The sequence below is a fragment of the Pseudophryne corroboree genome, chromosome 2 (assembly GCF_028390025.1).
Source record: "Pseudophryne corroboree isolate aPseCor3 chromosome 2, aPseCor3.hap2, whole genome shotgun sequence".
Taxonomy (NCBI): domain Eukaryota; kingdom Metazoa; phylum Chordata; class Amphibia; order Anura; family Myobatrachidae; genus Pseudophryne; species Pseudophryne corroboree.
The window spans coordinates 1,043,815,163-1,044,049,476 of record NC_086445.1 but is presented as its reverse complement, the minus strand read 5'-3'; the positions used below and the strand labels follow the sequence as shown (position 1 = coordinate 1,044,049,476).

The window sequence follows — 234,314 nt, the reverse complement described above, 5'->3', positions numbered from 1 at the left end:
CGAGCAGGACCCTCCTACCTCTCTGTCTGTTATTACCCAGCCTGTCCTCTAGCTTTCTGTGTCTCTGTATATATTCTTTATAAGGTGTATGATACCTACAGAGTATAACATACTTGCCTACTCTCCCGGAATGGCCGGGAGGCTCCCGAAAATCTGGTGACCCTCCCGACCGCCCGGAAGAGCAGGCAAGTCTCCCGATCTCAGGGGTCCCCCCTGCCCGTCCGCCCACTTAGTGTGTAAAGTGGGCGGTCCAGGCAGTCGATGACGTGATTCTTGCTGAATCGCGTTATCATAGCCACGCTCCCTGCAGCGTAATGCCGGTGATCGCAGCATTACAGAGCAAGGGGCGTGGCTTAAAGGACGTGTCACTGTAACCCCGCCACATCCCGCCTCCGGTCTACCCCCTCCTCACGTCACAGCACTCCCCTGCCCCCGTGCTGAGCCGACCTGGCTGCTCTCTCCCGCAGAAAGCAGCCAGAATGTCGGTAAGTATGCAGTGTAAGCCTGTGAGCAGGGCCCTCCTACCTCTCTGTCTGTTATTACCCAACCTGTCTTCTAGCTCTCTGTGTCTCTATATATATTCTGTATAAGGTGTATGATATCTATAGAGTGTAAGCCTGTGAGCAGGGCCCTCCTACCTCTGTCTGTTATTACCCAACCTGTCTTCTAGCTCTCTGTGTCTCTATATATATTCTGTATAAGGTGTATGATATCTATAGAGTGTAAGCCTGCGAGCAGGGCCCTCCTACCTCTGTCTGTTATTCCCCAGCCTGTCTTCTAGCTCTCTGCATCTCTATATATATTCTGTATAAGGTGTATGATACCTATAGTGTGTAAGCCTGTGAGCAGGGCCCTCCTACCTCTCTGTCTGTTATTACCCAACCTGTCTTCTAGCTCTCTGTGTCTCTATATATATTCTGTATAAGGTGTATGATATCTATAGAGTGTAAGCCTGTGAGCAGGGCCCTCCTACCTCTCTGTCTGTTATTACCCAACCTGTCTTCTAGCTCTCTGTGTCTCTATATATATTCTGTATAAGGTGTATGATATCTATAGAGTGTAAGCCTGTGAGCAGGGCCCTCCTACCTCTCTGTCTGTTATTACCCAGCCTGTCTTCTAGCTCTCTGTGTCTCTATATATATTCTGTATAAGGTGTATGATACCTATAGAGTGTAAGCCTGCGAGCAGGACCCTCCTACCTCTGTCTGTTATTACCCAGCCTGTCTTCTAGCTCTCTGTGTCTCTATATATATTCTGTATAAGGTGTATGATATCTATAGAGTGTAAGCCTGCGAGCAGGGCCCTCCTACCTCTCTGTCTGTTATTACCCAGCCTGTCTTCTAGCTCTCTGTGTCTCTATATATATTCTGTATAAGGTGTATGATACCTATAGTGTGTAAGCCTGCGAGCAGGGCCCTCCTACCTCTCTGTCTGTTATTACCCAGCCTGTCTTCTAGCTCTCTGCAGCTCTATATATATATTCTGTATAAGGTGTATGATACCTATAGAGTGTAAGCCTGTGAGCAGGACCCTCCTACCTCTCTGTCTGTTATTACCCAGCCTGTCTTCTAGCTCTCTATATATATTCTGTATAAGGTGTACGATATCTATAGAGTGTAAGCCTGCGAGCAGTGCCCTCCTACCTCTCTGTCTGTTATTACCCAGCCTGTCTTCTAGCTCTCTGTGTCTCTATATATATTCTGTATAAGGTGTATGATACCTATAGTGTGTAAGCCTGCGAGCAGGGCCCTGCTACCTCTCTGTCTGTTATTCCCCAGCCTGTCTTCTAGCTCTCTGCATCTCTATATATATTCTGTATAAGGTGTATGATACCTATAGAGCAGGCCTGGCCAACCTGTGGCTCTCCAGCTGTTGTGAAACTACATATCCCAGCATGCCCAGCCACAGTTTTAGCATTCCCTAATAGCAAAAGTGTGGCAGGACATGATGGGACTTGTAGTTTCACAACAGCTGGAGAGCCACAGGTTGGCCAGGCCTGCTATAGAGTGTAAGCCTGCGAGCAGGACCCTCCTACCTCTCTGTCTGTTATTACCCAGCCTGTCTTCTAGCTCTCTGTGTCTCTATATTTCTCTGACGTCCTAGTGGATGCTGGGACTTCCGTAAGGACCAAGGGGGGATAGCGGCTCCGCAGGAGACTGGGCACAAAAGTAAAAGCTTTAGACTAGCTGGTGTGCACTGGCTCCTCCCCCTATGACCCTCCTCTAAGCCTCAGTTAGATTTTTGTGCCCGGCCGAGAAGGGTGCATGCTAGGTAGCTCTCCTGAGCTGCTTAGAGTAAAAGTTTAAATAGGTTTTTTATTTTCAGTGAGACCTGCTGGCAACAGGCTCACTGCATCGTGGGACTAAGGGGAGAAGAAGCGAACTCACCTGCGTGCAGAGTGGATTGGGCTTCTTGGCTACTGGACATTAGCTCCAGAGGGACGATCACAGGTTCAGCCTGGATGGGTCCCGGAGCCGCGCCGCCGGCCCCCTTACAGAGCCAGAAGAGCGAAGAGGTCCGGAGAAATCGGCGGCAGAAGAAGTTCCTGTCTTCAGATAAGGTAGCGCACAGCACTGCAGCTGTGCGCCATTGCTCTCAGCACACTTCACACTCCGGTCACTGAGGGTGCAGGGCGCTGGGGGGGAGCGCCCTGAGACGCAATAAAACACTATAAAAACCTTATATGGCTAAAGAAATGCATCACATATAGCTCCTGGGCTATATGGATGCATTTAACCCCTGCCAGTTTTCCTAAAAAAAAAGCGGGAGAAAAGGCCGCCGTGAAGGGGGCGGAGCCTTTCTCCTCAGCACACAAGCGCCATTTTCTTTCACAGCTCCGCTGGAAGGACGGCTCCCTGACTCTCCCCTGCAGTCCTGCTACAAGAATCAGGGTAAAACAAGAGAGGGGGGGCACTATTGGCAGCTAATATAAAACAGCAGCTATAAAGGGAGAAACACTTATATAAGGTTATCCCTGTATATATATATAGCGCTCTGGTGTGTGCTGGCAAACTCTCCCTCTGTCTCCCCAAAGGGCTCGTGGGGTCCTGTCCTCTATCAGAGCATTCCCTGTGTGTGTGCTGTGTGTCGGTACGATTGTGTCGACATGTATGAGGAGGAAAATGATGTGGAAGCAGAGCAATTGCCTGTGTTAGTGATGTCACCCCCTAGGGAGTCGACACCTGAATGGATGGTCGTATTTAAAGAATTACGTGACAATGTCAGCACTTTGCAAAAAACTGTTGACGACATGAGACAGCCGGCAAATCAATTAGTGCCTGTTCAGGCGTCTCAGACACCGTCAGGGGCGCTAAAACGCCTGTTACCTCAGATGGTCGACACAGACCCAGACACGGATACTGAATCCAGTGTCGACGGTGAGGAGACAAACGTAATGTCCAGTAGGGCCACACGTTACATGATCACGGCAATGAAGGAGGAACCAGCTGATAGGAGCCTGGAAAATATCCTAAAAGGTATATACACACATACTGGTGTTATACTGCGACCAGCAATCGCCTCAGCCTGGATGTGCAGCGCTGGAGTGGCTTGGTCGGATTCCCTGACTGAAAATATTGATACCCTGGATAGGGACAGTATATTATTAACTATAGAGCATTTAAAATAAGAATTTACTTACCGATAATTCTATTTCTCGGAGTCCGTAGTGGATGCTGGGGTTCCTGAAAGGACCATGGGGAACAGCGGCTCCGCAGGAGACAGGGCACAAAAAAGTAAAGCTTTTACCAGATCAGGTGGTGTGCACTGGCTCCTCCCCCTATGACCCTCCTCCAGACTCCAGTTAGGTACTGTGCCCGGACGAGCGTACACAATAAGGGAGGCAATTTGAATCCCGGGTAAGACTCATACCAGCCACACCAATCACACCGTACAACTTGTGATCTAAACCCAGTTAACAGTATGATAACAGAAAGAGCCTCTTAAAGATGGCTCCTTAACAATATAACCCGAATTTGTTAACAATAACTATGTACAGTATTGCAGATAATCCGCACTTGGGATGGGCGCCCAGCATCCACTACGGACTCCGAGAAATAGAATTATCGGTAAGTAAATTCTTATTTTCTCTATCGTCCTAAGTGGATGCTGGGGTTCCTGAAAGGACCATGGGGATTATACCAAAGCTCCCAAACGGGCGGGAGAGTGCGGATGACTCTGCAGCACCGAATGAGAGAATTCCAAGTCCTCTTTTGCCAGGGTATCAAATTTGTAGAATTTTACAAACGTGTTTTCCCCCGACCACGTAGCTGCTCGGCAGAATTGTAATGCCGAGACCCCTCGGGCAGCCGCCCAAGATGAGCCCACCTTCCTTGTGGAATGGGCCTTAACAGATTTAGGCTGTGGCAGGCCTGCCACAGAATGAGCAAGTTGAATTGTGTTACAAATCCAACGAGCAATCGTCTGCTTAGAAGCAGGGGCACCCAACTTGTTGGGTGCATATAGTATCAACAGCGAGTCAGATTTTCTGACTTCAGCCGTCCTTGAAATGTATATTTTTAAGGCTCTGACAACGTCCAACAACTTGGAGTCCTCCAAGTCGCCAGAGGCCGCAGGCACCACAATAGGTTGGTTCAGGTGAAACGCTGATACCACCTTAGGGAGAAAATGCGGACGAGTCCTCAGTTCTGCCCTATCCGAATGGAAGATTAGATAAGGGCTTTTATAAGATAAAGCCGCCAATTCAGATACTCTCCTGGCGGAAGCCAGGGCCAGTAACATAGTCACTTTCCATGTGAGATATTTAAAATCCACCTTTTTCAATGGTTCAAACCAATGGGATTTGAGGAAATCTAAAACTACATTTAGATCCCACGGTGCCACCGGAGGCACCACAGGAGGCTGTATATGCAGTACTCCTTTAACAAAAGTCTGTACCTCAGGAACTGAGGCCAATTCTTTTTGGAAGAATATTGACAGGGCCGAAATTTGAACCTTAATAGATCTCAATTTGAGACCCCTAGACAATCCTGATTGTAGGAAATGTAGGAAACGACCCAGTTGAAATTCCTCCGTCGGAACACTCCGATCCTCGCACCACGCGACATATTTTCGCCAAATGCGGTGATAATGTTTCGCGGTGACTTCCTTCCTTGCCTTAATCAAGGTAGGAATGACTTCTTCTGGAATGCCTTTCCCTTTTAGGATCTGGCGTTCAACCGCCATGCCGTCAAACGCAGCCGCGGTAAGTCTTGAAAGAGACAGGGACCCTGTTGTAGCAGGTCCCTTCTCAGAAGTAGAGGGCACGGGTCGTCCGTGACCAACTCTTGAAGTTCCGGGTACCAAGTCCTTCTTGGCCAATCCGGAGCCACTAGTATTTCTTACTCCTCCTCACCGTATAATCTTCAATACCTTTGGTATGAGAGGCAGAGGAGGAAACACATATACTGATTTGTACACCCAAGGTGTTACCAGTGCGTCCACAGCTATTGCCTGTGGATCTCTTGACCTGGCGCAATACTTGTCCAGTTTCTTGTTGAGGCGAGACGCCATCATGTCTACCATTGGTCTTTCCCAACAGTTTATTAGCATGTGGAAGACTTCTGGATGAAGACCCCCCTCTCCCGGGTGTATATCGTGTCTGCTGAGGAAGTCTGCTTCCCAGTTGTCCACGCCCGGGAAGAACACTGCTGACAGTGCTATTACGTGATTCTCCGCCCAGCGAAGAATCTTGGCAGCTTCTGCCATTGCACTCCTGCTTCTTGTGCCGCCCTGTCTGTTTACATGGGCGACCGCCGTGATGTTGTCCGACTGAATCAACACCGGTTTTCCTTGCAGGAGTGGTTCCGCCTGGCTTAGAGCATTTTAGATTGCTCTTAGTACCAGAATGTTTATGTGAATAGACTTTTCCAGGTTCGTCCATACCCCCTGGAAGTTTCTTCCTTGTGTGACTGCACCCCAACCTCTCAGGCTGGCGTCCGTGGTCACCAGGATCAAATCCTGTATGCCGAATCTGCGGCCCTCCAATAGATGAGCCTTTTGCAACCACCACAGAAGATATACCCTTGTCCTTGGCGACAGGGTTATTCGCAGGTGCATCTGAGGATGCGACCCTGACCATTTGTCCAACAGATCCCTTTGGAAAATTCTTGCATGGAATCTGCCGAATGGAATTGCTTCGTAAAAAGCCACCATTTTTCCCAGGACTCTTGTGCATTGATGTACAGACACCTTTCCTGGTTTTAGGAGGTTCCTGACAGGTCGGATAACTCCTTGGCTTTTTCCTCGGGAAGAAAAACCTTTTTCTGAACCGTGTCCAGAATCATCCCTAGGAACAGCAGACGTATCGTCGGAAAACAGCTGCGATTCTTGGAATATTTAGAATCCAGTCGTGCCGTCGAAGAACTACTTTAGATAGTGCTCTTCCGACCTCCAACTGTTCTCTGGAACTTGCCCTTTTTAGGTCGTGCAAGTAAGGGATAATTTAGATGCCTTTTTTCTTTGAAGAAACATCTTGTCGGCCATTACCTTGGTAAAAAGGCCCGGGGTGCCGTGGATAATTCAAACGGCATCGTCTGAAACTGATATTGACAGTTCTGTACCACGAACCAGAGGTACCCTTGATGAGAAGGACAAATTTTGGACATGGAGGTAATCCTTGATGTCCAGGGACACCATATAGTCCCCTTTTTTCCGGTTCGCTATCACTGCTCTGAGTGACTTTATCTCGATTTGAACCTTTTATGTAAGTGTTCAAAACATTTTAGATTTAGACTATGTGTCACCAAGCCGTCTGGCTTCAGTACCACAATATAGTGTGGAAAAATAATACCCTTTTCCTTGTCGTAGGAGGGGTACTTTGATTATCACCTGCTGGATATACAGCTTGTGAATTGTTTCCAATGCTGCCTCCCTGTCGGAGGGAGCCGTTGGTAAAGCAGACTTCAGGAAGCTGCGAGGAGAAGATGTCTCGACTCTCCAATCTTTACCCCTGGGATAATACTCGTACGATCTAGGGGTCAACTTGCGAGTGATCCCACTGCGCCCTGAGACTCTTGAGACTACCCCCCCACCTTGAGTCCGCTTGCACGGCCCCAGCGTCATGCTGAGGACTTGGCAGACGCGGTGGAGGGCTTCTTCCTGGGAAAGGGCTGCCTGCTGCAGTCTACTTCCCTTACCTCTATGTCTGGGCAGATATGACTGGCCTTTTGCCTGCATGCCCTCATGGGAAAGGAAAGATTGAGGCTGAAAAGACGGTGTCTTTTTTAGCTGAGATGTAACTTGGGGTAAAAAAGGTTGGATTTCCCAGCTGTTGCTGTGGTCCCCAGGTCCGATGGACCGACCCCCAAATAACTCCTTCCCTTTATACAGCAATACTTCCATCTGCCGTATGGGATCTGTATCACCTGACCACTGTCGTGTCCCTGACATCTTCTGGGAGATGTGGACAACGCACTTATCTTGATGCCAGAGAGCAAATATCCCTCTGTGCATCTCACATACATATATATAGAATGCATCCTATTAAATGCTCTACATCAGGGGTGTCAAACTCGTGGCCCTCCAGCTGTTTTGGAACTACACATTCCAGCATGCCCTGCCACAGTTGCAGCCGTCCCTAATACAAAATAGATGGCAAGGCATGCTGGGATGTGTAGTTTCACAACAGCTGGAGGGCCGCGAGTTTGACACCCCTGCTCTACATGAATAAAATATTTTCAGTCAGGGAATCCGACCAAGCCAACCCAGCACTGCATCTCCAGGCTGATGGCGATCGCTGGTCGCAGTATAACCACCGTATGTGTGTATATACTTTTTAGGATATTTTTCCAGCTTCCTATCAGCTGGCTCCTTGAGGGCGGCCGTATCTGGAGACGGTAACGCCACTTGATAAGCGTGTGAGCGCCTTATCACCCTAAGGGGTGTTTCCCAACGTACCCTAATTTCTGGCGGGAAAGGGTATAACGCCAATATTTGCTATCGGGGTAACCCTACGCATCATCACACACTTCATTTTATTTTATCTGATTCAGGAAAAACTACAGGTAGTTTTTTCACTCCCACATAATACCCTTTCTTGTGGTACTTGTAGTATCAGAAACACGTAACACCTCCTTCATTGCCCTTAACGTGTGGCCCTAATGAGAAATACGTTTGTTTATTCACCGTCGACACTGTATTCAGTGTCCGTGTCTGTGTCGACCGACTGAGGTAAATGGGCGTTTTTAAAACCCCTGACGGTGTTTCTGAGACGCCTGGACCGGTCCTAATAGATTGTCGGCCGTCTCATGTCGTCAACCGACCTTGCAGCGTGTTGACATTCTCACGTAATTCTCTAAATAAGCCATCCATTCCGGTGTCGACTCCCTAGAGAGTGACATCACCATTACAGGCAATTTCTCCGCCTCCTCACCAACATCGTCCTCATACATGTCGACACACACGTACCGACACACAGCACACACACCGGGAATGCTCTGACAGAGGACAGGACCCACTAGCCCTTTGGGGAGACAGAGGGAGAGTCTGCCAGCACACACCAAAAACGCTATAATTATATAGGGACAACCTTATATAAGTGTTTCTCCCTTATAGCATCTTTTATATATATACAATATCGCCAAAATCAGTGCCCCCCCTCTCTGTTTTAACCCTGTTTCTGTAGTGCAGTGCAGGGGAGAGCCTGGGAGCCTTCTCTCCAGCTTTTCTGTGAGAGAAAATGGCGCTGTGTGCTGAGGAGATAGGCCCCGCCCCTTTTTCGGCGGCCTCGTCTCCCGCTATTTTTGAAGTTAGGCAGGGGTTAAATATCTCCATATAGCCTCTGTGGGCTATATGTGAGGTATTTTTTGCCTCTAACAAGGTTTTTATTTGCCTCTCAGAGCGCCCCCCCCAGCGCTCTGCACCCTCAGTGACTGTTGTGTGAAGTGTGCTGAGAGGAAAATGGCGCACAGCTGCAGTGCTGTGCGCTACCTTTATGAAGACTCAGGAGTCTTCAGCCGCCGATTTTGGACCTCTTCTCTCTTCAGCGTCTGCAAGGGGGCCGGCGGCGCGGCTCCGGTAACCATCCAGGCTGTACCTGTGATCGTCCCTCTGGAGCTAGTGTCCAGTAGCCAAGCAGCAAATCCACTCTGCACGCAGGTGAGTTCACTACTTCTCCCCTAAGTCCCTCGTTGCAGTGATCCTGTTGCCAGCAGGACTCACTGTAAAGTAAAAAACCTAAGCTAAACTTTCTCTAAGCAGCTCTTTAGGAGAGCCACCTAGATTGCACCCTTCTCGTTCGGGCACAAAATCTAACTGGAGTCTGGAGGAGGGTCATAGGGGGAGGAGCCAGTGCACACCACCTGATCTGGTAAAAGCTTTACTTTTTTGTGCCCTGTCTCCTGCGGAGCCGCTGTTCCCCATGGTCCTTTCAGGAACCCCAGCATCCACTTAGGACGATAGAGAAAGGATGCATTACTATATATGCGAGATGCACAGAGGGATATTTGCACCCTGGCATCTAGAGTGAGTGCTATGTCCATTTCTGCCAGAAGAGCGTTATGGACGCGACAGTGGTCAGGTGATGCGGATTCCAAACGACATATGGAAGTATTGCCGTATAAAGGGGAGGAGTTATTTGGGGTCGGTCTATCGGACCTGGTGGCCACGGCAACGGCTGGAAAATCCACCTTTTTACCCCAGGTCACCTCTCAGCAGAAAAAGACACCGTCTTTTCAAACCCAGTCCTTTCGTCCCCATAAGGGCAAGCGGGCAAAAGGCCACTCATTTCTGCCCCGGGGCAGAGGAAGGGGAAAAAGACTGCACCAGGCAGCCTCTTCCCAGGAACAGAAGCCCTCCCCCGCTTCTGCCAAGTCTTCAGCATGACGCTGGGGCTCTACAAGCGGACTCAGGCACGGTGGGGGGCCGTCTCAAGAATTTCAGCGCGCAGTGGGCTCACTCGCAAGTGGACCCCTGGATCCTGCAGGTAGTATCACAGGGGTACAAATTGGAATTAGAGACGTCTCCCCCTCGCCGGTTCCTGAAGTCTGCTCTACCAACGTCTCCCTCCGACAGGGAGGCGGTAGTGGACGCTATTCACAAGCTGTATTCCCAGCAGGTGATAATCAAGGTACCCCTCCTACAACAGGGAAAGGGGTATTATTCCACGCTGTTTGTGGTACCGAAGCCGGACGGCTCGGTGAGACCAATTTTAAATCTAAAATCCTTGAACACTTACATAAAAAGGTTCAAATTCAAGATGGAGTCACTCAGAGCAGTGATAGCGAACCTGGAAGAAGGGGACTATATGGTATCTCTAGACATCAAAGATGCTTATCTCCATGTCCCAATCTACCCTTCTCACCAAGGGTACCTCAGGTTTGTGGTACAAAACTGTCATCATCAGTTTCAGACGCTGCCGTTTGGATTGTCCACGGCACCACGGGTCTTTACCAAGGTAATGGCCGAAATGATGATTCTTCTTCGAAGAAAAGGCGTCTTAATTATCCCTTACTTGGACGATCTCCTGATAAGGGCAAGGTCCAGGGAACAGTTAGAGGTCGGAGTAGCACTATCTCAGGTAGTGCTACGTCAGCACGGGTGGATCCTAAATATCCCAAAATCACAGCTGATTCCAACAACACGTCTACTGTTCCTGGGGATGATTCTGGACACAGTCCAGAAAAAGGTGTTTCTCCCGGAGGAGAAGGCCAGGGAGTTATCCGAGCTAGTCAGGAAACTCCTAAAACCAGGCCAAGTGTCTGTGCATCAATGCACGAGAGTCCTGAGAAAAATGGTGGCTTCTTACGAAGCGATTCCATTCGGAAGATTCCATGCAAGAACTTTTCAGTGGGATCTGCTGGACAAATGGTCCGGATCGCATCTTCAGATGCATCAGCGGATAACCCTATCTCCAAGGACAAGGGTGTCTCTCCTGTGGTGGTTACAGAGTGCTCATCTTCTAGAGGGCCGCAGATTCGGCATTCAGGATTGGATGCTGGTGACCACCGATGCCAGCCTGAGAGGCTGGGGAGCAGTCACACAGGGAAGAAATTTCCAGGGCTTGTGGTCAAGCATGGAAACGTCTCTTCACATAAATATCCTGGAACTAAGGGCCATTTACAATGCCCTAAGTCAAGCAAGGCCTCTGCTTCAGGGTCAGTCGGTATTGATCCAATCGGACAACATTACGGCAGTCGCCCACGTCAACAGACAGGGCGGCACAAGAAGCAGGAGGGCAATGGCAGAAGCTGCAAGGATTCTTCGCTGGGCGGAAAATCATGTGGTGGCACTGTCAGCAGTGTTCATTCCGGGAGTGGACAACTGGGAAGCAGACTTCCTCAGCAGACACGACCTCCACCCGGGGGAGTGGGGACTTCACCCAGAAGTCTTTCAAGTGATTGTAAACCGTTGGCAAAAACCAAAGGTGGACATGATGGAGTCCCGTCTCAACAAAAAACTGGACAGATATTGCGCCAGGTCAAGGGACCCTCAGGCAATAGCGGTGGACGCTCTGGTAACACCGTGGGTGTACCAGTCGGTGTATGTGTTCCCTCCTCTGCCTCTCATACCCAAAGTACTGAGAATCATAAGAAGGAGAGGAGTAAGAACTATACTCGTGGCTCCGGAATGGCCAAGAAGAACTTGGTACCCGGAACTGCAAGAGATGCTCACGGAGGACCCGTGGCCTCTACCTCTAAGAAAGGACCTGCTCCAGCAGGGACCTTGTCTGTTCCAAGACTTACCGCGGCTGCGTTTGACGGCATGGCGGTTGAACGCCGGATCCTGCTGGAAAAAGGCATTCCAGATGAAGTCATCCCTACCCTGATCAAAGCCAGGAAGGATGTAACCGCGAAACATTATCACCGCATTTGGCGAAAATATGTTGCGTGGTGTGAGGCCAAGAAGGCCCCCACAGAGGAATTTCAACTGGGTCGTTTCCTGCATTTCCTGCAAGCAGGACTGTCTATGGGCCTAAAATTAGGATCCATTAAGGTTCAAATTTCGGCCCTGTCGATCTTCTTCCAGAAAGAACTGGCTTCAGTGCCTGAAGTTCAGACGTTTGTCAAGGGGGTACTGCATATACAGCCTCCTTTTGTGCCACCAGTGGCACCTTGGGATCTCAATGTAGTTTTAGGGTTCCTAAAATCACATTGGTTTGAACCACTCACCACTGTGGAATTAAAATATCTCACATGGAAGGTGGTCATGCTGTTAGCTCTGGCGTCAGCCAGGCGTGTCTCAGAATTGGCGGCTTTGTCATATAAAAGCCCTTACCTAATTTTTCATTCAGACAGGGCAGAATTGAGGACTCGTCCTCAATTTCTCCCTAAGGTGGTTTCAGCGTTTCACATGAACCAACCTATTGTGGTGCCTGCGGCTACTAGGGACTTGGAGGACTCCAAGTTGTTGGACGTAGTCAGGGCCCTGAAAATATATGTTTCCAGGACGGCTGGAGTCAGAAAATCTGACTCGCTGTTTATCCTGTATGCACCCAACAAGCTGGGGGCTCCTGCTTCTAAGCAGACGATTGCTCGTTGGATTTGTAGTACAATTCAGCTTGCACATTCTGTGGCAGGACTGCCACAGCCAAAATCTGTTAAAGCCCATTCCACAAGGAAAGTGGGCTCATCTTGGGCAGCTGCCCGAGGGGTCTCGGCTTTACAACTTTGCCGAGCAGCTACTTGGTCAGGGGCAAACACGTTTGCAAAATTTTACAAATTCGATACCCTGGCTGAGGAGGACCTGGAGTTCTCTCATTCGGTGCTGCAGAGTCATCCGCACTCTCCCGCCCGTTTGGGAGCTTTGGTATAATCCCCTTGGTCCTTACGGAAGTCCCAGCATCCACTAGGACGTCAGAGAAAATAAGAATTTACTTACCGATAATTCTATTTCTCATAGTCCGTAGTGGATGCTGGGCGCCCATCCCAAGTGCGGATTGTCTGCAATACTTGTATATAGTTATTGTTACAAAAAAATCGGGTTGTTTATTGTTGTGAGCCATCTTTTCAGAGGCTCCTACGTTTATCATACTGTTAACTGGGTTCAGATCACAGGTTGTACAGTGTGATTGGTGTGGCTGGTATGAGTCTTACCCGGGATTCAAAATCCTTCCTTATTATGTACACTCGTCCGGGCACAGTATCCTAACTGAGGCTTGGAGGAGGGTCATAGGGGGAGGAGCCAGTGCACACCAGCTAGTCTAAAGCTTTTACTTTTGTGCCCAGTCTCCTGCGGAGCCGCTATCCCCCCTTGGTCCTTACGGAAGTCCCAGCATCCACTACGGACTATGAGAAATAGAATTATCGGTAAGTAAATTCTTATTATATTCTGTATAAGGTGTATGATACCTATAGAGTGTAAGCCTGCGAGCAGGGCCCTCCTACCTCTCTGTCCGTTATTACCCAGCCTGTCTTCTAGCTCTCTGTGTCTCTATATATATTCTGTATAAGGTGTATGATACCTATAGAGTGTAAGCCTGCGAGCAGGGCCCTCCTACCTCTGTCTGTTATTCCCCAGCCTGTCTTCTAGCTCTCTGCATCTCTATATATATTCTGTATAAGGTGTATGATACCTATAGTGTGTAAGCCTGCGAGCAGGGCCCTCCTACCTCTTTGTCTGTTATTACCCAGCCTGTCTTCTAGCTCTCTGCATCTCTATATATATTCTGTATAAGGTGTGTGATGCCCTATAGAGTGTAAGCCTGCAAGCAGGGCCCTGCTACCTCTCTGTCTGTTATTCCCCAGCCTGTCTTCTAGCTCTCTGCATCTCTATATATTTCTTTATCATCCACTAGGGGTCACTGGAGTACTCTTGGGATATGGACGGCTTTAGCAGAACAGGCACTGAATATTTAAATTTAGTAACTCTCCTCCCCTCCATATTCCCAGAGTACCTCAGTGTTTTTTTCTGTGCTCAAGCAGTGACAACGCTTGTGTGGACCTTCCACACTTACTTTGAATATTTTATTTTTATTTTTAATTTTTATTTTTAACAACTTAAGCACATCCCTTCCTAGGTTAGCAAGAAACTTGGGTCCGGGATAGTGCGCGCTGCACAGAGGCAGCGCATGGCGTGTCGGTCCTCACAAAGAGCACCCTCACAGCCACACGCTGCTCACTATCTGACCTGCAGGAAAGGCTGGACGGAGCTTACAGAAGAAGCCCCGTCATAGCCCTCACTACAGGAGACAAGGTATGCTAGGGGGGACAGGGCAGTCAGCTCACGCTGCTGCCCCGCTGTGTGGGGAAAGTGCTCCTTTACCGCAGGCCGCTTCCGCCGCTCATTACTCCCGCCACTGATTACAGGCGCCCGCTCCCGCCGTTGATTACCCGGCCGCCCGATCCAGCCGCCGCTGTCTACGAGGACACTGCTCGGAGTGGCCGCACGTCACTCAGAGACGCCGGCCACTCTTCCGGACCGCAGCTCCCCGGCGCTATGCACAGCGCTCCCCGGCTCCCTGCACCAGTTCCCCGGCTCCCTGCACCCGCTCCCGCTGGAGGTACACGAGGGGAGAAGTAGGGGGGAGAATCTACCTCACAAGCAGCACAGCTGCAGGGGGGGTGAGGGGGGAGTAAATGCCCATAGCAGCAGCACCATATAGCAAGGCTGCATGGGTTAATAAGTCATAGGCTGTTCAGCTTTTTATACAGGCTGGCATTGTAAATAACCTAGACTATGATTCTGTTTCTGATTCCAGAACAGTCCTGTCTTACAACACTACTCCACCGGATGGCGCAGGGGTGTTAGTGGGAATTTGGGATCAGGTTTCATACTGTCTGGTCACGTGCACTGCATTTAGCCATATATATATATATATATATATATATATATATATATATATATATATATATATAGACACACCTTAGTAACAATTTTACTGAGTCGTGCAAGTGGTCTGTCTTTGTATATTGTATTGTCTGTCTGCATAATGAGTAAGGCACCAGCAAAACCAAAAATGCAGTTTCACTGCAATGTCTGCAAGTGTGTTACCGGATGGATCTACCACATGTACAGTATGTTTTGTGAATTCAGCTACAAATACAATTTCCGCTCCGGTTTCAAAGCCGGTTTCCTCCCCGGACCCTCCATGGGCAATGCTAGCAGATGTAATGGCTGGGTTGCAATCAGAATTGGCCGCCGCTAGACACGAGCGGGAAGCGGCAAGATCTGAGTCTCGGGTGAGACCGCCAGAACTACCGGAGGGGTCTCAGCCTTTCCAAAGGTCCAAGTCCACTTTGGGTAGAAGGGATAAATTTAATTTGTCGTATGATTTACCAGTTTCTGCTATGTTGCATTCTGACGATTCTATGCCCGACCTCACTGCGCAAGATGGGGGTGAGGAGGGCGAATTAGACCAGCAGTCAGATAGTGAAGATTTTGACAGCCCAGGCATTGATAATCTCATCAGGGCAGTGCGTCAGTATCTGAAGTTTACAAAGACTGAGGAGCCTCTCACAAATGATGAGGTGGTCTTTACTAAACGACACAGATCTCCCATGTGTTTTCCTGTTTCGGAATCTCTTAATAAGAGGTTAGTAGAAACACGGAAGAATCCGGATAAACGGTTTTCTATACCTCGCCGATTTAAGTCTAGTTACCCGTTTCCAGAGTCTGTGACAGCTACATGGGAGAATCCGCCAATGGTGGATTCGTCTGTGTCAAAACTTACAAAGAAATTAACCATACCAGTGCCAGCGGCTACTACGCTTAAAGACCCTTCAGACCGGAAAATAGAAGCTATGCTAAAGTCCATGTATATAGCAGCAGGAGTGTTGCTTAGACCTGGGTTGGTTGGCATTTGGGTAACTAAGGCACTAATTGTATGGATAACAGAACTCAAGTCGTCCCTACGTGACGATCACCTTATACTTCTCGCTGATCAAATCTGTGAAGCTGCTGAGTATCTCTGTACAGCTTCTACTGACGTCTGTCAGCTCACTTCTCGCCTTTAATCGTCGCTAGTTACGGCAAGACGAGCACTCTGGCTGCGTTCTTGGCAAGCTTAGGCAGAGGTTAAGAGAGGTATAGAAGCGTTACCTTACGGTGGCGAGAAGTTGTTTGGTCCTGAATTGGACAAATGGATTTCTGAGGCCACAGGAGGGAAGTCTGTTTTCCTACCATTGCCTCCAACGGTACCTAGACGGAAAAACTCTGGCCGGCGTTCAAATCCTTCAGACCTCAGCCCTTTCGAGGCCGTGGTAGAGGAACAGCCACGCCTGGTAGACAAGGTCGAGGACGTGGTTTTCAACAAACCACCACCAGTCGTCAGGACGCTAAGGTCACCGACAAGCCAGTGGCATGACGGGCTCCCAGCCCATCTTGGATCTCCAGTTGTGGGAGCACACCTTCAGGCGTTCCAGTTGGCGTGGTTCCAGACATCAACAGGTGGGTGGATCCGCAATTTAGTGTTAAAAGGTTACAAAATAGAGTTCGACTGTCTCCCGCCACTGCGGTTTTTCAAGACAGGACTGCCTGTGTTGGACGACAAGAGGGCGGTTCTGCAAATTGCCATTCAGTCCCTACTGGATTCAGCAGTTTTGATTCCGGTCCCTGTACACCAACAAGGTCAGGGTTATTATTCCAGTCTGTTTGTAGTACCGAAGCCGGATGGCTCGGTCAGGCCAATATTGAACTTAAAGGGGATCAGTCAGTACGTCACTTACTACAGATTCAAGATGGAGTCTCTGCGGTCAGTAATTGCAGGTTTAGAGCCACAGGAATTCATGATTGCGCTGGATCTCAAGGATGCGTACTTACACATTCCGATTTGGCCACCTCATCAGAGGTTCTTGCGTTTTGCGATATGGCAAAACCATTACCAGTTTCAGGCTCTACCGTTTGGTGAATACCCGAGGCGCTGACGAGAGGCCAAAGTGATGTCTGTGATGATAGCTCATCTCAGATCCCTGGGAGTGATAATAGTTCCGTTCTTGGACGATCTGCTTATCAAAGCTCCGTCTCAACAGATGCTCCTACAACATGCGTTGCTGACGTACAATGGCCCTCATTCCGAGTTGTTCGCTTGTTAGCTGCTTTTAGCAGCTTTGCACACGCTAAGCCGCCGCCTACTGGGAGTGAATCTTAGCATAGTAGATTTGCGAACGAAAGATTAGCAGAATTGCGAATAGAAATTTCTTTGCAGTTTCTGAGTAGCTCGAGACTTACTCTGCCACTGCGATCAGTTCAGTCAGTTTCGTTCCTGGTTTGACGTCACAAACACACCCAGCGTTCACCCAGACACTCCCCCGTTTCTCCAGACACTCCCCCGTTTCTCCAGACACTCCCCCGTTTTTCCCAGAAACGGCTGCGTTTTTTCGCACTCCCCCATAAAACGGCTAGTTTCCGCCCAGAAACACCCACTTCCTGTCAATCACACTCCGATCACCAGAACGAAGAAATTTCTTCGTTAAGCCGTGAGTAAAATACCAAACATTTTAGCAAATTTACTTGGCGCAGGCGCACTGCGAACGTTGCGCATGCGCAGTTTGCGACTAATCGCACCGATGCGAAGAAAAATAACGAGCAAACAACCCGGAATGAGGGCCAATGTACTAGTTCAGCACGGTTGGATTGTCAACTTCAAGAAATCACATCTGATTCCGTCTCAACGACTTCAATTCCTAGGAATGATTCTCGATACGGTAGATCAAATAATTTACCTACCAGAACAGAAAGTACAGAGTATTCGTCATCTGGTACAATTAGTGCTCAAGCCACGCACAGTCTCGGTACATTTGTGCATTCGCCTCTTAGGCACAATGGTGGCGGCTTTCGAAGCGCTTCAGTTCAGAAGATTTCACTCATATCCTTTTCAACTGGATGTGCTCGCACAGTGGTCGGGCTCGCATCTGCAGATTCACCAGAGGGTAAGGTTGTCTACACGGGCCAAAGTATCTCTACTCTGGTGGCTCAAAGTACACAATTTCCGCAGGGAAACGGTTCGGCTTCTGGAATTGGATAATTCTAATGATGGACGCGAGTCTCAGAGGTTGGGGAGCTGTGGTTCAAAATTGACAGCTCCAGGGTCTCTGGGCGGATCACGAAAGATTGCTGTCTATAAATGTCCTGGAACTCCGCGCAATTTACAATGCGCTACGACAAGCAGTGCACATGCTCCGGTCTCAGACGGTCCAGGTGCAGTCAGACAATGCGACGGCGGTCGCGTACATCAACAAACAAGGAGGAACGAGAAGCCGCATGGCCATGCGGGAAGTAGCTCGAATCCTCAATTGGGCCGAGCATCACCAAGTGATATTGTCGACAGTATTCATTCCGGGAGTGGACAACTGGGAGGCGGATTATCTCAGCCGTCGGGATTTTCATGCAGGAGAATGGGCATTAAATCCAGAAGTGTTTCACATGCTGGTCCAGAGGTGGGGTTACCCATAAGTGGATCTGATGGCATCTCGCCACAATCACCAAACGCCCCAGCATGTGTCCAGAACGTGAGATCCAAAGGCAGTGGCGGTGGATGCTCTCACAATCGCGTGGCCGTACAGCCTCGTGTATCTGTTTCCACCGTTTCCGCTGCTCCCTCTGTTGCTAAAACGGAACAAACGAGAGTCCGCCACAGTCATACTAGTGGCTAGGGAGGCCAATCCCGGGATCGGGGGGATCCCGGGATTTAGGCCCAAAAACGGCCGGGATTGAGGGATCAGCGTTGAGCATCCTCAGGACGCTCAGATGCTGCCCGGCTCCCTCCTCTCGGCTCCCTCTGCGCAGCGTGACCTGGGCCTGTGAGGTCACGCTGCGCTGTCAGCAGCCGCAGAGCAGGAGGTACGACGATATTCACCCGCTGCCTCCTCCCGCCTCCCCCTACACTTACCCGCCGCCTCCTCCCGGCTTCCCTGCACTCAACCACCGGCTCCCCTGCACTCCCCCGCCGCCTCCTCCTACCCAGCTGTGCAGGTTTGTACTTTTTTTAATATCTGCCGGGCAGGCGGGGAGGGGCGTGGGGGATGGCCGGAAACCGTTGAAAGCCAATCCCGGGTATCCCGGTAATCCCGGGATTGACCATTTTTCAATCCCGATACCCGGGATTGAAAAAAATGGCCCGGGATTGGCCTCCCTACTAGTGGCGCCTCATTGGCCTCGGAGAGCTTGGTTCTCGGATCTCCGCGGACTACTCGCAGACGATCCTTGGCCGCTCCCGCTACGTCCGGACCTGTTACAACAGGGTCCGTTCCTTTACCCCGATTTAGCGCGGCTGCGTTTGATGGGGTGGCTGTTGAGACCGCCCTCTTAAGAAGAGAGGGCATTCCAGGATCGGTTATACCAACCATGTTACGTGCTAGGAAGCCAGTTACGGCAGCTCATTATTACAGAATTTGGCGTGCCTATATAGGTTGGTGTGAAGCTCGGAAGTTTCCAACATCATCTTTCAAGTTATCCCGTCTTTTGTTATTTCTACAGACGGGGTTAGATGGAGGACTGCGTTTATCTACACTGAAGGTGCAGGTATCTGCGTTGTCAATTTACTTTCAAAGACGATTGGCTCTATTGCCGTCTATACGCACTTTTCTACAAGGTGTCCTCAGAGTACAGCCTCCATTCATTCCACCTACAGCGCCATGGGACTTGAATCTGGTTTTAGATTTCTTACAGTCGTTATATTTTGAACCCTTACAACAAGTGGATATTACTTGGAAAACAATTTTTTTGTCATAGCCTTAGCTTCGGCAAGGCGTGTTTCAGGTTTGGGTGCCTTGTCATGCAAGCCACCGTATTTGGTGTTTCATGATGACGGAGCGGAACTTCGGACGAATCCCGCTTTCCTACCAAAGGTAGTGTCATCTTTTCACATCAATCAACCAATAGTCGTTCCTGTGTTAACAGGAGATTCTGGAAATCTGGATGTGGTACGCGCATTACGCGTTTATGTATCCAGAGCGTCTACAATTCGTAAGACGGATACGTCGTTTGTTCTCTATGATGCTGCCAAGATGGGTTCGCCAGCTTCCAAGCAGACCTTATCCAGATGGATTAAACTGACCATACGTCAGGCTTACCTTCATGCTAGGTTACAGCCGCCTACATCAGTAACAGATCATTCCACACGTTCTGTGGGAACTTCATGGGCAGCTGGTCGTGGAGCTTCTACGACGCAGCTTTGCCGTGCGGCTACATGGTCTTCAGTGCACACGTTTGTGCGCTTTTACAAGTTTGATACGTCTGCGGCATCAGCATCTTGCTTTGGCCGTCTAGTGTTACAAGTGCCAAACAGCTCTCCCGCCCACGGGGGAAGCTTTGGTACGTCCCAAGAGTACTCCAGTGACCCCTAGTGGATGAAAAAGAAAATAGGATTTTGGTACTTACCAGGTAAATCCTTTTCTTTGAATCCATAGGGGGCACTGGACGCCCACCCAGAGCAGTTTTTACCTGGTTTGTGGTAAGTTCAGTGGATCTTATGGTAACACACTCTCACCGACTGGTTCAAAGTTTCAAGTTCTATCGGTTATGGTGTCAACTGTTTAGTTGTCAGTTACGTTATGTGTCAACTTTATTGTTGTCCGTTATGTTATAATGTTATATGTAATTCTCCATTGTTCATCCTCTCTATCGCTCCTGTTCGGCTCAGTAAAAAACACTGAGGTACTCTGGGAATATGGAGGGGAGGAGAGTTACTAAATTTAAATATTCAGTGCCTGTTCTGCTAAAGCCGTCCATATCCCAAGAGTACTCCAGTGCCCCCTATGGATTCAAAGAAAAGGATTTACCTGGTAAGTACCAAAATCCTATTATTCTGTATAAGGTGTATGATACCTATAGAGTGTGAGCCTGTGAGCAGGGCCCTCCTACCTCTCTGTCTGTTATTACCTAGCCTGTCTTCTAGATCTCTGTGTCTCTATATATATTCTGTATAAGGTGTATGATACCTATAGTGTAAACCTGCGAGCAGGGCCCTCCTACCTCTCTGTCTGTTATTCTCCAGCCTGTCTTCTAGCTCCCTGTGTCTCTATATATATTCTGTATAAGGTGTATGATACCTATAGAGTGTAAACCTGCGAGCAGGGCCCTCCTACCTCTCTGTCTGTTATTACCCAGCCTGTCTTCTAGCTCTCTGTGTCTCTATATATATTCTGTATAAGGTGTATGATACCTATAGAGTGTAAGCCTGTGAGCAGGACCCTCCTACCTCTGTCTGTTATTCCCCAGCCTGTCTTCTAGCTCTCTACGTCTCTATATATATTCTGTATAATGTGTATGATACCTATCGAGTGTAAGCCTGTGAGCAGGGCCCTCCTACCTCTCTGTCTGTTATTACCCAGCCTGTCTTCTAGCTCTCTGCATCTCAATATATATTCTGTATAAGGTGTATAATACCTGTAGTGTGTAAGCCTGCGAGCAGGGCCCTCCTACCTCTCTGTCTGTTATTACACAGCCTGTCTTCTAGCTCTCTGTGTCTCTATATATATATTCTGTATAAGGTGTATGATACCTATAGAGTGTAAGCCTGCGAGCAGGACCCTCCTACCTCTCTGTCTGTTATTACCCAGCCTGTCTTCTAGCTCTCTGTATCTCTATATATATTCTGTATAAGGTGTATGATACCTATAGAGTGTAAGCCTGAGAGCAGGGCCCTCCTACCTCTGTCTGTTATTACCCAGCCTGTCTTCTACCTCTCTGTGTCTCTATATATATTCTGTATAAGGTGTATGATACCTATAGAGTGTAAGCTGCGAGCAGGACCCTCCTACCTCTCTGTCTGTTATTATCCAGCCTGTCTTCTAGCTCTCTGCATCTCTATATATATTCTGTATAAGGTGTATATCTATAGTGTAAGCCTGCGAGCAGGGCCCTCCTACCTCTCTGTCTGTTATTACCCAGCCTGTCTTCTAGCTCTCTGCATCTCTATATATATATTCTGTATAAGGTGTATATCTATAGTGTAAGCCTGCGAGCAGGGCCCTCCTACCTCTCTGTCTGTTATTACCCAGCCTGTCTTCTAGCTCTCTGCATCTCTATATATATTCTGTATAAGGTGTATATCTATAGTGTAAGCCTGCGAGCAGGGCCCTCCTACCTCTCTGTCTGTTATTCCCCAGCCTGTCTTCTAGCTCTCTGTGTCTCTATATATATTCTGTATAAGGTGTATGATACCTATAGAGTGTAAGACTGTGAGCAGGGCCCTCCTACCTCTGTCTGTTATTCCCCAGTCTGTTTTCTAGCTTTCTGTGTCTCTATATATATATTCTGTATAAGGTGTATGATACCTATAGAGTGTAAGACTGTGAGCAGGGCCCTCCTACCTCTCTGTCTGTTATTACAGTTTTGTTAAGCACAATGGAATATGGTGGCGCTAACTACATAATAATGATAAAACCATATGCATTTTTGGCTTGTACCTCTATGGTATAAAAGGGGGCTTTTGCATGTGGTTCAGATTGTTCCCTCCACCCCAGCTATCACTGGCTGCCTGACCCCAACGCATCACTAAATGTAACACTCTGCACGACGCAGGCATCAGCGAGTTCCCACAGAGTCTCCCCAATATTTTAAAGGGGCAATGATTGTAAGGGCAAAAACGGGTTGGATTTACCTTTTAAATGGTTGTCCCTTTAAAACATTGGTAGGTCTCGCCGATGCCTGCAATTACCCCCCAGTCTCTCTCTGCGCAGATGTAAGGATTACTGTACCCCCGTCAGTGCTACGATCCCCGCCCCCCCCTCTGTATGAACGGTTGCAGGATACTAGTATGGAATAAAGGTGAAATTAGACTCTACGGTGTAATAGGAAATATTTATTTTTAACACTCTCTGAGACTTCTGGTGTTGGGGTGGCCACATCCCCAATATACACCCAGGTATAGAGATTTCTATATGGAGAGTGACGCCTCTCACAGGAACCATGCAGACGTACAGCCGGTGACAGCCTGCATCGCACAGCAGAGTCCTGCGTCTCAGGTTACTCCAGGTCTGAGAAGTCCACACAGCGGAGAGTCACAGGGGGGCCTCTACACCAATACTAGGACAGAGTATGAGGCGCGTAGCGTGGGACGTGTCTGTGTTATGCAGGGCAGTGACCGGCCACTGTGGGCACAGTGTGGCATTGGCAGGCCCTGGCACTATCTCACACATACTTGTGCATTCCCAGTAATGTGCAGTATAGCTCTGGCGGCCTCTGTATCCTGCGGGTGTGACATTTATAGCAAGGCGGGGGCCCTGAGGAGTCACCGGCAAGTCCTACACCCAGCGGCACATTGTCCTGTCACCCGGCAGGGCAGTCGCTGACTCACTGACACGGCCAGGGGAGAAAACACAGGTTGTCAGCAGGGTCCAGGCTTGGGTCCTAAAGATACAATGGCCCCAGTTGTTTCCTGCTCAGCGTTCCGCCGCGCACCGGAGGGCGGCTCAGTCGTAGTGGATGCTCTTAAACGAACCTCCCCCAAATCGCTTCCGATCTGTGAACCCGGAGATCTGAGGGAGAGAAGAGACATCGTCATGACCCCGCTCCCTGCCGGACCTATCAGGAGATTACAGTATACACACGGTATATACACACAGCAGTGCGCTCAGTATATACACACACAGTACCTCCCCCACGACAAGTCACATAGATGCAGCAGGGACCAGGTAGCCACAGACTGAGAGTTATATAGTGGGAGGAGCAGGGTCCCCAGCAGCACAGAGTATATCAGGAGATGAGTGATGTGTCAGTGAGGACAGGGCTGCATGTGACAGGGGCAGTGCCATGATGTGAGGAGGGGATTGGAGGCAGCAGGAAGCCACAGACTGATAGTTATATAGTGGGAGGAGCAGTGTCCCCAGCAGCACAGAGTATATCAGGAGATGAGTAATGTGAGGACAGGGCTGCATGTGACAGGGGCAGTGACATGATGTGAGGAGGGGAATGGAGGCAGCAGGAATCCACAGACTGAGAGTTATATAGTGGGAGGAGCAGGGTCCCCAGCAGCACAGAGTATATCAGGAGATGAGTGATGTGTCAGTGAGGACAGGGCTGCATGTGACTGGGGCAGTGACATGATGTGAGGAGGGGAATGGAGGCAGCAGGAAGCCACAGACTGAGAGTTATATAGGGGAGGAGCAGGGTCCCCAGCAGCACAGAGTATATCAGGAGATGAGATGTGTCAGTGAGGACAGGGCTGCATGTGACAGGGGCAGTGACATGATGTGAGGAGGGAATGGAGGCAGCAGGAAGCCACAGACTGAGAGTTATATAGTGGGAGGAGCAGTGTCCCCAGCAGCACAGAGTATATCAGGAGATGAGTAATGTGAGGACAGGGCTGCATGTGACAGGGGCAGTGACATGATGTGAGGAGGGGAATGGAGGCAGCAGGAATCCACAGACTGAGAGTTATATAGTGGGAGGAGCAGTGTCCCCAGCAGCACAGAGTATATCAGGAGATGAGTGATGCGTCAGTGAGGACAGGGCTGCATGTGACAGGGGCAGTGACATGATGTGAGGAGGGGAATGGAGGCAGCAGGAAGCCACAGACTGATAGTTATATAGTGGGAGGAGCAGTGTCCCCAGCAGCACAGAGTATATCAGGAGATGAGTAATGTGAGGACAGGGCTGCATGTGACAGGGGCAGTGACATGATGTGAGGAGGGGAATGGAGGCAGCAGGAATCCACAGACTGAGAGTTATATAGTGGGAGGAGCAGGGTCCCCAGCAGCACAGAGTATATCAGGAGATGAGTGATGTGTCAGTGAGGACAGGGCTGCATGTGACTGGGGCAGTGACATGATGTGAGGAGGGGAATGGAGGCAGCAGGAAGCCACAGACTGAGAGTTATATAGGGGAGGAGCAGGGTCCCCAGCAGCACAGAGTATATCAGGAGATGAGATGTGTCAGTGAGGACAGGGCTGCATGTGACAGGGGCAGTGACATGATGTGAGGAGGGAATGGAGGCAGCAGGAAGCCACAGACTGAGAGTTATATAGTGGGAGGAGCAGGGTCCCCAGCAGCACAGAGAATATCAGGAGATGAGTGATGTGTTAGTGAGAACAGGGCTGCATGTGACAGGGGCAGTGACATGATGTGAGGAGGGGAATGGAGGCAGCAGGAAGTCACAGACTGACAGTTATATAGTGGGAGGAGCAGGGTCCCCAGCAGCACAGAGTATATCAGGAGATGAGTGATGTGTCAGTGAGGACAGGGCTGCATGTGACATGATGTAAGGAGGGGAATGGAGGCAGCAGGAAGTCACAGACTGATAGTTATATAGTGGGTTGAGCAGGGTCCCCAGCAGCACAGAGTATATCAGGAGATGAGTGATGTGTCAGTGAGGACAGGGCTGCATGTGACAGGGGCAGTGACATGATGTGAGGAGGGGAATGGAGGCAGCAGGAAGCCACAGACTGAGAGTTATATAGTGGGAGAAGCAGGGTCCCCAGCAGCACAGTGTATTACAGGAGATGAGATGTGTCAGTGAGGACAGGGCTGCATGTGACATGATGTGAGGAGGGGAATGGATGCAGCAGGAAGCCACAGACTGAGAGTTATATAGTGGGTTGAGCAGGGTCCCCAGCAGCACAGAGTATATCAGGAGATGAGTGATGTGTCAGTGAGGACAGGGCTGCAGGTGACAGGGGCAGTTACATGATTTGAGGAGAGGAATGGAGGCAGCAGGAAGTCACAGACTGAGAGTTATATAGTGGGAGGAGCAGGGTCCCCAGCAGCACAGAGTATATCAGGAGATGAGTGATGTGTCAGTGAGGACAGGGCTACATGTGACAGGGGCAGTGACATGATGTGAGGATAGGACTTGAGGCAGCAGGAAGCCACATACTGAGAGTTATATAGTGGGAGGAGCAGGGTCCCCAGCAGCACAGAGTATAACAGGAGATGAGTGATGTGTTAGTGAGGGCAGGGCTGCATGTGACAGGGGCAGTGACATGATGTGAGGAGGGAATGGAGGCAGCAAGAAGCCACAGACTGAGAGTTATATAGTGGTAGGAGCAGGGTCCCCAGCAGCACAGAGTATATCAGGAGATGTGATGTGTCAGTGAGGACAGGGCTGCATGTGACAGGGGCAGTTACATGATTTGAGGAGAGGAATCGAGGCAGCAGGAAGTCACAGACTGAGAGTTATATAGTGGGAGGAGCAGGGTCCCCAGCAGCACAGAGTATATCAGGAGATGAGTGATGTGTCAGTGAGGACAGGGCTGCATGTGACAGGGGCAGTGCCATGATGTGAGGAGGGGAATGGAGGCAGCAGGAAGCCACAGACTGAGAGTTATATAGTGGGAGGAGCAGTGTCCCCAGCAGCACAGAGTATATCAGGAGACGAGTGATGTGTCAGTGAGGACAGGGCTGCATGTGACAGGGGCAGTGACATGATGTGAGGAGGGGAAGGGAGGCAGCAGGAGGCCACAGACTGAGAGTTATATAGTGGGAGGAGCAGGGTCCCCAGCAGCACAGAGTATATCAGGATATGAGTGATGTGTCAGTGAGGACAGGGCTGCATGTGACATGATGTGAGGAGGGGAATGGAGGCAGCAGGAAGCCACAGACTGATAGTTATATAGTGGGAGGAGCAGGGTCCCCAGCAGCACAGAGTATATCAGGAGATGAGTGATGTGTCAGTGAGGACAGGGCTGCATGTGACAGGGGCAGTGCCATGATGTGAGGAGGGGAATGGAGGCAGCAGGAAGCCACAGACTGAGAGTTATATAGTGGGAGGAGCAGTGTCCCCAGCAGCACAGAGTATATCAGGAGATGAGTGATGTGTCAGTGAGGACAGGGCTGCATGTGACAGGGGCAGTGACATGATGTGAGGAGGGGAATGGAGGCAGCAGGAAGCCACAGACTGAGAGTTATATAGTGGGAGGAGCAGGGTCCCCAGCAGCACAGAGTATATCAGGAGATGAGTAATGTGAGGACAGGGCTGCATGTGACAGGGGCAGTGACATGATGTGAGGAGGGGAAGGGAGGCAGCAGGAGGCCACAGACTGAGAGTTATATAGTGGGAGGAGCAGGGTCCCCAGCAGCACAGAGTATATCAGGATATGAGTGATGTGTCAGTGAGGACAGGGCTGCATGTGACATGATGTGAGGAGGGGAATGGAGGCAGCAGGAAGCCACAGACAGAGTTATATAGTGGGAGGAGCATGGTCCCCAGCAGCACAGAGTATTACAGGATATGTGTCAGTGAGGACAGGGCTGCATGTGACAGGGGCAGTGACATGATGTGAGGAGGGGAATGGAGGCAGCAGGAAGCCACAGACTGAGTTATATAGTGGGAGGAGCAGGGTCCCCAGCAGCACAGAGTATATCAGGAGATGAGTGATGTGTCAGTGAGGACAGGGCTGCATGTGACAGGGGCAGTGACATGATGTGAGGAGGGGAATGGAGGCAGCAGGAAGCCACAGACTGATAGTTATATAGTGGGAGGAGCAGTGTCCCCAGCAGCACAGAGTATATCAGGAGATGAGTAATGTGAGGACAGGGCTGCATGTGACAGGGGCAGTGACATGATGTGAGGAGGGGAATGGAGGCAGCAGGAATCCACAGACTGAGAGTTATATAGTGGGAGGAGCAGGGTCCCCAGCAGCACAGATTATATCAGGAGATGAGTGATGTGTCAGTGAGGACAGGGCTGCATGTGACAGGGGCAGTGACATGATGTGAGGAGGGGAATGGAGGCAGCAGGAAGCCACAGACTGATAGTTATATAGTGGGAGGAGCAGGGTCCCCAGCAGCACAGAGTATATCAGGAGATGAGGGATGTGTCAGTGAGGACAGGGCTGCATGTGACTGGGGCAGTGACATGATGTGAGGAGGGGAATGGAGGCAGCAGGAAGCCACAGACTGAGAGTTATATAGGGGAGGAGCAGGGTCCCCAGCAGCACAGAGTATATCAGGAGATGAGATGTGTCAGTGAGGACAGGGCTGCATGTGACAGGGGCAGTGACATGATGTGAGGAGAGGAATGGAGGCAGCAGGAAGTCACAGACTGAGAGTTATATAGTGGGAGGAGCAGGGTCCCCAGCAGCACAGAGTATATCAGGAGATGAGTGATGTGTCAGTGAGGACAGGGCTGCATGTGACAGGGGCAGTGACATGATGCGAGGAGGGGAATGGAGGCAGCAGGAAGCCACAGACTGATAGTTATATAGTGGGAGGAGCAGTGTCCCCAGCAGCACAGAGTATATCAGGAGATGAGTAATGTGAGGACAGGGCTGCATGTGACAGGGGCAGTGACATGATGTGAGGAGGGGAATGGAGGCAGCAGGAATCCACAGACTGAGAGTTATATAGTGGGAGGAGCAGGGTCCCCAGCAGCACAGAGTATATCAGGAGATGAGTGATGTGTCAGTGAGGACAGGGCTGCATGTGACTGGGGCAGTTACATGATTTGAGGAGAGGAATGGAGGCAGCAGGAAGTCACAGACTGAGAGTTATATAGGGGAGGAGCAGGGTCCCCAGCAGCACAGAGTATATCAGGAGATGAGTGATGTGTTAGTGAGAACAGGGCTGCATGTGACAGGGGCAGTGACATGATGTGAGGAGGGGAATGGAGGCAGCAGGAAGTCACAGACTGACAGTTATATAGTGGGAGGAGCAGGGTCCCCAGCAGCACAGAGTATATCAGGAGATGAGTGATGTGTCAGTGAGGACAGGGCTGCATGTGACAGGGGCAGTGACATGATGTGAGGAGAGGAATGGAGGCAGCAGGAAGTCACAGACTGAGAGTTATATAGTGGGAGGAGCAGGGTCCCCAGCAGCACAGAGTATATCAGGAGATGAGTGATGTGTCAGTGAGGACAGGGCTGCATGTGACAGGGGCAGTGACATGATGTGAGGAGGGGAATGGAGGCAGCAGGAAGCCACAGACTGATAGTTATATAGTGGGAGGAGCAGGGTCCCCAGCAGCACAGAGTATATCAGGAGATGAGTGATGTGTCAGTGAGGACAGGGCTGCATGTGACATGATGTAAGGAGGGGAATGGAGGCAGCAGGAAGTCACAGACTGATAGTTATATAGTGGGAGGAGCTGGGTCCCCAGCAGCACAGAGTATTACAGGAGATGTGTCAGTGAGGACAGGGCTGCATGTGATGGGGCAGTGACATGATGTGAGGAGGGGAATGGAGGCAGCAGGAAGTCACAGACTGAGAGTTATATAGTGGGAGGAGCAGGGTCCCCAGCAGCACAGAGTATATCAGGAGATGAGTGATGTGTCAGTGAGGACAGGGCTGCATGTGACAGGGGCAGTGACATGGTGTGAGGAGGGGAATGGAGGCAGAAGGAAGTCAGAGACCGAGAGTTTTATAGTGGGAGGAGCAGGGTCCCCAGCAGCACAGAGTATTACAGGAGATGAGATGTGTCAGTGAGGACAGGGCTGCATGTGATGGGGCAGTGAAATGATGTGAGGAGGGGAATGGAGGCAGCAGGAAGTCACAGACTGAGAGTTATATAGTGGGAGGAGCAGGGTCCCCAGCACCAGCAGCACAGAGTATATCAGGATATGAGTGATGTGTCAGTGAGGACAGGGCTGCATGTGACAGGGCAGTGACATGATGTGAGGAGGGGAAGGGAGGCAGCAGGAGGCCACAGACTGAGAGTTATATAGTGGGAGGAGCAGGGTCCCCAGCAGCACAGAGTATATCAGGAGACGAGTGATGTGTCAGTGAGGACAGGGCTGCATGTGACATGATGTGAGGAGGGAAATGGAGGCAGCAGGAAGCCACAGACAGAGTTATATAGTGGGAGGAGCATGGTCCCCAGCAGCACAGAGTATTACAGGATATGTGTCAGTGAGGACAGGGCTGCATGTGACAGGGGCAGTTACATGATGTGAGGAGAGGAATGGAGGCAGCAGGAAGCCACAGACTAAGAGTTATATAGTGGGAGGAGCAGGGTCCCCAGCAGCACAGAGTATATCAGGAGATGAGTGATGTGTCAGTGAGGACAGGGCTGCAGGTGACAGGGGCAGTTACATGATTTGAGGAGAGGAATGGAGGCAGCAGGAAGTCACAGACTGAGAGTTATATAGTGGGAGGAGCAGGGTCCCCAGCAGCACAGAGTATATCAGGAGATGAGTGATGTGTCAGTGAGGACAGGGCTGCATGTGACAGGGGCAGTGACATGATGTGAGGAGAGGAATGGAGGCAGCAGGAAGCCACAGACTGAGAGTTATATAGTGGGAGGAGCAGGGTCCCCAGCAGCACAGAGTATTACAGGAGATGAGATGTGTCAGTGAGGACAGGGCTGCATGTGACAGGGGCAGTGACATGATGTGAGGAGGGGAATGAAGGCAGCAGGAAGCCACAGACTGAGAGTTATATAGTGGGAGGAGCGGGGTCCCCAGCAGCACAGAGTATATCAGGAGATGAGTGATGTGTTATTGAGGACAGGGCTGCATGTGACATGATGTGAGGAGGGGAATGGAGGCAGCAGGAAGTCACAGACTGAGAGTTATATAGTGGGAGGAGCAGGGTCCCCAGCAGCACAGAGCATATCAGGAGATGAGTGATGTGTCAGTGAGGACAGGGCTGCATGTGACAGGGGCAGTGACATGATGTGAGGAGAGGAATGGAGGCAGCAGGAAGTCACAGACTGAGAGTTATATAGTGGGAGGAGCAGGGTCCCCAGCAGCACAGAGTATATCAGGAGATGAGTGATGTGTCAGTGAGGACAGGGCTGCATGTGACAGGGGCAGTGACATGATGTGAGGAGAGGAATGGAGGCAGCAGGAAGTCACAGACTGAGAGTTATATAGTGGGAGGAGCAGGGTCCCCAGCAGCACAGAGTATATCAGGAGATGAGTGATGTGTCAGTGAGGACAGGGCTGCATGTGACATGATGTGAGGAGGGGAATGGAGGCAGCAGGAAGCCACAGACAGAGTTATATAGTGGGAGGAGCAGGGTCCCCCAGCAGCACATAGTATATCAGTAGATGAGTGAGGTGTCAGTGAGGACAGGGCTGCATGTGACAGGGGCAGTGACATGATGTGAGATGGGGAATGGAGGCAGCAGGAAGTCACAGACTGAGAGTTATATAGTGGGAGGAGCAGGGTCCCCAGCAGCACAGAGTATATCAGGAGATGAGTGATGTGTCAGTGAGGACAGGGCTGCATGTGACATGATGTGAGGAGGGGAATGAAGGCAGCAGGAAGCCACAGACTGAGAGTTATATAGTGGGAGGAGCAGGGTCCCCAGCAGCACAGATTATATCAGGAGGTGATGTGTCAGTGAGGACAGGGCTGCATGTGACAGGGGCAGTGACATGATGTGAGGAGGGGAATGAAGGCAGCAGGAAGCCACAGACTGAGAGTTATATAGTGGGAGGAGCAGGGTCCCCAGCAGCACAGAGTATATCAGGAGATGAGTGATGTGTCAGTGAGGACAGGGCTGCATGTGACAGGGGCAGTGACATGATGTGAGGAGAGGAATGGAGGCAGCAGGAACTCACAGACAGCAATGGATGAATAACGCACTTTCTGGTTCTCGCACACTATATTACATTCCCTTCAAAGTCTAGGAGCAGAGAATCTCTAGCTGTAGTAGAGGATATTAGCTCAGGTAAGGTAATAATCATGTGCAAGTTCAGACTTGTGGAAGATAAAATACAAAAAAGGTATAAACATATAACCAGGGGTTCCTAACGCCAGTCCTCGAGTACCAACAGGCCATATGTTGTGGATGCATTTAATCATGCAGAGGTGAGTTTATCTATTTTGCTTGGTTGGTAAATATCCCACAGACAGAAATCCAGAAAACATGACCTGTTGCATTTACATGAGGGTTGAGAAGACCTACTTGTGACAATAAGCAGTAATTCACCTACCGTGGTCCCATCCCGGGAATAGTACCGTTTCTCTATCACCTGGAAGACAAGATGACTGGATGTTAGGTCAGGTACATGGAAGACTACTGGTTCCTCACCACCCGCTCATTCATATCAGTGTGATTTACAATGTGCTACAGAATCCCGCGCCTCCGACATGGGTATAGCAGATCACACACACCAGACATGAGGACAGGCCCGGCTCAGAAGAGCTTACAATCCAGAGGAGGTTGGCTAGTGGGACTGGGACGCAGGTTCTGTGAGGCGCTGACTGCCAGCTCCAATACTGACCTCACACATGGAGAAGGCCCAGGCAGCGTCATGTGAGGAGACACCATGGTGCGTTGCTGAAGCCGGGCTAATCTCGCGCTGCCCATCCCCCTCTGTCACCCAATCACACTGTAGTGGTCAGTAAGGACGCAGGACACATTACCTTGTCATAGAACCTGCTGAGTTTCACAGCGTTGGATGATCCGGCAGCGAGACACCGTGTGCTGGTGCAGTCCTGGACATAAACAGACAGGTAATTAGGGCGGGCCGTCACGTGGCAACAATGGCTTCTCACAGCGGCCACCATGACAGAGACACACAGACAGCGCCATCTATACCATGCAAACAGCTACACGTGCCACACCCTGCGTTCTCATACAGGGGGGCAATACACTAATCCTTGCATGTTACACATAGGCCCCCCCCCAGTCTCTGTGTGCATATTACTCCCCACGGTGATATGTACACACAGTACACCCCACACCTATATATAAAACGTGTATATCTATGACTGACATCGGGCATTATCCAGGTATCCGCACAGGAAAAAGGAAAGACGCAAGTGCACACTCCAAACATCAAGAACACTGGTAATCAGAGCGATCACTTGTGTGATGCTTTGGGGCGACTGGGCTGTGCTGGCCCTGGGGAGTCCCACGTTCTGAACATCAACATTAGGGACCCAACTGATGTAATCACATGGTCGCGGTAGGTGGGCCCAAGTTTTTTTGTCAAAAATCATGCCAAGAACCTCGATTTTACCCCATTTTATATATTGGAGTTTATTATAATTATGCTGACTACCAGTGTTCTTGATGTTTGCATTGTGCAGCTGCGTCTTTACTTTTTTCTGTGTGAAACTACAAGTCCCAGCATGGTAGCACCCCTTATTGTAGTTAGAATTAGGGTGTGCAGCCCTCTGCTTGTGCATTTCGTCACAGCCCCGTCGCTCTATGAGGACGTATACAGAGTCAGCCGGGCCTCATAAAATCCATAACAGAGTAACGGGAGGAAGGGAACACGCCGACGCACACTCACCAGGTTTATTTCCTCTGCATTGAAGTCCTCCGCCAGGAAGGAGGTGCGGGTCAGAACCTCGGTCCGTTTCCCCTCCAGGATCTGATCCAGCTTAGTGCCGATGACCAGCAGAGGGATCTGGTTATCTGCAAAGTGCTCCCGGTCATAGTCCCTGCGGGTGCAGTGAGACAGAGAATAAACATACAGGAATACAGGGACTGATCAGAGGGGTCTCCTCCACCCCGGTCATAGTCCCTGCGGGTGCAGTGAGACAGAGAATAAACATACAGGGAGGAATACAGGGACTGATCAGAGGGGTCTCCCCCCCACCCTGGTCATAGTCCCTGCTGGTGCAGTGAGACAGAGAATAAACATACAGGAATACAGGGGCTGATCAGAGGGGTCTCCTCCACCCTGGTCATAGTCCCTGCGGGTGCAGTGAGACAGAGAATAAACATACAGGAATACAGGGGCTGATCAGAGGGGTCTCCTCCACCCTGGTCATAGTCCCTGCGGGTGCAGTGAGACAGAGAATAAACATACAGGAATAGAAGGACTGATCAGCGGGGTCTCCTCCACCCTGGTCATAGTCCCTGCGGGTGCAGTGAGACAGAGAATAAACATACAGGGGGGAATACAGGGACTGATCAGAGGGGTCTCCCCCCAACCCTGGTCATAGTCCCTGCGGGTGCAGTGAGACAGAGAATAAACATACAGGAATACAAGGACTGATCAGCGGGGTCTCCTTCACCCTGGTCATAGTCCCTGCGGGTGCAGTGAGACAGAGAATAAACATACAGGGGGGAATACAGGGACTGATCAGAGGGGTCTCCCCCCAACCCTGGTCATAGTCCCTGCGGGTGCAGTGAGACAGAGAACAAACATACAGGAATACAGGGACTGATCAGAGGGGTCTCCTCCACCCTGGTCATAGTCCCTGCGGGTGCAGTGAGACAGAGAATAAACATACAGGAATACAGGGACTGATCAGAGGGGTCTCCTCCACCCTGATCATAGTCCCTGCGGGTGCAGTGAGACAGAGAATAAACATACAGGAATACAGGGACTGATCAGAGGGGTCTCCTCCACCCTGGTCATAGTCCCTGCGGGTGCAGTGAGACAGAGAATAAACATACAGGAATACAGGGACTGATCAGAGGGGTCTCCTCCACCCTGATCATAGTCCCTGCGGGTGCAGTGAGACAGAGAATAAACATACAGGAATACAGGGACTGATCAGAGGGGTCTCCTCCACCCCGGTCATAGTCCCTGCGGGTGCAGTGAGACAGAGAATAAACATACAGGGGGGAATACAGGGACTGATCAGAGGGGTCTCCCCCCCACCCTGGTCATAGTCCCTGCGGGTGCAGTGAGACAGAGAATAAACATACAGGAATACAGGGACTGATCAGAGGGGTCCCCCCCCCCCACCCTGGTCATAGTCCCTGCGGGTGCAGTGAGACAGAGAATAAACATACAGGAATACAGGGACTGATCAGCGAGGTCTCCTCCACCCTGGTCATAGTCCCTGCGGGTGCAGTGAGACAGAGAACAAACATACAGGGGGGAATACAGGGACTGATCAGCGAGGTCTCCTCCACCCTGGTCATAGTCCCTGCGGGTGCAGTGAGACAGAGAATAAACATACAGGGAGGAATACAGGGACTGATCAGAGTGGTCTCCCCCCCACCCTGGTCATAGTCCCTGCGGGTGCAGTGAGACAGAGAATAAACATACAGGAATACAGGGACTGATCAGAGGGGTCTCCTCCACCCTGGTCATAGTCCCTGCGGGTGCAGTGAGACAGAGAATAAACATACAGGAATACAGGGACTGATCAGAGGGGTCTCCTCCACCCCGGTCATAGTCCCTGCGGGTGCAGTGAGACAGAGAATAAACATACAGGGACTGATCAGAGGGGTCTCCCCCCCACCCTGGTCATAGTCCCTGCGGGTGCAGTGAGACAGAGAATAAACATACAGGAATACAGGGACTGATCAGCGAGGTCTCCTCCACCCTGGTCATAGTCCCTGCGGGTGCAGTGAGACAGAGAATAAACATACAGGGACTGATCAGGGGGGTCTCCTCCACCCTGGTCATAGTCCCTGCGGGTGCAGTGAGACAGAGAACAAACATACAGGGGGGAATACAGGGACTGATCAGCGAGGACTCCTCCACCCTGGTCATAGTCCCTGCGGGTGCAGTGAGACAGAGAATAAACATACAGGGAGGAATACAGGGACTGATCAGAGTGGTCTCCCCCCCACCCTGGTCATAGTCCCTGCGGGTGCAGTGAGACAGAGAATAAACATACAGGGACTGATCAGCGGGGTCTCCTCCACCCTGGTCATAGTCCCTGCGGGTGCAGTGAGACAGAGAATAAACATACAGGTGGGAATACAGGGACTGATCAGCGGGGTCTCCTCCACCCTGATCATAGTCCCTGCGGGTGCAGTGAGACAGAGAATAAACATACAGGAATACAGGGGCTGATCAGAGGGGTCTCCTCCACCCTGGTCATAGTCCCTGCGGGTGCAGTGAGACAGAGAATAAACATACAGGAATACAAGGACTGATCAGCGGGGTCTCCTTCACCCTGGTCATAGTCCCTGCGGGTGCAGTGAGACAGAGAATAAAATAAGAATTTACTTACCGATAATTCTATTTCTCGTAGTCCGTAGTGGATGCTGGGAACTCCGTAAGGACCATGGGGAATAGCGGCTCCGCAGGAGTCTGGGCACATCTAAAGAAAGCTTTAGGATCACCTGGTGTGCACTGGCTCCTCCCCCTATGACCCTCCTCCAAGCCTCAGTTAGGATACTGTGCCCGGAAGAGCGTACACAATAAGGAAGGATTTTGAATCCCGGGTAAGACTCATACCAGCCACACCAATCACACCGTATAACCTGTGATCTGAACCCAGTTAACAGCATAACAGAGGAGCCTCTGAAAGATGGCTCACAACAATAATAACCCGATTTTTGTAACAATAACTATGTACAAGTATTGCAGACAATCCGCACTTGGGATGGGCGCCCAGCATCCACTACGGACTATGAGAAATAGAATTATCGGTAAGTAAATTCTTATTTTCTCTAACGTCCTAAGTGGATGCTGGGGACTCCGTAAGGACCATGGGGATTATACCAAAGCTCCCAAACGGGCGGGAGAGTGCGGATGACTCTGCAGCACCAAATGAGAGAACTCCAGGTCCTCCTCAGCCAGGATATCAATTTTGTAGAATTTTACAAACGTATTTGCTCCTGACCAAGCAGCTGCTCGGCAAAGTTGTAAAGCCGAGACCCCTCGGGCAGCCGCCCAAGATGAGCCCACCTTCCTTGTGGAGTGGGCATTTACAGATTTTTGGCTGTGGCAGGCCTGCCACAGAATGTGCAAGCTGAATTGTACTACAAATCCAACGAGCAATAGTCTGCTTAGAAGCAGGAGCACCCAGCTTGTTGGGTGCACACAGGATAAACAGCGAGTCAGATTTCCTGACTCCAGCCGTCCTGGAAACATATATTTTCAGGGCCCTGACAGCGTCTAGCAACTTGGAGGCCTCCAAGTCCCTAGTAGCCGCAGGCACCACCAATAGGTTGGTTCAGGTGAGACGCTGAAACCACCTTGGGAAGAAACTGAGGACGAGTCCTCAATTCCGCCCTGTCCGAATGGAAAATCAGATAAGGGCTTTTTCAGGATAAAGCCGCCAATTCTGACACGCGCCTGGCCCAGGCCAGGGCCAACAGCATGACCACTTTCCATGTGAGATATTTTAACTCCACAGATTTAAGTGGTTCAAACCAATGTGACTTTTGGAACCCAAAACTACATTGAGATCCCAAAGTGCCACTGGAGGCACAAAAGGAGGCTGTATATGCAATACCCCTTTTACAAACGTCTGAACTTCAGGGACTGAAGCTAGTTCTTTTTGGAAGAAAATTGACAGGGCCGAAATTTGAACCTTAAATGGACCCCAATTTCAGGCCCATAGACACTCCTGTTTGCAGGAAATGTAGGAATCGACCCAGTTGAATTTCCTCCGTCGGGCCTTACTGGCCTCGCACCACGCAACATATTTTCGCCAATTGCGGTGATAATGTTTTTGCGGTTACATCCTTCCTGGCTTTGATCAGGATAGGGATGACTTCATCCGGAATGCCTTTTTTCCTTCAGGATCCGGCGTTCAACCGCCATGCCGTCAAACGCAGCCGCGGTAAGTCTTGGAACAGACAGGGTCCTTGCTGGAGCAGGTCCCTTCTTAGAGGTAGAGGCCACGGATCCTCCGTGAGCATCTCTTGAAGTTCCGGTTACCAAGTCCTTCTTGGCCAATGCGGAACCACGAATATAGTGCTTACTCCTCTCCATCTTATCAATCTCAGTACCTTGGGTATGAGAGGCAGAGGAGGGAACACATACCCTGACTGGTACACCCACGGTGTTACCAGAGCGTCTACAGCTTATTGCCTGAGGGTCCCTGGACCTGGCGCAATACCTGTCGAGTTTTTAATCATGTGGAAGACTTCTGGGTGAAGTCCCCACTCTCCCGGGTGGAGGTCGTGCTGAGGAAGTCTGCTTCCCAGTTGTCCACTCCCGGAATGAATACTGCTGACAGTGCTATCACATGATTTTCCGCCCAGCGAAGAATCCTTGCAGCTTCTGCCATTGCCCTCCTGCTTCTTGTGCCACCCTGTCTGTTTACGTGGGTGACTGCCGTGATGTTGTCCGACTGGATCAACACCGGCTGACCTTGAAGCAGAGGTCTTGCTAAGCTTAGAGCATTGTAAATGTCCCTTAGCTTCAGGATATTTATGTGAAGTGATGTCTCCAGGCTTGACCATAAGCCCTGGATATTCCTTCCCTGTGTGACTGCTCCCCAGCCTCGCAGGCTGGCATCCGTGGTCACCAGGACCCAGTCCTGAATGCCTAATCTGCGGCCCTCTAGAAGATGAGCACTCTGCAACCACCACAGGAGGGACACCCTTTGCTTGGTGACAGGGTTATCCGCTGATGCATCTGAAGATGCGATCCGGACCATTTGTCCAGCAGGTCCCACTGGAAAGTTCTTGCGTGGAATCTGCCGAATGGGATTGCTTCGTAGGAAGCCACCATTTTACCCAGAACCCTTGTGCATTGATGCACTGAGACTTGGCTCGGTTTTAGGAGGTTCCTGACTAGCTCGGATAACTCCCTGGCTTTCTCCTCCGGGAGAAACACCTTTTTCTGGACTGTGTCCAGGATCATCCCTAGGAACAGAAGACACGTCGTCGGAACCAGGTGCGATTTTGGAATATTGAGAATCCAATCGTGCTGCCGCAACACTACCTGAGATAGTGCTACACCGACCTCCAACTGTTCCCTGGATCTTACCCTTATCAGGGAATTGTCCAAGGAAGGGATAACTAAAATTCACTTCCTTCGAAGGAATATCATCATTTCGGCCATTACCTTGGTAAAGACCCGGGGTGCCGTGTACCATCCATACGGCAGCGTCTGAACTGATAGTGACAGTTCTGTACCATAAACCTGAGGTACCCCTGGTGAGAAGGGTAAATTTTGACATGAAGGTAAGCATCCTTGATGTCCCGAGACATCATGTAGTCCCCTTCTTCCAGGTTCGCAATCACTGCTCTGAGTGACTCAATCTTGAATTTGAACCTCTGTACGTAAGTGTTCAAAGATTTTAGATTTAGAATCGGTCTCACCGAGCCGTCCGGCTTCGGTACCACAACAGTGTGGAATAATACCCCGTTCCCTGTTGCAGGAGGGGTATCTTGATTATCACCTGCTGGGAATACAGCTTGTGAATGGCTTCCAAAACTGTCTCCCTGTCAGAAGGAGACATCGGTAAAGCCGACTTTAGGAAACGGCGAGGGGGAGACGTCTCGAATTCTAATTTGTACCCCTGAGATATCACCTGAAGGATCCAGGGGTCTACTTGCAAGTGAGCCCACTGCGCGCTGAAATTCATTGAGACGGGCCCCCCACCGTGCCTGATTCTGCTTGTAAAGCCCCAGCGTATACTGAGGGCTTGGCAGAGGCGGGAGAGGGTTTCTGTTCCTGGGAACTGGCTGATTTCTGCAGCCTTTTTCCTCTCCCTCTGTCACGGGGCAGAAATGAGGAACCTTTTGCCCGCTTGTCCACGAAAAGACTGCGCCTGATAATACGGCATCTTCTCATGTTGAGAGGTGACCTGGGGTACAAACGTGGAATTCCCAGCTGTTGCCGTGGCCACCAGGTCTGAAAGACCGACCCCAAATAACTCCTCCCTTAATAAAGCAATACTTCCAAATGCCGTTTGGAATACGCATCACCTGACCACTGACGTGTCCATAACCCTCTACTGGTAGAAATGGACAACGCGCTTAGACTTGATGCCAGTCGGCAAATATTCCGCTGTGCATCACGCATATATAAAAATGCATCTTTTAAATGCTCTATAGGCAAAAATATACTGTCCCTATCTAGGGTATCAATATTTTCAGTCAGGGAATCCAACCACGCCAACCCAGCACTGCACATCCAGGCTGAGGCGATTGCTGGTCGCAGTATAACACCAGTATGTGTGTAAATACCTTTTAGGATACCCTCCTGCTTTCTATCAGCAGGATCCTTAAGGGCGGCCATCTCAGGCGAAGGTAGAGCCCTTACAAGCGTGTGAGCGCTTTATCCCCCCTAGGGGGTGTTTCCCAACGCACCCTAACCTCTGGCGGGAAAGGATATAATGCCAATAACATTTTAGAAATTATCCGTTGTTATCGGGGGAAACCCACGCATCATCACACACCTCATTTAATTTCTCAGATTCAGGAAAACTACAGGTAGTTTTTCCTCACCGAACATAATACCCCGTTTTTTTTTGGTGGTACTCGTATTATCAGAAATGTGTAAAACATTTTTCATTGCCTCAATCATGTAACGTGTGGCCCTACTGGAAGTCACATTCGTCTCTTCACCGTCGACACTGGAGTCAGTATCTGTGTCGGCGTCTATATCTGCCATCTGCGGTAACGGGCGCTTTAGAGCCCCTGACGGCCTATGAGACGTCTGGACAGGCACAAGCTGAGTAGCCGGCTGTCTCATGTCAACCACTGTCTTTTATACAGAGCTGACACTGTCACGTAATTCCTTCCAACAGTTCATCCACTCAGGTGTCGACCCCCTAGGGGGTGACATCACTATTACAGGCAATCTGCTCCGTCTCCACATCATTTTTCTCCTCATACATGTCGACACAAAAGTACCGACATACAGCACACACACAGGGAATGCTCTGATAGAGGACAGGACCCCACTAGCCCTTTGGGGAGACAGAGGGAGAGTTTGCCAGCACACACCAGAGCGCTATATATATATACAGGGATAACCTTATATAAGTGTTTTTCCCCTTATAGCTGCTGTATAGTTAATACTGCGCCCAATTAGTGCCCCCCTCTCTTTTTTTTTAACCCTTTCTGTAGTGTAGTGACTGCAGGGGAGAGACAGGGAGCTTCCCTCCAACGGAGCTGTGAGGGAAAATGGCGCCAGTGTGCTGAGGAGATAGGCTCCGCCCCTTTTTCACAGACTTTTCTCCTGCTTTTTTATGGATTCTGGCAGGGGTTAAATGCATCCATATAGCCCAGGAGCTATATGTGATGCATTTTTTTGCCATCCAAGGTGTTTTTATTGCGTCTCAGGGCGCCCCCCCCCCAGCGCCCTGCACCCTCAGTGACCGAAGTGTGAAGTGTGCTGAGAGCAATGGCGCACAGCTGCAGTGCTGTGCGCTACCTTGTTGAAGACAGGACGTCTTCTGCCGCCGATTTTCCGGACCTCTTCTGCCTTCTGGCTCTGTAAGGGGGCCGGCGGCGCGGCTCTGGGACCCATCCAAGCTGGGCCTGTGATCGTCCCTCTGGAGCTAATGTCCAGTAGCCTAAGAAGCCCAATCCACTCTGCACGCAGGTGAGTTCGCTTCTTCTCCCCTTAGACCCTCGATGCAGTGAGCCTGTTGCCAGCAGGTCTCACTGAAAATAAAAAACCTAATCTAAAACTTTCACTAAGAAGCTCAGGAGAGCCCCTAGTGTGCACCCTTCTCGTTCGGGCACAGAGATCTAACTGAGGCTTGGAGGAGGGTCATAGGGGGAGGAGCCAGTGCACACCAGATAGTCCTAAAGCTTTCTTTAGATGTGCCCAGTCTCCTGCGGAGCCGCTATTCCCCATGGTCCTTACGGAGTCCCCAGCATCCACTTAGGACGTTAGAGAAACTATATTTATCCTTTATGTCACCTGAGATAGTGACTCCTAGATCCCTTTCCTCCTCAGTAGTCTCCAGTATAGTGCCATTATTACTATATTTATCCTTTATGTCACCTGAAATAGTGATTCCTAGATCCCTTTCCTCCTCAGTAGTTTCCAGTATAGTGCCATTAATACTATATTTATCCTTTATGTCACCTGTAATAGTGACTCCTAGATCCCTTTCCTTCTCTGTAGTTTCCAGTATAGTGCCATTAATACTATATTTATCCTTTATGTCACCTGAAATAGTGACTCCTAGATCCCTTTCCTCCTCAGTAGTTCCCAGTATAGTGCCATTATACTATATTTATCCTTTATGTCACCTGAAATAGTGACTCCTAGATCCCTTTCCTCCTCAGTAGTTTCCAGTATAGTGCCATTATTACTATATTTATCCTTTATGTCACCTGTAATAGTGACTCCTAGATCCCTTTCCTCCTCAGTAGTTCCCAGTATAGTGCCATTAATACTATATTTATCCTTTATGTCACCTGTAATAGTGACTCCTAGATCCCTTTCCTCCCTAGTAGTTTCCAGTATAGTGCCATTAATACTATATTTATCCTTTATGTCACCTGAGATAGTGACTCCTAGATCCCTCTCCTCCTCAGTAGTTTCCAGTATAGTGCCATTAATACTATATTTAGGCGTTATGTTACCTGAAATAGTGACTCCTAGATCCCTTTCCTCCTCAGTAGTTTCCAGTATAGTGCCATTAATACTATATTTATCCTTTATGTCACCTGAAATAGTGACTCCTAGATCCCTTTCCTCCTCAGTAGTTTCCAGTATAGTACCATTAATACTATATTTATCCTTTATGTCACCTGAAATAGTGACTCCTAGATCCCTTTCCACCTCAGTAGTTTCCAGTATAGTGCCATTATTACTATATTTATCCTTTATGTCACCTGTAATAGTGACTCCTAGATCCCTTTCCTCCTCAGTAGTTCCCAGTATAGTGCCATTAATACTATATTTATCCTTTATGTCACCTGTAATAGTGACTCCTAGATCCCTTTCCTCCCTAGTAGTTTCCAGTATAGTGCCATTAATACTATATTTATCCTTTATGTCACCTGAGATAGTGACTCCTAGATCCCTCTCCTCCTCAGTAGTTTCCAGTATAGTGCCATTAATACTATATTTAGGCGTTATGTTACCTGAAATAGTGACTCCTAGATCCCTCTCCTCCTCAGTAGTTTCCAGTATAGTGTCATTAATACTATATTTATCCTTTATGTCACCTGAAATAGTGACTCCTAGATCCCTTTCCTCCTCAGTAGTTTCCAGTATAGTGCCATTATTACTATATTTATCCTTTATGTCACCTGAAATAGTGACTCCTAGATCCCTCTCCTCCTCAGTAGTCTCCAGTATAGAGCCATTAATACTATATTTAGCCTTTATATCACCTGAAATAGTGACTCCTAGATCCCTTTCCTCCTCAGTAGTCTCCAGTATAATGCCATTAATACTATATTTATCCTTTATGTCACCTGAGATAGTGACTCCTAGATCCCTTTCCTCCTCAGTAGTTTCCAGTATAGTGCCATTAATACTATATTTATCCTTTATGTCACCTGAGATAGTGACTCCTAGATCCCTCTCCTCCTCAGTAGTTTCCAGTATAGTGCCATTAATACTATATTTAGGCGTTATGTTACCTGAAATAGTGACTCCTAGATCCCTTTCCTCCTCAGTAGTTTCCAGTATAGTGTCATTAATACTATATTTATCCTTTATGTCACCTGAAATAGTGACTCCTAGATCCCTTTCCTCCTCAGTAGTTTCCAGTATAGTGCCATTATTACTATATTTATCCTTTATGTCACCTGAAATAGTGACTCCTAGATCCCTCTCCTCCTCAGTAGTCTCCAGTATAGAGCCATTAATACTATATTTAGCCTTTATATCACCTGAAATAGTGACTCCTAGATCCCTTTCCTCCTCAGTAGTCTCCAGTATAATGCCATTAATACTATATTTATCCTTTATGTCACCTGAGATAGTGACTCCTAGATCCCTTTCCTCCTCAGTAGTTTCCAGTATAGTGCCATTAATACTATATTTATCCTTTATGTCACCTGAGATAGTGACTCCTAGATCCCTTTCCTCCTCAGTAGTTTCCAGTATAGTGTCATTAATACTATATTTAGGCGTTATGTTACCTGAAATAGTGACTCCTAGATCCCTTTCCTCCTCAGTAGTTTCCAGTATAGTGCCATTAATACTATATTTAGGCGTTATGTTACCTGAAATAGTGACTCCTAGATCCCTTTCCTCCTCAGTAGTTCCCAGTATAGTGCCATTAATACTATATTTATCCTTTATGTCACCTGAAATAGTGACTCCTAGATCCCTTTCCTCCTCAGTAGTTTCCAGTATAGTACCATTAATACTATATTTATCCTTTATGTCACCTGAAATAGTGACTCCTAGATCCCTTTCCTCCTCAGTAGTTTCCAGTATAGTACCATTAATACTATATTTATCCTTTATGTCACCTGAAATAGTGACTCCTAGATCCCTTTCCTCATCAGTAGTTTCCAGTATAGTATCATTAATACTATATTTATCCTTTATGTCACCTGAAATAGTGACTCCTAGATCCCTTTCCTCCTCAGTAGTTCCCAGTATAGTACCATTAATACTATATTTATCCTTTATGTCACCTGAAATAGTGACTCCTAGATCCCTTTCCTCCTCAGTAGTTTCCAGTATAGTACCATTAATACTATATTTATCCTTTATGTCACCTGAAATAGTGACTCCTAGATCCCTTTCCTCCTCAGTAGTTCCCAGTATAGTACCATTAATACTATATTTATCCTTTATGTCACCTGAAATAGTGACTCCTAGATCCCTTTCCTCCTCAGTAGTTCCCAGTATAGTGCCATTAATAATAAGAATTTACTTACCGATAATTCTATTTCTCATAGTCCGTAGTGGATGCTGGGGACTCCGTAAGGACCATGGGGAATAGCGGCTCCGCAGGAGACTGGGCACATCTAAAGAAAGCTTTAGGACTATCTGGTGTGCACTGGCTCCTCCCCCTATGACCCTCCTCCAAGCCTCAGTTAGGATACTGTGCCCGGAAGAGCGTACACAATAAGGAAGGATTTTGAATCCCGGGTAAGACTCATACCAGCCACACCAATCACACCGTATAACCTGTGATCTGAACCCAGTTAACAGCATAACAGAGGAGCCTCTGAAAGATGGCTCACAACAATAATAACCCGATTTTTGTAACAATAACTATGTACAAGTATTGCAGACAATCCGCACTTGGGATGGGCGCCCAGCATCCACTACGGACTATGAGAAATAGAATTATCGGTAAGTAAATTCTTATTTTCTCTAACGTCCTAAGTGGATGCTGGGGACTCCGTAAGGACCATGGGGATTATACCAAAGCTCCCAAACGGGCGGGAGAGTGCGGATGACTCTGCAGCACCAAATGAGAGAACTCCAGGTCCTCCTCAGCCAGGATATCAATTTTGTAGAATTTTACAAACGTATTTGCTCCTGACCAAGTAGCTGCTCGGCAAAGTTGTAAAGCCGAGACCCCTCGGGCAGCCGCCCAAGATGAGCCCACCTTCCTTGTGGAGTGGGCATTTACAGATTTTTGGCTGTGGCAGGCCTGCCACAGAATGTGCAAGCTGAATTGTACTACAAATCCAACGAGCAATAGTCTGCTTAGAAGCAGGAGCACCCAGCTTGTTGGGTGCACACAGGATAAACAGCGAGTCAGATTTCCTGACTCCAGCCGTCCTGGAAACATATATTTTCAGGGCACTGACAACGTCTAGCAACTTGGAGGCCTCCAAGTCCCTAGTAGCCGCAGGCACCACCAATAGGTTGGTTCAGGTGAGACGCTGAAACCACCTTGGGGAGAAACTGAGGACGAGTCCTCAATTCCGCCCTGTCCGAATGGAAAATCAGATAAGGGCTTTTTCAGGATAAAGCCGCCAATTCTGACACGCGCCTGGCCCTGGCCAGGGCCAACAGCATGACCACTTTCCATGTGAGATATTTTTACTCCACAGATTTAAGTGGTTCAAACCAATGTGACTTTTGGAACCCAAAACTACATTGAGATCCCAAAGTGCCACTGGAGGCACAAAAGGAGGCTGTATATGCAGTACCCCTTTTACAAACGTCTGAACTTCAGGGACTGAAGCTAGTTCTTTTTGGAAGAAAATTGACAGGGCCGAAATTTGAACCTTAATGGACCCCAATTTCAGGCCCATAGACACTCCTGTTTGCAGGAAATGTAGGAATCGACCCAGTTGAATTTCCTCCGTCGGGCCTTACTGGCCTCGCACCACGCAACATATTTTCGCCAATTGCGGTGATAATGTTTTTGCGGTTACATCCTTCCTGGCTTTGATCAGGATAGGGATGACTTCATCCGGAATGCCTTTTTTCCTTCAGGATCCGGCGTTCAACCGCCATGCCGTCAAACGCAGCCGCGGTAAGTCTTGGAACAGACAGGGTCCTTGCTGGAGCAGGTCCCTTCTTAGAGGTAGAGGCCACGGATCCTCCGTGAGCATCTCTTGAAGTTCCGGTTACCAAGTCCTTCTTGGCCAATCCGGAACCACGAATATAGTGCTTACTCCTCTCCATCTTATCAATCTCAGTACCTTGGGTATGAGAGGCAGAGGAGGGAACACATACCCTGACTGGTACACCCACGGTGTTACCAGAGCGTCTACAGCTTATTGCCTGAGGGTCCCTGGACCTGGCGCAATACCTGTCGAGTTTTTAATCATGTGGAAGACTTCTGGGTGAAGTCCCCACTCTCCCGGGTGGAGGTCGTGCTGAGGAAGTCTGCTTCCCAGTTGTCCACTCCCGGAATGAATACTGCTGACAGTGCTATCACATGATTTTCCGCCCAGCGAAGAATCCTTGCAGCTTCTGCCATTGCCCTCCTGCTTCTTGTGCCACCCTGTCTGTTTACGTGGGTGACTGCCGTGATGTTGTCCGACTGGATCAACACCGGCTGACCTTGAAGCAGAGGTCTTGCTAAGCTTAGAGCATTGTAAATGTCCCTTAGCTTCAGGATATTTATGTGAAGTGATGTCTCCAGGCTTGACCATAAGCCCTGGATATTCCTTCCCTGTGTGACTGCTCCCCAGCCTCGCAGGCTGGCATCCGTGGTCACCAGGACCCAGTCCTGAATGCCTAATCTGCGGCCCTCTAGAAGATGAGCACTCTGCAACCACCACAGGAGGGACACCCTTGTCCTTGGTGACAGGGTTATCCGCTGATGCATCTGAAGATGCGATCCGGACCATTTGTCCAGCAGGTCCCACTGGAAAGTTCTTGCGTGGAATCTGCCGAATGGGATTGCTTCGTAGGAAGCCACCATTTTACCCAGAACCCTTGTGCATTGATGCACTGAGACTTGGCTCGGTTTTAGGAGGTTCCTGACTAGCTCGGATAACTCCCTGGCTTTCTCCTCCGGGAGAAACACCTTTTTCTGGACTGTGTCCAGGATCATCCCTAGGAACAGAAGACACGTCGTCGGAACCAGGTGCGATTTTGGAATATTGAGAATCCAATCGTGCTGCCGCAACACTACCTGAGATAGTGCTACACCGACCTCCAACTGTTCCCTGGATCTTACCCTTATCAGGGAATTGTCCAAGGAAGGGATAACTAAAATTCACTTCCTTCGAAGGAATATCATCATTTCGGCCATTACCTTGGTAAAGACCCGGGGTGCCGTGTACCATCCATACGGCAGCGTCTGAACGGATAGTGACAGTTCTGTACCATAAACCTGAGGTACCCTTGGTGAGAAGGGTAAATTTTGACATGAAGGTAAGCATCCTTGATGTCCCGAGACATCATGTAGTCCCCTTCTTCCAGGTTCGCAATCACTGCTCTGAGTGACTCAATCTTGAATTTGAACCTCTGTACGTAAGTGTTCAAAGATTTTAGATTTAGAATCGGTCTCACCGAGCCGTCCGGCTTCGGTACCACAACAGTGTGGAATAATACCCCGTTCCCTGTTGCAGGAGGGGTATCTTGATTATCACCTGCTGGGAATACAGCTTGTGAATGGCTTCCAAAACTGTCTCCCTGTCAGAAGGAGACATCGGTAAAGCCGACTTTAGGAAACGGCGAGGGGGAGACGTCTCAAATTCTAATTTGTACCCCTGAGATATCACCTGAAGGATCCAGGGGTCTACTTGCGAGTGAGCCCACTGCGCGCTGAAATTCATTGAGACGGGCCCCCCACCGTGCCTGATTCTGCTTGTAAAGCCCCAGCGTATACTGAGGGCTTGGCAGAGGCGGGAGAGGGTTTCTGTTCCTGGGAACTAGCTGATTTCTGCAGCCTTTTTCCTCTCCCTCTGTCACGGGGCAGAAATGAGGAACCTTTTGCCCGCTTGTCCACGAAAAGACTGCGCCTGATAATACGGCATCTTCTCATGTTGAGAGGCGACCTGGGGTACAAACGTGGAATTCCCAGCTGTTGCCGTGGCCACCAGGTCTGAAAGACCGACCCCAAATAACTCCTCCCTTAATAAAGCAATACTTCCAAATGCCGTTTGGAATACGTATCACCTGACCACTGACGTGTCCATAACCCTCTACTGGTAGAAATGGACAACGCGCTTAGACTTGATGCCAGTCGGCAAATATTCCGCTGTGCATCACGCATATATAAAAATGCATCTTTTAAATGCTCTATAGGCAAAAATATACTGTCCCTATCTAGGGTATCAATATTTTCAGTCAGGGAATCCGACCACGCCAACCCAGCACTGCACATCCAGGCTGAGGCGATTGCTGGTCGCAGTATAACACCAGTATGTGTGTAAATACCTTTTAGGATACCCTCCTGCTTTCTATCAGCAGGATCCTTAAGGGCGGCCATCTCAGGCGAAGGTAGAGCCCTTACAAGCGTGTGAGCGCTTTATCCCCCCTAGGGGGTGTTTCCCAGCGCACCCTAACCTCTGGCGGGAAAGGATATAATGCCAATAACATTTTAGAAATTATCCGTTGTTATCGGGGGAAACCCACGCATCATCACACACCTCATTTAATTTCTCAGATTCAGGAAAACTACAGGTAGTTTTTCCTCACCGAACATAATACCCCTTTTTTTTTTTGGTGGTACTCGTATTATCAGAAATGTGTAAAACATTTTTCATTGCCTCAATCATGTAACGTGTGGCCCTACTGGAAGTCACATTCGTCTCTTCACCGTCGACACTGGAGTCAGTATCCGTGTCGGCGTCTATATCTGCCATCTGCGGTAACGGGCGCTTTAGAGCCCCCGACGGCCTATGAGACGTCTGGACAGGCACAAGCTGAGTAGCCGACTGTCTCATGTCAACCACTGTCTTTTATACAGAGCTGACACTGTCACGTAATTCCTTCCAACAGTTCATCCACTCAGGTGTCGACCCCCTAGGGCAGGCCTGGCCAACCTGTGGCTCTCCAGATGTTGTGAAACTACACATCCCAGCATGCCCTGCCACAGTTTTAGCATTCCTTAATAGCAAAACAGTGGCAAAGCATGATGGGACTTGTAGTTTTACAACAGCTGGAGAGCCACAGGTTGGCCAGGCCTGCCCTAGGGGGTGACATCACTATTACAGGCAATCTGCTCCGTCTCCACATCATTTTTCTCCTCATACATGTCGACACAAAAGTACCGACATACAGCACACACACAGGGAATGCTCTGATAGAGGACAGGACCCCACTAGCCCTTTGGGGAGACAGAGGGAGAGTTTGCCAGCACACACCAGAGCGCTATATATATACAGGGATAACCTTATATAAGTGTTTTTCCCCTTATAGCTGCTGTATAGTTAATACTGCGCCCAATTAGTGCCCCCCTCTCTTTTTTTTTTAACCCTTTCTGTAGTGTAGTGACTGCAGGGGAGAGACAGGGAGCTTCCCTCCAACGGAGCTGTGAGGGAAAATGGCGCCAGTGTGCTGAGGAGATAGGCTCCGCCCCTTTTTCACGGACTTTTCTCCTGCTTTTTTATGGATTCTGGCAGGGGTTAAATGCATCCATATAGCCCAGGAGCTATATGTGATGCATTTTTTTGCCATCCAAGGTGTTTTTATCGCGTCTCAGGGCGCCCCCCCCAGCGCCCTGCACCCTCAGTGACCGAAGTGTGAAGTGTGCTGAGAGCAATGGCGCACAGCTGCAGTGCTGTGCGCTACCTTGTTGAAAACAGGACGTCTTCTGCCGCCGATTTTCCGGACCTCTTCTGCCTTCTGGCTCTGTAAGGGGGCCGGCGGCGCGGCTCTGGGACCCATCCAAGCTGGGCCTGTGATCGTCCCTCTGGAGCTAATGTCCAGTAGCCTAAGAAGCCCAATCCACTCTGCACGCAGGTGAGTTCGCTTCTTCTCCCCTTAGTCCCTCAATGCAGTGAGCCTGTTGCCAGCAGGTCTCACTGAAAATAAAAAACCTAATCTAAAACTTTCACTAAGAAGCTCAGGAGAGCCCCTAGTGTGCACCCTTCTCGTTCGGGCACAGAGATCTAACTGAGGCTTGGAGGAGGGTCATAGGGGGAGGAGCCAGTGCACACCAGATAGTCCTAAAGCTTTCTTTAGATGTGCCCAGTCTCCTGCGGAGCCGCTATTCCCCATGGTCCTTACGGAGTCCCCAGCATCCACTTAGGACGTTAGAGAAACTATATTTATCCTTTATGTCACCTGAAATAGTGACTCCTAGATCCCTTTCCTCCTCAGTAGTTTCCAGTATAGTGCCATTAATACTATATTTATCCTTTATGCCACCTGAAATAGTGACTCCTAGATCCCTTTCCTCCTCAGTAGTTTCCAGTATAGCGCCATTATTACTATATTTATCCTTTATGTCACCTGTAATAGTGACTCCTAGATCCCTTTCCTCCTCAGTAGTTCCCAGTATAGTGCCATTAATACTATATTTATCCTTTATGTCACCTGTAATCGTGACTCCTAGATCCCTTTCCTCCTCAGTAGTTTCCAGTATAGTGCCATTAATACTATATTTATCCTTTATGTCACCTGAGATAGTGACTCCTAGATCCATCTCCTCCTCAGTAGTTTCCAGTATAGTGCCATTAATACTATATTTATCCTTTATGTCACCTGAAATAGTGACTCCTAGATCCCTTTCCTCCTCAGTAGTTTCCAGTATAGTGTCATTAATACTATATTTATCCTTTATGTCACCTGAAATAGTGACTCCTAGATCCCTTTCCTCCTCAGTAGTTCCCAGTATAGTGCCATTAATACTATATTTATCCTTTATGTCACCTGAGATAGTGACTCCTAGATCCCTTTCCTCCTCAGTAGTCTCCAGTATAGTGCCATTAATACTATATTTATCCTTTATGTCACCTGAGATAGTGACTCCTAGATCCCTTTCCTCCTCAGTAGTTTCCAGTATAGTGTCATTAATACTATATTTATCCTTTATGTCACCTGAAATAGTGACTCCTAGATCCCTTTCCTCCTCAGTAGTTTCCAGTATAGCGTCATTAATACTATATTTAGCCTTTATATCACCTGAAATAGTGACTCCTAGATCCCTTTCCTCCTCAGTAGTTCCCAGTATAGAGCCATTAATACTATATTTATCCTTTATGTCATCTGAGATAGTGACTCCTAGATCCCTTTCCTCCTCAGTAGTTCCCAGTATAGTGCCATTAATACTATATTTATCCTTTATGTCACCTGAGATAGTGACTCCTAGATCCCTTTCCTCCTCAGTAGTTTCCAGTATAGTGTCATTAATACTATATTTAGGCGTTATGTTACCTGAAATAGTGACTCCTAGATCCCTTTCCTCCTCAGTAGTTCCCAGTATAGTGCCATTAATACTATATTTATCCTTTATGTCACCTGAGATAGTGACTCCTAGATCCCTTTCCTCCTCAGTAGTTTCCAGTATAGTGTCATTAATACTATATTTATCCTTTATGTCACCTGAAATAGTGACTCCTAGATCCCTTTCCTCCTCAGTAGTTCCCAGTATAGAGCCATTAATACTATATTTATCCTTTATGTCACCTGAGATAGTGACTCCTAGATCCCTTTCCTCCTCAGTAGTCTCCAGTATAATGCCATTATATTTATCCTTTATGTCACCTGAGATAGTGACTCCTAGATCCCTTTCCTCCTCAGTAGTTCCCAGTATAGTGCCATTAATACTATATTTATCCTTTATGTCACCTGAACTAGTGACTCCTAGATCCCTTTCCTCCTCAGTAGTTCCCAGTATAGTGCCATTAATACTATATTTATCCTTTGTCACCTGAGATAGTGACTCCTAGATCCCTTTCCTCCGCAGTAGTTCCCAGTATAGTGCCATTAATACTATATTTATCCTTTGTCACCTGAGATAGTGACTCCTAGATCCCTTTCCTCCGCAGTAGTTCCCAGTATAGTGCTATTAATACTATATTTATCCTTTATGTCACCTCAAATAGTGACTCCTAGATCCCTTTCCTCCTCAGTTTCCAGTATAGTGCCATTAATACTATATTTATCCTTTATGTCACCTGAAATAGTGACTCCTAGATCCCTTTCCTCCTCAGTAGTTTCCAGTATAGTGCTATTAATACTATATTTATCCTTTATGTCAACTGAAATAGTGACTCCTAGATCCCTTTCCTCCTCAGTAGTTTCCAGTATAGTGCTATTAATACTATATTTATCCTTTATGTCACCTGAAATAGTGACTCCTAGATCCGTTTCCTCCTCAGTAGTTTCCAGTATAGTGCCGTTAATACTATATTTATCCTTTCTGTCACCTGAAATAGCGACTCCTAGATCCCTTTCCTCCTCAGTAGTTTCCAGTATAGTGCCATTAATACTATATTTAGCTTTTGGATTTTTGAGACCCAAGTGCATGATTTTGCATTTTTTGGCATTAAACTGTAATTGCCAGACTCTTGACCATTCCTCTAATCTACCTAGATCCTCAGTTATTTGTTTTACCCCACCTGGTGTGTCTACCCTGTTGCATACCTTTGTGTCATCTGCAAAAAGGCATACTTTCCCTTTAATGCCATTTGCAATGTCACAAATAAAGATATCAAAAAGCACTGGTCCAAGTACAGATCCCTGGGGTACTCCACTGGTAACATTTCCCTCCTGTGAATGCACTCCATTTACCACAACTCTCTGTTTTATATCCTTCAACCAAAATCTTATCCATTCAATAATTCTAATATCCAATCCCAAACTTTCAAGTTTATTTAGCTGTCTACCATGTGGAACAGTGTCAAAAGCCTTACTAAAGTCTAGATAAGCTGTATCCATGGCTCCACCTTTATACATCACTTTAGTCACACAGTCAAAAAAGTCAATAAGATTTGTTTGACATGATCTCCCCCCAGTGAATCCATGCTGTTTGGGATCCTGTAAATTGCCAGATTTGAGATAATCTACAACTCTTTCATTTAAGAGTGTTTCCATCAATTTCCCTACTACTGATGTAAGACTCACTGGTCTGTAGTTGTTTGCCTCTTCCCTGCTTCCACTTTTGTGCAGTGGCACTACGTTAGCTCTTTTCCAGTCCTCTGGAATTACTCCTGTAGCTAATGACTGGTTGAATAATTCTGTCAATGGTGCTACCAGCACCTCTTTAAGTTCTTTTAGTATCCTTGGATGTATCCCATCTGGCCCCATAGATCTGTCCACTTTCAGCTTTGAGAGTTCTGTTAGGACCTTCTCCTCTGTAAATGTACTTGTTTAATTTTCCTGAATATCCCTGCAACTTAACTGTGGCCCCTTCCCCTCTCTTTCAGTAGTAAATACTGAGCAAAAATAATCATTAAGATGATCTGCTATTAAATTGTCTCCTTCAACAAGACTCCCAGTGTCCGTCTTTAGTTTTATAATTCCGCCTTTTGTTTTTCGCCTTTCGCTTATATACCTAAAAAAAGTTTTGCCTCCTTTACCCACTGACTGGGCCATTTTCTCCTCAGCTTGTGCCTTTGCACATCTGATTACCTTCTTAGTCTCCTTCTGTCTAACAAGATATATCTCTTTGTCTTCATTATTTTGTGTCTGCTTATATTTCCTAAAAGCCATCTTTTTTGCTTTCACAATATTTGCTACTTCTTTTGCAAACCACACTGGCTTCCTTTTCCTTGTGTTTTTTCTAACAGTTTTGATACAAAGGTCTGTTGCCTTCAATATTGCACATTTTAATGTTTCCCACCTCTCCTGCACTGCTTCCAAATTCCTCCTCTCTGCCAAAGAATCGCTTACACATTTTCCCATCCCTACAAAATCAGCCTTCCTAAAATCCAACACCTTTGTTTTTGTATGGGACGAGTCAGTCTCTGTCTTAATGCTGAACCATACTGCTTGATGATCACTGGATCCCAGGTTTTCACACACTTTTACGTCCGATATTCTGTCTCCATTTGTAAGTATTAAGTCTAATATTGCGTCTTTCCGAGTGGGCTCCCTCACCAATTGGTGGAGGGATGCTCCCTGAAGGGAATTTAAAATGTCCCTACTTCTAGTGGAACTAGCAACAGACACCTCCCAGTTTACATCAGGAAGATTAAAGTCTCCCATGATTATTACCTCTCCTTTTAATGCCATTTTAGTTATGTCCTGCAATAGGTACTTGTCGAGTTCCTCTTCCTGACCTGGTGGCCTGTATATCACGCCAAAATGAATAATCGACTTCTCCCCTGTTTCTATGGTCACCCAAAGGGCCTCAGTTTTTTCTTCAATACTTTGTATTAATGTAGTATTTATGCATTTTTTTAACATACATTGCTACCCCTCCTCTGATTTTTCCAATTCTGCCATTCCTAAATAAAGTATATCCCGGTATAGCTATGTCCCAGTCATGATTTTCATTGTACCATGACTCTGTAATTGCCACAATGTCTAGATCATCCCTTGTCATTATTGCAATTAGTTCTGGGATTTTATTTCCTAAGCTCCTAGCATTTGCACACATAGCTAGGAACAGAAAAAGCACAAACAAAACTCTAAAAGCTATGTTCTTCTCTCTGCCTATTTTATTTGGTTTTGATCTGAATTATCTTCTGTTGCTGTGGATATGCTTCCTATTCCCTTTGCCTGCAGAAACAATACCTCTGTGTTGGGGGAGCAGATTTCTTTATTCTTGTTTGGTTCACTGCGGGTGCAGTGAGACAGAGAATAAACATACAGGGGGGGAATACAGGGACTGATCAGTGGGGTCTCCTCCACCCTGGTCATAGTCCCTGCGGGTGCAGTGACACAGAGAAAAAACATACAGGAATACAGGGACTAATCAGCGGGGTCACCCCCACCCTGGTCATAGTCCCTGCGGGTGCAGTGACACAGAGAATAAACATACAGGGGGGAATACAGGGACTGATCAGTGGGGTCTCCTCCACCCTGGTCATAGTCCCTGCGGGTGCAGTGACACAGAGAATAAACATACAGGGGGGAATACAGGGACTGATCAGTGGGGTCTCCTCCACCCTGGTCATAGTCCCTGCGGGTGCAGTGACACAGAGAATAAACATACAGGGGGGAATACAGGGACTGATCAGAGGGGTCTCCCCCACCCTGGTCATAGTCCCTGCGGGTGCAGTGAGACAGAGAATAAACATACAGGGGGGAATACAGGGACTGATCAGTGGGGTCTCCTCCACCCTGGTCATAGTCCCTGCGGGTGCAGTGACACAGAGAATAAACATACAGGGGGGAATACAGGGACTGATCAGAGGGTTCTCCTCCACCCTGGTCATAGTCCCTGCGGGTGCAGTGAGACAGAGAATAAACATACAGGAACTGATCAGAGGGGTCTCCCCCCCCACCCTGGTCATAGTCCCTGCGGGTGCAGTGAGACAGAGAATAAACATACAGGGGGGAATACAGGGACTGATCAGTGGGGTCTCCTCCACCCTGGTCATAGTCCCTGCGGGTGCAGTGACACAGAGAATAAACATACAGGGGGGAATACAGGGACTGATCAGAGGGGTCTCCTCCACCCTGGTCATAGTCCCTGCGGGTGCAGTGAGACAGAGAATAAACATACAGGAATACAGGGACTGATCAGAGGGGTCTCCCCCCCCCACCCTGGTCATAGTCCCTGCGGGTGCAGTGAGACAGAGAATAAACATACAGGGGGGAATACAGGGACTGATCAGTGGGGTCTCCTCCACCCTGGTCATAGTCCCTGCGGGTGCAGTGACACAGAGAATAAACATACAGGGGGGAATACAGGGACTGATCAGCGGGGTCTCCTCCACCCTGGTCATAGTCCCTGCGGGTGCAGTGAGACAGAGTATAAACATATATTGATGAATCTAGATGCTGATCAGAGGGGTCTCCCCCATCCTGGCTGCTCATCATTACTGTACGATACAAGTGTATGAGAACTTTAATATACAATGCATCTGAAAAGTATTCACAGCGCTTCACTTTTTCCTCATTTTGTTATGTTACAGCCTTATTCCAAAATGAAATAAAATTCATTTCCCCCCTCAAAATTCTACACACAATACCCCATAATGACAACGTGAAAAAAATAGTTTTTGTTTGTTATTTTTGCAAATTTATTAAAAATACAAAACTAAGAAAGAAGTATTCACAGCCTTTGCCATGAAGCTCAAAATTGAACTCAGGTGCATCCTGTTTCCACTGATCATCCTTGAGATGTTCCTACAGCTTAATTGGAGTCCACCTGTAATAAAGTCAGTTGATCAGACATGATTTGGGAAGGCACACACCTGTCTATATAAGGTCCCACACATGACAGTTTATGTCTGAGTACAAACCAAGCATGAAGTCAAAGGAATTGTCTGTAGACCTTCGAGACAGGACTGTCTCGAGGCACAAATCTAGGGAACGGTACAGAAAAATATCTGCTGCTTTGAAGGTCCCAATGAGCACAGTGGCCTCCATCATCCGTAAATGGAAGAAGTTCGGAACCACCAGGACTCCTCCTATAGCTGGCCTGCTGTCTGAACTGAGCGATCAGGGGAGAAGGGCCCTAATCAGGGAGGTGACCAAGAACAGCATTCTTCTGTGGAGAGAGGAGAACCTTCCAGAAGGACAACCATCTCTGTAGCAATCCACCAATCAGGTCTGTATGGTAGAGTGGCCAGACTGGAAGCCACTCCTTAGTAAAAAGCACATGGCAGCCCGCCTGGAGTTTGCCAAAATGTACCTGAAGGACTCACAGACCATGAGAAACAAAATTCTCTGGTCTGAGGAGACAAAGATTGAACTTTTTGGCGTGAATGCCAGGCGTCATGTTTGGAGGAAACCAGGCACCGCTCATCACCAGGCAATACCATTCCCTACAGTGAAGCATGGTGGTGGCAGCATCATGCTGTGGGGATGTTTTTCAGCGGCAGGAACTGGGAAACTAGTTAGGATAGAGGGAAAAAAGAATGCAGCAATGTACAGTGACATCCTGGATGAAAATCTCCTCCAGAGCGCTCTTGACCTCAGACTGGGGCGACGGTTCATCATTCAGCAGGACAACGACCCTAAGCACACAGCCTAGATATCAAAGGAGTGGCTTCAGGACAACTCTGTGAATATCCTTGAGTGGCCCAGCCAGAGCCCAGACCTGAATCCGACTGAACATCTCTGGAGAGATCTGAAAATGGCTGTGCACCGACGCTTCCCATCCAACCTGATGGAGCTTGAGAGGTGTTGCAAAGAGGAATGGGCGAAACTGCCCAAAGATAGGTGTGCCAAGCTTGTGGCATCATATTCAAAAAGACTTGAGGCTGTAATTGCTGCCAAAGGTGCATCAACAAAGTATTGAGCAAAGGCTGTGAATACTTATGTACATGTGATTTTATTTTTTTATTTTTAATAAATTTGCAAAAATATAAAAAAAAATCTTTTTTCACGTTGTCATTATGGGGTATTGTGTGTAGAATTTTGAGGGAAAAAATAAGATTTTAAACCTACCGGTAAATCTTTTTCTCCTAGTCCGTAGAGGATGCTGGGGACTCCGTAAGGACCATGGGATATAGACGGGCTCAGCAGGAGACATGGGCACTACAAAGAACTTTTAGTATGGGTGTGCACTGGCTCCTCCCTCTATGCCCCTCCTCCAGACCTCAGTTAGAGAAACTGCCCAGAAGAGATGGACAATACGAGGAAAGGATTTTGTTAATCTAAGGGCAAAATTCATACCAGCCCACACCAATCATGCCATATAACCTGGAATATACATAACCACTTAACAGTATGAACAAAAACAGTATCAGTCAAAGACCGATCTCAACAGTAACATAACCCTTATGTAAGCAACAACTATATACAAGTCTTGCAAATTTAGTCCGCACTTGGGACGGGCGCCCAGCATCCTCTACGGACTAGGAGAAAAAGATTTACCGGTAGGTTTAAAAATCTTATTTTCTCTTACGTCCTAGAGGATGCTGGGGACTCCGTAAGGACCATGGGGTTTATACCACAGCACCAAACCGGGCGGGAGAGTGCAGATGACTCTGCAGCACCGATTGAGCAAATGCGAGGTCCTCATCAGCCAGGGTATCAAACTTATAGAACTTTGCAAACGTGTTCGAACCCGACCAAGTAGCAGCTCGGCAAAGCTGTAAAGTCGAGACGCCTCGGGCAGCCGCCCAAGAAGAGCCCACCTTCCTAGTGGAATGGGCCTTTACCGAATTTGGTAACGGCAATCCAGCCGTAGAATGAGCCTGCTGAATCGTGTTACAGATCCAGCGAGCAATAGTCTGCTTCGAAGCAGGGGCGCCAACTTTGTTGGCAGCATACAAGATAAACAGTGTTTCTGTTTTTCTAACCCGAGCCGTCCTAGCTACATAAATTTTTAAGGGCCTGACTACATCCAGGGACTTGGAGTCCTCCAAGTCACCCGTAGCCACAGTTCATATGAAATGAAGAAACCACCTTAGGCAAAAATTGAGGACGAGTCCTCAACTCTGCTCTATCCACATGGAAAATCAAATAGGGGCTCTTGTGAGACAAGGCCGCCAATTCGGACACCCGCCTTGCAGATGCCAAGGCCAATAACATGACCACCTTCCAAGTGAGAAATTTGAATTCAACGGTTTGAAGAGGTTCGAACCAGTGAGATTTTAGGAACCTTAACACCACGTTAAGGTCCCATGGTGCCACTGGGGGCACAAAAGGAGGCTGGATGTGCAGCACTCCCTTTACAAAAGTCTGGACTTCTGGGAGAGAAGCCAATTCCTTCTGTAAGAATATAGATCGGACTGAAATCTGTACCTTAATGGAGCCTAACTTCAGGCCCATATCCACTCCTGTCTGTAGAAAGTGGAGAAAACGGCCCAGATGGAAATCTTCCGTAGGAGCATTCTTGGCTTCACAACAAGATACATACTTCCTCCAGATACGGTGATAATGTTTCGCCGTCACCTCCTTCCTAGCCTTTATCAGAGTAGGGATGACTTCCTCCGGAATACCTTTCCCAGCTAGGATTCGGTGTTCAACCGCCATGCCGTCAAACATAACCGCGGTTTGTCTTGGAACACGCAGGGCCTCTGCTGCAACAAGTCCTCCCTGAGAGGAAGAGGCCACGGATCTTCTGTAAGCATTTCCTGAAGATCTGAGTACCAGGCCCTTCGAGGCCAATCTGGAACAATGAGTATTGTCTGCACTCTTTTTCGTCTTATGATTCTCAATATTTTTGAGATGAGAGGCAGAGGAGGGAACACATAGACCGACTGAAAGACCCATGGTGTCACTAGGGCGTCTACCGCTACTGCCTGAGGGTCCCTTGACCTGGCACAATACCTCTGAAGCTTCTTGTTGAGGCGTGACGCCATCATGTCTATTTGAGGAAGTCCCCAATGACTTGTTATCTCTGCAAAAACTTCTTGATGAAGTCCCCACTCTCCTGGATGGAGATCGTGTCTGCTGAGGAAGTCTGTTTCCCAGTTGTCCACTCCCGGGATGAAGACCGCTGACAGAACGATTACGTGATTTTCCGCCCAGCGAAGAATTCTGGTAGTTTCTGCCACTGCCACTCTGCTCCTTGTCCCGCCTTGGCGGTTTACATGAGCCACGGCTGTGACGTTGTCTGATTGAATCAGAACCGGTAGGTCGCGAAGAAGATTCTCCGCTTGTCGTAGGTCATTGTATATGGCCCTCAATTCCAGCACGTTGATTTGTAGACAAGCCTCCTGGCTTAACCAGAGTCCCTTAAAATTTCTTCCTTGTGTGACTGCTCCCCATCCTCAGGAGGCTCGCGTCCGTGGTCACTAGAACCCAGTCCTGAATGCCGAACCTGCGACCCTCTAGAAGGTGAGCACTTTGCAGCCACCACAGGAGAGACACCCTGGCCCTGGGGGACAGGCTTATCTTCTGATGTAATTGTAGATGGGACCCGGACCACTTGTCCAGAAGATCCCACTGAAACGTCCTTGCATGATACCTGCCGAAGGGGATGGCCTCGTAGGCTGCCACCATTTTCCCCAGAACTCGAGTGCATTGATGAACAGACACTCTTTTTGGTTTTAGCAGGTCTCTGACCATGTTCTGGAGGTCCAGGGCTTTTTTCATCGGGAGAAAAACCCTCTTCTGTTCCGTGTCCAGAATCATTCCTAGGAATGATAGTCGAGTCGTTGGAACCAATTGTGACTTTGTCAGATTGAGAATCCAACCGTGCTGTTGTAGCACTCTCAGGGAGAGCAACACGCTCTTCAGCAATTGATCTCTCGATCTCGCCTTTATCAGGAGATCGTCCAAGTATGGGATAATTGTGACTCCCTGCCTGCGCAGGAGCACCATCATCTCCGCCATCACCTTGGTGAAAATCCTCGGTGCCATGGAAAGCCCAAACGGCAACGTCTGAAACTGGTAATGACAGTCCTGTACAGCGAATCTCAGGTACTCCTGATGAGGAGGATATATGGGGACATGAAGGTAGGCATCCTTTACATCCAGTGACACCATAAAATCCCCCCCTTCCAGACTGAATATCACAGCCCGGAGTGATTCCATCTTGAATTTGAACTTTTTCAAGTACAGGTTTAGGGATTTTAGATTTAAAATGGGTCTGACCAAACCATCCGGCTTCGGGACCACGAACAGGGTTGAATAGTACCCTTTCCCCTGGTGGACCAGGGGAACCTTGACAATCACTTGCTGTTGACACAGCTTTTGAATTGCAGCTAACACTACTCCCCTCTCTGGGGGAGAAGCTGGCAAGGCCGACTTGAAAAATCGGCGAGGGGGCACCTTTCGAATTCCAGTTTGTAGTCTTTGGATACAATATCCATCGCCCAAGGATCCACATCTGACGGAACCCAGACCTGGCTGAAGAGTCAAAGACGTGCCCCCACCGGTGCGGACGCCCTCAGTGGAGCCCCAGCGTCATGCGGTGGATTTAGCAGAAGCCGGGGAGGACTTCTGCTCCTGGGAACTAGCCGAAGCCGGCGTTCTTTTCCCTCTACCCTTACCTCTGGCGAGGAAGGAGGAGCCCGGACCTCTTCTGGACTTATGCGACCGAAAGGACTGCATCTGATATTGTGGAGTTTTCTTTTGCTGTGGGTGAACAAAAGGCAAAAAAGTAGATTTACCCGCGGTAGCTGTGGAAACCAGGTCCGCGAGACCATCCCCAAACAAAACATCACCTTTGTAAGGTAAAACCTTCATATGCTTCTTTGAGTCGGCATCACCCGTCCATTGGCGGGTCCACAGATGCTCGCCTAGCAGAAATCGCCATGGCGTTGGCTCTCGAACCTAGCAGCCCAACGTCTCTCTGAGGTCCCTAAGGTCAATAAAATGGCATCCCTGTCTAGGGTATCAATGTCAGCTGACAAGGTATCTGTCCAAGCCGCAACTGCGCTACATACCCATGCCGATGCTATTGCCGGTCTGAGTAAAGCACCCGTATGCGTATAAATAGATTTTAAGGTAGTCTCCTGTCTGCGATCAGCAGGATCCTTGAGGGCTGCCGTGTCTGGAGACGGTAGCGCCACCTTCTTGGACAGACGCGTTAAAGCCTTGTCCACCCTGGGCGAGGATTCCCACCGTACCCTGTCCTGTGCAGGGAAAGGATACGCCATAAGAATCCTCTTAGGAATCTGCAGTTTTTTGTCTGGAGTCTCCCAAGCCTTTTCAAATAACTCGTTCAGCTCCTGAGATGGGGGAAACGTTACCTCAGGTCTCTTTTCCTTATACATGCGCACCCTCGTGTCAGGGACAGAGGGGTCATCTGTGATATGCAAAACATCATTTATTGCGATAATCATATAATGAATACTTTTGGCCACCCTTGGGTGTAACCTTGCATCATCGTAGTCGACACTGGAGTCAGAATCCGTGTCGGTATCAGTGTCTGCTATTTGGGATAGGGGACGTTTCTGAGACCCTGAAGGGCCCTGTGACACAGCCAAAGCCATGGATTGACTCCCTGCTTTTTCCCTGGACTCTGCTTTGTCCATTCTCTTATGTAATAAGGTCACATTTGCATTTTAAACATTCTACATGTCCAACCAATCATGAGTCGGCGTTGCCGACGGAGACATCACAATCATCTGCTCCACCTCCACCTTAGATGAGCCTTCCGCTTCAGACATGCCGACACCCTCATACAGACACCCCCACACACACAGGGATATATCTATAAGGAGACAGTTCCCCAATAAGGCCCTGTGTCACCGTGTTCAGCAAGGGAGAGTCTGGGGAGACAGCTTCTCTGCATTGCTCTGTGGAGAAAATGGCGCTGGTTAGTGCTGTGGGACCAAGCTCTGCCCCCTCCAGCGGCGGGCTACGGTCCCGCTCAATTGTAGAAACTGGCGGGGGATTTTTATAATTACTGCCTCCGCAGCCTATATACTCAGAAATGCCAGATTAGAGGTTTATATTGCTGCCCAGGACGCCCCCCCCCCTGCGCCCTGCACCCATCAGTGCCTGCTAGTGTGTGTAGTGTGTGGGAGCAATGGCGCGCAGCGTTACCGCTATGCGCTTACCTCAGGGAATATCTGAAGTCTTCTGCCGCCTTGAAGTCTTCTTTTCTTCTTATACTCACCCAGCTTCTATCTTCCGGCTCTGTGAGGAGGACGGCGGCGCGGCTCTTGGACGAACGGCGGCGGGAGACCTGCGTTCCGACTCCCTCTGGAGCTAATGGTGTCCAGTAGCCTAAGAAGCAGAGCCTATCACTTAAGTAGGGCTGCTTCTCTCTCCTCAGTCCCACGATGCAGGGAGTCTGTTGCCAGCAGTGCTCCCTGAAAATAAAAAACCTAATAAAATTCTTTTTCAGAGAAACTCAGTAGAGCTCCCCTGCAGTGCACCCAGTCTCCTCTGGGCACAAGATCTAACTGAGGTCTGGAGGAGGGGCATAGAGGGAGGAGCCAGTGCACACCCATACTAAAAGTTCTTTGTAGTGCCCATGTCTCCTGTGGAGCCCGTCTATACCTCATGGTCCTTACGGAGTCCCCATCATCCTCTAGGACGTAAGAGAAAATTAATTTATTCCAGTTTGGAATAAGGCTGTAACATAACAAAATGTGGAAAAAGTGAAGCGCTGTGAATACTTTCCGGATGCACTGTAACAACAATAGCGGTGTCTTACAGAGGGGTACAGCATTCGGAGATCTCTGTGACGTGGGATGGAGAGAAAAGGACACTCACCCGTTGCTCACCAGCACACCCGTCGGCTGCAGGTCTCTGTTCAGGACCTCTAATGACCAGCGATACAGGTTCTGAGAAGACTTCTTGTTAGTTAGATCATGGACAAGGATGATACCTGGAAGACACATTCAGTGATGTCTCACACTCTGGAAGACTGGTGGGACAGGGGTGATGATGTTACAGTACAGACATGAGGGCCCCGGGTTACACTCTACACCAGTAATTTTCAACCTTTTTTTACTCGCGGCACACTGAGCAATATTTAAAAATTCCCAAGGCACACCATCAGTTCCCCACAGAAAAAAAACAAAAAGCACACATTGGCCCTCACAGTAAAACTAAAATCCACACATACATTGGCCTACACAGGAAAAACACTCACATTGCTCCCCACATAAATCATGTTGCTCCCTATATAAAGCCTATTGCTCCCCACATGAATTATTCACATTGTTCCACCCATAAATCCTTATTCTCCCCAAATAAATCCTATTGTTCCCCACAGGAGGAAACCCCCCCCCCCCCCCCCCCCCCCCAAATATTAGTCCCTACTGTTCAACTGTCCTCCTCCCTGTCTCTTAGTGGCAGGGGTTGTTTATAGTGGATTTCTGCGAATACTCAGCAGCGGGCTGTGGGCAGATGTGGGTGGGCAAGGAAAGCGGTGTATGCAGGCAGGAACTGGAAGATGTTTATGCAGGCAGGTGGGCTGGCTGGATGGTGAGACGCAGCGGCCGTGACCTATGATATCACACCGCCACGTCTTCAAGACATAGGTCACGGCCGGAGCAGGACTGATCCTCTTAGAAGAGCCCGGGCCAACAGTTCACTCTGAAGATGCAGGAAGCTGCTCTGGCTCCGCGGCACACCTTGCAACTGGTCACGGCACACTGGTTGAAAAAGCCTGTTCTACACGTATAGGTCTGATACTCTATTGTGCATTGCTCTGCTGCTCTGACTGGTGACCCTGGAGCCTTGTGAAAGCTGATCACGTATGACCGAGACTCCTCGGCAACGCAAGGTCTCATGTGGCTTGTTAAGGTCTCACCATTGACACCATTGTAGAACACGGCTCTGGTGCTTTTCATGCTGCTCACGCTGCCCACGGATCCACCAACATCCCACAGCTCAATGTAATACGTCTTCTCCTCTGGGGTCCCTTCCCGGTATTCATGAAGCTGAGAAGAGAACCAAGAAGGGTCACCTGCTGCATTGTATGTGGGAAACCCTGTCCACACTAACGTGTCCTTCCCCCTTCCCCATGTATACTGTATATCACTCCCACTGTACATTAGAGGCGGCCAAACCCGATACACTAGAAAACTAACAGGCCACGTTGTCCAGACCACCTAGCTAGTGCACAGTCTACAGAGGGAAGCACGGATGGTTTAGTAGTTAGCATTGCTGCCTCACAGCACTAAGGTCATGTGTTAGATTGCCACCACGGCGCTGTGTGGAGTTTGTATTTTCTCTCTGTGCTTGCGTGGGTTTCCTCCAACAATCCAAATATATACTGGTAGCTTAACTGGCTCCTGACAAAAACTATCCCTAGTGTGTAAGTGTAGATGGGCCAAGCGGTTCTTATCTGCCGTCACATTCTATGTATCTATCCACAGATGGTCTACACAAGGCTTCCAACTCACCCTGACATCCACAGAACAGCCCACCGTCCACGAGGGGTTACCCAGGACCTGGTTCTGACACAGGAGATGGACGAGGGAAGATTTCCCAACACCTGGGAACAGAGATGAGACAGACCTATAGCTATGTGTTCTGTACAGTGGTTCCCAAATAAATACATGTAATTGTATACATCATGCTTCATTGCCATGTACATGATTATCATCATCATGCTTTATTTATATGGCGCCACAAGGGTTCCGCAGCGCCCAATTACACAGTACATAAACAAATAATCAAACAGGAATACAGCAACTTACAGCTGACGACAGTATAGGACAATACAGGGTATATATACATAGCTACATCAGCAGATGACACTGACATAAGTATCAGGTGGCAGAAGACTGCTGGAGTTTGGTGGTCAATCCGAGTTGATCGCTCGATAGTAGTTTTTAGCAGTCGTGCAAACGCTATGCCGCCTCCCACTGGGAGTGTATTTTAGCTTAGCAGAAGTGCGAACGAAAGGATCGCACAGCGGCTACAAAATAATTTTGTGCCGTTTCAGAGTAGCTCCAGACCTACTCAGCGCTTGCGATCACTTCAGACCATTCAGTTCCTGATTTGACGTCACAAACACGCCCTGCGTTTGCCCAGCCCCGCCTGCTTTTGAAGGCACGCCTGCGTTTTTCCGAGCACTTCCTGAAAACGGTCAGTCGACACCCAGAAACGCCCTCTTCCTGTCAATCACTCTGCGGCCAGCAGCGCGACTGAAAAGCTTCGCTAGACCCTGTGTGAAACTACATCGTTCGTTGTAATAGTGCATTGCGCTGCATGCGCAGAAGTGCCTTTTTTTGCCTCATCGCTGCACAGCGAATAAATGCAGCTAGCGATCAACTCGGAATGACCCCCTTTGAGCAGTTGAGGATTATTAAAGTAAGAAAAGGATAAGCACATGAGGGAAGAGGGCCCTGCTCGTGAGAGCTCACATTCTATATACATATGACACATATTGCAGCAACTCTGAGGAGCTGCCCCTGAGTCTTCCTGCTGAGGTTCTGCAGCATCTGAGAGGAGGAATTTCCGGTGGGGAGGTCTGGTGAGTTGGGGAATAACACACAGTACATGACAGAGTATTCTTCATTCATCCAAAGATTTGTGTCGTCTCCTCTGTGGGCACATGGTGCACTACTCCATACACAGACTCAGCCTAGAGCCACTTACGCTGATTCCGGTCAATTGTGACCTAAGACTGAGTGCACTGTGGTCCTGGTGGGGAGTGCGTGTGAGGAGGACACTGACAAGAGTGCACTCTGGTCCTGGTGAGGAGTGAGTGTGAGCAGGACACTGACATTAGTGCACTGTGGTCCTGGTGGGGAGTGAGTGTGAGCAGGACACTGACATGAGTGCACTGTGGTCCTGGTGGGGAGTGTGAGCAGGACACTGACATGAGTGCACTGTGGTCCTGCTGGGGAGTGTGAGCAGGACACTAACATGAGTGCACTGTGGTCCTGGTGGGGAGTGAGTGTGAGCAGGACACTGACATGAGTGCACTGTGGTCCCGGTGAGGAGTGAGTGTGAGCAGGACACTGACACAAGTGCACTGTGGTCCTGGTGAGGTGCGAGTGTGAGCAGGACAGTGACATGAGTGCACTATGGTCCTGGTGGGGAGTGAGTGTGAGCAGGACAGTGACATGAGTGCACCATGGTCCTGGTGAGGAGTGAGTGTGAGCAGGACACTGACACGAGTGCACTGTGCTCCTGGTGGGGAGTGAGTGTGAGCAGGACACTGACATGAGTGCACTGTGGTCCTGGTGGGGAGTGAGTGTGAGCAGGACACTGACATGAGTGCACTGTGGTCCTGGTGAGGTGCGAGTGTGAGCAGGACAGTGACATGAGTGCACCATGGTCCTGGTGAGGAGTGAGTGTGAGCAGGACACTGACATGAGTGCACTGTGGTCCCTGTGGGGAGTGAGTGTGAGAAGGACACTGACATGAGTGCACTGTGGTCCTGGCGGGGGAGTGAGTGTGAGTAGGACACTGACACAAGTGCATGGTGGTCCTGGTGAGGTGCGAGCAGGACAGTGACATGAGTGCACTATGGTCCTGGTGGGGAGTGAGTGTGAGCAAGATACTGACATGAGTGCACTATGCACCTGGTGGGGAGTGAGTGTGAGCAGGACACTGACATGAGTGCACTGTGGTCCTGGTGGGGAGTGAGTGTGAGCAGGACACTGACATGAGTGCACTATGGTCCTGGTGGGGAGTGAGTGTAAGTAGGTCACTGACATGAGTGCACTGTGGTCCTGGTGGGGAGTGAGTGTAAGTAGGTCACTGACATGAGTGCACTATGGTCCTGGTAGGGAGTGAGTGTGAGCAGGACACTGACATGAGTGCACTATGGTCCTGCTGGGGAGTGAGTGTGAGCAGGACACTGACATGAGTGCACTATGAGCCTGGTGGGCAGTGAGTGTGAGCAGGACACTGACATGAGTGCACTGTGGTCCTGGTGGGGAGCGAGTGTGAGCAGGATACTGACATGAGTGCACTGTGGTCCTGGTGGGGAGTGAGTGTGAGCAGGACACTGACATGAGTGCACTATGCACGTGGTGGGGAGTGAGTGTGAGAAGGACACTGACATGAGTGCACTGTGGTCCTGGTGGGGAGTGAGTGTGAGCAGGACACTGACATGGGTGCATTGTGGTCCTGGTGGTGAGTGAGTGTGAGCAGGACACTGACATGAGTGCACTATGCACCGGGTGGGGAGTGAGTGTGAGTAGTACACTGACATGAGTGCACTATGCACGTGGTGGGGAGTGAGTGTGAGAAGGACACTGACATGAGTGCATTGTGGTCCTGGTGGGGAGTGAGTGTGAGCAGGACACTGACATGAGTGCACTGTGGTCCTGGTGGGGAGTGAGTGTGAGCAGGACACTGACATGAGTGCACTGTGGTCCTGGTGGGGAGTGAGTGTGAGCAGGACACTGACATGAGTGCACTGTGGTCCTGGTGGGGAGTGAATGTGAGCAGGACACTGACATGAGTGCACTGTGGTCCTGGTGGTGAGTGAGTGTGAGTAGTACACTGACATGAGTGCACTGTGGTCCTGGTGGGGAGTGTGTGCAGGACACTGACATGAGTGCACTATAGTCCTGGTGGGGAGTGAGTGTGAGCAGGACACCGACACTGACATGAGTGCACTGTGGTCCTGGTGGGGAGTGAATGTGAGCAGGACACTGACATGAGTGCACTGTGGTCCTGGTGGGGAGTGAATGTGAGCAGGACACTGACATGAGTGCACTGTGGTCCTGGTGGGGAGTGAATGTGAGCAGGACACTGACATGAGTGCACTGTGGTCCTGGTGGGGAGTGAATGTGAGCAGGACACTGACATGAGTGCACTGTGGTCCTGGTGGGGAGTGAATGTGAGCAGGACACTGACATGAGTGCACTGTGGTCCTGGTGGTGAGTGAGTGTGAGTAGTACACTGACATGAGTGCACTGTGGTCCTGGTGAGGAGTGAGTGTGAGTAGTACACTGACATGAGTGCACTGTAGTCCTGGTGGGCAGTGAGTGTGAGCAGGACACTGACACGAGTGCACTATGGTCCTGGTGGGGACTGAGTGTGAGCAGGACACTGCCATGAGTGCACTGTGATCCTGGTGGGGAGTGAGTGTGAGCAGGACACTGACATGAGTGCACTGTGGTCCTGGAGGGGAGTGAGTGTGAGCAGGACACTGATATGAGTGCACTGTAGTCCTGGTGGACACTGAGTGTGAGCAGGACAATGACATGAGTGCACTGTGGTCCTAGTGGGGAGCGAGTGTGAGCAGGGCACTGCCATGAGTGCACTGTGGTCCTGGTGAGGAGTGAGTGTGAGCAGGACACTGACATGAGTGCACTATGCACCTGGTGGGGAGTGAGTGTGAGCAGGACACTGACATGAGTGCACTGTGGTCCTGGTGGGGAGCGAGTGTGAGCAGGACACTGGCATGAGTGCACTATGCACCTGGTGGGGAGTGAGTGTGAGTAGTACACTATAGTTCTGGTGCGGAGTGAGTGTGAGCAGGACACTGACATGAGTGCACTGTGGTCCTGGTGGTGAGTGAGTGTGAGCAGGACACTGACATGAGTGCACTGTGGTCCTGGTGGGGAGTGAATGTGAGCAGCACACCGACATGAGTGCACTATGCACCTGGTGGGGAGTGAGTGTGAGCAGGACACTGACATGAGTGCACTGTGATCCTGGTGGGCAGTGAGTGTGAGCAGGACACTGACATGAGTGCACTGTGGTCCTGGTGGGGAGTGAATGTGAGCAGGACACTAACATGAGTGCACTATAGTCCTGGTGGGGAGTGAGTGTGAGCAGGACACTGACATGAGCGCACTGTGGTCCTGGTTGGGAGTGAGTGTGAGCAGGACACTGGCATGAGTGCACTATGCATCTGGTGGGCAGTGAGTGTGAGCAGGACACTGACATGAGTGCACTGTGGTCCTGGTGGGGAGTGAATGTGAGCAGGACACTGACATGAGTGCACTGTGGTCCTGGTGGTGAGTGAGTGTGAGTAGTACACTGACATGAGTGCACTGTGGTCCTGGTGGGGAGTGTGTGCAGGACACTGACATGAGTGCACTATAGTCCTGGTGGGGAGTGAGTGTGAGCAGGACACTGACATGAGTGCACTGTGGTCCTGGTCGGGAGTGAATGTGAGCAGGACACTGACATGAGTGCACTGTGGTCCTGGTGGGGAGTGAGTGTGAGCAGGACACTGACATGAGTGCACTATGGTCCTGCTGGGGAGTGAGTGTGAGCAGGACACTGACATGAGTGCACTATGAGCCTGGTGGGCAGTGAGTGTGAGCAGGACACTGACATGAGTGCACTATGCACCTGGTGTGGAGCGAGTGTGAGCAGGATACTGACATGAGTGCACTGTGGTCCTGGTGGGGAGTGAGTGTGAGCAGGACACTGACATGAGTGCACTATGCACGTGGTGGGGAGTGAGTGTGAGAAGGACACTGACATGAGTGCACTGTGGTCCTGGTTGGGAGTGAGTGTGAGCAGGACACTGACATGAGTGCATTGTGGTCCTGGTGGGGAGAGAGTGTGAGTAGTACACTGACATGAGTGCACTGTGGTCCTGGTGGGGAGTGAATGTGAGCAGGACACTGACATGAGTGCACTGTGGTCCTGGTGGGGAGTGAATGTGAGCAGGACACTGACATGAGTGCACTGTGGTCCTGGTAGTGAGTGTGAGTAGTACACTGACATGAGTGCACTGTGGTCCTGGTGAGGAGTGAGTGTGAGTAGTACACTGACATGAGTGCACTGTAGTCCTGGTGGGCAGTGAGTGTGAGCAGGACACTGACACGAGTGCACTATGGTCCTGGTGGGGACTGAGTGTGAGCAGGACACTGCCATGAGTGCACTGTGATCCTGGTGGGGAGTGAGTGTGAGCAGGACACTGACATGAGTGCACTGTGGTCCTGGAGGGGAGTGAGTGTGAGCAGGACACTGATATGAGTGCACTGTAGTCCTGGTGGACAGTGAGTGTGAGCAGGACAATGACATGAGTGCACTGTGGTCCTAGTGGGGAGCGAGTGTGAGCAGGCCACTGCCATGAGTGCACTGTGGTCCTGGTGAGGAGTGAGTGTGAGCAGGACACTGACATGAGTGCACTATGCACCTGGTGGGGAGTGAGTGTGAGCAGGACACTGACATGAGTGCACTGTAGTCCTGGTGGGGAGTGAGTGTGAGCAGGACACTGACATGAGTGCACTGTGGTCCTGGTGGGGAGCGAGTGTGAGCAGGACACTGGCATGAGTGCACTATGCACCTGGTGGGGAGTGAGTGTGAGCAGGACACTGACATGAGTGCACTGTGGTCCTGGTGGTGAGTGAGTGTGAGTAGTACACTGACATGAGTGCACTGTGATCCTGGTGGGCAGTGAGTGTGAGCAGGACACTGACATGAGTGCACTATGAGCCTGGTGGGCAGTGAGTGTGAGCAGGACACTGACATGAGTGCACTGTGGTCCTGGTGGTGAGTGTGAGCAGGACACTGACATGAGCGCACTGTGGTCCTGGTTGCGAGTGAGTGTGAGCAGGACACTGGCATGAGTGCACTATGCATCTGGTGGGCAGTGAGTGTGAGCAGGACACTGACATGAGTGCACTGTGGTCATGGTGGGGAGTGAGTGTGAGCAGGACACTGACATGAGTGCACTATGAGCCTGGTGGGCAGTGAGTGTGAGCAGGACACTGACATGAGTGCACTGTGGTCCTGGTGGTGAGTGTGAGCAGGACACTGACATGAGTGCACTGTGGTCCTGGTTGGGAGTGAGTGTGAGTAGTACACTGACATGAGTGCACTATGCACCTGGTGGGGAGCAAGTGTGAGTAGTACACTGACATGAGTGCACTATAGTCCTGGTGGGGAGTGAGTGTGAGCAGGACACTGACATGTGTGCACTGTGATCCTGGTGGGGAGTGAGTGTGAGCAGGACACTGACATGAGTGCACTGTGGTCCTGGTTGGGAGTGAATGTGAGCAGGACACTGACATGAGTGCACTGTAGTCCTGGTGGGCAGTGAGTGTGAGCAGGACACTGACATGAGTGCACTGTGGTCCTGGTGAGGAGTGAGTGTGAGCAGGACACTGACATGAGTGCACTATGCACCTGGTGGGGAGTGAGTGTGAGTAGTACACTGACATGAGTGCACTGTAGTCCAGGTGGGGAGTGAGTGTGAGCAGTACACTGACATGAGTGCACTGTGGTCCTGGTGGGGAGTGAGTGTGAGCAGGACACTGACATGAGTGCACTGTAGTCCTGGTGGGCAGTGAGTGTGAGCAGGACACTGACATGAGTGCACTATGGTCCTGCTGGGGAGTGAGTGTGAGCAGGACACTGACATGAGTGCACTATGCACCTGGTGGGGAGTGAGTGTGAGCAGGACACTGACATGAGTGCACTATAGTCCTGGTAGGGAGTGAGTGTGAGCAGGACACTAACATGAGTGCACTGCAGTCCTGGTGGGGAGTGAGTGTGAGCAGGACACTGACATGAGTGCACTGTGGTCTTGGTGTGGAGTGAGTGTGAGCAGGACACCGACATGAGTGCACTATGCACCTGGTGGGAGTGAGTGTGAGCAGGACACTGACATGAGTGCACTATGGTCCTGGTGGGGAGTGAGTGTGAGTAGTACACTGACATGAGTGCACTATAGTCCTGGTGGGGAGTGAGTGTGAGCAGGACACTGACATGAGTGCACTGTGGTCCTGGTGGGGAGTGAGTGTGAGCAGGACATTGACATGAGTGCACTATAGTCCTGTTAGGGAGTGAGTGTGAGCAGGACATTGAAATGAGTGCACTGTGGTCCTGGTGGTGAGTGAGTGTGAGCAGTACACTGACGTGAGTGCACTATGCACCTGGTGGGGAGCGAGTGTGAGTAGTACACTGACATGAGTGCACTATAGTCCTGGTGGGGATTGAGTGTGAGCAGGACACTGACATGAGTGCACTATAGTCCTGGTGGGGATTGAGTTTGAGCAGGACACTGACATGAGTGCACTATAGTCCTGGTGGGGAGTGAGTGTGAGCAGGACACTGACATGAGTGCACTGTGGTCCTGGTGGGGAGTGAGTGTGAGCAGGACACTGACATGAGTGCACTGTAGTCCTGGTGGGCAGTGAGTGTGAGCAGGACACTGACATGAGTGCACTGTGGTCCTGGTCGGGAGTGAATGTCAGCAGGACACTGACGTGAGTGCACTATGGTCCTGGTGGTGAGTGAGTGTGAGCAGGACACTGACATGAGTGCACTGTGGTCCTGGTGGGGAGTGAGTGTGAGCAGGACACTGACATGAGTGCACTATATGCCTGGTGGGGAGTGAGTGTGAGCAGGACACTGACATGAGTGCACTGTAGTCCTGGTGGGCAGTGAGTGTGAGCAGGACACTGACATGAGTGCACTGTGGTACTGGTGGGGAGTGAGTGTGAGCAGGACACTGACATGAGTGCACTATGCACCTGGTGGGGAGTGAGTGTGAGTAGTACACTGACATGAGTGCACTATAGTCCTGGTGGGGAGTGAGTGTGAGCAGGACACTGACATGAGTGCACTGTGGTCCTGGTCTGGAGTGAATGTGAGCAGGACACTGACATGAGTGCACTGTGGTCCTGGTGGTGAGTGAGTGTGAGCAGGACACTGACATGAGTGCACTATTGTCCTGGTGGGGAGTGAGTGTGAGCAGGACACTGACATGAGTGCACTATGCACCTGGTGGGGAGTGAGTGTGAGTAGTACACTGACATGAGTGCACTATAGTCCTGGTGGGGAGTGAGTGTGAGCAGGACACTGACATGAGTGCACTGTGGTCCTGGTGGGGAGTGAGTGTAAGCAGGATACTGACATGAGTTCACTATGCACCTGGTGGTGAGTGAGTGTGAGTAGTACACTGATATGAGTGCACTATAGTCCTGGCGGGGAGTGAGTGTGAGCAGGACACTGACATGAGTGCACTGTGGTCCTGGTTGGGAGTGAGTGTGAGCAGCACACTGACATGAGTGCACTGTGGTCCTGGTGGGGAGTGAGTGTGAGTAGTACACTGCCATGAGTGCACTATAGTCCTGGTGGGGAGTGAGTGTGAGCAGGACACTGACATGAGTGCACTGTGGTCCTGGTGGTGAGTGTGAGCAGGACACTGACATGAGTGCACTGTGGTCCTGGTGGGGAGTGAGTGTGAGCAGGACACTGACATGAGTGCACTGTGGTCCTGGTTGGGAGTGAGTGTGAGCAGCACACTGACATGAGTGCACTGTGGTCCTGGTGGTGAGTGAGTGTGAGCAGGACACTGACATGAGTGCACTGTGGTCCTGGTGGGGAGTGAGTGTGAGTAGTACACTGCCATGAGTGCACTATAGTCCTGGTGGGGAGTGAGTGTGAGCAGGACACTGACATGAGTGCACTATAGTCCTGGTGGGGAGTGAGTGTGAGCAGGACACTGACATGAGTGCACTGTGGTCCTGGTGGTGAGTGTGAGCAGGACACTGACATGAGTGCACTGTGGTCCTGGTGGGGAGTGAGTGTGAGTAGGACACTGACATGAGTGCACTGTGGTCCTGGTGGGGAGTGAGTGTGAACAGGACACTGACATGAGTGCACTGTATGCCTGGTGGGGAGTGAGTGTGATCAGGACACTAAAATGAGTACACTATAGTCCTGGTGGGGAGTGAGTGTGAGCAGGACACTGACATGAGTGCACTATGGTCCTGGTGGTGAGTGAGTGTGAGCAGGACACTGACATGAGTGCACTGTGGTCCTGGTGGGGAGTGAGTGTGAGCAGGACACTGACATGAGTGCACTATATGCCTGGTGGGGAGTGAGTGTGAGCAGGACACTGACATGAGTGCACTGTAGTCCTGGTGGGCAGTGAGTGTGAGCAGGACACTGACATGAGTGCACTGTGGTACTGGTGGGGAGTGAGTGTGAGCAGGACACTGACATGAGTGCACTATGCACCTGGTGGGGAGTGAGTGTGAGTAGTACACTGACATGAGTGCACTATAGTCCTGGTGGGGAGTGAGTGTGAGCAGGACACTGACATGAGTGCACTGTGGTCCTGGTCTGGAGTGAATGTGAGCAGGACACTGACATGAGTGCACTGTGGTCCTGGTGGTGAGTGAGTGTGAGCAGGACACTGACATGAGTGCACTATTGTCCTGGTGGGGAGTGAGTGTGAGCAGGACACTGACATGAGTGCACTATGCACCTGGTGGGGAGTGAGTGTGAGTAGTACACTGACATGAGTGCACTATAGTCCTGGTGGGGAGTGAGTGTGAGCAGGACACTGACATGAGTGCACTGTGGTCCTGGTGGGGAGTGAGTGTAAGCAGGATACTGACATGAGTTCACTATGCACCTGGTGGTGAGTGAGTGTGAGTAGTACACTGATATGAGTGCACTATAGTCCTGGCGGGGAGTGAGTGTGAGCAGGACACTGACATGAGTGCACTGTGGTCCTGGTTGGGAGTGAGTGTGAGCAGCACACTGACATGAGTGCACTGTGGTCCTGGTGGGGAGTGAGTGTGAGTAGTACACTGCCATGAGTGCACTATAGTCCTGGTGGGGAGTGAGTGTGAGCAGGACACTGACATGAGTGCACTGTGGTCCTGGTGGTGAGTGTGAGCAGGACACTGACATGAGTGCACTGTGGTCCTGGTGGGGAGTGAGTGTGAGCAGGACACTGACATGAGTGCACTGTGGTCCTGGTTGGGAGTGAGTGTGAGCAGCACACTGACATGAGTGCACTGTGGTCCTGGTGGTGAGTGAGTGTGAGCAGGACACTGACATGAGTGCACTGTGGTCCTGGTGGGGAGTGAGTGTGAGTAGTACACTGCCATGAGTGCACTATAGTCCTGGTGGGGAGTGAGTGTGAGCAGGACACTGACATGAGTGCACTATAGTCCTGGTGGGGAGTGAGTGTGAGCAGGACACTGACATGAGTGCACTGTGGTCCTGGTGGTGAGTGTGAGCAGGACACTGACATGAGTGCACTGTGGTCCTGGTGGGGAGTGAGTGTGAGTAGGACACTGACATGAGTGCACTGTGGTCCTGGTGGGGAGTGAGTGTGAACAGGACACTGACATGAGTGCACTGTGGTCCTGGTGGGGAGTGAGTGTGAACAGGACACTGACATGAGTGCACTGTATGCCTGGTGGGGAGTGAGTGTGATCAGGACACTAAAATGAGTACACTATAGTCCTGGTGGGGAGTGAGTGTGAGCAGGACACTGACATGAGTGCACTGAGGTCCTGGTGGGCACTGAGTGTGGGTTATGCCCATGACTGACCCCAGGGCCCCGTCCCCAACTCACCTGAGTCCCCCAGCACCAGCACCTTCACCCTATCCAGGGCCGCCATGTCACATGTTGGCAGTTCCGCCTCCGCGTCTCCGGATGACTACACGTACACGGTCTCCAGGACAACAGGCTGCGGTGGGCGTGACATATACAGGAAGTGTGCTTTCCATAGGCAGACAGCTGCGGCGACGCCATTTTGACAATCTCCACCCGCGGTGTGCAGTACCTGATGTCGCCTGCGGAGGGCGCTGGATGAGGACGGGTAGTTATACGCCGTGTATGGAGCGTTTATTGGTTCTCATGTCCCCTCATGAGTGTCTGCGTGTCATCAGGGTTACCTGAGATTCTGCTGGCGGAGTATTGGCAGCATGCCCTTACCCAAGATGGCGGACCGACAGTGTTACCTCACAGACAAGTGCCAGGTGATGACGTCTTACTGAGTAGCCGGTGCTCTGAGGCGGTGTGATCGGTGAGTGTGCCCTCAGTCACCGGGAACTGGGATATATGCTCTCAGCTGAGTGTGAGGAGGGGGCTATTGTTACCATCATGTGTGTGATTGCCCCAATATACCCCCTTACTGCCTCCTGTGTATACCCCGTGTCCCACCTCTACTCTATATACCCCAATACCCTCCCTACTGCCCATTGTGTATATACCCCCTGTCCCACCTCTACTCTATATACCCCAATACCCTCCCTACTGCCCACTGTGTATATACCCCCTGTCCCACCTCTACTCTATATACCCCAATACCCTCCCTACTGCCAACTGTGTATATACCCCCTGTCCCACCTCTACTCTATATACCCCAATACCCATAGGTGTGCGCAGGGGGGGGTGCCTGGTGCGCACAGGCACCCCCTAATGTCTGGCACCCCGATCTCACATGCCTGATGCAGCATTCGCCGAGCAGGCTGATTACTGTCCCCTCTGCGCTGCACCCTGTCAGGACTGCATTACTGACCGGACGCATGGGTTAATCAAGGGTGCCACTGCCACCGGCTTTCAAACTGCCGACTCCACCTCCATGTACAAAAACAGCGTGATATCATTACGTCATGCTGCTCGCATGCCCACCCGCCACATGCCCACCTCTCTCCTTCTATGCTATGCCAACGCCAGCCACTGATGAGGATCAGCATGCAGCCAGCGTTCCTCTTAGGAAGACAAATTCAATACTGGCAGGCGGTCGGCACCAACATTGACACGTCACTCATTTTTCCAGCAGCAGCAGTACTAGTCTGCGACTGTCAGTGTCAGTGAGTGACTGACTTGTAAGTAAGCTGCTGCAGCTTGCAGGGGAAAGAGAGGGGGAGCCAGACCAGTCTGAGGAGGAGCAGTGTAATTGCAGTGAGTGCCATCAGGGGTGTTTGTTTGGTGCACACCAAAACATCTGACAATGTATCTGCTTTATTAGGATTGGTACAAGGGTGGATATTTTATATTGCGTTGACCTCAATAGATGATGCTAGACACGCCCAAAAGGCGGTGCTAGACACACCCCTCCGATGGTGCACCCCCTAATAAAATGTGCTGCGCACGCCTATGCCAATACCCTCCCTACTGCCCACTGTGTATATACCCCCTGTCCCACCTCTACATACCCCAATACCCTCCCTACCGTCCCCTGTGTATATATCCCCTGTCCCACCTCTACTCTATATACCCCAATACCCTCCCTACTGCCCCCTATGTATATACCCAAATACCCTCCCTACTGCCCCCTGTGTATATTCCCCCTGCCCCACCTCTACTCTATATACCCAAATACCCTCCCTACCGTCCCCTGTGTATATATCCCCTGTCCCACCTCTACTCTATATACCCCAATACCCCCTACTGCTTCCAGTGTATATACCCCTGTCCCACCCTTACTCTATATACCCTAATACCCTCCCTACTGCCCACTGTGTATATACCCCATGTGCCACCTCTACTCTATATACCCCAATACCCTCCTTCTGCCCCCTGTGTATACCCCCTGCCCCACCCTTACTCTATAAACCCCAATACACTCCCTACTGCCCACTGTGTATATACCCCCTGTCCCACCTCTACTCTATATACCCAAATACCCTTCTACTGCCCCCTGTGTATACCCCCTGGCCCACCCTTACTCTATATACCCCAGTACCCTCCCTACTGCCCACTGTGTATATACCCCCTGTCCCACCTCTACTGTATATACCCCAATACCCTCCCTACTGCCCACTGTGTATATTCCCCCTGTCCCACCTTTACTCTATATACCCCAATACCCCTACTGCTTCCTGTGTATATACCCCCTGTCCCACCTCTACTCTGTATACCCCAATACCCTCCCTACTGCCCACTGTGTATATACCCCTGTCCCACCTCAACTCTCTATACCCCAATACCCCCTTTACTGCCCCCTGTGTATATACCTTCTGTCCCACCTCTACTCTGTATACCCCCCCCTACTGCCCACTGTGTATATACCCCCTGTCCCACCTCTACTCTCTATACCCCAATACCCCCCTACTGCCCCTGTGTATATACTCCCTGCCCCACCTCTACTCTATATACCCCAATACCCTCCCTACTGCCCCCTGTGTATATACCTCCTGTCCCACCTCTACTTTATATACCCCAATACCCTCCCTACTGCCCCCTGTGTATATACCTCCTGTCCCACCTCTACTTTATATACCCCAATACCCTCCCTACTGCCCCCTGTGTATATACCTCCTGTCCCACCTCTACTTTATATACCCCAATGCCCCCCCTACTGCCCCCTGTGTATATACCCCCTTTCCCACCCTTACTCTATGTACCTCAATACCCCCCTGCTGCCCACTGTGTATATACCCACTGTCCCACCCTTACTCTATTTACCCTAATACCCTCCCTACTGCCCACTGTGTATATACCCCATGTGCGACCTCTACTCTATATACCCCAATACCCTCCTATTGCCCCCTGTGTATTCCCCCTGCCCCACCCTTACTCTATATACCCCAATACCCTCCCTACTGCCAACTGTATATACCCCCTGTCCCACCTCTACTCTATATACCCCAATACCCTCCTACTGCCCCCTGTGTATACCCCCTGGCCCACCCTTACTCTATATACCCCAGTACCCTCCCTACTGCCCACTGTGTATATACCCCCTTTCCCACCTCTACTGTATATACCCCAATACCCTCCCTACTGCCCACTGTGTATTTTCCCCATGTACCACCTTTACTCTATATACCCCAATACCCGCTACTGCTTCCTGTGTATATACCCCCTGTTCCACCTCTACTCTATATACCCCAATATCCTCCCTACTTCCCCCTGTGTATACCCCCTGTCCCACCTCTACTCTATATACCCGAATACCCTCCCTACTGCCCACTGTGTATATAACCACTGTCCCACCTCTACTCTATATACACCAATACCCTTCCTACTGCCCCCTGTGTATATACCCCCTGTCCCACCTCTACTATATATTTACCCCAATACCCTCCCTACTGCCCCCTGTGTATATACCCCCTGTCCCACCTCTACTATATATATACCCCAATACCCTCCCTACTGCCCCCTGTGTATATACCCCCTGTCCCACGTCTACTATATATATACCCCAATACCCTCCCTACTGCCCACTGTGTATATATCCCCTGTCCCACCTCTACTCTATATACCCCCCCTACTGCCCCCTGTGTATATACCCTTTGTCCCACCTCTACTCCATATACCCCCCTACAGCCCACTGTGTATATACCCCCTGTCCCACCTCTACTCTCTATACCCCAATATCCCCCTACTGCCCCCTGTGTATATACCCCCTGCCCCACCTCTACTCTAAATACCCCAATACCCTCCCTACTGCCCTCTGTGTATATACCTCCTGTCCCACCTCTACTTTATATACCCCAATACCCCCCTACTGCCCCCTGTGTATATACCCCCTTTCCCACCCTTACACTATATACCTCAATACCCCCCTACTGCCCACTGTGTATATACCCACTGTCCCACCCTTACTCTATATACCCTAATACCCTCCCTACTGCCCACTGTGTATATACCCCATGTGCGACCTCTACTCTATATACCCCAATACCCTCCTATTGCCCCCTGTGTATACCCCCTGCCCCACCCTTACTCTATATACCCCAATACCCTCCCTACTGCCAACTGTGTATATACCCCCTGTCCCACCTCTACTCTATATACCCCAATACCCTCCTACTGCCCCCTGTGTATACCCCCTGGCCCACCCTACTCTATATACCCCAATACCCTCCCTACTTCCCCCTGTGTATACCCCCTGTCCCACCTCTACTCTATATACCCCAATACCCTCCCTACTGCCCACTGTGTATATAACCACTGTCCCACCTCTACTCTATATACACCAATACCCTTCCTACTGCCCCCTGTGTATATACCCCCTGTCGCCCCTCTACTATATATTTACCCCAATACCCTCCCTACTACCCCCTGTGTATATACCCCCTGTCCCACCTCTACTATATATATATACCCCAATACCCTCCCTACTGCCCCCTGTGTATATACCCCCTGTCCCACGTCTACTATATATATACCCCAATACCCTCCCTACTGCCCACTGTGTATATATCCCCTGTCCCTCCTCTACTCTATATCCCCCCTACTGCCCCCTGTGTATATACCCTCTGTCCCACCTCTACTCTCTATACCCCCCTACGGCCCACTGTGTATATACCCCCTGTCCCACCCTTACTCTGTATACCCTAATACCCTTCCTACTACCCACTGTGTATATACCCCCTTTCCCACCCTTACTCTATGTACCTCAATACACCCCTACTGCCCACTGTGTATATACCCCCTGTACCACCTCTACTGTATATACCCCAATACCCCCCTACTGCCCACTGTATATTCCCCCGGTCCCACCTTTACTCTATATACCCCAATACCCCCTACTGCTTCCTGTGTATATACCCCCTGTCCCACCCTTACTCTATGTACCTCAATACCCCCCTACTGCCCACTGTGTATATACCCACTGTCCCACCCTTACTCTATATACCCCAATACCCTCCCTACTGACCACTGTGTATATACCCCAATACCCCCCCTACTGCCCCCTGTGTGTATACCCTCTGTCCCACCTCTACTCTATATACCCCCCCCACTGCCCACTGTGTATATACCCCCTGTCCTACCTCTACTCTCTATACCCCCCTACTGCCCCCTGTGTATATACCCCCTGCCCCACCTCTACTCTATATACCCCAATACCCTCCCTACTGCCCCCTGTGTATATACCTGCTGTCCCACCTCTACTTTATATACCCCAATACCCCCCCTACTGCCCCCTGTGTATATACCCCCTTTCCCACCCTTACTCTATGTACCTCAATACCCCCCTACTGCTCACTGTGTATATACCCACTGTCCCACCCTTACTCTATATACCCTAATACCCTCCCTACTGCCCACTGTGTATATACCCCATGTGCCACCTCTACTCTGTATACCCCAATACCCTCCTACTGCCCCCTGTGTATACTCCCTGCCCCACCCTTACTCTATATACCCCAATACTCTCCCTACTGCCCACTATGTATATACCCCTGTCCCACCTCTACTGTAAATACCCCAATACCCTCCCTACTGCCCACTGTGTATATTCCCCCTGTCCCACCTTTACTCTATATACCCCAATACCCCCTACTGCTTCCTGTGTATACTCTATATACCCCAATACCCTCCCTACTTCCCCCTGTGTATACCCCCTGTCCCACCTCTGCTCTATATACCCCAATAACCTCCCTACTGCCCACTGTGTATATAACCACTGTCCCACCCTCACTCTATATACCACAGTACCCTCCCTACTGCCCGATGTGTATATACCCCCTGTCCCACCTCTACTCTATATACACCAATACCCTTCCTTCTGCCCCCTGTGTATATACCCCCTGTCCCACCTCTACTATATATATATATATATATATACCCCAATACCTTCCCTACATCTCCCTTACACCCCACTGTATATATATACCCCCTACTCTATATACCCCAATACCCTCCCTACATCCCCCTTACACCCCACTGTATATATACCCCCTACTCTATGTTCCCCAATACCTTCCCTACATCTCCCTTACACCCCACTGTATATATACCCCTTACTCTATATACCCCAATACCTTCCCTACATCCCCCTTACACCTGTGTATATACCCCAATACCTTCCCTACGCCCCCCCTTACATCCCAATGTGTATATACCCCCTACTCTATATACCCCAGTACCTTCCCTACTTCCGCCTTACACCCCACTGTGTATATACCCCCTACTCTGTATACCCCAATACCTTCCCTACTCCCCCCTTACAGCCCACTGTGTATATACCCTCTACTCTATATACCCCAATACCTTCCCTACATCCCCCTTACACCCCACTGTGTATATACCCCTACTCTATATATCCCAATACCTTCCCTACATCTCCCTTACACCCCACTGTGTATATACCCCCTACTCTGTATACACCAATACCTTCCCTACATCCCCCTTACAGCCCACTGTGTATATACCCCCTACTCTATATACCCCAATAGCTTCCCTACATCCCCCTTACACACCATTGTGTATATACCCCCCTACTCTATATACCCCAATACCTTCCCTACATCGCCCTTACACCCCACTGTGTATATACCCCCCTACTCTATATACCCCAATACCTTCCCTACATCGCCCTTACACCCCACTCTGTATTTCTCTGACGTCCTAGTGGATGCTGGGAACTCCGTAAGGACCATGGGGAATAGCGGCTCCGCAGGAGTCTGGGAGTCTGGGCACATCTAAAGAAAGCTTTAGGATCACCTGGTGTGCACTGGCTCCTCCCCCTATGACCCTCCTCCAAGCCTCAGTTAGATTTCTGTGCCCGACGAGAAGGGTGCACACTAGGGGCTCTCCTGAGCTCTTTGTGAAAGTTTTAGTTTAGGTTTATTATTTTTAGTGAGACCTGCTGGCAACAGGCTCACTGCATCGTGGGACTAAGGGGAGAAGAAACGGACTCACCTGCGTGCAGAGTGGATCGGGTTTCTTAGGCTACTGGACATTAGCTCCAGAGGGACGATCACAGGTTCAGCCTGGATGGTTCCCGGAGCCGCGCCGCCGGCCCCCTTACAGAGCCAGAAGAGCGAAGAGGTCCGGTGAAATCGGCGGCAGAAGACGATCCTGTCTTCAGATAAGGTAGCGCACAGCACCGCAGCTGTGCGCCATTGCTCTCAGCACACTTCACACTCCGGTCACTGAGGGTGCAGGGCGCTGGGGGGGCAGCGCCCTGAGACGCAATAAATCGATAAAAACCTTATATGGCTAAAATAAATGCATCACATATAACTCCTGGGCTATATGGATGCATTTAACCCCTGCCAAAACATACAGAAAAACGGATGATAAGGACGCCGAGAAAGGGGCGGAGCCTATCTCCTCAGCACACTGGCGCCATTTTCCCTCACAGCTCAGTTGGAGGGAAGCTCCCTGGCTCTCCCCTGCAGTCACTACACTACAGAAAGGGGTTAAAAAAGAGAGGGGGGCACAAATTAGGCGCAGTATAAACAATACAGCAGCTATAAAGGGAAAAACACTTATATAAGGTTATCCCTATATATATATATATAGCGCTCTGGTGTGTGCTGGCAAACTCTCCCTCTGTCTCCCCAAAGGGCTAGTGGGTCCTGTCCTCTATCAGAGCATTCCCTGTGTGTGTGCTGTGTGTCGGTACGTTTGTGTCGACATGTATGAGGAGAAAAATGATGTGGAGACGGAGGGTCGACACCTGATTGGATGTACTGTTGAAATTGCGTGACAGTGTCAGCTTTGTATAAAAGACAGTGGTTGACATGAGACAGCCGGCTACTCAGCTTGTGCATGTCCAGACGTCTCATACAGGGGCTCTAAAGCGCCCGTTACCTCAGATACAGACGCCGACACGGATACTGACTCCTGTGTCGACGGTGAAGAGACAACCGTGATTTCCAATAGGGCCACTCATTGCATGATTGATGCAATGGAAAATGTTTACACTTTTCTGATAATATGAATACCACCAAAAAAAGGGGTATTATGTTTGGTGAGGAAAAACTTCCTGTAGTTTTCCTAAATCTGAAAAATAAAATGAGGTGTGTGATGATGCGTGGGTTTCCCCCCGATAACAATTGATAATTCTAAAAAGTTATTGGCAGTATACCTTTTCCCGCCAGAGGTTAGGGTGCGTTGGGAAACACCCCCTACAGGGGATAAGGCGCTCACACGCTTGTAAGAACAAGGGCTCTACCCTCTCTTGAGATGGCCGCCCTTAAGGATCCTGCTGATAGAAAGCAGGAGGGTATCCTAAAATGTATTTACACACATACTAGTGTTATACTGCGACCAGCAATCGCCTCAGCCTGGATGTGCAGTGCTGGGTTGGCGTTGTCGGATTCCCTGACTGGAAATATTGATATCCTAGATAAGGACAGTATATTATTGCCTATAGAGCAATTAAAAGATGCATTTCTATATATGCATGATGCACAGCGGAATATTTGCCGACTGGCATCAAGTATAAGTGCGTTGTATTCTACCAGTAAAGTGGTCAGGGATTCCAAACGGCATTTGGAAGTATTGCCTTAAAAAAAGGGGATGTACCCTAGGTCGCCTCTCAAAATAAGACGCAGTATTATCAGGCGCAGTCCTGGTTGGCAAGCGGACAAAAGGGTTCCTCTTTTCTGCTCGTGACAGAGGGAGAGGAAAATGGCTGCAGAGATCAGCCAGTTCCCAGGAACAGAAACCCTTTTCCGCCTCTGCCAAGCCCTCAGTATGACGCTAGGGCTTTACAAGTTCAGGCACGGTGGGGGCCCGTTCTCAGTGAATTTCAGTGCGCAGTGCGCTCACTCGCAAGTAGACCCCGGGATCCTTCAGGTGTTATCTCAGGGGTACAAAATTGGAATTTGAGACGTATTCCCCTCGCCGTTTCCAAAAAGTCTGTTTTACCGACGTCTCCCGCTGACAGGGAGGCAGTTTTGGAAGCCATTCACAAGCTGTATTCCCAGCAGGTGATAATTAGGGTACCCCTCCTGCAACAGGGAACGGGGTATTATTCCACACTATTGTGGTACCGAAGCCAGACGGCTCGGTGAGACCGATTTTAAAATCTAAAATCTTTGAACACTTACATACAGAGGTTCAAATTCAAAATTGAGTCACTCAGAGCAGTGATTGCAAACCTGGAAGAAGGGGACTACATGATGTCTCGGGACATCAAGGATGCTTACCTTCATGTCAAAATTTACCCTTCTCACCAAGGGTATCTCAGGTTATGGTACAGAACTGTCACTATCAGTTCAGACGCTGCCGTAGGGAGGGTCCACGGCACCCCGGGTCTTTACTGAAGTAATGACCGAAATGATGATATTCCTTCAAAGGAAGGGAATTTTTAGTTATCCTTTACTTGGACGATTCCCTGATAAGGGTAAGATCCAGGGAACAGTTGGAGATCGGTGTAGCACTATCTCAGGTAGTGTTGCGGCAGCACGATTGGATTCTCAATATTCCAGATTCGCAGCTGGTTCCGACGACTTGTCTTCTGTTCCTAGGGATGATCCTGGACACAGTCCAGAAAGAAGGTGTTTCTCCCGGAGGAAAAAGCCAGGGAGTTATCCGAGCTAGTCAGGAACCTCCTAAAACCAAACCAAGTCTCAGTGCATCAATGCACAAGGGTTCTGGGTAAAAATGGTGGCTTCCTACGAAGCAATCCCATTCGGCAGATTCCACGCAAGACTTTCCAGTGGAACCTACTGGACAAATGGTCCGGGTCGCATCTTCAGATGCATCAGCGGATAACCCTGTCACCAGGGACAAGGGTATCCCTCCTGTGGTGGTTGCAGAGTGCTCATCTTCTAGAGGGCCGCAGATTCGGCATTCAGGACTGGATCCTGGTGACCACGGATGCCAGCCTGCGAGGCTGGGGAGCAGTCACACAGGGAAGGAATATCCAGGGCTTATGGTCAAGCCTGGAGACATCACTTCACATAAATATCCTGAAGCTAAGGGCCATTTACAATGCTCTAAGCTTAGCAAGACCTCTGCTTCAAGGTCAGCCGGTGTTGTTCCAGTCGGACAACATTACGGCAGTCACCCACGTAAACAGACAGGGTGCCACAAGAAGCAGGAGGGCAATGGCAGAAGCTGCAAGGATTCTTTGCTGGGCGGAAAATCATGTGATAGCACTGTCAGCAGTATTCATTCCGGGAGTGGACAACTGGGAAGCAGACTTCCTCAGCACGACCTCCACCCGGGAGAGTAGGGACTTCACCCAGAAGTCTTCCACATGATTATAAACCGTTGGGAAAAACTCGACAGGTATTGCGCCAGGTCAAGGGACCCTCAGGCAATAGCTGTAGACGCTCTGGTAACACCGTGGGTGTACCAATCAGTGTATGGGTTCCCTCCTCTGCCTCTCATACCCAAGGTACTGAGATTGATAAGATGGAGAGGAGTAAGCACTATATTAGTGGCTCCGGATTGGCCAAGAAGGACTTGGTAACCGGAACTTCAAGAGATGCTCACGGAGGATCCGTGGCCTCTACCTCTAAGAAGGGACCTGCTTCAGCGGGGACCTTGTCTGTTCCAAGACTTGCCGCGGCTGCGTTGACGGCATGGCGGTTGAACGCCGGATCCTGAAGAAAAAAGGCATTCCGGATGAAGTCATCCCTATCCTGATCAAGGCCGGGAAGGATGTAACCGAAAAACATTATCGCCGCATTTGGCGAAAATATGTTGCGTGGTGCGAGGCCAGTAAGGCTCGACGGAGGAAATTCAACTGGGTCGATTCCTACATTTCCTGCAAACAGGAGTATCTATGGGCCTGAAATTGGGGTCCATTAAGGTTCAAATTTCGGCTCTGTCGATTTTCTTCCAAAAAAGAACTAGCTTCAGTCCCTGAAGTTCAGACGTTTGTTAAAGGGGTACTGCATATACAGATTCCTTTTGTGCCTTCAGTGGCACTTTGGGATCTCAAGGTGGTTTTTGGGTTCCAAAAGTCACATTGGTTTGACCCACTTAAATCTGTGGAGTTAAAAATATCTCACAGAAAAAGTGGTCATGCTGTTGGCTATGGCCTGGGCCAGGCGCGTGTCAGAATTGGTGGCTTTATCCTGTAAAAGCCCTTATCTGAGTTTCCATTCGGACAGGGCGGAATTGAGGACTCGTCCTCAGTTTCTCCCTAAGGTGTTTTCAGCGTTTCACTTGAACCAAACCTATTGTGGTGCCTGCGGCTACTAGGGACTTGGGGGACTCCAAGTTGCTAGACGTTGTCAGGACCCGGAAAATATATGTTTCCAGGACGGCTGGAGTCAGGAAATCTGACTTGCTGTTTATCCTGTATGCACCCAACAAGCTGGGTGCTCCTGCTTCTAAGCAGACGATTGCTCGTTGGATTTGTAGTACAATTCAGCTTGCACATTCTGTGGCAGGCCTGCCACAGCCAAAAATCTGTAAATGCCCATTCCACAAGGAAGGTGGGCTCATCTTGGGCGGCTGCCCGAGGGGTCTCGGCTTTACAACTTTGCCGAGCAGTTACTTGGTCAGGAGCAAATACGTTTGTAAGATTCTACAAATTTGATACCCTGGCTGAGGAGGACCGGGAGTTCTCTCATTGGGTGCTGCAGAGTCATCCGCACTCTCCCGCCCGTTTTGGGAGCTTTGGTATAATCCCCATGGTCCTTACGGAGTTCCCAGCATCCACTAGGACGTCAGAGAAAATAAGAATTTACTTACCGATAATTCTATTTCTCGTAGTCCGTAGTGGATGCTGGGCGCCCATCCCAAGTGCGGATTGTCTGCAATACTGGTACATAATTATTGTTACCAAAAAATTCGGGTTATTGCTGTAGTGAGCCATCTTTTCTAGAGGCTCCTCTATTATCATGCTGTTAACTGGGTTCAGATCACAAGTTGTACAGTGTGATTGGTGTGGCTGGTATGAGTCTTACCCGGGATTCAAAATCCTTCCTTATTGTGTACGCTCGTCTGGGCACAGTATCCTAACTGAGGCTTGGAGGAGGATCATAGGGGGAGGAGCCAGTGCACACCAGGTGATCCTAAAGCTTTCTTTAGATGTGCCCAGACTCCCAGACTCCTGCGGAGCCGCTATTCCCCATGGTCCTTACGGAGTTCCCAGCATCCACTACGGACTACGAGAAATAGAATTATCGGTAAGTAAATTCTTATTATAACCCCAACTCTATATAACCCAATACCTTCCCTACATCCCCCTTACACCCCACTGTGTATATACCCCCTACTCTATATACCCCAATACCTTCCCTACATCCCCCTTACACCCCACTGTGTATATAACCCCTACTCTATATACCCCAATACCTTCCCTACATCCCCCTTACACCCCACTCTGTATATAACCCCAACTCTATATACCCCAATACCTTCCCTACATCCCCCTTACACACCATTGTGAATATACCCCCCCTACTCTATATACCCCAATACCTTCCCTACATCGCCCTTACACCCCACTGTGTATATACCCCCCTACTCTATATACCCCAATACCTTCCCTACATCGCCCTTACACCCCACTCTGTATATAACCCCTACTCTATATACCCCAATACCTTCCCTACATCCCCCTTACACCCCACTGTATATATAACCCCTACTCTATATACCCCAATACCTTCCCTACATCCCCCTTACACCCCACTCTGTATATAACCCCAACTCTATATACCCCAATACCTTCCCTACATCCCCCTTACACCCCACTGTATATATAACCCCAACTCTATATACCCCAATACCTTCCCTACATCCCCCTTACACCCCACTCTGTATATAACCCCAACTCTATATACCCCAATACCTTCCCTACATCCCCCTTACACCCCACTGTATATATAACCCCAACTCTATATACCCCAATACCTTCCCTACATCCCCCTTACTCCCCACTGTGTATATAACCCCAACTCTATATACCCCAATACCTTCCCTACATCGCCCTTACACCCCACTGTGTATATACCCCCCTACTCTATGTACCCCAATACCTTCCCTACATCCCCCTTACACCCCACTGTGTATATAACCCCAACTCTATATACCACAATACCTTCCCTACATCCCCCTTACACCCAACTGTGTATATACCCCCCTACTCTATATACCCCAATACCTTCCCTACATCCCCCTTACACCCCACTGTGTATATACCCCCCTACTCTATATACCCCAATACCTTCCCTACGTCCCCCTTACACCCCACTGTGTATATACCCCTCTACTCTATATACCCCAATACCTTCCCTACATCCCCCTTACACCCCACTGTGTATATACCCCCTACTCTGTGTACCCCAATACCTTCCCTACATACCCCTTACACCCCACTGTTTATACACCCCCCTACCTCTATATGCCCCAATACCTTCCCTACATACCCCTTACACCCCACTGTTTATATAGCCCCCTACCTCTATATGCCCCAATACCTTCCCTACATCCCCTTACACCCCACTGTTTATATACCCCCTACTCTATATACCCCAATACCTTCCCTACATCTCCCTTACACCCCACTGTGTATATACCCCCTACTCTGTATACCCCAATACCTTCCCTACATCCCCCTTACAGCCCACTGTGTATATACCCCCTACTCTATATACCCCAATACCTTCCCTACATCCCCCTTACACACCATTGTGTATATACCCCCCTACTCTATATACCCCAATACTTTCCCTACATCGCCCTTACACCCCACTGTGTATATACCCCCCTACTCTATATACCCCAATACCTTCCCTACATCCCCCTTACACCCCACTCTGTATATAACCCCAACTCTATATAACCCAATACCTTCCCTACATCCCCCTTAAACCCCACTGTGTATATACCCCCTACTCTGTATACCCCAATACCTTCCCTACATCCCCCTTACACCCCACTGTGTATATAACCCCTACTTTATATACCCCAATACCTTCCCTACATCCCCCTTACACCCCACTCTGTATATAACCCCAACTCTATATACCCCAATACCTTCCCTACATCCCCCTTACACACCATTGTGTATATACCCCCCTACTCTATATACCCCAATACCTTCCCTACATCGCCCTTACACCCCACTGTGTATATACCCCCCTACTCTATATACCCCAATACCTTCCCTACATCGCCCTTACACCCCACTCTGTATATAACCCCTACTCTATATACCCCAATACCTTCCCTACATCCCCCTTACACCCCACTGTATATATAACCCCTACTCTATATACCCCAATACCTTCCCTACATCCCCCTTACACCCCACTCTGTATATAACCCCTATTCTATATACCCCAATACCTTCCCTACATCCCCCTTACACCCCACTCTGTTTATAACCCCAACTCTATATACCCCAATACCTTCCCTACATCCCCCTTACACCCCACTGTATATATAACCCCAACTCTATATACCCCAATACCTTCCCTACATCCCCCTTACACCCCACTGTGTATATAACCCCAACTCTATATACCCCAATACCTTCCCTACATCGCCCTTACACCCCACTGTGTATATACCCCCCTACTCTATGTACCCCAATACCTTCCCTACATCCCCCTTACACCCCACTGTGTATATACCCCACTACTCTACGTACCCCAATACCTTCCCTACATACCCCTTACACCCCACTCTGTATATAACCCCAACTCTATATAACACAATACCTTCCCTACATCCCCCTTACACCCAACTATGTATATACCCCCCTACTCTATATACCCCAATAACTTCCCTACATCCCCCTTACACCCCACTGTGTATATACCCCCCTACTCTATATACCCCAATACCTTCCCTACGTCCCCCTTACACCCCACCGTGTATATACCCCTCTACTCTATATACCCCAATACCTTCCCTACATCCCCCTTACACCCCACTGTGTATATACCCCCCTACTCTATATACCCCAATACCTTCCCTACATCCCCCTTACACCCCACTGTGTATATACCCCCTACTCTGTGTACCCCAATACCTTCCCTACATACCCCTTACACCCCACTGTTTATATACCCCCCTACCTCTATATGCCCCAATACCTTCCCTACATACCCCTTACACCCCACTGTTTATATAGCCCCCTACCTCTATATGCCCCAATACCTTCCCTACATCCCCTTACACCCCACTGTGTATATACCCCCTACCTCTATATACCCCAATACCTTCCCTACATCCCCCTTACACCCCACTGTGTATATACCCCCCTACTCTATATACCCCAATACCTTCCCTACATCCCCCTTACACCCCACTGTGTATAGACCCCCTACTCTATATACCCCAATACCTTCCCTACATCCCCCTTACACCCCACTGTGTATAGACCCCCCTACTCTATATACCCCAATACCTTCCCTACATCCCCCTTACACCCCACTGTATATATAACCCCTACTCTATATACCCCAATACCTTCCCTACATCCCCCTTACACCCCACTCTGTATATAACCCCAACTCTATATACCCCAATACCTTCCCTACATCCCCCTTACACCCCACTGTATATATAACCCCTACTCTATATACCCCAACACCTTCCCTACATCCCCCTTACACCCCACTGTATATATAACCCCTACTCTATATACCCCAATACCTTCCCTACATCCCCCTTACACCCCACTCTGTATATAACCCCTACTCTATATACCCCAATACCTTTCCTACATCCCCCTTACACCCCACTCTGTATATAACCCCAACTCTATATACCCCAATACCTTCCCTACATCCCCCTTACACCCCACTGTATATATAACCCCAACTCTATATACCCCAATACCTTCCCTATATCCCCCTTACACCCCACTGTGTATATCCCCAACTCTATATACCCCAATACCTTCCCTACATCGCCCTTACACCCCACTGTGTATATACCCCCCTACTCTATATACCCCAATACCTTCCCTACATCCCCCTTACACCCCCTACTCTATATACCCCAATACCTTCCCTACATCCCCCTTACACTCTACTGTGTATATACCCCCTACTCTATATACCCCAATACCTTCCCTACATCTCCCTTACACCCCACTCTGTATATAACCCCAACTCTATATAACCCAATACCTTCCCTACATCCCCCTTACACCCCACTGTGTATATTCCCCCTACTCTATATACCCCAATACCTTCCCTACATCGCCCTTACACCCCATTGTGCATATACCCCCTACTCTATATACCCCAATACCTTCCCTACATCCCCCTTACACCCCACTCTGTATATATAACCCCTACTCTATATACCCCAATACCTTCCCTACATCGCCCTTACATCCCACTCTGTATATAACCCCAACTCTATATAACCCAATACCTTCCCTACATCCCCCTTACACCCCACTGTGTATATACCCCCCTACTCTATATACCCCAATACCTTCCCTACATCTCCCTTACACCCCACTGTGTATATACCCCCTACTCTATATACCCCAATACCTTCCCTACATCCCCCTTACACCCCACTGTGTATATACTCCCCTACTCTATATACCCCGATACCTTCCCTACATCCCCCTTACACCCCACTGTGTATATACCCCCCTACTCTATATACCCCAATACCTTTCCTACATCGCCCTTACACCCCATTGTGTATATACCCCCTACTCTATATACCCCAATACCTTCCCTACATCCCCCTTACACCCCACTCTATATATATATATATATATATATATATATATATATATATATATAACCCCTACTCTATATACCCCAATACCTTCCCTACATCTCCCTTACACCCCACTCTGTATATAACCCCAACTCTATATAACCCAATACCTTCCCTACATCCCCCTTACACCCCACTGTGTATATACCCCCTACTCTATATACCCCAATACCTTCCCTACATCCCCCTTACACCCCTGTGTATATAACCCCTACTTTATATACCCCAATACCTTCCCTACATCCCCCTTACACCCCACTCTGTATATAACCCCAACTCTATATACCCCAATACCTTCCCTACATCCCCCTTACACACCATTGTGTATATACCCCCCTACTCTATATACCCCAATACCTTCCCTACATCGCCCTTACACCCCACTCTGTATATAACCCCTACTCTATATACCCCAATACCTTCCCTACATCCCCCTTACATTCCACTGTATATATAACCCCTACTCTATATACCCCAATACCTTCCCTACATCCCCCTTACACCCCACTCTGTATATAACCCCTACTCTATATACCCCAATACCTTCCCTACATCCCCCTTACACCCCACTCTGTATATAACCCCAACTCTATATACCCCAATACCTTCCCTACATCCCCCTTACACCCCACTGTATATATTACCCCAACTCTATATACCCCAATACCTTCCCTACATCGCCCTTACACCGCACTGTGTATATACCCCCCTACTCTATGTACCCCAATACCTTCCCTACATCCCCCTTACACCCCACTCTGTATATAACCCCAACTCTATATACCCCAATACCTTCCCTACATCCCCCTTACACACCATTGTGTATATACCCCCCTACTCTATATACCCCAATACCTTCCCTACATCGCCCTTACACCCCACTCTGTATATAACCCCTACTCTATATACCCCAATACCTTCCCTACATCCCCCTTACATTCCACTGTATATATAACCCCTACTCTATATACCCCAATACCTTCCCTACATCCCACTTACACCCCACTCTGTATATAACCCCTACTCTATATACCCCAATACCTTCCCTACATCCCCCTTACACCCCACTCTGTATATAACCCCAACTCTATATACCCCAATACCTTCCCTACATCCCCCTTACACCCCACTGTATATATTACCCCAACTCTATATACCCCAATACCTTCCCTACATCCCCCTTACACCCCACTGTGTATATAACCCCAACTCTATATACCCCAATACCTTCCCTACATCGCCCTTACACCGCACTGTGTATATACCCCCCTACTCTATGTACCCCAATACCTTCCCTACATCCCCCTTACACCCCACTGTGTATATACCCCCCTACTCTATGTACCCCAATACCTTCCCTACATACCCCTTACACCCCACTCTGTATATAACCCCAACTCTATATACCACAATACCTTCCCTACATCCCCCTTACACCCAACTGTGTATATACCCCCCGACTCTATATACCCCAATACCTTCCCTACATCCCCCTTACACCCCACTGTGTTTATACCCCCTTACTCTATATACCCCAATACCTTCCCTACGTCCCCCTTACACCCCACTGTGTATATACCCCTCTACTCTATATACCCCAATACCTTCCCTACATCCCCCTTACACCCCACTGTGTATATACCCCAATACCTTCCCTACATCCCCCTTACACCCCACTGTGTATATACCCCCTACTCTGTGTACCCCAATACCTTCCCTACATACCCCTTACACCCCACTGTTTATATACCCCCCTACCTCTATATGCCCCAATACCTTCCCTACATACCCCTTACACCCCACTGTTTATATAGCCCCCTACCTCTATATGCCCCAATACCTTCCCTACATCCCCTTACACCCCACTGTGTATATACCCCCTACTCTATATACCCCAATACCTTCCCTACATCTCCCTTACACCCCACTGTGTATATACCCCCCTACCTCTATATACCCCAATACCTTCCCTACATCCTCCTTACACCCCACTGTGTATATACCCCCTACTCTATATACCCCAATACCTTCCCTACATCCCCCTTACACCCCACTGTGTATAGACCCCCTACTCTATATACCCCAATACCTTCCCTACATCCCCCTTACACCCCACTGTGTATAGACCCCCCTACTCTATATACCCCAATACCTTCCCTACATCCCCCTTACACCCCACTGTATATATAACCCCTACTCTATATACCACAATACCTTCCCTACATCCCCCTTACACCCCACTCTGTATATAACCCCAACTCTATATACCCCAATACCTTCCCTACATCCCCCTTACACCCCACTGTGTATATACCCCCCTACTCTATATACCCCAATACCTTCCCTACATACCCCTTACACTCTACTGTGTATATACCCCCTACTCTATATACCCCAATACCTTCCCTACATCTCCCTTACACCCCACTCTGTATATAACCCCAACTCTATATAACCCAATACCTTCCCTACATCCCCCTTACACCCCACTGTGTATATTCCCCCTACTCTATATACCCCAATACCTTCCCTACATCGCCCTTACACCCCATTGTGCATATACCCCCTACTCTATATACCCCAATACCTTCCCTACATCCCCCTTACACCCCACTGTGTATATATCCCCCTACTCTATATACCCCAATACCTTCCCTACATCCCCCTTACACTCTACTGTGTATATACCCCCTACTCTATATACCCCAATACCTTCCCTACATCTCCCTTACACCCCACTCTGTATATAACCCCAACTCTATATAACCCAATACCTTCCCTACATCCCCCTTACACCCCACTGTGTATATTCCCCCTACTCTATATACCCCAATACCTTCCCTACATCGCCCTTACACCCCATTGTGCATATACCCCCTACTCTATATACCCCAATACCTTCCCTACATCCCCCTTACACCCCACTGTGTATATATCCCCCTACTCTATATACCCCAATACCTTCCCTACATCCCCCTTACACTCTACTGTGTATATACCCCCTACTCTGTGTACCCCAATACCTTCCCTACATACCCCTTACACCCCACTGTTTATATACCCCCCTACCTCTATATGCCCCAATACCTTCCCTACATACCCCTTACACCCCACTGTTTATATAGCCCCCTACCTCTATATGCCCCAATACCTTCCCTACATCCCCTTACACCCCACTGTGTATATACCCCCTACTCTATATACCCCAATACCTTCCCTACATCGCCCTTACACCCCATTGTGCATATACCCCCTACTCTATATACCCCAATACCTTCCCTACATCCTCCTTACACCCCACTGTGTATATACCCCCTACTCTATATACCCCAATACCTTCCCTACATCCCCCTTACACCCCACTGTGTATAGACCCCCTACTCTATGTACCCCAATACCTTCCCTACATCCCCCTTACACCCCACTCTGTATATAACCCCAACTCTATATACCCCAATACCTTCCCTACATCCCCCTTACACACCATTGTGTATATACCCCCCTACTCTATATACCCCAATACCTTCCCTACATCTCCCTTACACCCCACTCTGTATATAACCCCAACTCTATATAACCCAATACCTTCCCTACATCCCCCTTACACCCCACTGTGTATATTCCCCCTACTCTATATACCCCAATACCTTCCCTACATCGCCCTTACACCCCATTGTGCATATACCCCCTACTCTATATACCCCAATACCTTCCCTACATCCCCCTTACACCCCACTGTGTATATATCCCCCTACTCTATATACCCCAATACCTTCCCTACATCCCCCTTACACTCTACTGTGTATATACCCCCTACTCTATATACCCCAATACCTTCCCTACATCTCCCTTACACCCCACTCTGTATATAACCCCAACTCTATATAACCCAATACCTTCCCTACATCCCCCTTACACCCCACTGTGTATATTCCCCCTACTCTATATACCCCAATACCTTCCCTACATCGCCCTTACACCCCATTGTGCATATACCCCCTACTCTATATACCCCAATACCTTCCCTACATCCCCCTTACACCCCACTGTGTATATATCCCCCTACTCTATATACCCCAATACCTTCCCTACATCCCCCTTACACTCTACTGTGTATATACCCCCTACTCTGTGTACCCCAATACCTTCCCTACATACCCCTTACACCCCACTGTTTATATACCCCCCTACCTCTATATGCCCCAATACCTTCCCTACATACCCCTTACACCCCACTGTTTATATAGCCCCCTACCTCTATATGCCCCAATACCTTCCCTACATCCCCTTACACCCCACTGTGTATATACCCCCTACTCTATATACCCCAATACCTTCCCTACATCGCCCTTACACCCCATTGTGCATATACCCCCTACTCTATATACCCCAATACCTTCCCTACATCCTCCTTACACCCCACTGTGTATATACCCCCTACTCTATATACCCCAATACCTTCCCTACATCCCCCTTACACCCCACTGTGTATAGACCCCCTACTCTATATACCCCAATACCTTCCCTACATCCCCCTTACACCCCACTGTGTATAGACCCCCCTACTCTATATACCCCAATACCTTCCCTACATCCCCCTTACACCCCACTGTATATATAACCCCTACTCTATATACCCCAATACCTTCCCTACATCCCCCTTACACCCCACTCTGTATATAACCCCAACTCTATATACCCCAATACCTTCCCTACATCCCCCTTACACCCCACTGTGTATATATCCCCCTACTCTATATACCCCAATACCTTCCCTACATCCCCCTTACACTCTACTGTGTATATACCCCCTACTCTATATACCCCAATACCTTCCCTACATCTCCCTTACACCCCACTCTGTATATAACCCCAACTCTATATAACCCAATACCTTCCCTACATCCCCCTTACACCCCACTGTGTATATTCCCCCTACTCTATATACCCCAATACCTTCCCTACATCGCCCTTACACCCCATTGTGCATATACCCCCTACTCTATATACCCCAATACCTTCCCTACATCCCCCTTACACCCCACTGTGTATATATCCCCCTACTCTATATACCCCAATACCTTCCCTACATCCCCCTTACACTCTACTGTGTATATACCCCCTACTCTGTGTACCCCAATACCTTCCCTACATACCCCTTACACCCCACTGTTTATATACCCCCCTACCTCTATATGCCCCAATACCTTCCCTACATACCCCTTACACCCCACTGTTTATATAGCCCCCTACCTCTATATGCCCCAATACCTTCCCTACATCCCCTTACACCCCACTGTGTATATACCCCCTACTCTATATACCCCAATACCTTCCCTACATCGCCCTTACACCCCATTGTGCATATACCCCCTACTCTATATACCCCAATACCTTCCCTACATCCTCCTTACACCCCACTGTGTATATACCCCCTACTCTATATACCCCAATACCTTCCCTACATCCCCCTTACACCCCACTGTGTATAGACCCCCTACTCTATGTACCCCAATACCTTCCCTACATCCCCCTTACACCCCACTCTGTATATAACCCCAACTCTATATACCCCAATACCTTCCCTACATCCCCCTTACACACCATTGTGTATATACCCCCCTACTCTATATACCCCAATACCTTCCCTACATCTCCCTTACACCCCACTCTGTATATAACCCCAACTCTATATAACCCAATACCTTCCCTACATCCCCCTTACACCCCACTGTGTATATTCCCCCTACTCTATATACCCCAATACCTTCCCTACATCGCCCTTACACCCCATTGTGCATATACCCCCTACTCTATATACCCCAATACCTTCCCTACATCCCCCTTACACCCCACTGTGTATATATCCCCCTACTCTATATACCCCAATACCTTCCCTACATCCCCCTTACACTCTACTGTGTATATACCCCCTACTCTATATACCCCAATACCTTCCCTACATCTCCCTTACACCCCACTCTGTATATAACCCCAACTCTATATAACCCAATACCTTCCCTACATCCCCCTTACACCCCACTGTGTATATTCCCCCTACTCTATATACCCCAATACCTTCCCTACATCGCCCTTACACCCCATTGTGCATATACCCCCTACTCTATATACCCCAATACCTTCCCTACATCCCCCTTACACCCCACTGTGTATATATCCCCCTACTCTATATACCCCAATACCTTCCCTACATCCCCCTTACACTCTACTGTGTATATACCCCCTACTCTGTGTACCCCAATACCTTCCCTACATACCCCTTACACCCCACTGTTTATATACCCCCCTACCTCTATATGCCCCAATACCTTCCCTACATACCCCTTACACCCCACTGTTTATATAGCCCCCTACCTCTATATGCCCCAATACCTTCCCTACATCCCCTTACACCCCACTGTGTATATACCCCCTACTCTATATACCCCAATACCTTCCCTACATCGCCCTTACACCCCATTGTGCATATACCCCCTACTCTATATACCCCAATACCTTCCCTACATCCTCCTTACACCCCACTGTGTATATACCCCCTACTCTATATACCCCAATACCTTCCCTACATCCCCCTTACACCCCACTGTGTATAGACCCCCTACTCTATATACCCCAATACCTTCCCTACATCCCCCTTACACCCCACTGTGTATAGACCCCCCTACTCTATATACCCCAATACCTTCCCTACATCCCCCTTACACCCCACTGTATATATAACCCCTACTCTATATACCCCAATACCTTCCCTACATCCCCCTTACACCCCACTCTGTATATAACCCCAACTCTATATACCCCAATACCTTCCCTACATCCCCCTTACACCCCACTGTGTATATACCCCCCTACTCTATATACCCCAATACCTTCCCTACATACCCCTTACACTCTACTGTGTATATACCCCCTACTCTATATACCCCAATACCTTCCCTACATCTCCCTTACACCCCACTCTGTATATAACCCCAACTCTATATTACCCAATACCTTCCCTACATCCCCCTTACACCACACTGTGTATATTCCCCCTACTCTATATACCCCAATACCTTCCCTACATCGCCCTTACACCCCATTGTGCATATACCCCCTACTCTATATACCCCAATACCTTCCCTACATCCCCCTTACACCCCACTGTGTATATATCCCCCTACTCTATATACCCCAATACCTTCCCTACATCCCCCTTACACTCTACTGTGTATATACCCCCTACTCTATATACCCCAATACCTTCCCTACATCTCCCTTACACCCCACTCTGTATATAACCCCAACTCTATATAACCCAATACCTTCCCTACATCCCCCTTACACCCCACTCTGTATATTCCCCCTACTCTATATACCCCAATACCTTCCCTACAACGCCCTTACACCCCATTGTGCATATACCCCCTACTCTATATACCCCAATACCTTCCCTACATCCCCCTTACACCCCACTCTGTATATATAACCCCTACACTATATACCCCAATACCTTCCCTACATCGCCCTTACATCCCACTCTGTATAAAACCCCAACTCTATATAACCCAATACCTTCCCTACATCCCCCTTACACCCCACTGTGTATATACCCCCCTACTCTATATACCCCAATACCTTCCCTACATCCCCTTTACACCCCACTGTGTATATACCCCCCTACTCTATATACCCCAATACCTTTCCTACATCGCCCTTACACCCCATTGTGTATATACCCCCTACTCTATATACCCCAATACCTTCCCTACATCCCCCTTACACCCCACTCTATATATATATAACCCCTACTCTATATACCCCAATACCTTCCCTACATCTCCCTTACACCCCACTCTGTATATAACCCCAACTCTATATAACCCAATACCTTCCCTACATCCCCCTTACACCCCACTGTGTATATACCCCCTACTCTATATACCCCAATACCTTCCCTACATCCCCCTTACACCCCTGTGTATATAACCCCTACTCTATATACCCCAATACCTTCCCTACATCCCCCTTACACCCCACTCTGTATATAACCCCAACTCTATATACCCCAATACCTTCCCTACATCCCCCTTACACACCATTGTGTATATACCCCCCTACTCTATATACCCCAATACCTTCCCTACATCGCCCTTACACCCCACTCTGTATATAACCCCTACTCTATATACCCCAATACCTTCCCTACATCCCCCTTACATTCCACTGTATATATAACCCCTACTCTATATACCCCAATACCTTCCCTACATCCCCCTTACACCCCACTCTGTATATAACCCCTACTCTATATACCCCAATACCTTCCCTACATCCCCCTTACACCCCACTCTGTATATAACCCCAACTCTATATACCCCAATACCTTCCCTACATCCCCCTTACACCCCACTGTATATATTACCCCAACTCTATATACCCCAATACCTTCCCTACATCCCCCTTACACCCCACTGTGTATATAACCCCAACTCTATATACCCCAATACCTTCCCTACATCGCCCTTACACCGCACTGTGTATATACCCCCCTACTCTATGTATCCCAATACCTTCCCTACATCCCCCTTACACCCCACTGTGTATATACCCCCCTACTCTATGTACCCCAATACCTTCCCTACATACCCCTTACACCCCACTCTGTATATAACCCCAACTCTATATACCACAATACCTTCCCTACATCCCCCTTACACCCAACTGTGTATATACCCCCCTACTCTATATACCCCAATACCTTCCCTACATCCCCCCTTACACCCCACTGTGTTTATACCCCCCTACTCTATATACCCCAATACCTTCCCTACGTCCCCCTTACACCCCACTGTGTATACCCCAATACCTTCCCTACATCCCCCTTACACCCCACTGTGTATATACCTCCTACTCTGTGTACCCCAATACCTTCCCTACATACCCCTTACACCCCACTGTTTATATAGCCCCCTACCTCTATATGCCCCAATACCTTCCCTACATACCCCTTACACCCCACTGTTTATATAGCCCCCTACCTCTATATGCCCCAATACCTTCCCTACATCCCCTTACACCCCACTGTGTATATACCCCCTACTCTATATACCCCAATACCTTCCCCACATCTCCCTTACACCCCACTGTGTATATACCCCCCTACCTCTATATACCCCAATACCTTCCCTACATCCTCCTTACACCCCACTGTGTATATACCCCCTACTCTATATACCCCAATACCTTTCCTACATCCCCCTTACACCCCACTGTGTATAGACCCCCTACTCTATATACCCCAATACCTTCCCTACATCCCCCTTACACCCCACTGTATATATAACCCCTACTCTATATACCCCAATACCTTCCCTACATCCCCCTTACACCCCACTCTGTATATAACCCCAACTCTATATACCCCAATACCTTCCCTACATCCCCCTTACACCCCACTGTGTATATACCCCCCTACTCTATATACCCCAATACCTTCCCTACATCCCCCTTACACTCTACTGTGTATATACCCCCTACTCTATATACCCCAATACCTTCCCTACATCTCCCTTACACCCCACTCTGTATATAACCCCAACTCTATATAACCCAATACCTTCCCTACATCCCCCTTACACCCCACTGTGTATATTCCCCCTACTCTATATACCCCAATACCTTCCCTACATCGCCCTTACACCCCATTGTGCATATACCCCCTACTCTATATACCCCAATACCTTCCCTACATCCCCCTTACACCCCACTCTGTATATATAACCCCTACTCTATATACCCCAATACCTTCCCTACATCGCCCTTACACCCCACTCTGTATATAACCCCAACTCTATATAACCCAATACCTTCCCTACATCCCCCTTTCACCCCACTGTGTATATACCCCCCTACTCTATATACTCCAATACCTTCCCTACATCTCCCTTACACCCCACTGTGTATATACCCCCTACTCTATATACCCCAATACCTTCCCTACATCCCCCTTACACCCCACTGTGTATATACCCCCCTACTCTATATACCCCAATACCTTCCCTACATCCCCCTTACACCCCACTGTGTATATACCCCCCTACTCTATATACCCCAATACCTTTCCTACATCGCCCTTACACCCCATTGTGTATATACCCCCTACTCTATATACCCCAATACCTTCCCTACATCCCCCTTACACCCCACTCTATATATATATATATATATATATATATATATATATATAAAAAAAAATATATATATATATATATATATATATAACCCCTACTCTATATACCCCAATACCTTCCCTACATCCCCCTTACACCCCACTGTATATACCCCCTACTCTATATACCCCAATACCTTCCCTACATACCCCTTACACCCCACTGTGTATATACCCCCCTACTCTATATACCCCAATACCTTCCCTACATCCTCCTTACACCCCACTGTGTATATACCCCCCTACTCTATATACCCCAATACCTTCCCTACATCCTCCTTACACCCCACTGTGTATATGCTAGAGATGAGCGGGTTCGGTTTTACTCTGATTTACCCTAATCATCTTATTGGCTCACGGACGTCACGTGTGTTGGTTAGCCAATAAGAAAAATCCAGAAAAAAAGAACTTGCGATAATTCTGGTGTTAAGAACCGAGTATATCCGAACCCACTCATCTCTAGTATATACCCCTACTCCATATCCCAGTATCAGTCACAGGGGTGGGAGGGCCCTGCTCACAGGCGTTTCCTCTACAGGGGATGGTTATATGATGCACAGTGATCAGTTCTATGTACTGCAGAGCGTCTGTGTGGGTTACATCCCTGATCCAGTCATACTGGAGTTCTGGCCTGAGGTCAGTGGGATGTGTGGGCTGTGTAGAGGGGATTGCTGTGTTCCCGCTGTGTAGCCCCTCACACAGACCCGGCCGCACACAGCCAGACAGTATTATCCGTGTATAATCCCCCCCTTCATGTGTCAGGTGCGCCACTCCTCACTCATGCTACCTCTCCGCCCCCTGTTACAGGAATTATGACGGACCCCCAGGTGGTGACGGAGGTTCCTGCCGTGTTGAAGCGCCTGGCAAAGTATGTGGTACGCGGCTTCTATGGGCTGGAGCACGCTCTGGCGCTGGACATCCTCATCCGCAACCCCTGTGTGAAGGAGGAAGACATGCTGGAGCTGCTGAAGTTTGACCGTAAGCAGCTTCGGGCCGTACTCAACACGTTGAAGGGAGACAAGTTCATCAAATGCCGGATGCGGGTGGAGACCGCCCTGGACGGGAAGACCACCAGGCACAACTATTACTTCATCAACTATAAACTGCTGGTCAATGTGGTAAAGTACAAGCTGGACCACATGAGGCGGCGGATTGAGACGGACGAGAGGGACTCCACCAACCGGGCGTCTTTCAAGTGTCCCAACTGTTGCAGCACCTTCACCGACTTGGAGGCCAACCAGCTGTTTGATCCCATGACCGGTAAGACGGAGCGCAAATATGGTGTGGTTGGAGAGAGTTGAGGAACGGGAGTGGTGCTGTGATAAATAAGCCCGAAAGATCTCTAAATTGCGCAGGAAATGCCTGATGTGTTATATTGTGTGTGGGTACCGGGGGTAGCTCATCACCAAACCATGGGCTTGGCCATAACTGATAATAACTGAATACCCTCCCACTGAGGCAAAAAGCGAATGCTGCAGTTATTTGAGCTGCTGTGACGTCAGTCATTTTGTATACGAGTTCACAAGGTGTTGTCCTGTCTTCTTCCTAAAGGTATTATCAGATGGGTGCTCTTTGAGCTAGAGAGTGGGTAGCACTTGTCGTAGATAAACCTCCTACTATCAATCTCCTTCAGTTGTCTGTTCGTTACCCTTTGTTTACCAATCGATTGGGAATCCCAGGAAGCAGACACCACACGCAGTTATGTCCACAAAATGAGACTGCCTCCACTTTATTCAGCATGACATTATATAGAGGAAAAAGGTACTCGCATGAACACTTGATACACTTCACAATTTCAAAACAATAATGCATCTCTTCCCATAACTCCTCTCAGGCTGACACCCTCCTACGTGTCCTTCACAAGAAGTCTAAGCTCACAGAAACTGTCTAATAACATGTTTTCAAGACTTATAGCTACGAGCTTGCTTCGCACAGAACGTACTAACTATGAAATGTCAGCATTATTATGATTTTTTTCAGCAAAGCATACTTCTTATTCACTACATCATGGCTGCTACTTAACAAAATGGCTGACACTGCTTAAGCTAAATACATCTATCTTCCTCACACTTATCGCTGAGTAAATGTGTTATCCGAGTACCTATTAAACGGTATGAACCTTTGCGCCTTGTAGCTGGGAAAGTGCTCATCTGACTGCACCCTGATCATCGGAATCTGAGGAGAAAAGCAAAATAAAAACCTAACGCAATGTATGAGCGCCGCTACAGACATGTGAGTGTATGTGCCATTGCCGGTGGAGGACTGCGTTTGCTGTGGGCTGTGGTGCAGAGCACAGTGTAGGCGTTATACCCCTAGGGCCTGTGTGCGGAGCCTTTCAGGTCCGGAATGTAAATCGGAGGCGCTATGGATGAGACGGAGGGTGCCGTCCATTATCAGGATTTACTGCTCTGTTTCTGCTGCAGTTTAGAAATTACAACCGAATGTTGTGTTGTCACAGGTTACACCACCTATTGCTTGTGCGCCAGCTGGCATCATTATTTGCATGCACTGTATGGTAGCACGGATGGTGTAGTGGTTAGCATTACATCCTCACAGCACTGAGGTCTTGGGTTCGATTCCCACCATGGCCCTAACTGTGTGGAGTTTGTATATTCTCCCCGTACTTGCGTGGGTTTCCTCCGGGTACTCCGATTTCCTGCCACAATCCAAATATATACTGATAGGTTAACTGGCTCCCAAGAAAATGACCCCTAGCGTGAATGTGTGTCTGTACATGTGATAGGGAATATAGAGTGTAAGCTCCACTGGGGCAGGGACTGATGTGAATGGGCAAATATTCTCTGTACAGCGCTGTGGAATATGTGTGCGCTATATAAATAACTGGTTATAAATAAATAGTACTGTGTGCAAACTGCCACAGTGATCTTAATTACTGTGCCTATAGAGGATATGTTCCCTGCTGTGTGTGGGACTGGCCAGCAGGGGGAGCTGTGCTCTGTGAAGTGACTGGTACTATGCAGCGGCTGACGGTGATGTAGCCTGCCCCCCCTCCCCCCCCTCTCCTGGGATCCATTCATCCATCAGATGAGCCTCATTAGCTGCATGCGGCTACTGTATCTTCCAGACGCCGCGGGAGGCTCTGGTGTAAGGCACAGTGCCCATTTGAGCCATCTATGTGCCATGACTGTGGTGCCCATGCACCGTGTGGTGCCCATGCATCAGGCATGTAATGGAGAGAAAGTTGGCAGGCGCTACTAGAATGTGACCCCCTGATACAATTTTCCTTTTGACTCCCCCCTCTGTACTGTGTCTGTTATCTCCACGTTGTCAGCTGCCGCTGAGCGTAGAGGAGGCCGACTCTGCGCACGCCTCCGTTATATAACGTATCTTATCATTAGTCCGTCATTTACATTCCCAGCTATCGCCTTTTTTTCCGCTTTTGGGTTGAATAATTGAGTGTGGTTCTCGCAGCAATTTTATTTTGCTGTTGCGAGCTGACGGATGGCATGCTGGGATCTGTAGTTCCAGAACAACCAGAGAGCCTCCGCTTGCCTTGCTCCTGTTTGGGGCACCGGGCGAGGACTTGGTATTGTTGCATTGCTACGCCGGTTAGTAAATAACCAAACACTGATATATAATAGGTAGAATGTAATATTTATCTGCACACTAAGCGTCCGAGCCTGGTGCACATTCCTGCATGAGATGGAAACGGGAGTCTGGGTACATGTGCGGGAGGGCTACGGCTCATAGGTTACATGCGTGCGGTCAGGCCGGCGAGCCTCTGCTCATCCCTCATCATCCGTATCCTGAGAGGGAGCTGCGATCTGACCGTCTTCTCGCTGACCTTCACGTGCGCTGATGCATTAGCTGGAGGCTGAGCTCAGATCCCAATCACACAGATATATCTCCCAGTCCTGACGCTCCATGTGCGGCAGGATCTGCAGTAAATAAGTGACCCCCCCCCCAGATTATATTGCACATGCATGCCCCACTTTAATTCCTAAACTGCGGGTGTCCCGCGCTGACCCCTGTCTCGTCTGCTGGTCCCCAGACATCGCGCTGCGTGCTCACACTGCCGGCTGTGTACGTTTCTGTACGAGGGCGGGTGTGCTTCACGTCTAGTATATTGGGGATATAAATACGCGTATTGTCACGTTGAGCCTGCAGTCGGCCCTGTCAGTGTTATATGGCGAATGGGAGCTGGGCCAGAGCGGGTGACCTTGGAACAGACGGCGCTAACCCGTTCTCTGCCAGCGAGGCATTAGACTCTGTGTTTGCTGCTAGTACGGCCTCAGGCGTCCGTGGAGTGATTGATACTCGCAGACTCCGGCACAGTCGGGAGGGGCCGCGCAGTTCCTGGCTCGCAATTATTTCCATGAGAGTGCATTGTGTGTGCTCTTTCTTCCTGACCGCAAGCTGTGTTAGAGCCCGGCGGATCCCCGGGGGCCCCAGCTGATGAGAATCCCCTACCCCTCCTTGTTCTGTTCTTACAGCCTCTGTTTCCTCGCATTCACTGCGCTCAGTGATTGTCCACCGCAGCTGCCCGCCGTGTGTCTGTGGTCGTACACAGCGCCATGTATGTGCCTGGGCACCAGGTGTACCCAGCAGTGTTATATAATATGCCACATAATAGTGCGTATGTGGTATATATATATCCGCCAGGTGTTCTCTCACGCCCGTCGTGACCTGCGGCGCCAGACACCGCTGGTAAAGTTGGGATTTTGACTGTCATGGGTGATATCACTGTAATTTGTATTTATTTTGTATTTGGGCCTTGTTGGTGTATGGATGCCCGGTGCGGGGGGACTGTCCTGTGGGCGCCCGGTGCGGGGGGACTATCTTGTGGGCGCCCGGTGCGGGGGACTGTCCTGTGGCCGCCCGGTGCGGGGGGACTGTCCTGCGGGCGCCCGGTGCGGGGGGACTGTCCTGCGGGCGCCCGGTGCGGGGGGACTGTCCTGCGGGCGCCCGGTGCGGGGGGGACGGTCCTGCGGGCGCCCGGTGCGGGGGGGGCGGTCCTGCGGGCGGCCGGTGCGGGGGGACGGTCCTGCGGGCGGCCGGTGCGGGGGGACGGTCGGGGGGGACGGTCCTGCGGGCGCCTGGTGCGGGGGGACTGTCCTGCGGGCGCCTGCGCTGGAGGAGAATCTGCTGCTACACAGGGGGATAGGAGCTGGAAGGCTGTCTGGTGAGACATTGGCAGTCGGCGACATGTCGGCACAGCGCTCCGCTCCTGCTCTCTGGCACGCAGATCTGGTGGTTAGCCGTCTGAGGGATTACTGGGGGTTATATGATGGGATGACCTCACCCCCATTCACTGCAACGTTACTGAGTGGTGGAGTGCAAGCTCTTCTGGCCGGTGATAAGGATGATTAGTATGGAGGGGATATTAGTCACCGTCCCACGCACTGCGGTAAACCTCCCTCTCTCCCGGATTTACCCTGAACTTTCTGTATAGAGGAAGATCTCTCGGATGGCGGAGGAGCTGGAGAGGGTCTCGGGGGCTTCACTGCTTTACACCACATTGTCTTCTACATGACGTTCAGCTGCCTGACATTGCATACTGCGTAGTAATGACGGGGGCAGGTAGTGACACCTTCTAGTGGGATTATATGTCATATGTAGTAATGACTGGGGCAGGTAGTGACACCTTCTAGTGGCATTATAGATCATCCGTACTAATGACGGGGGCAAGTAGTGACTCCTTCTAGTGGCATTATATGTCATCCGTAATAATGACGTGGACAGGTAGTGACACCTTCTAGTGGGATTATATGTCATCCGTAGTAATGACGGCCGCAGGTAGTGACACCTTCTAGTGGCATTATATGTCATCCGTAGTAATGACGGGGGCAGGTAGTGACACCTTCTAGTGGCATTATATGTCATCCGTAGTAATGACGGCCGCAGGTAGTGACACCTTCTAGTGGCATTATATGTCATCCGTAGTAATGACGGGGGCAGGTAGTGACACCTTCTAGTGGCATTATATGTCATCCGTAGTAATGACGGCCGCAGGTAGTGACAACTTCAGGTGGCATTAAATGTCATCCGTAGTAATGACGGGGGCAGGTAGTGACACCTTCAGGTGGCATTAAATGTCATCCGTAGTAATGACGGGGGCAGGTAGTGACACCTTCTAGTGGGATTATAGATCATCCGCAGTAATGACGGAAGCAGGTAGTGACACCTTCTAGTGGCATTATATGTCATCTGTAGTAATGACTGGGGCAAGTAGTGACACCTTCTAGTGGCATTATATGTCATCCGTAGTAATGACTGGGGCAGGTAGTGACACCTTCTAGTGGCATTATATGTCATCCGTAGTAATGACTGGTGCAGGTAGTGACACCTTTTAGTGGCATTATATGTCATCCGTAGTAATGACGGGGGCAGGTAGTGACACCTTCTAGTGGGAGTATAGATCATCCGCAGTAATGACGGGGGCAGGTAGTGACACCTTCTAGTGGAATTATATGTCATCCGTAGTAATTACTGGGGCAGGTAGTGATACCTACTAGTGGCATTATATGTCATCCGTAGTAATGACGGGGGCAGGTAGTGACACCTTCTAGTGGCATCATATGTCATCCGTAGTAATGACGGAGGCAGGTAGTGGCATTATAGATCATCCGTAGTAATGACGGGGGCTGGTAGTGACACCTTTTACTGGCATTATAGATCATCCGTAGTAATGACGGCGCAGGTAGTGACACCTTCTAGTTGCATGATATGTCATCCGTAGTAATGAGTGGGGCATGTAGTGACACCTTCTAGTTGCATGATATGTCATCCGTAGTAATGATGGGGGCAGTTAGTGACACCTTCTAGTGGTATTAAATGTCATCCGTAGTAATGACGGGGGCAGGTGGTGACACCTTTTACTGTCATTATATGCCATCCATAGTAATGTCGGGGGCAGGTAGTGACACCTTCTACTGGCATTGTATGTCATCCGTAGTAATGACGGGGGCAGGTAGTGACACCTTCCAGTGGCATCATGTGTCATCCGTAGTAATGACTGGGGCAGGTAGTGACAACTTCTACTGGCATTATGTCATCCGTAGTAATGACGGGGGCAGGTAGTGACACCTTCTACTGGCATTATATGTCATCCATAGTAATGACGGGGGCAGGTAGTGACACCTTCTAGTGGCATTATGTGTCATCCGTATTAATGATGGGGACAGGTAGTGACACCTTTTAGTGGCATTATATGTCATCCGTAATAATGATGGGGGCAGGTAGTGACACCTTCTAGTGGCATCATATGTCATCCATAGTAATTACTGGGGCAGGTAGTGACACCTTCTACTGGCATTATATGTCATCCGTAGTAATGACGGGGGCAGGTAGTGACACCTTCTAGTGGCATCATATGTCATCCGTAGTAATGATGGGGGCAGGTAGTGTCACCTTCTACGGGATTATATGTCATCCGTAGTAATGACGGGGGCAGGTAGTGACACCTTCTAGTGGCATTATATGTCCTCCGTAGTGATGACGGGGGCAGGTAGTGACAACTTCAGGTGGCATTAAATGTCATCCGTAGTAATGACGGGGGCAGGTGGTGACATTTTTTTTTTTTTAAATTCAATGTTTTTTATTGAAGTTTTTCAATTTTGCGTTAACACTTCACACAAACAACACACATAAATTACCCACACACAGCATGTGTAGAAACAGCAGTACATGTATACAGCATATAATACATCCAATAAGTATTATTTCTCGTAGAACATATAATCACAAAGCACTGGTGTCCTAGGTCAACATAACCTAAGCAGAACACTTCCATTATATTCATAAGCATAGCAGAATTGGCACAGTATGTTACATATATCATAGCAAGGCAAGACCGGCCGCGGGGGTGCCCACCTCCCACAAAATCCCAGAGTGAAACACGGGGAGGAATACAGATCTAGTCATTACCTATCTTTGTAATATTTAGAGTCCATCCATCTGCCCCATATTGTAAACCATTTCCTCTCCACCTTTCTAGCCAGAAACACAAATTTTTCATGCGCAATTGTTTCGTTGACCAGGGATATCCACGCCCCAGATGCCGGGGCCTCACTAGCCAGCCATAGCCGGGCAATACAAACCCTAGCTAAGGCGCATAAATTAATAACATATCGCCTACTAGGCGGATCTAAAGCTTCCTCATCCACAATCAGCAGTGTACAGAGCGCAGGAGTACATACGAAGGAGGGAATACCTGTATCACACAGGATACGTATAACAGCCGTCCAAAACAAAGACACGCCAGGGCACAACCATAGTAAGTGCCAGAAGTCTGCATCCACGGCTCCACACCTAGGGCATTGCGAGCTGTGGGAACCCCCAATGTGCGCTAACCTCACCGGGGTCATATATACACCCTGTGCAGAATGTATAATTGTATTTGCTGGTATCTAACAGAGGAAGTGGAGATCCGATGGGCTCCCATAGCAGTATTCCATGCATCGTCCGATAGCATACCCACATCTGACTCCCATCTACCCCGAAGAACCGTAAGAGGGTCATTGTGATGCATTTGCAGAATACGACCATATATCCTAGAGACTAAATGTCCTGAGTCCAGCGTCTGCAACATTAATTTAACCGGGGAGTCAGCCAGGACTGGAGGGCCATTTGGGAACTGGGCTGCCAATGCGTGTCTCAACTGTAGGAATCGAAAGAAGAACCTTGAGGGAATGTTGTGTGCGCCCTGAAGTTGTTGGAATGAATTAAGAATCCCATCACTATATAAATGGCCCAAAGATGATACTCCCCATTTTCCCCAAACTTCTCGGACCTGAAGATGACACAGTTCCGGTAACCCGTATATGTTATCCAGTGGGGTATCAGGATCAACACCATGGCCCCGCATCACAGAGTGCACCATTTTCCATATTAGAAGGGATTGCTTAATAAGTGGTAATGTGGACATTTTAACGCTACCACAAAGAAGTAGCTGTAGTGGGGAGCCCCCCGGGTAGTCATGGTGCAGCATCAGCGAGTGCAGAGCCAGGGCATCGAGGTCATTAACCTACTCCCAGATATGCGTCAGTTGCGCCGCGTAATAGTAGAAACGGAAGTTGGGGAGGGCCAGACCCCCCATTTCTCGTGATCTGGTCATGGTATCTAGTTTTAAACGTGCTCGTTTACTGGCCCACACCAGGGAGGAAAGCAACCCATCTATTTGTTTAAAAATCTTCTGTGGAATATAAACAGGAGATTGCTGCAAAACATAAAGAAGTTTGGGCTGGAAGACCATTTTAACCATATTAACCCTCCCCGTGACCGTTAAAGGCAACTTACCCCACGACTGCACCCGGCCGCGAAGATACATTATTTGAGGGGTAATATTAAGAGAAGAGAATTTTTGAGGGTCATTAGACACCCAAATACCCAAATATTTGAAGGATTCCACCCACCTCAATGGAAGAGCCACCAACGGGGTGACAGGGACTTCGCCCCTAAGTGGGATAATAAAGGATTTCTCCCAATTAATCAGGAGACCAGAGTATCGCCCGAACCCAACAATAATTTCCAAGATCCTAGGCATAGACTCAGCATAGCGATCCACAAACATCAGAACGTCATCGGCATATAGGGCCACCCTGTCCTCCCGAGCACCCACTTTAAGTCCATAGATTCCCGCATCTGCCCTCAGAAGACACGCAAGGGGCTCGATGGCCATAGCAAACAGGGTAGGGGACAGGGGACAACCCTGTCGCGTGCCTCTAGATAAGGAGAAGGAGTGAGATACGAAACCATTAACCGCCACCCTTGCCGAGGGAGAGGAATACATCAGCCGAACATATTTAATAAAATTCGGGCCAATACCAAATCTACGCATAACTTCCCATAAATACTCCCACTCCACAGAGTCAAAAGCCTTAGCGGCATCCAACGAAACAACTATGGAGGAGGAAGGGTCCTCACGGGGGATTTGTAGGTGAGTGAACAGACGTCTGAGATTAATGGAGGTCGATTTATTGGGCATAAAGCCCGTCTGATCCGGGTGTATAATGTGAGAAATAACTGTATTTAATCTGCCAGCCAGCACCTTAGCCAAAATTTTAATATCAGTGGGTAAGAGGGATATAGGACGGTAGGACTCCACTTTCCTAAGATCCTTGTCAGGCTTAGGGAGAACCACAATCACTGCCTCCGCCATAGACGGGGGGAGAGACTCCTGTGTAAAAATCTGGCCATATAACTCAAGTAGGCGCGGGACAAAAAAATCCAAGTTATGCCTATAGACCTCAGAGAGTATGCCATCCAATCCCGGGGCTTTACCACTAGGGGAGGCCTCAATCGCTGCCCTAACTTCATCGGGGGAGATAGGCGCCTCCAAAAGGTCACAAGCCTCACTGGATAGGGTGGGGAAGCAGACACCGTCTAAATAATCGTTCAATTGCGATGAGGTACAATCCAATTTAGATTCATACAAGCGGCTATAGAAGGATACAAATTCAGCCATCATTTCTGGAGTCTGGGTCAGGTGAACACCGTCAGCGCTCACAATCTCTACCACTACACTAGTAGGTCTGTCCCCCCGAGCCAAAGAGGCCAGGTATGTCCCCGGCCTGTCCCCAGTAGCGTAAAAGGTATGGGATGAGAAAAGGAGTCTATGCTGAGTCTTTTCCATCAGGTAATCTCTCCATTCCCTCTGAGCCGACAGCCAGGCCAACTTGGAACTGTTCAGAGAGTCTTGCAAGTATTGCAGCTCTGCAGCGACACTCCGGACCTCCAACTCAGCCTCTCTTCGCTTATAGAAGGATTTCAAATCAGATACCCGTTTAATCAAACTCCCCCGTAAAAAGGCCTTAAATGTGTCCCATAAATTAGAGATAGCCTGGTCGGCACTATTCAGCTCAAAGAACTCCCGCCATGCGGCCACCAGATCAGAGCCGTCCCCTATGTGAACAAGCCAAAATGGGTTAAATTTCCACACAGCTTGGCCCTTATCGCAGTTAAAGTCTAAATTAAAGGTTAAAGGGGAATGGTCTGATATACCCCTAGTCTCATATCTAATATTACCGACGCGGGGAACCATGTCACTCGAGAGGAGGGCCAGGTCAATCCTAGAGAACGAAGAGTGAGAGTGTGAGAAACACGAGTATTGTTTAAGAGAAGGGTGTCTCAGTCTCCACGGATCGACCAGGCCCAACCCCGACACCACATTTGCAAAAACAGATCTCCCAGGACATGCAGCAGGCGGAGACATAGACAGCCTATCCTTTACCACATCTAGCACATTATTGAAGTCCCCAAGGCAAATAACAGATATCCCGGGGGATGAGGCCATGAACCCAGCAACCTTCTTAAGAACATCGGGAGAGTATGGAGGGGGCACATAAACAGCTAGCAGGAGGACAGGGACATAAAATAATCTACATTTCAAAAACACATATCTCCCCCAAGGATCCGTTTGTATAGATTCCATTACAAAGGGGACGGTCCGCCTAATAAGGACCGAAACCCCACGTGAGGCAGAAGTGTGTATGGAATGGTACGCCCATCCCACCCAGGGTCTCTTCAATGAGAGAATCTTACTCCCCACCAAGTGTGTTTCCATAAGGCAGACAATATCAGCGGCATAATGTTTGATCTGTCGGAGTACGAGAGACCTCTTAACTTTATCATTGAGCCCTCTCACATTCCACGATAGCACCTTAAGCCCCGTCATAGTACAACACAAGTATAATAGATGCATCACCCCGCGGCCAGCCAGCCCCGCCACGTACAAATTCAGTAACCAGACACCATTGCTTAAACTGCACAGTAACAAACCATGTACTTTCACAACATACAGTTCCCCCCAAAAAGTAAATATAACCTAACGTCCTCCCCCACCCCCCTCCCTGTATACCACCCCCAACATGTAGCATACTTGGATCCCAAAACTGAGTGTACATACCTAAAAATAAACCAAACTTTGTCGCACCATCGACCAGTGCAAACACTCCTTAATCGGGGCCAAGAATGTAATGACTCTCGGTAATAGAGAACAAATAGGAAAAAAAAATTAGGAGGTAGCTCCCAGCCACCAACCATTCCCCCCTCGAAAACAAAAATAAATGAGGGGAGATCATAAAGACCCGCCCCCTAGGTCCATCTAATACCCAAAATAAAACCTACTCGGATATCAGGAAACCACCCATATCAGGACAAATATATAACAATCCCCCCCCCCCCCCGCCCCCCACACAGAGACCAAAAGTAGAACAAAGAAAAAAAGAACAAAAACCCAGACATAGTCATAAACAAAAGCATACCAGGGATATCATGGCTGACTAAAGAGTAATTATAAATCCTGTCTGAACTGCGAGAACAATGTAGCGGGGGCTAAAGGGAACAGTGACAGCACTCAAACAGTCCCGCATCCTATCGCCTCGCAATAACTAGCACATGTATCTAAAACAGACAAAAATGAGTAACTAAAAAGGAAGAACAGGAGAGGATCAGCCTCCAGGATCAGCCGGATATTCACGAATCCGCAAGGGCACGTCTCGCCGGGAATCGTCTGTCCAGCCACACCATGGCCTCACGAGGAGTCGTGAAAAACTTTGTTTCCCCATCCGCCACTACCCGCAGTCTGGATGGGAAGAGCATGGCATACGGCAGGTCAAGTTCACGGAGCCTCCTCTTGACAGGTATAAACTGAGCCCTATCTTTTTGTACATCCACCGCAAAATCCGGAAACACCGATATAGGCGATCCATTCCATTTCAAAGGGCCCTTAGTACGAGCCAGCCTCAGAATTGTGTCCCGGTCACGGAAATGGAGGAACTTAGCAATAAAGGTACGGGGTGGAGCCCCCGGTGGCAGCGGGCGCATTGGGACTCTATGGGCCCGTTCAACAGTGAAATAAGGCGAGAATTCCTCAGATCCGAAGGAATCACGGAGCCATTTTATGAGAAACTCTTCGGGAGCGGAGCCTTCTTCTTTCTCAGGCAGGCCAATGAAGCGAACGTTATTGCGCCGTAGACGCCCCTCCACATCCGTAAGCTTTTTGCGCACATCATTCATCTGAGATTCCAAAACATCAGTGCGGCGACCCAGCGGGCCGACGGAATCTTCAACATTGGAAATCCGGGTCTCCGCTTCTCCCACTCTCTCTCTCTCACCCGCTGAAGGTCCTGATGAATAATGGAGAGGTCGGACTGCATTTGCCCGATTTTATCAGCCAGACGCACCTCACTGGCCGTCACCGCGTCCTAAACTCTCTGCAGTGCAGCATCCGGAGGGTCAGAGGAGACGGAGCTGTAAGCAGGAGATGGGGGCGATGCCTCGGATCTTGTAGTCTCCCCTCTCCGTTGCTGGGGGACCTGGTCACGAACAAACTTATCCATCGCTCCCGCAGCCGCGCCGGTCTGGCGACCCTTCACCATTTTGGACAGCACGGTGATGGTCCTTCCGGTCCGCAGGGAATATCAAAGCAAATATAGGCAAAGAGGGGGGGTGCCCACCCCAACCGGCAAACGGGCGTCAGACAAATTATAGATATATATAAATAGCCAGCAGGGCCACAGTCTCTGGATATAATGCAAAGTGACCACACACTCCAGCAGGGTTGCAGGGACTATCACTCCCAACCAGAGCCGCAGGACGTATAAAATCAATTCCCCAGCACTACCCCGTCAGCGAGCCCGAGGATTAAAGCAGGAGGGGGGAGAGGGTCATAAGCATCCCAGTATCCACTCATCCAGTGCAGTGCAGGCTCCAAGGGTCAATCTCCCACACAGTGCTGAAGAGCTTCCCCAGCACCTGGGTCTCAGTATGGCAGAGGGAGTCCAGAAAATGGCCGCCAGGGCAGTTGCACCACAAAAATTCAGGGTGACCCCACTCCCCTCCAGACTTCACCCTCAGGTGTAGGGGCGACTCACATATATCTGTAGGCCCCACAAGTATGTCCCGGCTGGCTGGTGCAGGCGGCGGCGGACAGCGGAGCCGCACTTCCGGTATCGCGGTCAGCGCGTCTCCGTAGCAGAGGAGACGGCACAGGGAGCTCCACACGCGGCTTCCCCCGGACCTCACTGAAGACCAACGGGGCAGCAGAGGAGAGCACGGCACCCTCGATCCCCCGGCGCTCCGGACGGCCGCAGCGAGCGGTGAGCGGGACAGGAGCAGAGCTTCCGGTCCCTGCACGAGGCAGCAGCTCCCGGATCAGATCCGGCCCCACTGGTGTCCAGAGCTCCCGGACCTCCAGGGACAGCGACAGCAGGTACAAACCCGTTCCAGGGGGGGCAGGGGGCGCTCATAAAACGGTGGCTGCAATATTGGACCCAGAGGGGGGTACAGGATATATTAACAGGATGAAGTGGCTGGAGAGCTGCACAATGTGAGTGCTACTCCATGCCCGTCCTGGCCACGCCCCCCCGGTGGTGACACCTTTTACTGGCATTATATGTCATCCGTAGTAATGACGGGGGCAGGTAGTGACACCTTCTAGTGGCATCATATGTCATCCGTAGTAATGATGGGGGCAGGTAGTGTCACCTTCTAGTGGGATTATATGTCATCCGTAGTAATGACGGGGGCAGGTAGTGACACCTTCTACTGGCATTATATGTCATCCATAGTAATGACGGGGGCAGGTAGTGACACCTTCTAGTGGCATTATGTGTCATCCGTAGTAATGATGGGGACAGGTAGTGACACCTTTTAGTGGCATTATATGTCATCCGTAGTAATGATGGGGGCAGGTAGTAACACTTTCTAGTGGCATCATATGTCATCCGTAGTAATTACTGGGGCAGGTAGTGACACCTTCTACTGGCATTATATGTCATCCGTAGTAATGACGGGGGCAGATAGTGACACCTTCAGGTGGCATTAAATGTCATCCGTAGTAATGACGGGGGCAGGTGGTGACACCTTTTACTGGCATTATGTCATCCGGAGTAATGAGGGGGCAGGTAGTGACACCTTCTACTGGCATTATATGTCATCCGTAGTAATGACGGGGGCAGGTAGTGACACCTTCTAGTGGCATCATATGTCATCCGTAGTAATGATGGGGGCAGGTAGTGTCACCTTCTAGTGGGATTATATGTCATCCGTAGTAATGACGGGGGCAGGTAGTGACACCTTCTACTGGCATTATATGTCATCCATAGTAATGACGGGGGCAGGTAGTGACACCTTCTAGTGGCATTATGTGTCATCCGTAGTAATGATGGGGACAGGTAGTGACACCTTTTAGTGGCATTATATGTCATCCGTAGTAATGATGGGGGCAGGTAGTAACACTTTCTAGTGGCATCATATGTCATCCGTAGTAATTACTGGGGCAGGTAGTGACACCTTCTACTGGCATTATATGTCATCCGTAGTAATGACGGGGGCAGGTAGTGACACCTTCTAGTGGCATCATATGTCATCCGTAGTAATGATGGGGGCAGGTAGTGTCACCTAGTGGGATTATATGTCATCCGTAGTAATGACGGGGGCAGGTAGTGACACCTTCTAGTGGCATCATATGTCATCCGTAGTAATGACGGGGGCAGGTAGTGACACCTTCTACTGGCATTTTATGTCATCCGTAGTAATGACGGGGGCAGGTAGTGACACCTTCTAGTGGGATTATATGTCATCCGTAGTAATGACTGGGGCAGGTAGTGACACCTTCTAGTGGCATTTTATATCAACCGTAGTAATGACGGGGTATGTAGTGACACCTTCTACTGGCATCATGTCATCCGTAGTAATGATGGGGGCAGGTAGTGACACCTTCTAGTGGCGATATATGTCATCCGTAGTAATGACAGGGGCAGGTAGTGACACCTTTTAGTGGCATTATATGTCATCCGTAGTAATGACGGGGGCAGGTAGTGACACTTTCTACTGGCATTATATGTCATCCGTAGTAATGATGGGGGCAGGTAGTGACACCTTCTAGTGGGTTTATATGTCATCCGTAGTAATGACGGGTGCAGGTAGTGACACCTTCTAGTTGCATGATGTGTCATCCGTAGTAATGAGTGGGGCATGTAGTGACACCTTCTAGTTGCATGATATGTCATCCGTAGTAATTACTGGGGCAGGTAGTGACAACTTATACTGGCATTATATGTTATCCATAGTAATGACGGGGACAGTTAATGACACCTTCTAATGGGATTATATGTCATCCGTAGTAATGACTGGGGCAGGTAGTGACACCTACTGGCATTATATGTCACCCGTAGTAATGACGGGTGCAGGTAGTGACACCTTCTAGTGGCATCATATGTCATCCGTAGTAATTACTGGGGCAGGTAGTGACACCTTCTACTGGCATTATATGTCATCCGTAGTAATGACGGGGGCAGGTAGTGACACCTTCTAGTGGGATTATAGATCATCCGCAGTAATGACGGAAGCAGGTAGTGACACCTTCTAGTGGCATTATATGTAATCCGTAGTAATGACTGGGGGCAAGTAGTGACACCTTCTAGTGGCATCATATGTCATCCGTAGTAATGACGGGGGCAGGTAGTGACACCTTCTACTGGCATCATATGTCATCCGTAGTAATGACGGGGGCAGGTAGTGACACTTTCTACTGGCATCATGTCATCCGTAGTAATGACGGGGGCAGGTAGTGACACCTTTTAGTGGCATTATATGTCATCCGTAGTAATGACGGGGCAGGTAGTGACACCTTCTAATGGCATTATATGTCATCCGTAGTAATGACTGGGGCAGGTAGTGACACCTTCTAGTGGCATTATATGTCATCCGTAGTAATGACTGGGGCAGGTAGTGACACCTTCTACTGGCATCATGTCATCCGTAGTAATGACGGGGGCAGGTAGTGACACCTACTGGCATTATATGTCACCCGTAGTAATGACGGGTGCAGGTAGTGACACCTTCTAGTGGCATCATATGTCATCCGTAGTAATTACTGGGGCAGGTAGTGACACCTTCTACTGGCATTATATGTCATCCGTAGTAATGACGGGGGCAGGTAGTGACACCTTCTAGTGGGATTATAGATCATCCGCAGTAATGACGGAAGCAGGTAGTGACACCTTCTAGTGGCATTATATGTCATCCGTAGTAATGACTGGGGGCAAGTAGTGACACCTTCTAGTGGCATCATATGTCATCCGTAGTAATGACGGGGGCAGGTAGTGACACCTTCTACTGGCATCATATGTCATCCGTAGTAATGACGGGGGCAGGTAGTGACACTTTCTACTGGCATCATGTCATCCGTAGTAATGACGGGGGCAGGTAGTGACACCTTTTAGTGGCATTATATGTCATCCGTAGTAATGACGGGGCAGGTAGTGACACCTTCTAATGGCATTATATGTCATCCGTAGTAATGACTGGGGCAGGTAGTGACACCTTCTAGTGGCATTATATGTCATCCGTAGTAATGACTGGGGCAGGTAGTGACACCTTCTAGTGGGTTTATATGTCATCCGAAGTAATGACGGGTGCAGGTAGTGACACCTTCTAGTTGCATGATGTGTCATCCGTAGTAATGACGGGGGCAGGTAGTGACTCCTAGTGGGATTATATGTCATTTGTAGTAATGACTGGGGCAGGTAGTGACACCTTCTAGTGGCATTATTGATCATCCGTAGTAATGACGGGGGCAGGTAGTGACACCTTCTAGTGGGATTATATTTCATCCGTAGTAATGACGGGGGCTGGGTAGCGACACCTTCTAGTGGCATTATATGTCATCCGTAGTAATGACTGGGGCAGGTAGTGACACCCTCTAGTGGGATTATATGTCATCCGTAGTAATGACGGGGGCAGGTAGTGACACCTTCTAGTGGCATTATGTCATCCGTAGTAATGACGGGGGCAGGTAGTGACACCTTCTAGTGGCATCATATGTCATCCGTAGTAATGACGGGGGCAGGTAGTGACACCTTCTAGTGGGATTATATGTCATATGTAGTAATGACTGGGGCAGGTAGTGACACCTTCTAGTGGCATTATATGTCATCCGTAGTAATGACGGGGGCAGGTAGTGACACCTTCACTGGCATCATATGTTATCCGTAGTAATGACTGGGCCAGGTAGTGACACCTACTGGCATCATATGTCATCCGTAGTAATGACTGGGGCAGGTAGTGACCCCTTCTACTGGCATCATATGTCATCCGTAGTAATGACGGGGGCAGGTAGTGACACTTTCTACTGGCATCATGTCATCCGTAGTAATGACGGGGGCAGGTAGTGACACCTTCTAGTGGCGATATGTCATCCGTAGTAATGACGGGGGCAGGTAGTGACACCTTTTAGTGGCATTATATGTCATCCGTAGTAATGACGGGGCAGGTAGTTACACCTTCTAGTGGCATTATATGTCATCCTTAGAAAATACGGGGGCAGGTGGTGTCCCCTTCTAGTGGCATTATATGTCATCCGTAGTAATGACGAGGGCAGGTAGTGTCCCCTTCTAGTGGCATTATATGTCATCCGTAGTAATGACGGGGGCAGGTAGTGACACCTTCTAGTGGCATCATATGTCATCCGTAGTAATGACGGGGGCAGGTAGTGACACCTTCTACTGGCATTTTATGTCAGCCGTAGTAATGACGGGGGCAGGTAGTGACACCTTCTAGTGGGATTATATGTCATCCGTAGTAATGACTGGGGCAGGTAGTGACACCTTCTAGTGGCATCATATGTCATCCGTAGTAATGACGGGGCAGGTAGTGACACCTTCTACTGGCATCATGTCATGCGTAGTAATGACGGGGGCAGGTAGTGACACCTTCTAGTGGCGATATATGTCATCCGTAGTAATGACGGGGGCAGGTAGTGACACCTTTTAGTGGCATTATATGTCATCCGTAGTAATGACGTGGCAGGTAGTGACACCTTCTAGTGGCATTATATGTCATCCTTAGAAAATACGGGGGCAGGTGGTGTCCCCTTCTAGTGGCATTATATGTCATCCGTAGTAATGACGGGGGCAGGTAGTGTCCCCTTCTAGTGGCATTATATGTCATCCGTAGTAATGACGGGGGCAGGTAGTGACACCTTCTAGTGGCATCATATGTCATCCGTAGTAATGACGGGGGCAGGTAGTGACACCTTCTACTGGCATTTTATGTCAGCCGTAGTAATGACGGGGACAGGTAGTGACACTTTCTAGTGGGATTATATGTCATCCGTAGTAATGACTGGGGCAGGTAGTGACACCTTCTAGTGGCATCATATGTCATCCGTAGTAATGACGGGGCAGGTAGTGACACCTTCTACTGGCATCATGTCAAGCGTAGTAATGACGGGGGCAGGTAGTGACACCTTCTAGTGGCATCATATGTCATCCGTAGTAATGACGGGGGCAGGTAGTGACACCTTCTAGTGCCATATATGTCATCCGTAGAAAATTACGGGGGCAGGTAGTGACACCTTTTAGTGGCATTATATGTCATCAGTAGTAATAACCGGGGCAGGTAGTGACACCTTCTAGTGGCATTATTTGTCATTCGTAGTAATGACGGGGCAGGTAGTGACACCTTCTAGTGGCATCATATGTCATCCGTAGTAATTACTGGGGCAGGTAGTGATACCTTCTACTAGCATTCTATGTCATCCGTAGAAATGACTGGTGAAGGTAGTGACACCTTCTAGTGGCATTATATGTCATCCGTAGTAATGACGGGGGCAGGTAGTGACACCTTCTACTGGCATTATATGTCATCCGTAGTAATGACGGGGGCAGGTAGTGACACATTCTAGTGGCATCATATGTCATCCGTAGTAATGATGGGGGCAGGTAGTGTCACCTTCTACGGGATTATATGTCATCCGTAGTAATGACGGGGGCAGGTAGTGACACCTTTTAGTGGCATTATATGTCATCCGTAGTAATGACGGGGGCAGGTAGTGACACCTTCTACTGGCATTATATGTCATCCGTAGTAATGACGGGGGCAGGTAGTGACACCTTCTAGTGGGTTTATATGTCATCCGTAGTAATGAGTGGGGCAGGTAGTGACACCTTATACTGGCATTATATGTCATCCATAGTAATGACGGGGACAGTTAATGACACCTTCTAATGGGATTATATGTCATCCGTAGTAATGACGGGGGCAGGTAGTGACACCTTCTAGTGGCATCATATGTCATCCGTAGTAATGACGGGGCAGGTAGTGACACCTTCTACTGGCATCATGTCATGCGTAGTAATGACGGGGGCAGGTAGTGACACCTTCTAGTGGCGATATATGTCATCCGTAGTAATGACGGGGGCAGGTAGTGACACCTTTTAGTGGCATTATATGTCATCCGTAGTAATGACGTGGCAGGTAGTGACACCTTCTAGTGGGATTATAGATCAACCGCAGTAATGGCGGAAGCAGGTAGTGACACCTTCTAGTGGCATTATATGTCATCCGTAGTAATGACTGGGGCAAGTAGTGACACCTTCTAGTGGCATTATATGTCATCCGTAGTAATGACTGGGGCAGGTAGTGACACCTTCTAGTGGCATTATATGTCATCCGTAGTAATGACTGGTGCAGGTAGTGACACCTTTTAGTGGCATTATATGTCATCCGTATGAATGACGGGGGCAGGTAGTGACATCTTCTAGTGGCATTATATGTTATCCGTAGTAATGACGGGGGCAAGTAGTGACACCTTCTAGTGGCATTATATGTCATCCGTAGTAATGACTGGGGCAGGTAGTGACACCTTCTAGTGGCATTATATGTCATCCGTAGTAATGACTGGTGCAGGTAGTGACAACTTTTAGTGGCATTATATGTCATCCGTATTAATGACGGGGGCAGGTAGTGACATCTTCTAGTGGCATTATATGTTATCCGTAGTAATGACGGGGGCAGGTAGTGACACCTTCCATTGGCATTATATATCATCCGTAGTAATGACGGAGGCAGGTAGTGGCATTATAGAACATCCATAGTAATGACGGGGGCTGGTAGTGACACCTTTTACTGGCATTATATGTCATCCGTAGTAATGACGGGGGCAGGTAGTGACACCTTCTAGTTGCATGATATGTCATCCGTAGTAATGAGTGGGGCATGTAGTGACACCTTCTAGTGGCATTAAATGTCATCCGTAGTAATGACGGGGGCAGGTGGTGACACCTTTTACTGGCATTATATGCCATCCGTAGTAATGTCGGGGGCAGGTAGTGACACCTTCTACTGGCATTGTATGTCATCCGTAGTAATGACGGGGGCAGGTAGTGACACCTTCTAGTGGCATCATGTGTCATCCGTAGTAATGACGGGGGCAGGTAGTGACAACTTCTACTGGCATTATATGTCATCCGTAGTAATGACGGGGGCAGGTAGTGACACCTTCCACTGGCATTATATGTCATCCGTATTAATGATGGGGACAGGTAGTGACACCTTTTAGTGGCATTATATGTCATCCGTAATAATGATGGGGGCAGGTAGTGACACCTTCTAGTGGCATCATATGTCATCCATAGTAATTACTGGGGCAGGTAGTGACACCTTCTACTGGCATTATATGTCATCCGTAGTAATGACGGGGGCAGGTAGTGACACCTTCTAGTGGCATCATATGTCATCCGTAGTAATGATGGGGGCAGGTAGTGTCACCTTCTACGGGATTATATGTCATCCGTAGTAATGACGGGGGCAGGTAGTGACACCTTCTAGTGGCATTATATGTCCGTAGTAATTACTGGGGCAGGTAGTGACACCTTCTACTGGCATTATATGTCATCCATAGTAATGTCTGGGGAAGATATTGACACCTTATATTAGCATTATATGTCATCCATAGAAAATTCCGGGGGCAGGTAGTGTTCCCTTCTAGTGGCATTATATGTCATCCGTAGTAATGACGGTGGCAGGTATTGTCACCTTCTAGTGGAAATAAATGTCATCCGTAGTAATGACGGGGGCAAGTAGTGACACCTTCTACTGGCATTATATGTCATACGTAGTAATGACAGGTACAGGTAGTGACACCTTCTAGTGGCATTATATGTCATCCGTAGTAATGACGGGGCAGGTAGTGACACCTTCTAGTGGCATTATATGTCATCCGTAGTAATGACGGGGGCAGGTAGTGACACCTTCTAGTGGCATCATATGTGAATCGTTGTAATTACTGGGGCAGGAAGTGACACCTTCTACTGGCATTATATGTCATCCGTAGTAATGACTAGGGCAGGTAGTATCACCTTCTAGTGGGATTATATGTCATTCGTAGTAATGACGGTGGCAGGTATTGTCACCTTCTAGTGGAAATAAATGTCATTCGTAGTAATGACGGGGGCATGTAGTGACACCTACTTGCATTATATTTCATCCGTAGTAATGACGGGGGCAGGTAGTGACACCTTCTACTGGCATTATATATCATCCGTAGTAATGATGGGGGCAGGTAGTTACACCTTCTAGTGGGATTATAGATCATCTGTAGTAATGACGGGTGCAGGTAGTGACACCTTCTAGTGGGATTATAGATCATCCGTAGTAATGACGGGTGCAGGTAGTGACACCTAGTGGCATTATATGTCATCCGTAGTAATGACGGGGGCAGGTATTGACACCTTCTACTGGCATTATATGTCATGCGTAGTAATGACGGGGGCAGGTAGTGACACCTTCTAGTGGCATCATATGTCATCCGTAGTAATTACTGGTGAAGGTAGTGACACCATCTAGTGGCATTATATGTCATCCGTAGTAATGACGGGGGCAGGTAGTGACATCTTCTAGTGGCATTATATGTCATCCGTAGTAATGACGGGGGCAGTTAGTGACACCTTCTAGTGGCATTATATGTCATCCGTAGTAATGACGGGGGCAGGTATTGACACCTTCTACTGGCATTATATGTCATCCGTAGTAATGACGGGGGCAGGTATTGACACCTTCTACTTGCATTATATGTCATGCGTAGTAATGACGGGGGCAGGTAGTGACACCTTCTAGTGGCATCATATGTCATCCGTAGTAATTACTGGGGCAGGTAGTGACACCTTCTACTGGCATTATATGTCATCCGTAGTAATGACGGGGGCAGGTAGTGACACCTTCTAGTGGCAATATGTCATCCGTAGTAATGACGAGGGCAGGTAGTGACACCTTCTAGTGGGATTATATATCATCCGTAGTCATGACGGGGGCAGGTAGTGACACCTTCTAGTGGCATTATATGTAATCCGTACTAATGACGGGGGCAGGTAGTGACACCTTCTAGGGTGAGTATAGATCATCCGTATTAATGACGGGGGCAGGTAGTGACACCTTCTAGTGGTATTATATGTCATCCGTAGTAATGACTGGGGCAGGTAGTGACACCTTCTAGTGGCATTATATGTCATCCGTAGAAAATTACGGGGGCAGGTAGTGTCCCCTTCTAGTTGCATTATATGTCATCCGTAGTAATGACGGGTGAAGGTACTGACACCTTTTAGGTGCATTGTATGTCATCCGTAGTAATGACGGTTGCAGGTAGTGACACCTTCTAGTGCCATATATGTCATCCGTAGAAAATTACGGGGGCAGGTAGTGACACCTTCTACTGGCATTATATGTCATCCGTAGTAATAACCGGGGCAGGTAGTGACACCTTCTAGTGGCATTATTTGTCATCCGTAGTAATGACGGGGCAGGTAGTGACACCTTCTAGTGGCATCATATGTCATCCGTAGTAATTACTGGGGCAGGTAGTGACACCTTCTACTGGCATTATATGTCATCCGTAGTAATGACGGGGGCAGGTAGTGTCGCCTTCTAGTGAGATTATATGTCTTCCGTAGTAATGACGGGGGCAGGTAGTGACACCTTCTACTGGCATTATATGTCATCCGTAGTAATGACGGGGGCAGGTAGTGACACCTTCTATTGGCATTATAGATCATCCGTAGGAATGACGGGGGCAGGTAGTGACACCTTCTAGTGGCATTATATGTCATCCGTAGTAATGACTGGGGCAAGTAGTGACACCTTCTAGTAGGATTATAGATCATCCGCAGTAATGACGGAAGCAGGTAGTGACACCTTCTAATGGCATTATATGTCATCCGCAGTAATGACTGGTGAAGGTAGTGACACCTTCTAGTGGCATTATATGTCATCCGTAGTAATGACGGGGGCAGGTAGTGACATCTTCTAGTGGCATTATATGTCATCCGTAGTAAAGACGGGGGCAGTTAGTGACACCTTCTAGTGACATTAAATGTCATCCGTAGTAATGACGGGGGCTGGTGGTGACACCTTTTACTGGCATTATATGCCATCTGTAGTAATGACGGGGGCAGGTAGTGACAGCTTCTACTGGCATTATATGTCATCCGTAGTAATGACGGGGGCAGGTAGTGACACCTTCTAGTGGCATCATGTGTCATCCGTAGTAATTCCTGGGTCAGGTAGTGACACCTTCTACTGGCATTATATGTCATCCATAGTAATGACGGGGGCAGGTAGTGACACCTTCTAGTGGCATTATGTGTCATCCGTAATAATGATGGGGGCAGGTAGTGACACCTTCTAGTGGCATCATATGTCATCCGTAGTAATTACTGGGGCAGGTAGTGACACCTTCTACTGGCATTATATGTCATCCGTAGTAATGACGGGGGCAGGTAGTGACACCTTCTAGTGGCATCATATGTCATCCGTAGTAATGACGGGGGCAGGTAGTGTCGCCTTCTAGTGGGATTATATGTCATCCGTAGTAATGACTGGGGCAGGTAGTGACACCTTCTAGTGGCATCATATGTCATCCGTAGTAATGACGGGGCAGGTAGTGACACCTTCTACTGGCATCATGTCATGCGTAGTAATGACGGGGGCAGGTAGTGACACCTTCTAGTGGCGATATATGTCATCCGTAGTAATGACGGGGGCAGGTAGTGACACCTTTTAGTGGCATTATATGTCATCCGTAGTAATGACGTGGCAGGTAGTGACACCTTCTACTGGCATTATATGTCATCAGTAGTAATGACTGGGACAGGTAGTGACACCTTCTAGTGGCATTATATGTCATCCATAGTAATGACAGGGGCAGGTAGTGACACCTTCTACTGGCATTATATGTCATCCGTAGTAATGACTGGGGCAGGTAGTGACACCTTCTAGTGGCATCATATGTCATCCGTAGTAATTTCTGGGGCAGGTAGTGACACCTTCTACTGGCATTATATGTCATCCGTAGTAATGACCGGGGCAGGTAGTGACACCTTCTAGTGGCATCATATGTCATCCGTAGTAATTACTGGGGCAGGTAGTGACACCTTCTACTGGCATTATATGTCATCCATAGTAATGTCTGGGGAAGATATTGACACCTTATATTAGCATTATATGTCATCCATAGAAAATTCCGGGGGCAGGTAGTGTTCCCTTCTAGTGGGATTATATGTCATCCGTAGTAATGACGGTGGCAGGTATTGTCACCTTCTAGTGGAAATTAATGTCATCCGTAGTAATGACGGGGGCAAGTAGTGACACCTTCTACTGGCATTATATGTCATCCGTAGTAATGACGGGGACAGGTAGTGTTCCCTTCTAGTGGCATTATATGTCATCCGTAGTAATGACGGGGGAAGGTAGTGTCACCTTCTAGTGGGATTACATGTCATCCGTAGTAATGACGATGGCAGGTATTGTCACCTTCTAGTGGAAATAAATGTCATCTGTAGTAATGACGGGGGCAGGTAGTGACACCTTCTACTGGCATTATATGTCATCCGTAGTAATGACAGTGACAGGTAGTGACACCTTCTACTGGCATTATATGTCATCCGTAGTAATGACGGGGGAAGGTAGTGTCACCTTCTAGTGGGATTATATGTCATCCGTAGTAATGACGGTGGCAGGTATTGTCACCTTCTAGTGGAAATAAATGTCATCCGTAGTAATGACGGGGTCAGGTAGTGACACCTTCTACTGGCATTATATGTCATCCGTAGTAATGACAGGGACAGGTAGTGACACCTTCTACTGGCATTATATGTCATCCGTAGTAATGACGGGGGCAGGTAGTGACACCTTCTAGTGGCATCATGTGTCATCCGTAGTAATTACTGGGGCAGGTAGTGACACCTTCTACTGGCATCATATGTCATCCGTAGTAATTACTGGGACAGGTAGTCATACCTTCTATTGGCATTATATGTCATCCGTAGTAATAACCGGGGCAGGTAGTGACACCTTCTAGTGGGATTATATGTCATTCGTAGTAATGACGGTGGCAGGTATTGTCACCTTCTAGTGGAAATAAATGTCATTCGTAGTAATGACGGGGGCATGTAGTGACACCTTCTACTTGCATTATATTTCATCCGTAGTAATGACGGGGGCAGGTTTGTGACACCTTCTACTGGCATTATATATCATCCGTAGTAATGATGGGGGCAGGTAGTTACACCTTCTAGTGGGATTATAGATCATCTGTAGTAATGACGGGTGCAGGTAGTGACACCTTCTAGTGGGATTATAGATCATCCGTAGTAATGACGGGTGCAGGTAGTGACACCTAGTGGCATTATATGTCATCCGTAGTAATGACGGGGGCAGGTATTGACACCTTCTACTGGCATTATATGTCATCCGTAGTAATGACGGGGCAGGTAGTGACACCTTCTAGTGGCATCATATGTCATCCGTAGTAATTACTGGGGCAGGTAGTGACACCTTCTACTGGCATTATATGTCATCCATAGTAATGTCTGGGGAAGATATTGACGCCTTATATTAGCATTATATGTCATCCATAGAAAATTCCGGGGGCAGGTAGTGTTCCCTTCTAGTGGCATTATATGTCATCCGTAGTAATGACGGGGGCAGGTAGTGACATCTTCTAGTGGCATTATATGTCATCCGTAGTAATGACGGGGGCAGTTAGTGACACCTTCTAGTGGCATTATATGTCATCCGTAGTAATGACGGGGGCAAGTATTGACACCTTCTACTGGCATTATATGTCATCCGTAGTAATGACGGGGGCAGGTATTGACACCTTCTACTTGCATTATATGTCATGCGTAGTAATTCCGGGGGCAGGTAGTGTTCCCTTCTAGTGGCATTATATGTCATCCGTAGTAATTACTGGGGCAGGTAGTGACACCTTCTACTGGCATTATATGTCATCCGTAGTAATGACGGGGGCAGGTAGTGACACCTTCTAGTGGCAATATGTCATCCGTAGTAATGACGAGGGCAGGTAGTGACACCTTCTAGTGGGATTATATATCATCCGTAGTCATGACGGGGACAGGTAGTGACACCTTCTAGTGGCATTATATTTCATCCGTTCTAATGACGGGGGCAGGTAGTGACACCTTCTAGGGTGAGTATAGATCATCCGTATTAATGACGGGGGCAGGTAGTGACACCTTCTAGTGGTATTATATGTCATCCGTAGTAATGACTGGGGCAGGTAGTGACACCTTCTAGTGGCATTATATGTCATCCGTAGAAAATTACGGGGGCAGGTAGTGTACCCTTCTAGTGGCATTATATGTCATCCGTAGTAATGACGGGTGAAGGTACTGACACCTTTTAGGTGCATTGTATGTCATCCGTAGTAATGACGGTTGCAGGTAGTGACACCTTCTAGTGCCATATATGTCATCCGTAGAAAATTACGGGGGCAGGTAGTGACACCTTCTACTGGCATTATATGTCATCCGTAGTAATAACCGGGGCAGGTAGTGACACCTTCTAGTGGCATTATTTGTCATCCGTAGTAATGACGGGGCAGGTAGTGACACCTTCTAGTGGCATCATATGTCATCCGTAGTAATTACTGGGGCAGGTAGTGACACCTTCTACTGGCATTATATGTCATCCGTAGTAATGACGGGGGCAGGTAGTGACACCTTCTACTGGCATCATATGTCATCCGTAGTAATGACGGGGGCAGGTAGTGTCGCCTTCTAGTGAGATTATATGTCATCCGTAGTAATGACGGGGGCAGGTAGTGACACCTTCTACTGGCATTATATGTCATCCGTAGTAATGACGGGGGCAGGTAGTGACACCTTCTATTGGCATTATAGATCATCCGTAGTAATGACGGGGGCAGGTAGTGACACCTTCTAGTGGCATTATATGTCATCCGTAGTAATGACTGGGGCAAGTAGTGACACCTTCTAGTGGCATTATATGTCATCCGTAGTAATGACTGGTGAAGGTAGTGACACCTTCTAGTGGCATTATATGTCATCCGTAGTAATGACGGGGGCAGGTAGTGACATCTTCTAGTGGCATTATATGTCATCCGCAGTAATGACTGGGGCAAGTAGTGACACCTTCTAGTGGCATTATATGTCATCCGTAGTAATGACTGGTGAAGGTAGTGACACCTTCTAGTGGCATTATATGTCATCCGTAGTAATGACGGGGGCAGGTAGTGACATCTTCTAGTGGCATTATATGTCATCCGTAGTAATGACGGGGGCAGTTAGTGACACCTTCTAGTGGCATTAAATGTCATCCGTAGTAATGACGGGGGCTGGTGGTGACACCTTTTACTGGCATTATATGCCATCTGTAGTAATGACGGGGGCAGGTAGTGACAGCTTCTACTGGCATTATATGTCATCCGTAGTAATGACGGGGGCAGGTAGTGACACCTTCTAGTGGCATCATGTGTCATCCGTAGTAATTCCTGGGTCAGGTAGTGACACCTTCTACTGGCATTATATGTCATCCATAGTAATGACGGGGGCAGGTAGTGACACCTTCTAGTGGCATTATATGTCATCCGTAGTAATGATGGGGGCAGGTAGTGACACCTTCTAGTGGCATTATATGTCATCCGTAGTAATGATGGGGGCAGGTAGTGACACCTTCTAGTGGCATCATATGTCATCCGTAGTAATTACTGGGGCAGGTAGTGACACCTTCTACTGGCATTATATGTCATCCGTAGTAATGACGGGGGCAGGTAGTGACACCTTCTAGTGGCATCATATGTCATCCGTAGTAATGACGGGGGCAGGTAGTGTCGCCTTCTAGTGGGATTATATGTCATCCGTAGTAATGACGGGGACAGGTAGTGACACCTTCTAGTGGCATTATATGTCATCCGTAGTAATGACGGGGACAGGTAGTGACACCTTCTAGTGGCATTATATGTCATCCGTAGTAATGATGGGGGCAGGTAGTGACACCTTCTAGTGGCATCATATGTCATCCGTAGTAATTACTGGGGCAGGTAGTGACACCTTCTACTGGCATTATATGTCATCCGTAGTAATGACGGGGGCAGGTAGTGACACCTTCTAGTGGCATCATATGTCATCCGTAGTAATGACGGGGGCAGGTAGTGTCGCCTTCTAGTGGGATTATATGTCATCCGTAGTAATGACGGGGACAGGTAGTGACACCTTCTAGTGGCATTATATGTCATCCGTAGTAATGACGGGGGCAGGTAGTGACACCTTCTAGTGGCATCATATGTCATCCGTAGTAATTACTGGGGCAGGTAGTGACACCTTCTACTGGCATTATATGTCATCCGTAGTAATGACGGGGGCAGGTAGTGACACCTTCTAGTGGCATCATATGTCATCCGTAGTAATGACGGGGGCAGGTAGTGTCGCCTTCTAGTGGGATTATATGTCATCCGTAGTAATGACGGGGACAGGTAGTGACACCTTCTAGTGGCATTATAGAACATCCGTAGTAATGACGGCGGCAGGTAGTGACACCTTCTAGTGGCATTATAGATCATCCGTAGTAATGACGGGGGCAGGTAGTGACACCTTCTACTGGCATTATATGTCATCAGTAGTAATGACTGGGACAGGTAGTGACACCTTCTAGTGGCATTATATGTCATCCGTAGTAATGACAGGGGCAGGTAGTGACACCTTCTACTGGCATTATATGTCATCCGTAGTAATGACTGGGGCAGGTAGTGACACCTTCTAGTGGCATCATATGTCATCCGTAGTAATTACTGGGGCAGGTAGTGACACCTTCTACTGGCATTATATGTCATCCGTAGTAATGACCGGGGCAGGTAGTGACACCTTCTAGTGGCATCATATGTCATCCGTAGTAATTACTGGGGCAGGTAGTGACACCTTCTACTGGCATTATATGTCATCCATAGTAATGTCTGGGGAAGATATTGACACCTTATATTAGCATTATATGTCATCCATAGAAAATTCCGGGGGCAGGTAGTGTTCCCTTCTAGTGGGATTATATGTCATCCGTAGTAATGACGGTGGCAGGTATTGTCACCTTCTAGTGGAAATAAATGTCATCCGTAGTAATGACGGGGGCAAGTAGTGACACCTTCTACTGGCATTATATGTCATCCGTAGTAATGACGGGGACAGGTAGTGTTCCCTTCTAGTGGCATTATATGTCATCCGTAGTAATGACGGGGGAAGGTAGTGTCACCTTCTAGTTGGATTACATGTCATCCGTAGTAATGACGATGGCAGGTATTGTCACCTTCTAGTGGAAATAAATGTCATCTGTAGTAATGACGGGGGCAGGTAGTGACACCTTCTACTGGCATTATATGTCATCCGTAGTAATGACAGGGACAGGTAGTGACACCTTCTACTGGCATTATATGTCATCCGTAGTAATGACGGGGGAAGGTAGTGTCACCTTCTAGTGGGATTATATGTCATCCGTAGTAATGACGGTGGCAGGTATTGTCACCTTCTAGTGGAAATAAATGTCATCCGTAGTAATGACGGGGTCAGGTAGTGACACCTTCTACTGGCATTATATGTCATCCGTAGTAATGACAGGGACAGGTAGTGACAGCTTCTACTGGCATTATATGTCATCCGTAGTAATGACGGGGGCAGGTAGTGACACCTTCTAGTGGCATCATGTGTCATCCGTAGTAATTCCTGGGTCAGGTAGTGACACCTTCTACTGGCATTATATGTCATCCATAGTAATGACGGGGGCAGGTAGTGACACCTTCTAGTGGCATTATGTGTCATCCGTAGTAATGACGGGGACAGGTAGTGACACCTTCTAGTGGCATTATATGTCATCCGTAGTAATGATGGGGGCAGGTAGTGACACCTTCTAGTGGCATCATATGTCATCCGTAGTAATTACTGGGGCAGGTAGTGACACCTTCTACTGGCATTATATGTCATCTGTAGTAATGACGGGGGCAGGTAGTGACACCTTCTAGTGGCATCATATGTCATCCGTAGTAATGACGGGGGCAGGTAGTGTCGCCTTCTAGTGGGATTATATGTCATCCGTAGTAATGACGGGGGCAGGTAGTGACACCTTCTAGTGGCATTATAGAACATCCGTAGTAATGACGGCGGCAGGTAGTGACACCTTCTAGTGGCATTATAGATCATCCGTAGTAATGACGGGGACAGGTAGTGACACCTTCTACTGGCATTATATGTCATCAGTAGTAATGACTGGGACAGGTAGTGACACCTTCTAGTGGCATTATATGTCATCCATAGTAATGACAGGGGCAGGTAGTGACACCTTCTACTGGCATTATATGTCATCCGTAGTAATGACTGGGGCAGGTAGTGACACCTTCTAGTGGCATCATATGTCATCCGTAGTAATTACTGGGGCAGGTAGTGACACCTTCTACTGGCATTATATGTCATCCGTAGTAATGACCGGGGCAGGTAGTGACACCTTCTAGTGGCATCATATGTCATCCGTAGTAATTACTGGGGCAGGTAGTGACACCTTCTACTGGCATTATATGTCATCCGTAGTAATGACCGGGGCAGGTAGTGACACCTTCTAGTGGCATCATATGTCATCCGTAGTAATTACTGGGGCAGGTAGTGACACCTTCTACTGGCATTATATGTCATCCATAGTAATGTCTGGGGAAGATATTGACACCTTATATTAGCATTATATGTCATCCATAGAAAATTCCGGGGGCAGGTAGTGTTCCCTTCTAGTGGGATTATATGTCATCCGTAGTAATGACGGTGGCAGGTATTGTCACCTTCTAGTGGAAATAAATGTCATCCGTAGTAATGACGGGGGCAAGTAGTGACACCTTCTACTGGCATTATATGTCATCCGTAGTAATGACGGGGGAAGGTAGTGTCACCTTCTAGTGGGATTATATGTCATCCGTAGTAATGACGATGGCAGGTATTGTCACCTTCTAGTGGAAATAAATGTCATCTGTAGTAATGACGGGGGCAGGTAGTGACACCTTCTACTGGCATTATATGTCATCCGTAGTAATGACAGGGACAGGTAGTGACACCTTCTACTGGCATTATATGTCATCCGTAGTAATGACGGGGGAAGGTAGTGTCACCTTCTAGTGGGATTATATGTCATCCGTAGTAATGACGGTGGCAGGTATTGTCACCTTCTAGTGGAAATAAATGTCATCCGTAGTAATGACGGGGTCAGGTAGTTACACCTTCTACTGGCATTATATGTCATCCGTAGTAATGACAGGGACAGGTAGTGACACCTTCTACTGGCATTATATGTCATCCGTAGTAATGACGGGGGCAGGTAGTGACACCTTCTAGTGGCATCATGTGTCATCCGTAGTAATGACGGGGGCAGGTAGTGACACCTTCTAGTGGCATCATGTGTCATCCGTAGTAATTACTGGGACAGGTAGTCATACCTTCTATTGGCATTATATGTCATCCGTAGTAATAACCGGGGCAGGTAGTGACACCTTCTAGTGGGATTATATGTCATTCGTAGTAATGACGGTGGCAGGTATTGTCACCTTCTAGTGGAAATAAATGTCATTCGTAGTAATGACGGGGGCATGTAGTGACACCTTCTACTTGCATTATATTTCATCCGTAGTAATGACGGGGGCAGGTAGTGACACCTTCTACTGGCATTATATATCATCCGTAGTAATGATGGGGGCAGGTAGTTACACCTTCTAGTGGGATTATAGATCATCTGTAGTAATGACGGGTGCAGGTAGTGACACCTTCTAGTGGGATTATAGATCATCCGTAGTAATGACGGGTGCAGGTAGTGACACCTAGTGGCATTATATGTCATCCGTAGTAATGACGGGGGCAGGTATTGACACCTTCTACTGGCATTATATGTCATGCGTAGTAATGACGGGGGCAGGTAGTGACACCTTCTAGTGGCATCATATGTCATCCGTAGAAAATTACGGGGGCAGGTAGTGACACCTTCTACTGGCATTATATGTCATCCGTAGTAATAACCGGGGCAGGTAGTGACACCTTCTAGTGGCATTATATGTCATCCGTAGTAATGACTGGTGAAGGTAGTGACACCTTCTAGTGGCATTATATGTCATCCGTAGTAATGACGGGGGCAGGTATTGACACCTTCTACTTGCATTATATGTCATGCGTAGTAATGACGGGGGCAGGTAGTGACACCTTCTAGTGGCATCATATGTCATCCGTAGTAATTACTGGGGCAGGTAGTGACACCTTCTACTGGCATTATATGTCATCCGTAGTAATGACGGGGGCAGGTTGTGACACCTTCTAGTGGCAATATATCATCCGTAGTAATGACGAGGGCAGGTAGTGACACCTTCTAGTGGGATTATATATCATCCGTAGTCATGACGGGGACAGGTAGTGACACCTTCTAGTGACATTATATGTCATCCGTACTAATGACGGGGGCAGGTAGTGACACCTTCTAGGGTGAGTATAGATCATCCGTATTAATGACTGGGGCAGGTAGTGACACCTTCTAGTGGCATTATATGTCATCCGTAGAAAATTACGGGGGCAGGTAGTGTCCCCTTCTAGTGGCATTATATGTCATCCGTAGTAATGACGGGTGAAGGTACTGACACCTTTTAGGTGCATTGTATGTCATCCGTAGTAATGACGGTTGCAGGTAGTGACACCTTCTAGTGCCATATATGTCATCCGTAGAAAATTACGGGGGCAGGTAGTGACACCTTCTACTGGCATTATATGTCATCCGTAGTAATAACCGGGGCAGGTAGTGACACCTTCTAGTGGCATTATTTGTCATCCGTAGTAATGACGGGGCAGGTAGTGACACCTTCTAGTGGCATCATATGTCATCCGTAGTAATTACTGGGGCAGGTAGTGACACCTTCTACTGGCATTATATGTCATCCGTAGTAATGACGGGGGCAGGTAGTGACACCTTCTACTGGCATCATATGTCATCCGTAGTAATGACGGGGGCAGGTAGTGTCGCCTTCTAGTGAGATTATATGTCATCCGTAGTAATGACGGGGGCAGGTAGTGACACCTTCTACTGGCATTATATGTCATCCGTAGTAATGACGGGGGCAGGTAGTGACACCTTCTATTGGCATTATAGATCATCCGTAGTAATGACGGGGGCAGGTAGTGACACCTTCTAGTGGCATTATATGTCATCCGTAGTAATGACTGGGGCAAGTAGTGACACCTTCTAGTAGGATTATAGATCATCCGCAGTAATGACGGAAGCAGGTAGTGACACCTTCTTGTGGCATTATATGTCATCCGCAGTAATGACTGGGGCAAGTAGTGACACCTTCTAGTGGCATTATATGTCATCCGTAGTAATGACTGGTGAAGGTAGTGACACCTTCTAGTGGCATTATATGTCATCCGTAGTAATGACGGGGGCAGGTAGTGACATCTTCTAGTGGCATTATATGTCATCCGTAGTAATGACGGGGGCAGTTAGTGACACCTTCTAGTGGCATTAAATGTCATCCGTAGTAATGACGGGGGCTGGTGGTGACACCTTTTACTGGCATTATATGCCATCTGTAGTAATGACGGGGGCAGGTAGTGACAGCTTCTACTGGCATTATATGTCATCCGTAGTAATGACGGGGGCAGGTAGTGACACCTTCTAGTGGCATCATGTGTCATCCGTAGTAATTCCTGGGTCAGGTAGTGACACCTTCTACTGGCATTATATGTCATCCATAGTAATGACGGGGGCAGGTAGTGACACCTTCTAGTGGCATTATGTGTCATCCGTAGTAATGACGGGGACAGGTAGTGACACCTTCTAGTGGCATTATATGTCATCCGTAGTAATGATGGGGGCAGGTAGTGACACCTTCTAGTGGCATCATATGTCATCCGTAGTAATTACTGGGGCAGGTAGTGACACCTTCTACTGGCATTATATGTCATCTGTAGTAATGACGGGGGCAGGTAGTGACACCTTCTAGTGGCATCATATGTCATCCGTAGTAATGACGGGGGCAGGTAGTGTCGCCTTCTAGTGGGATTATATGTCATCCGTAGTAATGACGGGGGCAGGTAGTGACACCTTCTAGTGGCATTATAGAACATCCGTAGTAATGACGGCGGCAGGTAGTGACACCTTCTAGTGGCATTATAGATCATCCGTAGTAATGACGGGGACAGGTAGTGACACCTTCTACTGGCATTATATGTCATCAGTAGTAATGACTGGGACAGGTAGTGACACCTTCTAGTGGCATTATATGTCATCCATAGTAATGACAGGGGCAGGTAGTGACACCTTCTACTGGCATTATATGTCATCCGTAGTAATGACTGGGGCAGGTAGTGACACCTTCTAGTGGCATCATATGTCATCCGTAGTAATTACTGGGGCAGGTAGTGACACCTTCTACTGGCATTATATGTCATCCGTAGTAATGACCGGGGCAGGTAGTGACACCTTCTAGTGGCATCATATGTCATCCGTAGTAATTACTGGGGCAGGTAGTGACACCTTCTACTGGCATTATATGTCATCCGTAGTAATGACCGGGGCAGGTAGTGACACCTTCTAGTGGCATCATATGTCATCCGTAGTAATTACTGGGGCAGGTAGTGACACCTTCTACTGGCATTATATGTCATCCATAGTAATGTCTGGGGAAGATATTGACACCTTATATTAGCATTATATGTCATCCATAGAAAATTCCGGGGGCAGGTAGTGTTCCCTTCTAGTGGGATTATATGTCATCCGTAGTAATGACGGTGGCAGGTATTGTCACCTTCTAGTGGAAATAAATGTCATCCGTAGTAATGACGGGGGCAAGTAGTGACACCTTCTACTGGCATTATATGTCATCCGTAGTAATGACGGGGACAGGTAGTGTTCCCTTCTAGTGGCATTATATGTCATCCGTAGTAATGACGGGGGAAGGTAGTGTCACCTTCTATTTGGATTACATGTCATCCGTAGTAATGACGATGGCAGGTATTGTCACCTTCTAGTGGAAATAAATGTCATCTGTAGTAATGACGGGGGCAGGTAGTGACACCTTCTACTGGCATTATATGTCATCCGTAGTAATGACAGGGACAGGTAGTGACACCTTCTACTGGCATTATATGTCATCCGTAGTAATGACGGGGGAAGGTAGTGTCACCTTCTAGTGGGATTATATGTCATCCGTAGTAATGACGGTGGCAGGTATTGTCACCTTCTAGTGGAAATAAATGTCATCCGTAGTAATGACGGGGTCAGGTAGTGACACCTTCTACTGGCATTATATGTCATCCGTAGTAATGACAGGGACAGGTAGTGACACCTTCTACTGGCATTATATGTCATCCGTAGTAATGACGGGGGCAGGTAGTGACACCTTCTAGTGGCATCATGTGTCATCCGTAGTAATTACTGGGACAGGTAGTCATACCTTCTATTGGCATTATATGTCATCCGTAGTAATAACCGGGGCAGGTAGTGACACCTTCTAGTGGGATTATATGTCATTCGTAGTAATGACGGTGGCAGGTATTGTCACCTTCTAGTGGAAATAAATGTCATTCGTAGTAATGACGGGGGCATGTAGTGACACCTTCTACTTGCATTATATTTCATCCGTAGTAATGACGGGGGCAGGTAGTGACACCTTCTACTGGCATTATATATCATCCGTAGTAATGATGGGGGCAGGTAGTTACACCTTCTAGTGGGATTATAGATCATCTGTAGTAATGACGGGTGCAGGTAGTGACACCTAGTGGCATTATATGTCATCCGTAGTAATGACGGGGGCAGGTATTGACACCTTCTACTGGCATTATATGTCATGCGTAGTAATGACGGGGGCAGGTAGTGACACCTTCTAGTGGCATCATATGTCATCCGTAGAAAATTACGGGGGCAGGTAGTGACACCTTCTACTGGCATTATATGTCATCCGTAGTAATAACCGGGGCAGGTAGTGACACCTTCTAGTGGCATTATATGTCATCCGTAGTAATGACTGGTGAAGGTAGTGACACCTTCTAGTGGCATTATATGTCATCCGTAGTAATGACGGGGGCAGGTATTGACACCTTCTACTTGCATTATATGTCATGCGTAGTAATGACGGGGGCAGGTAGTGACACCTTCTAGTGGCATCATATGTCATCCGTAGTAATTACTGGGGCAGGTAGTGACACCTTCTACTGGCATTATATGTCATCCGTAGTAATGACGGGGGCAGGTTGTGACACCTTCTAGTGGCAATATATCATCCGTAGTAATGACGAGGGCAGGTAGTGACACCTTCTAGTGGGATTATATATCATCCGTAGTCATGACGGGGACAGGTAGTGACACCTTCTAGTGACATTATATGTCATCCGTACTAATGACGGGGGCAGGTAGTGACACCTTCTAGGGTGAGTATAGATCATCCGTATTAATGACTGGGGCAGGTAGTGACACCTTCTAGTGGCATTATATGTCATCCGTAGAAAATTACGGGGGCAGGTAGTGTCCCCTTCTAGTGGCATTATATGTCATCCGTAGTAATGACGGGTGAAGGTACTGACACCTTTTAGGTGCATTGTATGTCATCCGTAGTAATGACGGTTGCAGGTAGTGACACCTTCTAGTGCCATATATGTCATCCGTAGAAAATTACGGGGGCAGGTAGTGACACCTTCTAGTGGCATTATTTGTCATCCGTAGTAATGACGGGGCAGGTAGTGACACCTTCTAGTGGCATCATATGTCATCCGTAGTAATTACTGGGGCAGGTAGTGACACCTTCTACTGGCATTATATGTCATCCGTAGTAATGACGGGGGCAGGTAGTGACACCTTCTACTGGCATCATATGTCATCCGTAGTAATGACGGGGGCAGGTAGTGTCGCCTTCTAGTGAGATTATATGTCATCCGTAGTAATGACGGGGGCAGGTAGTGACACCTTCTACTGGCATTATATGTCATCCGTAGTAATGACGGGGGCAGGTAGTGACACCTTCTATTGGCATTATAGATCATCCGTAGTAATGACGGGGGCAGGTAGTGACACCTTCTAGTGGCATTATATGTCATCCGTAGTAATGACTGGGGCAAGTAGTGACACCTTCTAGTAGGATTATAGATCATCCGCAGTAATGACGGAAGCAGGTAGTGACACCTTCTTGTGGCATTATATGTCATCCGCAGTAATGACTGGGGCAAGTAGTGACACCTTCTAGTGGCATTATATGTCATCCGTAGTAATGACTGGTGAAGGTAGTGACACCTTCTAGTGGCATTATATGTCATCCGTAGTAATGACGGGGGCAGGTAGTGACATCTTCTAGTGGCATTATATGTCATCCGTAGTAATGACGGGGGCAGTTAGTGACACCTTCTAGTGGCATTAAATGTCATCCGTAGTAATGACGGGGGCTGGTGGTGACACCTTTTACTGGCATTATATGCCATCTGTAGTAATGACGGGGGCAGGTAGTGACAGCTTCTACTGGCATTATATGTCATCCGTAGTAATGACGGGGGCAGGTAGTGACACCTTCTAGTGGCATCATGTGTCATCCGTAGTAATTCCTGGGTCAGGTAGTGACACCTTCTACTGGCATTATATGTCATCCATAGTAATGACGGGGGCAGGTAGTGACACCTTCTAGTGGCATTATGTGTCATCCGTAGTAATGACGGGGACAGGTAGTGACACCTTCTAGTGGCATTATATGTCATCCGTAGTAATGATGGGGGCAGGTAGTGACACCTTCTAGTGGCATCATATGTCATCCGTAGTAATTACTGGGGCAGGTAGTGACACCTTCTACTGGCATTATATGTCATCTGTAGTAATGACGGGGGCAGGTAGTGACACCTTCTAGTGGCATCATATGTCATCCGTAGTAATGACGGGGGCAGGTAGTGTCGCCTTCTAGTGGGATTATATGTCATCCGTAGTAATGACGGGGGCAGGTAGTGACACCTTCTAGTGGCATTATAGAACATCCGTAGTAATGACGGCGGCAGGTAGTGACACCTTCTAGTGGCATTATAGATCATCCGTAGTAATGACGGGGACAGGTAGTGACACCTTCTACTGGCATTATATGTCATCAGTAGTAATGACTGGGACAGGTAGTGACACCTTCTAGTGGCATTATATGTCATCCATAGTAATGACAGGGGCAGGTAGTGACACCTTCTACTGGCATTATATGTCATCCGTAGTAATGACTGGGGCAGGTAGTGACACCTTCTAGTGGCATCATATGTCATCCGTAGTAATTACTGGGGCAGGTAGTGACACCTTCTACTGGCATTATATGTCATCCGTAGTAATGACCGGGGCAGGTAGTGACACCTTCTAGTGGCATCATATGTCATCCGTAGTAATTACTGGGGCAGGTAGTGACACCTTCTACTGGCATTATATGTCATCCGTAGTAATGACCGGGGCAGGTAGTGACACCTTCTAGTGGCATCATATGTCATCCGTAGTAATTACTGGGGCAGGTAGTGACACCTTCTACTGGCATTATATGTCATCCATAGTAATGTCTGGGGAAGATATTGACACCTTATATTAGCATTATATGTCATCCATAGAAAATTCCGGGGGCAGGTAGTGTTCCCTTCTAGTGGGATTATATGTCATCCGTAGTAATGACGGTGGCAGGTATTGTCACCTTCTAGTGGAAATAAATGTCATCCGTAGTAATGACGGGGGCAAGTAGTGACACCTTCTACTGGCATTATATGTCATCCGTAGTAATGACGGGGGAAGGTAGTGTCACCTTCTAGTGGGATTATATGTCATCCGTAGTAATGACGATGGCAGGTATTGTCACCTTCTAGTGGAAATAAATGTCATCTGTAGTAATGACGGGGGCAGGTAGTGACACCTTCTACTGGCATTATATGTCATCCGTAGTAATGACAGGGACAGGTAGTGACACCTTCTACTGGCATTATATGTCATCCGTAGTAATGACGGGGGAAGGTAGTGTCACCTTCTAGTGGGATTATATGTCATCCGTAGTAATGACGGTGGCAGGTATTGTCACCTTCTAGTGGAAATAAATGTCATCCGTAGTAATGACGGGGTCAGGTAGTTACACCTTCTACTGGCATTATATGTCATCCGTAGTAATGACAGGGACAGGTAGTGACACCTTCTACTGGCATTATATGTCATCCGTAGTAATGACGGGGGCAGGTAGTGACACCTTCTAGTGGCATCATGTGTCATCCGTAGTAATTACTGGGGCAGGTAGTGACACCTTCTACTGGCATCATATGTCATCCGTAGTAATTACTGGGACAGGTAGTCATACCTTCTATTGGCATTATATGTCATCCGTAGTAATAACCGGGGCAGGTAGTGACACCTTCTAGTGGCATTATATGTCATCCGTAGTAATGGGGGGGGGCAGGTAGTGACACCTTCTAGTGGCATTATAGATCATCCGTAGTAATGACGGGGGCAGGTAGTGACACCTTCTAGTGGCATTATAGATCATCCGTAGTAATGACGGGGGCAGGTAGTGACACCTTCTACTGGCATTATATGTCATCCGTAGTAATGACGGGGGCAGGTAGTGACATCTTCTAGTGGCATTATATGTCATCCGTAGTAATGACGGGGGCAGGTAGTGACACCATCTAGTGGCATTATAGATCATCCGTAGTAATGACGGCGGCAGGTAGTGACACCTTCTAGTGGCATTATAGATCATCCGTAGTAATGACGGGGGCAGGTAGTGACACCTTCTACTGGCATTATATGTCATCCGTAGTAATGACTGGGACAGGTTGTGACACCTTCTAGTGGCATTATATGTCATCTATAGTAATGACGGCGGCAGGTAATGACACCTTCAGGTGGCATTAAATGTCATCCGTAGTAATGACGGGGGCAGGTGGTGACACCTTTTACTGGCATTATATGTCATCCGTAGTAATGACGGGGGCAGGTAGTGACACCTTCTAGTGGCATCATATGTCATCCGTACTAATTACTGGGGAAGGTAGTGACACCTTCTACTGGCATTATATGTCATCCGTAGTAATGACAGGGACAGGTAGTGACACCTTCTAGTGGCATTATATGTCATCCGTAGTAATGTCTGGGGAAGATATTGACACCTTATGTGACCGGACGGTACCGTACGAAAGCACTCGCCGCTTTCGCGTCCCGTTGACTGCGCACAGATTGGAAGGTCAAGCCGCACGAGGCCTGACCACATAGGGGATTCCCGCTTACCGTCAGTAACCGCCTGTTACTGACTCCACCCACTGCGCTGTGGGCGGGTTCTCGCTGCCACCACCAAACTCCTAACCTGCCGTGGCGTTTGGAACCACGATTCTGCTCTGTATGTGCCGACGCACTGCCTTACCACAGCTGTGTGGTGCTGATGAATCCCCACTAGCCACTTGCTAGGCCTCTACCGGTAGCTGGCGGAAGGCGGAGCTTGGAGACGCTAGGTGCTTCCCTGGACAGCCGGAGGACGGGCCTAGGTTTGGCCTAACCCTGTTGGTCACAAGATGAAGCAGTCTTCTTGAGGCAAAGATGTTTATTGCTCAATGATAACCTTTAAAAAGGCTCTTCCCTATTGCTAGGGGCAACAGCATACAATTAGATGTTTTCAGCAGAAGAAGATGTTACAACTACACTCTGGAGGCACGCAGGTCTCCTTTTTATGTCAGTTTTCCACACAGTACCACAGGGGGGTAAGCCCTCCCTGTCTTCTCCAACCAATCAGGTTATTTTACAAAATACCAATAAATTACATTTTACAAGGATATAAGTGCAATAAAACAATATCCTCCTTCCTGTCACCCAGACAACGTTTGGTATCAGATTAACATTCACCATTGATAAATTTATCACATATCTTCAAAATACAGATGTTTCTGGTCATTCACATCTCCAGGCAATCCCAGTGTTTAAGATTACAACAGGAATGGCTACAATACAAACAAACAGTCTTCCTTCCTACATCGGTCGTTCGTATGTCAATTAAATCAGGTACATGAAACAAGTTCCAAGCCCATAGACCCAGTGATTAGTATCTCTCTCTAAGGAACTTACACATCAAAAGGTATTGTCCTTCACACCTCACTGCTAGGACAGGGCCCTTATCATGCCACTTCCTATTTCCAGAGGATAAGAGTTGCTTATTCAGACAGCTATAGTAACTGCATTTTTCCTTTAAATACATTTAATTTAAACACGTGTTTCCCTTTAAATATACACCAAGCCTGTCTTGAATATAAAATAGATACAGTTAAACATGCCTTCCTGCAATGGTGCACAGAGCACTACATATGACATGTTAAAAGTAAAACACATCATTAAACAAACTTTTAAACAGTCCGTAACATGGCGCCGGGCACGAGGGTTAACCCCTTCAGTGCCGCAGACGCCATTACACGTGTGGCTGGCTAGTCTCTCCGGCCACACCTTATATTAGCATTATATGTCATCCATAGAAAATTCCGGGGGCAGGTAGTGTTCCCTTCTAGTCGCATTATATGTCATCCGTAGTAATGACGGTGGCAGGTACTGTCACCTTCTAGTGGAAATGAATGTCATCCGTAGTAATGACGGGGGCAGGTAGTGACACCTTCTACTGGCATTATATGTCATCTGTAGTGATGACAGGGACAGGTAGTGACACCTTCTACTGGCATTATATGTCATCCGTAGTAATGACGGGGGTAGGTAGTGACACCTTCTAGTGGCATCATGTGTCTTCCGTAGTAATTACTGGGGCAGGTAGTGACACCTTCTTCTGGCATTATATGTCATCCATAGTAATGACGGGGGCAGGTAGTGACACCTTCTAGTGGGATTATATGTCATCCGTAGTAATGACTGGGACAGGTAGTGACACCTTCTAGTGGCATTATATGTCATCCATAGTAATGACGGGGGCAGGTAGTGACACCTTCTACTGGCATTATATGTCATCCATAGTAATGACGGGGGCAGGTAGTGACACCTTCTAGTGGGATTATATGTCATCCGTAGTAATGACGGGGACAGGTAGTGACACCTTCTAGTGGCATCATATGTCATCCGTAGTAATTACTGGGGCAGGTAGTGACACCTTCTACTGGCATTATATGTCATCCGTAGTAATGACGGGGGCAGGTAGTGACACCTTCTAGTGGCATCATATGTCATCCATAGTAATGACGGGGGCAGGTAGTGTCACCTTCTAGTGGCATTATATGTCATCCATAGTAATGACGGGGGCAGGTAGTGACACCTTCTAGTGGCATGATATGTCATCCGTAGTAATGACGGGGACAGGTAGTGACACCTTCTAGTGACATTATATGTCATCCGTAGTAATGATGGGGGCAGGTAGTGACACCTTCTAGTGGCATCATATGTCATCCGTAGTAATTACTGGGCCAGGTAGTGACACCTTCAACTGGAATTATGTAATCCGTAGTAATGACGGGGGCAGGTAGTGACACCTTCTAGTGGCATCATATGTCATCCATAGTAATGACGGGGGCAGGTAGTGTCGCCTTCTAGTGGGATTATATGTCATCCGTAGTAATGATGGGGGCAGGTAGTGACACCTTCTAGTGGCATCATATGTCATCCGTAGTAATGACGGGGGCAGGTAGTGACACCTTCTAGTGGCATTATATGTCCTCCGTAGTGATGACGGGGGCAGGTAGTGACACCTTTTAGTGGCATTTTATGTCATCCGTAGAAAATTACGGGGGCAGGTAGTGACACCTTCTAGTGGCATTATATGTCATCTGTAGTAATGACGGGGACAGTTAATGACACCTTCTAGTGGGATTATATGTAATCCGTAGTAATGACGGGGGCAGGTAGTGACACCTTCTAGTGGCATTATATGTCAACCGTAGTAATGACGGGGGCAGGTAGTGCCACCTTCTAGTGGCATTATAGATCATCCGTAGTAATGACAGGGGCAGGTAGTGACACCTTCTACTGGCATATGTCATCCGTAGTAATGACGGGGGCAGGTAGTGACACCTTCTAGTGGCATCATATGTCATCCGTAGTAATGACGGTGGCAGGTAGTGACACCTTCTAGTGGCATCATGTGTCATCCGTAATAATGACGGCGGCAGGTAGTGACACCTTCTAGTGCAGGAATGGGGAACCTTTGGCCCTCCAGCTGTTGCTGAACTACACATCCCAGCATGCTATGCAACAGTTTTAGCATGGCCAAATAGCAAAACTGTAGCAAGGCATGCTGGTATGTGTAGTTCAGCAACAGCTGGAGGGCCGAAGGTTCCCCACACCTGTTCTAGTGGGATTATATGTCATCCGTAGTAATTACTGGGGCAGGTAGTGAAACCTCTTACTGGCATTATATGTCATCTGTAGTAATGACTGGGGCAGGTAGTGACACCTTCTAGTAGCATTATATGTCATCCATAGAAAATTAGGGGGCAGGTAGTGTCCCCTTCTAGTGGCATTATATGTCATCCGTAGTAATGACGGGGGCAGGTAGTGTCACCTTCTAGTGGGATTATATGTCATCCGTAGTAATGACGGGGGCAGGTAGTGACACCTTCTAGTGGCATCATATGTCATCCGTAGTAATTACTGGGGCAGGTAGTGACACCTTCTACTGGCATTATATGTCATCCGTAGTAATGACGGGGGCAGGTAGTGACACCTTCTACTGGCATCATATGTCATCCGTAGTAATGACGGGGGCAGGTAGTGTCGCCTTCTAGTGGGATTATATGTCATCCGTAGTAATGACGGAGGCAGGTAGTGACACCTTCTACTGGCGTTATATGTCATCCGTAGTAATGACTGGTGCAGGTAATGACACCTTCTACTTGCATTATATGTCATCCGTAGTAATGATAGGGCAGGTAGTGACCCCTTCTAGTGGCATTATAGATCATCCGTAGTAATGACGGGGGCAGGTATTGACACCTTCTACTTGCATTATATGTCATCCGTAGTAATGATAGGGCAGGTAGTGTCCCCTTCTAGTGGCATTATATGTCATCCGTAGAAAATTACGGGGGCAGGTAGTGACACCTTCTACTGGCATTATATGTCATCCGTAGTAATGACGCGGGCAGGTAGTGACACCTTCTACTGGCATTATATGTCATCCGTAGTAATGACGGGGGCAGGTAGTGACATCTTCTAGTGGCATTATATGTCATCCGTAGTAATGACGGGGCAGGTAGTGACACCTTCTAGTGGCATTATATGTCATCCGTAGTAATAACTGGTGCAGGTAGTGACACCTTCTACTTGCATTATATGTCATCCGTAGTAATGATAGGGACAGGTAGTGACACCTTCTAGTGGCATCATGTGTCATCCGTATTAATGACGGGGGAAGGTAGTGACACCTTCTACTGGCATTATATGTAATTCGTAGTAATGACGGGTGCAGGTAGTGACACCTTCTTAGTGGCATTATATGTCATCCGTAGTAATGACGGGGGCAGGTAGTGACACCTTCTTCTGGCATTATATGTCATCCGTAGTAATGACGGGGGCAGGTAGTGACACCTTCTACTGGCATTATAGGTCATCCGTAGTAATGACGGAGGCAGGTAGTGACACCTTCTACTTGCATTATAGGTCATCCGTAGTAATGACGGGGGCAGGTAGTGACACCTTCTGTTGGCATTATAGATCATCCGTAGTAATGACGGGGGCAGGTAGTGACACCTTCTACTGACATTATATGTCATCCGTAGTAATGACGGGGGCAGGTAGTGACACCTTCTAGTGGCATTATAAATCATCCGTAGTAATGACTAGGGCAGGTAGTGACACCTTCTACTGGTATTATATGTCATCCGTAGTAATGACTGGGACAGGTAGTGACCCCTTCTACTGGCATTATGTCATCCGTAGTAATGACGGGGGCAGGTAGTGACACCTTCCACTGGCATTATATGTCATCCGTAGTAATTACTGGGGCAGGTAGTGACACCTTCTACTGGAATTATATGTCATCCGTAGTAATTACTGGGGCAGGTAGTGACACCTTCTACTGGTATTATATGTCATCCGTAGTAATGACGGGGGCAGGCAGTGACACCTTCTAGTGGCATTATATGTCATCTATAGTAATGACGGCGACAGGTAATGACACCTTTTACTGGCATCATATGTGAATCGTCGTAATTACTGGGGCAGGTAGTGACACCTTATACTTGCATTATATTTCATCCGTACTAATGACGGGGGCTGGTAGTGACACCTTCTACTGGCATTATATGTCATCCGTAGTAATGACGGAGGCAGGTAGTGACACCTTCTAGTAGCATCATATGTCATCCGTAGTAATTACTGGGGCAGGTAATGACACCTTCTACTGGCATTATATGTCATCCGTAGTAATGACGGGGGCAGGTAGTGACACCTTCTAGTGGCATTATATGTCATCCGTAATAATGACGGGGTCAGGTTGTGACACCTTCTGGTGGCATTATATGTCCTCCGTCTTAATGACGGGGGCAGGTAATGACACCTTCTAGTGGCATCATATGTCATCCGTAGTAATGACGGAGGCAGGTAGTGACACCTTCTACTGGCATTATATGTCATCCGTAGTAATGACGGCGGCAGGTTGTGACACCTTCTACTGGCATTTTAGATCATCCGTAGTAATGACTAGGGCAGGTAGTGACACCTTTTACTGGCATTATATATCATCCGTAGTAATGACTGGGGCAGGTAGTGTCCCCTTCTAGTGGCATTATATGTCATCCGTAGTAATGACGGGGGCAGGTAGTGACACCTTTTAGGGGCATTATATGTCATCCGTAGTAATGAAGGGTGCAGGTAGTGACACCTTCTAGTGCCATATGTCATCCGTAGAAAATTACGGGGGCAGGTAGTGACACCTTCTAGTGGCATTATATGTCATCCGTAGTAATGACGGGGGCAGGTAGTGACACCTTCTACTGGCATTAAATGTCATCCGTAGTAATGACGGGGGCAGGTAGTGACACCTTCTACTGGCATTATATGTCATCCGTAGTAATGACGGGGGCAGGTAGTGACACTTTCTACTGGCATTATATGTCATCCGTAGTAATGACGGGGGCAGGTAGTGTCACCTTCTAGTGGGATTATATGTCATCCGTAGTAATGACGGGGGCAGGTAGTGACACCTTCTAGTGGCATCATATGTCATCCGTAGTAATTACTGGGGCAGGTAGTGACACCTTCTACTGGCATTATATGTCATCCGTAGTAATGACGGGGGCAGGTAGTGACACCTTCTACTGGCATCATATGTCATCCGTAGTAAAGACGGGGGCAGGTAGTGTCGCCTTCTAGTGGGATTATATGTCATCTGTAGTAATGACGGAGGCAGGTAGTGACACCTTCTACTGGCATTATATGTCATCCGTAGTAATGACTGGTGCAGGTAGTGACACCTTCTACTTGCATTATATGTCATCCGTAGTAATGATAGGGACAGGTAGTGACACCTTCTAGTGGCATCATGTGTCATCCGTATTAATGACGGGGGCAGGTAGTGACACCTTCTTATGGGATTATAGATCATCCGTAGTAATGACGGGTGCAGTTAGTGACACCTTCTAGTGGGATTATATGTCATCCGTAGTAATGACGGGGGCAGGTAGTGACACCTTCTACTGGCATTATATGTCATCTGCAGTAATGACTGGGACAGGTAGTGACACCTTCTACTGGCATTATATGTCATCCATAGTTATGACTGGGGCAGGTAGTGTCCCCTTCTAGTGGCATTATATGTCATCCGTAGAAAATTACGGGGGCAGGTAGTGACACCTTCTACTGGCATTATATGTCATCCGTAGTAATGACGCGGGCAGGTAGTGACACCTTCTACTGGCATTATATGTCATCCGTAGTAATGACGGGGGCAGGTAGTGACATCTTCTAGTGGCATTATATGTCATCCGTAGTAATGACGGGGGCAGGTAGTGACACCTTCTGTTGGCATTATAGATCATCCGTAGTAATGACGGGGGCAGGTAGTGACACCTTCTACTGGCATTATATGTCATCCATAGTAATGACTGGGGCAGGTAGTGTCCCCTTCTAGTGGCATTATATGTCATCCGTAGTAATGACGGGGGCAGGTAGTGACACCTTTTAGGGGCATTATATGTCATCCGTAGTAATGACGGGGGCATTATATGTCAGCCGTTGTAATGACGGTGGCAGGTTGTGACACCTTCTAGTGGCATCATATGTCATCCGTAGTAATTACTGGGGCAGGTAGTGACACCTTCTACTGGCATTATATGTCATCCGTAGTAATGACGGGGACAGGTAGTGTTCCCTTCTAGTGGCATTATATGTCATCCATAGTAATGACTGGGGCAGGTAGTGTCCCCTTCTAGTGGCATTATATGTCAACCGTAGTAATGACGGGGGCAGGTAGTGACACCTTTTAGGGGCATTATATGTCATCCGTAGTAATGAAGGGTGCAGGTAGTGACACCTTCTAGTGCCATATGTCATCCGTAGAAAATTACGGGGGCAGGTAGTGACACCTTCTAGTGGCATTATATGTCATCCGTAGTAATGACGGGGGCAGGTAGTGACACCTTCTACTGGCATTATATGTCAGCCGTTGTAATGACGGTGGCAGGTTGTGACACCTTCTAGTGGCATCATATGTCATCCGTAGTAATGACGGGGGCAGGTAGTGACACCTTCTAGTGGCATTATATGTCATCCGTAGTAATGACGGGGGCAGGTAGTGACACCTTCTAGTGGCATTATATGTCATCCGTAATAATGACGGGGTCAGGTTGTGACACCTTCTAGTGGCATTATATGTCATCCGTATTAATGACGGGGGGAGGTAATGACACCTTCTAGTGGCATCATATGTCATCCGTAGTGATTACTGGGTCAGGTAGTGACACCTTCTACTGGCATTATATGTCATCCGTAGTAATGACGGCGGCAGGTAGTGACACCTTCTAGTGGCATTATAGATCATCCGTAGTAATGACGGCGGCAGGTTGTGACACCTTCTACTGGCATTATAGATCATCCGTAGTAATGACTAGGGCAGGTAGTGACACCTTCTACTGGCATTATATGTCATCCATAGTAATGACTGGGGCAGGTTGTGTCCCCTTCTAGTGGCATTATATGTCATGCGTAGTAATGACGGGGGCAGGTAGTGACACCTTTTAGGGGCATTATATGTCATCCGTAGTAATGAAGGGTGCAGGTAGTGACACCCTCTAGTGCCATATGTCATCCGTAGAAAATTACGGGGGCAGGTAGTGACACCTTCTAGTGGCATTATATGTCATCCGTAGTAATGACGGGGGCAGGTTGTGACACCTTCTACTGGCATTATATGTCATCCGTAGTAATGACGGGGGCAGGTAGTGACACCTTCTACTGGCATTATATGTCATCCGTAGTAATGACGGGGGCAGGTAGTGACACTTTCTACTGGCATTATATGTCATCCGTAGTAATGACGAGGGCAGGTAGTGACACCTTCTACTGGCATTATATGTCATCCGTAGTAATGACTGGGACAGGTAGTGACACCTTCAGGTGGCATTAAATGTCATCCGTAGTAATGACGGGGGCAGGTGGTGACAACTTTTACTGGCATTATATGTCATCCGTAGTAATGACGGGGGCAGGTAGTGACATCTTCTAGTGGCATTATATGTCATCCGTAGTAATTACTGGGGCAGGTAGTGACACCTTCTACTGGTATTATATGTCATCCGTAGTAATGACGGGGGCAGGTAGTGACACCTTCTAGTAGCATTATATGTCCTCTATAGAAAATTACGGGGTCAGGTATTGTCCCCTTCTAGTGGCATTATCTGTCATCCGTAGTAATGACGGGGGCAGGTAGTGTCACCTTCTCGTGGGATTATATGTCATCCGTAGTAATGACGGCGGCAGGTATTGTCACCTTCTAGTGGAAATAAATGTAATCCGTAGTAATGACGTGGGAAGGTAGTGACACCTTCTAGTGGCATTATATGTCATCCGTAGTAATGACGGAGGCAGGTAGTGACACCTTCTAGTGGCATTATAGATCATCCGTAGTAATGACGGCGGCAGGTTGTGACACATTCTACTGGCATTATAGATCATCCGTAGTAATGACTAGGGCAGGTAGTGACACCTTCTACTGGCATTATTTATCATTGTAGTAATGACTGGGACAGGTAGTGACACCTTCTACTGGCATTATATGTCATCCATAGTAATGACTGGGGCAGGTAGTGTCCCCTTCTCGTGGCATTATATGTCATCCGTAGTAATGACGGGGGCATTATATGTCAGCCGTTGTAATGACGGTGGCAGGTTGTGACACCTTCTAGTGGCATCATATGTCATCCGTAGTAATGACGGGGGCAGGTAGTGACACCTTCTAGTGGCATTATATGTCATCCGTAGTAATGACGGGGGCAGGTAGTGACACCTTCTAGTGGCATTATATGTCATCCGTAATAATGACGGGGTCAGGTTGTGACACCTTCTAGTGGCATTATATGTCATCCGTATTAATGACGGGGGGAGGTAATGACACCTTCTAGTGGCATCATATGTCATCCGTAGTAATTACTGGGTCAGGTAGTGACACCTTCTACTGGCATTATATGTCATCCGTAGTAATGACGGCGGCAGGTAGTGACACCTTCTAGTGGCATTATAGATCATCCGTAGTAATGACGGCGGCAGGTTGTGACACCTTCAGGTGGCATTAAATGTCAACCGTAGTAATGACGGGGGCAGGTGGTGACAACTTTTACTGGCATTATATGTCATCCGTAGTAATTACTGGGGCAGGTAGTGACACCTTCTACTGGCATTATATATCATCCGTAGTAATGACTGGGACAGGTAGTGACACCTTCTACTGGCATTATATGTCATCCATAGTAATGACTGGGGCAGGTAGTGTCCCCTTCTAGTGGCATTATATGTCATCCGTAGTAATGACGGGGGCAGGTAGTGACACCTTTTAGGGGCATTATATGTCATCCGTAGTAATGAAGGGTGCAGGTAGTGACACCCTCTAGTGCCATATGTCATCCGTAGAAAATTACGGGGGCAGGTAGTGACACCTTCTAGTGGCATTATATGTCATCCGTAGTAATGACGGGGCAGGTTGTGACACCTTCTACTGGCATTATATGTCATCCGTAGTAATGACGGGGGCAGGTAGTGACACCTTCTACTGGCATTATATGTCATCCGTAGTAATGACGGGGGCAGGTAGTGACACTTTCTACTGGCATTATATGTCATCCGTAGTGATGACGGGGGCAGGTAGTGACACCTTCTATTGGCATTATAGATCATCCGTAGTAATGACGGGGGCAGGTAGTGACACCTTCTACTGGCATTATATGTCATCCGTAGTAATGACGGGGGCAGGTAGTGACATCTTCTAGTGGCATTATATGTCATCCGTAGTAATGACGAGGGCAGGTAGTGACACCTTCTACTGGCATTATATGTCATCCGTAGTAATGACTGGGACAGGTAGTGACACCTTCAGGTGGCATTAAATGTCATCCGTAGTAATGACGGGGGCAGGTGGTGACAACTTTTACTGGCATTATATGTCATCCGTAGTAATTACTGGGGCAGGTAGTGACACCTTCTACTGGTATTATATGTCATCCGTAGTAATGACGGGGGCAGGTAGTGACACCTTCTAGTAGCATTATATGTCCTCCATAGAAAATTACGGGGTCAGGTATTGTCCCCTTCTAGTGGCATTATCTGTCATCCGTAGTAATGACGGGGGCAGGTAGTGTCACCTTCTAGTGGGATTATATGTCATCCGTAGTAATGACGGCGGCAGGTATTGTCACCTTCTAGTGGAAATAAATGTAATCCGTAGTAATGACGTGGGAAGGTAGTGACACCTTCTAGTGGCATCATATGTCATCCGTAGTAATTACTGGGTCAGGTAGTGACACCTTCTACTGGCATTATATGTCATCCGTAGTAATGACGGAGGCAGGTAGTGACACCTTCTAGTGGCATTATATGTCATGCGTAGTAATGACGGCGGCAGGTAGTGACACCTTCTAGTGGCATTATAGATCATCCGTAGTAATGACGGCGGCAGGTTGTGACACATTCTACTGGCATTATAGATCATCCGTAGTAATGACTAGGGCAGGTAGTGACACCTTCTACTGGCATTATTTATCATCCGTAGTAATGACTGGGACAGGTAGTGACACCTTCTACTGGCATTATATGTCATCCGTAGTAATGACTGGGGCAGGTAGTGTCCCCTTCTAGTGGCATTATATGTCATCCGTAGTAATGACGGGGGCAGGTAGTGACACCTTCTAGTGCCATATGTCATCCGTAGAAAATTACGGGGGCAGGTAGTGACACCTTCTAGTGGCATTATATGTCATCCGTAGTGATGACGGGGGCAGGTAGTGACACCTTCTGCTGGCATTATATGTCATCCGTAGTAATGACGGGGGCAGGTAGTGACACCTTCTACTGGCATTATATGTCATCCGTAGTAATGACGGGGGCAGGTAGTGACACTTTCTACTGGCATTATATGTCATCCGTAGTGATGACGGGGGCAGGTAGTGACACCTTCTATTGGCATTATAGATCATCCGTAGTAATGACGGGGGCAGGTAGTGACACCTTCTACTGGCATTATATGTCATCCGTAGTAATGACGGGGGCAGGTAGTGACATCTTTTAGTGGCATTATATGTCATCCGTAGTAATGACGAGGGCAGGTAGTGACACCTTCTGCTGGCATTATATGTCATCCGTAGTAATGACTGGGACAGGTAGTGACACCTTCTAGTGGCATTATATGTCATCCGTAGTAATGACGGGGGCAGGTGGTGACAACTTTTACTGGCATTATATGTCATCCGTAGTAATTACTGGGGCAGGTAGTGACACCTTCTACTGGTATTATATGTCATCCGTAGTAATTACTGGGGCAGGTAGTGACACCTTCTACTGGTATTATATGTCATCCGTAGTAATGACGGGGGCAGGTAGTGACACCTTCTAGTAGCATTATATGTCCTCCATAGAAAATTACGGGGTCAGGTATTGTCACCTTCTAGTGGCATTATCTGTCATCCGTAGTAATGACGGGGGCAGGTAGTGTCACCTTCTCGTGGGATTATATGTCATCCGTAGTAATGACGGCGGCAGGTATTGTCACCTTCTAGTGGAAATAAATGTAATCCGTAGTAATGACGTGGGAAGGTAGTGACACCTTCTAGTGGCATTATATGTCATCCGTAGTAATGACGGAGGCAGGTAGTGACACCTTCTAGTGGCATTATAGATCATCCGTAGTAATGACGGCGGCAGGTTGTGACACCTTCTACTGGCATTATAGATCATCCGTAGTAATGACTAGGGCAGGTAGTGACACCTTCTACTGGCATTATATATCATCCGTAGTAATGACTGGGACAGGTAGTGACACCTTCTACTGGCATTATATGTCATCCATAGTAATGACTGGGGCAGGTAGTGTCCCCTTCTAGTGGAATTTTATGTCATCCGTAGTAATGACCGGGGCAGGTAGTGACACCTTCTAGTAGCATTATATGTCCTCCATAGAAAATTACGGGGTCAGGTAGTGTCCCCTTCTAGTGGCATTATCTGTCATCCGTAGTAATGACGGGGGCAGGTAGTGATACCTTCTAGTAGCATTATATGTCATCCATAGAAAATCACGGGAGCAGGTAGTGTCCCCTTCTAGTGGCATTATATGTCATCCGTAGTAATGACTGGGGCAGGTAGTGACACCTTCTACTGGCATTATATGTCATCCGTAGTAATGACTGGGGCAGGTAGTGACACCTTCTAGTGGCATCATATGTGAATCGTCGTAATTACTGTGGCAGGTAGTGACACCTTCTAGTGGCATTATATGTCATCCGTAGTAATTACTAGGTCAGGTTGTGACACCTTCTACTGGTATTATATGTCATCCGTAGTAATGACGGGGGCAGGTAGTGACACCTTCTAGTAGCATTATATGTCCTCCATAGAAAATTACGGGGTCAGGTATTGTCACCTTCTAGTGGCATTATCTGTCATCCGTAGTAATGACGGGGGCAGGTAGTGTCACCTTCTCGTGGGATTATATGTCATCCGTAGTAATGACGGCGGCAGGTATTGTCACCTTCTAGTGGAAATAAATGTAATCCGTAGTAATGACGTGGGAAGGTAGTGACACCTTCTAGTGGCATTATATGTCAACCGTAGTAATGACGGAGGCAGGTAGTGACACCTTCTAGTGGCATTATAGATCATCCGTAGTAATGACGGCGGCAGGTTGTGACACCTTCTACTGGCATTATAGATCATCCGTAGTAATGACTAGGGCAGGTAGTGACACCTTCTACTGGCATTATATATCATCCGTAGTAATGACTGGGACAGGTAGTGACACCTTCTACTGGCATTATATGTCATCCATAGTAATGACTGGGGCAGGTAGTGTCCCCTTCTAGTGGAATTTTATGTCATCCGTAGTAATGACCGGGGCAGGTAGTGACACCTTCTAGTAGCATTATATGTCCTCCATAGAAAATTACGGGGTCAGGTAGTGTCCCCTTCTAGTGGCATTATCTGTCATCCGTAGTAATGACGGGGGCAGGTAGTGATACCTTCTAGTAGCATTATATGCCATCCATAGAAAATCACGGGAGCAGGTAGTGTCCCCTTCTAGTGGCATTATATGTCATCCGTAGTAATGACTGGGGCAGGTAGTGACACCTTCTACTGGCATTATATGTCATCCGTAGTAATGACTGGGGCAGGTAGTGACACCTTCTAGTGGCATTATATGTCATCCGTAGTAATTACTAGGTCAGGTTGTGACACCTTCTACTGGCATTATGTGTCATCCGTAGTAATGATGGGGGCAGGTAGTGACACCTTCTAGTGGCATCATATGTCATCCGTAGTAATTACTGGGGTAGGTAGTGACACCTTCTTCTGGCATTATATGTCATCCGTAGTAATGACGGGGGCAGGTAGTGACACCTTCTTCTGGCATTATATGTCATCCGTAGTAATGACGGGGGCAGGTAGTGACACCTTCTACTGGCATCATATGTCATCCGTAGTAATGACGGGTGCAGGTAGTGGCATTATATGCCATCCGTAGTAATGACGGGGGCAGGTAGTGACACCTTCTACTGGCATTATATGTCATCCGTAGTAATGACGGGGGCAGGTAGTGACACCTTCTACTGGCATTATATGTCATCCGTAGTGATGACGGGGGCAGGTAGTGACATCTTCTAGTGGCATTATATGTCATCCGTAGTAATGACGGAGGCAGGTAGTGACACCTTCTAATGGCATTATATGTCATCCGTAGTAATGACGGGTGCAGGTAGTAGCATTATATGCCATCCGTAGTAATGACGGGGGCAGGTAGTGACACCTTCTACTGGCATTATATGTCATCCGTAGTAATGACGAGGGCAGGTAGTGACATCTTCTAGTGGCATTATATGTCATCCGTAGTAATGACGAGGGCAGGTAGTGACACCTTCTACTGGCATTATATGTCATCCGTAGTAATGACGGGTGCAGGTAGTGGCATTATATGCCATCCGTAGTAATGACGGGGGCAGGTAGTGACACCTTCTACTGGCATTATATGTCATCCGTAGTAATGACGGGGGCAGGTAGTGACACTTTCTACTGGCATTATATGTCATCCGTAGTGATGACGGGGGCAGGTAGTGACACCTTCTATTGGCATTATAGATCAACCGTAGTAATGACGGGGGCAGGTAGTGACACCTTCTACTGGCATTATATGTCATCCGTAGTAATGACGAGGGCAGGTAGTGACATCTTCTAGTGGCATTATATGTCATCCGTAGTAATGACGAGGGCAGGTAGTGACACCTTCTACTGGCATTATATGTCATCCGTAGTAATGACGGGGGCAGGTAGTGACACCTACTACTGGCATTATATGTTATCCGTAGTAATGACGGGGGTAGGTAGTGACACCTTCTAGTGGCATTATATGTCATCTGTAGTAATGACTGGGGCAGGTAGTGACACCTTCTACTGGCATTATATGTCATCTGTAGTAATGACTGGGGCAGGTAGTGACACCTTCTAGTAGCATTATATGTCATCCATAGAAAATTACGGGGTCAGGTAGTATCCCCTTCTAGTGGCATTATATGTCATCCGTAGTAATGACTGGGGCAGGTAGTGACACTTTCTAGTGGCATCATATGTCATCCGTAGTAATTACTGGGGCAGGTAGTGACACCTTCTAGTGGCATTATATGTCATCCGTAGTAATTACTGGGGCAGGTAGTGACACCTTCTACTGGCATTATATGTCATCCGTAGTAATGACGGGGGCAGGTAGTGACACCTTCTACTTGCATTATATTTCATCCGTAGTAATGACGGGGGCAGGTAGTGACACCTTCTACTGGCATCATATGTCATCCGTAGTAATGACGGGGGCAGGTAGTGACACCTTCTAGTTGCATTATATGCCATCCGTAGTAATGACGGGGGCAGGTAGGGACATCTTCTAGTGGCATCATATGTCATCCGTAGTAATTACTGGGGCAAGTAGTGACACCTTCTAGTGGTATTATATGTCATCCGTAGTAATGACTGGGGCAGGTAGTGACACCTTCTACTGGCATTATATGTTATCCGTATTAATGACGGGGGCAGTTTGTGACACATTCTAGTGGCATTTTATGTCATCCGTACTAATGACGGGGGCAGGTATTGACACCTTCTAGTGTGAGTATAGATCATCCGTAGTAATGACGGGGGCAGGTAGTGACACCTTCTAGTGGTATTATGTCATCCGTAGAAAATTACGGGGGCAGGTAGTGTCCCCTTCTTGTGGCATTATATGTCATCCGTAGTAATTACTGGGTCAGGTAGTGTCACCTTCTAGTGGCATTATATGTCATCCGTAGTAATGACGAGGCAGGTAGTGACACCTTCTAGTGGGATTATATGTTATCTGTAGTAATGACGGGGGCAGGTAGTGACACCTTCTAGTGGCATCATATGTCATCCGTAGTAATTACTGGGTCAGGTAGTGACACCTTCTAGTGGCATTATATGTCATCCGTAGTAATGACGGGGCAGGTAGTGACACCTTCTAGTGGCATTATATGTCATCTGTAGAAAATTACGGTGGCAGGTAGTGACACCTTCTAGTGGCATCATATGTCATCCGTAGTAATTACTGGGTCAGGTAGTGACACCTTCTAGTGGCATTATATGTCATCCGTAGTAATGACGGGGCAGGTAGTGACACCTTCTAGTGGCATTATATGTCATCTGTAGAAAATTACGGTGGCAGGTAGTGACACCTTCTAGTGGCATTATATGTCATCCGTAGTAATGACGGGGGCAGGCAGGGACATCTTCTAGTGGTGACATTGGGCACGTTAGATGTAGGTGTCGCAGGAAGGCGCTGTGCGGGTGGTGTCGCAGTGTTACGCAGGTGACATTGTGCACATTAGATGTAGGTGTCGCAGGAAGGCGCTGTGCGGGTGGTGTCGCAGTGTTACGCTGGTGACATTGGGCACGTTAGATGTAGGTGTCGCAGGAAGGCGCTGTGCGGGTGGTGTCGCAGTGTTATGCTGGTGACATTGTGCACGTTAGATGTAGGTGTCGCAGGAAGGCGCTGTACGGGTGGTGTCGCAGTGTTACGCCGGTGACATTGTGCACGTTAGATGTAGCTGTCGCAGGAAGGCGCTGTGCGGGTGGTGTCGCAGTGTTACGCAGGTGACATTGGGCACGTTAGATGTAGGTGTCACAGGAAGGCGCTGTGCGGGTGGTGTCGCAGTGTTACGCTGGTGACATTGGGCACGTTAGATGTAGGTGTCGCAGGAAGGAGCTGTGCGGGTGGTGTCGCAGTGTTACACTGGTGACATTGGGCACGTTAAATGTAGGTGTCGCAGGAAGGCGCTGTGCGGGTGGTGTCGCAGTGTTACGCTGGTGACATTGGGCACGTTAGATGTAGGTGTCGCAGGAAGGCGCTGTGCGGGTGGTGTCGCAGTGATACGCTGGTGACATTGGGCACGTTAGATGTAGGTTTAGCAGGAAGGCGCTGTGCGGGTGGTGTCGCAGTGTTACGCTGGTGACATTGTGCACGTTAGATGTAGGTGTCGCAGGAAGGCGCTGTGCGGGTGGTGTCGCAGTGTTACGCAGGTGACATTGCACGTTAGATGTTGGTGTCGCAGGAAGGCGCTGTGCGGGTGGTGTCGCAGTGTTACGCTGGTGACATTGTGCACGTTAGATGTAGGTGTCGCAGGAAGGCGCTGTGCGGGTGGTGTCACAGTGTTACGCTGGTGACATTGTGCACGTTAGATGTAGGTGTCGCAGGAAGGCGCTGTGCGGGTGGTGTCGCAGTGTTACGCTGGTGACATTGTGCACGTTAGATGTAGGTGTCGCAGGAAGGCGCTGTGCGGGTGGTGTCGCAGTGTTACGCAGGTGACATTGTGCACGTTAGATGTAGGTGTCGCAGGAAGGCGCTGTGCGGGTGGTGTCGCAGTGTTACGCTGGTGACATTGTGCACGTTAGATGCAGCTGTCGCAGGAAGGCGCTGTGCGGGTGGTGTCGCAGTGTTACGCTGGTGACATTGGGCACGTTAGATGTAGGTGTCGCAGGAAGGCGCTGTGCGGGTGGTGTCGCAGTGTTACGCCGGTGACATTGGGCACGTTAGATGTAGCTGTCGCAGGAAGGCGCTGTGCGGGTGGTGTCGCAGTGTTACGCCGGTGACATTGTGCACGTTAGATGTAGGTGTCGCAGGAAGGCGCTGTGCGGGTGGTGTCGCAGTGTTATGCTGGTGACATTGTGCACGTTAGATGTAGGTGTCGCAGGAAGGCGCTGTGCGGTGGTGTCGCAGTGTTACGCTGGTGACATTGGGCACGTTAGATGTAGGTGTCCCAGGAAGGCGCTGTGCGGTGGTGTCGCAGTGTTACGCTGGTGACATTGGGCACGTTAGATGTAGCTGTTGCAGGAAGGCGCTGTGCGGGTGGTGTCGCAGTGTTACGCCGGTGACATTGCACGTTAGATGTATGTGTCGCAGGAAGACGCTGTGCGGGTGGTGTCGCAGTGTTACGCTGGTGACATTGTGCACGTTAGATGTAGGTGTCGCAGGAAGGCGCTGTGCGGGTGGTGTCGCAGTGTTACGCTGGTGACATAGTGCACGTTAGATGTAGGTGTCGCAGGAAGGCGCTGTGCGGGTGGTGTCGCAGTGTTACGCAGGTGACGTGCACGTTAGATGTAGGTTTCGCAGGAAGGCGCTGTGCGGGTGGTGTCGCAGTGTTACGCAGGTGACATTGTGCACGTTAGATGTAGGTGTCGCAGGAAGGCGCTGTGCGGGTGGTGTCGCAGTGTTACGCTGGTGACATTGTGCACGTTAGATGTAGGTGTCGCAGGAAGGCGCTGTGCGGGTGGTGTCGCAGTGTTACGCCGGTGACATTGTGCACGTTAGATGTAGGTGTCGCAGGAAGGCGCTGTGCGGGTGGTGTCGCAGTGTTACGCAGGTGACATTGTGCACATTAGATGTAGGTGTCGCAGGAAAGCGCTGTGCGGGTGGTGTCGCAGTGTTACGCTGGTGACATTGGGCACGTTAGATGTAGGTGTCGCAGGAAGGCGCTGTGCGGGTGGTGTCGCAGTGTTATGCTGGTGACATTGTGCACGTTAGATGTAGGTGTCGCAGGAAGGCGCTGTGCGGTGGTGTCGCAGTGTTACGCTGGTGACATTGTGCACGTTAGATGTAGGTGTCGCAGGAAGGCGCTGTGCGGGTGGTGTCGCAGTGTTACGCTGGTGACATTGTGCACGTTAGATGTAGGTGTCGCAGGAAGGCGCTGTGCGGATGGTGTCGCAGTGTTACGCTGGTGACATTGTGCACGTTAGATGTAGGTGTCGCAGGAAGGCGCTGTGCGGGTGGTGTCGCAGTGTTACGCTGGTGACATTATGCACGTTAGATGTAGGTGTCGCAGGAAGGCGCTGTGCGGGTGGTGTCGCAGTGTTACGCTGGTGACATTGTGCACGTTAGATGTAGGTGTCGCAGGAAGGCGCTGTGCGGGTGGTGTCGCAGTGTTACGCAGGTGACATTGTGCACGTTAGATGTAGGTGTCGCAGGAAGGCGCTGTGCGGGTGGTGTCGCAGTGTTACGCAGGTGACATTGCACGTTAGATGTAGGTGTCGCAGGAAGGCGCTGTGCGGGTGGTGTCGCAGTGTTACGCAGGTGACGTGCACGTTAGATGTAGGTGTCGCAGGAAGGCGCTGTGCGGGTGGTGTCGCAGTGTTACGCTGGTGACATTGTGCATGTTAGATGTAGGTGTCGCAGGAAGGCGCTGTGCGGGTGGTGTCGCAGTGTTACGCTGGTGACATTGTGCACGTTAGATGTAGCTGTCGCAGGAAGGCGCTGTGCGGGTGGTGTCGCAGTGTTACGCTGGTGACATTGTGCACGTTAGATGTAGGTGTCGCAGGAAGGCGCTGTGCGGGTGGTGTCGCAGTGTTACGCAGGTGACATTGTGCACGTTAGATGTAGGTGTCGCAGGAAGGCGCTGTGCGGGTGGTGTCGCAGTGTTACGCTGGTGACATTGTGCACGTTAGATGTAGGTGTCGCAGGAAGGCGCTGTGCGGGTGGTGTCGCAGTGTTACGCTGGTGACATTGTGCACGTTAGATGTAGGTGTCGCAGGAAGGCGCTGTGCGGGTGGTGTCGCAGTGTTACACAGGTGACATTGTGCATGTTAGATGTAGGTGTCGCAGGAAGGCGCTGTGCGGGTGGTGTCGCAGTGTTACGCAGGTGACATTGTGCACGTTAGATGTAGGTGTCGCAGGAAGGCGCTGTGCGGGTGGTGTCGCAGTGTTACGTCGGTGACATTGTGCACGTTAGATGTAGCTGTTGCAGGAAGGCGCTGTGCAGGTGGTGTCGCAGTGTTACGCAGGTGACATTGTGCACGTTAGATGTAGGTGTCGCAGGAAGGCGCTGTGCGGGTGGTGTCGCAGTGTTACGCAGGTGACATTGTGCACGTTAGATGTAGGTGTCGCAGGAAGGCGCTGTGCGGGTGGTGTCGCAGTGTTACGTCGGTGACATTGTGCACGTTAGATGTAGCTGTTGCAGGAAGGCGCTGTGCGGGTGGTGTCGCAGTGTTACGTTGGTGACATTGGGCACGTTAGATGTAGGTGTTGCAGGAAGGCGCTGTGCGGGTGGTGGCGCAGTGTTACACAGGTGACATTGTGCACGTTAGATGTAGGTGTTGCAGGAAGGCGCTGTGCGGTGGTGTCGCAGTGTTACGCTGGTGACATTGTGCACGTTAGATGTAGGTGTCGCAGGAAGGCGCTGTGCGGGTGGTGTCGCAGTGTTACGCAGGTGACATTGCACGTTAGATGTAGGTGTCGCAGGAAGGCGCTGTGCGGGTGGTGTCGCAGTGTTACGCTGGTGACATTGTGCACGTTAGATGTAGGTGTCGCAGGAAGGCGCTGTGCGGGTGGTGTCACAGTGTTACGCTGGTGACATTGTGCACGTTAGATGTAGGTGTTGCAGGAAGGCGCTGTGCGTGTGGTGTCGCAGTGTTACGCTGGTGACATTGTGCACGTTAGATGTAGGTGTTGCAGGAAGGCGCTGTGCGGGTGGTGTCGCAGTGTTACGCTGGTGACATTGTGCACGTTAGATGTAGGTGTCGCAGGAAGGCGCTGTGCGGGTGGTGTCGCAGTGTTACGCTGGTGACATTGTGCACGTTAGATGTAGGTGTCGCAGGAAGGCGCTGTGCGGTGGTGTCGCAGTGTTACGCTGGTGACATTGCACGTTAGATGTAGGTGTCGCAGGAAGGCGCTGTGCGGGTGGTGTCGCAGTGTTACGCTGGTGACATTGTGCACGTTAGATGTAGGTGTCGCAGGAAGGCGCTGTGCGGATGGTGTCGCAGTGTTACGCTGGTGACATTGTGCACGTTAGATGTAGGTGTCGCAGGAAGACGCTGTGCGGGTGGTGTCGCAGTGTTACGCTGGTGACATTGTGCACGTTAGATGTAGGTGTCGCAGGAAGGCGCTGTGCGGGTGGTGTCGCAGTGTTAAGCTGGTGACATTGTGCACGTTAGATGTAGGTGTCGCAGGAAGGCGCTGTGCGGTGGTGTCGCAGTGTTACGCTGGTGACATTGTGCACGTTAGATGTAGGTGTCGCAGGAAGGCGCTGTGCGGGTGGTGTCGCAGTGTTATGCTGGTGACATTGTGCACGTTAGATGTAGGTGTCGCAGGAAGGCGCTGTGCGGGTGGTGTCGCAGTGTTACGCTAGTGACATTGTGCACGTTAGATGTAGGTGCCGCAGGTAGGCGCTGTGCGGGTGGTGTCGCAGTGTTACGCAGGTGACATTGTGCACGTTAGATGTAGGTGTCGCAGGAAGGCGCTGTGCGGTGGTGTCGCAGTGTTACGCTGGTGACATTGTGCACGTTAGATGTAGGTGTCGCAGGAAGGCGCTGTGCGGGTGGTGTCGCAGTGTTACGCTGGTGACATTGTGCACGTTAGATGTAGGTGTCGCAGGAAGGCGCTGTGCGGGTGGTGTCGCAGTATTACGCAGGTGACATTGTGCACGTTAGATGTAGGTGTCGCAGGAAGGCGCTGTGCGGGTGGTGTCGCAGTGTTACGCAGGTGACATTGTGCACGTTAGATGTAGGTGTCGCAGGAAGGCGCTGTGCGGGTGGTGTCGCAGTGTTACGCTGGTGACATTGTGCACGTTAGATGTAGGTGTTGCAGGAAGGCGCTGTGCGGGTGGTGTCGCAGTGTTACGCAGGTGACATTGTGCACGTTAGATGTAGGTGTCGCAGGAAGGCGCTGTGCGGTGGTGTCGCAGTGTTACGCTGGTGACATTGTGCACGTTAGATGTAGGTGTCGCAGGAAGGCGCTGTGCGGGTGGTGTCGCAGTGTTACACAGGTGACATTGTGCACGTTAGATGTAGGTGTCGCAGGAAGGCGCTGTGCGGTGGTGTCGCAGTGTTACGCTGGTGACATTGTGCACGTTAGATGTAGGTGTCGCAGGAAGGCGCTGTGCGGGTGGTGTCGCAGTGTTACGCTGGTGACATTGTGCACGTTAGATGTAGGTGTCGCAGGAAGGCGCTGTGCGGGTGGTGTCGCAGTGTTACGCAGGTGACATTGCACGTTAGATGTAGCTGTTGCAGGAAGGCGCTGTGCGGTGGTGTCGCAGTGTTACGCTGGTGACATTGTGCACGTTAGATGCAGCTGTCGCAGGAAGGCGCTGTGCGGGTGGTGTCGCAGTGTTACGCTGGTGACATTGTGCAGGTTAGATGCAGCTGTCGCAGGAAGGCGCTGTGCGGGTGGTGTCGCAGTGTTACGCTGGTGACATTGTGCACGTTAGATGTAGGTGTCGCAGGAAGGCGCTGTGCGGGTGGTGTCGCAGTGTTACGCTGGTGACATTGTGCAGGTTAGATGTAGGTGTTGCAGGAAGGCGCTGTGCGGGTGGTGTCGCAGTGTTACACAGGTGACATTGTGCACGTTAGATGTAGGTGTTGCAGGAAGGCGCTGTGCGGGTGGTGTCGCAGTGTTACGCAGGTGACATTGTGCACGTTAGATGTAGGTGTCGCAGGAAGGCGCTGTGCGGTGGTGTCGCAGTGTTACGCTGGTGACATTGTGCACGTTAGATGTAGGTGTCGCAGGAAGGCGCTGTGCGGGTGGTGTCGCAGTGTTACACAGCTGACATTGTGCACGTTAGATGTAGGTGTCGCAGGAAGGCGCTGTGCGGGTGGTGTCGCAGTGTTACGCTGGTGACATTGTGCACGTTAGATGTAGGTGTCGCAGGAAGGCGCTGTGCGGGTGGTGTCGCAGTGTTACGCTGGTGACATTGTGCACGTTAGATGTAGGTGTCGCAGGAAGGCGCTGTGCGGGTGGTGTCGCAGTGTTACGCAGGTGACATTGGGCACGTTAGATGTAGGTGTTGCAGGAAGGCGCTGTGCGGGTGGTGTCGCAGTGTTATGCTGGTGACATTGTGCACGTTAGATGTAGGTGTCGCAGGAAGGCGCTGTGCGGGTGGTGTCGCAGTGTTACGCTGGTGACATTGTGCACGTTAGATGTAGCTGTTGCAGGAAGGCGCTGTGCGGGTGGTGTCGCAGTGTTATGCTGGTGACATTGTGCACGTTAGATGTAGGTGTCGCAGGAAGGCGCTGTGCGGGTGGTGTTGCAGTGTTACGCTGGTGACATTGTGCACGTTAGATGTAGCTGTCGCAGGAAGGCGCTGTGCGGGTGGTGTCGCAGTGTTACGCAGGTGACATTGCACGTTAGATGTAGGTGTCGCAGGAAGGCGCTGTGCGGGTGGTGTCGCAGTGTTACGCCGGTGACATTGTGCACGTTAGATGTAGGTGTCGCAGGAAGGCGCTGTGCGGGTGGTGTTGCAGTGTTACGCTGGTGACATTGTGCACGTTAGATGTAGGTGTCGCAGGAAGGCGTTGTGCGGGTGGTGTCGCAGTGTTACACTGGTGACATTGTGCACGTTAGATGTAGGTGTCGCAGGAAGGCGCTGTGCGGTGGTGTCGCAGTGTTACGCAGGTGACATTGTGCACGTTAGATGTAGGTGTCGCAGGAAGGCGCTGTGCGGGTGGTGTCGCAGTGTTACGCAGGTGACATTGCACGTTAGATGTAGGTGTCGCAGGAAGGCGCTGTGCGGGTGGTGTCGCAGTGTTACACAGGTGACATTGTGCACGTTAGATGTAGGTGTCGCAGGAAGGCGCTGTGCGGTGGTGTCGCAGTGTTACGCTGGTGACATTGCACGTTAGATGTAGGTGTCGCAGGAAGGCGCTGTGCGGGTGGTGTCGCAGTGTTATGCTGGTGACATTGTGCACGTTAGATGTAGCTGTCGCAGGAAGGCGCTGTGCGGGTGGTGTCGCAGTGTTACGCAGGTGACATTTGGCACGTTAGATGTAGGTGTCGCAGGAAGGCGCTGTGCGGGTGGTGTCGCAGTGTTACGCTGGTGACATTGTGCACGTTAGATGTAGGTGTCGCAGGAAGGCGCTGTGCGGGTGGTGTCGCAGTGTTACGCTGGTGACATTGTGCACGTTAGATGTAGGTGTCGCAGGAAGGCGCTGTGCGGTGGTGTCGCAGTGTTACACAGGTGACATTGTGCACGTTAGATGTAGCTGTCGCAGGAAGGCGCTGTGCGGTGGTGTCGCAGTGTTACGCTGGTGACATTGTGCACGTTAGATGTAGCTGTTGCAGGAAGGCGCTGTGCGGGTGGTGTCGCAGTGTTACGCTGGTGACATTGTGCACGTTAGATGTAGCTGTTGCAGGAAGGCGCTGTGCGGGTGGTGTCGCAGTGTTATGCTGGTGACATTGTGCACGTTAGATGTAGGTGTCGCAGGAAGGCGCTGTGCGGGTGGTGTTGCAGTGTTACGCTGGTGACATTGTGCACGTTAGATGTAGCTGTCGCAGGAAGGCGCTGTGCGGGTGGTGTCGCAGTGTTACGCAGGTGACATTGCACGTTAGATGTAGGTGTCGCAGGAAGGCGCTGTGCGGGTGGTGTCGCAGTGTTACGCCGGTGACATTGTGCACGTTAGATGTAGGTGTCGCAGGAAGGCGCTGTGCGGGTGGTGTTGCAGTGTTACGCTGGTGACATTGTGCACGTTAGATGTAGGTGTCGCAGGAAGGCGTTGTGCGGGTGGTGTCGCAGTGTTACACTGGTGACATTGTGCACGTTAGATGTAGGTGTCGCAGGAAGGCGCTGTGCGGTGGTGTCGCAGTGTTACGCAGGTGACATTGTGCACGTTAGATGTAGGTGTCGCAGGAAGGCGCTGTGCGGGTGGTGTCGCAGTGTTACGCAGGTGACATTGCACGTTAGATGTAGGTGTCGCAGGAAGGCGCTGTGCGGGTGGTGTCGCAGTGTTACACAGGTGACATTGTGCACGTTAGATGTAGGTGTCGCAGGAAGGCGCTGTGCGGTGGTGTCGCAGTGTTACGCTGGTGACATTGCACGTTAGATGTAGGTGTCGCAGGAAGGCGCTGTGCGGGTGGTGTCGCAGTGTTATGCTGGTGACATTGTGCACGTTAGATGTAGCTGTCGCAGGAAGGCGCTGTGCGGGTGGTGTCGCAGTGTTACGCAGGTGACATTTGGCACGTTAGATGTAGGTGTCGCAGGAAGGCGCTGTGCGGGTGGTGTCGCAGTGTTACGCTGGTGACATTGTGCACGTTAGATGTAGGTGTCGCAGGAAGGCGCTGTGCGGGTGGTGTCGCAGTGTTACGCTGGTGACATTGTGCACGTTAGATGTAGGTGTCGCAGGAAGGCGCTGTGCGGTGGTGTCGCAGTGTTACACAGGTGACATTGTGCACGTTAGATGTAGCTGTCGCAGGAAGGCGCTGTGCGGTGGTGTCGCAGTGTTACGCTGGTGACATTGTGCACGTTAGATGTAGCTGTTGCAGGAAGGCGCTGTGCGGGTGGTGTCGCAGTGTTACGCTGGTGACATTGTGCACGTTAGATGTAGGTGTCGCAGGAAGGCGCTGTGCGGGTGGTGTCGCAGTGTTACGCTGGTGACATTGTGCACGTTAGATGTAGGTGTCGCAGGAAGGCGCTGTGCGGGTGGTGTCGCAGTGTTACGCTGGTGACATTGTGCACGTTAGATGTAGGTGTCGCAGGAAGGCGCTGTGCGGGTGGTGTCGCAGTGTTACGCTGGTGACATTGTGCACGTTAGATGTAGCTGTCGCAGGAAGGCGCTGTGCGGGTGGTGTCGCAGTGTTACTCTGGTGACATTGTGCACATTAGATGTAGCTGTCGCAGGAAGGCGCTGTGCGGTGGTGTCGCAGTGTTACGCCGGTGACATTGTGCACGTTAGATGTAGGTGTCGCAGGAAGGCGCTGTGCGGGTGGTGTCGCAGTGTTACGCTGGTGACATTGTGCACGTTAGATGTAGGTGTCGCAGGAAGGCGCTGTGCGGGTGGTGTCGCAGTGTTACGCTGGTGACATTGTGCACGTTAGATGTAGCTGTCGCAGGAAGGCGCTGTGCGGTGGTGTCGCAGTGTTACGCTGGTGACATTGTGCACGTTAGATGTAGCTGTCGCAGGAAGGTGCTGTGCGGGTGGTGTCGCAGTGTTACGCTGGTGACATTGTGCACGTTAGATGTAGGTGTCGCAGGAAGACGCTGTGCGGGTGGTGTCGCAGTGTTACGCTGGTGACATTGTGCACGTTAGATGTTGGTGTCGCAGGAAGGCGCTGTGCGGTGGTGTCGCAGTGTTACGCCGGTGACATTGTGCACGTTAGATGTAGCTGTCGCAGGAAGGTGCTGTGCGGGTGGTGTCGCAGTGTTACGCTGGTGACATTGTGCACGTTAGATGTAGGTGTCGCAGGAAGGCGCTGTGCGGATGGTGTCGCAGTGTTACGCTGGTGACATTGTGCACGTTAGATGTAGCTGTTGCAGGAAGGCGCTGTGCGGGTGGTGTCGCAGTGTTACGCTGGTGACATTGTGCACGTTAGATGTAGGTGTCGCAGGAAGGCGCTGTGCGGGTGGTGTCGCAGTGTTACGCTGGTGACATTGTGCACGTTAGATGTAGGTGTCGCAGGAAGGCGCTGTGCGGGTGGTGTCGCAGTGTTACGCTGGTGACATTGTGCACGTTAGATGTAGCTGTCGCAGGAAGGCGCTGTGCGGTGGTGTCGCAGTGTTACGCCGGTGACATTGTGCACGTTAGATGTAGGTGTCGCAGGAAGGCGCTGTGCGGGTGGTGTCGCAGTGTTACGCTGGTGACATTGTGCACATTAGATGTAGGTGTCGCAGGAAGGCGCTGTGCGGGTGGTGTCGCAGTGTTACGCTGGTGACATTGTGCACGTTAGATGTAGCTGTCGCAGGAAGGCGCTGTGCGGTGGTGTCGCAGTGAGCGGGTTCGGTTTCTTTGAATCCGAACCCGCACGAACTTCACTTTTTTTTTCACGGGTCCGAGCGACTCGGATCTTCCCGCCTTGCTCGGTTAACCCGAGCGCGCCCGAACGTCATCATGACGCTGTCGGATTCTCGCGAGACTCGGATTCTATATAAGGAGCCGCGCGTCGCCGCCATTTTCTCACACGTGCATTGAGATTGATAGGGAGAGGACGTGGCTGGCGTCCTCTCCATTTAGATTAGATTTAGAAGAGAGAGAGAGAGAGAGATTGCTGTGATACTGTAGATTAGAAGAGAGTGCAGAGTGCAGACAGAGTTTAGTGACTGACGACCACAATGACCAGTGACCACCAGAGACAGTGCAGTTGTTTGTTTTATTTAATATATCCGTTCTCTGCCTGAAAAAAACGATACACAGTCACACAGTGACTCAGTCTGTGTGCACTGCTCAGCCCAGTGTGCTGCACATCAATGTATTGTATATAAAGCTTATAATTGTGGGGGAGACTGGGGAGCACTGCAGGTTGTTATAGCAGGAGCCAGGAGTACATAATAAATAATATTATATTAAAATTAAACAGTGCACACTTTTGCTGCAGGAGTGCCACTGCCAGTGTGACTAGTGGTGACCAGTGCCTGACCACCAGTATATTAGTAGTATTGTATACTATCTCTTTATCAACCAGTCTATATTAGCAGCAGACACAGTACAGTGCGGTAGTTCACGGCTGTGGCTACCTCTGTGTCGGCACTCGGCAGGCAGTCCGTCCATCCATAATTGTATTATAATATATACCACCTAACCGTGGTTTTTTTTTCGTTCTTTATACCGTCGTCATACTAGTTGTTACGAGTATACTACTATCTCTTTATCAACCAGTGTACAGTGCGGTAGTTCACGGCTGTGGCTACCTCTGTGTCGGAACTCGGCAGGCAGTCCGTCCATCCATAATTGTATTATAATATATACCACCTAACCGTGGTTTTTTTTTCGTTCTTTATACCGTCGTCATACTAGTTGTTAGTAGTATACTACTATCTCTTTATCAACCAGTGTACAGTGCGGTAGTTCACGGCTGTGGCTACCTCTGTGTCGGCACTCGGCAGACAGTCCGTCCAACCATAATTGTATTATATACCACCTAACCGTGGTTTTTTTTTCATTCTTTATACCGTCGTCATACTAGTTGTTACGAGTATACTACTATCTCTTTATCAACCAGTGTACAGTGCGGTAGTTCACGGCTGTGGCTACCTCTGTGTCGGCACTCGGCAGGCAGTCCGTCCAACCATAATTGTATTATATACCACCTAACCGTGGTTTTTTTTTCATTCTTTATACCGTCGTCATACTAGTTGTTACGAGTATACTACTATCTCTTTATCAACCAGTGTACAGTGCGGTAGTTCACGGCTGTGGCTACCTCTGTGTCGGCACTCGGCAGCCCGTCCATAATTGTATATACCAGTGACCTAACCGTGGTTTTTTTTTCTTTCTTTATACATACATACTAGTTACGAGTATACTATCTCTTTATCAACCAGTCTATATATTAGCAGCAGACACAGTACAGTGCGGTAGTTCACGGCTGTGGCTACCTCTGTGTCGGCACTCGGCAGCCCGTCCATAATTGTATATACCACCTAACCGTGGTTTTTTTTTCTTTCTTTATACATACATACTAGTTACGAGTATACTATCTCTTTATCAACCAGTCTATATATTAGCAGCAGACACAGTACAGTGCGGTAGTTCACGGCTGTGGCTACCTCTGTGTCGGCACTCCGCAGCCCGTCCATAATTGTATATACCAGTGACCTAACCGTGGTTTTTTTTTCTTTCTTTATACATACATACTAGTTACGAGTATACTATCTCTTTATCAACCAGTCTATATATTAGCAGCAGACACAGTACAGTGCGGTAGTTCACGGCTGTGGCTACCTCTGTGTCGGCACTCGGCAGCCCGTCCATAATTGTATATACCAGTGACCTAACCGTGGTTTTTTTTTCTTTCTTTATACATACATACTAGTTACGAGTATACTATCTCTTTATCAACCAGTCTATATATTAGCAGCAGACACAGTACAGTGCGGTAGTTCACGGCTGTGGCTACCTCTGTGTCGGCACTCGGCAGCCCGTCCATAATTGTATATACCAGTGACCTAACCGTGGTTTTTTTTTCTTTCTTTATACATACATACTAGTTACGAGTATACTATCTCTTTATCAACCAGTCTATATATTAGCAGCAGACACAGTACAGTGCGGTAGTTCACGGCTGTGGCTACCTCTGTGTCGGCACTCGGCAGCCCGTCCATAATTGTATATACCAGTGACCTAACCGTGGTTTTTTTTTCTTTCTTTATACATACATACTAGTTACGAGTATACTATCTCTTTATCAACCAGTCTATATATTAGCAGCAGACACAGTACAGTGCGGTAGTTCACGGCTGTGGCTACCTCTGTGTCGGCACTCGGCAGCCCGTCCATAATTGTATACTAGTATCCAATCCATCCATCTGCATTGTTTACCTGAGGTGCCTTTTAGTTGTGCCTATTAAAATATGGAGAACAAAAATGTTGAGGTTCCAAAATTAGGGAAAGATCAAGATCCACTTCCACCTCGTGCTGAAGCTGCTGCCACTAGTCATGGCCGAGACGATGAAATGCCAGCAACGTCGTCTGCCAAGGCCGATGCCCAATGGCATAGTACAGAGCATGTCAAAACCAAAACACCAAATATCAGTAAAAAAAGGACTCCAAAACCTAAAATAAAATTGTCGGAGGAGAAGCGTAAACTTGCCAATATGCCATTTACCACACGGAGTGGCAAGGAACGGCTGAGGCCCTGGCCTATGTTCATGGCTAGTGGTTCAGCTTCACATGAGGATGGAAGCACTCAGCCTCTCGCTAGAAAACTGAAAAGACTCAAGCTGGCAAAAGCACCGCAAAGAACTGTGCGTTCTTTGAAATCCCAAATCCACAAGGAGAGTCCAATTGTGTCGGTTGCGATGCCTGACCTTCCCAACACTGGACGTGAAGAGCATGCGCCTTCCACCATTTGCACGCCCCCTGCAAGTGCTGGAAGGAGCACCCGCAGTCCAGTTCCTGATAGTCAGATTGAAGATGTCAGTGTTGAAGTACACCAGGATGAGGAGGATATGGGTGTTGCTGGCGCTGGGGAGGAAATTGACCAGGAGGATTCTGATGGTGAGGTGGTTTGTTTAAGTCAGGCACCCGGGGAGACACCTGTTGTCCGTGGGAGGAATATGGCCGTTGACATGCCAGGTGAAAATACCAAAAAAATCAGCTCTTCGGTGTGGAGGTATTTCACCAGAAATGCGGACAACAGGTGTCAAGCCGTGTGTTCCCTTTGTCAAGCTGTAATAAGTAGGGGTAAGGACGTTAACCACCTCGGAACATCCTCCCTTATACGTCACCTGCAGCGCATTCATAATAAGTCAGTGACAAGTTCAAAAACTTTGGGTGACAGCGGAAGCAGTCCACTGACCAGTAAATCCCTTCCTCTTGTAACCAAGCTCACGCAAACCACCCCACCAACTCCCTCAGTGTCAATTTCCTCCTTCCCCAGGAATGCCAATAGTCCTGCAGGCCATGTCACTGGCAAGTCTGACGAGTCCTCTCCTGCCTGGGATTCCTCCGATGCATCCTTGCGTGTAACGCCTACTGCTGCTGGCGCTGCTGTTGTTGCCGCTGGGAGTCGATGGTCATCCCAGAGGGGAAGTCGTAAGCCCACTTGTACTACTTCCAGTAAGCAATTGACTGTTCAACAGTCCTTTGCGAGGAAGATGAAATATCACAGCAGTCATCCTACTGCAAAGCGGATAACTGAGTCCTTGACAACTATGTTGGTGTTAGACGTGCGTCCGGTATCCGCCGTTAGTTCACAGGGAACTAGACAATTTATTGAGGCAGTGTGCCCCCGTTACCAAATACCATCTAGGTTCCACTTCTCTAGGCAGGCGATACCGAGAATGTACACGGACGTCAGAAAAAGACTCACCAGTGTCCTAAAAAATGCAGTTGTACCCAATGTCCACTTAACCACGGACATGTGGACAAGTGGAGCAGGGCAGGGTCAGGACTATATGACTGTGACAGCCCACTGGGTAGATGTATGGACTCCCGCCGCAAGAACAGCAGCGGCGGCACCAGTAGCAGCATCTCGCAAACGCCAACTCTTTCCTAGGCAGGCTACGCTTTGTATCACCGCTTTCCAGAATACGCACACAGCTGAAAACCTCTTACGGCAACTGAGGAAGATCATCGCGGAATGGCTTACCCCAATTGGACTCTCCTGTGGATTTGTGGCATCGGACAACGCCAGCAATATTGTGTGTGCATTAAATATGGGCAAATTCCAGCACGTCCCATGTTTTGCACATACCTTGAATTTGGTGGTGCAGAATTTTTTTAAAAACGACAGGGGCGTGCAAGAGATGCTGTCGGTGGCCAGAAAAATTGCGGGACACTTTCGGCGTACAGGCACCACGTACAGAAGACTGGAGCACCACCAAAAACTACTGAACCTGCCCTGCCATCATCTGAAGCAAGAAGTGGTAACGAGGTGGAATTCAACCCTCTATATGCTTCAGAGGTTGGAGGAGCAGCAAAAGGCCATTCAAGCCTATACAATTGAGCACGATATAGGAGATGGAATGCACCTGTCTCAAGTGCAGTGGAGAATGATTTCAACGTTGTGCAAGGTTCTGATGCCCTTTGAACTTGCCACACGTGAAGTCAGTTCAGACACTGCCAGCCTGAGTCAGGTCATTCCCCTCATCAGGCTTTTGCAGAAGAAGCTGGAGGCATTGAAGAAGGAGCTAAAAGGGAGCGATTCCGCTAGGCATGTGGGACTTGTGGATGCAGCCCTTAATTCGCTTAACAAGGATTCACGGGTGGTCAATCTGTTGAAATCAGAGCACTACATTTTGGCCACCGTGCTCGATCCTAGATTTAAAGCCTACCTTGGATCTCTCTTTCCGGCAGACACAGGTCTGCTGGGGTTGAAAGACCTGCTGGTGACAAAATTGTCAAGTCAAGCGGAACGCGACCTGTCAACATCTCCTCCTTCACATTCTCCCGCAACTGGGGGTGCGAGGAAAAGGCTCAGAATTCCGAGCCCACCCGCTGGCGGTGATGCAGGGCAGTCTGGAGCGACTGCTGATGCTGACATCTGGTCCGGACTGAAGGACCTGACAACGATTACGGACATGTCGTCTACTGTCACTGCATATGATTCTCTCAACATTGATAGAATGGTGGAGGATTATATGAGTGACCGCATCCAAGTAGGCACGTCACACAGTCCGTACTTATACTGGCAGGAAAAAGAGGCAATTTGGAGGCCCTTGCACAAACTGGCTTTATTCTACCTAAGTTGCCCTCCCACAAGTGTGTACTCCGAAAGAGTGTTTAGTGCCGCCGCTCACCTTGTCAGCAATCGGCGTACGAGGTTACATCCAGAAAATGTGGAGAAGATGATGTTCATTAAAATGAATTATAATCAATTCCTCCGCGGAGACATTGACCAGCAGCAATTGCCTCCACAAAGTACACAGGGAGCTGAGATGGTGGATTCCAGTGGGGACGAATTGATAATCTGTGAGGAGGGGGATGTACACGGTGATATATCGGAGGGTGAAGATGAGGTGGACATCTTGCCTCTGTAGAGCCAGTTTGTGCAAGGAGAGATTAATTGCTTCTTTTTTGGGGGGGGTCCAAACCAACCCGTCATATCAGTCACAGTCGTGTGGCAGACCCTGTCACTGAAATGATGGGTTGGTTAAAGTGTGCATGTCCTGTTTTGTTTATACAACATAAGGGTGGGTGGGAGGGCCCAAGGATAATTCCATCTTGCACCTCTTTTTTCTTTTCTTTTTCTTTGCATCATGTGCTGATTGGGGAGGGTTTTTTGGAAGGGACATCCTGCGTGACACTGCAGTGCCACTCCTAAATGGGCCCGGTGTTTGTGTCGGCCACTAGGGTCGCTAATCTTACTCACACAGTCAGCTACCTCATTGCGCCTCTTTTTTTCTTTGCGTCATGTGCTGTTTGGGGAGGGTTTTTTGGAAGGGACATCCTGCGTGACACTGCAGTGCCACTCCTAGATGGGCCCGGTGTTTGTGTCGGCCACTAGGGTCGCTAATCTTACTCACACAGCTACCTCATTGCGCCTCTTTTTTTCTTTGCGTCATGTGCTGTTTGGGGAGGGTTTTTTGGAAGGGACATCCTGCGTGACACTGCAGTGCCACTCCTAGATGGGCCCGGTGTTTGTGTCGGCCACTAGGGTCGCTAATCTTACTCACACAGCTACCTCATTGCGCCTCTTTTTTTCTTTGCGTCATGTGCTGTTTGGGGAGGGTTTTTTGGAAGGGACATCCTGCGTGACACTGCAGTGCCACTCCTAGATGGGCCCGGTGTTTGTGTCGGCCACTAGGGTCGCTAATCTTACTCACACAGCTACCTCATTGCGCCTCTTTTTTTCTTTGCGTCATGTGCTGTTTGGGGAGGGTTTTTTGGAAGGGACATCCTGCGTGACACTGCAGTGCCACTCCTAGATGGGCCCGGTGTTTGTGTCGGCCACTAGGGTCGCTAATCTTACTCACACAGTCAGCTACCTCATTGCGCCTCTTTTTTTCTTTGCGTCATGTGCTGTTTGGGGAGGGTTTTTTGGAAGGGCCATCCTGCGTGACACTGCAGTGCCACTCCTAGATGGGCCCGGTGTTTGTGTCGGCCACTAGGGTCGCTAATCTTACTCACACAGTCAGCTACCTCATTGCGCCTCTTTTTTTCTTTGCGTCATGTGCTGTTTGGGGAGGGTTTTTTGGAAGGGCCATCCTGCGTGACACTGCAGTGCCACTCCTAGATGGGCCCGGTGTTTGTGTCGGCCACTAGGGTCGCTAATCTTACTCACACAGCTACCTCATTGCGCCTCTTTTTTTCTTTGCGTCATGTGCTGTTTGGGGAGGGTTTTTTGGAAGGGACATCCTGCGTGACACTGCAGTGCCACTCCTAGATGGGCCCGGTGTTTGTGTCGGCCACTAGGGTCGCTTATCTTACTCACACAGCGACCTCGGTGCAAATTTTAGGACTAAAAATAATATTGTGAGGTGTGAGGTATTCAGAATAGACTGAAAATGAGTGTAAATTATGGTTTTTGAGGTTAATAATACTTTGGGATCAAAATGACCCCCAAATTCTATGATTTAAGCTGTTTTTTAGTGTTTTTGGAAAAAAAAACACCCGAATCCAAAACACACCCAAATCCGACAAAAATAATTCGGTGAGGTTTTGCCAAAACGCGTTCGAACCCAAAACACGGCCGCGGAACCGAACCCAAAACCAAAACACAAAACCCGAAAAATTTCAGGCGCTCATCTCTAAGTGTTACGCCGGTGACATTGTGCACGTTAGATGTAGGTGTCGCAGGAAGGCGCTGTGCGGGTGGTGTCGCAGTGTTACGCTGGTGACATTGGGCACGTTAGATGTAGGTGTCGCAGGAAGGCGCTGTGCGGGTGGTGTCGCAGTGTTACGCAGGTGACATTGGGCACGTTAGATGTAGGTGTCACAGGAAGGTGCTGTGCGGGTGGTGTCGCAGTGTTACGCTGGTGACATTGTGCACGTTAGATGTAGGTGTCGCAGGAAGGCGCTGTGCGGGTGGTGTCGCAGTGTTACGCAGGTGACATTGTGCACGTTAGATGTAGGTGTCGCAGGAAGGCGCTGTGCGGGTGGTGTCGCAGTGTTACGCAGGTGACATTGTGCACTTTAGATGTAGCTGTTGCAGGAAGGCGCTGTGTGGGTGGTGTCGCAGTGTTACGCCGGTGACATTGTGCACGTTAGATGTAGGTGTCGCAGGAAGGCGCTGTGCGGATGGTGTCGCAGTGTTACGCTGGTGACATTGTGCACGTTAGATGTAGGTGTCGCAGGAAGGCGCTGTGCGGGTGGTGTCGCAGTGTTACGCTGGTGACATTGGGCACGTTAGATGTAGGTGTCGCAGGAAGACGCTGTGCGGGTGGTGTCGCAGTGTTACGCTGGTGACATTGTGCACGTTAGATGTAGGTGTCGCATGAAGGCGCTGTGCGGGTGGTGTCGCAGTGTTACGTCGGTGACATAGTGCACGTTAGATGTAGGTGTCGCAGGAAGGCGCTTTGCGGGTGGTGTCGCAGTGTTACGCTGGTGACATTGGTCACGTTAGATGTAGGTGTCGCAGGAAGGCGCTGTGCGGTGGTGTCGCAGTGTTACGCTGGTGACATTGTGCACGTTAGATGTAGGTGTCGCAGGAAGGCGCTGTGCGGGTGGTGTCGCAGTGTTACGCTGGTGACATTGGGCACGTTAGATGTAGGTGTCGCAGGAAGGCGCTGTGCGGGTGGTGTCGCAGTGTTACGCTGGTGACATTGTGCACGTTAGATGTAGGTGTCGCAGGAAGGCGCTGTGCGGGTGGTGTCGCAGTGTTACGCAGGTGACATTGCACGTTAGATGTAGGTGTCGCAGGAAGGCGCTGTGCGGGTGGTGTCGCAGTGTTACGCTGGTGACATTGTGCATGTTAGATGTAGGTGTCGCAGGAAGGCGCTGTGCGGGTGGTGTCGCAGTGTTACGCTGGTGACATTGTGCACGTTAGATGTAGGTGTCGCAGGAAGACGCAGTGTTACGCAGGTGACATTGTGCACGTTAGATGTAGGTGTCGCAGGAAGGCGCTGTGCGGGTGGTGTCGCAGTGTTACGCAGGTGACATTGCACGTTAGATGTAGGTGTCGCAGGAAGGCGCTGTGCGGGTGGTGTCGCAGTGTTACGCTGGTGACATTGTGCACGTTAGATGTAGGTGTCGCAGGAAGGCGCTGTGCGGGTGGTGTCGCAGTGTTACGCTGGTGACATTGTGCACGTTAGATGTAGGTGTCGCAGGAAGGCGCTGTGCGGGTGGTGTCGCAGTGTTACGCTGGTGACATTGTGCACGTTAGATGTAGGTGTCGCAGGAAGGCGCTGTGCGGGTGGTGTCGCAGTGTTACGCTGGTGACATTGTGCACGTTAGATGTAGGTGTCGCAGGAAGGCGCTGTGCGGGTGGTGTCGCAGTGTTACGCTGGTGACATTGTGCATGTTAGATGTAGGTGTCGCAGGAAGACGCAGTGTTACGCTGGTGACATTGTGCACGTTAGATGTAGGTGTCGCAGGAAGGCGCTGTGCGGGTGGTGTCGCAGTGTTACGCTGGTGACATTGTGCAGGTTAGATGTAGGTGTCGCAGGAAGGCGCTGTGCGGGTGGTGTCGCAGTGTTACGCTGGTGACATTGTGCAGGTTAGATGTAGCTGTCGCAGGAAGGTGCTGTGCGGGTGGTGTCGCAGTGTTACGCTGGTGACATTGTGCAGGTTAGATGTAGGTGTCGCAGGAAGGCGCTGTGCGGGTGGTGTCGCAGTGTTACGCAGGTGACATTGCACGTTAGATGTAGGTGTTGCAGGAAGGCGCTGTGCGGGTGGTGTCGCAGTGTTACGCTGGTGACATTGTGCACGTTAGATGTAGGTGTCGCAGGAAGGCGCTGTGCGGGTGGTGTCGCAGTGTTACGCATGTGACATTGGGCACGTTAGATGTAGGTGTCGCAGGAAGGCGCTGTGCGGGTGGTGTCGCAGTGTTACGCAGGTGACATTGTGCACGTTAGATGTAGGTGTCGCAGGAAGGCGCTGTGCGGTAGTGTCGCAGTGTTACACAGGTGACATTGTGCACGTTAGATGTAGCTGTCGCAGGAAGGCACTGTGCGGTGGTGTCGCAGTGTTACGCTGGTGACATTGTGCACGTTAGATGTAGCTGTTGCAGGAAGGCGCTGTGCGGGTGGTGTCGCAGTGTTACGCTGGTAACATTGTGCACGTTAGATGTAGGTGTCGCAGGAAGGCGCTGTGCGGGTGGTGTCGCAGTGTTACGCTGGTGACATTGTGCACGTTAGATGTAGGTGTCGCAGGAAGGCGCTGTGCGGGTGGTGTCGCAGTGTTACGCTGGTGACATTGTGCACGTTAGATGTAGCTGTCGCAGGAAGGCGCTGTGCGGTGGTGTCGCAGTGTTACGCCGGTGACATTGTGCACGTTAGATGTAGGTGTCGCAGGAAGGCGCTGTGCGGGTGGTGTCGCAGTGTTACGCTGGTGACATTGTGCACGTTAGATGTAGGTGTCGCAGGAAGGCGCTGTGCGGGTGGTGTCGCAGTGTTACGCTGGTGACATTGTGCACGTTAGATGTAGGTGTCGCAGGAAGGCGCTGTGCGGGTGGTGTCGCAGTGTTACGCTGGTGACATTGTGCACGTTAGATGTAGGTGTCGCAGGAAGGCGCTGTGCGGTGGTGTCGCAGTGTTACGCAGGTGACATTGGGCACGTTAGATGTAGGTGTCGCAGGAAGGCGCTGTGCGGGTGGTGTCGCAGTGTTACGCTGGTGACATTGTGCACGTTAGATGTAGGTGTCGCAGGAAGGCGCTGTGCGGGTGGTGTCGCAGTGTTACGCTGGTGACATTGTGCACGTTAGATGTATGTGTCGCAGGAAGGCGCTGTGCGGGTGGTGTCGCAGTGTTACGCAGGTGACATTGTGCACGTTAGATGTAGGTGTCGCAGGAAGGCGCTGTGCGGGTGGTGTCGCAGTGTTACGCAGGTGACATTGTGCACGTTAGATGTAGGTGTCGCAGGAAGGCGCTGTGCGGGTGGTGTCGCAGTGTTACGCTGGTGACATTGTGCACGTTAGATGTTGGTGTCGCAGGAAGGTGCTGTGCGGGTGGTGTCGCAGTGTTACGCTGGTGACATTGTGCACGTTAGATGTAGGTGTCGCAGGAAGGCGCTGTGCGGTGGTGTCGCAGTGTTACACAGGTGACATTGGGCACGTTAGATGTAGGTGTCGCAGGAAGGCGCTGTGCGGGTGGTGTCGCAGTGTTACACAGGTGACATTGTGCACGTTAGATGTAGGTGTCGCAGGAAGGCGCTGTGCGGGTGGTGTCGCAGTGTTACGCAGGTGACATTGTGCACTTTAGATGTAGCTGTTGCAGGAAGGCGCTGTGTGGGTGGTGTCGCAGTGTTACGCCGGTGACATTGTGCACGTTAGATGTAGGTGTCGCAGGAAGGCGCTGTGCGGATGGTGTCGCAGTGTTACGCTGGTGACATTGGGCACGTTAGATGTAGGTGTCGCAGGAAGACGCTGTGCGGGTGGTGTCGCAGTGTTACGCTGGTGACATTGTGCACGTTAGATGTAGGTGTCGCAGGAAGGCGCTGTGCGGGTGGTGTCGCAGTGTTACGTCGGTGACATAGTGCACGTTAGATGTAGGTGTCGCAGGAAGGCGCTTTGCGGGTGGTGTCGCAGTGTTACGCTGGTGACATTGGTCACGTTAGATGTAGGTGTCGCAGGAAGGCGCTGTGCTGTGGTGTCGCAGTGTTACGCTGGTGACATTGTGCACGTTAGATGTAGGTGTCGCAGGAAGGCGCTGTGCGGGTGGTGTCGCAGTGTTACGCTGGTGACATTGGGCACGTTAGATGTAGGTGTCGCAGGAAGGCGCTGTGCGGGTGGTGTCGCAGTGTTACGCTGGTGACATTGTGCACGTTAGATGTAGGTGTCGCAGGAAGGCGCTGTGCGGGTGGTGTCGCAGTGTTACGCAGGTGACATTGCACGTTAGATGTAGGTGTCGCAGGAAGGCGCTGTGCGGGTGGTGTCGCAGTGTTACGCTGGTGACATTGTGCACGTTAGATGTAGGTGTCGCAGGAAGGCGCTGTGCGGGTGGTGTCGCAGTGTTACGCTGGTGACATTGTGCACGTTAGATGTAGGTGTCGCAGGAAGGCGCTGTGCGGTGGTGTCGCAGTGTTACGCTGGTGACATTGTGCACGTTAGATGTAGGTGTCGCAGGAAGGCGCTGTGCGGTGGTGTCGCAGTGTTACGCAGGTGACATTGCACGTTAGATGTAGGTGTCGCAGGAAGGCGCTGTGCGGGTGGTGTCGCAGTGTTACGCAGGTGACATTGTGCACGTTAGATGTAGGTGTCGCAGGAAGGCGCTGTGCGGGTGGTGTCGCAGTGTTGCGCTGGTGACATTGTGCACGTTAGATGTAGGTGTCGCAGGAAGGCGCTGTGCGGGTGGTGTCGCAGTGTTACGCAGGTGACATTGTGCATGTTAGATGTAGGTGTCGCAGGAAGGCGCTGTGCGGGTGGTGTCGCAGTGTTACGCTGGTGACATTGTGCACGTTAGATGTAGGTGTCGCAGGAAGGCGCTGTGCGGTGGTGTCGCAGTGTTACACAGGTGACATTGTGCACGTTAGATGTAGGTGTCGCAGGAAGGCGCTGTGCGGGTGGTGTCGCAGTGTTACGCTGGTGACATTGTGCACGTTAGATGTAGGTGTCGCAGGAAGGCGCTGTGCGGGTGGTGTCGCAGTGTTACGCTGGTGACATTGTGCATGTTAGATGTAGGTGTCGCAGGAAGACGCAGTGTTACGCTGGTGACATTGTGCACGTTTGATGTAGGTGTCGCAGGAAGGCGCTGTGCGGGTGGTGTCGCAGTGTTACGCTGGTGACATTGTGCAGGTTAGATGTAGGTGTCGCAGGAAGGCGCTGTGCGGGTGGTGTCGCAGTGTTACGCTGGTGACATTGTGCAGGTTAGATGTAGGTGTCGCAGGAAGGCGCTGTGCGGGTGGTGTCGCAGTGTTACGCAGGTGACATTGCACGTTAGATGTAGGTGTTGCAGGAAGGCGCTGTGCGGGTGGTGTCGCAGTGTTACGCTGGTGACATTGTGCACGTTAGATGTAGGTGTCGCAGGAAGGCGCTGTGCGGGTGGTGTCGCAGTGTTACGCTGGTGACATTGTGCACGTTAGATGTAGGTGTCGCAGGAAGGCGCTGTGCGGGTGGTGTCGCAGTGTTACGCAGGTGACATTGTGCACGTTAGATGTAGGTGTCGCAGGAAGGCGCTGTGCGGGTGGTGTCGCAGTGTTACGCAGGTGACATTGCACGTTAGATGTAGGTGTCGCAGGAAGGCGCTGTGCGGGTGGTGTCGCAGTGTTACGCAGGTGACATTGTGCACGTTAGATGTAGGTGTCGCAGGAAGGCGCTGTGCGGTGGTGTCGCAGTGTTACACAGGTGACATTGTGCACGTTAGATGTAGGTGTCGCAGGAAGGCGCTGTGCGGGTGGTGTCGCAGTGTTACGCTGGTGACATTGTGCACGTTAGATGTAGGTGCCGCAGGTAGGCGCTGTGCGGGTGGTGTCGCAGTGTTACGCCGGTGACATTGTGCACGTTAGATGTAGGTGTCGCAGGAAGGCGCTGTGCGGGTGGTGTCGCAGTGTTACGCTGGTGACATTGTGCACGTTAGATGTAGGTGTCGCAGGAAGGCGCTGTGCGGGTGGTGTCGCAGTGTTACGCTGGTGACATTGTGCACGTTAGATGTAGGTGTCGCAGGAAGGCGCTGTGCGGGTGGTGTCGCAGTGTTACGCTGGTGACATTGTGCACGTTAGATGTAGGTGTCGCAGGAAGGCGCTGTGCGGTGGTGTCGCAGTGTTACGCAGGTGACATTGGGCACGTTAGATGTAGGTGTCGCAGGAAGGCGCTGTGCGGGTGGTGTCGCAGTGTTACGCTGGTGACATTGTGCACGTTAGATGTAGGTGTCGCAGGAAGGCGCTGTGCGGGTGGTGTCGCAGTGTTACGCTGGTGACATTGTGCACGTTAGATGTATGTGTCGCAGGAAGGCGCTGTGCGGGTGGTGTCGCAGTGTTACGCAGGTGACATTGTGCACGTTAGATGTAGGTGTCGCAGGAAGGCGCTGTGCGGGTGGTGTCGCAGTGTTACGCAGGTGACATTGTGCACGTTAGATGTAGGTGTCGCAGGAAGGCGCTGTGCGGGTGGTGTCGCAGTGTTACGCTGGTGACATTGTGCACGTTAGATGTTGGTGTCGCAGGAAGGTGCTGTGCGGGTGGTGTCGCAGTGTTACGCTGGTGACATTGTGCACGTTAGATGTAGGTGTCGCAGGAAGGCGCTGTGCGGTGGTGTCGCAGTGTTACACAGGTGACATTGGGCACGTTAGATGTAGGTGTCGCAGGAAGGCGCTGTGCGGGTGGTGTCGCAGTGTTACACAGGTGACATTGTGCACGTTAGATGTAGGTGTCGCAGGAAGGCGCTGTGCGGGTGGTGTCGCAGTGTTACGCAGGTGACATTGTGCACTTTAGATGTAGCTGTTGCAGGAAGGCGCTGTGTGGGTGGTGTCGCAGTGTTACGCCGGTGACATTGTGCACGTTAGATGTAGGTGTCGCAGGAAGGCGCTGTGCGGATGGTGTCGCAGTGTTACGCTGGTGACATTGTGCACGTTAGATGTAGGTGTCGCAGGAAGGCGCTGTGCGGGTGGTGTCGCAGTGTTACGCTGGTGACATTGGGCACGTTAGATGTAGGTGTCGCAGGAAGACGCTGTGCGGGTGGTGTCGCAGTGTTACGCTGGTGACATTGTGCACGTTAGATGTAGGTGTCGCAGGAAGGCGCTGTGCGGGTGGTGTCGCAGTGTTACGTCGGTGACATAGTGCACGTTAGATGTAGGTGTCGCAGGAAGGCGCTTTGCGGGTGGTGTCGCAGTGTTACGCTGGTGACATTGGTCACGTTAGATGTAGGTGTCGCAGGAAGGCGCTGTGCTGTGGTGTCGCAGTGTTACGCTGGTGACATTGTGCACGTTAGATGTAGGTGTCGCAGGAAGGCGCTGTGCGGGTGGTGTCGCAGTGTTACGCTGGTGACATTGGGCACGTTAGATGTAGGTGTCGCAGGAAGGCGCTGTGCGGGTGGTGTCGCAGTGTTACGCTGGTGACATTGTGCACGTTAGATGTAGGTGTCGCAGGAAGGCGCTGTGCGGGTGGTGTCGCAGTGTTACGCAGGTGACATTGCACGTTAGATGTAGGTGTCGCAGGAAGGCGCTGTGCGGGTGGTGTCGCAGTGTTACGCTGGTGACATTGTGCACGTTAGATGTAGGTGTCGCAGGAAGGCGCTGTGCGGGTGGTGTCGCAGTGTTACGCTGGTGACATTGTGCACGTTAGATGTAGGTGTCGCAGGAAGGCGCTGTGCGGTGGTGTCGCAGTGTTACGCTGGTGACATTGTGCACGTTAGATGTAGGTGTCGCAGGAAGGCGCTGTGCGGTGGTGTCGCAGTGTTACGCAGGTGACATTGCACGTTAGATGTAGGTGTCGCAGGAAGGCGCTGTGCGGGTGGTGTCGCAGTGTTACGCAGGTGACATTGTGCACGTTAGATGTAGGTGTCGCAGGAAGGCGCTGTGCGGGTGGTGTCGCAGTGTTGCGCTGGTGACATTGTGCACGTTAGATGTAGGTGTCGCAGGAAGGCGCTGTGCGGGTGGTGTCGCAGTGTTACGCAGGTGACATTGTGCATGTTAGATGTAGGTGTCGCAGGAAGGCGCTGTGCGGGTGGTGTCGCAGTGTTACGCTGGTGACATTGTGCACGTTAGATGTAGGTGTCGCAGGAAGGCGCTGTGCGGTGGTGTCGCAGTGTTACACAGGTGACATTGTGCACGTTAGATGTAGGTGTCGCAGGAAGGCGCTGTGCGGGTGGTGTCGCAGTGTTACGCTGGTGACATTGTGCACGTTAGATGTAGGTGTCGCAGGAAGGCGCTGTGCGGGTGGTGTCGCAGTGTTACGCTGGTGACATTGTGCATGTTAGATGTAGGTGTCGCAGGAAGACGCAGTGTTACGCTGGTGACATTGTGCACGTTTGATGTAGGTGTCGCAGGAAGGCGCTGTGCGGGTGGTGTCGCAGTGTTACGCTGGTGACATTGTGCAGGTTAGATGTAGGTGTCGCAGGAAGGCGCTGTGCGGGTGGTGTCGCAGTGTTACGCTGGTGACATTGTGCAGGTTAGATGTAGGTGTCGCAGGAAGGCGCTGTGCGGGTGGTGTCGCAGTGTTACGCAGGTGACATTGCACGTTAGATGTAGGTGTTGCAGGAAGGCGCTGTGCGGGTGGTGTCGCAGTGTTACGCTGGTGACATTGTGCACGTTAGATGTAGGTGTCGCAGGAAGGCGCTGTGCGGGTGGTGTCGCAGTGTTACGCTGGTGACATTGTGCACGTTAGATGTAGGTGTCGCAGGAAGGCGCTGTGCGGGTGGTGTCGCAGTGTTACGCAGGTGACATTGTGCACGTTAGATGTAGGTGTCGCAGGAAGGCGCTGTGCGGGTGGTGTCGCAGTGTTACGCAGGTGACATTGCACGTTAGATGTAGGTGTCGCAGGAAGGCGCTGTGCGGGTGGTGTCGCAGTGTTACGCAGGTGACATTGTGCACGTTAGATGTAGGTGTCGCAGGAAGGCGCTGTGCGGTGGTGTCGCAGTGTTACACAGGTGACATTGTGCACGTTAGATGTAGGTGTCGCAGGAAGGCGCTGTGCGGGTGGTGTCGCAGTGTTACGCTGGTGACATTGTGCACGTTAGATGTAGGTGTCGCAGGAAGGCGCTGTGCGGGTGGTGTCGCAGTGTTACGCAGGTGACATTGCACGTTAGATGTAGGTGTCGCAGGAAGGCGCTGTGCGGGTGGTGTCGCAGTGTTACGCTGGTGACATTGTGCACGTTAGATGTAGGTGTCGCAGGAAGGCGCTGTGCGGGTGGTGTCGCAGTGTTACGCTGGTGACATTGTGCATGTTAGATGTAGGTGTCGCAGGAAGGCGCTGTGCGGGTGGTGTCGCAGTGTTACGCTGGTGACATTGTGCACGTTAGATGTAGGTGTCGCAGGAAGGCGCTGTGCGGGTGGTGTCGCAGTGTTACGCTGGTGACATTGTGCACGTTAGATGTAGGTGTCGCAGGAAGGCGCTGTGCGGGTGGTGTCGCAGTGTTACGCTGGTGACATTGTGCACGTTAGATGTAGGTGTCGGAGGAAGGCGCTGTGCGGGTGGTGTCGCAGTGTTACGCTGGTGACATTGTGCACGTTAGATGTAGGTGTCGCAGGAAGGCGCTGTGCGGGTGGTGTCGCAGTGTTACGCTGGTGACATTGTGCACGTTAGATGTAGGTGTTGCAGGAAGGCGCTGTGCGGTGGTGTCGCAGTGTTACACCGGTGACATTGTGCACGTTAGATGTAGGTGTCGCAGGAAGGCGCTGTGCGGGTGGTGTCGCAGTGTTACGCAGGTGACATTGCACGTTAGATGTAGGTGTCGCAGGAAGGCGCTGTGCGGGTGGTGTCGCAGTGTTACGCAGGTGACATTGTGCACGTTAGATGTAGGTGTCGCAGGAAGGCGCTGTGCGGGTGGTGTCGCAGTGTTACGCCGGTGACATTGCACGTTAGATGTAGTTGTCGCAGGAAGGCGCTGTGCGGGTGGTGTCGCAGTGTTACGCTGGTGACATTGGGCACGTTAGATGTAGGTGTCGCAGGAAGGCGCTGTGCGGGTGGTGTCGCAGTGTTACTCTGGTGACATTGTGCACGTTAGATGTAGGTGTTGCAGGAAGGTGCTGTGCGGGTGGTGTCGCAGTGTTACGCTGGTGACATTGTGCACGTTAGATGTAGGTGTCGCAGGAAGGCGCTGTGCGGTGGTGTCGCAGTGTTACGCAGGTGACATTGGGCACGTTAGATGTAGGTGTCGCAGGAAGGCGCTGTGCGGGTGGTGTCGCAGTGTTACGCTGGTGACATTGTGCACGTTAGATGTAGGTGTCGCAGGAAGGCGCTGTGCGGGTGGTGTCGCAGTGTTACGCAGGTGACATTGTGTACGTTAGATGTAGGTGTCGCAGGAAGGCGCTGTGCGGGTGGTGTCGCAGTGTTACGCTGGTGACATTGTGCACGTTAGATGTAGCTGTTGCAGGAAGGCGCTGTGCGGTGGTGTCGCAGTGTTACGCTGGTGACATTGTGCACGTTAGATGTAGCTGTTGCAGGAAGGCGCTGTGCGGGTGGTGTCGCAGTGTTACGCAGGTGACATTGGGCACGTTAGATGTAGGTGTCGCAGGAAGACGCTGTGCGGGTGGTGTCGCAGTGTTACGCTGGTGACATTGTGCACGTTAGATGTAGGTGTCGCAGGAAGGCGCTGTGCGGGTGGTGTTGCAGTGTTACGCTGGTGACATTGTGCACGTTAGATGTAGGTGTCGCAGGAAGGCGCTGTGCGGTGGTGTCGCAGTGTTACGCTGGTGACATTGTGCACGTTAGATGTAGGTGTCGCAGGAAGGCGCTGTGCGGGTGGTGTTGCAGTGTTACGCTGGTGACATTGTGCACGTTAGATGTAGGTGTCGCAGGAAGGCGCTGTGCGGGTGGTGTCGCAGTGTTACGCTGGTGACATTGGGCACGTTAGATGTAGGTGTCGCAGGAAGGTGCTGTGCGGGTGGTGTCGCAGTGTTACGCTGGTGACATTGTGCACGTTAGATGTAGGTGTCGCAGGAAGGCGCTGTGCGGGTGGTGTCGCAGTGTTACTCTGGTGACATTGTGCACATTAGATGTAGGTGTCGCAGGAAGGCGCTGTGCGGGTGGTGTCGCAGTGTTACTCTGGTGACATTGTGCACATTAGATGTAGGTGTCGCAGGAAGGCGCTGTGCGGGTGGTGTCGCAGTGTTACGCTGGTGACATTGTGCACGTTAGATGTAGCTGTCGCAGGAAGGCGCTGTGCGGGTGGTGTCGCAGTGTTACACAGGTGACATTGTGCACGTTAGATGTAGCTGTTGCAGGAAGGCGCTGTGCGGGTGGTGTCGCAGTGTTACGCTGGTGACATTGTGCACGTTAGATGTAGCTGTTGCAGGAAGGCGCTGTGCGGTGGTGTCGCAGTGTTACACAGGTGACATTGGGCACGTTAGATGTAGGTGTCGCAGGAAGGCGCTGTGCGGGTGGTGTCGCAGTGTTACGCTGGTGACATTGTGCACGTTAGATGTAGGTGTCGCAGGAAGGCGCTGTGCGGGTGGTGTCGCAGTGTTACGCCGGTGACATTGTGCACGTTAGATGTAGGTGTCGCAGGAAGGCGCTGTGCGGGTGGTGTCGCAGTGTTACGCTGGTGACATTGTGCACGTTAGATGTAGGTGTTGCAGGAAGGCGCTGTGCGGGTGGTGTCGCAGTGTTACGCTGGTGACATTGTGCACGTTAGATGTAGGTGTCGCAGGAAGGCGCTGTGCGGGTGGTGTCGCAGTGTTACGCTGGTGACATTGTGCACGTTAGATGTAGGTGTCGCAGGAAGACGCTGTGCGGGTGGTGTCGCAGTGTTACGCCGGTGACATTGTGCACGTTAGATGTAGGTGTCGCAGGAGGGCGCTGTGCGGGTGGTGTTGCAGTGTTACGCTGGTGACATTGTGCACGTTAGATGTAGGTGTCGCAGGAAGGCGCTGTGCGGGTTGTGTCGCAGTGTTACGCTGGTGACATTGTGCACGTTAGATGTAGCTGTTGCAGGAAGGCGCTGTGCGGGTTGTGTCGCAGTGTTACGCTGGTGACATTGTGCACGTTAGATGTAGCTGTTGCAGGAAGGCGCTGTGCGGGTGGTGTCGCAGTGTTACGCTGGTGACATAGTGCACGTTAGATGTAGGTGTCGCAGGAAGGCGCTGTGCGGGTGGTGTCGCAGTGTTACGCTGGTGACATTGTGCATGTTAGATGTAGCTGTCGCAGGAAGGCGCTGTGCGGGTGGTGTCGCAGTGTTACGCTGGTGACATTGTGCATGTTAGATGTAGCTGTCGCAGGAAGGCGCTGTGCGGGTGGTGTCGCAGTGTTACACAGGTGACATTGTGCACGTTAGATGTAGGTGTCGCAGGAAGGCGCTGTGCGGGTGGTGTTGCAGTGTTACGCTGGTGACATTGGTCACGTTTGATGTAGGTGTCGCAGGAGGGCGCTGTGCGGGTATTGTCGCAGTGTTACGCTGGTGACATTGTGCATGTTAGATGTAGGTGTCGCAGGAAGGCGCTGTGCGGTGGTGTCGCAGTGTTACGCTGGTGACATTGTGCACGTTAGATGTAGCTGTCGCAGGAAGGCGCTGTGCGGGTGGTGTCGCAGTGTTACGCTGTGACATTGTGCACGTTAGATGTAGGTGTCGCAGGAAGGCGCTGTGCGGTGGTGTCGCAGTGTTACACCGGTGACATTGTGCACGTTAGATGTAGGTGTCGCAGGAAGGCGCTGTGCGGGTGGTGTCGCAGTGTTACGCTGGTGACATTGCACGTTAGATGTAGGTGTCGCAGGAAGGCGCTGTGCGGGTGATGTCGCAGTGTTACGCCGGTGACATTGTGCACGTTAGATGTAGGTGTCGCAGGAAGGCGCTGTGCGGGTGGTGTCGCAGTGTTACGCTGGTGACATTGTGCACGTTAGATGTAGGTGTTGCAGGAAGGCGCTGTGCGGGTGGTGTCGCAGTGTTACACAGGTGACATTGTGCATGTTAGATGTAGGTGTCGCAGGAAGGTGCTGTGCGGGTGGTGTCGCAGTGTTACGCAGGTGACATTGTGCACGTTAGATGTAGGTGTTGCAGGAAGGCGCTGTGCGGGTGGTGTCGCAGTGTTACGCTGGTGACATTGTGCACGTTAGATGTAGGTGTCGCAGGAAGGCGCTGTGCGGTGGTGTCGCAGTGTTACACAGGTGACATTGTGCACGTTAGATGTAGGTGTCGCAGGAAGGCGCTGTGCGGTGGTGTCGCAGTGTTACGCTGGTGACATTGTGCACGTTAGATGTAGGTGTCGCAGGAAGGCGCTGTGCGGGTGGTGTCGCAGTGTTACGCTGGTGACATTGTGCACGTTAGATATAGGTGTCGCAGGAAGGCGCTGTGCGGGTGGTGTCGCAGTGTTACGCCGGTGACATTGTGCACGTTAGATGTAGCTGTCGCAGGAAGGCGCTGTGCGGTGGTGTCGCAGTGTTACGCTGGTGACATTGTGCACGTTAGATGTAGCTGTTGCAGGAAGGCGCTGTGCGGTGGTGTCGCAGTGTTACGCTGGTGACATTGTGCACGTTAGATGTAGGTGTCGCAGGAAGGCGCTGTGCGGGTGGTGTCGCAGTGTTACGCTGGTGACATTGTGCACGTTAGATGTAGGTGTCGCAGGAAGGCGCTGTGCGGGTGGTGTCGCAGTGTTACGCTGGTGACATTGTGCACGTTAGATGTAGGTGTTGCAGGAAGGCGCTGTGCGGGTGGTGTCGCAGTGTTACGCCGGTGACATTGTGCACGTTAGATGTAGCTGTTGCAGGAAGGCGCTGTGCGGTGGTGTCGCAGTGTTACACCGGTGACATTGTGCACGTTAGATGTAGGTGTCGCAGGAAGGCGCTGTGCGGGTGGTGTCGCAGTGTTACGCTGGTGACATTGTGCACGTTAGATGTAGGTGTTGCAGGAAGGCGCTGTGCGGGTGGTGTCGCAGTGTTACGCCGGTGACATTGTGCACGTTAGATGTAGGTGTCGCAGGAAGGCGCTGTGCGGGTGGTGTCGCAGTGTTACGCTGGTGACATTGTGCACGTTAGATGTAGCTGTTGCAGGAAGGCGCTGTGCGGGTGGTGTCGCAGTGTTACGCTAGTGACATTGTGCACGTTAGATGTAGGTGTCGCAGGAAGGCGCTGTGCGGTGGTGTCGCAGTGTTACGCCGGTGACATTGCACGTTAGATGTAGGTGTCGCAGGAAGGCGCTGTGCGGTGGTGTCGCAGTGTTACGCCGGTGACATTGTGCACGTTAGATGTAGGTGTCGCAGGAAGGCGCTGTGCGGGTGGTGTCGCAGTGTTACGCTGGTGACATTGTGCACGTTAGATGTAGGTGTCGCAGGAAGGCGCTGTGCGGGTGGTGTCGCAGTGTTACGCAGGTGACATTGCACGTTAGATGTAGGTGTCGCAGGAAGGCGCTGTGCGGTGGTGTCGCAGTGTTACGCCGGTGACATTGTGCACGTTAGATGTAGGTGTCGCAGGAAGGCGCTGTGCGGGTGGTGTCGCAGTGTTACGCTGGTGACATTGTGCACGTTAGATGTAGATGTCGCAGGAAGGCGCTGTGCGGGTGGTGTCGCAGTGTTACGCTGGTGACATTGTGCACGTTAGATGTAGGTGTCGCAGGAAGGCGCTGTGCGGGTGGTGTCGCAGTGTTAAGCAGGTGACATTGTGCACGTTAGATGTAGGTGTCGCAGGAAGGCGCTGTGTGGGTGGTGTCGCAGTGTTACGCTGGTGACATTGGGCACGTTAGATGTAGCTGTCGCAGGAAGGCGCTGTGCGGGTGGTGTCGCAGTGTTACACTGGTGACATTGTGCAGGTTTGATGTAGGTGTCGCAGGAAGGCGCTGTGCGGGTGGTGTCGCAGTGTTACGCAGGTGACAGTGTGCAGGTTAGATGTAGGTGTCGCAGGAAGGCGCTGTGCGGGTGGTGTCGCAGTGTTACGCTGGTGACATTGTGCACGTTAGATGTAGGTGTCGCAGGAAGGCGCTGTGCGGGTGGTGTCGCAGTGTTACGCTGGTGACATTGGGCACGTTAGATGTAGGTGTCGCAGGAAGGCGCTGTGCGGGTGGTGTCGCAGTGTTAAGCAGGTGACATTGTGCACGTTAGATGTAGGTGTCGCAGGAAGGCGCTGTGTGGGTGGTGTCGCAGTGTTACGCTGGTGACATTGGGCACGTTAGATGTAGCTGTCGCAGGAAGGCGCTGTGCGGGTGGTGTCGCAGTGTTACACTGGTGACATTGTGCAGGTTAGATGTAGGTGTCGCAGGAAGGCGCTGTGCGGGTGGTGTCGCAGTGTTACGCAGGTGACAGTGTGCAGGTTAGATGTAGGTGTCGCAGGAAGGCGCTGTGCGGGTGGTGTCGCAGTGTTACGCAGGTGACATTGTGCACGTTAGATGTAGGTGTCGCAGGAAGGCGCTGTGCGGGTGGTGTCGCAGTGTTAAGCAGGTGACATTGTGCACGTTAGATGTAGGTGTCGCAGGAAGGCGCTGTGCGGGTGGTGTCGCAGTGTTACGCAGGTGACATTGCACGTTAGATGTAGGTGTCGCAGGAAGGCGCTGTGCGGGGGGTGTCGCAGTGTTACGCTGGTGACATTGGGCACGTTAGATGTAGGTGTCGCAGGAAGGCGCTGTGCGGGTGGTGTCGCAGTGTTACGCTGGTGACATTGTGCACATTAGATGTAGGTGTCGCAGGAAGGCGCTGTGCGGGTGGTGTCGCAGTGTTACGCAGGAGACATTGCACGTTAGATGTAGGTGTTGCAGGAAGGCGCTGTGCGGGTGGTGTCGCAGTGTTACGCTGGTGACATTGGGCACGTTAGATGTAGGTGTCGCAGGAAGGCGCTGTGCGGGTGGTGTCGCAGTGTTACGCTGGTGACATTGTGCGCGTTAGATGTAGGTGTCCCAGGAAGGCGCTGTGCGGGTGGTGTCGCAGTGTTACGCTGGTGACATTGTGCGCGTTAGATGTAGGTGTCGCAGGAAGGCGCTGTGCGGGTGGTGTCGCAGTGTTACGCTGGTGACATTGTGCACGTTAGATGTAGGTGTCGCAGGAAGGTGCTGTGCCGTGGTGTCGCAGTGTTACGCTGGTGACATTGTGCGCGTTAGATGTAGGTGTCGCAGGAAGGCGCTGTGCGGGTGGTGTCGCAGTGTTACGCTGGTGACATTGTGCACGTTAGATGTAGGTGTCGCAGGAAGGTGCTGTGCGGTGGTGTCGCAGTGTTACGCTGGTGACATTGGGCACGTTAGATGTAGGTGTCGCAGGAAGGCGCTGTGCGGTGGTGTCGCAGTGTTACGCTGGTGACATTGTGCACGTTAGATGTTTAGATGTAGGTGTCGCAGGAAGGCGCTGTGCGGGTGGTGTCGCAGTGTTACGCTGGTGACATTGCACGTTAGATGTAGGTGTCGCAGGAAGGCGCTGTGCGGTGGTGTCGCAGTGTTACGCTGGTGATATTGCACGTTAGATGTAGGTGTCGCAGGAAGGCGCTGTGCGGGTGGTGTCGCAGTGTTACGCTGGTGACATTGTGCACGTTAGATGTAGGTGTTGCAGGAAGGCGCTGTGCGGGTGGTGTCGCAGTGTTACGCAGGTGACATTGTGCACGTTAGATGTAGGTGTCGCAGGAAGGCGCTGTGCGGGTGGTGTCGCAGTGTTACGCTGGTGACATTGTGCACGTTAGATGTAGGTGTCGCAGGAAGGCGCTGTGCGGTGGTGTCGCAGTGTTATGCTGGTGACATTGTGCACGTTAGATGTAGGTGTCGCAGGAAGGCGCTGTGCGGTGGTGTCGCAGTGTTACGCAGGTGACATTGCAGGTTAGATGTAGGTGTCGCAGGAAGGTGCTGTGCGGGTGGTGTCGCAGTGTTACGCTGGTGACATTGTGCACGTTAGATGTAGCTGTTGCAGGAAGGCGCTGTGCGGTGGTGTCGCAGTGTTACACAGGTGACATTGGGCACGTTAGATGTAGGTGTCGCAGGAAGGCGCTGTGCGGGTGGTGTCGCAGTGTTACACAGGTGACATAGTGCACGTTAGATGTAGGTGTTGCAGGAAGGCGCTGTGCGGTGGTGTCGCAGTGTTACGCTGGTGACATTGTGCACGTTAGATGTAGGTGTCGCAGGAAGGCGCTGTGCGGGTGGTGTCGCAGTGTTACGCTGGTGACATTGTGCACGTTAGATGTAGGTGTCGCAGGAAGGCGCTGTGCGGTGGTGTCGCAGTGTTACGCTGGTGACATTGTGCACGTTAGATGTAGGTGTTGCAGGAAGGCGCTGTGCGGGTGGTGTCGCAGTTTTACGCTGGTGACATTGTGCACGTTAGATGTAGGTGTCGCAGGAAGACGCTGTGCGGGTGGTGTCGCAGTGTTACGCTGGTGACATTGTGCACGTTAGATGTAGGTGTCGCAGGAAGACGCTGTGCGGGTGGTGTCGCAGTGTTACGCTGGTGACATTGTGCACGTTAGATGTAGGTGTCGCAGGAAGGCGCTGTGCGGGTGGTGTCGCAGTGTTAAGCAGGTGACATTGTGCACGTTAGATGTAGGTGTCGCAGGAAGGCGCTGTGCGGGTGGTGTCGCAGTGTTACGCTAGTGACATTGTGCACGTTAGATGTAGGTGTCGCAGGAAGGCGCTGTGCGGGTGGTGTCGCAGTGTTACGCAGGTGACATTGCACGTTAGATGTAGGTGTCGCAGGAAGGCGCTGTGCGGGTGGTGTCGCAGTGTTACGCTGGTGACATTGCACGTTAGATGTAGGTGTCGCAGGAAGGCGCTGTGCGGTGGTGTCGCAGTGTTACGCTGGTGATATTGCACGTTAGATGTAGGTGTCGCAGGAAGGCGCTGTGCGGGTGGTGTCGCAGTGTTACGCTGGTGACATTGTGCACGTTAGATGTAGGTGTTGCAGGAAGGCGCTGTGCGGGTGGTGTCGCAGTGTTACGCAGGTGACATTGTGCACGTTAGATGTAGGTGTCGCAGGAAGGCGCTGTGCGGGTGGTGTCGCAGTGTTACGCTGGTGACATTGTGCACGTTAGATGTAGGTGTCGCAGGAAGGCGCTGTGCGGTGGTGTCGCAGTGTTATGCTGGTGACATTGTGCACGTTAGATGTAGGTGTCGCAGGAAGGCGCTGTGCGGTGGTGTCGCAGTGTTACGCAGGTGACATTGCAGGTTAGATGTAGGTGTCGCAGGAAGGTGCTGTGCGGGTGGTGTCGCAGTGTTACGCTGGTGACATTGTGCACGTTAGATGTAGCTGTTGCAGGAAGGCGCTGTGCGGTGGTGTCGCAGTGTTACACAGGTGACATTGGGCACGTTAGATGTAGGTGTCGCAGGAAGGCGCTGTGCGGGTGGTGTCGCAGTGTTACACAGGTGACATAGTGCACGTTAGATGTAGGTGTTGCAGGAAGGCGCTGTGCGGTGGTGTCGCAGTGTTACGCTGGTGACATTGTGCACGTTAGATGTAGGTGTCGCAGGAAGGCGCTGTGCGGGTGGTGTCGCAGTGTTACGCTGGTGACATTGTGCACGTTAGATGTAGGTGTCGCAGGAAGGCGCTGTGCGGTGGTGTCGCAGTGTTACGCTGGTGACATTGTGCACGTTAGATGTAGGTGTTGCAGGAAGGCGCTGTGCGGGTGGTGTCGCAGTTTTACGCTGGTGACATTGTGCACGTTAGATGTAGGTGTCGCAGGAAGACGCTGTGCGGGTGGTGTCGCAGTGTTACGCTGGTGACATTGTGCACGTTAGATGTAGGTGTCGCAGGAAGACGCTGTGCGGGTGGTGTCGCAGTGTTACGCTGGTGACATTGTGCACGTTAGATGTAGGTGTCGCAGGAAGGCGCTGTGCGGGTGGTGTCGCAGTGTTAAGCAGGTGACATTGTGCACGTTAGATGTAGGTGTCGCAGGAAGGCACTGTGCGGGTGGTGTCGCAGTGTTACGCTAGTGACATTGTGCACGTTAGATGTAGGTGTCGCAGGAAGGCGCTGTGCGGGTGGTGTCGCAGTGTTACGCAGGTGACATTGCACGTTAGATGTAGGTGTCGCAGGAAGGCGCTGTGCGGGTGGTGTCGCAGTGTTACGCTGGTGACATTGCACGTTAGATGTAGGTGTCGCAGGAAGGCGCTGTGCGGTGGTGTCGCAGTGTTACGCTGGTGATATTGCACGTTAGATGTAGGTGTCGCAGGAAGGCGCTGTGCGGGTGGTGTCGCAGTGTTACGCTGGTGACATTGTGCACGTTAGATGTAGGTGTTGCAGGAAGGCGCTGTGCGGGTGGTGTCGCAGTGTTACGCAGGTGACATTGTGCACGTTAGATGTAGGTGTCGCAGGAAGGCGCTGTGCGGGTGGTGTCGCAGTGTTACGCTGGTGACATTGTGCACGTTAGATGTAGGTGTCGCAGGAAGGCGCTGTGCGGTGGTGTCGCAGTGTTATGCTGGTGACATTGTGCACGTTAGATGTAGGTGTCGCAGGAAGGCGCTGTGCGGTGGTGTCGCAGTGTTACGCAGGTGACATTGCAGGTTAGATGTAGGTGTCGCAGGAAGGTGCTGTGCGGGTGGTGTCGCAGTGTTACGCTGGTGACATTGTGCACGTTAGATGTAGCTGTTGCAGGAAGGCGCTGTGCGGTGGTGTCGCAGTGTTACGCCGGTCACACTGTGCTGTCGCAGGACGGAACACTGCGTCTGGAGTGATGCGTCTCCTCCTGTATTGGCTCTGACCTTGGGACTGTATTCAGGCTGCGGTTGCTGCTGGCGCCCCGCTACAGGGTGTCATTATTGGGTCCTGATTGTAGCGGCGGGATAATGGGGAGGACGTGGGCGTGCAGCAGAATGCGCTGGATGTGGTTCTAGACAGTCGGTGAATAGCAGACCTTGAACTGCGCTCATATTTCTGTACGCTCTGCATCGTTCCCCGCTCTGCAGACTTCATCTCTTCTACATACACATTAACTGCTGCACTGCTGGCGCACACGCGGAACGGCTCGTCTCATCATTCACGTCTCACTTTCCCTTCACTCGCTTGTTCTGTACAAACGGTGGTACTCCCTCCTGTCACACGTCCTAGAGCAAACACACTGGGGAAGTCTTACCTCGCCCATAGACTATTATGGGTATGAGAACATTACATTGCGATGTACAATACTGTGCAAAAGTTTTAGGCAGGTGAGGAAAAAATGCTGCAAAGTAAGAATGTCCTAAATAGCAGTGGTAACAGTTTATTTTTCTCAATTAACAAAATGCAAAAGTGACTGAAGAGAAATCTAAATCAAATGATTTTACGTGACCTTCCTTTGCCTTCAAGACAGCCTCAATTCTTCTAGGTACACTTGCACACAGTTTTTGAAGGAACTCGGCAGGAGGTTGTTCCAAACATCTTGGAGGACTAACCACAGATCTTCTGTGGATGTAGGTTTAAGGGGGGTACACACGGAGAGATCCGTGCTTAAAATCTAAGCAATCTTGCTAGATTGCTTAGATTTTAAGCACGGATCTGCCGTGTGTATGCCCCCCAGCGATAGCGATGCGCGGCTCAATCTAGCGGGTCGCTCACTTCACCGTTGTGTGAAGTGAGCGGCCCCCCGTCGGCTTTCCCCCTCGCTCAGCACATCGCGCTGTGCTGAGCGGGGTGAGAGATGTGTGCTGAGCGGTCTGTGTTAAGATCGCTCAGCACACATCTCTCCCGTGAGTACCCCCCTTTACTTCATGTGATCCCAGACAGACTCGAGGATGCTGAGATCAGGGCTCTGTGGGGCCATGTCATCACATCCAGGACTCCTTGTTCTTCTTTACGCTGAAGTAATTACATTGTCTGTATGTTTGGAGTCATTGTCCTGCTGCAGAATAAATTTTGAGCCAATCAGACACCTCCCTGATGGTACTGCATGATGGGTAAGTACCTGTCTGTATTTCTCAGCATTGAAGCACAAAGACACGGGCAACGTTGAGGACGGTAGACGTAGTGGTCGGCCAGGGAAACTTGGTTTGATACCCAGGTACACCCGTTTACTGTTCGGAGAAGTCTTTCCAGAAATGGTCTTTATGGGAAAATTTTGGCCAAAAAGCCATACCTTCCACGTGGCAACAAGGCCATGCGACTCAACTATGCAGGAAAACACAGGATCTGGGGTGCAGAAATACGGCAGTAGGTGCTCTGGACTGACGGGTCACAATGTGACATATGTGGCTGTAACAGAGGCAGTACTGTGTAACAGGGGCAGTTTGGTGTGGTGGTAGTACTGTGTATCAGGGGCAGTTTGTACTGTGGTGGCAGTACTGTGTAACGGGCAGTTTGGTGTGGTGGCAGTACTGTGTAACAGGGGCAGTTTGGTGTGGTGGCATTACTGTGTAACAGGGGCAGTTTGGTGTGGTGGCAGTACTGTGTAACAGGGGCAGTTTGGTGTGGTGGCAGTACTGTGTAACAGGGGCAGTTGGGTGTGGCAGTACTGTGTAACAGGGGCAGTTTGGTGTGGTGGCATTACTGTGTAACAGGGGCAGTTTGGTGTGGTGGCAGTACTGTGTAACAGGGGCAGTTTGGTGTGGTGGCATTACTGTGTAACGGGCAGTTTGGTGTGGTGGCAGTACTGTGTAACAGGGGCAGTTTGGTGTGGTGGCAGTGCTGTGTAACGGGCAGTTTGGTGTGGTGGCAGTACTGTGTAACAGGGGCAGTTTGGTGTGGTGGCAGTACTGTGTAACGGGCAGTTTGGTGTGGTGGCAGTACTGTGTAACAGGGGCAGTTTGGTGTGGTGGCAGTACTGTGTAACGGGCAGTTTGGTGTGGTGGCAGTACTGTGTAACGGGCAGTTTGGTGTGGTGGCAGTACTGTGTAACGGGCAGTTTGGTGTGGTGGCATTACTGTGTAACAGGGGCAGTTTGGTGTGGTGGCAGTACTGTGTAACGGGCAGTTTGGTGTGGTGGCATTACTGTGTAACAGGGGCAGTTTGGTGTGGTGGCAGTACTGTGTAACAGGGGCAGTTTGGTGTGGTGGCATTACTGTGTAACAGGGGCAGTTTGGTGTGGTGGCAGTACTGTGTAACATGGGCAGTTTGGTGTGGTGGCATTACTGTGTAACAGGGGCAGTTTGGTGTGGTGGCAGTACTGTGTAACAGGGGCAGTTTGGTGTGGTGGCAGTACTGTGTAACGGGCAGTTTGGTGTGGTGGCAGTACTGTGTAACAGGGGCAGTTTGGTGTGGTGGCAGTACTGTGTAACAGGGGCAGTTTGGTGTGGTGGCAGTACTGTGTAACGGGCAGTTTGGTGTGGTGGCAGTACTGTGTAACAGGGGCAGTTTGGTGTGGTGGCAGTACTGTGTAACAGGGGCAGTTTGGTGTGGTGGCAGTACTGTGTAACAGGGGCAGTTTGGTGTGGTGGCAGTTTGGTGTGGTGGCAGTACTGTGTAACAGGGGCAGTTTGGTGTGGTGGCAGTACTGTGTAACAGGGGCAGTTTGGTGTGGTGGCAGTACTGTGTAACGGGCAGTTTGGTGTGGTGGCAGTACTGTGCGCAGTTTGGTGTGGTGGCAGTACTGTGTAACAGGGGCAGTTTGGTGGGGTGGCAGTACTGTGTAACGGGCAGTTTGGTGTGGTGGCAGTACTGTGCGCAGTTTGGTGTGGTGGCAGTACTGTGTAACAGGGGCAGTTTGGTGTGGTGGCAGTACTGTGTAACAGGGGCAGTTTGGTGTGGTGGCAGTACTGTGTAACAGGGGCAGTTTGGTGTGGTGGCAGTACTGTGTAACAGGGGCAGTTTGGTGTGGTGGCAGTACTGTGTAACAGGGGCAGTTTGGTGTGGTGGCAGTACTGTGTAACAGGGGCAGTTTGGTGTGGTGGCAGTACTGTGTAACGGGCAGTTTGGTGTGGTGGCAGTACTGTGCGCAGTTTGGTGTGGTGGCAGTACTGTGTAACAGGGGCAGTTTGGTGGGGTGGCAGTACTGTGTAACGGGCAGTTTGGTGTGGTGGCAGTACTGTGCGCAGTTTGGTGTGGTGGCAGTACTGTGTAACAGGGGCAGTTTGGTGTGGTGGCAGTACTGTGTAACAGGGGCAGTTTGGTGTGGTGGCAGTACTGTGTAACAGGGGCAGTTTGGTGTGGTGGCAGTACTGTGTAACGGGCAGTTTGGTGTGGTGGCAGTACTGTGCGCAGTTTGGTGTGGCGGCAGTACTGTGTAACGGGCAGTTTGGTGTGGTGGCAGTACTGTGCGCAGTTTGGTGTGGTGGCAGTACTGTGTAACGGGCAGTTTGGTGTGGTGGCAGTACTGTGCGCAGTTTGGTGTGGTGGCAGTACTGTGTAACAGGGGCAGTTTGGTGTGGTGGCAGTACTGTGCGCAGTTTGGTGTGGTGGCAGTACTGTGCGCAGTTTGGTGTGGTGGCAGTACTGTGTAACGGGCAGTTTGTACTGTGGTGAGTGGACACAAATGGTGAAATGATTGTATCAGTGGAAAGTCTTTGGAAAATCCGCATGTGGAGTGAAACCTGTGATTCAGATCTGATCGCTGGCTGCTAATGTTGCTGTTCTGTGATCATATAGTCGCCGCCTCCAGGGGGGGTGTATTTTCGCCGTGCAAGTGTGCGATCCCATGTGTACGCAGAGCTGCTAAAATCCAGTGTGTGCGCATCCCAGGACTTGCTCCTACAGTGCGATAGAATCAGGATGATCGGGGCCGGAGCTGACGTCACACACCCTTCCTGAGAACGCCTGGGAACGCCTGCGTTATTCCTGACACTTCCAGTAAACGGTCACTAACCACCCGCAAACGCCCTCTTCCTGCCTATCACCTTGTGAATGGAATCTTCGCACCATCCCATCGCTGACCGGCGATGCCCGTTGTTGTCCGACGTGCGTGCTCATTGCGGTGCATGCGCAGTTACTACCTGATCGCCCGCTGTGGGAAAAACGCCCAGCAGCAATCTGATCTGAGTCACCTCCCCCAAGGACCTGCTGTTACCCATTTGCAGAAAGGATTCACTCTTGGACCCAGTCCGTTACACCCAGGAGAACCAGCACTTGGATTGAGCTACCATCGTCCGCTGCAGATTCCCGGCTTACCGGACAATCAGCCGGACGCTGTCACACCGATTGAGCCGGCGCTGCAGCACTACGGCAGCGTGACATGGGACGAGTGTCGGTGCAGCCGCCAGAGATCGCGCTCGGTGAGGACCACCGGCACTTTCCACCGATACAGTCATTTGACCATTTGCGTCCACTCACTCACCCCAGTGTCAGGGCGGTACGCCCGTCCTTTACTCTCCCTCAGACAACAAGGGGACCAGCACACGAGTGACTCTAGTACTGAGTATTTCTCTATCGTCCTAGTGGATGCTGGGGTTCCTGAAAGGACCATGGGGAATAGCGGCTCCGCAGGAGACAGGGCACAAAAAGTAAAGCTTTAGGATCAGGTGGTGTGCACTGGCTCCTCCCCCTATGACCCTCCTCCAAGCCAGTTAGATTTTGTGCCCGGACGAGAAGGGTGCAATCTAGGTGGCTCTCCTAAAGAGCTGCTTAGGAAAGTTTAGCTTAGGTTTTTTATTTTACAGTGAGTCCTGCTGGCAACAGGATCACTGCAACGAGGGACTTAGGGGAGAAGAAGTGAACTCACCTGCGTGCAGGATGGATTGGCTTCTTGGCTACTGGACATCAGCTCCAGAGGGACGATCACAGGTACAGCCTGGATGGTCACCGGAGCCTTGCCGCCGGCCCCCTTGCAGATGCTGAAGTAAGAAGAGGTCCAGAATCGGCGGCAGAAGACTCCTCAGTCTTCTAAAGGTAGCGCACAGCACTGCAGCTGTGCGCCATTTTCCTCTCAGCACACTTCACACGGCAGTCACTGAGGGTGCAGGGCGCTGGGAGGGGGGCGCCCTGGGAGGCAAATGAATACCTATTTTGGCTAAAAATACCTCACATATAGCCTCCGGAGGCTATATGGAGATATTTAACCCCTGCCAGAATCCGTTAAGAGCGGGAGACGAGGCCGCCGAAAAAGGGGCGGGGCCTATCTCCTCAGCACACAGCGCCATTTTCCCTCACAGAAAGGCTGGAGGGAAGGCTCCCAGGCTCTCCCCTGCACTGCACTACAGAAACAGGGTTAAAACAGAGAGGGGGGGCACTAATTTGGCGATATGCTTATATATATATTAAGATGCTATAAGGGAAAACACTTATATAAGGTTGTCCCTATATAATTATAGCGTTTTTGGTGTGTGCTGGCAAACTCTCCCTCTGTCTCTCCAAAGGGCTAGTGGGTCCTGTCCTCTATCAGAGCATTCCCTGTGTGTGTGCTGTGTGTCGGTACGTGTGTGTCGACAGGTAGGAGGACGATGTTGGTGAGGAGGCGGAGCAATTGCCTGTAATGGTGATGTCACTCTCTAGGGAGTCGACACCGGAATGGATGGCTTATTTAGGAAATTACGTGATAATGTCAACACGCTGCAAGGTCGGTTGACGACATGAGACGGCCGACAAACAATTAGTACGGTCCAGACGTCTCAAAAACACCGTCAAGGGTTTTAAAACGCCCGTTTACTTTAGTCGGTCGACACAGACACAGACAGGGACACTGAATCCAGTGTCGACGGTGAATAAACAAACGTATTCCTTATTAGGGCCACACGTTAAAGGCAATGAAGGAGGTGTTACGTATTTCTGATACTACAAGTACCACAAAAGAGGGTATTATGTGGGATGTGAAAAAACTACCATAGTTTTTCCTGAATCAGATAAATTAAATGAAGTGTGTGATGATGCGTGGGTTTCCCCCGATAGAAAATTATGGGCGGTATACCCTTTCCCGCCAGAAGTTAGGGCGCGTTGGGAAACACCCCTTAAGGTGGATAAGGCGCTCACACGCTTATCAAAACAAGTGCCGGTACCGTCTATAGATAGGGCCGTCCTCAAGGACCAGCTGACAAGGCTGGAAAATATAATAAAAAGTATATACACACATACTGGTGTTATACTGCGGCCAGCGATCGCCTCAGCCTGGATGTGCAGAGCTAGGGTGGCTTGGTCGGATTCCCTGACTAAAAATATTGATACCCTTGACAGGGACAGTATTTTATTGACTATAGAGCATTTCTATATATGCGAGATGCACAGAGGGATATTTGCACTCTGGCATCATGAATAAACGCGATGTCCATAACTGCCAGATGATGTTATGGACACGACAGTGGTCAGGTGATGCAGATTCCAAACGGCACAGTATGGCCGTATAAAGGAAGAGGACTTGTTTGGGGTCGGTCCATCGGACCTGGTGGTCACGGCAACTGCTGGAAAATCCACCGTTTTTTACCCTAAGTCACATCTCTGCAGAAAAAGACACCGTCTCTTCAGCCTCAGTCCTCTCGTCCCTATAAGATCATATCTGCCCAGGGATAGAGGAAAGGGAAGAAGACTGCAACAGGCAGCCTATTCCCAGGAACAGAAGCATTCCACCGCGTCTGACAAGTTCTCAGCATGGCGCTGAGACCGTACAGGACCCCTGGATCCTACAAGTAGTATCCCGGGGGTACAGATGGGAATGTCGAGACGTTTCCCCTTCGCAGGCTCCTGAAGTCTGCTTTACCAAGTCTCCCTCCGACAAGGAGGTAGTATGGGAAAAAAATTCACAAGCTGTGTTCCCAGCAGGTGACAATTAAATTACCCCTCCTACTACAGAAAAGGGGTATTATTCCACACTATATTGTGGTACTGAAGCCAGAAGGCTAGGTGAGACTTATTCTAAAAAAATTTTGTTTTGAACACTTACAAAGGTTCAAATTAAGATGAAGTCACTCAGAGCAGTGATAACGAACCAGGAAGAAGGGGACTATATAGTGTCCCGGGACATCAGGGATGCTTACCTCTATGTCCCAAATTTGCCCTTCTCACTAAGGGTACCTCAGGTTCGTGGTGCAGAACTGTCACTATCAGTTTCAGACGCTGCCGTTTGGATTGTCCACGGCACCCCGGGGTCTTTACCAAGGTAATGGCCGAATTGATGATTCTTCTTCGAAGAAAAGGCGTCTTAATTATCCCTTACTTGGACGATCTCCTGATAGGGGCATAGTCCAGGGAACAGTTGGAGGTCGGAGTAGCACTATCTCGGATACTGCTACAATCAGCACGGGTGGTTTCTAAATATTCCAAAATCGCAGCTGATCCCGACGACACGTCTGCTGTGCCTAGGGATGATTCTGGACACAGTCCAGAAAAAGGTGTTTCTCCCGGAAGAGAAAGCCAGGGAGTTATCCGAGCAAGTCAGGAACCTCCTAAAAACAGTGCATCATTGCACAAGGGTCCTGGTAAAAATGGTGGCTTCCTACGAAGCAATTCCATTCGGCAGATTTCACGTAAGAACTTTTCAGTGGGATCTGCTGGACAAATGGTCCGGATCGCATCTTCAGATGCATCAGCGGATAACCCAATATCCAAGGACAAGGGTGTCTCTCCTGTGGTGGTTATAGAGTGCTCATCTTCTAGAGGGCCGCAGATTCGGCATTCAGGATTGGATGCTGATAACCACGGAGCCCAGCCTGAGAGGCTGGGGAGCAGTCACACAAGGGAAAAATTTCCAGGGAGTGTGATCAAGTATGGAGACTTTTCTCCACATAAATATACTGGAGCTAAGGGTAAATTTATAATGCTCTAAGCTTAGCAAGACCTCTGCTTCAAGGTCAGCCGGTATTGATCCAGTGGGAAAAACATCACGGCAGTCGCCCACGTAAACAGACAGGGCAACACAAGAAGCAGGAGGGCAATGGCAGAAACTGCAAGGACTTTTCGCTGGGCGGAAAATCATGTGATAACACTGTCAGCAGTTTTTCATCCCGGGAATGGAAACTGGGAAGCAGACTTCCTCAGCACGACCTCCACCCGGGAGAGTGGAAACTTCATTGAGAAGTTTTTTCCACATGATTGTAAACCGTTGGGAAATACCAAAGGTGGACATGATGGCGTCCCGTCTGAACAAAAAACGGGACAGGTATTGCGCCAGGTCAAGGGACCCTCAGGCAATAGATGTGGACGTTCTGGTAACACCGTGGGTGTACCAGTCGGTGTATGTGTTCCCTCCTCTGCTTCTCATACCTAAGGTGCTGAGAATTATAAGACGTAGAGGAGTAAGAACTATACTCATGGCTCCGGATTGGCCAAGAAGGACTTGGTACCCGGAACTTCAAGAGATGCTTACAGAGGTCTTATGGCCTCTGCCGCTAAGAAGGGACTTGCTTCAGCAAGTACCATGTCTGTTCCAAGACTTACCGCAGCTGCGTTTGTCGGCATGGCGATGGAAAGCCGGATCCTAAGGGAAAAAAGGCATTCCGGAAGAGGTCATTCCTACCCTGGTCAAAGCCAGAAAGGAGGTGACCGCACAACATTATCACCACGTGTGGCGAAAATTTGTTGCGTGGTGTGAGGCCAGGAAGGCCCCACAAAGAAATTTCAACTCGGTCGTTTCCTGCATTTCCTGCAAACAGGAGTGTCTATGGGCCTCAAATTGGGGTCCATTAAGGTTCAAATTCGGCCCTGTAAATTTTCTTCCAGAAAGAATTGGCTTCAGTTCCTGAAGTCCAGAAGTTTGTCAAGGGAGTATTGCATATACAAACCCCTTTTTTTGTGCCTCCAGTGGCACTGTGGGATCTCAACGTAGTTCTGGGATTTCTCAAATCACATTGATTTAAAACCAGTCAAATATGTGGATTTGCAGCATCTCACATAAAAAGTGACCATGCTCTTAGCCCTGGCCTGGACCAGGCGAGTGTCAAATTGGTGGTTTTTTCTCAAAAAAGCCCATATCTGTTTGTCCATTCGGACAGGGCAGAGCTGCGGACTCGTCCCCAGTTCTCTCCCTAAGGTGGTGTCAGTGTTTCACCTGAACCAGCTTATTGTGGTGCCTTGCACCTACTAGGGACTTGGAGGACTCCAAGTTGCTAGAAGTTGTCAGGGCCCTGAAAATATATTCCAGGACAGCTGGAGTCAGAAAATCTGACTCGCTGTTTATACTGTATGCACCCAACAAGTTGGGTGCGCCTACTTCTAAGCAGTCGATTGCTCGTTGGATTTGTAACACAATTCAACTTGCACATTCTGAGGCAGGCCTGCCACAGTCTAAATCGGTTAAGGCCCATTCCACAAGGAAGGTGGGCTCATCTTGGGCGGCTGCCCGAGAGGTCTCGGCATTACAACTCTGCCGAGCAGCTACGTGGTCAGGGGAGAACACGTTTGTAAAATTCTACAAATTTGATATCCTGGCAAAAGAGGACCTGGAGTTCTCTCATTCGGTGCTGCAGAGTCATCCGCACTCTCCCGCCCGTTTGGGAGCTTTGGTATAATCCCCATGGTCCTTTCAGGAACCCCAGCATCCACTAGGACGATAGAGAAAATAAGAATTTACTTACCGATAATTCTATTTCTCGGAGTCCGTAGTGGATGCTGGGCGCCCATCCCAAGTGCGGATTATCTGCAATACTTGTACATAGTTACAAAAATCGGGTTATTATTGTTGTGAGCCATCTTTTCAGAGGCTCCGCTGTTATCATACTGTTAACTGGGTTTAGATCACAAGTTGTACGGTGTGATTGGTGTGGCTGGTATGAGTCTTACCCGGGATTCAAAATTCCTCCCTTATTGTGTACGCTCGTCCGGGCACAGTACCTAACTGGCTTGGAGGAGGGTCATAGGGGGAGGAGCCAGTGCACACCACCTGATCCTAAAGCTTTACTTTTTGTGCCCTGTCTCCTGCGGAGCCGCTATTCCCCATGGTCCTTTCAGGAACCCCAGCATCCACTACGGACTCCGAGAAATAGAATTATCGGTAAGTAAATTCTTATTATCATTTACCAATCCGTTCTACGTCAGATGTGGAGACCTTCCTACTGGGCGTATACCATAGTATCAGGTGGTTACTCATCGTATATTCACATTGGAGGATTATATACATTTATACAGCGATATGATACCATCAGTATTTGTGGAACGTTTACATGTTGAGCGCTGATCAATCTCCCGTCGTTACTGCACCGATGCAGTGATGTTATATTATCTGTTTGATCACTCTTTGTTCTAAGGCAACGATTATAAAACTGTATTTATTACACATCTCCTATATATTAGCCCAGATCTGTGACTTTGTGCTTCATTTGCTAATGCTGGGCAGAGTCACATAACTGGGCGGAGTCACATAGTTGAGCGGACTGGCCTAATCTGGATCTGGGCTAATATATAGGAGATTAGGAGATAGCCATAGGAGATCCCTAATCTATATGTGACCAACACCTCACACTGTATTCTGGCCGCGATTGTGCAGACACAACTGCACCACATTCAGCCACCGTCGCGGCTCCGCCCCCCCTCGCCAGCCATTGGTGCCCACTGCTATGCAGCCCATCCCCCTCGCCAGCCATTGCTAACTACAAACTCCACTCCACACCCATGCAGCCCGCCCCTCCTCCCCCGCTACTGGTGCCCACTCCTATACAGCCCGCACCCCCTCGCCAGCCATTGGTGGCCACTCCTATGCAGCCCACACCCCCTCCCCCGCCATTGGTGCCCACTCCTATGCAGCCCGCCCCCCCTCGCCAGCCATTGGTAACTACAAACTCCAGTACATCCCCATGCAGCCCGCCCCCCCCCCCCCCCCTCACCAGTCTTTGGTACAAACTCCGCTCCGGCACCCCCCCTCCTCCCCTCCGCAATCCCTAACCTATATGTGACCAACACCTCACACTGTATTCTGGCCGCGATTGTGCAGACACAACTGCACCACATTAAGCCTCCGTCGCGGCTCCGCCCCCCCTCGCCAGCCATTGGTGCCCACTCCTATGCAGGCCGCCCCCCCTCGCCAGCCATTGGTGCCCACTGCTATGCAGCCCGCCCCCCCTCACCAGCCATTGCTGCACGCTCTGATGCGACCCCCCCCACCCCTCGCCAGCCAATGGTGCACACTCCGCTCCGCCCCCCCCTATTCTGCCCACGATTGTGCAGACAACTGCAGCACATTAAGCCTCCCTCGCGGCTCCACCCCCCCCTCGCCAGCCATTGGTGCCCACTGCTATGCAGCCCGCCCCCCCTCGCCAGCCATTGGTGCCCACTGCTATGCAACCCGCCCCCCCTCGACAGCCATTGGTTCACGCTCCGATGCGACTCCCCCCCTCGCCAGCCAATGGTGCACACTCCGCTCCGCCCCCCCCCCCCCCCCTCCGCAAAATAACTAAGACTGTCACAGTGGCCGCGATTGTGCACAGACAACTGCACCAGCTTCAGCCTCCGTCGCGGCTCCGCACCACAACACCAGCCATTGGTCCCCACTCATATGCAGCCCGCACCCCCCCCCCCCCCTCCTCGCCAGCCATTGGAACAAACTCCGCACCGGCCCCCCCTCCTTTGCTAACGCTGGGCGGAGTCACAGGCACAGATTTGGGTGGCTGGATGCAGGCCAGGAACAGTCCCCTACCTCGGTCCACCCATCCCCGCCCAGTCCCCTCCCCATCTCCGCCCACTCCCCTCTCTCCCCCCTCCCTGCACCCTGGTGACACTGCAGCCGATGTCTGCTCACTTGCCGCACAGTCCGGAGGAGAATGCCGTGGACTACCACTGACTGCCGCACCATCCCACCCGCGGCACCCACAGCATTCACATCATCCGCCACCCACCCGCGGCACGCGCCCCACACCCTCCCACCCGCGGCACCCACACCTGCGGCACTCCCGCCCCTCCCCCACCCATAGCAGCCACATCTGTAGCACCCCCCGCCCCTCCCCCACCCGCGGCACTGCCGCCCCCTCCCCCGCCCATAGCAGCCACATCTGCAGCACCCCCCACTTCTCCCCCACCCGCGGCACTCTCGTCCCTCCCCTACCCGCGGCCCTCCCACCCCCTCCCCCACCCATAGCACCCACATCTGCAGCACCCCCCGCCCCTCCCCCACCCGCGGCACTCCCACCCCTCCCCTACCAGCAGCAGATGCCCCTCCCCCACCCGCAACACTCCCACCCCCTCCCCCACCCATAGCACCCACATCTGCAGCACCCCCCCCCCCCCCCCCACCCTTCCCTCACCCGCGGCACTCCCGCCCCTCCCCCACCAGCAGCAGATGCCCCTCCCCCACCCACGGCATTCCCGTCCCTCCCCCCCACCCACGGCATTCCCGCCCCTTTCCCACCCGCAGCACTCCCTCCCCCACCCGCAGCACCCACACCTGCAGCACCACCCGCCGCACTCCAGCACCCTCCCCCATCCGCAGCACCCCCCGCCCCTCCCCCACCCGAGGAACACACAGCACCCACCACATCTGTCCCGCACCCACGGTACACCCCCGTCCCCCACCCACACCATTCCCGCCTCCTCCCCGACCCATAGCACCCACAAACCGCGCCGCCCCCCTCCTCTCCCACCCGTGGCACCCCCGCCCCTCCCCCCCCCGTACCCACCTCTTCCCCCCCATACACCCCCGCACCTTCCCCACCCCATACCCACCTCTTCCCCCCCCCCCCCCCCCGCACCTTCCCCACCCGCGGCATCCACCACATCTGCCCCCCACTTGCGGCACACGCCCCTCCCCCGCCCGCTGCACTCCTTCCCCCACTCATAGCACCCCCACCCGCAGCACCCCCGCGGCACTCTCGCCCCTCCCCCACCCGCGGCCCTCCCGCACCCACATCTGCAGCACCCCCCGTCCCTCCCCCACCCGCGGCAATCCCGCCCCTCCCCCACCCGCAGTACCCCCGTACCTCCCCCACCTCTCCCCCCGCTACATCCCCGCACCCCCCCCCATACCTACCTCCCCCCCCCCCCGCGGCGCACACAGCATCCACCACATCCGTCACCACCCGCGGCACATGCCCCTCCCCCACCCGTAGCACCTCCGGACCCCATCCACGGCTCCCTTGCAGCCACCCCTCCACCCGCAGAACTTCTAAAACCTATCACCCAACCTCACCCCCCCTGCAACCCCACCTCCACAAACACCCCCCCCACTACATCGCCCCTCCCCCATGCACACCACCTCCAGACCCCCTCCTTCATCCACAGCCCCCCGCACCCACCCCTCCCCCACCAACAGCATCTACACTACCCTTCCACACCCGCACCTCCCCCACCCGCAGAACCTCTAGACCCCCTCCCCCATACGCGCCCCCTCCACACCTACGCCTCCCCCACCCACAGCACCTCTGCACCCTTTCCGCCATCCGTGCCACTGCACCCACCCCTCCACCACCCGCAACACCTCTGGACCCCCTCCCGCACCCACCCCTCCACCACACGTAGCACCTCGGACACCATCCGCAGCCGCTACAAGTGATTCCCTGAATCGGGGTGATCAGCGGCATGGATAGGCACCTCCACCTCACTGCACCCAGCCCATTTCCAAACCCCCCAAACATACACTGAACTTCTGTGAGTATAGTTGCTACCAGTGGACATTGGATTAATAAAAAAATAGTAATACTGTGGCCATTATGTGTCTAAGCGACACTGCTACCTGTGGCCATTGTGTATAAGTGGCACAGCTCCCTGTGGCCACTGTGTGTATACGCGGCTCTGGTACCAGTGGCCATTGTGTGTATAAGTGACACTGCTACCTGTGGCCATTGTGTGTATAAGCACCACTGCTACCTGTGGCCATTGTGTGTATAAGTGGTGCTGCTACCTGTGGCCATTGTGTGTATAAGTGACACTGCTACCAGTGGCCATTGTGTGTATAAGCGGTGCTTCTAAAAGTGGCCATTGTGTGTATAAGTGGTGCTGCTACCTATGGCCATTGTGTGTATAAGCGGCTCAGCTACCTGTGGCCACTGTGTGTAGAAGTGCCTCTGTTACCTATGGGAATTGTGTGTAGAAGTGGCACTGCTACTGGGGTCCATTGTGTGTATAAGCAACACTGCTACCTGTGGTCATTGTGTGTATAAACTGCTTTGCTACCTGTGGGCACGTTGTGTATCAACGTCTCTGCTACCTGTGGGCACTGTGTGTATCAGCGGCTCTGCTACCTGTGGGCACTGTGTGTATCAGCGGCTCTGCTACCTGTGGGCACTGTGTGTATAAGCGGCTCTGCTACCTGTGGGCACTGTGTGTATAAGCGGCTCTGCTATCTGTGGGTATTGTGTGTATAAGCTGCCCTGCTACCTCTGGCCACTGTGTGGAGACGTGGCTCTGATACCTGTGTCCACTGTGTGTATAAGCTGCGCTGCTACCTGTGGGCACTGTGTGTATAAGCGGCTCTGCTACCTGTGGGCACTGTGTGTATAAGCGGCTCTGCTACCTGTGGGTATTGTGTGTGTATAAGCTGCCCTGCTACCTCTGGCCACTGTGTGTATAAGTGCCTCTGTTACCTGTGGGCACTGTGTGTATAAGCGGCTCTGCTACCTTTGTCCATTGTGCGTATACGCGGCTCTGATACCTGTGGCCACTGTGTGTATAAGCTGCGCTGCATACACTAGCAGTATATACTACACTATGTTATTCATTGTGCCCTGCGGCCACTCTTTACACCCTCACAAAGGGCTACGCCCCCGTGACAATCGCACGCCCTTCCCCCTTGCAATATTTACCCAATAGCATAAACTTTTTTTGCAGGTAATACTCCATATAATAACAATTATAGCACAGCTGAGGCCCGTGCAGGGGTTAACGGGTCGTAGCCTCTTGCAACGGTATTTTCTGTCTAACACCTTGCCTCTCTTTATCCTCTCCCTACCACCCTGCCTCTCCCTATCCTTTACCGATCGCACCGCGTTTCTGTACATTCCCTTTCTCCCCCCCCCCCCCTACGCCTCTCTATCTTTTCTCAACCAGACACCATTTCTGTATGCCCTCTATACTGCCCTGTGTTTCTGATTCTGTTATCTACCGGCCTGCGTATGTCCAAAGGTGTGCAGGGGTTAACGGGGCGTAGCCCCTAACGACGGTGTGAAGAGCGCCTGTAGGGCGCGATGAATCACCTAGTTGTTTATTCAGAGTCGTAGGGCCTAATTCAGACCTGAGCGGTGCTGTGCGTTTTCTACCTATAGGGAGAGGGCCGCACAGATCGCACCGTCCCTTACCTGTCGTCTCCTGCTCAGGTCATAACGGACAGTATTGCACGGCCGCATGTTACCCTGGAGATCACACGTTACCCTGACGGAGCGTCTGTTTCCCTGGTGAGAGATGTCACTCGGTATCCCGGTCATGGCGTCCTCTCCCCTGGTGAGAGACGTCAAATGTTACCCCGGTCAGGGCGTCCTCTCCCCTGGTGAGAGACGTCACATGTTACCCCGGTCAGGGCTTCCTCTCCCTTGGTGAGAGACATCACACGTTACCCTGGTCAGGGCGTCCTCTCCCCTGGTGAGAGACGTCACACGTTACCCTGCTCCTTGTGTCCTCTCCCCTGGTGAGAGATGTCACACGTTACCCCGCTCCTTGTGTCCTCTCCCCTGGTGAGAGACGTCACACGTTGCCCTGCTCCTTGTGTCCTCTCCCCTGGTGAGAGACGTCACATGTTCCTCCGCTCCTTGTGTCCTCTCCCCTGGTGAGAGACATCACACGTTTCCCCGCTCCTTGTGTCCTCTCCCCTGGTGAGAGACGTCACATGTTGCCCCGCTCCTTGTGTCCTCTCCCCTGGTGAGAGACGTCGCATGTTTCCCCGCTCCTTGTGTCCTCTCCCCTGGTGAGAGACGTCACACGTTGCCCCGCTCCTTGTGTCCTCTCCCCTGGTGAGAGACGTCACACGTTGCCCCGCTCCTTGTGTCCTCTCCCCTGGTCAGAGACGTCACACGTTGCCCCACTCCTTGTGTTCTCTCCCCTGGTGAGAGACGTCACCCTTTGCCCCGCTCCTTGTGTCCTCTCCCCTGGTGAGAGACATCATATGTTCCCCCGGTCAGGGCGTCCTCTACCCTGGTGAGAGACGTCGCACGTTACCCCGGTCAGGGCGTCCTCTTCCCTGGTGAGATACATCACACGTTACCCCGGTCAGGGCGTCCTCTCCCTTGGTGAGAGACGTCACACATTACCCCGGTCAGGGCGTCCTCTCCCCAGGTGAGAGACGTCACATGTTCCTCCGCTCCTTGTGTCCTTTCCCCTGGTGAGAGACGTCACATGTTGCCCCGCTCCTTGTGTCCTCTTCCCTGGTGAGAGACGTCACATGTTGCCCTGATCCTTGTGTCCTCTCCCCTGGTGAGAGACGTCACACGTTGTCCCGCTCCTTGTGTCCTCTCCCCTGGTGAGAGACGTCACATGTTCCCCCCGCTCCTTGTGTCCTCTCCACTCACTGTCTCGCTGTCTCCCTGTCTCAGGTACTTTTCGCTGCACATTCTGCCAGACTGAAGTGGAAGAGGACGAATCTGCGATGCCCAAGAAGGACGCCCGGACTCTGGTCGCCCGGTTTAACGAGCAGATTGAGCCTATATACGCCTTGCTCCGAGACACTGAAGACATCAACTTGGCTTATGAAATCCTGGAACCAGAACCCACGGAGATCCCGTCTCTGAGACAGAGGTAAGTGCTCTTCTCTCCCATCACTTCTAGCTTGTGGTTGTGCCCCCTGCTTGGGTTACTGGGGGGTTTGTCTGCAGTGAGGCTGAGAGACAGGTATTCTGTGGTGAGGTCTCTGTCACTAACGCCTAAGTACGTAGAAGCCCCCCGTTCCTCAGCTGTCCCCCCAACGCCAACCCCTGGCACCCTGAGGTGTGAAAGTGCACAACCCCTCTAGTAAGTGCACGGGTGGGAGTTCTTATGTCGCTGCTTTTATACTGTCCTGCTGCCACTTGCTAAGGCTTCCCCTCATCCGCGTCTGATATAAGCCCCTCTCTCTGGTGAGACCTGGCTGCACTTATAGCTGAGAGTGCCGGCGCGCTGCGTCGGCCCTATGCAGCACTGACATTGTGTACTAGACCAGACGAAGTCTCTCTCACACAGAAAGCACATTCTGTTCCGTTTGTGTTGCGGTGAATGCTGATTGCCTCCCCCTCTCCCACCCTCAGATCTGTCTCTCCAAAAACTGTCAGCTTGTAAAAACTTTGCACTTAGGAGAGAGAGAAACCTCCCCGCTTTGTGTTCCTGAGTTTAATAGAGGTGTTGTCTTACCTCAAAGCACCGTATAGATAAAGAGGGGGGGGGGGGGCTGCAGTCTACCAATTCCGCAGAGACTGCGGCTCGCCGGGGCTGGAAAGTTTCTTACTGTAGAAGAGAATGGAACGTTGCAGCTGTTTGTCAGTGTCGGGTATGAAATGTTCCTGCTTCCAGACAGTCGGTAAAATCCGTGAATTTGGGGGTTTCATGCCGCCTGTGTTAGCTGACAATCAGAAGAGTCTATGGGAGAGCAAAATGGTTTTAATAAATGTTAAGCAACATGTCCACACGTCCGAAGCAGGGACTATCATTTTATTTAATTATACATTTATATTGCATGTTAAGGCAGGGCAGGTGTCGCTGTATATACCACATAAGATATAAACGCTGTGTATATATGTTACATGTATGTACAGGTATCCGTCTGCAGGATGCAGTAAGGTGACGAGTTTCTTTCTCTGCTCTGTTTTTTGCAGCAAGGAACGAGCAGCAGCCACAGCGGCCGCCGCCCACCGGGAAGCCTGGTCAAAGGGTCCCTCGTATGAGGATATGTACACCCAGGATGTGGTCATCAGCATGGAGGAGCAGGAGGACCTGCAGCGGTCGGCCACGGAGGGGAAGCCGGTCAGGGAGAGGCCTATTTGGCTGAGAGAGAGCACCGTGCAGGGCGTGAGCTACAGCGAATCCGCCGATATCAAAGATGGTGAGAGCGCAATTGTGCCTGGCGTGAGGGGCGGTGGCTAGGGCCAGGCTGCAAGATTATATCTGAGTAATATAGGGATCCGTTCTAATGCAGTACATGGGACTTCTAGTCAAGTTTGTTTTACTGCATTGCAGAATGACACAATACGGTTGCTATAGGTTACGCCACCTTTGATGAAGAGTGCCTATAGTATGCATAGTACCCAGGCGATGATATAGGGTTGTACCCTGACCGGTCGCTATGTATAACATCCTGGGCAGATTGTGTCTGGCGTTACTGTCATTGTCAGGGGAAATATAACACCTTTCTTCTGGGGAACCTGGTGCATTAACTTCTCCTTCCAGTATATATATTACCTGTGGTGTGTTCCAATCACCATTCAGTCCTAGCGTTAACTCTCTTCTGTCCCCTCCAGGACTGGACACGGAACCTTTCCCCGATCTTGACGAGAGACGCCCAGTGGCCGATGAGAATGAAGAAGTCATGCAGGCCCTCCTCATTCACGAGAAGAAGAGCGCGGCTGCCGCAGTGGGCGCCTCTGCCGCTCCCGCCTCCAACGTGGGTGCAGGCAGCGATTCGGACAGCGACACCAGTGAATCGGACCAGGACAGCCCCGCCCCCCGCCATCCATTCGGAACAGCTTCCCATTTCTTTGAAGATGAAGATGATGATGAATTCGAAGAGGTGTCTGCAGCCCCTGCGGTCACTGTCAACGGGCGATCCTACCTGTACACCGAGGTGAGCCAGCGGCCGGAGCTGGTGGCGCAGATGACCCCGCAGGAGAAAGAAGCGTACATTGCCATGGGGCAGAAGGTGTTTGAGGACCTGTATGACTGACGTTCTCCAGCCAGGACCTCATCAGCGCCTCGCAGCAAGGTGCCCGACAGGAACGGGTTCTCTGAGGCTACTTGGTGCCTCCAAGTAATACAGAGAAACGTTACCTCCAGCCATCTCCTGCGCCACGGTGGGTCCTCTATATCTAATTAACATTGTGACGGTTGTAGCGTTCTCCATGATTCCACCGCCCTCCTGGGAGAATGGGAGTGCGTCCCCCATCTGTCAGTGCCTATGGATGTGTACAGAGCGATGACGCTGTATATTTGGTTTCTATTTGTTTTTAGAGCACAGGATGTATTTTTAGAAATTTTAACTCCAAAAGAATTTTATTCACATCGGACAAGTCACTAATAGCCATTGACTTGCCAGCAGAGAACCCACAGCGGTGACACCCTGACAGGCGGAGACCCGCAGTGGTGAGTGTGAGAGACACCCTGACAGGCGGAGACCCGCAGTGGTGAGTGTAAGAGAGACACCCTGACAGGCGGAGACCCGCAGTGGTGAGTGTAAGAGAGACACCCTGACAGGCGGAGACCCGCAGTGGTGAGTGTAAGAGAGACACCCTGACAGGCGGAGACCCGCAGTGGTGAGTGTGAGAGACACTGTGACAGGCGGAGACCCGCAGTGGTGAGTGTGAGAGACACTGTGACAGGCGGAGACCCGCAATGGTGAGTGTGAGAGACACCCTGACAGGCGGAGACCCACAATGGTGAGTGTAAGAGACACCCTGACAGGCGGAGACCCGCAGTCGTGAGTGTGAGAGACACCCTGACAGGCGGAGACCCGCAGTGGTGAGTGTGAGAGACACCCTGACAGGCGGAGACCCTCAGTGGTGAGTGTGAGAGACACCCTGACAGGCGGAGACCCGTAGTGGTGAGTGTAAGAGAGACACCCTGACAGGCGGAGACCCGCAGTGGTGAGTGTGAGAGACACCCTGACAGGCGGAGACCCACAGTGGTGAGTGTGAGAGACACCCTGACAGGCGGAGACCCTCAGTGGTGAGTGTGAGAGACACCCTGACAGGCGGAGACCCGTAGTGGTGAGTGTGAGAGACACTGTGACAGGCGGAGACCCACAATGGTGAGTGTAAGAGACACCCTGACAGGCGGAGACCCGCAGTCGTGAGTGTGAGAGACACCCTGACAGGCGGAGACCCGCAGTGGTGAGTGTGAGAGACACCCTGACAGGCGGAGACACGCAGTGGTGAGTGTGAGAGACACTGTGACAGGCGGAGACCCGCAGTGCTGAGTGTGAGAGACACCCTGACAGGCGGAGACCCGCAGTGGTGAGTGTGAGAGACACCCTGACAGGCGGAGACCCGCAGTGGTGAGTGTGAGAGACACCCTGACAGGCGGAGACCCGCAGTGGTGAGTGTGAGAGACACCCTGACAGGCGGAGACCCACAGTGGTGAGTGTAAGAGAGACACCCTGACAGGCGGAGACCCGCAGTGGTGAGTGTGAGAGACACCCTGACAGGCGGAGACCCGCAGTGGTGAGTGTGAGAGACACCCTGACAGGCGGAGACCCGCAGTGGTGAGTGTGAGAGACACCCTGACAGGCGGAGACCCGCAGTGGTGAGTGTAAGAGAGACACCCTGACAGGCGGAGACCCGCAGTGGTGAGTGTGAGAGACACCCTGACAGGCGGAGACCCGCAGTGGTGAGTGTGAGAGACACCCTGACAGGCGGAGACCCGCAGTGGTGAGTGTGAGAGACACCCTGACAGGCGGAGACCCGCAGTGGTGAGTGTGAGAGACACCCTGACAGGCGGAGACCCGCAGTGGTGAGTGTGAGAGACACCCTGACAGGCGGAGACCCGCAGTGGTGAGTGTGAGAGACACCCTGACAGGCGGAGACACCATAGTGGTGAGTGTGAGAGACACCCTGACAGGCGGAGACCCGCAGTGGTGAGTGTGAGAGACACCCTGACAGGCGGAGACCCACAGTGGTGAGTGTAAGAGAGACACCCTGACAGGCGGAGACCCGCAGTGGTGAGTGTGAGAGACACCCTGACAGGCGGAGACCCCATAGTGGTCGGTATAGGAGATACACTGACTGTATACACAGTACCCTGGCTATGGGCTATGTCCTACTAGTAACAGTATTAATGCCCTAATGTTCCTCCTCTTCTGCCCCCGCCACTGCCTGAGGCATTATTAGTGCTTTCCGCTCTCATATCACTTAGATCTCCTGGATGACGCTTTTGTCTTGTATAGTCACTCCCTATTGTGCGGCGTCCTACCTGCGCTCTCCCGTCGGCCTACACGCCTCGCAGTTCTGCTTCCATTACTGCTGTTACCTGTTCTGTGCTTTGTGTTTTACATGTGTTTTATTGTTCTTTTTTGTAATAAAGTGTTTTGTATGAAGTGGGTTTTTTTTTCACATGAAAGATGCTAAAAAACGGAGTTTGGAAATGAATGTATGTAGTATTTCTCTTACATCCTAGAGGATGCTGGGGACTCCGTAAGGACCATGGGGATAGACGGGCTCCGCAGGAGACATGGGCACTTTAAGAAAGACTTTAGGTCTGGGTGTGCACTGGCTCCTCCCTCCTTTCCCGACTAAGGACAGGATACGGTAAGAATCTTCCCCAAGAGGGAAAAAAGCTTGGACACGCTTATCCAAAAAATGTAGCGCTGCCATTATGGCTACCCTCAGGGATCCTGCTGATCGCAGATAGCAGGCTACCTGGAAGTCCATTTACACAATCTAGTACCTTACTCAACCCGGCGTTAGTGTTGGCTTGGGTTTGTAGCACTGTAGCAGCAAGGATAGGTACCTTATCGACGGAAATTAATACCCTGGATAAGGATACAGTTTTATAGACCCTGGGTCATATTAAAGATGCTGTCTTATATATGGGAAATGCTCAAAGAGACATTGGCCTACTGAGTTCTAGAAATCACCGCTCTGTCGATTTCTGCTAGACGAGTCCTATGGACCCGGCAATGGACAGAAGGCATATGGAGGTTTTACCTTACAAGGGTGAGGAATTGGTTGGGGAAGGTCTCTCGGACCTGGTCTCCACAACTACTGCAACTGAATAAAATTTTTGCCATGTATTTCCTCACAGCCTAAGAAAGCACCACATTAACACATGCGGTCCTTTCGGTTATATAAAAACAAGAGAGTATGAAGAGTCTTTTCTTGCCAGAGGTAAGGTCAGGGAAAACAAGCCGCCAACCACAGCTAGTTCCCAGGAGCAGAAGTCCTCCCCGGCCTCTATAAAATCCACAGCGTGATGCGGGAACTCCGCTGAGGGAGTCCGCCCCAGGTGGGGCACGTCTTCGACTTGTCAGCCACATCTGGGTTCACTCACAGGTGGATCCCGGGGCAATAGAAATTATTTCCCAGGGTTACAAGCTGGAATTCGAACAAGTGTCTCCTCCCGGTTTTTCTAATCGGCCTTCACAGCTTTTCCCCCAGAAAGGGAGCTACTGTTAAATGCAATTCACAAAGTGTATCATCAACAGGTGGTGGTCAAAGTTCCCCTACTTCTACATGAGAAGGGGTAGTAAATCAACCCTGTTAGTAGTCCCGAAACCGGACGGTTCGGTCAGACCCATTTTACATTTAAAATCCTTGAACCTATACTTGAAAAGGTTCAAGTTCAAGGTGCAATCGCTCAGAGCGGTCATCGCCAGCCTGGAAAGGGGGAGATTTTATGGTATCCCTGGACATAAAGGATGCATACCTTCATGTTCCCATATATCCACCTCATCAGGCGTACCTAAGAATTGCGGTACAGGTTATCAATACCAGGGCTTTCTGCCGAGGATTTTCACCAAGGTAATAGCGGAAATGATGGTGCTCCTGCGCAAGCAGGATGTCGCAATTATCCCGTACTTGGACGATCTCCTCATAAAAGCGAGATCAATAAAGCAGTCACTAAACAGCGTATCACTTTCACTGAAGGTGTTACAGCAACACAGCTGTTTTCTTAATATCCCGAAGTCGCAGTTGGTTCCTACAACTGGTCTGACCTTCTTGGGCATGATTCTGGATACGGTCCAGAAAAGGGTTTATCTTCAGATAGAAAAGGCTCAGGAACTCATGACTCTGGTCAGGAACCTATTGAAGCCAAAACAGGTGTCAGTGCATTACTGCACTCGAGTCCTGGAAAAGATGGTGGCGTCATATAAAGCCTTCCAATGGGATCTACTGGCAAGTGGTCCGAATCAGATCTACAGATTCATCATTTGATCGCCCTGTCCCCCAGGGCAAGGGTATCTCTCATGTGATGGTGTTCACCTTCTAGAGGGCCACAGGTTCGGCATTCAGGACTGGATTCTGGTGACCACAGACGCGAGCTTCCGAGGTTGGGGAGCAGTCACACAGGGGAGAAACTTCCAGGGTCTTGGGTCAAGTCAAGAGACTTGTCTTCACATCAACGTCCTGGAGCTGAGGGCCATATACAACGCCCTTCGTCAAGCGGAGACCTTGCTTTGCGACTTACCAGTTCTGATCCAATCAGACAACATCACCGCAGTGGCTCATGTAAACCGCCAGGACGGCACAAGGAGCAGAGTGGCAAGAAGCCACCAGGATTCTTCGCTGGGCGAAAAATCATGTAAGCGCACTGTCAGTGTTCATTCCAGGAGTGGACAACTGGGAAGCAGACTTGCTCAGCAGACACGACCTGCATCCAGGAGTGGGGACTTCATCAGGAGGTCTCCACACAGATTGCAAGTCAGTGGGGACTGGCCCAAATAGACATGAGGACGTCCCGCCTCAACAAAAAGCTACAGAGGTATTGCGCCAGGTCAGTAGACCCTCAGACGGTAGCTGTGGACGCCCTAGTGACACCGTGGGTGTTCCAGTCGGTCTAGGTGTTTCCTCCTCATCCTCTCATCCCAAAGGTGTTGAGAATAATAGGAAAAAGAGGAGTACACAATTCTCATTGTTCCAGATTGGCCATGAAGGGCCTGATATCCGGATCTGCAGGAGATGCTCACAGAAGATCAGTGGCATCTTCCTCTAAGACAGGACCTGTTGCAACAGGGGCCCTGTCTGTTCCAAGACTTACCGCGGCTGCGTTTGACGGCATGGCGGTTGAATGCCGGATCCTAGCGGGAAAAGGGCATTCCGGATGAGGTCATTCCTACGCTGATAAAGGCTAGGAAAGACGTGACAACTAAACATTATCACCGTATATGGTGAAAATGTTTCTTGGTGTGAGGCCAGGAATGCTCCTACGGAAGAATTCCATCTGGGCCATTTTCCTTCACTTCCTACAAACTGGAGTGAATTTGGGCCTAGAATTAGGCTCCATTAAGGTTCAGATTTCGGCCTTATCCATTTTCTTTCAAAAAGAATTGGCTTCTCTCCCAGAAGTACAGACTTTTGTGAAGGGAGTGCTGCATATTCGGCCTCCTTTTGTACCTCCGGTGGCGCATTGGGACCTTAACGTGGTGTTGAGTTTCCTTAAATCGCACTGTTTTGAACCACTTAAAATGGTGGAGTGAAAATATCTCACTTGAAAGGTGGTCATGTGGTTAGCCTTGGCTTCGGCTAGGCGAGTGTCGGAGTTGGCGGCTTTGTCTCATAAATGCCCCAATCTGGTTTTTCCATATGGATAGAGCGGAATTGCGGAACCGTCCTCAATTCCTACCTAAGGTGGTGTCATCTTTTTACATGAACCAACCTATTGTGGTGCCTGTGGCTATACGTGACTTGGAGGATTCAGAGTCCCTTGATGTGGTCAGGGTTTTGAAAACTTACGTAGCCAGAACGGCTAGGGTCAGAAAAACAGAAGCACTGTTTGTACTGTATGCAGCCAACAAGGTTGGCGCTCCTGCTTCAAAGCAGACTAGTGCTCGCTGGATCTGTAACACGATTCAGCGAGCGTGCGACGGCGGGATTGCCGTTACCTAAATTGGTCAAGGCCCATTCCACTAGGAAGGTGGGCTCGTCTTGGGCTCGCTGTGCCGAGCGGCTACTTGGTCGGGTTCAAACACCTTGCAAGGTTTTATAAGTTTGATACCCTGGCTGAGGAGGACCTCCTGTTTGCTCAATCGGTGCTGCAGAGTCATCCGCACTCTCCCGCCCGTTTTTGGCGCTTTGGTATAATCCCCATGGTCCTTACGGGGTCCCCAGCATCCTCTAGGACGTAAAAGAAAATAAGATTTGAAACCTACCGGTAAATCTTTTTCTCCTAGTCCGTAGAGGATGCTGGGCGCCCGTCCCAAGTGCGGACTACTACTGCAAGACTTGTATATAGTTTTGCTTACATAAGGGTTATGTTATAGTTTTCATCGGTCTTGCACTGATGCTATGTTGTTTTCATACTGTTAACTGGGTAGTTATCACAAGTTATACGGTGTGATTGGTGTGGCTGGTATGAATCTTGTCCTTGGATTAACAAAGATCCTTTCCCCGTACTGTCCGTCTCCTCTGGGCACAGTTTCTCTAACTGAGGTCTGGAGGAGGGGCATAGAGGGAGGAGCCAGTGCACACCCATACTAAAAGTTCTTTCTTAGTGCCCATGTCTCCTGCGGAGCCCGTCTATCCCCATGGTCCTTACGGAGTCCCCAGCATCCTCTACGGACTACGAGAAAAAGATTTACCGGTAGGTTTAAAATCTTATTTTATCAGCTCCACAGCGGCCATAGTGTAGGTTTAGCCTGCTGAGTAGAACGCGGAGAGTTAAACGCCCTGCGGAAGGTGTATACGGAGATTCCTCCTCTTCGTCAGCTGACAGAGGCGGGAGACGGTGTATACAGAGACTCCTCCTCTTCGTCAGCTGACAGAGGCGGGGTTATGGTGTCTGTGCAGAGCGGTAATTTCTAGCTAAGTGGCCTCTTCCTTCCCGGAGAGCTCGGATGGTCCCTGCATCCTGCCTGTGATAGAACACCTAGTGACGGTGTGGCTCCCGGTGCTCTGGTTGCCATACAGAGATGCAGATGTGGCTTTCTGTTACACGGAAACGTGCTGGGAGGTCGCCAGACGCCTATATGATGTCGCTCAATATTACGAATATGGGCCTGATTCGGATTGGGAAGTGAGGCAGAAAAAGCACGCCACTTTGTGTCTGGAACAACCATGTAGCCATGCAAGCCTATGAAATATATTTATATTGTTTCTGTGCAGGGTAAATACTGGCTGCTTAAGCATGTAGCCCACACATGTTACACAGCTTTGTTTTTATACTGCAATTTAGATTCCCACCCAAACCTAACTCTCTCTGCACATGTTACATCTGCCCCACCTGCAATGCACATGGTTTTACCCAGTTGCTTGCCTGATTGAGGCAGAGGCGGTCGCCGGCCAGGCAGGAGGGGGCGGAACGGCGGCACGGTCCGGCCAACGCAGGCGTGGCCGCACCGTGCGGGGGGATGGCCGCAGCAGCTTCGTGATGTCACACGCAGCCGCTGCGAGCCGGGCAGCGACGAGTAGCTCCCGGCCAGCTGCAGGAGCTGCGCTGGCTGGGAGCTACTCCTGAAGTACAAAGCATCACCGCTGTGCGATTCTTTTGTACTTGCGCGACTGGGCAGGGACTGACGTGCGGGGCGCACTAGCCCTGTGCTGGGCGTCCCCCCGCATGTCTGTGTTCCTGATCGTAGCTGAGCTCAATTTAGCACAGCTATGATCAACTTGGAATCACCCCCTGAGTTGGGAGAGTTCGGGGAAAAATCTGAGTCATTTAACCCAGAAGTTGTGAATGTTTTACGGAACCACTTACCCAGCTAATATTATTTCCAAAAACTGCTTAGAAATTGTCAGGTTTTTTTATGATTAAAATAGGTCAAGAACATCTATTTAAAACTTATCCAACACGACTGTATGGTAACCCATTATACCATAAGAGTAGCAGTCTCCATGGTGTCCTGTGCTTTTAGGATAATTGGCCATCCATAAATGGAGGTCCTGTATTCTTAATCGATATGGGCTCACCATAATCAAAATCTTCCCTAACAGCAGGCTTTATGTTTTTTCCCCCCTGATATGTTAATTATATTATGTACAAGGTATTGAACCGATGTTTATGATCAGACGGCTTTGCACTGGATAGACGTGGTAGGCTGCTAACTTTGTTTCCCAGCAGCTGTTTCTGCTTGCAGCAACCGGGCATGTATACTGGCGACAGCTCTGTACAGGCGGCTATTTCTCTCTGCAGCCGCAGGTAGTAACACTGGGGCGGTGCTGGATTTACTGACAGCTGGGCTGCTTTATCACTGCTGACCACAGTGATCAGGACACACTGGGGGAGGTAGATCCATAGATGTCCCTCTGAGACTGGTGGCTGCTGGAAGATTATCTTCCTGCAGCCGCCCAGTGGGAAATTCTGACTGGTTGCATCAGAAGCCACTGTGTCACAGAAGCAAGTTAAAGGATCCTATGGATGGGGATGATGGGAAGCTGCTTTTAACAGTTTCTTCAGTAAACAGACAGTATTGGCCTAAAAGCACTGAAGTGATGAAAGTAGGGATCGCTGTTCTGTGTGCCGAATACACCCAGGGGTATGGCTCTAGCAGCAGGCACCAGGACAGTTTCCATGGGTGGCAGGCCGGCAGTCACACAACTGTTTCACCAAAATTGTGGCTGATTTTCTGCTTGGACCTAATGAAGGAGGAGGTCCCCGGAGGTACGGATAGGAGAGTGAGGCGTTTTCTCCATCCCCTTCTCACCAGCACTTCCGAGAAGCATCAAGCCGTCGTGTTGGTGCTATTACATCTAACCAGCCTTTATATTTCATTCAGGAGTAAAAAGTCCTATGTGTAACAGGTTTTCAGGCTATGTGGAGACATGAATTCTCCTCACTTTAAGACTGCGTTCCGCTCGCTGTAAGTCCTGTTTTCTACGCTGGAAATGCGGGCATTAGGGAACAGCTTACAGACTTTGTGGGACCAAGGTTTTTATTCTAAGCTTTCACTGGTAGAAGATCGCTTCAGGAGGCTTCCGAACAGTCCCCAATCTGCGGCATCTCAATTATGCTGGTCAATGCATCTCCATTCTCCAGACAATAACCTCACTTGCATACATCTGCAAGATGCTGACCTCCACATTCCTGTTGTAGCTCAAGTTTCTCAGATACTTACAATTCATGTGTCTCCCAGTCGGACTGTCCTGAATGGCCTTATCTGAGTGATGCACAGGAAAGTCGGAGCACGTTGCCAAACGCTTAACGTCACTAGTGATATAGTTCCTAAAGGAACACGAGTGGATCATCAAACAGCGAAAAGTCATCCGGTGACTTCTGAACGATGATGGTTTTTAGGGTTACCAACAGAAGTGGCAACGGGACACTGGAATCATAACGGCTCCTGCTGGCATTATGAAAAGAGGTGTGCTGTTGTCAACTGGACCTGCTCAATCATTGGGACCACAATCCCACTTCCTTAGGTCAAGTAAGTATACTTGCAGATATTGCAAGGGTATCCCTTGGATGGTGGCAGAATCCAAGACTAGCAGATCACGGAGTGACCCAGAATGGATTGTGCTTACCGCAGACTATAGCACCAAAGGTTGCAGCTCTCATAGAATCACGGAAGTGGTACAAGGATTGTGGCTTCAGAGTGAAAAACGACTGCACGCAATCAGTCTAGAAGTGAAGGGTTGCAAATCATCATAGGACCACCTAGAGACATCCAGACAGAAGTTGCTTTTATAATGTGCCAAGGAGCCCCAAGAAGCATGGCCATGGTGGCAGAAGTGTCCTCCGTAGGGTCGTGGGCAGAAGAAAATGTTATCTCCCTCTCTGCATTGCATATGGCAGATTGGTGATGGGAAGTCCATCCAGGAGAATACAGTAAGTCGTACACATTTGTCATGTTAGTACAGTCGTTTGGACTCTCTCAGGAAAATAAATGTATTCTTATCACTGGGACAACGGACAAGAGTATGGATGCTCCATTGACTCCGTAGTATGGTCTCGTAGGGTTCCCTCATTGCCTGCTCTCTACGGAAGATAAAGAAGCAGTAGAGCAGGGGTGGCCAACCAGTCAGAGGCAAAGAGCCAGAAAAGAGCTGTAGTAAAGCGCAAGAACCACTATCATGCGCGCGCACAAAAATGAGGGCGTGGCCTAGTTTTCACAAAGCCACACCCATTTTTGTGCATGCACCTTTCGATATGACATTTGTAGGAGTATAACCTTCTGTCATAACCCCGTTTTTAGTCATGTTGTACAGTGCCACATACATATAATGCCCCAGTACAGTGCCACATACATATAATGCCCCGGTACAGTGCCACATACATATAATGCCCCGGTACAGTGCCACATACATATAATGCCCCGGTACAGTGCCACATACATATAATGCCCCGGTACAGTGCCACATACATATAATGCCCCAGTACAGTGCCACATACATATACCCCCCTCCATAGTGCCAGATACACATATGTTCACACAGTGCCAGATACATATACCCCCCTCCACAGTGCCACATACACATATGTCCACACAGTGCCAGATACATATACATATGTCCACACAGTGCCAGATACATATACATATGTCCACACAGTGCCAGATAAATATATGCCCCCAGTGCCAGTTACACATGCCCCCACAGTACCAGATACACATGCCCCCAGTGCAGATACAAATGCCCCCAGTGCAGATACACATGCCCCCACAGTGCCAGCTATGCCCCCAATGCCAGATACACATGACTCCACAGTGCCAGCTATGCCCCCACAGTACCAGATACACATGCCCCCACAGTGCCAGCTATGCCCCCAGTGCCAGATCCACATGTCTACACAGTGCCAGCTATGCCCCCAGTGCAGATACACATGTCCTTACAGTGCCAGCTATGCCCCCAGTGCAGATACACATGTCTACACAGTGCCAGCTATGCATGTCCTTAGTGCCAGCTATGCCCCCAGTGCCAGATACACATGTCTCCACAGTGCCAGCTATGCATGTCCTTACAGTGCCAGCTATGCCCCAGTGCAGATACACATGTCCCCACAGTGCCAGCTATGCATGTCCTTAGTGCCAGCTATGCCCCCAGTGCCAGATACACATGTCTCCACAGTGCCAGCTATGCATGTCCTTACAGTGCCAGCTATGCCCCCAGTGCAGACACACATGCCCCCACAGTGCCAGCTATGCCCCCAATGCAGACACATGCCAGCTATGCCCCCAGTGCAGACACACATGCCCCCACAGTGCCAGCTATGCCCCCAGTGCAGATACACATGTCCCCACAGTGCCAGCTATGCCCCCAGTGCCAGATACACATGTCTCCACAGTGCCTGCTATGCCCCAGTGCAGATACACATGTCTCCACAGTGCCAACTATGCCCCAGTGCAGACACACATGCCCCCACAGTGCCAGCTATGCCCCCAGTGCAGATACACATGCCCCCATAGTGCCAGATATGCCCCCAGTGCAGATACACATATCCCCACAGTGCCAGATATGCCCCCAGTGCAGATACACATGTCCCCACAGTGCCAGCTATGCATGTCCTTACAGTGCCAGCTATGCCCCAGTGCAGATACACATGTCCCCACAGTGCCAGCTATGCATGTCCTTACAGTGCCAGCTATGCCCCCAGTGCCAGATACACATGTCTCCACAGTGCCAGCTATGCATGTCCTTACAGTGCCAGCTATGCCCCCAGTGCAGATACACATGTCCCCACAGTGCCAGCTATGCATGTCCTTACAGTGCCAGCTATGCCCCCAGTGCAGACACACATGCCCCCACAGTGCCAGCTATGCCCCCAATGCAGACACACATGCCCCCACAGTGCCAGCTATGCCCCCAGTGCAGACACACATGCCCCCACAGTGCCAGCTATGCCCCAGTGCAGACACACATGCCCCCACAGTGCCAGCTATGCCCCCAGTGCAGATACACATGCCCCCACAGTGCCAGCTATGCCCCAGTGCAGACACACATGTCCCCACAGTACCAGCTATGCCCCAGTGTAGATACACATGCCCCCACAGTGCCAGCTATGTCCCCAGTGCAGATACACATGTCCCCACAATGCCAGCTATGCCCCAGTGCAGATACACATGCCCCCACAGTGCCAGTTATGCCCCCAGTGCCAGCTACACATGTCCTTACAGTGCCAGCTATGCCCCCAGTGCAGATACACATGCCCCCACAGTGCCAGCTATGCCCCCAGTAAAGACGCACATGCCCCCAGTGGAGATACACATGCCCCCGCAGTGCCAGCTATGCCCCCAGTGCAGATACACATGTCCCCACAGTGCCAGCTATGTCCCCAGTGCAGATACACATGTCCCCACAGTGCCAGCTATGCCCCCAGTGCAGATACACATGCCCCCACAGTGCCAGCTATGCCCCCAGTGCAGATACACATGCCCCCGCAGTGCCAGCTATGCCTCCAGTGCAGATACACATGTCCCCGCAGTGCTAGCTATGCCCCCAGTGCAGATACACATGCCCCCGCAGTGCTAGCTATGCCCCCAGCAGATACACATGCCCCCGCAGTGCTAGCTATGCCCCCAGTGCAGACACACATGCCCCCGCAGTGCCAGCTATGCCCCCAGTGCAGATACACATGCCCCCGCAGTGCCAGCTATGCCCCCAGTGCAGATACACATGTCCCCACAGTGCCAGCTATGCCCCCAGTGCAGATACACATGCCCGCATAGTGCCAGCTATGCCCCAGTGCAGATACACATGCCCCCGCAGTGCTAGCTATGCCCCCAGTGCAGATACACATGTCCTTACAGTGCTAGCTATGCCTCCAGTGCAGATACACATGCCCCCACAGTGCCAGCTATGCCCCAGTGCAGATACACATGCCCCCGCAGTGCTAGCTATGCCCCCAGTGCAGATACACATGTCCCCGTAGTGCTAGCTATGCCTCCAGTGCAGATCCACATGCCCCCACAGTGCCAGCTATGCCCCCAGTGCAGATACACATGCCCCCGCAGTGCTAGCTATGCCCCCAGCAGATACACATGCCCCCGCAGTGCTAGCTATGCCCCCAGTGCAGACACACATGCCCCCGCAGTGCCAGCTATGCCCCCAGTGCAGATACACATGCCCCCGCAGTGCCAGCTATGCCCCCAGTGCAGATACACATGTCCCCACAGTGCCAGCTATGCCCCCAGTGCAGATACACATGTCCCCACAGTGCCAGCTATGCCCCCAGTGCAGATACACATGCCCCCACAGTGCCAGCTATGCCCCCAGTGCAGATACACATGCCCCCGCAGTGCCAGCTATGCCTCCAGTGCAGATACACATGTCCCCGCAGTGCTAGCTATGCCCCCAGTGCAGATACACATGCCCCCGCAGTGCTAGCTATGCCCCCAGCAGATACACATGCCCCCGCAGTGCTAGCTATGCCCCCAGTGCAGACACACATGCCCCCGCAGTGCCAGCTATGCCCCCAGTGCAGATACACATGCCCCCGCAGTGCCAGCTATGCCCCCAGTGCAGATACACATGCCCCCGCAGTGCCAGCTATGCCCCCAGTGCAGATACACATGTCCCCACAGTGCCAGCTATGCCCCCAGTGCAGATACACATGCCCGCATAGTGCCAGCTATGCCCCAGTGCAGATACACATGCCCCCGCAGTGCTAGCTATGCCCCCAGTGCAGATACACATGTCCTTACAGTGCTAGCTATGCCTCCAGTGCAGATACACATGCCCCCACAGTGCCAGCTATGCCCCAGTGCAGATACACATGCCCCCGCAGTGCTAGCTATGCCCCCAGTGCAGATACACATGTCCCCGTAGTGCTAGCTATGCCTCCAGTGCAGATCCACATGCCCCCACAGTGCCAGCTATGCCCCCAGTGCAGATACACATGCCCCCGCAGTGCCAGCTATGCCTCCAGTGCAGATACACATGTCCCCGCAGTGCTAGCTATGCCTCCAGTGCAGATACACATGCTCCCACAGTGCCAGCTATGCCCCAGTGCAGATACACATGCCCCCACAGTGCCAGCTATGCCCCCAGTGCAGATACACATGCCCCCGCAGTGCCAGCTATGCCCCCAGTGCAGATACACATGTCCCCGCAGTGCTAGCTATGCCCCCAGTGCAGATACACATGCCCCCGCAGTGCCAGCTATGCACCCAGTGCAGATACACATGTCCCCGCAGTGCTAGCTATGCCCCCAGTGCAGATACACTGCCCCCACAGTGCCAGCTATGCCCCCAGTGCAGATACACTGCCCCCACAGTGCCAGCTATGCCCCCAGTGCAGATACACTGCCCCCACAGTGCCAGCTATGCACCCAGTGCAGATACACATGTCCCCGCAGTGCTAGCTATGCACCCAGTGCAGATACACATGTCCCCGCAGTGCTAACTATGCACCCAGTGCAGATACACATGTCCCCGCAGTGCTAGCTATGCCCCCAGTGCAGATACACATGTCCTTACAGTGGCTCAACCCCCCAAGTGCTGCTCACCCTGCTGCTGCTGTGAGGGGAGGAGAGCACAGAGCGCGCTTCTCCTGTTCCTCTCACTCCAGCGGTGGTGTCTATCTTCAGTTCGGCGCCGGCCCGTGAGATCGCGGTCCGTCAGCCAATCAGGAGCCTTAGCTTCCGGACCACGAGCTCTGATTGGCTCATGGGCCAGCACCGAATTGAGCGCTCTCCTCCCCTCTCCTCACACGCCGGAGAGACCTTTAGAAGTTGCTGTGTGTTGGGCAGCGGTGGCCGGGAGCGGATCGAGCAGCATGCGGAGGATGAAAGAGCCGCATGCGGCTCGAGGGCCGTGGGTTGGCCACCGCTGCAGTAGAGGGAAAGATGTGTTTCCTAATTGGTTCCTAATGGACCACAATGCCTGGTTTGCAGATCAGATGTAAGAAGTAGTGATGAGCGGGTTCGGTTCCTCGGAAACCGAACCCCCCCGAACTTCACCCATTTTACACGGGTCCGAGCCATACTCGGATTCTCCCGTATGGCTCGGTTAACCCGAGCGCGCCCGAACGTCATCATCCCGCTGTCAGATTCTCGCGAGATTTGGATTCTATATAAGCAGCCGCGCGTCGCCGCCATTTTCACTCGTGCATTGGAAATGTTAGGGAGAGGACGTGGCTGGCGTCCTCTCCGTTTATTAATGTTGATGCAAATATTTGTGCTTATATCTTAATTGTGGGGACTGGGGAGCAGCTGTATTATATAGGAGGAGTACAGGGCAGAGTTTTGCTGATCAGTGACCACCAGTTTTATCCGTTCTCTGCCTGAAAAAACGCTCCATATCTGTGCTCAGTGTGCTGCATATATCTGTGCTCACACTGCTTTATTGTGGGGACTGGGGACCAGCAGTATTATATAGGAGGAGTACAGTGCAGAGTTTTGCTGACAGTGACCACCAGTATACGTTGTCTGCCTGAAAAACGCTCCATATCTGTGCTCAGTGTGCTGCATATATCTGTGCTCACACTGCTTTATTGTGGGGACTGCGGACCACCAGTATAATATTATATAGGAGGAGTACAGTGCAGAGTTTTGCTGACCAGTGACCACCAGTATACGTTAACTTGTCTGCCTGAAAAACACTCCATTATCTGTGCTTCATTGTAGTATATAGTAGGAGTACAGTGCATAATTTTGCTGACCACCAGTATATAATATATAGGAGTACGGTACAGAAGGCCACTGCTGTACCTACCTCTGTGTTGTCAAGTATACTATCCATCCATACCTGTGGTGCATTTAACTTTTGCACAATTTGCTGACCACCAGTATATAATATATAGCATTACGGTACAGTAGGCCACTGCTGTACCTACCTCTGTGTCGTCAAGTATACTATCCATCCATACCTGTGGTGCATTTCAGTTTTGCACAGTTTGCTGACCACCAGTATATAATATATAGCATTACGGTACAGTAGACCACTGCTGTACCTACCTCTGTGTCGTCAAAAGTATACTATCCATCCATACCTGTGGTGCATTTCAGTTTTGCACAGTTTGCTGACCACCAGTATATAATATATAGCATTACGGTACAGTAGGCCACTGCTGTACCTACCTCTGTGTCGTCAAGTATACTATCCATCCATACCTGTGGTGCATTTCAGTTTTGCACAGTTTGCTGACCACCAGTATATAATATATAGCAGTACGGTACAGTAGGCCACTGCTCTACCTACCTCTGTGTCGTCAAGTATACTATCCATCCATACCTGTGGTGCATTTCAGTTTTGCACAGTTTGCTGACCACCAGTATATAATATATAGCAGTACGGTACAGTAGGCCACTGCTGTACCTACCTCTGTGTCGTCAAGTATACTATCCATCCATACCTGTGGTGCATTTCAGTTTTGCACAGTTTGCTGACCACCAGTATATAATATATAGCATTACGGTACAGTAGGCCACTGCTGTACCTACCTCTGTGTCGTCAAGTATACTATCCATCCATACCTGTGGTGCATTTCAGTTTTGCACAGTTTGCTGACCACCAGTATATAATATATAGCAGTACGGTACAGTAGGCCACTGCTCTACCTACCTCTGTGTCGTCAAGTATACTATCCATCCATACCTGTGGTGCATTTCAGTTTTGCACAGTTTGCTGACCACCAGTATATAATATATAGCAGTACGGTACAGTAGGCCACTGCTGTACCTACCTCTGTGTCGTCAACTATACTATCCATCCATACCTGTGGTGCATTTCAGTTTTGCACAGTTTGCTGACCACCAGTATATAATATATAGCATTACGGTACAGTAGGCCACTGCTGTACCTACCTCTGTGTCGTCAAGTATACTATCCATCCATACCTGTGGTGCATTTCAGTTTTGCACAGTTTGCTGACCACCAGTATATAATATATAGCATTACGGTACAGTAGGCCACTGCTGTACCTACCTCTGTGTCGTAAAGTATACTATCCATCCATACCTGCGGTGCATTTCAGTTTTGCACAGTTTGCTGACCACCAGTATATAATATATAGCATTACGGTACAGTAGGCCACTGCTGTACCTACCTCTGTGTCGTCAAGTATACTATCCATCCATACCTGTGGTGCATTTCAGTTTTGCACAGTTTGCTGACCACCAGTATATAATATATAGCATTACGGTACAGTAGGCCACTGCTTTACCTACCTCTGTGTCGTCAAGTATACTATCCATCCATACCTGTGGTGCATTTCAGTTTTGCACAGTTTGCTGACCACCAGTATATAATATATAGCATTATGGTACAGTAGGCCACTGCTTTACCTACCTCTGTGTCGTCAAGTATACTATCCATCCATACCTGTGGTGCATTTCAGTTGTGCGCAGTATATATAGTAGTAGGCCATTGCTATTGATACTGGCATATAATTCCACACATTAAAAAATGGAGAACAAAAATGTGGAGGGTAAAATAGGGAAAGATCAAGATCCACTTCCACCTCGTGCTGAAGCTGCTGCCACTAGTCATGGCCGAGACGATGAAATGCCATCAACGTCGTCTGCCAAGGCCGATGCCCAATGTCATAGTAGAGAGCATGTAAAATCCAAAACACTAAAGTTCAGTAAAATGACCCAAAAATCTAAATTAAAAGCGTCTGAGGAGAAGCGTAAACTTGCCAATATGCCATTTACGACACGGAGTGGCAAGGAACGGCTGAGGCCCTGGCCTATGTTCATGGCTAGTGGTTCAGCTTCACATGAGGATGGAAGCACTCATCCTCTCGCTAGAAAAATGAAAAGACTTAAGCTGGCAAAAGCACAGCAAAGAACTGTGCGTTCTTCTAAATCACAAATCCCCAAGGAGAGTCCAATTGTGTCGGTTGCGATGCCTGACCTTCCCAACACTGGACGGGAAGAGCTTGCGCCTTCCACCATTTGCACGCCCCCTCCAAGTGCTGGAAGGAGCACCCGCAGTCCAGTTCCTGATAGTCAAATTGAAGATGTCACTGTTGAAGTACACCAGGATGAGGATATGGGTGTTGCTGGGGAGGAAATTGACAAGGAGGATTCTGATGGTGAGGTGGTTTGTTTAAGTCAGGCACCCGGGGAGACACCTGTTGTCCGTGGGACGAATATGGCCATTGACATGCCTGGTCAAAATACAAAAAAAATCAGCTCTTCGGTGTGGAATTATTTCAACACAAATGCGGACAACAGGTGTCAAGCCGTGTGTTGCCTTTGTCAAGCTGTAATAAGTAGGGGTAAGGACGTTTACCACCTCGGAACATTCTCTCTTATACGTCACCTGCAGCGCATTTATCATAAGTCAGTGACAAGTTCAAAAACTTTGGATGACAGCGGAAGCAGTCCACTGACCACTAAATCCC

General features: G+C 50.3%; 2 protein-coding genes across 2 annotated transcripts; one reads left to right on the top strand and one right to left on the bottom strand.

The window, feature by feature from the left end:
* Positions 1-22,658: 22,658 nt before the first annotated feature.
* Positions 22,659-75,461, bottom strand: RABL3 (RAB, member of RAS oncogene family like 3). Its single transcript, XM_063956853.1, has 8 exons — positions 75,328-75,461; positions 64,478-64,569; positions 63,883-64,012; positions 62,838-62,952; positions 33,000-33,150; positions 32,125-32,196; positions 31,692-31,730; positions 22,659-23,354 (listed from the first exon to the last, which is right to left on the bottom strand). Exons 1-8 carry the CDS (start codon positions 75,371-75,373, stop codon positions 23,289-23,291), a joined length of 711 nt encoding a protein of 236 aa, XP_063812923.1. The 5' UTR covers positions 75,374-75,461; the 3' UTR covers positions 22,659-23,288.
* Positions 75,462-75,520: 59 nt separating this feature from the next.
* On the top strand, positions 75,521-218,476 carry GTF2E1 (general transcription factor IIE subunit 1). Its single transcript, XM_063956852.1, has 5 exons — positions 75,521-75,781; positions 103,148-103,600; positions 213,798-213,999; positions 215,049-215,275; positions 215,691-218,476. The coding sequence occupies exons 2-5, from the start codon at positions 103,153-103,155 to the stop codon at positions 216,110-216,112; spliced, it is 1,299 nt and encodes a 432-aa protein (XP_063812922.1). The 5' UTR covers positions 75,521-75,781; positions 103,148-103,152; the 3' UTR covers positions 216,113-218,476.
* Positions 218,477-234,314: the final 15,838 nt, after the last annotated feature.

What these genes read in the sequence shown, in the direction of transcription:
- RABL3 (XM_063956853.1), bottom strand. Translation starts at nt 75,373, where the DNA reads ATGGCGGCCCTGGATAGGGTGAAGGTGCTGGTGCTGGGGGACTCAG. An exon ending in GCTGTTCTGTGGATGTCAGG is followed by an intron (nt 64,013 to 64,477) that starts GTGAGTTGGAAG and finishes TTCTCTTCTCAG; the next exon opens with CTTCATGAATACCGGGAAGG. An exon ending in GGTGTGCTGGTGAGCAACGG is followed by an intron (nt 33,151 to 62,837) that starts GTGAGTGTCCTT and finishes CTGCACCCGCAG; the next exon opens with GGACTATGACCGGGAGCACT.
- GTF2E1 (XM_063956852.1), top strand. Translation starts at nt 103,153, where the DNA reads ATGACGGACCCCCAGGTGGTGACGGAGGTTCCTGCCGTGTTGAAGCGC. An exon ending in GCTGTTTGATCCCATGACCG is followed by an intron (nt 103,601 to 213,797) that starts GTAAGACGGAGC and finishes TCCCTGTCTCAG; the next exon opens with GTACTTTTCGCTGCACATTC. An exon ending in ATCCCGTCTCTGAGACAGAG is followed by an intron (nt 214,000 to 215,048) that starts GTAAGTGCTCTT and finishes TGTTTTTTGCAG; the next exon opens with CAAGGAACGAGCAGCAGCCA.